The following is a 262,139-nucleotide window of genomic DNA, read 5'->3' as shown; positions in this document are numbered from 1 at the left end:
TGTATGCGTGCGTGCGTGTGTCAGTGTCAACTGTTTTCTCCCTCAGGCAAGGACCACATGGAACATTTAGCCTGGAATCAGTGATTCATACATAGTTATTAATATCACACAGCTCTGCCCACAATCGCCTTGAGGGAAGAAGCCCAGGAGGCAAGCGTGTGTCTGTGTGTGTGTGTGTGTGTGTGTTTATGTAAGTGGAGGTCATGGCTTTAATACATGAGAAACATGCAGTCACTGCTGTAGCTGCATATGTTTCATGTGGTAAGTATGTGAGTGTGCATACACATTTATGCATGTGCTGCATTATTGAATAGTTACGTTGCCCTTTTGTAAATATAACATATTAATTGAATTCATAATTAGACCACTAAATAAACAACAGACAAATGCCAAAAGTCATGGGATATTTGCAAATTAATTAGCAACAGTCATTACCTGATATTACTTTGGGATTGCTCACACTGTATAAGTAGAGAGGTGTTATTGTGTAAGTGAGGTTAAGCAATGCTCAGCATGCTCATGCCAAATAGCGAAATTGAATTGAATAGATTTGAAACTGAATTTTTGAAGTTGTTCAAGCCCTTAACATTCCTCAATCCACAGTGCTATATGTAGCATATATATAAAACACTAACAACTACCACCCACAGTGGACAGCACAGCAGCAGGTGATAATAATCCGACGGTATCTGGCTAGAACTGTCCATGCAAACAGCAAGCGATTCTGACAGAAATCCCATCCACATTTAATGCTAGAGGCTTGTGCAGGTCAGAGCAGCACTCTTTATCTTTCATTGGATGTGACAAAATTCATTGGACAAAATACTACTACTAAAGTACTGTGGCATGTCATCTTAACATCCTCTTTAAAAACTCTCTTCTCACTCCATCAGCAGAATCACAAAGCCTTGCTGTAGTTAGCATTGACCAGTTATCATTTTTGAACCAAATTGCAAAACTGACTCAGTCACGCAGATTTCTCAAGTGCATGTGCAGTCTCTCGTCATTTCAAAATCGGACTACTGCAACTCCCTTCTGGCTGGTCTTTTTTTGTTACCCATCAGGCCCTTGCAACTGATTCGGAACAAGGCAGCATAACTTGTTTTCAATAGGGGTGGGCAATATGCCCCTAAAACAATATATAAATATCTCTATATATCCAGGACTGAAGTAAAATGATAATGGACAGAAATAATCAGATAACTAATGGGAAATTAGAACAGTGTGAATTTTTCTTTTGCTTAAAACAGCAAATGCAGAAATGTTGGCAATATTATTGCGTACGATACTTTATGGCACACCCCTTCCAAAGTTCAGTCATGTGACTCTTTTACTCCCTTCGCTCCACTTTCAAAACTCTCACGCTTAACGCCAAAAATAGACCTGCTCCATCCTACTTGATGGTAACGGTCTAAGCTAAATCGGCTCCAGGAGCACTGTGAGCTTCCAAAATGGCTCGACTCAAAATCCACGGAGGACAGATATCCCAATTCTTTTCTGTCCTGGCACTAAGATGGTGGAACAAACTTCCACTGGGTTTTTTGAACAGAAGAGTCACTCGCTGTCTTCAAATGCAGACTGAAGATTGTCTTTTTAAAGACATTTTTTAAAGAATTTTCTCTTAGGTGTCTAAACATTATTAAAGCTTGCTGTATCTTTATGATGTACTCTCTACAAACTAGCTAATAATATTTTTGAAGTAAACAATATAAGCACTGCTCTGCCTATCACATCACTCTGGTTACGGGCGTCTGCTAAATATTTTAAATGTAAATGTAAATGTGTATTTCCAAACCAGCCTCAATCTAAAGCCTATTTTACCCCAGCCATTCACACTGAGGTCATATAGAGAGTGTTTCAGTCCAGATTGCTTTCTGAATGAGGTTCAACAGAAGTCATCCAATTACAGCAGAGTTCAAATGATTCACTTGAACAAAATGTTTTGCTAAAACACAGTCTTGACTGTTTTTGCTACATAAAGCCACAGAAAGGTCAGAAGTTAACCTCAGGCTGAATGCTGAATGTGGTTCCTATGAGTGGTGTATTAATGAAAGTTATTATTGAACTATTATGTGCCCCGTGCTTGTATATGTGTGTGCAGTGGTTTTAGTCACATGGTGAGTCTGTTGCTTTAGGCACAGGTCCTGTCCAAGGTCATGTCTTATTTAAGCAGTAAATGCATGAATGCTCTGCATACTCAGCCTGTACACGGCTCCTCCAGAGCATGCTCAGCCTGGAGAGATTACTCCTCCTCAATCCATTCACACTGATTGCTGCACTGTAATTTCACAGCGGAAATACTGGACATAAAATACACCACTTTACAACCTTTTTCCCTAATGCTTTCAGAGATGGGCTGCTGCATTGCCATAGCAACTCCACCTATGAGTGAATGAGCAGGAGGAGGATGGGAGGAGGTGGGAAATGTAAAGGTTTCTCCCAGGTTATTGGATTGAGTGTATAAGACTTATTGTTTTTCTTTATTTCTAATAGAGAACTAAGAAGTAAGAACTGTGTGATGAACATAGAGCTAAACGATGGGATAATTTATATTATAATTTAATCCACAGGAAGTCCACAATAAGTTTGGCTTCATCACAAAGGACATCAACAGAGAATATATAGCAGCATGTATATATAGGGTAACACCTATAAATTTACCTTGACATGTCTTACAACAGGGGGGTCAATTTTATCCACAAAGGGCCAGTTTGGCTGCAGATTCTTATACTAAACAACCAGCAACACACCTGATTTCACCTGTTTAAACAAACAGTCAGTCCTAAAACAACTGATGATATGCTTCTACATGGATGGACTTAAAACCTGCAGTAACACCACCAGTCCTTTGTGGATATGACACCCCTGTTTCGCCTTTTCACATTCCATAAGCCATGGTTCTACAGAACTACCCTGAACCAATGCACTATGAAAGAGAGAGGTTGAGTGTAAATCCCACCCACACAGAACACTGATAGGTCTACTGAGTACAAAGACAGACCACAGTGCACACTGATGGGTCAACTCCACACAAGGAAAAGCCAATCAGGATGCTATCTGTGTCTCACACTCACTACATCAGTCACTTGCTCTGACCAGCTCCCAAAAAGAGCATAAGGGAGCTAATTTCCATGATTTGAAAGTGTCAGGGCAGAACCATCAACTTGCAGGAAAATCCCATGACTTTCAAGAGAAATGAGGTGTCTGATATCAGATTTTGTCATTAGAAAAGTCTTTAAAAAGTTTACATCAGATACTTTAAAAGCTTGTGAAAACGACATAGGGGATAAAAAAAAAAAGAAAAGTCTTCTTAGGAAAGATTAGTGAATGATTTTTTGTCTGTGTGTAAGTGTGTGTGCATTTGTGTGTGTGTGTGTGTGTGTGTTTATCTCTACATTTTCCAAGTGTAAAATGACTCAGCCTTTCTCCTAAGGGACTTTTTTCACATTTAATTACTCACTAAAGATTTGATTCGTGGCACATCATGGAATTCTGAATTCCGAATAACAAACTCAGTGTAATGCTGAGAGCACAGAGCTTTACGCTGCAGCAGTGCCTAATTAAACTCTCGAGATTGTTCTAAAATGAGTTTAGCAGGGTGGTGCTCTAGGGTATTTAGTCTAAAACAAATACTAATTTTCAACACAGAGGAATCATCTGATGTGAACTCTTTTAACATCAACAATGTGGGAATTAGAAAAGCTCTTGATGATTAAGTTAAGACCTTAAATGATAAATATGTTTTTTATGTCAATTTGACTTTCTATGTTTATATAATAGCAAGTCATAGGTAACTAAACGTGATGTCAGAGTTTCCACCATTCATACTTGTTGTTATGGGTTTTAAAAAATTAAATGCTTGTAGCCAATTTAAGAAGAAGGCTGCATGGTGGAATTGGGGGTAGTCTGGAAAAAAATAAACTACGGAGAGCATTTCTCCCAAATTCTAAATAAAAATATTGTAATTTAGAGCATTTATTTGCAGAAAATGAGAAATGTCTGAAATAACAAAAAAGATGCAGAGCTTTCAGACCTCAAATAATGCACAAAAAAAAAACAAGTTCAGAAATCAATATTTGGTTGAATAACCCTGGTTTTTAATTACAGTTTTCGTACATCTTGGCATGTTCTCCTCCACCAGTCTTACACACTGCTTTTGGATAACTTTATGCCACTCCTGGTGCAAAAATTCAAGCAGCTCAGCTTGAATTTTTTCCTCTTGATTATATTCCAGAGGTGTTCAATTTGCTAAAATCAAAGAAACTCATCATTTACTTCTTTTTTCCAGAGCTGTATATGTTGTATTGCTTCAGTGACTGGGGACTGGGGGTTCAATTCTCCCTCTGGTTTCTGAGTGTTAGGTGTTTGGTGTGTTCATCCTGTAACTGTGTGCGTTTGTGAAATGGCCCTAGGTGGGTGTGGTAACCTATGATAGAGTGGTGCCCTGTCCAGGGGGTATTCCTGCCTTGTGCTTTGGACCCACCACGAAGAGGAAGTTAAAAAAAACAGATGCATGGATAAAATGATAAATGATTAATCAAAACACAAACTCAGATTTATTTAGTTTAACCCTGTCCTTTGATTTGTGCTTGAGGCACATTGCACTGATTTAAATAAAGTGTGATATATGAACAAAGGTATTGGGACACTGCTTATTTATTGTTTTGAATTTTAAACCTAAAAAATGTTTACCTGCCTTTATTGGTGTCTGTCCTGTAATCATGTTTCTGTAAAGCTGCTTTGTGCCAACATCTGTTGTAAAAAGCGCTTTACAAATAAATTTGATTTGATTTGACTTTATTGGTGTAACTGTTTCTACAGCACAGAGAAGATTTTCTCCTGCAATTTAAAGCATTGTTGTGAAGATGATTTGCATTCAGCAACAAGAGCATTAGTGAGGTCAGAATGTTCCCAGAGCTCACAGTTCCACTGCTCCAGAGCTCAGAGAATGCTCACTATAAAATATTAAAATTCAAACCTAATATGCATAAATAAGACATTAGGATTGTTAAATGAAGTGTAACTTACAGGTAAATTAGTATTCATTAATGCACGCAATATTCGTAATAAAAGTCTACAGGGTACACTATGAATCTGTGAAAGTGTGACAAAAAATTAATTCAATATATGCATTTGTTATGGAACACTGAAGCTCTGTGCCTAAAGCAAAGCAAAGCAAAAACTAGTTTGGTTTTATACTTATTTAATGCACAATATACTTACATTATTCCTAAGTTACAGGAAAGGAATGCCATACTGTTACAGTGCAATGCTGCAGTCATGTCCCACACCTCAGTAAATGAGCTTAATGAGTACATTAGATTTGTTATACATCACAGCAGCAGTACTGGCCGGTCAAAAGCCACTTCATTACACTGACACAAATGGCAACATAGTATTAAAGACATGAGAGCAAAACAGTTGTAGACAGAACTTTGGGCCGTGCACAGTTAGTGCAGCCGACGGTGACGGTAAGACTTGTTTCCAGACAGTCTGCTCTGAACCTTTCCCAGAATTCCTCTGTTCTTCACATATTAAAGTTAAGCGCTATTTCAGCAGGAGGATGAAGGGGTGGGATCATGGGATTAAAAACTTATCTAGAGCCTTTTTCTTCTAATATGGATCCATTAGGAAAATTAAAGACCACAGAAGCATTAGTTAAACAGTTTAAAAAGTCAGAATCTTAGGAATATTGCCAAAATAAAGAAATATGTAATTAAGTTTATTATATCTTAAATACATTTAATACACAGTCACTGAATGCAGTTAACTCAAACATTACCACCAAAAACCATGCCGCTGTTTTCAGTTAAAGCCATGTCTAAATAAAATACTACAGGTAACATTTTAAGAAAGAGCAAATTAATATATTTGATAATGAACAAATCAGGATCGTTTCAAAGGCATGTATTGACCCCTCAGCCAATTCGGTCTATATATAGCAAGTAACAATAACACATAAAAAATGTGTGTGCATTTTTATTATTGATTCTCTATTGTCTGGTTTTTATAATGGATTTTAGAAGTACTCAACACCTTCACAAGAAGTGTGTGTTTAGTTGAGCACCCTTTACCTGTTACAGTCTGCTGCAAACAAAAGATTCTGGCAGCCTTTTTGAGGAGTCTTAGTTTATTTTGCTAATAAACCTAATTTGCAGGTGGGGGGTAATTAATTTCAATTAGAATTGTAGATAGGGTCTGGCAGAAGAAAAAAAACAAAAGCTTGGCATTTCTTTAATGTCTTTGATGTGCAGGGTATCAATTATGCAATCTTCAGGTGTGAAATAGTGTCCCCCCCAAATAATGCAAACATGCTGAAGAGTTAATTGGATCCACAATCAGCAAATAGAAAACAGTTCTTCAGTGAATGACCGGCTTTGATTTACACTAAATCTAACTGTGGGCATTTAAATCAGAGTGAAATTGTCATCATGCTGATGGTCAAGGTGACAAAGCCAATTTTATATATCTAGGACTCCGATTAACTGGTGGCATAATGTCCTAAAGCAGAAGGTTTAAAATAGAGAAAACAGTATCCATGGCAGAACAGCATAAAACTGTGAAGCATGGTGGTGGAAGTGTGATGGTTTGAGGATGCCTTGCCACCACTCAGGGAACAATAAAATCTGCTCTGTATTCTAGACTGAATACATAAAAAATACATTCTCAATAAATACATGGACTGTTATGTTGTTGTGTTTTTGTTCCTTTAGGGTATCTTTTTATGTGGTTTTGATTTCAGATATAAGTATGTAAGTGAAATTCGGGACTTTAGACAGGCACTGTATAGCAATATTTTCAAATTTTCAAAATTTTCTTTCATAAGAACAAACACATTTGAAAAAAGAACCTTAGTGGAAAGAATAAAATCTAAAAACATTTGAGTAAACAAGACTGGTGAATGGTGCTAAGAGAAACAAATGTTACATTCAATCTTTACTCTCCTGAAGAATCCCTGTAAGCTAAGGCATTTTAAGCTAACTCTTGTCATGTGGCAATAATTTACCATTGTATTTAAATCAGGTTAACAACAGTTTTCTTGTGAGGAACATATTTTGTAATATTTTTGTAAGTTATCTTCACTTTCTCTGAACACAGACATACGATGACAGATCTGACTTCATAAGGCATTTTTACACCGAGAACCTGTCCGCACCGTAACACTGTGAATACAATGAACACTATGTATACTGTTGTGGTTTAGCAAGAACACTGCAGCATCTGTGGACACGCTGACTGGCCAATAGATATCCTTGTAATTGATCATGAGAAAACACTTAACATGGGCCGAAGGGGCCAGAGGAGGAACATGGGGGAGTATTTCTGGTCCTGACTGGTTTAATTTCATGCTATATTCATTTTCCTGGTTTGGAGCAGTGGTGGGACAAGAGTGTCTGTTTAAATCCAGAACATTTTAGAAAAAAAAATCGAATTTAGTTCATTACGGTTGAAAGAGAATTTTTAATGCTTTTAATGGCATATTTTGGTGGCTTCTGCTGCATTTCACAAAACTTTCCATATGAGACAACCAACTGGCATTCATCCACCAATGCTTACATCACCACGGAGCAAAGAAAATGGAAAGTTTATATTCTCAGATTTCGAGATTTAAGCAGCTTACTTGAGTTGTGGCCTATTTTTGAACAAAGAAATGGTTAGCTTGTGTTAAGCTCATACCTATAACATGCTTTTTTTCAGGACGAAAAAAATGCTTGCTATACTAATAGGATCCATATCTAGGGCAACAGAATTTTGAGTCAAACTTCATTAGTTTTTAAAATGTCTTTTGAAAAAAAACTTGGGACACCTCAACTGATCCATTGGGCTCTTTTATTGCTACAGAAGTGTGTTTGTTGCCACGCCGGCGTAACGTGCTAAAAGAGGAAAAGGAGACCTCATGGAGCATGTGCCTCCAATAAAAGATAAATCAAATAAGGTAGTTCTGTAGATAAGAATCTATCTCCTCTGAGAGTTAAAAAGGGGTGAAATCGCTGGACCAAACCAGTCACACGCTTCCCTTTATGGGCCTACATGCTGTGAGCCAAGCTGGAGTAACCTTTTTCTAAACAACTCGCTCTCCTCTTCCTCCTCCCCCTCCCTTCACGTCTCTTGTGTTTAGCGCTGCCTTGTTCAGACGGCGCAGCAGCTGTTGCTGACACATCTGGGCTCTAACTTCAGCCCAAATCACATTCGCTAGCTGCGTCACCACAACTGCTCTACTATAGCCAGTCTCATCTCCCCAAAGAGGCAAATGGCCTATTATGAAAGAATCTGCAGTGACATTGATAAGTGTGTCTCTGAAAGGAAACAGCCAAGGAATAGTTTATTCAGGAGCCAATCAACAACTATATCTAATGGATAGCCATTCTGAGCCATCTACTGCAATTAGCGGCCACGTGTGAATGATCTCTAATTAGCCTAAATTGGCCCCGTGTTCACAAAATGGATTTAGTCCCTAATTCGTTTAGCTATGACTCACCAAATGGGAGAAAAGTTTCCAGACTGCCTTCACCAAAATAAATTTCATTAGTTCAGACGTTTGGGTCAGACGCGAGTTTTCCTTCGCTGTAAAGACGTTTACACAAAGATTTGTGTGCCGTTGTTTTTGTTTACCTTCGGGAAAAGGCAATGGCCCCGGCCTTTCTTTGTCTCTTTCAAGGCCCCATTTGAGTTGCCCTGAAATATCAACAGCTTTTATAGCCAGTGTTAACAATGCATTAAAATTCACAGACAGGCTTGAGGAAAGCCTCCTGGAGCAGTCTTCACGTGTCAATCATTTGAAGTGCCGTGCAATACACAAACCACTACAGGAGAAATAATACCTAGGAACTGTTTTTTCCTTTTCAAAGTCAATGTAAAGCTAAAGGCCTGGTAAATACTGGTAAATACTGAATTAAACCAGGCAAACTGCAACATAAAGAAACTCTGACAAGATGTGTCTGTAGACCAGTGGTTCTCAAAATAATCAAACTATGTACCAAATATATATTAAACTAAAGCTTACAAATAACACCTACTGGGGCTAATCTGTGAACCTTGCCCACTTATACAATGTGCAAAAAATTGATTATCGTTTCTGGTTAATGCAGCATGCCTACTACACATCGTAAAAAGCCTGAGACAAAGAAAAATAATAAAAGCATGCAATGATGTAGTGAACTAATATGTCTGCATGGCATTCCCTTGATTAAATATTTAGTTAATACTTAGTTAATAGTTATTAATCCAAAATCAAAAACTACAGGGAACTGTGTTTGTTTAAGTAAGTTCCACCGGGTTCTACTGAAGGACCCTTAAAACTATTTAATTAAATAGTACGGTAGTTACAAGAGTAAAGAACTGAAGGGTGATCCTACATGCACAGTCTAATGGGTTAAGACTAAAAAAAAAATCTTAAGTTATATAAAAAAAAGTTATACATGAAAGTAAAAAAAAATCAAATTCATAGTTTATTGATTGCAGCTAATTTTTCAGGGCATCCGGAGCACCTAAAATATGTACTCCACATGAACCATAGTTTAAGAACCACTGCTGTAGACTTTCAGCTTTGTCCTAATTTAATTTTAGTGCTGACCATCTGGTTGTCATCTACTCAAAATCTCATTGAACACGATTCACTGGTTAAAAGTCAAGTGATTGACAAGCACATTGAATTCGCCACCCTTTTACCCCAACAATAGCTTTAAAACTGGACACAATGCTTCATTTGTGTAAAGTTCAATGCCAGCAGCAATCTCCAGCCGTCGGCTTGTTTGTGGGTGAAAGAGGGTGCGGCCTCGTGCTGTCTGCCTTTCTTCAGCCAAATCATTTGCTTCTGCAGTGACAAAGTGGATGTCACTCCTTTCAAGCACGTCCATGCCGTTCTCACAAGTCAGTCAGCGGTTATTATGGTGGTCTCAGCAGGGGCGTAATGCTGAATAAGAGGAGTGAAATCAGGTCGGGGCAAAGATGAGAGTCACAGTCAGACTGAGGGTCAATATTGACTATGAGAAAAAAAAGAAAGAAAAGAAAACTCCCACAAATTTGGTAAGACCCTCCTGTGCTGTCTTTATGCAAAACAACAGTAAGAAGGTAGAATTACAATTTGTGAGCAATATAAGTATAAATTGGTGGGAAAAGATGTTGGGCTCCACAGCTCAAATCCATTTATAACTGCCCTGTGGCACCAGTCATGCCCCAGAAAAAGTGCAGCCTGTTTTGACAAAGTGGGACTCTTTGATGCGTACCCTAGTCAGGGTAAATTCTTGCAGCTGTGATGGATGCTAAAATAAACACCTCGGCTGATAAGATCATCACAGATGAACTCAGCTCAGGCCTTGCTGGTCCAGCTAGAAAACAAGCGCAGTGGAATCTTGGCACGAGGGGGCTTGCTGCAGGGCCGCTTTTGAACAGCACAAAGTGCCAACAGTCTAAAACAGCCAGCAAGAAAAGCATTAGAGCAGGAATATTGTTGGGTCAGTCAAAGGCCTAATTAAGATCATCATGGTGTTCTTCCACTGAAGAAAAACCTGTATTTGAGAAAGTAAAATCACATGTGGTTTAAGACTGCAGCACTTTGAAGAGCTGAGATCATTGATGTGGTTCTTTTAGTGCATATTTTGACCATTTGGTTGAAAGGCCAGTTCAGTGCAGTGTCAAAATAATGGAAAAAAAATATTATCTTACAGGGCAACTGTTTCTAAAATCATAACTCAAAAAACAAGTATGAATATAAGTGTTGAAAATGTTATTCTTTTATATCTGAACCAGTTCTATACTGACAAGCTCAACGTCAGGGACATAGGACTATGAACGTACTGAATTTTGCTAAATCGCATGGAAGCTTAAAGGAGATCTCTGGTGTAAAATGGACATAAAACATGATAAAAAAAAACACTTACCTTTGATGAATAGCACCAGAAATTTTAACAGTTTGTCCAAACACCCTTAGACTGGGTGACACAGGGCATAATTTGCCCCGATAAATTGCTTTTTTCCACCGTTATCCAGGCTCAAAGTAGCTCCACACCTTCTTTCTAGAGCCCTGACTTTTAAATCTAGGCATTAATAACTTAAAAAATGAACAAGAAGCTTATTAAAAACCACTGTTTACATCCTATAGGGCTAGCTTCAGCTCAGAGCGCCACCACTACTACTGGTGCCAGCTGCTACACTATGCGGAGTCTACATGCCCTGTGTCACCCAGTCTGAAGGTTGTTCTCGGCTGAATCTCGGAACACTGTGGGAGAACGGAGGTGTGCTATTTATTAAAGAGTCTTTTTATGTTTTACTACACCAAAAGTCAATTTTACACCGGAGTTTTCCTTTAAGAATGCTACACTGACCAATACTAGCTAGATTACGCTGGCTTTGATTTTTAGGTAGATACTACCTTCTATGGCTAATTTCTGGCACACAGGAATGTTAAATGCCTCTAATTTGGAAATCTAGCACACACTATCATGCTCCACTCACTATGAGCACCCTGACCAGTTTGCAACTGCATTAACACAATAACACCTCACAATTATACACGTGGTAATTCCCAAGACGTACTCCAAAGATGAGATAAAACTTCATGATCAATTTACATACTGCAATTCCATGATTTTTTATTTGTCAATGTATTATTCACCATAAAATCACAATGCTAACATCAAGCAGTTTCTCTTTTCCATTTTCAGATTTTGTAACAGAAACCAGAATTATGACAGCAGTGATTTCCTCTTTCTCATTTATGAGGACAAAAGTTAGAAAGCGAAGAATTAGAAAGAAGATATGATCAGATGAAAGAGTAAACCCACTCTCATTTTCACATTGTCTCCAGTGTGGAGAGTCAGCAGTGGAATGAGGAGCAGAGTAGCTGGGTGATGGAGGTACCTGAAGTTCCACCTCATTTGGCTGCATATTGCTCTTGTCCAGCTCTATACATCTTCAAGGTTAACTAGCTGTCTGGTGCCAGACCGTCTGCTGACTGCCATTACCTGATTCTTTAGCAGAGAGAAACTCAAAGAGAAACTAGATAAGAGTCTTAGGCCATTTCTGAGACTATTCCCTATTTACTACACAGAGCTCTATGTTAGACAAAAATAGAGCTGGGTATCACCACTAATTTACAGAATTTATTAAATTCCCATTAAGAAGGCACCAATTCATTTGATTTCTGGTTCAGTTTGATTTGATTTATATAGGAACATTTCACTTACAATTAGTTCAGTGATTAAATACATTTTTAGAGAATGAATGTTATACTTGCACATGTAACACTTAACCGACCATTATTCAAAATGTTAGTGTTTACATGAAGAATTAACCAAGGATAATTACACTAATGTTTTTTTTTCATTATTATCTAACGTGTCCTTAACACAACAACAGTGTGCATGTAATGTCAAGTCAAGTCAAGTCAAAAGGCTTTTATAGTCATTACATCTGAGTACAGATACACAGTGTAACAACATTATGTTCCTCTATAGTGCAACATAGAACAACATTACAGACACACATAAAGTACAAATGTGTAACAAATGGGCAACAAGTAACTATAACACTATAATAAATACAGCAGACAAGAGACAAATGTAACATAGACTTAGCTGTGAGTCTCACACATTTCCATACAACATAGGTGTAAGAAAAGACCATGAAAAAATGCTTGGAGTTGTAGTAAAAATGTGGAGTGATTTTTTTTTAATATACTTTTCTTTTACTGAATGTAACAGCCAATGCATTTAAAATGGAACGAAAAATGCAGGACGAATGCTAACTTGTTTGCTAGGTAAATGCAAATTACAAAAAAATTGACTTTTTAACTAGTTTAGCAATCTTTAGAAATAAAATGTGCTGCTAATTTTAGCTTCTCTAAAACTACAGCATGTTTTAGAACTGCTGGTGTTCTATAGCTGCAAATGGATGACATTGATGCATTAAATAAATAAATAAATAAATAAATAGACTAATTTTAAATTAATCGATATTGGATCAGATCATTAAATGACGATCGATTTGAGAGTACAAACAGTTATTCCAACAAAAGAAGGACAAATTGATTTATTGATTTTAAAAAGCAAAATTATAAAAAATACAATTTTCTCTGTATAGTGCTTATGTGTGTGAAATGAAAAAGATAATTCAGATCCAATACAATCTAGTGCATCACACTAGACACACACAAAAACACACACAGAGCTGGGCCAAATAGTTCTTAAAATCTGTATTTTAACTTGCATTAAAATGAATGAAGAATAGAACAAAGACAAATAATTTCTTAAGCTGAATCCTTTTAAACATAGTAAACTTCATGTGTTTTGCTACAACCTCACTAGTTACAGTAAGCATTAGCATCATCATTTTCTTTTTTTTTTTTCAGAGTGGCAATTTATCTTGTTGTAGCAAATATAGACCATGTGTACTAAAACACAGGGTTTAATACCTGAAGCACAAAAAGATTAATTCTGAGGTCGATACAATAGATATGATGAGATGTGTGCTTAGTGAACACCACCAGAAGCCACATCGTACATCAAGCTGGAGAGATTTACCACGCTTCAGTGGAGGAAGCTTCAGAAGAAAAGGGAAAGGCACTCACTATCCGTCTGCCTGTTATTACCTAAACAGCCATTTGATAGCATGGGTCATAGAAGGTCTTAACAAAAGAGCCCCAAGGTTTTTCGCCTGATTAAAGAGGCTGTTTGCTTTTCCCTAAGAAATTCAATATGTACATCCAGCCCTCTTCTCCTTGTCGGCAGATGGCACAGTTACCATGACAACAAGCAACACAGTGAAAACAAGCTCCCAAAGTTATGCCAGATAACTGAACGCTCAGTGATGGTCATATTTGAGTGAGAGTGTATGGGTTGCTTGATCAAAGTAAAGTGTTTTTCTTTTCTAAGAGACATGACTGGCAGGTATACTCGTGTAATTGACAGAATGAGAGAAAGAAATGTAGAGGCCCCCAGGCTGCGGAAAAGTGATCCAAGGACAAGAGCATGGAGAGATGAGGGCGTTTTCAAACGACTGAAGAGCAGATTCTCAAAATTATGTCAACACGTTTCACTGAGATTCCTATCGATGTCATAACAAACCTGAAATGACAATGAGATTTTAGATTTCCCACCATGGGCTTGTACGCCTTCAGGCTGCTCTATTGAAGAGCATTTTCTAGATTATGTGAGCTGCAGAAAGCTGCAATCAGTCAGTCTGAGTATTTGAGTGCCTGAAATCTAGACCTTGATTTTCACTTCATCATTCGTTTTCTGTGCTTACTGAAGACTGATTACTGCTGCACTGGTTTGGGAATATAATATGTAAGATATGGGAAAAGAAACTTTGATCATTCTGTAAGAAAAGCTTAAGAAAATATCAATATATCTAAGTATTGTGATATTTTGTTTTGCAATACTATATTGATTTTGAAAAACACAGTATTGATTAGAAACTACTAGTTTACATGTAATTGTGTGTTGTGTTTATAACCCAACCAATTGAGAGCAGTGTAGTACTCTTTTGTTAGATACCACTGTTTTCATTGCATAAAAAGTCAAATTTAAAAATATTTTATTTAGATTTGATAAAATCTAATGATAGTGTTTTATACACTATGAAGGTTTTCCTCAAATTTTATTTAAACAATCACAATATATAACATGTTACCTGGATTACATTATTGCAATATATTGTGATATACCGAAACGTAATGTATCGTTATGAGCATCATATCGCCAAGTTCTTGCCAATACACAAACCTACGTGTGAGAGTAGGTCTCATAATATGGGAATATGAGCACATCTTCTGTCCTGAGTACATCTGGGAAAGGCATAGAAAGGCATGTCAAGTCTGCACACGCACTATATGATAGCAATCAGATTTGGATTTAGATATCTCCACATGCAATAAGAAAGTGGAAATGAAAAGGCTGGAATGTGAAGGGGAAGGAGATTTTCCTAAACCAAATGACGTGACCCCCAAACCCCTCTAAACCACGAAACACAGGCACCCATCACCCAATCTCAGGAACATCCTGAATTTAGTCCTCTCTAAATCCACATCCTAAACCTGAGACACAATCCCTTTAAAGTGTCGGATAAAGTCCTGTCAGACCTCTCGAGCACCTAGACTGGGTCAAATCGCTTGATAAGCAAGCTTCATTCAGCTTGACCCGACAGAGAGCTTCTTATCTGCAGTCTGTATCGAGAGAGAGAGTCTGAAACTGTTAAAGCTCTGTTTGAAATCACAAAACAAACCGAGGCCAGAGGGCCCAGATGGAACAGGGGATCTTCTAGTGATAAAACCAAGTGTATGGTGTCTAAAGTCTTTCGGAGGTCAGGGGCAAAGTTCAAAAACACATCTATGAAGAAATTCAGTAGGCCCCAGATAAAGTATTCATCATGTCTAGAAGAAAATTATCCCATAGAGGTCCCAGCTGGTGATGATAGGCATGATGTAAAAGATATTTATATAATAATATTATTTGTATAATTATTTTGTACTTATAGCTCCCTAATCCAGCCTATGTTTTTTCATAATGATATGAAATAAACTGCAAATCGAAATAGCTATTAATGTGGACAGTCTTGTTTTAGATTTTTAGCACGTGTTTTTATTTTATAATACTAAAAACAGGCACAAAATATGTAGTAATATGTGCAGTTTTAAAACTGCCAATACATAATCTAAGTTAAATATGAATATAATTCATCAGCATGCAAATAAATATGCAACTATTCAGAATAATATTAAATGTAAAGATATAATGCACTGAAAGAGGACTAGCATTTTAGGTTTTCTTTCTTGCCACAATAATAGTATATGATTAAAACCCTTGATTTTAAATATTGAACCTGTAATGTTCGTATAGACATAAAAAAAATGGATGGATGAGCAGATAAATATGAGATTATTGCACAATAGCAATATCAAATGAAATATGAATGATAGATATAAATGTATAAAGCATGAGGATAAATATTATATGTTCAGGCAAACATATTAAGAAAGTGGAGAATCTCTCAACACAGAAGTCCCTGAAAGTTTTAGAAAGGCCTGAAAAGAACAAAGTGCTTCATAAAGAGTGAATGAGATGGGCTTGGTCTTACCTGTGAAAACTGCACCTCTTGTGGGATTTACTATAAAATATGCATGTGCTATTAAGCGTTCTCTCTGTGGTGAGAAGACCACAGCAGCATCATTCCCACACTAAGGGCTAATTGTATTGAATGTAAATCAATCATTCATATTGTTGCTCTAGGCGAGGTCAAAGGTTTTGCTCTTCACCCAATCGTACAAGCCCACGGGCCATTAAATATTTAGCTACACGTAGCATTAGTTTATGAGAAGAACAGTGCAATGGACTGGACCAGAGCTTGCTGTATAACGGTATAATTAAGCACACATACACACAAACAGGCTTATACACAATAGGGGTGTGGCATATCGTATTGTACAAGATAATATTATTTTTATGTTGTAAAGTATAGAACAATCCATATGGTTATAATAGCATGGTAGTAGTGTTTTGTCCTGAAAGCAGTATATGATTTACTGTCTTTAAGGGTATTTTATGTTTAATTGTTTATGTTGTTTATGCACTTTTTTCTGCACATTACATTATTTTTTTATTAAATTATTTTTTATATACATTATTATTAATTTAAACAAAAGTGTGCAAAGACTTGGTAAATTACTGTTGCTAACAAAACAGTAACGTTTACAGATTTACTTATTTCTACTAAATGTTTGAAATTATTTAATTAAATAAACATTTAACTAACATTTTATTACAGTGGTATACTATTGAAATGTATCAAATATTTTTGTATTTAGTTTTGTATGCATGCTAAAAATATTGTTATATCGATGTATCACTATATTTTGTTTTGCAATACTGTATAAATAAAAAAAAAAAACACTATCTATTTTTAAGTATTGGTTACAAGTAAAGATGTGGTGTCAGGCAGGGTTATTTTCTGTTGTGTTTAAACCCTGCCCACTACAAAGCAGTGCTGTGCTCTGTTGTTAAGATTGCATATAATTTTATAAATATGATAGTGTTTTTTAATATGCCACTTTCCTTAAATTGAATTCAAAGCGCAATATATCACCTTACTTCAAGTATCGCAAAATATGCCAAAAATACTCGAATTGTACATTTTGTATCATTATACATATTATATTGTCTCACAAATATAACACCCTAGTGTTTGATCATATAACCAAGAATATCCTGAAATACTGTGATGTTATTTTAGGCCCATATAGCCCACCCAAAGTATACACACATGCATACTGATAGCTGCACACTCAGATAGCAATGGGGGGCTAGCTAAGTGTGTGTGTGTGTGTGTGTGTGTGTGTGTGTGTGTGCTGTACAGGAGATAGCGAGTGTGTATATAAATGCTGATCCAGGTTGAGATGTTGTCTCTACCCTCACTGCTGCAGTCATTTGTCTCTTAGGCACCATATCCCAGGGTGCAGCCTATATTTAAGCTCTAACCAGCAGCAGCTGACTGGAAACCAGTATAGAATGAATGATCTTGCATATATACACAAGCTCAGACCTAGCTCAGCTCAAGCCAATGAAGTATTTTTATTTTTTTTTAATTCAAACTAAATTATTTCTACTGTAATTATCCTTGGCTAACAATCCAATGTTTTACCTAATATTTTTTTATCTATTAACTACAGCTTCAAGAATATGTGACACATCTATGGCTTTTCTCAGCTTTCTTAAACAACCAAGCTGTGAATTCTTGGTTACATATATATACTATATACTATTCAACAAGGTCATGCCACTGATATACTGCTGTGCCAATTTGTTGTAAAGATTAATCAAAAACATTGATGTGATCAGTAAAACACTCTTATTTACGACTGTTTGGGGGAAAGCTATAAAAGGAGGTCAATAAAGAAAGACTTCTGTCTGATTTATGAGACGTCTCTCTTTCAGAGGAAGGGAGGTCACTAAAGCTATCTCAATTCCCTTCTATGAACATAACTGGACGGTGAGGCATGCTACAGTTAAACTGGCTAGCACTACAGGTTCATCTAGAGCTTGGTCTATGAATCACAACACCTTCAGTAGTTCACCTTCCTGGAGCTAGTAAATCAAATAGCATGGTCACCACTTTGCTGTTAAGACGTGACATGACTGTAACATACATGATTGCACTCTTCTTCATGTTATATTTCATTGGAACCTGTAGCCTGCTTACACACTGCTAAACTATCAGAACTGTAACAGAACCTTGTGTCTCTGAAATGGAAATGCTATAAGTTAAGAAAAAACTATATGGTTTAAAGTAATTTACAAGTAAATAATCTTAAGAGTTGGTACTTTTTATCCTCGACTGTGGATAATATATCATTAAATTATATAATGATTCAGTAGCACAAATGATTTAATGGCATAAAGAGCAAGGAAACAAGTCTAACAAAGCTATTTAATAATAGCCTATAGACCCACAATGGACAAGGACTTACCTTTGTCAAACACAACTATAGATAGTAACATTCACAAATGCAGCTTGAAATTTTATTGTGCAAAACAGAAGCCCTATTATACCCTTGTCCAAAAGTGTGTTGGCTTCTCAGGGCTCAGCGGTATCTGGGTTGAGTATTCCAGGTTTTACTAAGAAAAAATAGACATGGTGTGCTTTGCAACCAGAACGGAAAGGATCATCCAGGCTGTTATCAGCAACAATCAATCCATGCATTAATGCAGAAAAGGACATATAGGTCTTAGAGTGACATATACATCTTCGTCAGGGACATCCATGCATTTTCAACAATACAATGAAAAACAACATGCTGCACACAACAAAGACACGGCTGTAAAAAATAGAGTGTAGTTACAGAACTTGTCTGTCTGCAATAGAGTCTATGTAAAGAATTTTGATGCTACAAGGACAACTTTGTTGTGCTACACACCTTAAGATGGGTTTGCAGATAAATGAGAGAAAATAACACTTAAAAAACCTCAATGCTTGCTTTCCTCAATGCCAAAGCGTCTTTATGAAATTATGAAAAGGAACAGCAACAGTACAATGGTTTCTTATTTTTTCTGGAGAGCAGAAATGGATGTATGTTAATACATGAAATGAAGCTGACCAGATAAATCTTGGGTTTATACTGTCTACACTGCATTCTTTTTCTTTTGTATTTCCATACTGTCTCTTTTAATCTGACTTGTGGTTGTATAACATTGAATGTATGATATTTTATACGCAATGAGAACAGTGCTTTACTGTGATTAATGTGATTTAAAAGAGTCAAGTTTCAAATCTGGACAGATACATTGATTTGGGGCCCTAGGTAGAAGACATAGTTTTCCAGTATTTTGTCATCTTCATCATTGTCATTATAACAATCTACAGTACTAACTATACCAGCATTTAGTAAAGTCTGCTGAGCTTCTTCTTTTTTTAGTAAATTAATAAACAAATCTCCTCTTCACAAAGAATCTCTTTAAACTGAATATATCATTGTGAGTCTGGGTGGGGCAGCTTTGACATTATTGACAATAATAAACTAAAAACAGCAAATCAGTCATTTAAAAGATGCACATATGCACTCCTAAAGGGGTTATTTAACATCAATATATAAATCTAATTTATATTTTAATGTGGCATTTGGCTTATGGGGCCTTAGGCTGCTGCTGACCTTTGTCTAGCACAAATACTGCCTTAATCAATACAGCTGATTTCAATTTACACATTTTGGCAAGAACTGGGTGTGATATGTAAGTGAACACAAGCCATATTATTTTTTGTGCGACTGACTGACACATTTGAATTATGCCAATTCAAGGCATGATTATTCTTCCTGGTGGAAAATGAAATATAGAAATACAGTGTAAGTAGCTGGACAAAAAGAGAGAAAGAGAAAGAACAGAGAAAGATAGGGATTTTTACTCTTATCAGATACTGTAGGAAACTCTTCTGGAATTCAGGGCCAGACCGAGAGCAGCCAGGATTTAGATAAGTAGGCCAAGATGTCTGTGTTTTTCAACCTGGAGCCAGTCACATCCACAGCTGCTTTATGTAAACTTCAGATTGCACTGGCGTGTGTGGCCATGAATAACAACACTATACAATGCCATATCGTCAATGTCACGCAAAAACCTCCATCCAGTCTCACCTCTTGAGTAAGGACACACAGCTGATGAGTCACAGCGTCAGTGTTGGGTGAAATAACAGAGAGCCGAGGGTGGATCTCAATTTAATCTGTTCATGAAACACACCTGCTTTTAGCTCTCTCTCTCTCGCCTGCTAGAGCTCCAGTCATTATGAGGGCTACGTGAACTATTCTGAGTGAACCAAACTATAATTTTCCTGCTTAAAAAAGAACAACAATAGAGCACTCAAAGCCACACACTATGTCTGGATAATGTAATTTGACTATACAAGCTTTCAAGGTATAGTGTGTACATAAGAACTAACGTAAAGTACTATAAATAACAGATTTCTAAGGTGTAGCTATAAGACATTTAAATTGTGCAATGTTTAACATCAAAATAAAAAATCATAGAAAATGTCACAGGGCATTTTAGTTAAATCTACATTTAAAAAAAGATATGTACCTGTATCTGTACGTGATGTACATATAATATGTATTGTTCTGCCATATCTAGATTTTTTTTCAATATATTTTAAATGTAATCTATTGGTATATAATATTATGTAATGTGTTGCTGAATACAAGTAGGACAATGCATTTAACATTCACCCAGTCCTGGAATTGAACCCCAGTCTCCCACATGATAGCTTACTGGCAGGTGGCGGTGTTATCCACTGCACCAAAACCGTGCTGTATAATTCTGTAAATATGGAGTATACTGTAAATAATAAAGGACCACTCTACTGATGTGGTTGCTGCCAATTAATTACTGTAATTATTGTAGAGAATGTATTAAACTGTAAGAAATCCATATGTGGGCTCCTGTGTGTTAATCGCACCATACTAGTTTCACTAAAGTTTTTGAATAATAGGTTTTAAGGATAAAAAATAAACAACACATCTTTTATAAACAGTTTCGTAAACCAAAATTCTTAATCATTTACTTAAATAATCCTGTGTTTTCCTTTCTGCATTTCCCAAGCCACCTGTAGCATACAGTATCTCAGATCTTCTGCAGTTGACCTGATCAAGAACCTGGTCCACTGTTGTTTTCCTGTCCTACTCTCCAGTTGTGGGGCAGTGGAGCTTCCAGCACACTCTAAATAGCACAGAGGGGCCAGAGCAGAGCTGGCAACCCCAACCAGCAACAAACAGGCCCTGGAGAGTGCGCTGTTTTGATAATCTGCATGATTAGCTCAGGTGCTGGCCTGTGACCCTGGCTGAGAGCAGGGCTGCTGGGGGGCTGGGTGTGTTTCCTTCTCTGCCAAACAGGGAACACACAGCTGCTCACACTGAGCCAGATCTCTCACACACAACTGTTTAAACCAGCAAAGACCACTCAAAGCAAAGACCACTTACTGCAAAGATCACTGCTCACACTACTAAGTATGAGTAGGATTAGTTTAAAAAGGCATTTGCTAACATAGACAACAGCAACTAAATGTATTTTATGTATTTTGCAAATGTCAGTCTTATAGTCTTAGCTTACCTACAGGTGGCAAAAAGAAGCACATGAGCTCTTTTGTTTTTGTAACTATTTTGGGTAGAATTTTTGAAGAATTGTTTTAAAGGCTATATTGTGCACTAAAAGTGGTTCTTTCATTTCAAACATTGTTTTTATTGAACGCTATTTGGCGTTTTTTTGGTCTTTTATTTTTGCATGTCTAAACAACTGTGTGCAGTGTATTGTATCAACCAAAATTGTCTGTATGAATATATTGTAAATAAACTGAATAATATAAAAAAAATGGATGTCTGCTTGGAAATTAAGGCAAAAAAAAAAAATCTGCTTTTCAAACAATGAACATGTTGATTTACGGGGGTGGGGGGAGTCAGCCTTGGGGAACATTCCTGAAGCTTGTTCTACTCAGGGGTCTACACGTGCTCCAACACTGTGTTATCCAGAGAGAGAGAGAGACAGAAAGAGAGAGACACCATGAAAGAGAGAGAGAATAAAAGTTGGTCTCATTTTAAAAAGGCTGGTGCGTTTGCACCCACAGGCCAGCTGTGTAAATCTCTCACTGTCCTCCTCAGCTCTTCTTCACAGCCACTATTGACTTAGCGCATTTTTAGATACACTGGTATTCCAGCAACTTAAGAATGTGCTTCAGGGGATGTAACCACGGAGAGAGGGGCATTGGAGTTCCCATTCAGCAAAGAGACATGTGCTCCCAGACTGCCAAAAATAGGCTTGTCGGGCCAGAGAGGTCATTAAAACAACGAGGTAGCTACAACATATAAATAGCAGGAGCTGTTGAGTGAGAAAGTGAAATCTAATGAGCCATTTTCTCCCTGCTCTGCTTCTTCTTTTTCAAAAGCCTTCTTTTTCAGAGGGAAAAAATATCAATATCTCATTGATTTGAACTGGCAGTAGGCTAACCCAGCCCCTTTGACCTGTCAGGAATGTCAGATAAAAAAAAAACACACACTCTGAAAACACTGAGCATCGCTGGCCTTTATCAATAATGGCTCTACACGAACAAAAACAGCTAAATCCCCAGAAAATGAGTGAGCAATAACAGCCTGAAAACAGCTCCCTGACATGCCCATCACTGTGATGCATCAGTGGGCTGTGGGAGATGAAACATGGCAAAGCCCCTGGCCTAATCGAACACTGGTGTGAGGGGGACAATTGGACACTCATTAACATGGCAAAGGTCTGCTCATTACAGGGCATCATTAGAGGCACTCTCAGATGAAAGGGTTGCCAGATTCCACATTAGGAGGTGTCTGTTTTTAAGGTAGGGTGCTGATCTTGAGTGGCTTTAGCTTGAAGGGGGGCAAGGCCTCTTGAACACATGCCAAATACACACACACATAACACGTCTGGATGTGTGTGTGTGTGTATATATATATATATATATATATATATATATATATATATATATATATATATATATATATATATATAAAAATTTACTCAAACATATACCTATAAATAGCAAAATCAGAGAAACTGATTCAGAAACTGAAATGGTCTCTTACTTTTTACCAGAGCTGTGTACATATATACACATACATGTGTAGATATAAAAAGAATTCATCATAAACCTAATTTGGACTGTCACCATAAAAAGAAACATATCTCTTGTGTTTTTGTGTTTTAACTGTCCCCTATAGCCCTCTAGTTCTGTGCTGATAAGGTGCAATAACATCCACCCCACAACACACACACACACACACACACACTCACACTGACAGTCTTATATCACCTTCCCCCAAAGCTGAGCTGCAAAGTCATTATCAGTTGTCCAGGTTTTACTTATGGGGGTCCCTGCTCCTGGGGGACACTGTAGTGGATGAGTGTGGTCAGTGGGGGAGGAGGTGGACCCTGGTGGGCTCTTGCCCTAAGATTAGGAGCAGAGAGAAAGAAAGAGAGAGAGAGAGAGAGAGAGAGAGAGAGCACACAGTGATACAGAATGATGAAGGAGGCTTTGAAGAGCCAGGGATGGAGGGATAACGGCCCTTTGAGGTTTGCCCCGTGCACTGAGGGGTCTTTGTGTCAGAGCCTCTCGCAAGAACTGTTCACATTACCACAGGACAATGCCCAGTTAAAGTGCACAGAAAGAAAGGTTAATCCATAAAGAATAGGCCAGCGGCCGCTACAGCAAGTGAGACAAGGCCTGCAGAAAGCATTAGTCAATAAAGCTCTAATTAAAGCGTTTGCTCCTCGAGCCGTGCACCGGACGATCAAAGCCTGGCGCAGTGAGGTGTCTTGTCACTAATAGTGAGGATGCTTGAGGGGACCTGTAGTGGGCATTAGGGCTAGTTTAGGGATAAGAACGTGCACACGTTCACACACACACACACACACACACACACACACACACACGCACACACACCGGCAGCAGCAGCTGCACTACTTCACAAAACAATGTCGCTACTGCACACTTGTTAAACAAAGGCTTCAGTATGATACTGAAAAGTGTTCTTTGACTCAATTTATAATAGTGTAACCATTTTGGCTGCTATTTGGACCATTAAAGAGTTCCTAAAAAGAGACAGACAGACAGACAGAAGAACAGACAGACAGACAGATAGATACTTTATTGATCCCAGAGGGGAAATTCTAGAAATACCCAAGAGGTATTCCTTGTGTATAAAGAATTGCATAATCAGACAAAAAAGTCGAGTAACTCTTATAGCATCTTGCCCATGTTTTTTTTATAAAACATTTACAGTACCTATAAAGCAACACAAAATAATTTTACACTATGTAACAATGAAATTAAAGAGCCGTGTTTTAGAGTGTTTCTTTAGTTTAGTGCTGTTTATGCTGCGTACCATTTACCTAGAAAGTTCGATTTTGTAGCTGGAAATAATTTCACACCATAAATGAGAGCATTCCAGATAAACATTTCCATAAATGTTTACATAATTGAACACTATTTTGGTACATTTTAAAAATCATCTAAATAAACAGTTTACCACAAGTCTCAGGTTATCATTGTTAGCAATGTCCGAGGTTAGCACTATTTTTATCAACATATTATGTAGTATTCACATCAGATATGAAGAGACATAAATAGTAGTAAGTAGTAGTAAACTGCATTTCAAAGGGCCAAGAAAATAATGCATAACGCTACTGCTTACAATACCATTGATGTGCGCTGCAGCCATGAGTCAAGCAAGTGGGTACTAGGCTAAAAGCTAATCATAACAAATCTTACCACAATCTCTTACTTTAAGTTACCAAGAGGGAACAGTAACATTATTATGTAAGCTTATTGTTATAGATTTTTAAAAATGCAAGGCTAAGCTAAAAGAACAAGTTAGCTGGGAAGATCAGCCAATATCGCAACAATATTCAAAGTCAGACCACTCTAAAATATACTGATCACTTTCCTATTTCTCTCTGCAAACAACTGACACTATAAATATTTACTGTGCTACCTTACAATTTTTGCTGTGATTTTTCTGTAACCTTAACCTCAAACAGCATTTTTAGGCCTTTTTTGTTTGTTTTTTAGTTATCCTACAAAATCAAGGCACAAACCTTTACACATACACACACCAGACATCTGAGCAACTTAATATGCAAACAAAGGAAATTTATTGGAGACATAAAACAGGTTATTTTTACCTAACTGATCCTAATTCATCATAGATTTCTGGAAAAAAACAGGACAAATCAGTGTTACCACATCTGTCCTGCACAACACCGGATATTACAGTCCAGAATGTCAAACGGCTCTTACACAGTAAATACAGCAAGACTGTTTATTTCACTTTTGCACTAACAGCTCTTTCCTCCTGCTCCCCTCTGCACAGCCGTGAGCTGGGGAACACTGTCTGTTTTCAGGCTGTTTCTGATGAAAGCTCAGACAGGTCCTGGCAAATGGCAACACTCCACTGCTGGTGATAATAAGAAACATGTTGGGTGGAAGGGCTGCTGGCTCTGAGTGGGAGCGGCACTGTGCCACGATGAGTGACAGGCTGTGTATAGATGCTCTCCACACCTTCCACTGTGCTCAATATTCTAGTGCTGCCATTATGACGGAGCACTGGTCCCAGCCTGCAGACCCTCCGTCACTAAGGCACCACTAGAATATTGAGCCTGGGTGAGAGAAACCATGGTTACTGGCTTATTTGTGCTGTAGACTCCAGTGAGCACAGGGATGGTTCAGTGGATTAGACTCTGCTTCATAAATATCCTTTCCTTAATTTGGAGTGTAATGAAATCGGAAGCAGTTTCACATGATTTACACACAGTGAATTACTCCATAGAGACTTTCCTTCAATTATGCAAGCTTGCGGAATCAATGTGTGCAATTGATTGATCTGCACAGGCTGAATCAGGCCTCTGCTTGATCTGTTTTTAATTTTTTTGACATAACTGCATATTCTGTGTATTTTATATTAAGCGCATGCTGCTACATAACATATAATCTTGATGCTCAGTGATTGACAGCATTCACCTCTCATTAACCCCGCTATTACATCATGCAGTGCGGTTGCTGCCAGCCAGTGACATTGATGGATGTGTCATTACACTCCAGCTAGCTGCAGTCGGCAATTAAAAGTCTCTGAAAAATAGCCTGCATCTGGTTTTCTGTGCTACATTAGTTATGCCTGAAAGGAGCTGTGTTCCACCACTGCAGCCCACCATGACCCCTACAGGCTTTCATTGTCTTCACTGCTATAGAGCCCATATCATACGCTATTATATACGTCTTGTCTTAATTAATTTTTATATAATCTATTTTAAATAGGCTATTTTAAGACTGATCCATTTAAACTGTCTCTGTTCTGATTGGCTCCCATATATTGTACCATATATTTGGCACACTTTCTGCAGGTTTTCACTAAATAATTTCGGTAGCCATAGGTCTTTAAAAAAGCACAAGTGTGTGATTACCAACTGATCTCTGATTGATGGGCATGACCTCCAACTCAGCACAGGCTGATCTACTTTGATATGCTCCGGTCCACAAATCACGCTGTAACATGATCACGCCTCCACCCCTTTTCAAGGCCTACTTATTTGTAGCTCAAATCCAGCCCTCATGCTCTGACGTTAATCAGTACAGGGGTATCCCTGAAGTGGGGACACCCTCAGCCGTGAGTGAGGGAGGTGGGGGCTGGGGGTGGAGAAGGTCACCAATAAAAGCCCACTTCCCTTTGGCTGTGTGGTGCTGAACAGCAGGCCAGGCACAGCTTTTCTCACCCCACGGTCACATCAGACAACAAATAAACAGCCAGTGGCCTTTTATGTGCCTTCTCCTCCTCTCTGGATTCAGCACCTCCAGCCTTCTCCTCCACAAAGAGTTCAGGAAGCTACGGGTGTCAAAACAAATATTATGGAAGCGCAGCTTCATTTGCTTGGTGTCGGTGTCCCAAGCTGGAGGCTTGTTTTTCCTTCTCTTTTTTTTTTTTACCAGAAGCCGAGGAGCGAGCGTCGAGGTGATGGCACCATCTGTCCAGTGGACGGTTCCTCATTTAGTTCCTTGCTGACCGACTGTCTGTGATGCTTTAATGAAGAGTTATGACTCTTCCAGGATTCACCACATGAATTAAACATTGGACATCCAACTGAGATAAGGCCTGATGAGCGTGGACTGATATCCTGTATTAGCCCAATAAAAATCAATAACATCTCCTACGTTGATATCGTTCATGGCTGCTGTGGACTGCTGCATCTACATGTATCTCTCTAAGTTGATTAACACATCCGTCATTTATGCAAATAAGTTTGTGTGTCTTCATTCACTGTGTGGTTCTGCGAGATGGGCAATTACAAAGAGCACACATGGACTGAAAATTATGCCAAAACTAATTATGAGCAAGACCCCACGCAGCTTAATCTGCTATCAGGGCTGCAACACACTTAATCTTCACACTAAAACTGAATTAGGCCAGAGGTATCTTAATAACTCAGGCCTATATCGCTTTTGTCCCATCGAGAGCCCGAGCCACATTTCTCCTGTGGGCAGCCAGCAGGCTTTATGAGATTAAACCTGTCATTTAAACCAGGGGATGGTTTATTAAGAGGCAGCCTGTCTAATCAGAACAGTAGATGAAGGTTGGATCTGTTCTGCTGTTCCTTGGATTTCTTGCTAGAAAACGAAGATGGAAGCTGGATAGACAGTGAGAAAAGGTGGCCTAAGACAGGATTAGCACACACACATATGGTTGGCTTTGTGTCTGTCTTCCTTACTTCCTTCTTTCCCTCCAGCTATCACCTCCAGCAAGAGAGTCCTTGCCTCTTGCTTATGGCTTTGCATGCTATCTCTCGCCGTTGTCTGCTTTCTGCTTTCCTCATCCACTCCGTCCTCATCTGCGACTGCACAGCCACTGAACAGATCCCGCAGCCTGGCCTCCCTCCTACAGCTAATGCCCGAGCTCCTTTTTTAGGATGATTTACAAGGCCGCATATCTTGGCGAGTATTTTAAGGCTATTGAGCACACTTGATATTACCATTAATCATTAGACTTGTGTAAGGCTTTGGTTTGAACCCCTTTACCACAGACAAGAAGATGAAGTCAGAGGGAAAAGAGAGAGAGACATGCTGACTTAGCCTGGCCCTAGCCGCCAAGTCTGCGATTCATTTTCATTATGAGGTCCTGGAAAATACACAGCTCTGCTCAATCTCACGGGCAAAGGGGAGAGGAGCTCACCAAACCAGAGGGATTGGAGATTTGAGGGATTAGCTGCTAATAACACACCACGCTTGCACTCCCTGAGCCCTTTCCAAATCCCAGAAGTGGGGGAGAGCAATGCTAAATCACTTGAATTAGACTAATAGCCTTTATTGAAGACTGTTTAGTCTGTCCGGGCCACAGAGAAGTCAGGCCCGACTTGCAGCGGGCCGTGACAGAGTGGAAGTAGTTTACTTTTCGCTTTGGCCATCGGGTATTAAGGGCCGGATCCCCTCCTAGCCAACTCAATGACCAACACCCGACCCCCCCACCCTCCTGTCCTTTTCTAAATCTGCCCACCGGCCTCTCCTAAAGAAAGCACGCCGTCAGCACTTGAACAAAGACTCTAAAAAAATAAAAGCAGCTCTGCTTGTGCTGACCCGTGCCTCTGTGTACTTTTCTGAACTGTTACATCCTCATTTAGCCTTAGTTCTTTTTCTGAGTGGGATATTATTTTCAGTATTCCTGCTGATCGATTTGTTTCCTCGTATTCCACAGAAAAAAGGCATGGCTGACTAGTCTCCTTTTCTTTCAGATGATGAGATAATAACAGACTAGGTCACCTTGCTGGGAAAGCATATGGGTCCTGATATGAGAGTGGCAGTCGGTGCACGCTTAACCACAACTGGCAGCGGCCATTAGTCTCTGTCATAGATACTCACTAGATCATCCGAGCAAAGTGACGAAATATGGAGCTTTCTTTTAATAAGAGATAACCTTGATATTCACGCAGCCAAGCAAGGCTGAAATACTGAACGTAGGTAAGAAAATAAGACTCATCATTCGTTCCAAGCTGTAAAAATCTCTCTACACTTTCCCCACCCATTCCTTCCCTTCCTGCACCACCAAGGTAGCAGACCATCACATCGCTGATTGATTATTTGCGGTTATGGCCACGGAATCATTTCATCAGCTCAAGTCACGCTATAAACAGCTCAAAGAGACAACGTCGGTGACTCACGTCGCTTTCATAGTTTTTCATTTGCTGCCAAATACAACTGATATCCCTATCGTGCATCAGGGGCGTGTTTCGGCTTGCCCCTGGCAGCCAAATACACACTTCCCTAATTAACTTCCAGGCGAGGGAAGATGAAAGTTTGAGGGTGTGTTGTGCTGGCAAAGCTGGCAACCTAGTGAGATGGGAGTAAATTGGCCTGGGCCCGGCTCTGTCCCCTGCTCCTGCGAGGGAGCTTGTGCAGACAGGTAGGGCTGCATTGCCATCTGGGCTACAGCAGTAAGGAAGGCCAGTAGGGACCACATGCTCCACTGTTATCTACCATCGCCTTCCAATTTACTCCCCTCATAGGGGAAATGGAAGTAAATTAACATTGGAGAAATGAGACGGAGCAGTTTTAGGACTTATACTGGACTGAAAACACCACCCAAACTAAAAAAACTACAGCAATACAATAAGAAACTATTTACAAATGATAAAATTTAGCTTTTATTGTTCAAATTGTAAATGCTCCAAACCAGAACTACCTAGAGCAATTGTCAGGAATAGTTTGGGAAAATAGTCTTGTTATGTTCAGAATTGTAATTGCGTGTTAAGAAATCATAAAGACATAGGCATAAGTAACAATGTATCAGTTCTGTTGGATCCTTGTCACTGCAATTTTAAAGTGGCTGTTGTTTATTGTATTCTGAGTGAGGCAAAAGATGATTTGAGTGTCCATATCATCCAAACTGAGACACATTTGTATAAAACTGATTGAAATCACATTTCAAACAACATGTTCACATGTCTGGACCATAAATTTTTTATCTGGACAATCTAGAAATACAGTCTAGATAATCTGAATTAGGCTGGCAGTATGAACACAGCCCTAAACTAGAGCACGTACTACTCTGAGGTTAAATACAAGCAGCATTTTCCTTTTTTTTAATTCTGCTGACAACCAACAAAAAATAGCAGGAACAGTTTGTATCCAGGGAAATCTGAAGACTTTTACTTCTCATGTATACAATAATCACAGTCTGTTATTAGTCTCTCTGAAGGGGCTAAGAGGTTAACAGTACTGTATGCAAATGCAAATCCCTGTTCAATCAACCCAGTTGACTGACACTCCTTAGGATCTATTAGCACAGCCCCAACACAAACACTGTTTAACCTTCAGTTTGATGCTGCAGCTCCAGATTACTGCAAACATTAGCAAAAGAAGGGATACAATGATCGCTCTCCCTTTAAAAAGATTTTAAAATGCAAGCATTACCTCAGCCCATAAAAATGCCATAAATCTAAATCAGTGGTGCCATAAATCTAAATCAATGCCATTAGTCTAAAATGCCAGTCATACAAGAGCAGCGAACGAAACACTCAAATGTGTCAGTTACCCCCTGCCCTCTCCATGACCCCTGCATCAGCCCCTAGGAGATCATTTTGAAAGGAGAGGGTGTGTGCTCCCCTCTTTGTTTTCGCTTGTTGGAAATCTTATATGTCAAGTCCTGTCAAAAATCATGCACTAAATCTAGTATTGTCCCCCTTCTATTGTTGTCCATAGCATGCACCTATAGTAGCTACAGCCAGATAACCAGGGTCAAGATGCTACGTAATATACTGTGCGCAATTTAATCTTGGAATGTAGCCAGTAAGAAAGGCTGAGTCCCCACCTGCTGAGGGAAGAGATAGAGTGAGCCGGTCTCAGATGGTTCAGATTGCAGCCCAGGTGAACTGATAACCTTGGGGATTAGCATGGAGAAACTGCAGAGTCTCCACCAGCGAGGCTTCCTGACCACACTAATGAAGCTTTATCTACCTATCCTATCCTACCCAGAGGCCCACAGGCGCTGAGGCAGCCAGGGCCCACAGCCATGAAAAAAAGAAGGGATTTGTTGCGAACTGTTTCACAGAGCGATGAAAAATGGAATTCTGTCAATGTGAAAATCTCTCCTCAGTCATGAGGCCAAACTTAAGCCTGATACCCGTGAGTGATATGAGTTTCAAATCCAGTCGCTTGTGGATTGAAGGGAGTGAAGTGGAGTTATGGAGTTAAGATTTCAGCAAGGTTTCATTTCTGAGGACAGAAGGGCTTGCATGTGGAATGGATGCTTCAATAAAAGCGCTACCATCCATTATAATACACTTAATCCTATAATTGAGCGAGTTCTCAAGTAAGAAGGGGCTTCAGGCAAGTGAGAGTCATTCCATCGACCAGAGATTACTTCTTTTATTGCGTTTTCTATCAAGATAAATATGGGCTGACTATTAACGAGATGTTTGACAGCTAATCAGAATGGAAAGTAGGGGAATTATCTGTTCCACTTCTCTTGTGTGACATTGTGAAGGGTCCGTCATGATCCTTGATGTCATCTGTCACACAGTTCTACTGCATGTATTTGTACTAACCTTCCGCGTTAATGGACGTTCTGAATGAAGCTCAGCTCTTGCACGTACATAAATGATGAGTGAGGGTATCCATGTCATGGTTCTCCAGGTCACTGTGTCCTTCTTACTGGTGAGCTCAACTCAAGGCCAAGAGCATCCTGTAGAGAGGCCAGATTAATCATTCCAGACTAAAACAGACACACCATAAAGGTTACAAAGTTTAAATGCTATGGTATTACATTCACAAAGGTCCAGTAGTCATGCTTTCTGTGTTTTTCCACTGGTGTTCTGTGTAGATTCTGTTATATTTTGGAGCTCTTAAACTTTGTGTTAAATAAACTATTATAGTCAGGTCCAAAATAAAAGGGATTTTCCACGACTACAAGGGAAAATGAAGCTTGCTCCAAGCTTAAAAGATTATTCCAGACCTTTATTTCTTCAGATCTCCTGCAGCTTTCCAATTGTAGTAAAACTGTAAAAGTGTGGGGTGCCCAGAATTTCAGCTGCTGCTTCTCTCAAGAGTGGCCAAAATCTTTACAGGCCACATCAAAGTTTCTGTATCTCTGCTTTCCGACTTTACGCTCACTTCAACCCGCAACGCTGCCTTCTCATTACAACACGGCCCAGCATCTCACGGCCTCACATTAACCACTGCCGCCCTAGTGGACACAGTTTAAATTAATCCCTTTCCCATTGATCCACTAAGGCCAATCCTAAAACCAATAAGCAATTAACATTATACAGAGCAGTGCATAAACCTAAAGCACATGCAGTCGGTTAATCTAAAGGGAGTGTTCGCTCACACATCCGCAAGTGCTGCGGGGTTCCAGTTTTTACAGAATACAACACCCTCTTTCCTCCTTTCCCACAGCTAGACTCTCAAATCAAAGCAGAGTCCAACAGAGTTCTCCCACAGTCAGTCTCAGCAGAGGCTTTCTCCAGCCTCTTTTCACTCACTCTTTTTTTTCATCCTCCTGTCTTCATGGAACAGCTCGTCAGCTCTGCAGACTGGTGTGCTGTAACACAGCAAAACAACAGAGTAACGCAGAGCTAGATATATAAAACCATGAGAAGGATTAAAATTCTACGTTTGCCACAGAGAAACCATTCCTATTGTATAAACAATCATTTTTGTTCCAAAAGAGGTTTATCAAAAAATGGCTCCTTATGGAACTAAAATGTAGCACCTTTATTTTAAACAGTGTTTCCAAATAGAGCTCTTGTTAAACTCAAATTGATTCAGCACTGTATTAGGATTAAGGTCAGTCTTAGGTTTACGTTGGAGTTAAATTAAATAAAATGACACCAGTTTTTATAATTTCTGCATAATCTATTTATTAGTCTTAAAGGAAGTGACAGTGAATGAACAACAGCTAACAGTGAGTTATCATTGCATTAACATTTTGCAACATGTTGAAAAGGTTCCAGGAAGGTTCCAGTTTAGCCTGTAACAGAAATAATATTCCAGGACTGTTATGAAAATGTGTGACATATTGGTCTTTAGTTACGTATAACTATTCCTACTGCAAAAATGTAAAGGTAAAAAAAATAATACTTTTTTTATGATCAGAGTTTTTTTTGTCATACTGTCTTAATTGTAATTGGCTTTTGCTAGTTTAAAAATAGGTTCACAGAAATACGCTTTTGTTGAATTTCAAATAACATGTTTTCTGCATTACTGGACAAATATTTTGAGTATGTTGAAACTGTGTTTATGTTAAAGTTATACTGGACTGTACAATAAACATCCAAAAAGCATCAAAATAAAACTGTGTCCTTTTTTCCATCTGAAATCCATAACATCAGAAATGCATTTACACTCTCTTCATATTCTATCAATACTATCTTAAAAATAAAAAGCCCTGTGCTTCACCGCATTTATCTGGTCTGGATTTGAGAAACTCATGAAAAATAGACTAACCGTTAAAAGCGGTTGGGAATAACTGAAATAATAGATACACACGGCACATCAATAGCAGTAAATATTTTTTAGGTCTTTACCCTACACCTTTTCTATCACATCAAAAAAAATCCACAAAATTCATTCTTTTTTGCCTGTGCAATCAATATTTTCCCTCTCTTTTTACCCTGAATGAAAAAAAAGGAGTTTGAAAGGACTGAATTGAGAGCTCTCGCTCACCTCCACAGCTCTCGCCCTTGAGGCCGCTGAAATGTCCCGCTGTTTGAATAAACTCAGGCTACACACTACTGCTTTGTGTTCTGCAGAGTGACAAGGGCTCATAAAATGATTCCTTTCATTTTCAGAGAGCTGAAGGAAAACCTTGAGCGCCTGCCTGGGTACACACATACAGCAATCATGTCCTTGCCTCAGCACAATTGCAGAGAGACGCTCGATCGGGTGCTTTCACAGTTGTTTGGATGCTCTCTGAATGACCAGTGGAGGGCACGCAATCATGGTGAAAACATTCAAAATCGTCATTACTAGTAGAAGAGTCACCTCTTTCAGAACAAGGAGCAACATGCCTGAGGAAAGAGGAGAACAGCTATTGACATCCAACTCATGCCATTTAGGAGAGCTGTTAATGTCTGTTCTCTGACTTTGAGCTTTGAAGCTAATGTTACAAATAAAATACTGAAAGTTTATACTCTTAAATTTAGCTTTGTCAAAATTATTTAAAGCATTTAAAATACACAGCGACTTTACCACAGCTGGATTGACAATTATTTTACAATGTTTTAAGGCGAATCCAGGCAAATAATATCTTGTTTTTTAATGTTCCAGGTTAGCATTGTGAGGAATTCCAAAGTATTATACAAAAAGGTTTACAGATAATAATGATGAGTTTGTTTGATTTTACCAAATTGAAAACCTCTGGAATATAATCAAGAGGCAGATGGATGATCACAAGCCATTAAACCAAGCTAAACTGCTTGAATGTGTCTACCAGGAGTGGCATAAAGTTATCCAAAAGCAGTGTGTAAGACTGGTGGAGGAGAACATGCCAAGATGCATTTAAACTGTGATTAAAAACCAGAGTTATTCCACCAAATATTGATTTCTGAACTCTTAAAACTTTATGAATATGAACTTGTTTTCTTTGCATTATTTGAGTTCTGAATGCTCTGCATCTTTTTTTTTATTTCAGCCATTTCTCATTTTCTGCAAATAAATGCTCTAAATTACAATATTTTTATTTGTAATTTGAGAAAAAACTGCTGTCCGTTTGTTAATTTTACTCAAACATATACACATAAATAGCAAAATAGAAACTGAAGTGGGGTCTTTATTTTTTTCAGAGCTGTCTATGCTGTGGAAGATGGTTAAATGGTTAATGTAGCCCATGGTGGCTACACCAGTTAAAATCCTTCAGCAGACTCCCAATGCACCATTTGTCATCTTTATGTACATGTTTCAAATGTACGTCAGCATGGATAAGAGTCAATGATAAAGCAAAAGTAAACGAGTTGTCCCCCTGTCACAGGGGGACGTAGGGCCCTCGCACAACAGCGCAAATCGTACCGGGCCAAACCGAGAAACCGGTAAAAGTAATTTTGAGGTCTTATTGAGTGTGCCAATTTTCAAGAGTTTTCTATCCTGTTAAACATGTGAAATATCCATTTAAAATACAGGTGGCGCTATGGCGCTGTTAAAATACATGTATTTGAAATTCTAATTCTACATCAAACAACAGCCTTAGATAAGCAGGCTGGTCAAATTTTGTGAGTTTTTCTCCGTTATAACCTCCTCAAAACACCTGGCATTACCTAGGTTTTCACCTCCTGTTTTGATGTGGGATCTCAAAAATTCAACCATCTGCCATTTCGTCCTCGTTTGAGATATCGACTATTCCTTCACAATTTATCATCAGATATGTTCAATGTTTATTTTTACCAAATACCAAGAGAATTCATCAAATTTGCTAGGAGTAGTTTGACAATGTACACAAAAAATGTGTGTAAAATGCAGATATTTCAAAATGGCAGACTTCCTGTTGGGCGGAGTCAGTCCTACCAATGCTGAAAATGTGTGTAATGATGTCTTTTGTGTTTTTGCCAAGTTTCATGAATTTTCAATAATCTGTTTTCTGACCATGTCATGGTTTCACTTTGGTTTAGTGTTGCGTCTCTAGTGACTCAATTGCTCGCCATTGGGTCACCGTTTTACCGATCAACTAATCCTTTGGCAATTATCATCAAATATGTCTGTTGTTCATTTACAGCGAAATAAGAGGTAATCTGACAAAGACTTTAGGAGCAGTTTAAATTAGTTTGTGAAAAATTTGTAAAAATATTACAAATTCCAATATGGCCGACTTCCTGTTGGGCGGAGCTAATACAAGCCAATTGCAAATATGTGCAGGGTCATACTATCTACGATCCTACCAAAATTTGAGAAGATTAGACAAATTTTGACACATCCACAGCTAATTTATTAAACAAACGAATTAGGGGGCGCTGTAGAGTCTGCTAGCTATACATGAAAAAATTTTCAAAATATTTGTAAAGTGTTTTTAGGCCTTATGCAATCTGTCAATTTTCAAGAGGTTTTGAGCATTCCCGTAATGTCAAATATGCATTGAAACCTAGGTGGCGCTATAGAGCCAATGAAATACGTATACAAGAAATTTTAATTTCAGATGAAAGTACTGCTTAATTCAAGCAGGCCTGTAAATTTTCGAGAGTTTTCAACCTTTTTAACCTCCTCAAACACCTACTAACACCAGAATGTATTCACTTCCTGTTTTAATGGGGCATCTCAAGCAGTTCAACTGTCCGCCATTTCGTCCTCGTTTAAGATATCGACTATTCCTTCGCAATTTATCATCACGGATGGTAGTAGTTTTTTGCTGACAAATATCAAGAGTATTCAACAAATTCCCTAGGAGGAGTTCGACAAAGTATGCAAAAAATGTGTGTAAAATGCACATATGTCAAAATGGCCGACTTCCTGTTGGGCGGAGTCAATCATTCCAATACTAAAAACGTGTCTTATGATGTCTCTTGTGTTTTTACCAAGTTTCATGATTTTTCAATCGTCTGTTTTATGACCGTGTCATGGTTTCACTTTGGTCTAGTGTTGCGTCTCCATTAAATTAATTGTCCGCCATTACGTCATCGTTTCAGCTATCGACTATTCCTTCGCAATTTATCACCATGTATGTCTGGAGCCTATCCACACCAAATTTAGAGGTAATATGACAAAGACTCTAGGAGGAGTTTGAATGAGTTCGTGAAAAATGTGTAAAAATTCCACAAATTTCAAAATGGCCGACTTCCTGTTGGGCAGAGCTAGTACAAGCCAATGGGTAATATGTGCGGGATGATAGTTTCTATGTTGTTGCCAAAAATCGAGAATATTGGAGAAATTTTGAGACAGCTACAGCTAATTTAATGGCCTAAACAAAATAGGGGGCGCTGTAGAGTCCTCTAGCTACACATGAGAAAAACGACAAAATATTCCTAAATCATTTCAAAGACTTATTGAATCTGCCAATTATCAAGAGGCTGAGAGCTTTTCATAAATATGATATAAAATAGGTGGCGCTAGAGAGCTGATGAAAGACGAATTTACGAAATTCCAATTTACGGTCAAAGTATGGCCTAAGCCAAATAGCTCTGTAAAATTTTAGGAGTTTTCAAACATCCTAACCCCTCCGAAACCCAGCGGGAAACTTTTTATTTTGCAACTTCCTGTCAAAATGGCCGACTTCCTGTTAGGCGGAGTCAAATAAAACCTAGTGATTCTTGTTGTTTATGAGGAGGTCAATGAGCGTACCAAAGTTGGTGCACGTTGGACAAACTTCATCCCGGCCACTGCCGACGTTTGGGGGCGCTATAGAGCTCCTGAACAACGCCAAAGTCCAGCCTCTATGGAACTTTAAAATTTTCGCCGAGCTTGAGGTCTGTGCCAAAATGCATGAGTTTTCGAGTATCGGAAATGCCTCAAAAATGGACGCAAAGAGGCAGAATAATAATAATAATAATAATAACGAGTTGTCCCCCTGTCACAGGGGGACGTAGGGCCCTCGCACAACAGCGCAAATCGTACCGGGCCAAACCGAGAAACCGGTAAAAGTAATTTTGAGGTCTTATTGAGTGTGCCAATTTTCAAGAGTTTTCTATCCTGTTAAACATGTGAAATATCCATTTAAAATACAGGTGGCGCTATGGCGCTGTTAAAATACATGTATTTGAAATTCTAATTCTACATCAAACAACAGCCTTAGATAAGCAGGCTGGTCAAATTTTATGAGTTTTTCTCCGTTATAACCTCCTCAAAACACCTGGCATTACCTAGGTTTTCACCTCCTGTTTTGATGTGGGATCTCAAAAATTCAACCATCTGCCATTTCGTCCTCGTTTGAGATATCGACTATTCCTTCACAATTTATCATCAGATATGTTCAATGTTTATTTTTACCAAATACCAAGAGAATTCAACAAATTTGCTAGGAGTAGTTTGACAATGTACACAAAACAAGTGTGTAAAATGCAGATATTTCAAAATGGCCGACTTCCTGTTGGGCGGAGTCAGTCCTACCAATGCTGAAAATGTGTGTAATGATGTCTTTTGTGTTTTTGCCAAGTTTCATGAATTTTCAATAATCTGTTTTCTGACCGTGTCATGGTTTCACATTGGTTTAGTGTTGCGTCTCTAGTGAATCAATTGCTCGCCATTGGGTCGCCGTTTTACCGATCAACTAATCCTTTGGCAGTTATCATCAAATTTGTCTGTTGTTCATTTACAGCGAAATAAGAGGTAATCTGACAAAGACTTTAGGAGCAGTTTAAATGAGTTTGTGAAAAATGTGTAAAAATATTACAAATTCCAATATGGCCGACTTCCTGTGGGGCGGAGCTAATACAAGCCAATTGCAAATATGTGCAGGGTCATACTATCTACGATCCTACCAAAATTAGAGAAGATTAGACAAATTTTGACACATCCACAGCTAATTTATTAAACGAACCAATTAGGGGGCGCTGTAGAGTCCGCTAGCTATACATGAAAAAATTGTCAATATATTTGTAAAGTGTTTTTAGGTCTTATGCAATCTGTCAATTTTCAAGAGGTTTCGAGCATTCCCGTAATGTCAAATATGCATTGAATCCTAGGTGGCGCTATAGAGCCAATGAAATACGTATATATGAAATTTTAATTTCAGATCAAAGTACTGCTTAAATCAAGCAGGCCTGTAAATTTTTGAGAGTTTTTAACCTTTTTAACCTCCTCAAACACCTACTAACACCAGAATGTATTCACTTCCTGTTTTAACGGGGCATCTCAAGCAATTCAACTGTCCGCCATTTCGTCCTCGTTGAAGATATCGACTATTCCTTCGCAATTTATCATCAGGTGTGTTAGTAGTTTATTACTGACAAATATTAAGAGTATTCAACAAATTCCCTAGGAGGAGTTCGACAAAGTATGCAAAAAATGTGTGTAAAATGCACATATTTCAAAATGGCCGACTTCCTGTTGGGCGGAGTCAATCATTCCAATACTAAAAATGTGTCTTATGATGTCTCTTGTGTTTTTACCAAGTTTCATGATTTTTCAATAATCTGTTTTATGACTGTGTCATGGTTTCACTTTGGTCTAGTGTTGCGTCTCCATTAAATTAATTGTCCGCCATTACATCATCGTTTCAGCTATCGACTATTCCTTCGCAATTTATCACCATGTATGTCTGGAGCCTATCCATACCAAATTTAGAGGTAATATGACAAAGACTCTAGGAGGAGTTTGAATGAGTTCGTGAAAAATGTGTAAAAATTCCACAAATTTCAAAATGGCCGACTTCCTGTTGGGCGGAGCTAGTACAAGCCGAAGGGTAATATGTGCGGGATGATAGTTTCTATGTTGTTGCCAAAAATCGAGAATATTGGAGAAATTTTGAGACAGCTACAGCTAATTTAATGGCCTAAACAAAATAGGGGGCGCTGTAGAGTCCTCTAGCTACACATGAGAAAAACGACAAAATATTCCTAAATCATTTCAAAGACTTATTGAATCTGCCAATCATCAAGAGGCTGAGAGCTTTTCATAAATATGATATAAAATAGGTGGCGCTAGAGAGCTGATGAAAGACGAATTTACGAAATTCCAACTTACGGTTAAAGTATGGCCAAGGCCAAATAGCTCTGTAAAATTTTAGGAGTTTTCAAACAACCTAACCACTCCGAAACCCAGCGGGAAACCTTTTATTTTGCAACTTCCTGTCAAAATGGCCGACTTCCTGTTGGGCGGAGTCAAATAAAACCTAGTGATTCTTGTTGTTTATGAGGAGGTCAATGAGCGTACCAAAGTTGGTGCACGTTGGACAAACTTCATCCCGGCCACTGCCGACGTTTGGGGGCGCTATAGAGCTCCTGAACAACGCCAAAGTCCAGCCTCTATGGAACTTTAAAATTTTCGCCGAGCTTGAGGCCTGTGCCAAAATGCGTGAGTTTTCGAGTATCGGAAATGCCTCAAAAATGGACGCAAAGAGGCAGAATAATAATAATAATAATAATAAACGGACCAAAAACAATAGGGCTTTGCACCTCCGGTGCAGGCTTCGCCTGCGCCTTCGGTGCTCGGGCCCTAATAATAAACGGACCAAAAACAATAGGGCTTTGCACCTCCGGTGCAGGCTTCGCCTGCGCCTTCGGTGCTCGGGCCCTAATGATCAGTAAGCTAGCATTAGCTACATGCATTAAACTACTCTAACTCTGTTATTTGGTTACTTTTTAGCGACATTAGTCTCATATCCTTTAATATCTTGATGATCTAATGCCTTTTGTGTAAGAAACCAATTGTAAAAATAATAGTGTAAATTTGTTTTTTGCTTTGTCTTTCTGCAACTCACCGATTTTCATTATGAGTGTCTCCATAATTGCAGTGCTTGAAAGCTTATCTAAACAGTGAGTCTGGAATGAAAGATGAAGCGTTATAAAGGCACTTTATTGTGGTTCTGATTCACGCTACACAAATTTCTTTGGATCAACAGCAGTGAGGCTTTTTTCTGAGAAAAGACTACATCATTATTACCTCAGAGACGTGATTCTCAGCAATAATGAGTCATCACACTTTTGTTTTAAGAGTTTTTGCACTGTCATGTACATTGTTTTTATGTCCTAGACTTTGTGCTGTATTAGCTGTTAGCAACTAACCAGTTTAAAAAATAATGTCTTAAGAGAAATTCAGAAAATAAGGCGAGGGAGAACAGAAGCAAGTTTAAGCCTGAAGGCCTGTTTAAACTCATTTGTTTTAGACAGTCTGGAAGCCTATGCCCTGGAGAGTCAGTTAGCTAACAAAGGCTTTAAAAAAAATAAGACTTTTTAACAAAATACTCTTAAAGACTGTTCTTCTTCTGAGCAATGCCATGCATAGTCCCCTACAGTCCCCTAATTTCAGTGGATGATTGTATAAAGGAGTTGTTAGAACCCTTTTCTGCTTTAAATAACCTCAATACAATAGCTTACATACCAGTTAAAGTATTCTATCCTAGAACTGACAAAGAACCATTTTATAATTCTTTACTTTTAAGACCGAGTTCAGGCTCAAGCGCTGAAGATGTTCAGCCGTTTGTCTTTTTCGCAGCGTGTGGCTCGCTGGCTTTGCATGAGAGCTGTGTTGGGCCGGCGCCTGAAAGTGGGGGAGAGCGGAGCAGCAGGAGGTAAGAGCCGGAAAGCCTTGGCCCAAAGCCTCCACATGACTGTGTTTTGGGGAACTTCCAGAACCCTGAACTAAACAGGCTGGCCTATTTTATTTCCCAACCCTGCAGGTACTCTTCAGCACAGAGTGAGTGAATTGTGATTTAGCAAGGTTTCTAAGAGTAGAACATCTTCTTATAATCAGGATTATAATCTAATAATATTAATAGTAAAGCAGTGATTTTAGGAAACATTCTGATCTTTCCTGCTTTTGTTGGACCAGCAAATTAATCTCATAAATCAGCAGCACTTGGGGCATTATTTTTTAGTATTTAGCTTTAAAAAGCATTTATTCTCATTTCCGCTACTGCAGAATGCACCTGCAGCAAATGCAACGCTTCCCTGGGCTTCTTCAAAACCCTCCAATGGTGTTTTTATTGAAAAGCTCTGCAAATAATTTTGACAGATGGAATTTTCCATATGTGGCCACATTCTGCGCTAATGCTCGTGTTGGAGAGCCAGCTCCTGCGAGGCTTGTACTAGCAGGGCACTGGTTGCCGTGCAACAGAAGATTTTCACACATTCATGGCCTATATGTACTTGTGATCTTTGTTGCCTCTGTATTTGAAATGCTATCCATTGTCTCTTATTGTATTTTGAGGTGGATTTATGAAATAGATTTACTCAATCTGACAAATTACAAGTTACTATGTTTTTCTGCTACATGCAAAAATGACATGCAAACATAACACAATGTGCCACACAATATTTTGAGTACACTCAGTTAAATTAAAGTCATATCTAGACCACAGAAAGTCACAGTAGATCATATGTCTTAAAATTTACACCAAGAAAAAGCCAGAAACTTTTCAGGTAGGGGTCCCACACTCTACCGCAAAACAGACTAAGTGATTCAAACTCCAGTCTAAGGTTCTCAGAGATCACCCCCTTACAGTCTTCTGCCATATTATCAAATTAAGATGGCATGGTCCAAACTCACAAAGTCACTTTATAACTTGCAAAGCACCTGTTGACTTTTCATACACAATGATGAAGAAGAAGTGAGAGGTGAACTAGCTGATAGAATCAGAATAGATTACAACTATCTAAACACAGCAAATCAAAGCCAGAACTCCTCATTTTTGAATTTCAAAGAAATCTAAAAAAAAAAAAAAAAAAAAAGGGTGTTTGTAATTATTTCCTGAAAACATAAGAGCATGCAAAAACCACAGTGGCTGTAATATGAAAGAAAGAACAACAGTCATTAATTCTCATTAGAACAGCAGAAACGACTTCCTCTTCAGTCTATTTAGCATGGAGCGGAAAAGAGGGCAGGGGGTTCGGTGCGTTTAGGGGCTGGACTGTAGGACCATTAGTCATCATCCTGAACTGTCTCATTATCATAATGAGCGGAACGCCTGCAAACAGAGCAGAGAACTGAAGACTGAAGTCTGATTTATCTATTGAACATACTCTACAGTACTGTACTATATTTAGCAAAATTCACAAATATGTTTTTAAATAACATATTCTGGATACATTTAGAATACATGTATAGCAAAGTAATGGAATAGCAGTATGTTAACTGAGCATGAAGTGACACCTCAGGGGAGAGCTTGGGAGGACTCACATCTGTATAAGTGGTGAGATGTTATCTTATGAGTGAGGGTAAGCGGTGGAGTTTGAGTGAGGCCTGATAGTGGGTGCCAAATGTACCAGGCAGTCTGTTTCCGAAGTTGTGTGAGCATTTAACGTTCCTTGGACCACAGCGTTATGTGTACCAGTAATTCTTCACATAAGGCATTACCACCCAAAGTACAATTGTCTGTGCAGAAATCACATCTACATTTAATGCAGAAGCCTCCGACGCGTAACTCACAGGTCAGAGCAGCATTTTTAGCTTACGTGAGCAATGGCAAATGTCATGGGACACTATATTTTTACCCAATTATGAGATATTATTCAAATGGAATGCCATGAAATGCCATGAATGTAAATCTGTCCTGTTACATTCCTACCTTGAGTGAAGTATATTATATTAATGTTTATTAATGCTAAAAATAACAGTGAGAAAAGGAAATCAATCAAGATGCATATCATTACTGCCAGATAAGTTATGGGGTTATGACATGACATTAATGATGTTTGCCTTCTTTCTAAAGCAAACATACCCCACATACCCACTTACTCATACTTACCCTACCATTGCTGTTTACTGAACAATGTACTGAATGTCAGATTTGACTGTTGGTTTTCTAAAATAATTTATTCAACTATCTATACTCTTTCATATTTTGTAACAGAATAATTCTCTCATATTGAGGTCATGCTAATAATGTGTAGTGTCTGCAGTGTGCTTTTTAGTTTTTTAGCTGTGTTAAGCTTTCAAATGTGCACAGGTGACAGCCAGCCTGCTCACTCCTCCCCACCACCTCCACCGTGTTTGTTTAGGTCTGTTTGGCTTCTCTCACACACACCTCATTTCATGCCCCATAAATTACATCACCAACTCCAGCTTTTGAGTGAAATTAGGCTCATCCTGTTTAAAAATGCAACACAGTAAAGACGCTGTCTCTTGTTTTTTCTTTGTTAAATGAACAATAGACGTGTCTAAGTAGGCTATATTACAGCTCCACTAAAGCTACACCTTTTCAGAACCAGTAAGACTTTAAGAGTATATGAGTCATAGCAATTACCTTTTCATTAAGGCAAGGAGTCTTAAAAAAGCTTTTTCCGGCACTGAGAGCAGTCTGGAGATCAGGCTCCCGGCCTAATGACTGTCTTTAGTCTTTATCAGATAAGTCATCAATGCTTTTGAACGGCGCTGAGTTGCTTTTATCAAGGCGCTCCTTAGGGCAAGTTACGCCAGATACCAAGAGACAGTTATGCAAGAAACATGCCATACAGAGGGCATGAAAATGTTGCAATGTTTTTAAATCATTTAATTAATTGTTAAAAGTACTGATTAAATGTACAGATGTATGCTTCCTGACTGTTAGTTGTAATGTATTGTAAAAAAAATATTTTAAATGTAACATCTTAAACACAAAGAAGATTATAATTATTTATTTACCAAAAAACACTCCTCCCAGTGGATATTAAGGTTCGTTAAAAACTACAATTATGCATATTATATTTTCAGTGTTTTACAGAATTTTCTGTTTTCTTGGTCAACTTGACCTGCACTGTTCCTACGTGTTGTTACTGTTTATTGTAGTCAAAGGATGTTGTCCCTTGCTTAAATAATTGCTTAATAATTACTTTACTGTTTTTTTTTTAGTAGGGTATCATTGTGTCATGATACATTGTGTACAATACAATACTCCTTTATACTATATAGTATTAGTGCACAGTATGCAATTTAGATGTAACCAGAGCATCAATAACGCTTTAAAATTTGCATCACCTGCCCTTTCCTAATGATGGAAAGACATAGACCTAACAAGCTAATTAGGGTCTGAGACCTAGGTTAACATGGTCTGAGAGCTCAGGTCTCTTGGGTTTGTGCTTTTTCCTTTTTGTTATGAAAGAATGTTTCACCTTTCATTGTATACTTTTTGGAGATCAGGTCATCTTCTTCTTACATAACTATTCATACTAACAAAAAATTAAACATTTTGGCCACTGTATTTATTGAGAAATAATTGTGGAGTCTCTATTTAAAATTATGTGTAGTCCAAGACTACGCTTAATCCCTGTCTGGAATCCTGCCTCTATATTGTATTTGTCTAAATTGTAGATATTTCTATTATACATATTGATCATTTTTTAAAGTACAGTAGACTACTAACCTGTTGCATTTCTGTTCATCTCCAAATGTCAGATTCTTTCTGTCACATTCATTATAACAACCTAATTAGTGAGCTGGAAGCTGCCCAGCCCCCTCACCCACTTAAAGCCGACATCAAACACACCTCATCTCAAAAGCATCCCTTGACTCCCTCAAGCTTGTTTTCTATGGCTCTGATTACATGTAAATGAAATGAAGGGTCCTGTAGAGACCACCAGCCTCTCTCTACCCTCCCCTGCACTCTCCTCCCCTCCCCCCTGGGCTCTAGTGACCTCTCCGAGGCCTCTTTCTACCCCCCCAGGGTGCAGACGACCCCTCCCTGGTCGGCCGCAGCAGGGCCAGCGTGCTGATGAAAGCTAAAGGGGGAAAAAAGTCTATTAAGGAGACAATGCGTTTCACAATAATCACCTGCCCTGCCTCCCTCCCTCCCACAGCTCCAAACAAGCCCCTTTCGGCCTGCCGTCCTGCTGCGCTCTCGCAGAGGTCAGCCGGAGAGCTCATTTAAATAGAGATGCATTTATCCATTTGTTAGAGTTATGGCCTGTCGGATCAGGGCACTGCTGTTGGATGCAGCAGACTAAGTATTGGGTGCCAGTATCCTAGATAGGTGGGAATTATGGGCTTTTTTATTGATCTCGGAGGAGGCTAGCAGCCATGTGCCTAAGGACACAGAATAATGATGGTACTGCCTCCTGTTCAGAGACTGCATCACTTATGTAGGCTGCTTGTGTTTTTGCAGGTAAGCCAGAGATCATGGGACATTCATGGGACTTTTCATGGGACTACATTTTTTTATTGTTCTGTGATAGTCATTCACTGCAGTCAACATTACTTTCAAGCTATAACCAAGCATTTAACCTGCTGATCTTTCTTAGGATAGTTTCTCACTGTTTTCCTATGCAAACATATTTTAAGATGGCCTTGACTGGGATGCTGGCAGTTCCAAGGATTTTTTAAGTTAATTTCATTATGGTTGTTTACTTTGATGCAACAAAATGGCTAGTTTATAACAGGAATACATACAAGAATGCACTTGTTCTATGCAGGAACATTTTAATGGAATGACCCCACAAGTTAGATTTCCAACATGGAAAGTCACGAAATCCTTGTTCAGAATCCAAGATGGCTGTCCAATACATCAACTCTAGTGAAAGGAGTAGTACTATACTGATTATTATTAGCATTTTTATTTATTTGTTTCTCATATAATTCGATCGTACACAGTACTAATTGGACTGTTTTTTATGGTGTTTCGATGCAGAAAAATACTATAATATGTAATGCATTGGAATCAACTGATACAACTAACAGTGCAACCTGGCACAATACCAAAAATGAACCTGGAACATAAACAATGAATTATCAAACCAAACGAGGGAATAAAAACAATCAGTTCACTCCTAAAAACAAAGCTAGTTAATTGATCCAGTTTCCTCAGTAAGTTCACTGTGTATGACATGGACATGCAAATTATCGGTGCTACTTCCAACTGCTAATGATCTGTCCGGTCCTCAACCCAGACGGGATCTGTTGCATCACTCTTAGCTCTTTTATCACTGTCCAGATGTGATTCATCCGGGAAGCAGACACACATCCCTGGACATTATGGTCGAGGACGGCTGGCTGTCTGGGTCCAGCCCCTTTTGATTTACACACTCAATTCCTCCATATCTTTACTCCATTTCCTCTCATTAACTTTATGACTCCTGGTGACTTGTTTGAAGATCAATAGAGGAACACAGACTGCTGGAGGGAGATGGGAGCCGGAAGCCCACCAACACATCTCTATCCCAGTCTCTTGCCCACAAACATACTCAACACATGCTTTCAAAATGGGAGTGTTCCTCTGAGCAGAGTCGTTGTGTCCTGAACACGGCTCTTAAGCAGTGCTGAGCAAACAAAAGGGCTATAATTAGCGAGAAAGGGAAGATGAGCTCCAGCAGGCTCGGCTCTAAAGGGCAGAAACGGTAAGAGAGCAGAGATGAGCTGAAGTCAAGCACATGTTCAAGTGGAGGCACAGCCTCATTGGACCATGACACTTCAAAACCGTGGGGAGCCTCAAGCTCTCTTTAGACATTTCTGCAAGCATAAATGGGGTTGTGATGAAATCAGAATACCAAAGAGTTATTGTGACTAACCTCTGTTTTGAAGGTTCCCAACCTTCATGAAACAGGAAATCTCTAGGCTTTCTAAACCACACACTCAGAACAAGGTTCTATTAGTTTTGTCTTGTATGCTGTATGGTTTAAAACTTGCTACAGCCATCCATGGCTGGGAGTTAAAGCCTATGTTTACATAAGGTCACTAGTATCTATGTGACTAGTATCTAAATTCTATCGTGATAAGATTTTAATGCAACACCAGTTAATCAGGCTAAAAAGCAAACAATGTTTGGTACACAACAACACAAGTTGTTTATCCATTCAGCACCTTTCTCTACAGTGATGAAGACTGTTGCTACCTCATAATTCCTAAATTTGCATGCCATGGTTAAGTTCTTCAAACTGAGGAAAAACTAAATTTTTGGCACACCATGCTGAGGAGAAAACGACTGTTTGAATTAATTAACCCAGCAATGACATACTCAATGGGGAGGAGTCTCGGTTATACTGGGAGAGGGCACAGTTGACTTTTTCCTGTATTTATTTTCTTGCTCCTGACCAGACCAAGGTTGACAACCCTGCTATGCTGTCGATTCTATATAGCGTTTGTTGCAAAGCTACATTTAACAGGGTGGATTAAGGGTGTTTGAAACATAAGGGTGGCTGAGGGTCCTCCCCCATAACATTAAATAAATTAGATGCCATTTTCTGCATTCTGGTATGTTCTTAACAGGTTGCGAAGGACCTAATTTTACCTACCTATTTTATAGTCAGACTCTGGTCCCTTATCAGCAGCTCTAGCTCTCACCGCTGATTCCAACCAGTTCCTAGCCCCGCCCACTATTCAGGCTTTCGACTGACAGGCAACTGAACTAATCACCTTGCACTATTTAAAAAAATATCTTTACAGAAATTAAAGTTTGTGAGCACAAATAAACTCTTATACAAATAAAACAATAATCTAAAACAGGGCTACGTAATCTTTTTTATTAAATAAATGGTGGGGGTCCAAATACATAATTTTGAAATGTGAAGAGGACAGGTCCCAATTAGATTAAATGGTGGCGACATCCATGGATCAGATGCTACCCAGAAGATACTACTTCCCTTTTGTGACACAAAAAATGAATAGAAAATTATCTACCATCCACTATGTGCCAATATGTATGTACATTGAAGGTTTACTACAAATTTCCCACTAGTCTGAAAACAGTGTAAATCTACTCATACATTACATCCCATTCTCACAGATGAATTATAAATAATATTTTAGTCCACAAAATAAAATAAAAAAGCATGCTAGAAATCAACAAACATTGACATTCTGTTAATAAAAATGCCATTTACCAGCTATTTGGCATCATTCACAGAATAAACAGTCATGTGGAGCTCATGCATATTTATTTATGATAAACTATAGCAATCAGAATATCATTTGGCAAATGTGCTGCTCAGTGGGGAGAAAGGAAAGCTAACAATTCCACCGGTATAGATTTAATCTAAATCTGGTCATATAAGGCCCTGTGCAGGGCAGATATGTCAGAAATAAATAAACAAATATATGTTTTTTTTTAAATCTGCTGTAATAAATAAAAAGATGCTGCTGTATATAAGATGTAATCTACAGGAATAATTCACTTTTTCTGACCTTTTTTATAGCCTTGTCAGTAATTGAAGGCACTTTAACAGTAAAAGTAAATGGAGTGTGTACTGTGAATGTTTGCACTATTGTCTGCCAAGATTCATCATCAGTGATAAGGGACACACTAAAATGGCTCTGATGAAAGATTTAGCTTTGAACAAATAGTTTAGTGATGGTACTCGCTGACAGTGAACAAACACAACCCTCTTTTATTTTATTTCAGACTTCATGCTGGTGACTGTAAAAGATACTGTCAAAGCCAAGTCAAAGACAAATATATACCTTGCATAAATATATGTTTCACAGAAAGTGCCAGTTATCAAGGTTACCTTTACAAATTTAATTTTCATTTTATTTTTGCTAGCTGTGCTAATGGCAGGTCTGAACACTGCATGCACACTGCTTTCACTTCACCGCTTTATTGCTTGGCATGGTGCTGCATGGAAATGTGCAACCGCCTTAAGCTTTAAAAACATGTAAATTCATATCTTTTTTTTTATTATCTCACAAAAACTGAATGGATTCACCTATTCAGTCAACAGCAGATTGCCCCCTTTTATTTAAACCAGTAAATGAGTGTTCAGCCTGGACTGCTTTTTGAACAAAGCTTAAGACATTGCATCTAATCAGAAAATCATTATTTACATCATACATTTTAGCTATAAAGACAATTCCAAAACAGCCACTATACAATAGTCAGGCATAAAGAAAAGAAAAGACGTTGTGAAATTAATTACATAAAACACTATAAATATAATAAGTAACAAATAAAACAAAAATATGATTCATCTCACTCAATAACAACGTTCTCAGAACTAGGGGTGGGCAATATTATATCGTATACAATATATCGTGACACAGAAATATCATGATATTAAAAATCCATATCGTGATAATAGGGATGGTTTGTCTTAAAAGTATTCCATTATTTACTGTGAAGCTTTAAGTGTATTTATTGTATAATTGTTTTAGTTTATAGTTTTTGTTTGCAGTTTATATGCATGAAAATATTTTTTAAATATTATTTGCTGCATTATATTATTTTATGCTATATTATTTATTTTGCCACATTATGATTATACTGTTATACTATTATATTATATTCCTGAAATTAATGAATTATTTTTCTGTTTTCCTATATCGCCAAGTATATCGTTATTGCAAAAATACCCTGAAATATCGTGATATTATTTTAGAGCCATATCGCCCATCCCTACTCAGAACGATATTGTACCATCACTGGAGATGGACTAATGAAGTTAGTCCTGTTTGACAACAATTTAAACAAGGAAAGAGAGAGGAATATCTATCTAACAAGCAGTGGTTCTCTCTGGAAATGGTGGCCCACTAATCGAGACCCTTATTCACCATCCACACTAATACCTGGAGGATCAATAACCGTCATCAAACCAAACATAACCACCCCACAAGCAACACAAATTCTTCCCAATGATAGAAAAGGATGGTTGCTGAGCATGCTGGGAGCTCACTGTGAGCTCTTAAACCACCCATACCACCCATCCCCCTAAATCAGCCAGAGAGAGAAAGAAAGAGAGACAGAAAAGAAGATGGAACATGCTGATTGGTGCGGCCCACATTAAAGTAGATATGAGGGTTAGCCACCAGTTGTCCAGGTATTAAGTTCACTAACTTGGCCTCATGGTGACCTGGGTGGGCAAGCTGGTTCAAAGAAGGATTTGGGTGTCATTTCTCATCATCATTGTGCCCTGGAGAGCAACTCAGGAGCATGGCTAAATCAACCCAGACCACATGCCTCTCATAACCTACTGTCCATACCCCTTCACCCGCCCGTTCATCAGCGTGCCCTGACCTTGGGCTTAATGCCGAAACACTCCAGCACTCAACACAAGTGTAAGTCATAACTCTGGGCAGACAGCAAGTACACAGAGACATGGGGTCTTTCAGCTCTGCTTCCAACACCTTTCAGCTGGGCCCATGCTTGTAATAGAGACGTATGAGTGTGAAGAACCTTTTTATTTCTACTCACATACCGTAATCACAAGCATTTTTTAAAGGCAAAAATGTCAATGCTCTGCTATGGCTTTGTACGAAGAACCATTTGAAGCACCTAATTTTGGAGACAGTAAAAGAATGTCTGAATTAAATTTTATTTAGTCGCTGTAGGTCACTCTGGATTCAAGCGTAAACGTATACAAACTAGTTACTATCTGTGGGGCTAAAAAATCATCTTGATATGCGAAATAGCTATGTACGATATGATGAAAACATTAATAAAGTATCAAGTTAAAGTAGCAGTATTTTTTAGAACACCAAATCAAATAATGCTGCCAATTAAAATAAAGTGTGATTCAAAAGTCGCAGTAAACCCATTTATTCCAGAAACTACATATAGTGGCTTTCAATATGGCGGCCATGTTCCGGTTTTCAGATGTCCCTTTTCCCTTTATTTTCTTTTCACTTTCGTTTCTGAAATAAAAGAATGTCCTGTGACTTTTGACTCACCCGTTACTAAATATCTAACAGTGCAACTACTGTAGGTATTATAAAATATTTTTTAAATAATAAGCATAAGACAGCTGCTATTTCACTGGCTCAGCAAACTGAACTGGATTATGCTGTTTGGGATGGAAAAATTCATTTATAATTCAGTCATACTGCTCATTTAATTACAATGTTTGTACAGCATCATTTGCACAAGACTATACTCTGTTAAATGTCATTCCTCTGGAAACCTAACCATTTTCACACCAAGGATCCATACACTTTTTTATTAAATCATACAGATGGAGACCTGCATAGCATGCACAGTTTATTATATGGCCCTTTTTTAGCTATATCTTGAATAGAACAATTTAGAATATAACGTTACTGGCATTGACGACCAACGACTGTATTTAGCAAAAACGAAGGCAACAGTTTGTATTGATCTTTCTGAGCTGAATTAACTTTGTTATTTTAATTAAAATGTAACCTGTCTGAGTGTATAAATAAATCACCTCAGAATAACTAAAAGTACAATATTAAGTCAACTTATTTTTCTATATTTTTCTTAAGCAGATTTAAGAGTTTTGAGAAACACTGCCCTGTCTTGTTTTTGGATCAAGTGTGAATAACATTTTAAATGTTTTTGTAAATAACATTGGAACCTTTCTTTGTAAGGATCCTAATACCAGTATAAAGGTTCCTCCTACAACCTTGAACAGTATGTGTAGGTTTTTCAAACACAATTTCACACATATCTCATTTATAAATGGTGTTCACTAATAATAATAAAGAAACATTGAGATTTTAAGAAAAACAAAAATAATGCACAAAAACTTTCAGCACTTTTATATAAGTAACGTTATACTGTTTAAATACCTTGTGCAAACAGCTCGTTATGCTTTGATTCTTCTTCCTGCTGCTCTGATGGAAAGTTGTTTGGTGTGTACTGGCCAAGGAGTAACACAGTAGCAGAGTAGTTAAAACTTCTTTTTGATCTGTAGATAAAAAGTGAACATCTCTAAACTAAAAATATTTCTAGTCAAAAATAACTACACAAACTTGTGAAGGAACTTTCCTAAAATTTGTGCAACTTATCCCCACATTGAGTCTACATGCTAGCATTTAGCTGTTTAGCCTGCTAACAGCTTTAGACTTGATAGCTAGTTAGCTAGTTTATCCATATCAGAAAATGGTCTTAACCAAACACTTACTTTACATACTAACATTTAGCCCGCTAAGAAACTGCCTCTCTAGACTAGGTAGCTAGTTAGCTAGGTTAACTGTAGCATCTCCAGTCCTTACTCAATTTCCATGCTAGCATTTTGCCACACTCAGGTTCTATGCTAGCATTTAGCCCGCTAACAAACTAACGTTACATCTCTAGACAAGATAGCTAATTAACTATATCAGCCCCAGTCCTTATCCACACACTGAGAGCCTCCACGCTACCATTTAGCTGTCTAGCCTGCTAACAAACTGACTGTTTAGACTAGTTAGCTAGGTTATTAATTTCAGCCAAAGGTCTAAACCAAACACCCACTTTCCATACTAGCATTTAGCTGTCTAGCCCGCTAACAAACTGTCTCTTTAGACTAGTTAGCTAGGTTATTTATTTCAGCCAAAGGTCTTAACCAAACACCCACTTTCATATTAGCATTTAGCAGTTTAGCCCGCTAACAAACTGCATCTCCAGACTAGACAGCTACATAGCTGGCTTAGCCATATCGCCACAGGCCTTACCTACACACCCAGTTTCCTTACTAACATTTATCTGTTTAGCCCGCTAAGAAAACTGCCTTTCCAGACTAAATAGCTAGTTAGTTAGCTAGGTCAGCTTACTACATCAGCCCGAATCCTCATCCACACACTGAGCCCCCACGCTAGCATTTAGCTGTCTAGCCGGCTAAAAAAATGACTCTTTAGATTAGTAAACTAGGTTATTCATTTCAGCCAAAGGTCTAAACCAAACACCAACTTTCCATACTAGCGTTTAGCAGTTTAGCATGCTAACAAACTGCCTCTCCAGATTAAACAGCTACATAGCTAGCTTAGCCATATCGCCTTAACTACACACCCAGTTTCCACAGTAACATTTAGCTGATTAGCCTGCTAAGAAAACTGCCTAAATAGCTAGTTAGTTAGCTAGGTAAGCTTACTATATCAGACCCAGTCCTCATCCACACACTGAGCCCCCACATTTAGCTATTTAGCCCGCTAGCAAACTGCCTCTCTTGACTATGTAGCTAGGTCAGCTAACTATATCAGCCCTAGTCCTTATCCACACACTAGCATTTAGCTGCTTAGCCAGAAAACTGTCTCTCAGTACAAGATAGCTAGTTAGGTTAGCTATATCACCCCCAGTCTTTATCCACACACTGAGCCTCTACATTCATATCTACCAACTACACTTTCAATAAACATAAAAATATTTAGAAATAAATATAATAATTGTTTATAATCATTGTTTTGCATTTTATGTCAAATCTTAAGCATTATTTTATTTGAGCCAGAATAACTTTATACAGTGAATCTTTTCTGATTTTAGGAAACGAAGCCAAAACATCTGCAGTTCATGTACTATACTGTACACACTGGTGATGATTAAAATAGAAAGAATAATGTCATGAACAGTATTGGGACTCCAGTTCAAATAGAAAAATTAAGTCCAACACTAACTATGCTGGATAAATAAATCACATCCATTTTACGCTGACTTCAGGCTTATCAAACAAAACGTTGTACATAGTATCAGTTAAAGCCTTCGACACAACACCATCACTAAATTCCTAGTTGTAGCTCTGTCTTTTTAAGATAAAGCAGATTAACATTTTAGAATCTACTGGAATTATACACTGGATCTGGACAGTTTAAAAGGAGAACAATAAAATGGGAAAATGGATGGGGCTGTTTTGTTATTAAACATAAAGGGATGGGCAGAGAAACACATCATACTGCAACCAACCAGCTGAGGCTTCCATGGTTTTCACAATTTTATTAAAAAGACGTTATTTGTATATACTGTATGCTATTAAACAAAGCTCTCATCGGTGCTTATCACTCAGACACTGGCAGACTGTATTTTTCCTACACAGCAGTGCTGCACTTGTACATTAACAAACATAAATTAATGAGAGAGCAATTACGGTAAAAGCCACAAAAATGAAAACTACTTTGGAGTGACGTTTATGTTGTCAGCTGAACTTCACCTGAACTCTTTACAAAGAACATGGTGAAATGTGGTGTATTTGTAATTGCATAACACACAGACTGTTCTTTTACACTTAAGAGCATTAACCCTTGTTTCACTTCAATTGAATAACTTACATTTAATAGAACTTTTTACATTGAGCAATGGCTAATTCCTAATTGCCATTATGTGCAAACAGTAATTTACTGTAGCTCTAACTCCTGTAACATCTGACCATTATAGTGTTTCTATAAGTTAAGTGCATTAAACTAAACTGACTTCAGATGAGTTTACCTTCATACAATTAAATTCTCAAAATCCACCAAATATGTTTAATATTAAGGGGTGTTTCTAGTAATTTTCATGAGTGGTCCTCTTCATTGTTCAGTTTCTGACAGTGGACAATTTAAGGTCTGCACAGAAGACGTTAGTGTGGATGAAATGCTGGTGTCTGGGTGTGATAAAAGCCCATAAACTCACTAAGTGTCTGAGAGGAGTGAATTCCACCCTTCTCTTTTGGCCCAGCTGCAGTAATCCAAACAGGCATGCTCCTCTTTTAAAAGCCAGATGCTTTCCAGACCATCCCTGCTCCAGTCAGAACAGAGCAGGAAAATTCCTCATCCAGTATGACCGCTACAGAACTGAGCCAACCGGAGAAAGGTCAGAAACTCATGTAAGGACAATGTTCATGTGCTCAACACGTTTACATGTCAGTGCCTGCCACAAGACCCATACTTAGCAATGTACAAACAGGGTGGTTTCAATTTCAGCCCAAGAGATCCTGTAGACTGCAAAGAAGAATTTTATTTAAATTTAACACACACAGTGCTGCTCAAAGGATAACCAATAAGTGGTGAAATCAAACAACTGTGTTACAGCAGGAAAAACCTAGAAATGTGTAAGACAGGAGTCCCCACTATTGCACTAAAATACTGTAAGCAAATGTTAGTTTTTTTCCTTCAGAATTTTGTATTCCCAGAGAAGTTGTGTAAAATGTTCCATTCTAGAGAACTGTTCCCAGTGGTGGTGATATACACCAGACCTATAAGGAGTTTAATCTCATTAAAAGCTATTTGTGTACACACTTCACAAACAAACGTATTGAGACATCGGTGTTTTCCTTGTTTTCCTTTAACTAAGGGTATTAAAAAAAACCTTCATCCTGTATTTGTTGGGAGTTTCTATCTTTAATGTACAAAAAAAAAAACATTTCTACTAGTTTTCTAAAACTTTCTATTTTGGGGCATTGCTGTGAGGATTTAATTGCATTTAGCAACAAGATCTTTAGCAACAAGATCATTAGTGAGCTCAGAAAGTTAAATGATAACCCCCACCCCTTCATCCCAAATTGATTGAATGTAAACCCAGTTTCAATGCTCCACAGCCCATTGCTGGGTAGTTTTATACTACTCTAGCCCAATTCCTTTCATTAAGCACGGTGGCAATAGGTTCATGTTTATCTGCTCCAGAAATTTCTATTCTAATTGCAATACTTCTCTACAGGGTCTAGAGCACTGTGTGTGCACTCGCAGATCTGTGTCAGCAATTAGTGCAACTTAAATTATTTGATATAGCTATGGCTGATAGATTTGTTCATGCAGGGTATTGTAGGAAACATTTTCAGATTTACCACTACTTTACCATCATCAATGGTGAGATTGTACATTTTTCTAGAATGAAAATTAACCATTTCACACAACATCACTGAATTTTGCAATAAACTAAACTGTACATTTTAGTTTTCTAGTAATTAGCAAGTGGATAAACTATGGTGGTGATTGGGTGTAATGAAGTTTATGTTTTCTGGTTCCAAGCTTGATGTATATGTTTCTTTATAAATTGTTAGATTTATACTATGTACAGTATACTACACAGATTGGATTTAGATACTGTTTTTCGGTAGAACCTTTGCTAGCCTACTGAATCAGTTTCTATATCAGAAAGTCAGTCAAAACCCACTTATACAATGGTCACTAAGCTTGGACCTGGAGGCAAACTGTTCAACACATTTTAGTGCTTTTCCTGCCCCAAGCACACCATACACAACTAATTAACTCATTAACTAGCCCTTAATGAGTTTCAGTGGGTGTGTCAAAGCAGGAACAACATTAAATATGCAGGGCAGTGGAGCCTGACTGCCATTAGAGCAGAGCTTTATATTCCCAAAAATAACAACATACATTTTTATTTTAGTTTCAAAGGCAACATTTAATAAAGCATAAAAAATGTACGACACCATAAATGAACATTGACATTCTATTTACAACAATTGCAATTTACAACTAATAGGCATTGACCACAAGGTAAATAATAACGCAGTTGCTCATGCATATTTTTGTGCATATAACAAAAGCCCTATGTCATCAGCAGATGAACTTGCCCACATATCGTATACTTTTTTGATAGACTCAGTCTATCACTCTGTCTCACATCCTTTTCTTCTCTTTAGGAACAACTGAATCAGTTGAATCATACTTTCTAATCTATTCCATGTATGACTAACCAAATATATTAAGCTTTAAATATTTTATTTAGAAAATTAAACCATGACTATTGATTGCATTTACATAGCACTTGCTATGTGAATGTATCACAGAATAAAATGAATTTTAAATAAATATGGCTACAGAAAATTACACAATGGGGCTACTTGGATGTGTCTCAATTGTTTAACATTTGTTTTAAGGGACTCTGAAAGTGCAGGGGAGTGAGTTCACTAGACAAATGCTCCTAGTGAAAGATCTCCTCAATGTGACTCAGGCGAGTTTTGAGCCATGTGGCTGAGGCACTTAATTGGGTGAGTACTGAGAGCAGCCAATTTGATTGGCTGTATCCCAGTCGACCCACTGTCCCTTGAGTCTCTCACACTGTGGTCATGAGTTTTAAAGAGCCTGATCGGAAGCGTAGGATCTTCTTTTTTAAGTTGTGGGAGGCTTTGATTTTGACAAAGGCCTTGGCCTGTGCCGAGGTCATTTCACGGGTCAGGGTGGACCCTGCAGATGCCTGACCCAATTGGGGCCAGTTGACCCCGGCACTGCCCTCTGAGTCACTGGTAGTGCTGCTCTCTGCCACAAACTCTGCCTCGCTAGCGCTCGACTCACTGTCCCCAAAACAATTAGTAGTGTAGTTACTGCGCTCATCTTCACTAGTGTCCAAGATGGTAGAGTGAAAGAGAGAAGCACACTCAGCAGAATACTCAGAGTCACTGCCCACATAGGCATAAGGGCTGGTAAAATGTGCGTTGGAAGGGAGATACATGGCTGATATGTGGCCCATGATCTCCCTTTTGTGCCTGCGGTGAGCTCTCCTGATGGCTTCATCATAAGTTACTTCTGGGATGCCCCGTAGCCTACGGTGGTAGTCATTGCGCTTGTACTTGGGTTTGGCTAGGACAGCTTCATGATGTCTGTGGTGGCCATGGTGTCTTTGGGAAGATGACCTGCCGGTTGAGGAGCTGTTCTTCTCCAGGATACGTCCTTCAGGGATCGCAGCTGGGATTCTTTTGGCTTTACAAGAGGTCCTCTTGGAAGCTTTGTGAGAATGACCAAAGTCATCCACTGGTCGAGATCTCCTGGATGTTGTGCGATGATGCCTGTCCCGACCTGATTCTGAAACAGGCTCGGTAGCATGGGTTTTAGGTTTGGTGCTCTTGACCTTGACGATCTTGATGTTCTTGGTGCCACCTTTCCGAAGTTTAACATTCTGCTCCTCAGCAGAGATGTAAAGAGCACTAACCATTTGTCCACCCTCGTCCTGACTCTGAGAGGAAGATCCAAGACTTATGAGCTCTGGGGCAGGCCGCTCTGCTTTAGCAGAACTGGCTGCTGGTGCCTGGACTTTAGAATTCCTTTTAGGAGTGCCTGCTTTCAGCGTCTGTGCTGATTTACTGTCTTCCACTGCAGGGTAATAAGAATGCTTGTTAAGTTTAGGGGAAGAGACTGCATTAGGGCTGCCCAATTCCTGGCAATCCTTAGAAACAACAGCTAATGGCTGGGTTTTATTGGCCCCAGATCCTCTCTTCTTTAAGAGACTATTAGTGTTCATGTCACTGTTGATTAAGTATCCATTAGATGCTTGGCTTTGAGAATAAGACACTCCATTCTCAACAAGATCTCCCTTGGACTCAACAGACCACTGTCTTTGTGGTGACGCTGTGTTGGGGTCAGTGCTAGATGCTGCGGCTGCCTGCAAACTGGTCTGCCAGTTAGGTTTGAGTTCAGAAGTCCATGGCAGGGTCTGTCCAGCAGCAGAAGGTCGGACACAGAGACTAGCTTGCCGTAAGACACTCTTGGAAGGGTCCGTGTTTATGCTTGTTCTTGGCTTATTGGTCCTCATTGGCTGTGCTCTTCTCTGAAGAAGTCCAAAGATATAACTGTCCAGCTTTTTGTTGAGGGGTGTTTGAGAAGCAGGCCAAGAGCTACTCTGGGGTCCAAGGGAATGCTCTGGTTTTTGATTTTCACCAGGGATGTCTCCAGACTTGGACAGTGAACCGTCCTCTTTAAGATGGCTGACCATAGACTGAAAGAAGATGGGGCTCTGTACGGCCACTGCATGGAGAGGGCTGGGATAGCGGTACACGTCATTGCCATTCTTAGCTATTAGGTCACAGTGATACTTAGACAGGCTATCACAGGGTCCATCTGGAGAAGGAGAGTAGGGAGCAGACAGGGATCTACGAACTGTTCCCAAACTGGAGTCTTCACACTGCTCTTCACACTCTGTGCACACACCCAGTTCATCTGCAGAGTAGAATAGAGACTGTTGGCATACTGAACAGGAAGACAGTGCAAAGTCTATTAACACATAGCATTGCTAATGTGGTGGTTTGGTAAATATTCCACCCCAAACCACTTCACCTTCTACACAGTATATAAATACTTTGTTTCTATGGTTGTTTCTATGGGAGCATTAAATACCCTGAGCCAAAGTGTTGCACTAAGTGGGTGGTTGATTAGCTTTGACGTGCAAATGAACCTTTTGTCTTCTTGGTTTATCAGAGGTGTGGCAGGGAAGCATTTGCAGAGCTGTGAAACTGTTTCTGTCTCTGTGTTTAAGTTTTCTCTTACCCTGGCCTTCTCTGTTTGCACAGTACTGCATTTAATTGTCTAAAATAACTTTCTGCTAATGGTATCAACACAAGTAAAAGCAGATGGTCTGTTGCTCAAATAAATGCTTCCATCTTATGCCATAAAAAAGACTTAGCGCACAAACAAGACTACATATTGAGATATATAGTGCTATATGTATACACAACTATTAAACAGTGCATTGTTTCAGCTAATTAATGTCCACATTCTATGTGTTCAGTCCAAATATCCATTAAACTAAAGTGGGCTCTCACCTGCAGACTTAGGCTGTCCCTCAGAGGCGCATAGTGAGGTGTCAAGGGGGGCACACAGGCAGGTGCTGGAACGACAGCTGGACAAACACTCACTGAAGACAGAGTTGGAGGAATTGGAGAGAGAACCCGAAGCGCCATCACTTAAGTCGTAAAAGCCTACAATGAGAGAAAAATGAAGAAAATTAGCATTTTCCAAGAAAACAAAAAAAACAAGCCATCTAAAAAGAGGCCTTCATTTTGACCTGCAATATACTATAAATCTGCACTACATTGTACCAAGGTCAGCTTACATAAAAGCTGAAAGCTACTTTTCAATATAAAGCAGCTAATTGTGCCTTAAAGACACAGGTAATCTCTCTACCTATTTAGAGCAGTTAAAAGAAAAAATGTTTTACAATGGTGACATTCACTAAGAAGTATGCATACACATGTGCAATCAATTTCTACTTTATACACACTTCATGCAACAAAAAGTGTAGTCAGCCCCAGCACTAAAATGACCTCTCGTATTTGGAATGTAAACTAACTCAGCTGGGTAGGCGGCTAGCACAGGGTGCAGATTGTTCATGTTACCAAATTAGTGCTTAAACAGAGCGGCTAAGCAGTCTCCAACCGAGATTAGGCCTGGCAGGCACACATGTTGCTACTGGCATTTCTGGGTTCACAAACAATTATATAACTTGATTACAGCTTGTGATTATGGGTTAGTGTTAAAGGCATGAGAATCAAGACAATCAAAATTACTGATTTGACAGGCCCCTATACTGTATGTTGTGTAATGATCTGTACTTTATCCTTCCTGTACGACAAAACGCCTTGCCTCTAACTTAATCTTTTATACATGAACTATTTCCAAAGCCTTCAAAGCTGTCTAAAGCCCCAAGCCCGCCACCATTCCCTGGCCAACACCAACCTGAGCTGGGACGGCTGTCGGTCTCCACGTGGTCATGCGAAGTCTCCGTGTCCAGGCGCAGGTCACTGATCTGTCTGTCCAGCTCCTGGAGTTGACTGATCAAACCAACATCTCGCCTCCGCAGGCAGTTCTACAGGAGAAGAACAAGGCATTGAGGTCAGAACTGCTGCTGTTCCATAGCAGTAGAGATTTAAGCCACACAATACGTGGGGATAACCAGCTATTGTTTTTAGTGTTCTGGTATTCAGGCTATTGATCAAGAAGGTTTTTGTCTCAGTTCTTTCAGGTAATCAGTCCCCTTAACAATTTAAATCCATTTCCCACAGTTGTCTGAGCCTTGGCGGCCTAGAGGTACGGATCAGACAAGTGTAATAGACTAAATTAGAGTCACGACTGTTGGGAGGGGGGGACCATTCGGCTTAAAGCACGCCACTTATGTGGAATGGGACGCATCTGACAACACCCGGATCATGTGCTGCATTCTGAATTAAGTGTGGTGAAACGGCAGGCCGAGGGAAGGGTGGCCCCTCAAAGCAGACATGCGTAACTTCAAATGGGCCATAGTCAGTGGTGCATTATCTACTGCACATTTGAACTGCTGTTTGCTGACAGGAGCACTGGAGATTCCAGTGCTATATGGAGCTGCAGAATGGTGCTTCCTCTGCTGCAGACTGGCAGGCAATAAAAAGCATGTAGCCCTGACAGGCAGGCGCTCTGTGATTTATGGGCTCTGGCTCTCAGCACGTCGAACTGTGCCGGCCATTTTTACACAGAGTCCATTTGCAGACCGGGCCAACAGTTATTTTAAAACAGCACTAAATTAACCCTAGGCAATGCTGATAGGCTGAGTCATAGATTAGGAATAACATGTTTGCTCTTTGCATAGGTAAAGGTTGCTAATGTATAGCCAATGTACTGCTTTGTTGGCTATGGGTGACAAAAAATACTTTTGCTTTTTTCTGTTTAGGTAAGCAACACTTTGGGTTGAGTTCTGTGAGTTAATTACCCCCACTGCCCAAGTACCATTTTATAACAAGCAAACAAACAAACAAGAATGACTCAGTCATGTTAAACTGAAGCTATCCAAGCTTCGATACATTTACATACCATGATAACACAGTGATAGGACAGTGTCTTTATTAAAGCATTAATTCACTCAGATCAGAGCTGATTGTTAATTATTATAGATTATAATTTTGCCACGTTTTGCCACTGCATACATTAAACAGCCTAAATATTTTTTTTTGCTTTACAAACCTATTGTTGTCAAATAATCAGTGCATATATGTATTTTTTTCTATTATTGTTGTCTATTATGTGTGAACAGCACTGGGATTCCTATTTAATATTGATTAATTCTGTGCAATGCCAATACAGGAATCTCTGTATGTAACTGGAGTCTCACTGGGACTGGGAGCTGCTGTTGGAAAAGTTCTGTCTCTGGTCTATTGTAAGCCCTCACAAATCTGCTCCAGGCGGCTCGACCCCCCTGGAGAACAAATCCGTACATTTCCTATTCAGGAAGTTGAATTTAAATAACATTAAGTAGTGACTACAGCGCCATCCTGTCTTCTAACGATCGCATTAAACAGTCAGCTCCTCTTCCTTTTCTACAGCCTCTCTCTCTCTTTCTCCACTTCATTAATTCACCTCCACGCAGTATCTCAGTGCTGAACACAGGTCAATACTTTCATTAAAAGTACAGAAAGAAAAGTGGGTGTGTTTTAGTTGGTTTCTATCAGGTACGCATTATCAGACTGGGCTTTTTTGTGCGGCTGCAGCTAATTCCAGTTTCTCGTCACACAGCTATTATTTGTCCTAATTTGGTGCTGAACTGCAGTCAGGGGATGAATGAAGTCCAGCGGATTGCGTGCGTGTGTGTGTTATGTGGTTCAGCTCGCTGCGGCCCAGTAAATGAGGATTAAGGGGAAAAACTGAATTTTAAGGAAACACAGGGGAGATCTCTCTTTCCTTCTCTCTCTCTCATACACACATTACAAAACATATCTGAGAAAGACAGGTAAAATAATAGGGTAAAAGAGGGAGTAAATAATAGAATTGAGAGAGCGAGAGAAAGAGAGAGGGAGAAGTAAAATAATAGGGAGAGAGAAATAGATAAGAGGGAGAGAGAGGTAAAATAATATATGACAGTGTAGAATAGTATTGAAAGAGAGAGTAAATGGAATTAAAAGATAAAGAGACATGTAAAATAATAGGAGAGAGTATAGAATAGAAAGAGGGACCTGGTTAAATTAGTGGAAGACAGTATAGAAGTATAGAAAAGAATTGTAAGAAAGAGAAAGAAAGAGAGAATAATAGGAGAGTGTATAGAATAAAATAGAAAGAGAGACAAATAGGGCTAAATTAATAGGAGAAATTATAGAATAGAATTCAAAGAGATAGATAAAATAATAGGCAGTATAGAATATAGTAGACAGAGAGACAGGGGGTGAAGAAGACAGAAACCAACACGCATTTACAGACATACACACACACACTTGGTTGTACGCACCAGCTGCTTCCTCAGTAATAAAATGTTCTCCTCGAGAAGTTTCTCCTCCTTGTTGAGGTAGCTCTCTTCTTCCCCGCTCGCGCTGGCGCTCGCGCTGCCTCTGTCCTCGCGGTCCGTGAGCGCGCCGCGCACGAGCCCCTCCTGCCTGTGTCTCAGGTACTCGAGCTCGCCGAGCCCCGCGAGCGCAGCCTCCAGGCGGTCCCGCGTCCGCGTGCGCTCCCCTTCCTCCCGGCCCTCCGCGCGCTCTCGGGGTTCACGCAGCGCCGCGAGCATCTCGGCCAGCGGCGCCTTCATCACAGACAGCCGCCCCCTCTAACGGAGCCTCAGACTGCACCACGGAGACCACCGACACCGCCGCTCACACACTCACATGGTCCAGTCCGCTCACCGGGGCGCTGAAGTAGCTCCAAAAATCCACACAGCTGAGAAAACAACTCCCACAATAACTTCAGAAAAGTTCAAAAAGTGTCCAAAATCAGAGATTCCTACAGGACAGCTCTGAGAGAGAGTCCCGCTGCAGAAAACAGCACGCAGAAGAGGAGGATATTAGAGGTGTGCCAAAAAATCGATTCACATAAGAATCTTGATTCTCATTTACTACGATTCAGAATCGATTTAAAATGTCCCAAAATCGATTCTAAGGTCCAATCCCATGTCTTCCCTTGGCCCTACCCCTCACGGTAAGTTCACACTGCAGCGGCACGAAGCGTTTTTCGCTCCGCCTCCCACTGCCCAAAGCGACCGTGGCCGCTGCAGTTTGTACTTACCGTCAGACACACACAGAGCGTAGGTGTATGAGAATCACCGGTAAGATGGCAGAACAAGCACTATATTACCTTAGATTAACGTGTAGTTTCAATGTTTTATGGCAGAATGCTTCATAACAAGCATAAAAAAGATCGCTAGTAGTTAGTTTCAGTAACTGTTAGCTAGCTAACTAGCTAACTTTCCAGTTCCACCTTAAATAACGCTACAGGTGGCAGCGGGCTGCAGCATTTAAGGCGGAACGGAAAAATAACAATAAGCTAATCAGAGCTAATTTCAGCTCCTCATCACAGAGGAATTAAGGAATGGACAATATGAATTAATTTCTCCACCTCCTGCCCCCTTTCTGAAGAAATACAACCACCTTAAATTAACTAGTTAATCAGCAGCTGCTCCTGAACTTTAGCGCTCCACTGCTATCATCACATCAGCCCAGCAGCGTCACCTACACACCACCGCTAGTAGCCTGGTAATAAAGCAGTGTTATTTATTATTTATTTATTGTTCATTAACGTCATTGTGATATCCCAGTGATTCCTCTGTCACTGAGGACCCACATTCCTGCACATTTTATTGTTTTTGTAACACATTACTTGCTCCAGGACCAGTGTATATTATGGAGGGTTTTTTTTCAATAAGATTCATAAGCCAGAAGCAGAAATTTTTATAATTCAAATCGTTTTGAATCAAAAATCGATTTTGAATCGAATCGTGGCCCCCAAAATCGGAATCGAATCGAATCGTGAGATAGTAATCGATTCCCACCCCTAGAGGATATCCAGTCTGGAGTGAAAGAATAAAGGAGGAGGTGATGGAGGAGTAAAGCTAGTGTAGAACAGATAGATAGATAGAGAGAGAGGGGCTGCTGGGCTGTGTGGAGCTGCAGGTTTGCTGCTCTGTGCTGCTGCTGCTCTCGGTATAATCTTAAACTGCAGGGCTGAGGCGTTAAAGCGCCCCCCTCACACGGAGCCACCCAGAGCCCTAGCGCCCGCCGGATTAAAGCCACGCCCACCCCAGGGAGAGGGAGCGAGAGAGAGAGAGAGAGAGAGAGACAGGAAAAGAGAGACACACAGAGACAGACAGAGGAAAAAATGAGAGAGAGACACCAATCATTTAGCTTCAATATAATCTACACAGATATCCAACCAGTCAATTACAATGATTGTGAATGTCTAATTAACCTTAGTGAACTGTTTATGTATATGTAAACTGTTTATGTATGCATTGATGTTAACTGATAAATATTTTTTTAATTAATCAATAAATTCATTAATTAATGATTTGATGTTTTGGCAACACTGTAATTAATTATGGTCATGCCAATAAAGTTTTTAATTGAATTGAATTGAATGGAGAGAGACAGAGAGAGAGAGAGAGAGAGAGACAGAGAGACAGAAGGAGAGAAACACGCAGAAACCGAGAGAGACAGATAGAAAGAGAGACACGCACAGAGACAGAAAGACAGACACACACAGAAACCGAGAGACACAGAGACAGAAAGAGAGAAACACAGAGACAGAGAGAGAGAGAGATCAGAAAAACAAGCGAGCAGAAAAATCAGATGTACTATTTAACCCTAACCAAAATGATAAAAACAAAAAGAAAACCTCCAAAGCCAAGATGTAGGTCGTTTTACATAGCCTATATCCTCCATCCAGCACCAGACTCAGATATATTTACTTATAATCCTGCACATATTAATTAATGGTGTATGTGCAATTAATGTAGTATATGCAAAATCATGTGAGTGGGTGTGTCCCTACTGATCCTGCAAATAGCCGCATTTTTAACATGATTGCAAATAAGGCTGACTGTAAATCAAGACAGGAGGGAGAATTACTGCCCTCTACTGTTCAACAAAAGCCTGTGGATCAACAGTGGTATTTGTGTTTAATTGTTTTTCTTCTTATACAAACAGCATATTAATGCTAAACAAATTGTATATTCATTAATGCATACATTTTAATATTTAAATTTAAAACTTGTGTGGAACTGTATATATACAAACAAATATATGTCAAAAGTATAGGGACAGACTTTGAAGTGTTACATTAGGCTCACATGGCTTAGGAAACATGATGAGGATGCACACAATTTTAGGCAAGTAGGGTTAAATTTATGGCTGATTGTTAAAAATGTATGTCCAAACCATTACCATCTAATCAAAACATTGTAATGCCAGTTTTCTTTCAATACCATGTAAGAATTCAATCACTTGCATATTAATAAAAATGTTACAAAACCACTTAAAATGCTTAATCTTGTTTCATTAACATGTGGCACAGGACCAAAAAAACCTAGTGCACAGTTGTTCCTAAAATGTTCTTGACTTGTAGGCCCGCATGCAACTGTAGACATGCGAGAGGCATGTTTATCATGCAGTCTGACGGCTGGATTTGAAAAACATATGCATGTACTCTCTAGGCCTGCGCTGGCACATTAAGCGCACAGCTGCCCCTAATACCACCAGCACATGGAGGAGTGAGAGACTGGAGCCACATATCTCAAACAGCTAATTAGACAAAGCAACTGACAAGTCCAAGCAGACAGCAAGCCAGCTACTCCCATCTGTGGAATCGGTGAGATGAAACATTCAGCAGAATTAAAACATTAAATGTGTCCGTCATTTTCAGTTTTTCATGACACTTTCTTGGCTTAAAGGTGCCTAGAAGTGCATTTACTTTGGGTTGTTATTTAATGTATAAATAGTGAGTATGTAGTGAGTAAGCAACATTATTTGGTTTTATAAAACAAATGTTCAGATGTTGTTTAACAAGCCTATTTACAACCATGTTATTTTGCCTCAGTATGAATCACATTTATTTTCCAATACTCTTCAAATCCAAAAGGTTTCAGTACTTTTGTTATGTTGCATCCTCTCAGCGTAATGTGTTGTGAGCAAGCTGAAATGCTTGTAGTTGTCACACCTGCACCTTTAAGATCAGCCTCACCGGAGTACTAATAAGCTGACTCCGCCTCTCCCACACACCTGGGGGACATCAGCTTATTACTAGGACTATATATACTGGTACATTTACTGAGTCTAGTTGCCAGATATTGCCACACTAGTGTCTTATAGAGCGGTTTAATTCTGTGATTTGTTATTTCTGTTTTTTGATCCTTGCCTTGTCGGTGTTTTTTGGATTGCGATTTTGCCTTACGTTTTGGATTAATAAAGCCTGCCTGCATTTGCATCCAAACCACCTTGGTTGGTTTTTACAGTAGTAAATATACTTTCACAGTAAAGAACTGTCTTAACTGCAGTGGCACACTTTTAACGAAAATAAAGTATTATACAAGAAACAACAAATATGAGAACATAAGTTCACAATATGTGAATAACATGTTTGCATAAAAATACAGTATAATACAAATAAATAAAATAAATACAAAATTTGCTTTTGTTATTTTGGAAACATTTTTGCATTAAAATTGTTGATACATACAAAATATTAGGACATAGTTTATGCAAACAGTTCAGTTTCTTTCTAAATTAACTGTATATGTGCACATCTGAGTCAGCAACTTTAGACAGCTGAATGCAATGCATTCCTTAAATGGTGGTGTCCACAAAGATTTGGACATATAGTGTAAAAACAGCACATCTATGCAGTTTCTTTAAATAAAAGTCATGTACTCTAATCTATAAAGAAACGTACTAATCTGAGTTTAATTAGCTGCTCAGAAAACACATCACCAAACATATATGGATAAATTCCCCTTAATTTAATTTCATTCCAGTTTCATTTCAAATCATCAATGACCAATTTATATTCAAAGTAATTGCAATTTCACGCAGAATAAGAGAGTCACTTGATTTGGAGAAAAGAAGGCATTCACAAAGCCAAATCCAAATTATGCTGGAAACAGCCTCTGGCTTTGTGTCTGCATGTGAATTAGAATAATTTGGTTGCTTTTGCATCATTGATGGATGGGCTCATTTCTGCACGAGGCCTTGCAGCTCGGCGGCTAATTAAAAGCAACCGCACCTCTGAAGCCTCTGTCCATCAAACCCAGCAAATGCTTCTGTCAACTGTGTTTGATTTGAGGCAAGGAGACGCAGCACTGAGGAGAAGAGCAATATGAGGCGAGCACAAAGCTAATCTCTCTCTCTAAACATGACAGGGATTAAGGAAATGGGATCCACCGTCACTTCTATGAGGAACAGATGTTTGCAAAACAGCTGCTGACCCTTCACAAACATCCCTGAATGAAACATTAGCCTGGGTCTAATGGTCACGCTCAAAAACGCACTTTTTTGCAGACATACAAATAGACAGTGCAGACACATAGACCGTAGGAGAGTCACTTCAGGGCAGTGTCTAACTGTAACTGAGTTATGAATGTTGTGTGCCCCGCAGGGTTTGTGGTGCTGAACAGGAAGTGACCTGAGGTAAACACACTGCATAATTGGATCAAAGCAGGAGCTCATTGTAGCGTCCTAATCAAATCTCTGAGGCAAACAGGATAAAGGCCATCTATGAACAAGTTCCCAGTGTACATCAGACTGCAGCAGTGTCAGGTTTCTAGGTGATGCCAGAAACATAAGGTGTTTTATAAGAGTATAAGCAGTACGCAAACACTACTGACAGACCAGCATCACCGCTATAGATCAGTCTTAAAAAATACATGCGAAATGGTACTTTTTGACCTAACATAGCTCTGCCGATTGGTAGAGATAGCACAATCAGGTTAAGAGTTAAGACTCAAGTGTGCTCTAAAAAAACAGTTGTACAGAAGTTTAAGGGTTAAAATTATTATCTAATATTTTCTCCATCATAAAATTGAAGTGGCAGTCCGTATTATTTTTTTTTTCTATACTGAACGCAAAAGCATTTCTGAGTGGAGAAGGGACAAAAAATAGTGTTTAATGGTATCAGTGTGCTGGAATGACCGTCCCTGCTAAGCCTAATATATTCATTGTAAAAACTGGAGTTCTTCTGGCCACGTCACGCGTCTTTACGTACTTACGTCACATGTACAGCCTCTGAAAGAGGGGGAACAATGGAGACTTCAGAAGGGTAAACTCAGAGTTCAGTTTCTCATTCACTCATAGTAAAAACAAAGAAACGAAGGAGTGAGTTTCTGACTGACTAACCTGGAATCGGAGTCATCTGCTTTAAAAGAAGACGGCATCACACCCGCCCAGTTTAAAAATATTCTTCCTACAATGTTCTAACATTGTAACGATTCTACATAGAACCACAGTCCTTAACATACAACCCATTTTAAAGGGTGTATAATATATCTGGGTTATAATAAAACAGGAACAATGTACTATGTATTATAGTACAGCAAATGGTAATGCACTGGAGAGCCATTAGCATACCATATACATACTAATCTCTGTTTGATTCATTGGCCGTTTCTCACTATCAAGAATGTGAAGAATGAACCTCTGTACATGAAAAAACAAATGTGTAACATTAGCGTGCAAGAACAAACCTTCAAGGACATGAGAGCAGAGAATGCATCTATACGAGTTTGAGATGTTTTCGCTATAACCAGACGCCCTGACAAAGTGAGAACAGACATTATGTCAACTGTTCTTTGTCGTTTGAACAAATGTTTGCCAATTATATTGACATTTTCTCAGCTGATGTCTGTTTTTTAAAGCGTATATGCATGTATTGTTTGCATAGAGAAGTACATTTACAGAGTCTGTCTTACCTCTTCTTAACACTTCATTCCTTCATGTTGGCAGGTCATCAAGTCATGTATGCGTGGTACAAAACATTTCCTGTGAAATTGAATTTGGTAAGTTTTAAATAATATTATTTAAGACCACATCTGTTTAGAAGAATATGTACTCCAAATCAGAGGACACTGGGGCAGTAGGAAAAAGGGAAATAAGTACAAAAAAGCACCACACTGATTCTTACATTTACTTTGATTTTTATTTACATTTATTTTTGCAGACAATTTCATTTTTATTTGTTATTATTCACCCATTGCTACATTTCAGACATGGAGCACATTTTAAAAAAGTTGGTATGGGGCAATTTAGATCTAGTAATGTGGTAAAAACAGATGATAACAGATGATTGTAATCATGATTTGGTACAAAAGCAGTATCCAGAAAAGGCAAGTCTTGGAGAACCAAAGAAGGTTAAGAATCTCCTGTTTTAACAAATGCATGAGAGAATTCTTTAAATAAAGATGAAAGGAGTTCCGTTTAAAGTGCATAATATCTTGACATCTTTACATAATATCGAGGAATCTTGAGAAATTACAGCATATAAAGGGCCTGAGCTAAACAACCATGGTCTCCAATCCTTTTTCCTGATGTACTTTTGTTCCAGCTGGAAGGAATATACTGTACAGAGAACCCCCAACCTGGCTTGTGCTCTGGGTCTGAGAAGATCATCTAACTGTGTCTCTTCTGTGGTTTTCCAATTGTATCCTTCCTCTACAGATTTGATGTGTTTCGCTAGGCAGCATTTAATGGCAATTGTTCTGCCAAACAAATCTAATTCTACCTACCAGAACAGTGAGCTCCTCAACCAGGGGGATCTCAGCCTCTTAGGCTGCTTCACAATGGGTCCCACGCTGGATGATACATTTTTCCGGTCAGGTTGTAAGGAGCAGTAAAGCCACTAACCGCTATTTCCCTGTGAAGTGAGTAGTATCAGCCTGTGGCCTGCTCCTATCCCCAGCTAGCACTGCTGGAGTAGCATTAGCATTACCAGCTAACCGCGCTAGCTCTTTCCCCATTTAGAGGCGAGTATATCAGCCTGTAGCCTGCTGTTATCCCCGGCTAGCACTGCTGGAGTAGCATTGGCATTACCCGTTAACCGCGCTCACTATTTCCTCTTTTAGAGGGGTGAAATATTGGCCTGTAGCCTGCTCCTAACTCCAACTAGCACCGCTGGAGCGGTTAGCCGCTAATGCTGATGCTTCAGCCTTCTCCAGTGCTGGAGAAATTCGGCAATCTAAGCTTACTTAAACAAAACAAAAGTGCTTTACTCACCCAAATAAACAGTTTTCAGAAGAGAATTCTGTGTAGATTAACAGCCAGCACTCGTTTGACTTTAAAAGGGAGTTTTTTTTTGTTTACGTAGCTTAGCTTTACTTAAGTTAGATAGCTACCCCCCACCCCACCGCCATCCAGCAGTGAGACCTGCTGAAGTTCCTTATTTTGTTTCTTAAAATGCACCTTATAATCCATGCCTTATGTATGAAAATAGACCAGAAATTAGAGGTTCATTGATATTGCGCCTTATAATACAGTGGCCCTTTAAGTGTGAAAATACGGCATAATCAACATATTTTTGTAATTTTGAGGCAAGAAAGTTGTTATAAAGCATATAAATCACAGTGCTCTTTTATATTGATTGTGTTCATACCTTCAGTGAGCAGCCAAGAAGAACCAGCACTTAATTATTGTTTATTATTCCTAAAATGAAAACTGAATTTCATATATTTTCAGTGGTCGAGGCTTGGCTTTGTTATCACTTTTGTTGGATTTTTACATTACGGCTCAAGAATAGGCTTTTGTGTTTAGAATTGAACTCGGTCCCACATTGTGCGTTCAATACAGAGATGCACACAGTGGGTGTCAAGGCTGAATCAATCTGAGCTTTGTGATTGTAATGTGAAAGGCACGGCCATTCTTTTCACCACACACTGTGAGAAAGGCAAGTCTGTGCGCTCTCACCACCAGCCTGGGGACCCACAGTCAAATACAAGGCCAAAGCTGTGCTCATGACTTTAACAAGTTCTCCAGTGAGCTGATGCAACAGCAGCGCTCTGAAGAAGTCCTCACAATGAAGTACAGCAAGAAGATTCATCAATAAGTGTGTGAATGATGGTCACACAGGCTCGTTAACATGGTGCTCAGACCTGCAACAACACAGTGCAGCTTAGTTCCAGTACATTAAACCTTGTGGAGCTTATCCACCAGAATCTTCCTGAAAATATTCTTTCATTTGTTTTTAACAGTACGTTTAAGTTGCAGAATTCTGTACAGCTACACTCTAATAATGATGGATCCATTTGTCCCTATAAAGAATCATTGGTAAACATCAGAATTAGAGGTAGGCGATATTACAAAAAAAGATAAGTTAACTAATTAGATATCTAAAAACTGCTATTTAAATAGTATTCCATACTAAGCCAGTGATTTTATTCAAACTGTTTTGCATTTTATCCCATTTAGCAGGACTAATTACACTCTTTAAAATCAAATGTGCAGTTGTTCACTGTTTTTTAATCATTTCCACAATATCCTTAAAAAACTATGCTGTATATCATGATAGAATTTAAGAAATAAGAAAATAAGTTTTCTAAAGAATGCTGGGTAAACAAGACCCAATGTTATGTAGCAACTCTAAACAAACACTGCTGCAAAACATTGCTTAAGAATAAGCTAAGCAGGGTCTTTGCAAAGATGTGTAGTTTGTCCAAAAATGTATTTGTATGTTTTATTAACAGTGAACAAAAAATGCCAAAAAACATCTGGCATGGTGACACTTTCATCAATATTTAATACTCCTCCACAAAACATTAAATGCCAGTCTGCCAGACGCACAGATCCTATCTTTCTCTTCTTGCAGACTTGCTCGCTTTGTTCCTCTGGTTACCAGGCTGAAGAAAGAAAGTGTGTGGGCGAAGACTTGCCATGTCAGAAGCAATCAGACACAGTTCTCCCTGCTAATTAACTACTCTCTCGTGACTCGAGCTGGAAAATCAGACCAGCATGCCCACTGGCTGTAACCAGGTTCACCATGGTGGTCACGTTTGGTGTGCTGTGTGCTGGTGTGTGTGTGTGTATGTGTGCGCTGATGTTATGATTGCTGCACTGCTTTAATTGCACTGTGGAATGATTTACAGAATTGCCTAAAAAGCAGCCTAATGATTATTTTTACGATCATGAGTAAATCTTAAATGATCAGAAAGAGGAGAAATAGGAGAATTGTGCTAAAATGAATGTCCAATATACAGTACCAGTCAAGGTTTAAGCCAAGTAACGATTTTCTTTTTTATTTTCTATTATTTTTTACATTGTAGATTAATATTAAAGACATCAAAACAATTAAGGGACACACATAGAATTACATAGTAAACAAAAAAGTCTTTGTTCTTCACAATCCCCTGATCTATACCCAGCTGACAGGGTGATTTGGGATGAGCTGTAAATGATGCTGAGAAAACTATTCCAGGTGACTCTGAAGACACTGAGATTAAAATACCAAGAGTGTGCAGATCTGTCCTCAAAGCTAAATGTGGCAACTTTTTTTTGGCTTTAATGCCTTCAATAAGACATTTACAAAAAAGAAAGCGAACACAATGGATTTTCTTTTTAATTGTACTGTATTTTCCCCAAAACATTTTTATTCTAAGTAGCTGCAAGCTTTTTCTTATTGGTCCATTTTCCATTGGTATTTTCCTACACCTAAATGAACAGTGAAGTGTGATTTAATAAGACAATGATTAAGTTCAATGAACAGCAACACATTTTCACAGTTTCTAAAAGAAATAAATACGGGGAAATATGGAATAATACATTAAAGGGATTACAGTATTAATCAGCTGAAATGTTAACATGACATCAAAGGGAAAGGAAATCAGGCAAAGTATTACACTGACGTCATATGACCCAAGTTTGTAAATCCGCAGTAGCACCGCACACAATAGCCCAGTACACACCGCCCTGCAGGAACACAGTGAGGAAAGGACTCCAGAGCTAAGCTGCTTGTGGTCACAGCCTCATCTAACTGTCGTTATTCCAGTGATCTCGACTTGCGCACTCGTACGGCCTCTTACCACACAAATTCTCCATTTTCATAATACACACTTATGAAATCCAAAGAGCTGTGTCCTGGCACTTTCCAGCGTCTGAGATCGGACCAAAAGGCCTCTTCAAATAACATAAAAGGAACAAAGATGGAGAACGTGGCCTAATGGAAATTTCTGAAATAGAGGGGGCAATGCTTCAGCTACCATGAGCTATAGTGCAGATGAGGCCCCTCTGGACCCACACACACACACACACACACACACACAGCATTAGCCATGCTAGTCAGGTGGTCCTAGAGTGCCTCCTAACTGTCAGGGTGTTGGTCATTAAGAGTATTAATGGTTGAGTAATGCGGGTCTGCACAATGCCAAATTAGCTCCTGCCTCATAGCCCCCTCTCAAAAGCCTCTCCATACACATTCAGTCCCCAAGGCCTGCCTGCACTCATCACAACACACATTCACAAACACGTACACACACATCTACAGCATAATTCAGTATGCAAATACATAACACATATATATCTTTGCAACCTCCATGTAGTTGATATTTCTAAATAAGCATCATACCCCAAACGTTTTTTAACCGTCCTAGTCCAGCACAGAACCAACTGAAAGACTCCAGTCCAAACCAACAACCTGACCACGCAGATTTCATCAAAAATTCCAAGTTATCAGTTGAGAGTTAAATAGCAAATACATAGAATTTGTTTGTTTAACTGTTTTCAGTGAGTATGGTATTAACAGAAAAAGAAAAGAGCAATAAAACTCAATGTCTACAAGATGTATTGGATGTTACTGACATTGTTTTGGAGCAGCCACATTGGGTGTAGTCTATTGTTGTGCTAATTTAGAGCCATGAAACCCATCACAACAAAAAGAGAAAGTCAAGAGCCGTGTCCGAAACTGTGTCCTATTCACTATACAGGGAAAAACACAGGTCAGCACTTTCAGCGCAGTCTAAAAATCCCACAAACGCAGCACAATAAGGAGTGTGCAAGTGATAATGGACATGTGATACCTAAAAAAAAAAAAAAACAATAAACATTATCGCCAAACAATCTGCTGAGCTCACATACATAACATAAAATCATTCACTAGATTTACTGCTGAGTTTAAATCTGTTACCTATAATTGTGCTCTATATATAGTGATCTGAGTTTTCATTAGTCGGAATAATGATTAGGCACAGTTTTTAGCGCAGCTTTGCTTGAAATTGCGCTCCATTTTAATATTATAAAAAAACATACTAATAAAAATGCCTTTTGAAGAAAAAAAAAAATCAAAAACAAAGAACTATTTTCCCTAATCTGGTCATTTCACTATTTTTCATACAATTCTACTATTGGTGGCAAAACTATTGCATCTATAAACCAGTTCTGCATTTGGGACAATAACTAGCAAACCAGTTACACTTATGGCCCTTTTTCACCACAAATGCCTACAGTACTTAACTCTATTCATCTATACTCACTTTTTGGTACCTGTTACCTGGTTTATTTTCAATACTACAGCTTTAGGTTGGAGATACAGCTGGGTATGTCACAGCTCTTGCTGGATTCTTTCATCAACCACTAAGCAAAGGAACATTTGTACCAATTCAAAAGCACACATGTTAATTTCACAAGCTAAATCAATTTTACATAAGTACAGTTCGCAAGACATGTGCATTGCATTGAGTAGACTCTCTGGCCAGTCTACCCTCTGCAAGGTTTACAGTTTACACATCAATTCAGTCCTTAGTCAACTCACTTGGAACCAGAAGCGAACAGCTTCTAAAGAAGTACTGATTTCAGGTGGCAGGTACCAAAATGTTGATATCATGCAGTAAAAAAAAGCACCATTTTAAAAATATCTTCTTAGCTACAGTGTAAAATCTAGTTTAGTGCCACTGCATTTGATCAATCCAATAATATGATCTGAAAGGGACAAGTAGTGAAAGGTTTACACAAACCACAGGAGTATGTCTGATTTACTGAGCCATTAAAAATGTCTTCATTGCTTCTTTAAACAGACAGCCATAAAAATGGCCAGGCTGAGGCTGCTGTCATTGTTTCAGTGGGTGGGTGTAGTGCTGAGTTATGCTGTCTATGCACTATAATAGGAAAATAAAGCAGGAGGGAAATAAAGAGAAAGGAGGAGTGTCAGGCCTTCTACAGATTCAAATAATCTAAAATGACACCGAATGGATCCACAGCCTCATTATGTATCATTTAAGGCTACTGAAAGGACCTGGCAGTTTCAAATGACAGTATTCTCACACCATCTGTCTGAGAAAGAATTCACACTGTAACACTGTTCCACTCTCATTTTCACTTTCCACATCATTAACACCCTTTTCTCCTCCACCCCTTTAATGGTGTGAAACCCTGCTTGTCGTTTCTGGAAGCGAGCACTGAAACCTCAGAAGAATTAGCATGACTCACCCCAAAGCACATCACTGACTGGTACTCCTCATAGACTGACCAGTCCTTTGTGTCTCACCTCTGTAGTACCCTAGCTACCACAGCATAACAGCTCAGTCTCCTGGGCCGGAATCTGCTCCCACTGCCATTCGTGTGGGATTAAGGGTCGGAAAAAAGTGACCTGTCTGTTTGAGAGACAATGTCTGGTGGCTTGTTTGCACATTCAGTGGAAAACAACCCCACTGGGTTTCCACAGCCTGATTAAGAGTAGAGACCTACTGTATCAACCTTTTTCAGAAATGTGATAAGTAAACATGCAATCTATATAAGCTTTTCTGAAGAAATGGTATGGAACAGGGGTCGGCAGTGGCCTGCAAGCATTAAACATCTGGTCCTTGAGGTAGTTTGAACTATAATGAACAATAATAATAAAAATAAATAAAAAAATAAAATGTTTTTAGTGAGCTTTTATTTGAATTTCTCCCATGTCTCTGTCACTCTTAGCGTGACTTTAGTTTCCGGCCGTTTTCGTTCTTCCGCCTGTTCTGGGGCAGCGATAGTAAATTGGACCACGACCCTGATGACACGGGTGAGTTTTTTTTTCTTTATTCTTGAGTTTACCTGCTTTGAGATCAAATGCTCTGCAATTGGGTTCAACAACCATCTGGGCTGGATAGCTACTAGTCTGTAGTCTGTAGCACTCCATCCCATTACACTTCATTTTCCAAAACAGATTTTTTTTGTGGCCTGCCATGTAATGGCTTGGAAAATGTCTGGCCCACGGCCAAATTTTAGTTGCCAACCCCTGGTGTAGAAGAAATACTTTCACTTACCCGAAGAAATTAATGGAACTTCACAGAACTTTTGTAAATTAGGTATATGTGTTCACAAATGGTTTAGTGATGCCAAATGGTTAAATGACTGTGCTTGTAGCAAATATGTGAAGCATTTATCATATAATTGCAGCATTAATGCAGAAAAGTATACTGAGACCTTAGAGCAACATTTGGTCGGTTTAATTTGACATTTTAAGGGATGACCATGCATTTTTTAACAAGACAATGCAAATCCACATGCTGCACACAATACAAAGGCATGGCTACAGAAAAAAAGGGTACAGGTGCAGGATGGAATAGGCTGCCTGCAGTTCTGACACGTCCTCATTAGAGAATGTGTGCAGAGTGTAATGATGCTTTATCAATTTAAATTTCTTCCCCCTCACACATCTCTGTAACAAACAGTCATTTAATATCCAACAAAATAACATTTAAATGATTGTGTAATTGCTTAATTTTCATTAAATGAAAAGTTTTTCAACTTGCTAATCACTTGTTTAAAAAAAATAGAAAATGAGAGCAAAAATAATAATAAATAAAATAATAATAATAAAATAAATGAAACGCAGTGATTCTAAAATGTACTCTTATTTCAGTGCAGACAGTATGTTTACATTTATATTAATTCATTCCTGACAGTAAAATTTTTACCATTTAGTATAGTATAGTCCAGTACCTGTAACCTTTTTTTCTGGAGCCATGGCATTGTAATTTGTGAAGCATGTGGTTTTGCACTGTCTTATTAAAAAAAGCATGGATATCCCTTGAAAAATATCACCTTAAAGGGGACACATGTTGATCTAAGACCTAAATGTACTTTTCTGCATTAATGCTACAATTACAGAAATCTACTGACACACCCCCAAACACCATGACAGACCCTGGGTTTTGGACTTGCTGTTGATAACAGTCTGTTTGGTCTGTTTTTTATCTTTGGTCCTATGCTCATGATGCCAGTTTCCTCCAAACAGCTCTGGAATACTGATTCTTTTGCTGGGTTCAGGTCAAGACGTTGAATAAATTACTGCAAAACATTCATTTTGTTTGTTTCAGCCAATTTTCTGACAGGGGATTAATAGGTCAGGTCTGTTTATAGCCTGACTCTGCCCAGTTGGTGAAATTTGGATTTGATAGATGACCTGATTAGAGAAACAATATGAGAACAGATGAGGATTTGTTTTCTGTTTTGCATCATCCGATTATGTTTCAGTTCCAGCACATGGACAGGAGAGTATTCATGATTCCTTCAGTAAAAACAACCAACAAGCTGTCCGGGTCCTAAGGCAACTGGACATCCTCTCACTGTCTCAATGCCACTACAGCATTTTTAAATGTTGGTATTTTATTACATTGCATATCTCAGTGGTTTAATCCTTGGGGGCAGCAGTGTTTTTTTTTTTTTTGCTTGGTCTTTTTTCTGTTTTGCAAAGTAATATTTTGCAATGTTATTGCAATACCAGAAAGATAAAGTTTAGCAAAAACACTAAATTATTAAATATGTAGACTGATACAGTCAACGCTTGCTTGAATTTATTCAGCTACACATTAGTGTAGTGAGTGAGCCAACATGCCAGACATCTCTGCATGGAGTTTTAGAGATTTCTAATGGTGTACAGCCATAATTCAGCCCATATAGCTTAAATATGCTCATGCAGTTCCCACAGATTTTGCAGAAGGGTGGAGTGTTGAGAGGGTGTCCAATAGCATCCCACACATTTTCTATTGGGGACAGGTCTGATGTGTTACAACAAAACTTTCAACTTCCACACATGTACTCCAATAAGAGAAAAGCGAGATCCGTCACTGAAGATGACTCACTGTCCCTTCATGACAGTAAAGTGCAGTCACATGACTGGCAAAGCTGCCTAGTGGATAAGCAATCCAGCTTTAGTTTATATGAATATATTAGTTGTAACCAGACTTAAATAAATAATTAATTAATTAATCAAGTATAAATGATTAAAAATAGTTTTTTTTACGGTAGAAGAGGCAGTTTGAGTCTATTAAACAATTTCTTATTTACCTTAGTCACCATCCACACCAACAACAGGATAGTGAAAAACACTCTACCACTGAAGGAAACCCTTATTTACCATCCACACTAACACCAGATGAACTGTCACCCCAAAACCCCCAATAACATAAAACCCCTAAATAACAGAAAAAGAACAACCGCTGAGCATGCTGGGAGCTCCTAAATCCTAAATCACCCACAAAACCGCCACAATATTGAAGACTGTACAGTTTTTCCAAGCAGTCCAGCACCGAAAGCCTAATAATTTTCCGGACTGGGCAGCGGTCAGCTATAAACAGAACAGGCCTATTAATCCTCTGCCAGAAAATGACATTAAAAAAGTATTTAAATAAAATGAATCCTCAGCCTCATTGACAGAAGTATAATCCCTGTAGGAAACAAGGTTCCTCAGAGATGCTGCAGTCTCCGGTCTGAGCCAGGAGAGACCATTAAACGCTGACACCTCAGTGTTTCATGCTCCCGCTCAGCTCCACTATAACGCAAGGTCACAGCACATGCTGTTGTCACAGCAACGCCTCAGCCGCCTGTACGCCGCCGCCCCTCTGTCAGAGTTATTCATGCCGGTGATTTGTTTGTAATTAAAACACACGGGCAGCACTGCCAACGTGTGGTAGCCCCTCTTTTCATAAAGGAACCCTGTGTCCTCTGGGGCCTTTAAACGAGCTGAACGCTGATGGGCTAGCTGTTTTATCTGGACTGGAGGTCGGGCCTGTCAAACCAAGGACAATGACTTTGTTACCAGTGCTGGGTAACAATGACTTAAGAAGAAGTAAAAGTAGCTAAAAAAAACAGTGAAAAAGACCAAGAGCAAAAGGGTATAGAAAAATGTCAGAATGGAACATGGCATGGCAAAAATGACAAACTATTAATTTCAATTAATTAAAAAACTTTAAAATATATATTTCGGGTTTGTTAGTTCTGCTGTAATTTTGGAGAATTTTTATTAGTACATTTATTAAGATATTTTGACAGTGTTTAAATTATGTAGTAAATTTAAAGTCGCCAAAAAATGGAGATGCTTGTTTTTTATTGGACAGCGATATAACAATAACAATGTATTACGCTGGTCAATTTTTATCAGAATAGGGCATGTTTTATTCTTGATGGCCAGATTTTCTTGAGCTGGGTTTTGCAATTACCTGCAATAAAGAAAAATCCCTTGATTTCCATTAAACACTGAGAATGTTTTATCTCTTTCCAGTAAAATGTCTGGTTTGGAGATGAATGTTATTCATTGGATAGCGACGATATGCTGCAGTTCAATTTGGTAAAGCTTAGATATGATGATCATGCTGGTACACTACTAGCAATAAATCAGTTGATAGAGTAATAACAGGAATAGAAGCTAAACCTTTCCCCTTAATAGAGAAATAAATGTTGTAATTGTATGTCACGATTATAAGCTATATTATATGATATTGTATAATATTATATGAATATCCTACATTGTATTTAGGCACACATTAACAGCTCAGCAAACTATTGCTTTCATTACATCTATATAATAACACAATGTCTATATATTTCTGTGGCTGGGTTGCTACTGTGGCATAGTACCAGTACAGGTACCAGCAGCTGGACTATACAAAAACTACTCAAAATGCCCCAGAACTCTGACAATGATCCATTCATCTCCCTATTCACTCCTGTCAGGTTCAGGTCCAGAGCCCACCCAGAATCAGACTGGAGGTATAACAGAACTGGCAGTCCATCGCAGGATTGGAAAAAAAGTATTATTATTATTTTTTGTTATTAAATTAATTTCAGTTTACTTGAGCTGTGTAAATGGAACATGTATTTTCTCTTCAGTGGCTTTTAAGGTCAACAATAAACAGACCTGAACAGACCTCCACATCCACATCATATTTATTATCCCAAACCTTAATCAAAGTGCTATTTGACTCATACACTCATACACACATTTGCACAAATTATATTTAAACAGTAATTTGTCATTCCAGTTCAAAAACATGAGGCTCCAGCTGACTGTAGTACTCTATATCACAATGTATAAACAATAAAGCAACAGCTAACTAGTGCACGGTTTTGATGTATGATTTATATTGTCTTTAGGTCGTCTTTCACTACAATTGTAAGGGAGACGCAAAAAACACATGCAGCCCCACTTAATTACTTTCTCATGACAGATTGAAGAATAAAACATTACACTTCAGGCATTAAATCTTAATAACATTTCCTGCATCAAAAGCATAAATCAAGCGGTATTTGTGCTGTTGAATGGCTTTACAGAGCTGTGTGCTGAAAGCCTGTTTTTTACTGCCATGTGAATTTAAAACTTTTTCTCTGTGCACTGATTGAGTTACTTTACACAGGCAGACGATTCTTCTGGAGGGTCTGGAGCCGCCTCGGCACTTTCATCACTCTCTCAGTAATGCTTAGCCTGGTTTATTCAGCGTGACGTCCCTCTCTCACCATTTCATCACTCACTTTCACAAAGGCGTAAATCACTGCAATGACCATTTTCCCTCGCTCTGCCAGTATCCCTTAATCGCCTTAATTAAATGGCAACAGGCTCCAAAAATAATTCCAACTTTCCACCACTCTTCTGGGCCAGATCAAACAAACATCTGCAGAAAGAGAAAGTGTGTGTGTACGTATGTGTGTGTGATGATGGGTGGGCACTGGCGTCGGCTCAGAGACGGGCCTCTAAAAATGACTGAGGGTAAAAGATGGCCTCCATTAGGCCTTAACTGTTTAAAGATCTGCTATGAGTTAGAAAAACTGTGCGGGATTTCTGTCTCCCTTTGCTCTGCCCGCTACAGTGCTAATGTGGGCCTTCGCTAAAGCCGGGGATTAGCGCTCGGCCTCTTCAGCAGCGCTCGCCTTTTCCCAAGCCTTTCTACTGTCCATCAGGTGAAAATATGAACCAGATCAACTTCGCTCTCTCTTTCTCTCTTTCACTAACTCCTCAGCCATGTGTAAATAATGTATGCCCACATATATATGTCACGTGGTTTGGGTACTGTGAAGCTCCAGTCAAAGCTGGATGACAGCTGACGGCATGGCAGTGCTGGCCTGCTATTAAAACAGAGCCAGCCCTTTTCATGAGTGCTGGAACTTAATGTGGAGCGAGAGTGAAAATAGTTCTAGTGCCATTCATAATGAAAAATGTATCATTACATTTGCTATATAGTTGTTCCACCACAAATAACATTGTAGGGCACGAGGCATTCAATACACGATTAAAGTCCAATGAGAAACAGATACGCCACAAGTAACACTACGTGCACCAAAGCATTTCCAACGTGTTATAAAACATCACTTCAATAAGCGCCGCATATTTCCAAGGACTGTAAATGCTTTACAGGGATGGAGAGCAAAACCACACCATTCAGAACCGGCACTCGGAATTTCAGGGCTCAAATCATTTTCTTCACAACCCAATAAAACACGGAGGCCTTCGATTCCCATTGTTTAGAGAGCACGACAAGAGCGGATACATCCAGCATGAAAGTTTTAAGACTCTGCTCTCAGTAATGGTTTTTCAACCATTAATCAAATCACCCAAAATAGCACAAGGAGAAAGTATTGTTCTTACAGAGACGTGGAGAGGAGGAGGAGGAGGAGGAGGAGGGGAAAATAGAGAGCGAGAGAGAAAAACATTTCAAGTGTACCTAGAGAGTTCAGCACATTAGACATTAAATCTATTTTGGACAGGCAGCCAGAGGAAAGCAGAAGTGAGAGCGGAATATAGATCTGCTGGAAAGATCTAAAGCAGAGTGGACAGGTCCATACACCAGCTCCATTCAGGCCAACACCACACACACACACACACACACACACACACACCATGGCAGTCTCTGTACAATACACTGCTGTTCATTGCTCTGAAACTTTTACTTTTACTCTTTCTTAAAGCCAGTGGAATATTTTGACACAATAAACATTACCCACAACTTTACAAAAATGTGGTCGATCAACTAAAAGAAGCAATTGTTTCGCTTCTTTAGTTCTTTTTTTTTCATGATGTTTACATATCCGCACCACAGATCACTCTGTCCTCCTATTGGTTACCATCAAGGACATGTCAAACTGGATGGAGAAATAAAAAATAACATTCTTCATCAATCATCAATCATCAAAGCAATGTTCCTCAATTTTTTCACACAATTCTGCCCATTCGTCATTTACATTGATTATATTTGGGCACAACTATGGAAGTTTACTAAATTTGTTAAATGTATTAAAACTAAATTCCCACTAAATTTATGTAGTCTGATTTTGGCAAAAGTCCTAAAATAATTTACTAAAAATAGCAACCATTGCCCAAACAGAAAAACATCTATCTTTGAAAGAGAGAAGAAAAACAAGCTATACTTTCATTTCAACTCTAAACAAATCCCTCCTCGCATTATAGTAAAACTAATCTACACTGTAAGGAAAAAAATAGGAAGAAACAAATCATTGAACTCAAGTCTTTGACTTTCGCAGAGCACTGTACATACTTTACTTTATTATGTCAAACACAAACATGTATCTGATTAAAGCAGGATCCATCCTGACTACATTCTGCGTCACAATCATGAGGACATTCAGCAACACTAAAACATTCCAGCAAAGAAAATATCCTCCAACCCTGGAAACAGAACTGTGTGCAGATTCCTGAGGGTTCAGCTGTCAAAAGCAGAAAACATCTCTTTGATTGGACAAGTCCTGCCCGACCACAGTAACAACACTGTTTTCATCCAGTCCAGAATTTCCCATTTTGTTGACTCATTACAACAAAAGAAGACAAAGAGCGCTGTTTGTAGACGCCAGTGTCTTTTGTTGTGCTTCAGGAGATTTCTGTTATATTCATTGTGAAGCCGCTCAATTTGCATTTTTAAATTGTATGCATTAAAAAAGTAAAATGATTAACATCGTGCATTTGCAGTCTGAGCCCTCTGGCAATTCCAGCTATTGTCGATCCGTCCAGACGAGGTATAGAGCCTGCAGCTAAGCTTAACGACACAGTCAGTCTGGTTTTTTGGGCAACTGGTGGGAAAACATGCTTATTCATTGCACTCAGAGGATAGGCCGGTTCTGCTGTTCCTCTGTGCTTCAGGCTTACTGTAGCTTTTTCCAGGTTCTGTGTGGGAGTGTATTATTCATGCCTGCTGTCTGCCCTCTGCCCTGCTTTTGTTTGGTTTTCCTCACCTGCTGAGGTCCCTGAACGTACTGACTCTCCCCAATAAGTAATTTAAAATAAAATCTTTTACACATCTACATCTGTACCGACATCACACTACAGATTAATACTGTACAGTATAGCAGCTGCGGGAATGACCTTGCCAGTTCATGTCCTTGAACATGAATAGTATGATTAATAATGTGATAGAAAAAAAATCATATTTTTGCTTTCTGTAATCTTCCTACACAAAATATAATGATCCTGGACCTGCTCCATTTTCCATATCTTTGATTTGTGACTTTGCTTAAGTGCACACTCAGTGTATGCTATGATATATTTCCGAATTAATCACAAGTGCATACATACTGTAGCGGTTAAGGCTGCTAATGTACAGATATGTGCTGCCTTTTGTGTGAAGCAACAGCTTTCCAGAATCTGTGTGCTAAAATGTCAGCAATTTAGTGAACTGTGGAAAACAGGACAAACTTCAACATGCACTAAAAGCACAAGACTGCGCACACCAGCACACTAAACTATAGGTATGCACTTTGGGACAGGCTGTACATTTACACCAATTACAACATGTTATTTTTCCCCCACTTTCCCTCACCACCAGCAAATATAATTACGTAAAAATGCTTGGCTAGCTCATAGACACGCTCTCAGAAATGCATCTTGGTCCAGAAGAAAATTGCTCTAGAATAGAAAATTGCAATTTCTGTTAGCACAGTTTCAAAAAAAAGTTCAGTTCAGTACATGGAGTTGACATACCGTGACACAATTGCTTAGTATAAACATTACCAGACATATCAAATCAGTTTTTCATTATTTACATTTTTTCTGCACTGTTAGTAGATTAATACTAAAGTCATTCAAACTATGATGAAAAATATAGGGAATAGCAGTCGCAAAGACCAACAAAAAGGTTATGATGAAACTGGCTCTCATCAGGACTGCCCCAGGAAAGGAAGACCAAGTCTTAATGACTTCAGTATTTATTTACTAATAAAAATATTGAATGTGAAGGTGTGTCCAAACTTTAAAACCACTTAAAAAAACGGTAGCTCCATAGTGTCAAATATGTACCCATGGGATATACTGTAAGTGCTTCTGTTATCAATACAACACTGGACACAGAGTCTCACATGGATATGTAATGTTGCTATATGGACCCTAGTGGACAGGGAACAAGCGGTGTGGTCCAATGAATCGGGTTACCAGTTGTTTGTGACTGATGGTAGGGTTCCTATGTGGAGTAAACTATGGACCCCAGTAAGTTTGCTCTCTGCAGGCTGTTGGTGGTTCCATTACACCATAATGGTGTGGGGTGTATTCTCATGGCATGGTTTAGGTCCAGTTGAACATGTTAAACATGTCATCATGGGGATATGTTTCATTGCAAGGTAACCACATGTAGCCCTCAATGGACTTCATGGATCAAACAATGATGGGAGTTTTCAGCATGATAATGCACCATCCATCGGTGCCCAAGTTAGCAATAGTGTTCTGAAGAGTTCTGACAAATGGTGGCTGGCACAAACCAAACATTTATGGGGCATGGTGGAGAGAGTTCTCATCTAAATTTTGGATTTTGTCAAATGATATATTCAGTTTGTACAATCCTTACATTTTGTGAAACGTCAAAAAGGTTCCTCACTTTTATCTCAATGACTAAACTGCTTATTTAAAGAATCTCTGACTCAAAGGTTCTTTAGGGACCTAAAGGTTGTCATTTATGGTATTGCACTAAAGAGCCCCATTGTTTTTCCAGGATAATATGTCCTTTATTTGCATAAATGTATAGCTTATAACTGTGAATCCCAGCAACATTAAAATCCTTAGATGATGAAGCTGAAGTAATATTTTAATTTTGAGTGGTATCAGTACACAGGCCGTGGTTTGTATGGGGTCTTTTTATCCTTTGTTGGCCCCTCCATCACCTCCGTGCTCGGGGCTGTAGTAAAAGTCAGACTTTGACACATATAAAGGTCCATTGTGCGAGCGGACGCCACGTCCAGCTCTCTCACTTTCTCTCTCCAGCTGCTGAAACAGCTGTGTGTCTGTGTTGGTGAGAGCGCGGCATGGGGAGGGGGAGAACTAAAGCTGTCTTACTTCCTCTGCTCTCAGCACGCCTGCCGTTTGACTGAGTCTGACTCCCAGGCGCTTGCTGAGGGTCACTGACTTACGCTCAAAGCAGACATCCTCAGACAAACGTCCCCTCTGTCCTTCCTCCACTGCTTTACTCTACCTCTGCCAGAAATAAGAGATACTGAAGACCACTATTGTTACCCTTGAAGCACTGGGGGAGAAGGTGGAGGACTGAATGCTTTTTAATTGTGTTGTTCGATTCTTCTATAACACTTCAAGGTCACAGTATTGGATGTGGAGCTTTGTTCTGTTTTTCCATAAATCACTGCACTGCTCATCCACAACATGGGGACAGCAATCAGCCGAAGGAAGAGGAGGAGCTTATGAATTAGTTGGATTCATTTAAACTAGAGTGTTTAAATGAGGGATAACACAAACATTTGCAATAAGTACTGCAGGGCCAGGGTTGGGAGCTACTGATTTAAAATATGAAAAATGAACTAAAGCAATAGCCGGACCGGATTAGTTTCTCAGGGGGGACGTCTGTGAGAAATATTTCACACTTCTTCTACTCAGTGATAAAACTCTTGCATCCGGAGTGCAATTAAAAAAACAGGAGGACCATGACTTTTTTGGCTTGCTCGGTCACATGACATCGCATTCAGTAGCTCCTCCATTTCCACTCACTGTTGTGTTTACATAGATCTCCATGGAAACGCGCACCCAAAGCGTAATTACGGAGCGTGGCAGTGGACAAATAGTTATTTTATTAACCGTGAGGTGATGAAACTAAGAGATGTGCTTCTGGATGGGACTAAAATTCGGAGTTCAGCAAAAAACAGTAGGTAGTTCAGCCTGTAATTTTCTCAGAAGATGTCTGAGAAAAACACATACATGGTCGTTACAGATGGGAATAAAATCACAGAAGACTCGCCATAAAAGAGAAAATTACCCCAGGACCCCCTGAGAAACTAATCCCGTCAGGATAGGGCTTACATTTATTTTGATAATATCAAATACAAAGCTGAGAAGTAGTAAAAATCAAACTGAGAATTAGTGGAAGATTTCTAGTCTGCAGCTTAGATTGGGCTCAAAAAATCCTGAAAAAAATACAATTTAACTACAATTTAGAGAGGTTTGACAGAGCAAAATCTGTTCAAAATGATTTTAATGAACAGTGCAACTGATGCACAGGCCTAATATTTAAGAATGAATTTAAGAGTTACTTTGCTATTTTGTGTTTATAACGCCATATCTTTATATAAAATAAAAAATAGCATGAAAAAACGTAGGTCTGTGACAGGGCCCTAGAAAAACGATGGGAAATCTTTTCCCGACTCAGCCAGAGTTTGGGTTGGCATCGGGCTCAGGCAGAGATTTATCTTTCCACATGCATCTTGAGTATCAGAATTACATCTGAACAATCACTAAAACCACTTTAGCAGGTGGATGGAGACACACATATGCCACATGTAATTGCAGTATAAATATATCCATGTCTCCAAAAAGTGAACTGAAACTACTCTCAATTTAAATAAAACACCAATATTAATGGCTGTGCAATGAGTAAATCTGCATATTTCATCTTACAGTGTAATTAGATTTCAGTCTGACTAACTATAGATGCATCGGACTACCAAGAATAAACGTATGTGGATAAATCTTATGAGGATACAATAACGAGACTAGTCACATGACATGACTAGGTGTAAATTAAGGTATTTGAGTTGAGTCATGTTTCTAAATAGCTTTATTACAGTTCTAAGAAGAACCACTGAGAAGAGACCATTTTTACAGCAAGGTTCTATAGCAATTCTACTTCCACTGCTGGACTACACAGGGTGTAGGATCTGCCTGACCAAGTGTGCAGCATCACTTGGGCAACAGTCAGTACATGTACAGGGGTTGGACAATGAAACTGAAACACCTGGTTTTAGACCACAATAATTTATTGTCCTTCTTGACTTCTGGTGGAAACAGGAGAGTTGAGGTGCACATTGAATTCAGCCGTGGTTTTATGTTTTTTGGATACAATCTGGGTTAGCACCCAAACATCCCTTTCAGACAGCTTCCTCTTACAGCATCCACAGTTAATCCTGTTGGATGTGGTTCGTCCTTCTTGGTGGTATGCTGACATTACCCTGGATACCGTGGCTCTTGATACATCACAAAGACTTGCTGTCTTGGTCACAGATGCGCCAGCAAGACGTGCACCAACAATTTGCCCTCTTTTGAACTCTGGTATGTCACTAATAATGTTGTGTGCATTGCAATATTTTGAGCAGAACTGTGCTCTTACCCTGCTAATTGAACCTTCACACTCTGCTCTTACTGGTGCAATGTGCAATTAATGTAATCCCTGTATATCTACAGTGTACCTGGGTTTTCTAATACATTGGAAACTTTTTTTTTCAAGCCATCAAGGTGACTCATTAAAAAGAATAATGTTTGTTTCTTCACACGATTTTTTTTTCACAACCCAGTTTCTCAACTGCAGCATATTGACTGAGGCTGTCTTTGTTTGGATCAATGCTATTTGCATATCAGCTGACTGCAGCACCCGAATGGTTTGCATTCTTCAGCTGGAATTTCATTTGGCTGTTAAAACTGGCTCCTGCTAAACCACTGCTGAGTTAGATAATTGATAAGGCAGGCTGGGTGCACGGCATTACGGCGAGGTCATCTGCATTAAAAGAACATGCAGTACTGCTCTCTCTCTCTCTCTCTCTCTCTCTCTCTCTCTCTCTCTCTCTTATCTACTTCAGTCTCTGGCCCTATCAGACACTGTGCTACATAAGGTCATATGAATAAAATGCATGTGTTCTGTATAATCCCTCTCCTTTACTTCAGTACCTCTACTATTTCAGTCCACACTGTGTTAGAGCAAGGCGGACTGCTGGAGCCTCGATGGCCTCTATCAGCATCTATCCATCAGCCAAAGCAAGAAGCCCAGAGTCTGAGCGCCTAAAAACATACAAAACGCTCCCCATCTGCAGCTCGCTGCCTGTCACAATCTCTGCGCTTCATAATTAATGGCACGCTGGGATGGGAAAGCGTTTACAAATGCAGAAAGACGGATGCTGTTTGCTTGTTTGTGTGCATAATAATAACTGTATACAGAAAGGGAGGAATGTCTGCCTTGTCAGAAGAGAGAGGGATTTGTCAGCACGCTCTGCATTCTGCAATCTCGGCTCAGAGCGCAGCACTGAAAGCGCCTGGCTCTCTGCCAGTATTCTTCCTCCCCTGCTGCTTCAATCCCCAGTGAGCCTCCATTAAAACACCAAGCCAGATAATCAGACGCCTCCCAAACACCAATTAACAAGCGCTCAGCCCACAAGCATCCCCGTCCAGGCACGGCCATCAAATCTGTCGCATGTGTGTGTGTCCAAACATCGTATCTGACTCTGAAACCTTAATAGTCTCATTAAAAGAGATAAGCTCATATTTCCCCCCACAGTGCTGAGACACATCTAAAGCATTTTCAACTGATTCCAGATGATTCATTAAAAGGTGGAGGAGACACTGCATTTCCTCTGCGTCTGTAATTGGCATTGGGAACTCATTATTGACGCTTAGCTCTTCTGAGGGAATAAAAGATTCGGAGATGAGCCCGGCTTTAAGAAATAACAGTGCCGGAAATTCTTTCAAATCATGCCACAGAAGAACCACTTTTAGTTCCCTGGAGAAACTTTCAATTGATTCAATATTTACACTACATATATTTGGACCATTGCTGCTAAATTTAGCTGCTGCATCTTCAGAATTTTATAAAACTCTGCAGAGGGCTTTTATTTTAGAACTGATGGATACAAAAAGTAGACATACAGCTTTGGAAAAATAAGAGACTATTTTAAAAAAATGAGTTTTTCTGATTTTACCAAATTGAAATCCTGAAGATGGATGATAATAAGCCATTAAACCAAGCTGAACTGCTTGAATTTGTGCACCAGAAGTGGCATAAGGTAATCCAAAAGCAGTGTATAAGACTGGTGGAGGAGAACATGCCAAGATGCATAAAAACTGTGATTAAAAAACAGGGTTATTCCACCAAATATTGATTTCTGAACACTTTATGACTTTATGAATACGAACTTCTTTTCTTTGCATTATTTGAGGTTTAAAAAAAAAAATGGAATTTGGGAGAAATGATGTCCATGGTTTATAAAACAAAGAAGATTCACAATATTATGCAAAGCTTTTTGCATGCCTTACACACTGCGTTACATTCAAAAATGATTAATTAAATTATTATTAACTAAACCAGGACTGAGCGACAGCTCACGCAGGCACTTCATATGTCTGAGCACTGTTTAAATAATCAGTGCATCACAACATGCAACACTTTAAATTTTGATAGTCCTACATTTAGTTAAAGTCATATCTAAAGTAACCAATGTAAACATTAGATCATGTGAGAATGCTGTGGGACTTTAAACCCCCCAGTCAACACTTGGTATTGGATAATTAGATCATATACTAGGTTTAGTTGCTCCAGAATGTCCAATATGTCCTATAAACAAAGCTTTACTACAGGCTGTATAAAATCACACCAGTTGTATGTACAGTACAGTATATGAGCACAGTGGGTCTGGTCTGTAACAGGCCAGCTTAAAATAGTCAAATGCACTACTTTAGAAGGTGTGTCTGAATATTTCTGGACACACAGTGAAGTCTCTTGTGAACATGTGAAGATCACAGGGTCATGGTAGAAGGTGATTTGTATGGTAGGAGTGTGGGATGGGCCAAAGCCTACATCTTTCAAATGATAACTGCCCTCATCCATCACTGCTTTGTGCCAGCGGCGCTCATTTATCACAGGTTTTTTGCCTGGTATCACCTGGAACAGAGTCAAAGCCAACAGTCGTGAAAACCGCCCTGATAACTGCCCCAAATCCTTTAAGAAAGGTATTCATCTTGTGTCCCTCCTGCACTGCCCTGACAGAGATGCGCTTACCTCACTCTCATCATTACTCTACTGTAATGTAAGGAGGAGGAGAGATTAAAATCAGATATCTTCTCCAGTGCTGTTCCGTGTTACAGGCAGGGACACTCTACCGCAGAAGAGGACAGAAAAAAGGTTGGGCTAAAAAAGCTATATTTTTAGGCCAATTTGAATGCCCTACTTCCTCCTGGACTGTAAGGTATGGAAGAACAGTTTTTATTCCTCCATGCAGATGTGGAGCATCTCTGTTAATGTTAACCTGCTTTCATTCACTTACTCTAATTTGTACAGTACCAGTCAAAAGTTTTATTTTTTCCTTTTTTTGGTGAGGTCCTGATGAGCGCCTGTTTCATCATAACATTTGACGGCGTTTGCGACTGCATGTTAGGATATTTTTTTCTTTACTTAGTTGAGGATTAAAACATTATTCAAACAGGGCTATTCACAGTATACCAACTCTACCTCTTCACAACTTTACAACTGATTCTTAAGGCACAGCTCTTAACAGAAAGCCTGACTCTATTTCATAAAGCAAAGCTGTCATCTAAGCAAGGGGTGCCTCTTTTGAAGAATCTAACATATAAAACATATTCTGTTTTTTGCTTTCTAAATAATTCCATATGTTTATCTTCATAGTTTGGATGATTTAAGTATTAATCTACAATGCAATTTTTTAAATAATGACAAACTGAATTTAAGGTGTGTCCAAACTTTTGACTGATAATGTAAATAAGTAAGTAAATGAGATTTTACTGAAAATAAATCTTTGTATTAGTCTAATATGAGTTATTCTGTACATTTTAACTTAAAATAAAGTAAACAAATAGTTTTCATGTGTTTGTAAACTGAAGTTCTTCACTGCATGTACTTATAACAATAAAGAAATTCTTTCTTTATTATTTACAATTAATCATTTGTAACAGGCAAAATTAGGTCATTTAAACTAAAGGGGACCTAGGACATCATACAGTGTTTTCTTTGATACTGATTTTTTATTAATAATTTATTATTATTATTTTACCCCATTTTATATCTAATTTGTACCCAATTCTCAAGTTAAGATAAGTTATTAATAAAGACACCACCAAAATACTGAAATATGAATGAGAATTCTTGTAACGCTCAACCCAGTGGATGTTAACAGCTAAAATCCCGCCCTTCAACAAACAAAACCAATCAGTATGCTGGTTGTGCCAAGAGCAGCGGTGTGTCAGTGGCGGTGGGTTCCCGTGGGGAAGCCCTCCTTGTTGCAGACATCTGTGAAAGCGTTGTAGCCATAACAAGATGAAAAATCTGTTTTTTTTGTATATTGAATCAACTGCCAATACAGACATGCACTCCCCCCATCAGTAGTAGAACATCCACATGTCTCCTCCGATACATGAGATGTCCACCCACTCCTGAAAAAAAGCATGGCCAATTGTGCTCTCTCAGACTCTGGCTGCTGATGGCAAGCAACATTATCTGGGTTTTAAACCAGTGATCCTCAAGTCATGTTTCTTGGTATAGTTGAATAATGAGAGTATGATATGTGAAACTGACCAACTGTGAACCTAAAAACACTGTTGTAATCCAGAGTAACCAAAACATTCTCATTTTAAAACCTCAAAAACTATTAGGTAACAGTGTTATGTATGAGGCTGCAACCTTCAGAGATCCTATTTCTTGCCCACATGTGCCATCCTTAATATGCCAGACACTAATTCTAAAGATTCCATTTGTGCCTTATGCTTAGCTGCACCTACCTAGGAGCTGAAACAAATAAAATGTAAGTTTTTGAAGTTCTTTTGTAATTTGCCATATAATCGAGAGATGATGAGGGAATTAATAATTGAACTTCCATAGAACTAGAAGTTATGAATGCTCTAACGTGACGATTACCTACAGTATGACGTGACTGCAGCTAGAGCTGCTTCACAGGCTGTATATTTGAGCTCCGGCTGCAGAGGAAGGCTTCTTGGCAGACCAATGCTGCCAAGGGTGTTACGAAAGTCACGCTACACTTAGCAGCGGCCCATTAAACGAGACACACCATATGCAGTATTTACACTCCCAACATTTACATAAACCCAGCCGACTAGCAGAAGCCCTAGTGAAAGCTGACAAAACGATAAAGTGTGACTGCAATGGGAGAATATAGTGTTGTTCATCTTGCAGAGCAGCTCATCAACTCCAGACCTCCAGGCTAGTAATGGGATAATGGGCTGGCTAGTATTTGAACCAGACATTGTGACCACAGCTTTTCCTGTGCTAGTGTCCACAAAATGAGAGCTCAAACTTGGCATGGCCTGAAGTAAAAGTCAGTAAGGCAAACAGAGATCTGTGCTAGGCTAAAAGCTAATGTTAGTGTTTACTATCTCACCACTTCATTGCCCTCTTGCTCAAAAACACACTGGACAAAACACAGGGCAGCAACACTACAACACCACGGTAATAATAACTCCAAAACTGTAACAGAATTAACACTATGTCAATTTATTCTGTGGCTAAATAAAAGGGTTATAAACCAGTTTACAGAACTATATAAGCATTTATATACTTAATGCAATCAACATGAGCACTCAACAAATCAAGCAATCAATAAATGCATTTTTTTGGCATCTTTCAGCCAAAATGAGAATAAGTCTGTGCTCATTTCTAGTAAAGTGTAAGGTGTCAATGCATCTCTGAAGCACCTGCACACTTAGCACTTCATAAAACCATGCCACTCCTGTCAAATATATAAATGACTTGGAGCGTCGTCATAAATTAAGCATTCAAGCCCTTACATACACAAATGGAAAACACACTAACACACACACACACACACACACAGGCAGCTAACGAAGGGAGGATATCAGTTTTTCCCCCCAATATTTAATCTGACATATTAGCATAGTGGCACAACACCTCAATAAGCACTCTCTCCAGCTCCACTCTGCCAATCTGTATTTAATAGATGTGTGTCAGACTCATTAGGTTTGCACACTCTCATCATGCAATCATTCCAGTTCTGATGGAATAATGGGGAAAAAAACGCAAAGATTTGGACAGCTTCCCCAGGAGCATGATTCGTCTGACCTCTCTGTGATTAAATGCAAATGTGACACCTCCATTTCTTCTCTCCAGAGTGAAACCGTTATGGTTCAGCTAGAGGACAACCATCCACCATCACACATCACCCTACACTCCTAACAATCAAGTGCTGGAAAGGGTTTTCGTTGAAGTGATGCCACATAGAAACGCTTTTTATCTTTTTTAGGGTTTTTTATTATTTGATTCTGAGAGTGACTCTTTAAAGAACCACATTTCTAAATAAATGTGAGGGGCATTTTAGGTCAAATGGGTCCATTCCCTTATTGTTTCTTCATTGTGTTTATGTGGGTTCGCAGTTGTAGATTTGAACAATAATGCCTTTTTTGTCATTTTATCTCTGCACACCACATTAAGATATTTAAAATGAACTTTAATTTAACTGTTGCTTAACAAAAAAAACATGGATTTAATTAGTTGCTTTTCATGGGAAGTCTCATGTCTTATGAGAAAAAGTAGAAACCTGGACTAGACCAGAAATTTCAGATTAGACTTCTTAAGATTATCTAATAAGTCTAACCAGTTATGTTGGACGAGGTTGGCAGTAATGTTGGATGAGGCTGATAGTAATGTTGGACATGGCCGGTTGTAATGTTGGACGAGGCTGGTGGTAATGTTGGATGAGGCTGATAGTAATGTTGGACATGGCCGGTTGTAATGTTGGACGAGGCTGGTGGTAATGCTGGATGAGGCTGGTAGTAATGTTGGAAGAGGCTGGGGATAATGTTAAACTAGGCTGTTAGTAATGTTGGATGAGGCTGGTGGTAATGCTGTAAGAGGCTGGTGGTAATGTTGGATGAGGCTGGTGGTAATGTTGGACGAGGCTGGTGGTAATGTTGGATGAGGCTGATAGTAATGTTGGACAAGGCCGGTTGTAATGCTGGATGAGGCTGGTAGTAATGTTGGAAGAGGCTGGGGATAATGTTAAACTAGGCTGGTAGTAATGTGGGATGAGGCTGGTGGTAAAGCTGTAAGAGGCTGGTGGTAATGTTGGACGAGGCTGGTGGTAATGTTGGAAGAGGCTGGTGGTAATGTTGAAAGAGGCTGGTGGTAATGTTGAAAGAGGCTGGTGGTAATGTTGGATGAGGCTGGTAGTAATGTTGGACGAGGCTGGTACTAATGTTGGACGAGGCTGGTGGTAATGTTGGTCGAGGCTGGTGGTAATGTTGGATGAGGCTGGTAGTAAAGTTGGTCAAGGCTGGGGATAATGTTGGACGAGGCTGGTAGTAATGTTGGACGAGGCTGGGGATAATGTTGGACGAGGCTGGTAGTAATGTTGGTTAAGGCTGGGGATAAAGTTGGACGAGGCTGGTGGTAATGTTGGATGAGGCTGGTAGTAATGTTGGACAAGGCTGGTAGTAATGTTGGAAGAGGCTGGTGGTAATGTTGGATGAGGCTGGTAGTAAAGTCTGAGACAGGCCGAGAAAGGACAGGTCTGGGACTCATAGAAAGGTGGGGAGTGTGTGTTGTTGTGCAGAGGGGGGGGGGGTGAGGGTGGAAGGGGGGTACTTTTTTGGGGGGGTCTTACCCCCACTGTTCCATGGTGCCTTGCGAAAGGAGAGCGGGCAATGTCACGCTCGATTTCCTCCTGCTTCCTGCCTGACACATCTGTCTTTGATAAACAGCTGGCTAACTGGGACTTAGAGGATTTTTTGGAGAAGGGGTGGGAGGCATAAGGGGTTGGGTGGGTATGAACTGACTGCACTCTTGGCTCTCAATCTAGTCTTTAGAAAGCACTAAAAGAGTGTGTGTGTGTGTGTGTGTGATATCAAGCCAGTGCTTCAGACTCTTCTGAAGTGGAAAACCCATCTGCCTTTTTCTGCCACCACTCCCTCATTACAATCTAATCAAACAGAGAGAGCCTCACTGTTTCATTAGCAGCTGATTCTACAGTATCTCGACTTAAACACACTACATTATTCACAAGATACTCATCACACAACCATAGATACTGCAATGCCATACATAAGCCTGATTACTACAGAGGTACACCATCATACACTTAAAAGTAGTGTACTCTGTGAGAATAGCATAGAATTTTGGTTTAGCGACCCGGGTAATGTTTAGGGGTCCTTAGGGTGACCCCTGGGTTCTTGTGCTAGGAAAAAATGATGGGACTAGACAAATCTAGAAGAAATGTTTAAACTAGCTCACAAAATATCAACTACTATCAACTACAAAGTAATAAAAAAAATACTTTTTGCTGTATTTATAAAGTAATGTTGTTTTAAGAATAAACACAAAAACCTACCCTCCACAAAACACTTACATTATTTTAATAACATGTTAATGTGTTTAAATTGTCTGTATAGTACTGTGAACATACTGTATATCAGCTGTTATTTAAAACAAAGGTGAACTTCTGTCTATGGATACTAAAAAAGGAAAAAGGGCGAAACAATTCACCCACACAATACAGACTCAACATTATTATTAGATTAAAGTCAATAACCAGTTTGGACTCTGGTCATGCTCACTTTACACCATTTACCCTTTCTCTTCCAGACCTGCTCTACCTCACCATATCATCTCCTGTTATCAGTGCAGAGGCTGCTGTGCAGCTGTAAAGCTCCCGACTCATTCCCACAGGCTCTGTACAGAACACAGCATTTCATGACACTATTTCCTTATAAAACGGAAAGCTGTTGCTGTAAAAAGTGCTACAGAAAAAAAAAAATACTGCAGGCTGTGTGTCAAAAAGACAAAACAGCAGAGAAAAGTACACAAATAGGATTATTTTTACACTTCAAAAAGACACAGTACCTTTACTTTTACAACTTTGTAAATTTTATTATTTATGATTTCTAAAAATCTAAAATAAATGAATTAATAATTAATACCTTTTAAACTTTGAACACAGACTGCCCATTGTCCATGTTCAAGTACCAGTTAAATTAAAAAAGTCAAAAGACTCAACGCAAAATCTGAAGATTTAGTAGCTTTGCATTCAGCAAGTAATGACAAACACCAGTTTATTTTACAGGTAGAAGTTCATGTTCATGATTAGAATAATAATTAATTATTACATTCACGATTAGGAGATTTCTGAAAGCATACTGTGAATTTTCTAAAGGCACTTTGGTACAGAGAGAGCAGAGTCAGATGGTGGCAGAGGCTGAAAACTGTCTAATAATAAATTAAGAATAACGACAAAGACCTATTTCAATTCCTCACATTCAAAGACAAAGACCGACCTATTCACCAGTTGTAAGAGACACAGATGGCCTCCACCCTTAACCCACTGAACAGCCAACGAAAACACACATACATATTAGTAAGCACACATGCCTGGAGCAGTGGGCAGTGAGCATTTGGGGCCTTGCTCAGGGGCACAGTGGCACAGTAATTACTGACACACAAGACATACGTTAACCTAAAATTAAATTTCAGCTTTTTTTTTACAGGGTAACTCATGTTTCAGGTCATATTATGCACAAACCATCATATCATATCCTGTATTACTGCATGGTACATGCACCTAGTGCTACCTGCATCGGAGGAGTTTTCCACTGAGATTACACAGGCTTTAACTACTAATAATGTTAATAATTTCTGCTATTACTATTATTATTGTAATTTATTATTATTATAATAATATAAAATACTATTATTATTATATCAGCACAGCTGAACATATCAACAGCCATACAGTATATGAAGGTACAGTTTCTGTTCATCTATAATGGTAGTGATTTTGACCAGAGGAGGATTGGTCCTCCCTTATGAGTCTTAGTTCATCTCAATGTTTCTTTCCTTTATGTTTTCATGTGTTTTTTATTTTGTCTCTTATTACAGGATTTCATTGAAGCTGCTTTGTGACATCAAAAGCAATAAACAAAATAATCTGAACTGATTATTTTAACAATTGAATAATAAACTTGTAGTTGAAGGGACTGACCTCTGCCTAACTGTCTCTACATTACAGCAGTCCCTCATTCGGCTTGTTCTGAGCCTGAGTTAATTCAGGGTGTGCACACAGTTGTTGAGCGTGGTCAGGGAGCTCAGGCTTAAGGCTCTCTTTATCTTGGCTGGGCTGCCGGAAAGTAAACAGGATGCTCATTAGACAGGCATCATCACTGCAGTACACTGCAAAGCAGCATCTGATAGACTCTCCGGTTCTCTCTTGAGGAACAGTGGTCTGGCACTAATGAGGTGAAACTCTCATAAAGTAATGTCCTGCACTACCATTACCATGACAGGGTACATTATCAAGCATACACTTGTGTAAGAACCAAGACAAACTTCAGGCGAACGCAACTATTTCTGTTTAGGGCCAATAATATCATATTAATTATGCCTTTGGACAAAAAAAAAAAAAGCCAAACGTTGGCAGATACTGACATCAATCACTGAGGTTTTGTCATAAAATATTTATTAGCATTAAAAAACACAAGTAAATCACTCTTGTGCTACAAATATTAAAAACTCATCATATTCACAGCGATTCTTCATCACATTATTCCTCTATTCTAGCATCACATTACAGCCAGCTTGGGTGGTGGAAGGTCACACGTTCAGTTGGATGTCAGATACTGTCAAGTGTGATGTCACTTTGTGTGCTTGGGAGGTGATAAAGCAGACCCCTTGAGCACAGGACCCCAGTTAGACTAACCGCAAGACATATCATGCTGTCCGTTCACAATGTACAGTGATGTAAATGAATAATTCAGAGCAGTCCCACAGCTCCAACATCCTCCCAACCCTGCAGCTACTTACTGACAGCTGCAGGAGGCCAGCTCTAGAACACATCATTGGCTGAATCCGAGTCTCCTTCTATAGTGCTGACATCGGGCGAGACGTCGTCCTTCTGGACTGACGGCAGCCTGACTGACATCAGCCCCACACCTCCTCCCGCGTGTGGAGTTAGCTCAGCTCCTGTGGGATAAACAGACAGAGGTTCATTCTTCTTATACTGTGTGCTATTTTTCATCCATGCTATGACACCTCTGGAGCAGAGAGGGTAAAGTGTCTCGCTCAAAGATCCAGCAGATCTTGAGCAGTATTGAACGTTTTGTCTCTGTTAAGGTAATAGATATACTATGATACTTTACACTTATCATTAAAATGCATTCCCAGCATGACCAGATGAGATCAAATTTTACTTGTACACCACTTCCATTTTACTTCCAGTAAACAATGGTTTCTCATTAAAACTGTCCTGCTTTGAATAGTTTAAAGGCATTCCTGTAGCAGATCTATTAGAAAATATGACACAGATTTAAATCTAAAGGGAATAAACTCTACTGCTCTCATACTGGTAAACATGCACTAGTACCCGATAGAATATGAAGCCAGAAAATGCATTCTGTTTACAACTGTATTAAAGGCACACTATTGGATGGATTTCTTACAGTTCCCTTTAGCCATGCGTGATTGTTTAGAGCACAACCAACCAGCGAAAATTACGGAAAACGGTTTGTGCACTGCATGGTTGAAAGTAAAATATAATCAGTAAAAAAATTATAGGGTCATCAGTCAATGCAAGTCTAGACAGATACACTAGATTTGTGTATTTTATGAATAGCAAATGCGACTAGATCTTGAACCGAATTCAAATTTATGCCGCTCATTATAAAACCCACTTTAATCTGCACCAAATGATGACAATAAGCTACTTATTAAATAAAAAATACACATATCTGCAATGAACTTCACTTACAAAGCCAGTTTTCCAAATAGTGAGCCATGAAAAGGCAGTTTATCTAGCTAGCTATATAACTAACAATCTAAACAAACATGTCCACTAGCCACTTAGCTATCCAAAAGACTAAGCTCATAAAAAAAGTGAAACTAAAAACCTTTACAAACAACGACTACCATAGTGAAAGCACAGACATGCACAGAAAGATGGTTCTCGCCATTCAGAGAAGGTTTGCCCAAAGTTCACACGTGCACGACTCTTTTCTCAGTCGAGAGCTCTTTTCCTGTTCCTTGCCTGCTTCAGCTCCGTCACAATAAACCTACATGTCTGCAGCTATTGCTATCATGATTTTAGAGCTGCTAGCACCTTCTGCTAACCTTCTGCTGGGGATGTTTCCCTTATCTTATCTTACTTTACTGTAAAGACTGACTTTTACCATGCCACAGGCTGAGGCACCTGAATTTGCAACCACGTTTTTTCCTCTACAGACAACAAGGGCTGCCGAGAGAACCTTCACTCTAACTTGTAATAACCCAATTTAGTCATCTAAAACAGAATGAAACACATTAATTTACTGAAAAATGTGGACAAGATTTGTCTCTGAGCACCTCCAAGTGTAGTTTAAATGGTCAGATCGTAATTCATTCACAATGCATTGTGGAAGTGTTAACATCTGTCTATTTATGCAGAACAGTGAAATACGAATTTAATCTGATCACCAAAAAAGCATGTTAACACCAGGTGCTATTATTTATAGATGTTATCATATTATATTACATTATACCACAGTTAGTTTTGACCCTGCAATGTAATTGTCTGAGAGGCGTTCTATGAGTGCCATTATCAGCCAGTAATGCACAGTAACTGAAGCTCTCCGTGTATTTCTCCACCACACACAGGTAACCTAGCAACGATACAGTGCTTACCAGACAAATTAATATAAAACGTGGAGTGTTTATAACCAAACAGATCATATTTTCTCATCTTCTTTAACTCAAAATCTTTTAATAAACAGAGATAATGGAACTGTGGTATAATCGTAATAACATACTCGAGGTTTGTGCTATAACGTGTAATATTGGCACTGCTGTGCTGATCTACGGCACTCGGCCTGTGACTGCAGAGCCCATATTACACATTATAGCACAAACCTCGAGTGTATTTTTGCTTAATTTTACTATTTTTCTACTTGCTTCAAAATCACAGAAAGTAAAATGAAATCAGTCTAGTGATTCCATACCATTGAGTCCATGTTCATTATACATATTTATACTGTAAACACGCCAACTGTCGTATAGTTTTTTTTTTTCAACACTATTTCACCAAACTTTTAAACTTTGAGAGGTTATGGCACCTGTTGTAACATCTTTACACCAGCGTTGCATAAGCCGTACAATGACTCTTTCAAGTGGCAAAACAAACAGGCATCAGTCAGCGTCCGGTGCTTGGAAGAGGCAGGAGCCGGAGGCCACGCAGGCACTTAGCCTGATCAATGGGGCGTACAGAAGACGGAGAGGAGAGCCCGGAGAGAGGCCACCCCCCGCCTGCCCTGATACACACTCACACTGATCAGCTCTGGCACCACAGCCTGTGGTGCAGCTGAATCACTCCGAGACAGCTACACAGCGCATCACAGTTCAACTCTGTGCTCTTCACAGCATTAAACACTGTTTACCAGTCTGTGGAAAAAGAACTGAAATGAGGTTCAGGAGGAGCACTAAAGTCTAAAAATAACCTGAGGGAAAATGTCACTTCAAAGTAGGGCTGGGCAATATGACTAAAACTCAAGTCACGATATGCTTCAGATACGCAGATAATGCAGATATAGTTTTTTTTAAACAATAGTATATTTTATTGGTTAAATAAAAATATTTTGTGTACATTCCAATGCCACAGTAGCAGATATAGTTTTAATATATGATGAAATCATGACTGTTTTTTACAAAGTCAAATGCTACAGACCTGCAAACTTCATGTGGGCTTCAGGTTAGCTCAAGAACAGTAGGGTGTAGAGAGAGCACCAGGAAATGGGTTTCCACGGCTGAGCAGCTCCATCCAAGCCTTACATCACTAAACACAATGAAAAGCATTAGATCCAGTGGTGGATCCCGTTGCCAATAGACTCTAGAGCAGTGGAGCTGTGTTTTCTGGAATGGTAAATCATGTTTCTCTGTCTAGCAATCCAGTGGATGAGTATGGGTTTGGGAGTTTACAGGAGAACGGTACTTTTCAGATGTTGGTCTTAGGCCCTTAGTTTAGGAAAAAAGGATTATTTTTCATGCTCCCTATTTTGTGGGAACAGTTTAGAGATGGCCTTTTCCAGTTCCAACTTGACTGTGCATACATTATATTGCCCAGCCCTACTTCAGAGTGCAAGGTGTACATCTGAAAAAGAGAAATTTAGTACATTTTCTTGACCCAAACTAAACTGATGAACAAAACAGAGCTGGTGTTAAACGAATGCAGATACATGTTTATATAAATTCAGAAATTCTTGCTTCAATACTAATCAGAGAGAGAATGTAAAACTTGTGTGTGACAATACTGGGTACTCTTCAAAGAAAACTGATGCAAGGAAGAATAAACACGTTTTATACTCTTTTTTATCAAACACAGACATACATAAATAAAGATTTGAAGAAATGATACTAAGTCACTGATAAAAACAGCATGATGCAGTAATAATACTCTACATGGTGGTTTCAGTTTTAGTTTGGGCTTTACAGGATCTTTTTTCTGTTGCCAATGTTGACAGAACAATCATTAATATTGAATGATATCAGTAATAAAGTGGCAAATTAGTGCTGGGGGATATTACCTCAGATCAATAACAAAATTAATTGAACTTCTAACCTTGAGTTTGATAAATAAACAATTATTTTATTAAACTATGGACAAACACATTATTTTTGGTACAAGCTGCTTGGTTGACTGTTTGTGTGCAGGTATTTGAGTTCTCATTCATGTTGCCCCATGTTGCTGAACACAGTAGCAGGTGTGTAAGGGGCAGTTAATAAACACAATTTAACACAGTGTGTTAAACAAGATAAACATTGGGGCTGGAAGGTGTGTCCTGAAACATCTGCACAATATATAAAGTAATCAGTGTGCATTAAACAGGTAAAATAGGCCAAATTCAACGTCTAAAAATACAGGATTTTTAAAATTGATTTATTTAAACTAGGCTTTGACCTGCCTGGGATCCTTGAGAAGTGTGTGTTTGATAGCCTACTGTTTCTAGCATGATAGAGCTAAAACTGTTTGTGCTGTTTGTGATGTTTATATTTCACAGCACAAAATTAAATTCTGCAGAGAGTATAGTAAGAATTTTACAGTGTAACAGAATAAAAATAATAAATAAAATTATGTGGGTGTGGATATGAAACACTAAAAAGCTCTAAGAGCACCTGTGAGCGGATGTATCGGAACCTAGCTGCTGTGCTTTCCTCAGAGCGCGCTAGCTGCTCAGGTAATGATTCATCAGCAGCAGCTCGAAAAAAGGGGTGACTGACTTCACATGTGTCGGAGGAGGCGTGTGCTTGTCCGCATCCTCCTAGGGTCGCAGGTGCCACTGGTGATGGGGACGCACAAAGGGGTGGGACAATTGGATATGCAAATTGGGAGAAAATGGGGAATTCAGAAATAAAATTATATAAAAAAAAAGCTCTAGGAACCTGCTGAGCTATACGTATCTCTCACAGCTAGATATATTATATATTATATACATAAATCACTGTTCTCACAAACAATAACAGACAGGGTGCAGGAGGGGTCACTGTTTGAAACAGGGGGCTTCAGGAAGCAGCACAGCCTCCTCTGCACGTCTTTTGCCCACCTCACCGCATGGTTTCATGGCAACACATCCATGGACTAAAAAAACAGCCTGGCCGGTTTGTGCTGAGCAGATGGACAAAGAGCAGAGCAGAACAGAGCTGTCTCGCATGTGGAAACCCTGCAGACTATAAACACTACATCCATCTACAGCACCTCAGGGTGAGAAGAAAGAGAGAAGGGAACACAGTGAGGGAGATGTGCTGGAGAGAGTGGGAGTAGAACCAGTGGAAACAAAACTACTTTGAAGCCTGAAATTCATGTAAACAGCCCTTAGCCATGCAGACCCAGATAGGCCTGATATGGTCCTGATGACGAGTTCCACAAAACAGCTTTCATAAGAAAATCTGCCATAAAAAACAGATTTATTAAAATAAAGGAAACTTTCTCATTTCTAATGTTCATGTTTGTACTGTCATTTCCTCTTTAATCACCCCGCACATCAGTATTGTACTACTGTTTTGTGTCTTTTGTCTGTTGTATTGTACATATAGTGTCTTGCATTCTTTCCATTCATTCATAATTATAACCTTATTTTATAATCTATACTTGATGTAACTTGATGGAAAATAATGTAATTTCAATTCTCTGTATGTCCTGTACATACGCAGTATTGACAAAAAAATACTAGAAACTTAAAACTAATGGTTTAGCTACTACACAGCTGACATAGATGTGCAAATGAACTTTCCAGTTGCTAAAATTGATTATTGCCGATATAATCAGTGGAAGCAGTGGAACTGTGTTCTCTGGAATGATGATGCTCCATCCGATACTTTTTGGGATGAGTTGGGGATTCAGGGATGGTGAGGTGAGGTGAGGTAGTGATAGCCCAGCATCTTGACCACACAAACACTGTTGTCGCCGAATGCAATCGAATTCTGATAGCAAAGCTCCAGAAAGTCTTCTCTGGACAGTAGAGACAGTAACTCCAACAAAAGCAAGATAAACTCTTTTTAATACCTTTGATTTAGGAAGAAACAGTGAGTGAGCAAGTAGATCACAATGTAAATGTGTCACATGTTTTTTTTTTTACATAGTTTTAATCTTCAATGATTAAGGGACCAATAGAATTCATTGGATGCTCCTAAAAGACTTGGAAGAGATTAGTTTCTCTTTACACTGACGTCCATTTAAGGATTTATGCTGTAAAGTTTCAGCTTCTGTTGTTTTTTTGTGGCAGTAATACAGAATTGTTATATTTCAAATATGTTAAATATGTGTGAAAAACATATAACATTTTTTTGAAATGCACAATTTTAAACAAGCTAGCATATACTGCATGTCATTTATGCTTCAATATGTGATGAATACAGCTCTGGAACAAATAAGAGACCACTTAACAATGAAGAGTTTCTATGATTTTACCAAATTGAAAACCTCTGGAATATAATCAAGAGGAAGATGGATGAACACAAGCCATTAAACCAAGCTGAACTGCTTGAATCTTTGCACTCAGGAGTGGAGGAGAACATGCCAAAATGCATAAAAACTGTGATTTAAAACCAGGGTTATTCCACCAAATATTGATCAGGTTATTTGATGTCTAAAAGATGTGCATCTTTTTTTGTTATTTCAGCGATTCTCATTTTCTGCAAATGAATGGGAGAAATGTTGTCTGTAGTTTATAGAATAAAACAATGTTCATTTTATTCAAACTTATACCTATAAATAGCAAAATCAGAAAAACTAATTAAGAAACTAAAGTGGTCTTTTATTTTTTTCCCCAGAGCTATCATATATCATATATTTTAATCACTGTCTTATTTTAAATGTTTTACCTTTCTATGTTTATGTGTTTCTTTCTATGAGTTATGGTGTTTGTTTTTCTGGTCATGATAATTAACCTCATGCTAAAGATGCAGCAGATGAAAAAGATTTGAAATGTTAAAAAGACTAAAGAACCATTCATGGAAAAGTTTTTAGGGTTCTTTGAAGGCATCACACCAAAGCACTCTGTTGCTTGTGCGTGTGTGGGGGTGGGTGGGAAAAAATAGAGAGAGGGAAGACTGCTTCAAAATATTTCCTAGTATCACTGCTTCAAAGAGAGCGTCTCCAGCTCGCTCTGCCCTTTCTGCTGCTCCTCTGGAGACCGCCACGGCTGCTAGTGGCCTGCCAAGCTTTTGAAGTGCGAGTGCACAGGCAATGATTTCACTTTCTATGTGGGCCTTAGCAAATATTCACAGCTGCGAGGAAAGATCCAAAACAAACCAGGCGAGAGCAAGCAGGCAGTTACTGTCGCTGAGAGAGGATCGCATGAGACTATAATAGACATACAATGGACTCTGTGCTGCTTTTTACATAATTCATGTGTTTATGAGGCTCAGAGGCTATTCTTTTTGACTGTGAAACACAAATAATAGAGTCAGCATTTCCCAGAGGGGCAACATACTTTTATACCGAAAATATATAGAATGTATAGAGACTAAAATGCAGAAAACAGCCTAAACTATATGGACAAAAGTATTGGGACAGTTGCTCATTCATTGTTCCTTCTGATATCAAGCGAAAAGAGCATTAATGAGGTCAGGATGTTGGATGATCAACTCAACTCATTCATCCACAACTCTTCGACTCATCCACAAGTTGTGGATGGAGCACCATAATTCCATGAGTTCCACTGCTCCACAGTTCAATGCTGGGGATTTATACCCCTCTAGTCCACACATGCCATTAAATAGGCATGGTGCTGATGGGTTCATGTTTATCTATCCTATTCTATTCCATTGATAATACTTCTCTATTTGTTAGCAATGGATGAAACTTAAAGTAGCTGAATGCATTCATTAGAAGGGATGTCCACAAACACTTGGACATACTGTATTATGAACTTATGTCACAAATACTGACACTTAGTCAGCAATAGAAGTAATACAGCATGTTTCAGAGGCATATATAAGACATTCAATTAAAAACAGGAATATATTGTTTTAGAAATAACTGGAAAATTGCAATAATGACTATTTGTGCATGTGGGATAATAATAATAATAATAATAATAAAGCATAGGGTATGGGATGTTCTTGTCCAGTTGGCTCATTTTGACAAACATGCCAAGTACTATACTTTCCAGACTACACCAGACCTTAATATTTTAAAAAGTATATATAAATGGAACTTTCTCACTGGTCTTATATATCTGACGTTCACAAAACATGACAAACAGGTCGATACAATTACCTCCACAAAATATCCTGCAGAACAGCTCTAAAAACCCTAAAAGCTCCATTTTTTATTGATGCTTCTGCAATTTTGGGCTTGCACACGTCAACTTATCAGTTCAAAACGCTGCTCACCACTAACCGTCCACGTCCACCCCCCCTGCTGTTCAAGTATTAATGCAAGATAAGAGAGGAGCTACATTCAGGAAAGTAGGCAAGACGGAGAGCGAGCTGGGATATTAGCTTCCTGCCTCACTTATCAGGATAAGCTCCTGTCTGGAGTTGAGGAAAAGCCTCTCGACAGTAAATACTTGGCAAGCACAGTGTTAAATTTGTTCCCATGCCCTTGCAGCCACTGTGAAACTCAAGGACGGGCTTTGAAGTGGCAGGACAAATATAGTGCGATATGCAGCGGCACTTCATTTGAAATGCGGTATCTGGCGAGATCAAAGATGGGACATGGTATACCTTCAATCAACAAATAATTACCCAAGCACTCAACATGGACGGTGCGCACTCTCAGCATCAAACAGTACAAGTGCAAATAAGAACCATCAAAGCACACTTGATTCTCATGTTATCGGATGTTGTGATGCTGAGAGACGATTGCGGGTAAAATGTTTATAAGCTGATTCAGAGGCATCATGTCATTCTAAGCCTCTTCTATTCTTATGATATATATGTTGGCACGAAAAGGGGCTTGCTATTTTTACAGCCTTCTCCACATACTCATCTCTCACAGCTAATCTAAAGGCCAAATCCATACTCCTCCTCTTTCCCCAACTCCACAAACAAACAGGATCAAAGACATCACAGCAGTGCTGTGTAGGGAAGCCCTGATCACGCCAAACACATTAATTTACTTTTTATACTTTTAACAGATTTAATACTGTTGTTTTGGATTTAAAGCCCGGTTGCTAGACAGCAGTGTGGTCCAAAGAGTTCAGTGTTTTGATTGTATTAAAAGTAAACTTTCTTTTACTTAGATTTTATGCATATGGTGGGTTTATACTATGAAAATATAAAAAAAAAAATCCATAATTCCTAATTTTATTAGGACTCCTACAGCAATAATTGTAACAATCCAGAGGTACATACAAAGAATGTTTTTCACTGTAAAAAAACATTTGAAGCTTTAATTTATAATGAATATACATATAATACATATTTTGTGTAATCAAGTGTGAACCCATGCTTCACCAATGACAATTCACAACAACTTTTGATAAAGTAATAAAACAGCATAAATTCAAACATTCTAACTAAAGTCTAACTTTCATCGTTTCACGCCATTTTTTTCACAACTGGTTCAAACTAACTGTAATAGTATGTGTATAATAAAAGCTTATATAAACATGCAATATATAAACATTAATATAAGTTACTTTTCATTGGTGTGTTCATTAGACTTATCAAGCCTACCTAAGTTCACAATTAAGGTTTTATGCTGCAAACTGATTTTTTCTGTATTTTCTAAATTTGAAATGCATCAGTTTGACCAGTATCATAACAGGAGGGTTAAAAACTGTTCAAATATATTCTGATACTGTATCAGAACATACTGAAACATAATGAATTGTGCCCCCTGTATCCTGATCCACATCATACTGCCAAGTTCTTGTCAGCACACTCTGTACTTCATACAGCCCTATTCTGATATTAATATCTTCACCTCAAATACAACTATTTTTTTAAAACAATTCAACTAGTCAGAATTTAAGAAGCTGACATTTTACCTGTTTAAATGCTTCAGTAACATCACTTTAATTAAGTTTTCGACACAGTTTCTTTTGCTATGATTTGAAGCAACTTCATCCTAGTGTCCTAATTCTCATATTTCTAGCCGCTCTAAATTCCATGAAGTTCTCCTTTTTCTCTGCTTTGAACTCACTGTTAAGCGTGTAAAAGCCACACAAGCGTGTAAAAACCATACAGTCATATTTTATAAGTGGCCCTGTGACTTTCTTAACTGTTGAACCTCGATGAAAAGCAATTACCTCTACTACAGCTGAAACACTAGAGCTGCAGACACTACCAGTGACTCTTCTGCTTTTTCGGTTTTCCACTTTAAATTGGTTCCACACTGCAGACAGATTTAAGCTATTTGTTAAAAATGTCTGAAAACGTGTCTGAAAACGTGTCTGAAAATGTGCGGCAGGATGCCGGTCATTTCTGTCCACATCACCTCCGGGACACTGCTATAAACAGAATGCAATAAAAGACTGAAATATCCTTAACAAAGGCCAGAATTGGACAACTGAATCGGATTTAAAACAGCCAAAACTAATCCATTAAAATATGCCTTGATCTTCTCCGGGTAGTCCCTAGTTCTCACACCAGGGGCCAAGCTGTGGGGGAAAGCTTCATCTTTCAAAAAGTTCCGCTTTGGACAAAGATAACCCAGGTCAGAGAGGCTAACTACTAGACGACCTTGATGAACTTGTGAGAGGGGCCAGGTGCAGCAGTGGCCCAACGCTTCAACCGCCGACTCAAAGGATAACATCTGGACCTGAGCCAAAGTGGTAGAGCGTTAGAGGAAGATCTGACTCAAGTCGGCAACTGTGTTTAATATCTGTATGTGTAAAGGCACTGACAGACAGACGGACAGACACATACACACAGTGAAGCTTTCTATAGTCTTTCCCCCAAAGACACCTGCAAACACTTAAGAACGTTCTCCACCCTGTTCCAAGCTTTCAGGCTGACAGATGAGTCCACCCCCACTCTCACTCTTACTCACCCCCCCAACCCATCTCCACTCTCTCTCTCTCTCTCTCTCTCTCTCTCTCTCTCTTCTCTGCTTTTTTTTTCTCTCCCCCTCTTTCCCAGCTGCTAAGGGGAGGGGGGGAGGTTGCGACTGAGACATGAAGCTGTTTGGCAATGTTGTTCTGGAGGTTATTCTGTGGGTGGGTGTTTGATGGACCTTTTTAGCAGCGCTCGAAGCCGTGAGAACAGTTAAAGGACGATAGGTAACGTGTTACCCTGTAACCGTGAAACCAGGGTGAAGTCACTGCCAGGACGGCCTCTGGCAAACAGAAAAAAAAAAAAACATATGAAAACAATCAAGGCATTCCAAGCTATTTAGAAAATACCTTTAGCCATGTCCTCAAAGAAAGCATCCGTGTCATTCGAGCTCCTTCTCTGGGCGAGCAAGTCTGAGGAAAGATAAACAGACCAGAGATAAACATGTTAACGTGCTGACACAGTTAAAGACTTCTTTTCTCATGCATGTTCTATGACACTGCTTAAACACAGTCATGCACAGTTTTTTCCCCTTATCTCAAAATGTAGCTGTTAATGTAGCTAACGATTACCAGAAGCTTATAACACGAATTATACTAGCATCACAGCATCACATAACAGTGCATGCATAAAATCTTAACTTAACTTGAATAAACTTAAGGATCTATTACAATTATTAGGTGATAATATATATGTACTACTTACAATTTATTTATGTATAATTACCAGTATGTAGGAATGTCTCACCTAATTATTAATTGACACTAGTTAAGTAATATTATTTGTTACATTTTTAAACTAATATCTCAATGTACACTAGACTCAATTAATTATTAGTTGAGGCATTACTTTCCATTTAGTAAAGTTTATTACTGTTGTAAGTACCGTCATTAGTGAATCTTCTTGTAAAATTGTACCATATTTTGGTTTCTTAATCTGCTTTTATTGAGACTCATTTTTTGACCAGTAATAAAAAACATAAAAAATTAACATCAGCATTAAATAAACACAACAGAAGGGTAAATATGTTCTATACATGCCACTTAAACTATCTTTATTTTAAACATATTTCAACACATATTCAGCACATATTTATAAAGATTTGATTGGTGACAGTGAAAACACAGTATCTATTAACAGCATTAGTTTATTACCCTCTACTCTAGGCTAAAGAGACAAATGTCTTTGTTAATCAACAGCCTCTTAATTCCATTTTCAGTTTTAATTTCTTATTTTAGGTATCCAATTTGCTAAGTAATATCAATATGTTCCAATAAAAAAACATTGATAGTTGATGCCAGGTATCAATGCAATACAATACAACAGAAACTATATGATTTATCACAATATCAGTATGTTGTCCCACTTCTTCCTCTACCAACTAGCATTGTGTTTAGCAATTTTACATGTTAGCTACAATGATTTCTTAGCTACATTAGCCTTTTAGCTTTAATGCCAAACTGAACAAGCAGACTGATTCTAGGCCCCAAATGCCTAACTGCATTCAAATTCTTTCTTATTTCAATAAAGACATTTCAAGAGTTCAAAAGTACCAAATATTTCCATCCACTGTTTCTCTTTAGAGCAGTGAACAGAAAGAAGACCACCGCTGAGAACAGAAACAGTAAAAAAGATAAGAAGAAAGTTTACTGTTTGCACAAACACACCCCACACACACCTTCACCTTTCACTCCTGCCCAAGGCAAGGCTAGGTGTGCAACAGACAGACACGTTCACCTTCACACTCTCAGTGCTGCCAGCCAGCATCAACAGCGTAAACAAGCACACTGTTCTGGACGCAGACAGCGGGACAGCAGAGTGCAGTGAGTGAACAGAGCCAGAGAGCAAAACTCCACTGGAGGCATTCTAACATCCTTCAAGCACGGAACACAATCAGCTCAGCCAACAAAAGGCGGCCTCTGTTCAACTGTAAAATGGTGGCCGGCAAGGAGACAGCCCTCAGTCATGCCTGCTTATGGTGGAAGTGTTCGCCTGAGCAAACCCCTGCTGGACCATGACATCAGCCAGAGGAACAAAAAGCTCTACAAAAAAAAAATCCTCCATACTGACTGTTCTGTTCTGTCCTGTCAATAGCACAAGCCCTCACAACTCCAGCAGCAACTTCCTGTGCAGAGAATGTGAAGCACACGCTGTTTAGCACAGAAAAGCTCAGATGCTCAGATACTCTACAGGAAGTGACCACTGCGCTAGCCATCTGAACGACTGTGAGCGGCTTCAAAGGCTTTTAAAAGTCTTTCCGTGCATGTATTTTCATTTTTCATTGACATTCTCAATGGCTAAAACGTGAGTATAAACACAGCTAGAGTATTACAGTTCAAATTCACAATGAGACGTGAAAGTGTGAACGGGTCTACGTGAGTTCATCTTTCCTCAGCTGTAAACATCTGGCCTGCTGTTTCATTTACAAACACCCTGCCAACACACACCCACACACACCCACACATGCACAGAAACAATGCAAGAGCAAGGAGACAAGCATTCATTCTGAAAAGGCTGCAAGATAGTAGGGCTTTAAGAGTCACATAAAAAAGTATATATATATATATATATATATATATATATATATATATATATATATATATATATATATATATATATATATATATATATATGTGTGTGACTCTTAAAGCTCTATTATCTTGCTGATTTTTCAGAATGAATCTGGAAAATAATAAGAGACCACTTAAAAATAATGAGTTTCTTTGATTTTACCAAGTTAAAAAGCTCTGCAATATAATCAAGAGAAAGATGGATGATCACAAGCCATCAAACCGAGCTGAACTGCTTGAATTTTTGCACCAGGAGTGGCATAAACAATACAGCAATTGGAGAAACTAGACAGTGATGGGTGATATGAGCTCAGATCAACAATATCAATATCTGATCAAGAATGATTAAATACGTTTTTTTTGCTCAGTTGACATTGTGTTTAAGACGTTGGGGGGGGGGGGGGGGGTTTACATACAATTTATTTTTACTAGAAAACTTGGTTAGTACAACAGTTGCAGGAAACGTTCAAGCTAACAGACACAATATCCAATCCCCATTTTTTTAAATCTCTGTTTAAACACAAAAGCATTGCTCTTTCCTCTGCAGACAACAGGAGTCTGCAGGCTGAAGGAGGAACAGTAAGGAGGCAGAGGAGAGGTCATCCCTGGAGTATTGCAAATCCATCAAACTTCCTATCCCAGGAAGACAGATTAAGTCAATCAAAGACATCAATGGCTCTCTTAACTAATCCTTTTCTCCTTGCTTGTTTACACCACTGTTGGCTAAAACTGTATGGGCTGCTGATTGAGCCATTGTGTTGCAAAGTAGCCGCCCCCCTTTGCTTTTTAACCAGCGCCCAACCTCTGGACTAATACTGGGAGAGCTAATTGAAAGTCAGGGGTTGTGACCTTTGGGACAGGGGGCCACCCAGCCCTACCCTGTGCCCCGGAGAGGAGATGGCCTGGTCCGGGGCTGAGCGTGAGGGGCTCGAGGTTGAGCTCGGGGCCAGAATCTCACGGAAAGTCCCGTCGGTCCTGCAGAGCGTCCACCGAATGAAGGGTTGGTGGGGGGCAGCTGTGTGAGTGGAAAAGCCTAGCAGCAGGGGGAAGAGGGGGGATTTGCATTCAGCCAAAGCAAGCTTTCATCCACCCCTTCCCCTCTAAAGCCAGCTCTGTCCTATCCAGTAAGGGTTAAGAGGGGGTGAGGTGGGGAGGACGGGACACGGTCTCTCAATGCTCCTTTCATCTGGAACTGGTGGAAAGGAATCAGGGGTGGAAATCTCGGACCTCAAAGCATTTTGATTTGATTACGATACATAAGGAAAGAGTTTGATGTTTCTCTAAAATACTTGAGTTTTACTACAATTAAAAAATCATATTTTTATTATATTTTTTTATATTCATATTTCTTTCTTAAATTTCCTGAGTTATGAGATGTGTTAGGAGAATGTTAATACAGAGTGGTCTGGTATGTTTGTATGATGTAATTGCTTTCTAGGTTTTGATAGTATTTAATAAATGAACAAGATTAAGCAAACAATATACTTAAAAACACAGAATTACACACAGCAGATTATTTAAAATCACCTGCTTTAAAAGTACTCTTCCACATGCTCTGTGAAATTAAACATTCTCAACAGAGAGGTCCCTATAACCCTCAATCCTCAAAACTTACAGACTGCTGCTTTAAAGAGTTTATGTTGTTTTTTTATGTTTACTAAAAATAATTATGCAACATAGCTAGTACGAACAAAAGTCTAGAATTCAGTGCATAATGTTGCTTTTGGAACATTGCTCAAAATTTCGAATTATAAAGACAGCAACAAGTAACACAATTTATTATTTGTAATAACTGTAAACAGCAAATTCTTTTATAAAACAATGTAGTTTTCTTAATACTAGGCCATGGATGCCAAGCAACTTATTAGTATTAATCCCATGAGCACATGAATACAGAGATCTCAATGCGTAAAGTCATGCATTTATACCAAGGTTGTGTTTTGGCAAGAACTTTTCGATACTATATGCATCACAATACAGGGGTTATGATATTTATCAATATTTTACAATATATTGGGATACTGTAAGCAAGGTGAAGTATTGCAATAATTTGCAACTCATTCCAATTTTAGATCATACAATATAATCATACAAACATGTTTATTAATATTACAAAGTATACTATTAATTAATCACTGTTTTTGTTACACAAATATTGCAATACTTAATGTAACTTTTTACACAACTAATGCATATACAGTATAACAACTGGAAACACAGCTCAGCCAGTCAGATTATCAAATCAGGTATTTTCTAAAAATCTATACAGTTAATTCGTTGCCTGCTTTACCTCAATGCATCAATACACTTTAACACCCCTAAGAGGTAAACAGGCAGCAGCGGCAATGAGAGAATGCAGGCCATGCATGAAGGAGCAGGACTCGGTGTTGGAGGGCCAGGCGGCCCATGCCGTGCCCTCGTAAAGCGAGGTCAAGCAGTGGAGAGGGGAGAGGGTCACGCAGGCCGAGGCTCAGGGTCAGAGACAGCGGAGAGAGAGATCTTATCCATCTTCATCGGGGGGAAAGCCCCTCAAGGCTCTTTAAACAGCAAAGAGCCCAGTATCAGTCCATCAAACAGCTAAGGTCAGTCTCCCATGTCATTTCAATCTTACTATTTCACTACAGCACACAAGCTATGTGTGTCGCAATACTGCAGCATACAATCCTCAGACTGGAAAAGACATTAAAATCTGACCCCATGCAATTTTTCACTAAAAGATATTTAGGGGGAATAATGCAATAACAAAGCCATCTGCTGGATCAGTCAAAACAACCCCAGCCTGAGCAGCGGGGTTACAAAGTGGCAACATGAATCTGCTATAATGCTCATGCACACACCTGGCCCACAGAGGGAGAACAGAGCTCTGCTGCTGAAGACTTTTGAGCTACAGCTTAAGCTATAGGACGTAACAGGATATTCAAATATAAAACCTCTCGACCGTAACCACCAGCTTTTTCTTTTTTTTTTCTTAACAGACAGTTCTATGCATTTAACAGAAGTGAAGTCAGATAAAAGGCTTAGAAAAGCATGCCAAAATAGGGCTACAGCATGCTCCCGTGGCCCACTGCTCTGGACTAATGGTTATTTTTAGAGAAGTGGGTTATTTGTCCCAGGAGGACCTACGGGACCTTCAGAGACCATGCCTCAGAAAAGGATGAGGAAGGGAAAAAAAGGAAGACTTCACATGGACCAATTTCAAAGCAGGTCAATCACAGAGGTGAAATGATTGTGAAATCAAATCACAAAGCAACTTTAAAAGAAGTCTGCTTCTCCAGCCAATCTCCAGTTTAATGGCTCTCTCGGCTAGAGGTCACAACCTGGAGAAGCAAACCTTAAAGGTAGAATGCTAAACGCTAGAACAAGAGCGCTAGAATGGAAGCTCATTAAAAACACCAGCCAACACTGCAGACAAGAGTGTAAAATAATCTTTGTATAAACATTATTTAAAGATAAATAATTTGATAAAACTTTATGTGAAGGGCACCTACATAGGGACTTTATAACATATGTATAAGCTTTGAATGACACATTTATAAAGCGGTGCTTTAACAAATCTATATATAGCTAATGCTATTACTCGTAACATGACTTGTAATGGAAAACTAGTATTGTATTGTCTGAACATGCATTTGTGTAGATTAGAATATCACATTTGAATTTAACTAACACTTCATTATAATGTCTCAACTCATTTTTATTTAACATTAGTTATACATTACTAAACATTTTAAAACCTTTAACATTTTAAAATAGTTCAAACATTCGTAATGATTAATGTCTTAACTAGTGTCAAGAAATTACTCCAAAATTTAAAGCATTTATTTGCAGAAAATGAGAAATGGCTGAAATAACAAAAACGATGCAGAGCTTTCAGACCTCAAATAAGTTCATATTCATAAAGTTTTAAGAGTTCAGAAATCAATATTTGGTGGAATAACTCTAGTTTTTATGCATCTTGGCATATTGTCCTCCACCAGTCTTACACACTGGATAACTTTTGGATATCTTTATGTCACTCCTGGGGCAAAAATTCAAACAGTTCCGCTTGGTTTGATGGATTGTGATCATCCATCTTCCTCTTGATTATATTTTACAATTGGGTAAAATCAAAGAAAGTCATAATTTTGTAAGTGGTCTCATTTTTTTCAGAGCTGTATGTTGACACATTTTGCTGGAAGTACTGTTAATTAATGTACCCTCATTGTTAAATGTTAGCTACATATATTCATATACATTAAATTTAATGAGTCAGGTACCTTTACCTTACATATCAGTTTTTTTAAGCATTTTGAGGGACTCAAACTAAAGTGGGGGAACATTTTTCACTCATAACACCTTAAGCCCACATTAAGCAGTACTGGCATCATCTATTCATAAAAAAATTAAGAATTGCTTTATAAAGGCATTATTCACTGCTTATGAATGTGTTATGATGATAAACCTTACTAATCATTCTTTATGTGAGTTATTTGACCAAACAGCTGGAGCTGAATCCTAAAAGAAGCAGCATATGAACACACTGATCAGCAGGACCACACACACAGAAGCTTGATTCATCTTTTATGTCCACTCACCCTTAAAAGGTGCTAAATACAGATCCCATTTCTTCTTTTAAAAGCATGCTATGACCAAAGCCCAGCAAGGGGTTAACTATGTAGAGAAAAAAACAGAGGGATAAACTTTCTCAAAGTGAGTTTTTCTAAATTGATGAGTTTGTGACAGAAAGACACCAACCAGTTCCCATTCCCACCTTCCCAAAATGAGCAAAACAGCTTTAGGACACTTTAATCCAAAAATGTGATCAAAAAGTGAAACATCTCGCTTGCTCTTTCCTTCATGTGGGGTTGGCAGTGCTCTCTCAGGGTTAGAGTTCTCACACAGGGTGGTACCTCCCACTGACAGGGTGAGGATCTCTACTCTCTTATTGCTACATGCAGCACGAGGTTAAAGCTACGCACTACAGCAGTAGCAGACTGTATGAATTCACGCATTACCAGCATTAACATAAATTACATACAGGCTTGTTAGTGATAAAGCCAAAACATCTACAATAATGTTAAGAAATCTAGCTTTTGAACAGTTTGGGAAAACTCATCATGCACATGTTGAAACACTGGCCAGGACTTAAAAGTGAGTTCTGATATTGGATGCCCAAAGAATGAGACATTCTATTTCTGTTAATCTATTGAGGTCATTTAACATTTAATATGAATAAGTTTCCTTCGGGATAAATAAAGTATCTATCTATCTATGTATCTATGTATCTATGTATCTATGTATCTATCCATCCATCCATCCATCCATCCATCCATCCATCCATCCATTTATCGATCCACAGTGCCATATGTGTAGTAGGAATACATAATAAGCACAATAGACACACCCTCTGAGATGCCCTATTACAATATTTGTTATAGTTTTACCCTATTCTGCACTACTAGTTTATTATCCACTGTTTACATCTTTACAAATGTGCACTGCTAAATTGTTATATAACTGCGTTCTTGTTATAGATCTATCTATCTGTCTGTCTGTCTAAAAAATCCAAGCAACTCTTGGAGAATTCAGTTCCACATTTATTGCAGGAAGACCCACGCACATTTCCCAGAGGTCAGTGCAGCATTCTTTACCTTTAATGGGACATGGCAAAAGTCACAGGACACAATAATAGTTCCTATTCTATGAAATACACAGTAAAAAAAAACATCAAAAGGGAATACACCCCTCAAATTTTTGTTAATGTGTGTATTTTTTATATACTACTACTACTTTTATATATATTACTTTTTATGTCTTTTCATGGGACAACGCTGGAGACAACACACTTCAATACAATGTAAAGTAGTCCGTGTGCAGCTTGTATAACAGTATACATTTTCTGTGCCCTCAAAATAACTCAAACCACAGCCAATATCGTCTAAATTGAAAATCTGGTACATCCCAAATTGTGCCCGATTATCCATTATCCCTCCCTGGTGTCATGTGACTGAGACCTTGTTAGTGTTATAAGTTCTCAAGTGCGATAATTTGATGTTTTGCATACAGTTATCTTATACTGGCTACTGGATATTCAACATGGCACTTCAAGGCAAGAAGATGGCAGAATAGCTGCTGACCACAAAGGTGGCCCAGGCTATAAGAAGACTTCTATCATCCTTAAACCTGAGATACAGCACAATTGCTAAGGTCATAGAGCAGTTTCGCAGGACGGATTCCACTCAGAGCCGTCCTCCCCAGGGTCTTCCAAAGAAGCTGAGTCCAGGTTTCCAGCGTAATATCTAGAGGTTGGCTTTAAAAAATAGATGCATGAGCATGGGAGTTCAACCTGCAGTGCTTAAATCATATGTCACACACTGCATCAACTCCGTCTGCAAAGCACTGTCCTAGAAGTAAGCTCCTTCTGAAGCTGATGCTCAAGAAAGCCTGCAAACAATTTGCCGAAGGTAAGCAGTCCAAGAGCATGAATTTCTGTAACCATGTCCTGCAGTCTAACGAGATTAAGATAAACTTGTTTGGCTCAGATGGTGTCCAGCATGTGTAAGGCATACCAAAACAACTGTACCTTGCTTACAGTGAAGCATGGTGGTGTTAGCATCATGGTCTGGGGCTGCATGAGTGCTTCCGACACTGGGGAGCTGAATTTCAAGTACTGTGACATTTTAGAGCAGAACATGATTGCCTTTTCTTGGACACTGAGCCGCAATGCAGTTTTCCAACATGATAACAACCCCAAACAAAACACCTCCAAGAAGACATCTGCCACGCAGAGAAAGTTAAAGATGAACGGGATGGATTGGACAGGTATGTCCAATGGCGTTGTGTTGAGTTATTTTAAGGCCACAGAAAAGTTAACACTGTTATATAAACTGTACACTGACTTCTTGACGTTGTATCAAAGTGTCATATCTTCAGTGTTGTCCCATTAAAGGATAATAAAATATTTCCAAAAATACAAGGGGAATAACAGTCAGACCATTATAATGATTAGCTTTAGAATTATCCATGCTGCTCCAATTCATAACATTCAATATAGGCTTCCTGTAGTAAGTGTAACCCAGGTATGAAGGGGTAAGGTCCCTTTGGGAGTGTGGGAGTGTGTAAGTGTGTGTGTGTGTGTGAGCTGTAACGAGTGAAGAAAAGGGAGAGGGGCATAGAGCACCCATGGGCATACTGCCCAGCATCTCAGCCATCTGTGAACACGACTGCATCTGTCTGAGGGGCTGTAATTACCAGGTCTGGAGAGGAGAGGGAGAAGCGCAGATCAGAGATTAATACTCATCACAGTGGAATACGCAATGCAAAGCTACATGCTCTGACTCGGGAATACACTTCTACTGTGCAGCGATTAGTGAGGAAACCGCACTGAGCATTCACAGTTAGAACTGTACTGCAGCCATTACTAATCTTGGAACAATACCTTTAAGAAAAGAAGCAGTGAACCTGAAGAGCCAGGTACACTCTGGCAGGTGCCAGCACAGTCCTCAGAACAGAATCGCTCACGGTCAGACAGACACTCGCCTCTAAATTTAGTGCAGGGGGATCGTCTGTAGCCTTAGGAATGTGTGTCTTCTTGTAAATGCATGAACAGACAAGAGCGCCAGCCAAAGTATGGAGAGAAACAACGCTGCTCATCATTCACAGTGCAAGTTAAGTGTGGACATTCCTTTTCAAGCATTAAAAGTGGAAAATTACAACCTTAAGAAGTGTTCCTTATATTTACTCTGACTTTTATTTCATTGCAGACAGTATGAACTTAAGATATTTCATATTTTTTTTCCATTCCTGCATTTTAGACCTGCAACACGTTCCAAAAAACATAAACGCTGGGACGGGCGAGATTTAGAGCAAGTTATAAGTAAAGACAATAATTAATGACTTAATGGTGTAAAACAAGCAGTGTCAACAAATGATTTTACAACTGATGATTTGGTGCAAAAGCTATATCAATGAAAGACATATTCAGAAGCTTTAATGTCTTTGAGCAGCAAAGATAGGCTGATAATTTCTAGTTTTTAAAAAAATGTATGAGATAATTATTTAAATGATTAAAAACAATCTCTCTCAAAGTAAGAGTGGAATAGATTTTCATATTTCTCCATCTACAGAGAACTCAATCATTAAACAATTTAAAACATCATGTGGTATTTCAGTGTGTGTACAGGCCACGAACAAGAACAAGCCTAAGTTGAACACCTGTGATCTTCGATCCTTCACATGGCACTGCATCATTTAACAAGAACCACCTGGGCAAGGGACTTTGGCAACCTTTTGAGAAACAGACTTACAATGCAGTTACATTCACAAATGCCACCTAAATTTTACTAAGCCAAACAAAAGCCTTATGTTAATCATGTACAGAAATTAAGTTGCCTTATCTGGACTCCAGTAGTATTCCAGGTCAGTATTCCAGACCTTTTTTGGAAGAACTGGGTCCACTGTGCTTCTAACCAAATACAATAAGAACAAACCAGCAAAAAGTACAAAAGCCAGAGTGATTTTTGTACTTGTGATTGTAGCATTAATGCAGAAAAGTACATGGAGCTCCTAAAGCAACATATGCTACATTTAAGACTCACCAAAGATGTACATTTTTTTTTTTTCAACAGGACAATGCAAAACAACATGCTTCACACTTATTACATCAGCCTTGGGACTAAACCATCTTTAAGTGCTATGAGAAAAAAACGGCAATACTAGAAATTGGTAAATGTTTTATGTGTTGCAGGGTTGGAATATTGAAATAGATGTTAAGTAATACATTAAATGAAGTTGAGCAGACAAAACATAACATATCTTGCGTTCATACTGTCCGCTGTGAAATGAATATCAAATTTAAATGTAACCAAAATAGCATTTTCCATACTGTTCCAACCTGGGGTTGTACATTTGCAATGCAGAAAAAAAAACAAGAAAAACACGCAAAAAGAACAGAGCAAGCCATTGATTATAAGGAAGAATGCACTACATCAGACTCATTAGACTCATTAAAGTCCCCCGATCTCAATCAGTCGATGACTGAATCATCAACAGCCAATAATTTAATACCAGCTCTCATAAGGAGCCAAATGCAATTATGAGCCAGACGCTGTACTGTATGAACTGTGGGTAGGAGCAAATGGCTCCAGCACTCAAAATCTATTTAACTGTCCAAGATTAAATCCCACTGATATCCATCAAAATGCTCTGTTAATCTAACTGAGTGTCTTCAAATGGTGGGGGGCTAAATGCAGAGGCAGTTACTGGCCATTAATATTCAGTAGAAGAAGATCATGAATAATGTAAATGTTGATTATAGAGACAAACCATACAAAGACATTGGAGAGAAACAGAAAATGGCAGGAAGTTGTTTCTCACTGGACAGACAGGTGGAGTGGAGACGTGTCTGGCAGAGAGACAGAGGTGATCTGATTTACTGCACGGCCGGTATTAAAGTTTCCTGGATCAGAATCAGGATCCGAAACCACACTTAAGACTGAGATGCTCTTTTGAACAACAACCAAACTTCCTGTTTACTGAAGGGAACTAAGAACTTAACATGTTCTCTGATATTTCATTAGCAGCACTCGTCCAAACACAGAGCTGCGTCCAAACTAAGACAGTGACTGTAGTGGTGGGGCTTGGCTGGGGTCCTGTGCTCCTCAGGCACTGCTGGAGAACTGGGCACGTGTGACAGCACTGATGGATTCAATATGCTGCTCTGAATTGTGGGGAATTAAACCAGAGCCAGGGCTTTGATAGGGTGCCACAGCCTGTTCCACACAACGAGGAGAGGGGGAGTGTGTGTGTGAGAGAAGGATAGAGACAGAGGGAGAGAGAAGGAGATAATAGAGATAATGTGTGTTAGAGAGACTGTGAAAAGGCAGAGAGAATGTGCATGTACGAGAGAGGGCATACAAGTCTGTATGCTGTTAAAGAGAAGAAAGATATGTATAGAGAGGGATATGAAAATATAATAATGAGAATGGAGAGTGGGAAAAAAGAAGAAAGCATGAGAATGAGAACTAGTAATGTGAAGACAGTGAGAGAGAGTGAGTGAGAGAGTATGTTTGAGAGTGAGAGAAATGCAGAAATGTTAGAGAAAGGGAAAGCATAATTGTGAGAAGAGAGAAGAGAGAAAAAAAGGAGAGAGATAGCAGAGAGAAAGCAAGAGATAAAAAGAGGTTGAGAAAGAGAGGGCAATAGTGGGAGAAAGTGGTAAAGAGAGAGAAAGAGAGCAAAAAAAGAAACGCATGAAAAAACAATGTCTGCATGAGCAAGAGAGCATGAGAAAAAAAAAACAAAGCATGAGAGGAAAAGGAGAGAGAGAGAAAAAGAGAGAGATAGCAGAGACAAAAGCGAAAGAGAGAGAAAGAGGCTGGCGGGAAGAGTGAGAGTGACAGAAACAAAGACAGCATGAGCAAAAAAAAAAGAAAGAGAATATGAAAATGAAATCGAAATGAAAGGGAGAGCCAAAAGAAAGTGAGAGAGAGAGAGAGATGAGAAGTGAGAAAACAAGAGATAGAGAAACAGAGAGAGCCTGAGTGACAGACCTATATGAAAGAGAGAAAGTGTCAAAGAGAGAGAGAAACAAAGCATGAGAAAGGATAGAGAATAAGAAACAGGAGCGTGAGCAGAGTGAGCAAAATGAGAGAGAAAGAAAGAGAGAGAGAGAAAAAAGTGAGAAAGAGGGACAGGCTGAAGGAATGAATGAGAGAGTAGTTGAGGGAGAGAAAGAGAGAGAAAATGATATAGCACAAGCCAAAGAAAGACAATATATAAGAGTGAAAGTGTGCATGAGAAAGAGCATGAGGGAGAAATACAGCAGAATCAGGAGAGTTAACAGAGTGAGTACAGTGAGGAAACTGGGATTGAGACAGAAGGATAGTCGATATAAAGTGAGAGAGAGAGAGAGAGAGAGAGAGAGAGAGAGAGAGAAAGAGAAAGAGAGAGGGGTAGAGAGAGAGCTGGATGGAGGAATTTTAGCTGGCAGGGAGAGCAGCTCTGATAGAAAGCAGATGGGCTGAGAGAGAGAGAGAGAGAGAATGAGAGAAACAGGGCTGTTCAGGACAAAGACAAACACAGCAGAGCTTTAACTGAGAGACGCCTCACTCCTTAAAGCCACAAACACACATCTCTCTCTCTCTCTCTCTCTCTCTCTCTCTCTCTCTCTCTCTCTCACACACACTCAACACGATTACCCTAAAACCTAAAGTCTGAGAGAAAAGAGAAATAAACCAATTACAGCTGCATCATGCAGCACACAACCAATCCCCCTCAACCACGTTTAGCCAACACTGAGGGTCAACAGCGATTTACACAGAGGATCATCCTCCTGCTATAAATCAGCAGGATAAGCGCGATTGTTCACATTGTGATTGAGGCTGAGCTGAACGCTGGCTGAAAAACACCTTTTGTAAACACATCCTATAGTCAGTGTAACTCAATTGTATTCACAACTGTACAAGCACTGCGTACGCCTTTTATAACTGATATTATCCTACATAAGCATTTATGGAATTATTAATCCAATGTGTCATTTGTCATGAGGGAAGTTTTGATTCCAAATTTGAGGCCAATTGTCTTAAGACAGTTTCAATTGACTTATGGCCTTGAATGATTATGTGGGTTTTTGTCTTTTGCCATTAAAAGCTATGCTCATGTAGAGATTATTAGTGGTATTATTTTTATATATTTATATATAAATGCTTGTGCTTATGTACCCGTTATGCAGACTTATGTTTGCATATATGTTATGAAGTTTTATGGTTATGTAGGTATTATGCCTTAGTCTTATGTAGGTGTTCTATACCCTTACGGTTTTATAGGGGATATACATTCTTATGTAGATGTTTTGCAGCCTCAAACTTGTGCTAATGTAGGTGTCACACTGCTTTATGTTATTTAGATGTATGCATGTTATGTTGGTGCTATGTAGCCTTACGGATGTATAGCCTTGTTATTATTATTATGCATGTGTCATGTTAAGTTGCCATAATCTGGGCTCCAAGTGATCCAGCAGGCTAAGTGTTCCCACTATGATCAGAAGATCGCCTGTTCGAATCCTGTTCATGTAGCTTGCCATCGGCTACCGGAACGCTGAGAGAACACATCAAAGGGTAATGTACGCAGCACAAGGCATCAGTGATCAGATGTATTGCAACGAGTTGCTGCTCTTTCCTCCGAGCGCGCTGGTTTCTCGGCAATGGGTTGGGTAATTGGCCGTGTAAATTAGAGTGAAAACAGGAGAGAAAAAAAATTAGAAGGAAAAAATACACTTATTAATCTTATTTCAGTGTTACGTAGCCTTACCATACAGTAAAGTGACCCTATTTTTTATTTAGTTTTGTGTTAAACCATGTTTGCATTATGCACTGCCAGCACTAAAATACCCCGTACTTTAGCCTGCACTGGAGTAAATGTGAATTTGTGGTGGATCTGCGGACTCAGAGAAGACGCCAAAGACATATTGGTCAATAACAGACTGAGAAAGTAAGGCTGCCATTATTTAATTTCTATATTTCAACAATTTTCCCTTCAGTAACTCAGCCCCGAGTTTAGTGGTAAAAAGCCCACATTGCGCAGTTATGGAGCATGACGCACATCTGTCAGCATATGCAGACAGGAGGACTCTATTCTTCAAAACACTTCAAACACAGCTCGGGGTACAACCTCCCCAACCCTGGGCCGCCTGAAACAGGAGAGCTTCCATTAAAGCCCTGCTCGTCCACCTGTGAAAGCAGAGCCAGGCCCTTCTGCTGCACGGCTTTAGCGGCCCGTCTGCCTCCGCACATCAAAGCTCACCACTCTGGGGATGATTCTTCCATATCTCTGGACCGGGTGGTGGAGGAAGACTCGGGGTGAAGAGGTGAAGGCTATCTGAGCTGCCGGACACGCTCCGAGACCCGGTTCAGTTTCAGGAGACGTTCCTCAACCCCTCCTCCTCTCCATATGTCCATCTGTGTAGCGGCCTTATCTCCGCACACAATCTCAGACTCAACAAAGTGATAGACACACAGCTATGCTGTATATAATACAGTAATACAGTGCACCAAACACATCCCATCCTCCAGAAGTGCTGAAGTGATGAACTAGATTCTCATTTTAGAGAATATTTTGGGTGATCTACACCACTGTGAAGACACGTGTAGACGTACGTGTGCTGTGATGCAGAAAATGTGTTCACGGGTTCACAGATCAGTATGGTTTACAGAGGACATGATGGACGCATCTCCAAATGCTGATTGACAGCCAGGCAGCACTGGAGGAAGGACAAGACCCAAATAATATTTGACCCCAAACAAAACTAGCACAAAATCAAAACAGCAGTTTGAGTTAGCAAAAGAGGTTCAAAAATTGCAGACATTTATATGAGCCACGCTCAAAATGTTAAAAAAAGAGGTACACTGGCATCTCCAAATTTGCTACAACACTGAAAAGCATCAATATTTAATATAATTTTGGATGCCACTGGAGTTAAAAAACAGGGTTATTTCACCAAATATTGATTTCTAAACTCCTAAAATATTTATGAATATGAACTTGTTTTCTGTGCATTATCTCAGGTCTGAAAGCTCTGCATCTTTTTTAATATTTCAGTTAATCACAGTTTCTATGCATCTTGGCATGTTCTTCTCCACCAGTCTTACACACTGCTTTTGGATAACTCTATGTCACTCCTGGTTCAAAAATTCAAGCAGTTCAGCTCGGTTTGATGGCTTGTGATCATCAATCTTCCTCTTGATTATATTCCAGAGGTTTTATATATATATATATATATATATATATATATATATATATATATATATATATATATATAAGCAAAACAAACCACTAACAGACAGCACAAAACAGCCAAAGATATTGGCATGATTGAATAATTTGTTTTTCAAAGAATAACATGTTTTAGTGTCAATAGCATCATCTGGTATCGAACACTATAAAACTCGTGGCATGATAAAAAAACCGCATGGCAGTGATTAAAAAAAAAATGATAATGTAAAATATATTTACTGCCACTATAACATAATTCAACACAAACATGTTGCATATTTTATTATTTACAGCTCTTGCTGTACATTTTTTATTAGTTTTAACAACAATGACACTTTTGAAACTAACTGCATGTATTTGCAGCAAAAAAATGAGCACTCTTTCTGTTCTAAGCACCCATATGCTTATCCACGCTGCCACGCTGCTGATAGTAAAAGTTACAGTGACGGCTCCAGATGGCACACGCAGTCTCACTCTAAGCAGACAATACTGAGATGCAAGAGTTTGACAGAGTTATAACACTGGAAACTAACTAACTGCAGCAAATGAGGATACGCAGATTTATCAAATAACAGTAAAACACAAGTGACAGAATATGGTTCTACGATTTCCCTGCTTGCGCTTAAGTCGTTAAGCTATTTGGAGCGTCTAGGCCAGTTGGTGCAACTGCTAACAGCCTCAGAGGTCTCAGAAGTCTCAGAGGACTGTGCTTTGTAACTTCAAACGCGCTGAATTCCTAAAAGACACAATAAAATGATATGTGTGCTCTGGAAGAGCCTTTAGCGTGCCTGATGCTTGAGTTTGCAGGCTCTCACCAGGAGACTCGTGCAGCTGTTCAGATATAGATGCAGTGGTGCAGCTGGGCAGGCTGACATCAGCTTCTCATGGATCCTCATCTTACAGCAGATGACCACACAGGGGCCATTAATATCATCGCAGCTGAAAACAGCCCACACAGCTACCAGCTAAATGGCAATGCTACAAAATAATGAATAGAGTATAAATGAATACATGACATACAGTGCAATAAATAATCAATTCTTGTTTAGGGTTGAAAAAGACTGAATATTGTTCAATGATACACCTGTTTGTTAAAATCTCAATTTGGCCAATTCTTTAAATGCTGCCATGAATATAAGAGTACATTTTCACTGAACCTGACCTGGCTTACCTCACAAAATCCACAATCCACAAATGAACACATCATTATTGTTTCCTCTAGAGCCAATAGCCTTTGGATTTAAATGGTTAGTTTGTTGTGTGGGAACGAAGTTTTGTTATTAGAAAGAACAAGATATGGAAGGAAGGATAAAAGGTTAAAGGAAGGACAGATGGAAGGACGGAAGGAACAACAGAAGACAGGATGTGAGGATGGAAATAAGAAAAGAAGGAAGTATGGATGGAAAGAAGGAAGGACATAAAGATGGTAGGATTGGTAATGATAGAAGGCCTTTGGATTGACATGGTTGGTTGGTTGGTTGGTTGGGTGGGTATGTATGTGGGTAGTAGGAAGAGGGAATGGAAGGAAGAAAGGACGGAAGGATGGAAAAATGGCTCTTTTGTGGCCAATGGTCTTTAGATTGACATGGCTGGTTGGTTGGTTGGTTGGGTATGCAGGTTCTTTAGTAGGGAGGATGGAAGGAAGTATGGAAGGAAAAAGGAAAAGATGGAAAGAAAGGGCACAGGGAAGAAGACCAGTCGGCCAGATAATCGCATGCATAGGTATGAGTTTAATACACATTCTATATTACAACCTTGGACTCACATGCTGCTTTAAGAACCTCCACCCTTTCCAGAAGACTGTAGATAGTGTCTGTAGGTATTTGTGCACGGTCGCGAGCAGTGAACGCTGCACTTTCACTATTCAGTGTGAAACAGTTTAGCATGGAGCAGCAGCAGAGCCAGCATCTGTTCATAGCTATTGTAATTATCAGGGTAATATATTAGGTCATCTCTGCACCTGAACAACTGTTAAGCTCAATTAAAAAGGACTATTTTGATAGTTGGGTCAAATCAAGACTTGATCATGTTTACAGAAGCGAACCACTACATAGTTTGTTTGGAACCAGGCTGAGAGCACCACCTTTTGCTGGTCTTGGTCCAATTGTTTAGGTCAGAACCGGAATGCGATTACTGATCTCATACCTGCTTAAACAAACTGAACCAAGCGTGCAAACGAGTCAGGGTCCGTTTTAACTGAACCAAGTAGTGCTGGATAGTGAACCCTCTCTCTACACACATTTCATAAGATTATAGGACTTTTAAAGCTGACTAGTCTGGAGTGTGAAAAGTTTTACGTTATAGAAACATTTTATGCCAAAGTTGCCCATTGGGTAGATCTGGCCATGTACCAAGTTAGTAGATTTATGTGTGAAACTACTGAAACATACTTCTGCCTCTAATTTTACTACAATTCTACAAGGTGAAGCCACAAGGCAGGAGTACTTAATAAAGTTGACAGTGTTTAAAAACTCCAGCAGCACTGCTGTGTCTAATGCAATAATACCAGAATAACAAAAACTACTGGTGTACTCACTCAAAGTCCAAACCAGAGTCTGCACCAAGGTTCATGTGTTTGGTCCATTAATTTAGGTTTGACACTTCAGCAGTTTTGGGGCAAACTAAATAACTTTACTACATCCTGCAATCCTACTACTTACTACAATGTTCTACTTTGTCGACATATGTTTTCACAATAATGTTTGCACATGATGTAGTCTGTATTGTACTGTTTGTTCCATGTTGCACCATGATCCTGGAGGAACAGAACAATAAATTCCTCTTTACTAAAGAGCTAAGATCCGTTCAGTGGCTGTTGAGAAAGCACACTGTGTGTGTTTGAACCTCATAAAAACACATTTAGTCAAATAAATGTGTTGTTATATTACATCCGCTAAGCTCGCAATTAGAGATGCATTCCTCAGACGCTTATGCGCTCATTGCCCAACAGCTGTCACTGAACAGCATTCACAACTTTTACAGGCCTTCTGAAGAGTCTGGAGTGGCCCGCTAGCTACACTTACTCAAGGTCATGCTATGGCCAGAGTGTTGCTGCTGGCCTGAAAGCCTTAAGTGTAGTGTGAAATCACTCCGCAGCATGTGGAGCTCAGACTGAGGGGAAAGCGCAATAGAGCGTAACAATAAACAAGAACTTGGCCCGCCATGTCTCCGTCAATCACCTGCGGACAGTGACTCATCCAGCTGCTACAGAGACTGACGCTTCAGCCACATTACACATGACACATAAATACATAAACACACATACACACACACACACACACACACACACACACACTTCTTTCAGGGCACGGTCTTCTTCCCATTCTGTCAAAACAAACAGTTAAGGAGTTAACGATTTGTGCAGCCGACAGTTCTAGACCATGATAGAGACAGAATGACAAACACACTTTAGTTTATACTCTTTTCTTCCTCTGCACTGGTTCTACAGTGTGGTACTCACCAACCACTAAACAGCACTGAGGGACTCATTCCTATTCTTGCTTCTTTCTTCGCTTGTTTTAGGTTCATTTCTAGGTTAATTAGTTGACTGTCTGCTTATATAGCCCAAGACAATAGGGACAATAGGCAATAGGGACCAGAATCTAGCACAGTTTAAAGCAAACATTTGTAAATGTTGGGGATTTGGGCGTTTAGTGACTTCTCTGGTGAGAATGTGTAATTGCACTGAAGATGTGGAAGAGTACTTTTAATGCAGGTTTGAATGCAGTGTAATATTCTGATTATATTCTGATTTTGAGTATTTAGCCTAGTTCATTTTGTTCATTTATAAAATAGAGTCGAAATGTAGGTAGTAATTACATCCAACAAATCTACCAGATTTTTTGCATTGGTATTTTGTATATTATGACAGTTTACTTAAAATGTATTTTAATATTACAAAAAAACCCCTGCAAAATACTGGCATCTAGTTAAAATGTATTTTTAATTTTTTGTCTCTCTACTAACACTTACTCTGCAAACTCTGTTTTAATGAAAAGACTGAACACCCAAGAACATTCGACCTAAACTACATCAATATTTATTAAAATATGAGATTTATGACAAAGCAACACATACTAATAAACATAATGTACTAGTGCATCTAAAAAAACAGAAAATTATTGAAAAATTGCTTTATTTCAGAAATTATTTTTAAAATATGTGAAACTCATATATCATATAGATGTATTAAACACAGAGTGATCTTATTTAAGCAATTGTTTCTTTTATTGTTGATGATTATGGCTTACAGCCAATGAAAATCCAAAAATCAGTGTCTCAGAAAATGTGAATATTCAATAAGACTAATTGGTACTTGGCAGTGTGGGCAGTGTGCCAAACCCTGCTGGAAAATGAAATCTGCATCTACATAGAAGTTGTCAGCAAAGGGAAGCATGAAGTGCTGTAAGATTTTCTAGAAAAACACTGCACTGATTTTGGACAGTGGATCAACACCAGCAGATGACATGCTCTCCATGATATTCTATTTTTTTGAGATTCACCAATATTGCCCAGCTGTCAAATTAAACAACAATACAGACAATAAACAATGAATGATCTGTAATATTATATAAGTTATTGTACAAGTTAATAAAAGTAGGAATAGAGAATAAAGTAGGGAGCAAAACTAAAGACAGGTCTGCTCAACTTGACCATTTTACATTCTGCTCATCCTTTTAGTAAAACACATTTTAAGTCATCTAATTTAAAAAGAGGCTAAACTTAACGCAACCTAAGTGTATCATCTCTATCAACTGGTAGTGATATGTGCGGCTAAAAAATCTGCACATTTTTACATTCATTTTGTTACTATTTATTTTGGGTGGTTTAATTAGAACAGTACACATTTGCAGCATCTGTGGGAAGCTTCTTCACATGAATGAATGATTTGGTAGAGCAGCCATGCTGGTCAGGTCAACCCTGCCAAATGGTGCTGCAGTCCTTAAAGAAACATTCTGCTAAAATACTGCATATAATTAAATACACATTCTGAATACACAATTTAGAAACGTCCTTTGTGATGCTTACAGTCTGCGGACAGAATTGTCTTCTCTAATGATTCTTATGTTAATTTAGTATGGGCTGTAGATTACAGGAAGGTTTAGTGAACAACTGTGGTGCGGCTGAAGAGGCTGCTGTGTTTGTGCAGGTGAGTCACAGCAGCAAAACACAACTTAAAATGATCTGGCATGTACATTACTGTGCAGGTTCAGCACAAGACATGTTACATCCAGGTCAAGTACGATATACGGAGTAAACTGAAGGGGAAATACAAACACAACTAGATTGCAGTTCCTACAGAAACTGCGAGTGTGATTGCAGTGCTGGCAGGGGTACCCAAACTTTTGACCCGTGGCTCCATTACACACAGTACTGGAGTTCTAGCTGCCGTCCTTCGATCTAGCTGCCATCCTCCGATGGCCCCATTCATTCCTATGGGGCCACTTAAATCGTACGTCGTAAGGTTTCGTGACGCATATTTTCGGAAAGAGCTCAATAAGTTCTACAGGTCCACAATTGGTTTCATCTTAGTATCTCAAAAATTGTGATGTACACGGCCGTGCAAAGTTCTGCCCATTAATTTTCAATGGGCAAAAAAGCGCACACTTACGAAGTTTTTACGAAAAACGCAAGTCCGATCGGAAAGCTGTATACAAGCCCACCATTCCCGATAAGGACGCACGTTTTGTCTTTTGAACAAAGTCGATATCTCGAAAACTGCGGCACTAGTTAACCGGACAAAAAACAGGTGGAATAATAACAAGAAGAAGAAGAAGAAGAAGAAGAAGAAGACTTAAGAAGAACAATACTGTGATTGCATACTGCAATCACACTAATAATGAAGTAGCACTGGACAATAACATAATATTAACATTTAATAAGAGACCTCAGGCCAGACAGTATTATAAAATACATACATACTAACATAATAAAGGATATTAGACCATTTAGACTATTTTTCATTTAGAAAAATCTAAATTATGTTAGGATTTGCATCTCAAATTTAGACATATTTAAGTAGCATACAATCTCCTGAAAATAACATCTTCTAAAAATTCTTTGTCATTATTAGGCAAATTAAAGTACTTACCTATCTTTAAAAAAAATAGCCTAGCATTCTAAATACTAAAACAAATACTATATTTACAACATCTTTCACTGACTGGTTATTAATTATTAAATGGCGCTGCCATTCATAGCATTCAATCTGAGCACAAAGAGCAGAGCACCACAAGCTTCGGTGGATTTTAGTTTGTTCATATTGATATCAAAATTGTATCAAGTCAAATGAAATAGATTGTGATAGAAATTTGGCCAATATCGTCCAGAACTATGATGAAGTACTTACTGGCTGTTCCCGCTGTTTCTTCTGTTATCAAATACAAAAGCCTACAGCTTTGGCCCCAAACAAAGATGGAAAAAAAAAACACTGAACACCCATAATCATCTGTAATTCCGGATAAGCCCGAGTTCCCCCTTTTGTTGTGTTTAGACAGAGACGACCTCTCCCTCCATTTTCTTTGCTTTCTCGACTGAATGGCCTCTGCTGGGCACGCTCCTCTGGCTATGGCAGAGAGCAGCTTTCTGGGGCCGTTGCTACTTAAAGAGAAGTCAATTCATGTCACGAATGAAAGCAGCTCCCTAACTCTTTTCTGTGACATAATACTCAGGGTGAAAAGGGAATGTGAGGCTCTAGCTGGATAAAAAAAGTGAGTCGGGTTTCTGTCTGGCCTTGTTTATTCTGTGTGTTGTTTCAGAGCATTTGGACCATGAATTTCTGCCCAAACGCTGGAGCTGGCAGGGGAGGGGGGCGGGCTGGCGGGTGTTGGCCAGTTACAGGCTAAAGCGACAAAGACCGAGCCGAGCTTTGCTTTGGTTCGGTTTGTTGTTTCGGTGGATTTGATTACTGTCCCTTTACTTCCTGCTGTAATAGGAAAACAGAGCAGAATCCCGGTCTTAACTCCAGGCTTTGTCTCGTCCTGTCTGCAGCCTGGTCGCAGAGCACCAGGGTTCCAGCCAGCGCTGACAAACATGTGCCAACACTGTCAACAGCTCAGTGCAGCCTGTGGATGCAAGGGAGCCAGACACATTTGGGCTTGAGGACTTCAAACATGGATCAAATGAACAGATGATGCTAAATGCTTAACTGCTATGTTGGATGCCAGCATTCAGCACTAAGGCTGCATAATATGGAGTAAAAATGTCTATGGGGCGGTGTTCTATTTTGAGATGAGAGTGTGAGATTATAACAAAGTATACAAATTACTGTCTGATAAAATATACAAATTCATTGTGTCTCTGATTGAATGTGCAGCAAGTCAACCCAGGAAATGAACAGTATGTTTCTGCAGCTCTAGGTGATGAGGTAATGATAATAGTGATAATAGCCAGCCCGTTCCTGTTCTCTGTGGTTCTGTTCTATTTATGTCACAAACTCACAGCAGTGTAAAGCATGAAAACCGCTGTGCTGTGTGCAGATTATTTATGTTAATAATCCATTTCCATTTCTTAGATTGATACAGAAATATATTTTAATGGATCAGAAATCAGCTGTTTTAAGGTCAATACAATTGATTTTTTTTGGTTTAACCAGAGTACCCTTTGGCATCCTCCAAATGCTGTTTTGGACCAAACCCCACAGTTAATATTTATTTTTAAATTATCCTTTAAATACAAAATAATACTTATAATTAAGAGTCTGTTACAAAGTTATTTACTGGTACTCAAAAATATATATCTTCACTATTAATTCACTAATAACAGTCAACATGTGTGTAAAGCAGTTATTTATGTATGCATGTATGTGCCAGTCAAAGGTTTGGACACACCTTAAATGTAGGGTTTTTTCATTTTTTTAATAAAATTTCTGCACTGTAAATTCATACTAAAATCATCCAAACTATGAAGAAAAATATATGAAATTTAGTAAACAAAAAGTTAAACAAATCAAAATATGTTTTATATTTTACAATTTTCAAGGTAGGCACATCTTGCTTAGATTACTTTTTTTTGCACCTCATGGCATTTTCTCAGTCAGCTCTATGAGGTAGAGTCAACTGGAATGGCTTTCAGTTAACAGCTGTGCTGAACTCATCAAGAGTTAATTTCTTGCATATCTACAAGTTCTCTGAATGTGTTTGAGAGCATCAGTTGTAAAGTTGTAAAGAGGTAGAGTTGGTATACAATGAATTGCCCTATTTAGGTAATGTTCTATTCCATATTATGACAAGAACTAAGAACTAAGTAAAAAAAGAAACTGGTTCTCATAAGGACCTCCCCAGGAAAGGAAGAGCAAGACTTACCTCTGTTGCACAGGATAAGTTAATCAGTGTTATCGTCCTCAGAAGTTAACAGCACTCCAAAAAAGAGCCCAGAGTATTTTGGTTTGCTTAAGTTTACCACTTGATTCTTTGTGTTCCTTGATAGTCTGGATGACTTCAGTATTTATTTACAATGTAGGAAAAAGAAATAGAAAAAAAAATAGAAACCTTAAATGAGAAGTTGTTTCCAATTTTTTGACTGGTACTATACCTCTGCCAATTGGTAGAAAAGGCACAATCAGGTTCAGTAACATTCATCCCCTTCTTCATTATAATCTATTGTGACTCAAATGTGCTCCACCACACAGTTGAGCAAACATTAAAGGATAAACACGGATTCCAGAATAAAAATACTGCGCAGCCGTACACAGTATTCGATTCCAAGTCAAAAGCCCAAGTATCTGTTCCCATTTTCACCAATATGACAGAAATCCTGTTTAGAAGCACAGCAGTTGTTTAAACAAAAGTACTTAAATTGTCCATCTTTCGCCACAAACTAGCAAACTGACATCTAGTTTGGACTGTGTAAATAATCAGCTCTCATCTTTGTTTAAAAGGACCTCCCTGAGAGGAGACCAGTGCTGTCTTACACAGTCTCGGCTCGGGCCTCCAGTGTTTGTGTAAGACTGCTGCTGACGGAGAAACACGAGAACACTTCACGCAGTCGACGCTAGCTGAGTAAAAACAGCCAGAAATGACTGCTCTACTGAGTCGCCTCGGTGACAGAGGCCGTTACAAACACAGAGGCCTGTATGTTTTTATTTTCACTTCATGCTTAGATTTCAGTTTATGCTTGTTGCAAGGTAAAATGTATAGGCTACAAAGACACAAATTGGTAGACCATTTGTACTCAAACCTGGTCCTCAGGGATCACCAGATGGTTCACGATTTTGCTCGATAGCCTTATGTAGAGTGAGTTCTGGCTGGAGAAAAATCTGCACCGTCTGGTGGTCTCAAACCAGTCTTCAGGGACAATGTTAGCCAGCGCTGTAATCTAATAGTTAGAAGCAAGTTGGAGATTCTGTAAAATTTTAACATCACATTGTGCTGCCAAAAACATGACAAAGTCCTGGCAAAACAATAGTAAAACATTAGAAGTGCTTTTCCAAAATGGAGGAAAATATTATACACAAAGGTAAAGAAGTTGGTTGCAGAATTAGCAATGTTACTATTGGACAGGAATGTAAATGCTCTTTATATATTGCTTTAAACTGACACTCAAAAGTTCTCAAATCAGATTGGGAGCTAACCAAGATTATGTAGATTTAGTACAGGAATTCAAACCGCAGTGGGAGTAAGCTCACAATTTGACACCATATATGAATCGGGTAGGTCATTGTTGGACGTGTTTTTAAATGTGGTAGTTAACAATGCAATTAAACATAATAATTAACAGAAGGTTACAAAAATAAGACTGGAAGTGCTTTTCCAAAATGGAGTGAATTTTTACAAGCACCAGGGATGAAGCTGGTTGCATAATTTGGTTTGGCTTGGTTTGTTTGAACACCACGCATTTCAAATAAAAATAGAGTAGCTTAGTCTTTATCACACATGTTCAGAGTATAGGTAAAAAAATGGTGGTCCCTAAACAATGGTTGGAAACCTTGTATGTTAGGCTGGTCTGTATTTTTATAGCTAAAACAGGCTTGTGAATCTGCAGTGTCTGACATAAATAAAGTAACCTGTAACATTATCCCAGAAAGTCACCTCAGAGTGAATTTAATATGAGGAAATCTTGCTGAGCAAGCTGTAGCAACAGTAAAACACTCCACGAGCCACACTGGGGCCAAGCACTGGTGCATCAGTGGCAGTTCCACAGAGAGCTAAATGAAGGCACAAGGCACACCCAGCTCATCATCAGCACTGCTGCCATTATAGCTAAACTCACAGCAGCAGCAGCTCAGCCTGGAAAGCTTTTACCCATGTGGCCGTACAGAGGAGAAGTGTGGATCTGGGAGTGTATGTGTGAATGTGAAAGTGTATAAGAGAGACTCTGTGTGTTTGTAATACCCACCCCCACTTTCCTGTTCACCACACATACATCCATATTTCACACAGAGCTGCTCTGTATTCCACTGATGGCAGTTTACGAACCCAAGCCAAGCAGTTTCTCAAATACAGTCCGAAAAATGTAATCTAAGTGATTAGCTTTACCATACTTTACAGTACTGTGTAAATAAATCATAAACCAACTAGACAAACTGATACTTAGTAGTATTATTATCTGTAATTCACACTAATGTATCTTTATCTATTTTGGTGCACGATTTCTAAAGATTAAAAGAGGTATTAGTTAAAATTCTGAGAACTGGAAAAGCAATGGCATCAGCTTAGAGCTGGGCGATTATGGCCTAAAAAATAATCGTTGATTTTTTTTTATTTTATTTTATTTTTTTTACAAAAAAAATCAGATTTTCAATTGTAATTGATTTTTCTCCCCTACTAAATATCAAACTACAGATGCCAAAAAATGCTTTAAAACTAGGTTTACCTGTAAAAAACAAATACATATACAATTATATATATATTTATATGTGTTTGGAGTTTAGACCTATTGTGTTAAATCGACTCATTGAGTGAATCAACAATTTAAAACATTGTTTTAAAAGCCCATGCTTCATATCATGCGCTGAGATTACTATTGTTTTCCACAATTATTCAAGGATCCTAATCGGAGAGCAATGACGCTGCAGTTTTTATAAACAGTAAGATCTAGCTAAATATATGTTTTATTCCACCGTGTGTTTGTGTCGAAAATGCTGAAACAGTGCTGAAACACTTCAGAAATTAGTAGCGTTTTCAGATATTTTAGATTAAAAAGATAACCTGTCTGTATGTAAAATCGTAATTACTCCATTTCGAAAATTGCATTAAAACTGTAATTCAAATTAAACAAATTAATGGTGAAAATCGCCCAGCACTGCATCAGTAGATGCACGCAATATAGTAGAAAAAAAAAACATTTGTTAAAACTGTGCCGCTGAACTGGATTCTTATCTGTTTACACTGACCTCCTGTCAGTTACTCTGTGAGACACACTTCAACATCCCATGACTCTACCCCCATCTACCCATCACTCCACCCCCATCTCCGTCTGTTTGACTAGAAAAACGTGAAGGAATCCAGTAAGCGTCTTGTATTGCTGTAGGCAACAAAACACAATGTGCTAGCAAAAACAACAAAAAAACAACAAGAGTTAACACTGAAAGTGCTTTTCTAAAAAGGACACAATTCTTCCATGCAAAAGAATGAAATTGGATGTAGAATTAGTTATGTTCTTACTAGACAAGAATGTAAAAACTCTATATTGTACAATGCTCTACACTGTGTTAGTTACAGACTTTACATAACACACAGAGCAGGTAAAACTTCTCACAAACACAAACAACACTACAGGCAAATCTGATTTGTTTCTCAAAATCAGATCTGTAGCGATGACTGACAACACTGTTATGTCTGGACTCATCGTGGGTGATATGGCACTAAAATAGTATCACGATAAAATTTCAAGGTATTTTTGTGATAATGACATACTTGCCAATATGGCAAAACACTGAAAAAAAATATATTAATTTCAAGAATATACTAACGCAACAAAACAAATGTTATAGTTGCATTTAGTAGAACATTTCAAACATTTCATTTTGTACAGATGTATTCTTGCAAATTGGATTGGATTGGAATTGTATTTCAAACCACCTCCAAACTCGAATATGGGCTGGCAGACTGAAAATAGAACTTTGGTTGAACTTCTTTTAGGTAATATTCTGTTTAAAAATACTGGTTAGCTGTAACTAACAATGCTAACTCTCTAACACAGGTAGTGACAGATAAGCTCACAGAGGCTAATTACAAAGAAAGATCAGATACTGTATACACTGGACTGTTTTCAGTGCAGGACATTCTTATGAAATGTTTTTTGTAGTTGGTAGATTATGCTGTGAAATGCTAAGTCAATTATGTTTTTCAGACACAGGAACTAGATTCCCACTCTTGCTAAGCGCAACTGCAATACCAAGAATAACCTGTGAAATTTACATGGGTAGCATGATTTGCATTCATAGCTGGGAATAGAAGGTGGACCCAATGTCGATAAATATCATTCCAGTTTTGTTGTGTTGAACTGCTTCACCACTACATTTCACTGTTTTTGACCGTGAATCTTGACTAATGCTATTTTTTCACATGGCATATTGGCACGTTGAGAGGATTCACAAGTTGCACTTGTCGGATTTTTAAGCAGTAAAGATCAGCATGAATTTTTACTTTGTTAAGCAGTATAGTTATAATATAATACTTAAACAAACATTGCAAATCCGAATTCTGACCATAAAAAACAGCACAAAACAGCATGCACTGTTCACGGACACTGTGAGCACATCCTCCAGTCATTTCCAGGCTACGGTTTCACACTACAAGCACCTTTAATGTACTCTTTCTCTCTGATGTCACGGCCACGGTCTGAACAGAGGGGCCGTTCTATACACTCCCTCTGTCCGAGCGGTAAATAGAGAGATAGCTATCTGAGAGCGCAGCTGGGTAACTGGCACACATTGGCCAAATTATGTCTGCATTGATTGGAGCACACGGCGGCACACTGTAGCCTTTCTTAAAGGACACAATCGGCCCATCTGTAGAATAGGCAGAAGAGCAGATTGCTCACACACAGGCTGCATTTATCTGAGAGGCTTTTGTCTGGGCGGAGTGCGTGACTAAACAGGTTCAAGCGCACGTGTATTTACAGTACGGAGCAGAAGCGTGAAATTTGTAAAGGCTTCAAGCTATGGACAGTGCAGTACAGTAAATAGAAACAGATGCTCTGCTCTGTGTGACCGGGACTAGGAAAACGATGCAAATGATCTGACGTAACAGAAGACTCTTTGTGGATGCGTGTGTATATATATATAGCACTTATCATGGTTATCTCCATTGCCTGTCCAGAGCATCAGGGTAATTGGGTAGAAATCTAATCATGAGAGTTACAATAGCACTGCATGTGCCCTTGATGGCTTTAGATGGAGCAAGCCCTCCCTCACTCGCCACTGGAGGAGACTGAAATGGAGGCATTGAAATGCAGGTGGAAGCCTGGTGTCTTCACTGGTGCCTGCTATTTTCACTGGTGAGTCAAATTACTCTAAATAGGGAGAGGAGAAAAAAAAAAACCCTTGGAGCCAATGCGGCGACACACAGAGCACTCTGACATTCAGAAAGACTCTCACATAGACAGACAGTATTAAATTAATCACATCCTTTGTGCCCCTGGCACACGCTGGCCTTCTTTGCCAACTAATCTGGCAAAGCAGGTCGCACCACATCATTCATGTGAATATATACTCCACTGATAGCACATTTACACTGCTAAATGTCAGAGTTGTGGGAGGTGAGAGTCGGTTAGCAAGAGAGAGAGCCAGCAGGGCTAAACTGAGGAAAAGGTGAAAGGAAAGGAAGTCTGGAGTGAATAAGTAGACTGATGAGGTGGTACTTTATGGACAATAAGTGTAAAAACTATTAAAAAGTGAGAGTGAAAACTATATTAGTTCATATATATACAAAAAATGGATTCATTTACTTGTGCTCCCTAATTAACTGACTCATACTTCACTCAGTAGTGTACATATTAGGGGGGCAGTGGTGGCTCAGTGGTTAGAGCACCAGGCAATGAGGTGGTGGGTTTGATACCTGGGTTTGGGCACAACAATGGTATATGCAACTCTATATAAAAATAAGAGACCACTTAAAAGTTATTTTTACTTTTTTTGAAAACCTCTGGAATATAATCAAGAGGAAGATGGACGATCACAAGCCATCAAGCCAAACTGATCTGCTTGAATTTTTGCACCAGGAGTGGCGTAAAGTTATCCAAAAGCAGTGTGTAAGACTGGTGCAGGAGAACATGCCAAGATGCACGACAACTGTGATTAAAAACCATGGTTATTCCACCAAATATTGATTTCTGAACTCTTAAGGCTTTATGAATATAACCTTGATTTTTTGTTGCATTATTCGAGGTCCGCATCTTTTTTTGTTATTTCAGCCATTTTTCATTTTCAAATGACAATACACACACACAAACTGAGTCACACCGTCACATATACACAAATTCACACACACATCACACATTGACTAATTCACTCACCCACTATATTCACTCAATCGCTTAGACAGTCACTAATTCATTTATGTACAATCTCACTCTAATTCTTTCAGTCATTCAAAAAGTCTTAAAGTCTTATTTTTCATGTTTAACTGTTATAGTAGGATAGAGTTCAGTTTGTTAAGGCTCTAATTGTTCTATTATTTTATACATGACTGTTCCTGTATTTTTTTATTATTTTGTTTTGTTTCGTTGCACATTTTAATAGTGCACACTGCTGCTACCAAAAAAAGCCACTAGATGGCATTCCATATATTTCTTAATTAAATTATTTAAATTTGACCATTAGTGCCTGGTGTATTACAGATCACTTGTATCACTTTGCATCACTTATATCAAGCCCACATTTTGAAATAAGATATTGTAAATTTGATGAATCAAACCAATGACTGACCATAGACTAATCTAAAACTGGCATATGCCTTTGCTGTAAAAAGAAAAGAAAAGAGAAAATAGAGAACTGAATCGAATTGTGACCCTAAAATCAGAAATATAATCGAATCAAGGATTTAGAGAATCGTGACACACCTAGTAACGAGTAATGATGCAGCATATAAAACTGTATCGGAGTAAAAGTATTAAACTCATCCAAAATATGGAGTGCAGTCAAAGTGGAAATAGGAGAAAAAAATAATACTCCAGTAGATACAGAAACAGCATTTTAGTACTAAAGTACAGTAGTGAAGTAGTTCTACTTCCCTACTACACATCTCTGATTTTCATTAATCATCATTATTATTAGTCACACAAACAGGACATATGATCAAGAGCCCCAAACAAAGTCTCAAATCTGATTGAAGAAAAATATATAATTTAGTTTCAGTGCAATTGGAGCAATTTCAACACTTTATAATATGAATAAAGAAAGCCAATGTGGTAAAGCACAAGCCTCCTTCTCCTAAACCTGCAGTAAAACCCTGTCTGTTCAGGAATGCCCTGTAGAGAACACTGCAGCACTGCTCAGCTTTCTCTATCTATCTATCTCTCTCTTTTTATTCCCCCTCTCCCTCTCTGTGCAGATGAACATGTGCATCTCTTTGACTAATTCAACAACCACAGGCCCAAAACAACATCAGCTGCTCCTGGCACGCACTCAGGGACCTCCACCTCCAGCATGTCAGTGCGAGACGCGTTTATTTATTCACACCTATCCCTCTGGTCACTCCCTCTTCTTCATGCTGGCTGACTCCATCTCTAACACCATCTACAGAACTGCTGTTGCTAAGGTATAGACTGCATCAGGTATCCGCCCTCCCCTCACCACTGCACACACACACACACACACACACACTTGAATGAGTTTTAAAGAGCTGACTCGAGCACCTCTCTGAATGCCACAGGTCCAGCAGGAATAACAACTGAAATATGACTGGACAATCTGCACCACAACAGTGCTCACACTGACCTTAGGAAGAAGACAAAAGAAGTTTAGGCAACCCACAGACGCACAGACACACTGCCATCTACTGCCAGTGAAAGGAACTGTGCATTCTTTCCCTGAGGAGCCTCTGCCAAAGAGGACAGTGTTTCACAGCACTGAGGGATGGGAAACATTGGCCGGGGCTGTTAGAGCTTGTACTAATGCGCCTTTGATTGATGCCAGTTACAGTGTGAATATCTCGGGAGGTGTCAGTCCAGATCCAGCACATAGCTGATACCATGAGTCACTGCGCACTTAATCAGCAACATGTTTGATGAGAGCTCAGCAGAAAGCAGATGTTTGTGTGTGAGTGCATGGGCTGAAGTTCACTGTAATTATCTGTACAGTAAATGCTGTAAATTATACACGTTTACTGTTTTCGGTATTTAACGCTTCACCTCCACCCATCATGCACCGCCATGGTCCTGCAAATGGCTGTTATTGGCTCAGGCAAATTATATGTCATAATATTCCATGACAGTACACACAGAAAAATAGCACCACACACTGTATGTACCACCATGTGGAGAAAAAAAGATACCCTGTAAAAAAAATTATGTTTTTAACATACAGTACCAGTCAAACATTTTGACAAACCTTTTCATTCAATGTAATTTCCTTATTTGTTATTATTTTCTACGTTTTACACATAACATTTTTGTAGCAAACAAATAGGTGTTTAGCTTCAAAATGACCCGAACTAAACCCAACTGAAATGGTAATTGTGGTAAGGTGCAAACTCGAGCAAGGAAAAGCAGCCCAAAGTGCTTCAGCACCTCTTTAAAGGCTTCAATTCCAGGAGACTAATTGAGAAAATACTAAAACTGTGGCATAAAAAATAGCATTAAAAACTGAAAAGTAGCTATATTGAGGAATCTAAGATCTAAAATATATTCTGGTTTGTTTAACCCCTAAATCACATATGTACAGTAAGCCTACACTTCAAATTACACTGCTGTTGTATTTACTGTATCATAAGTTTTATAGGCCGCAAAACTGAATCATGTGGGAATCAAGATATGCTATACTAAACGATTACAAAATTGTTGATTATGGTTTCTGCACTTGAAATAATAGCTGAATAATAAATCAAGGGTTCTTGGGGGGTTTTTTTTGGTTTACTACATTCTTCCATAGTTTTTTTATTTGAATACATTTATTTATCATTTCCACCCATTTTTTCCCAATTTAGCTAGGGCAATTGTGCCACCCATTCAGCTGCTAGTCAGCTATATAACCCCCATCGCTAGTGATATCACAACACAAGGAGGGTGAAGACTAGCACATTCCTCCTCTGATACATGTGAAGTCATCCACTGCCTCTTTTTGAACCGCTGCTGATGCAGCATTGCAGAGTAGCATCACAGCGCGTTTGGAAGAAAACGCAGCGACTCGGTTCTGATACATCAGCTCACAGACCCCTTGTGGTAATCGTTATCACCCTAGTAGTGATGAAGGGAAAGGGGAAGCCATGCCAATTGTGCTCCATCAGGCTTCCGGCAGCTGATAGCAAGCTGCATGACCAGGATTCTAACAATTCTCTTCATAGTTTCAATGTATTCAATATTAAAATAAAAGAAAAGAAAAAGAAAAATCATTAAATAAAAAAGGATGTGAGAAAACCTGGTACTGTACTGTATGTATTTAAACATAAACATTTGATCTTCATTTTCACAATATTTAATGAATAAGGTAATATGATGAAAGAACTCAAATAAAAAAAAAATGTTTGTAAAATGTTCCTGTAAGGAAAATATTAAGACACCCCAACATTTATGTGGCAGGCTCAGACATTTAGTTTGGTTTGCTCTTGATCGTTGAAGTGAGGCCTTCCAAAGTAGGTTTAGTTAAATCAGACTGTGGTTTGTTTTTACTCTTGATGTGTTTTGTTTAGATAGATACTCTGCTGATTTGAGCTCAACAGCTCTTGGCTACTTTTGGGATACAACATCATGGTCTCATTAACACCTCTTCTGGTGCTGAATCACAGTCAAATCCTTACGGCAAATTTAATTCTAGACAGAAACTGCCGGTACTGATTCTTACCACAAGCAAGGTCATAATGGCTTCTATTATGTTACACTGTGCATACGTAACACTGTGGACCGAGGAATGTTAAATGCCAGCACAACTTGCACAGTTGAACAGAATGACCCGTCCGATGTTCAACCTCATTCACAAGACAACACCTCACAACCTATACAGCCTTCCCAAGCTGAGGTAACACTTCATGATTAACTAACATACCGCTATTCAGTGACTTTTGGCATGTCAGTGTTTATTGTGAATATTGTGGAAATGTACCTGACTCATCTTCGTGTTGGTATTGCTTCACCAGAATTGGAGCAGGTCTGTGATGCGTCTGCGGAGCCTCAGCAGCCTAAAACAGAAGAGAAGAGATGAAAGGAGACGTGAGGAGAGAGGATACCAGCACACACACTGCATTCAACACGGATTACAGTGGAACAAAGGAGCAGAAGCACAGAGCAAAAAGACAAACACGCTGTTTTAGTTTTGCTCTCAGTGAGGGGTAATCCTCACACACCCGTAAAGAGAAATCCCTGCTTAATGAATGCACCGTGTGTGTTAACACACACCTCAACACACCACTTTGTCTTTGTGATTAAGAAAAAAAAAGGGAACGGGTGGAGAGAGCCTGTCCTGGACTGGCCTCACACATGCACACACTTTTAAACAAGACAATGCCCAACCACATGCTGCATAATAAAGACTGAGTGAATTCTGAAACAAAAACAAGACAAAAATCCTGTATGCAGGAATAATGGAACAAACAAACACCTGAATCACCTCACCACTTCATATTTTCAGCATCAAAGTGCATTTTAAATGTTGAGACAAGGAAGTGGCAAATGTTTTACTATGTCAACTTTTTTGTTTGGAATGTGTTGCAGGAATGTATGAATATTATCATATAAAATTATGTGAAGTTTCATGTTTAACATTTAGATTATTTAAAATCTAATGGATGTAGAAACAATAGATCACAAATGACAAGATATAAATTAGTTGAAACTGTTAACTGTAGACTGTAGCGTATTGCATCTTTGATGTCTAAATAGCAAACTGAACTTCCCACATCATTATTCAAATATAAAATCTAAAGGGCTGTAAATTCAGGAGTCTTCCAAATAACTAATCATTAAATAATTAGTACAATAACATCAGCTAACAGTGAGGAAAGAGGGTGATCTACATGCCTGTTTGTGAGTAGAGTCTCCTGGCTGAGGGGACGATGCAGTAAATGACTGAAGAGCCTGTGGAGTTTCTGCATGTGTCTCTGATGGTCTGAAGTTGATCGACAGCCCACTGTCCTCACCTGCAGCACCATTTCCAGGACCTGGTTACCATGGAAACACCGAAACATCCGTTACACACTATAAGGAGTTATATTACTAACATCATTTTAGGCAAGAAACCTGAAGGTCGTTGTCTGCTCTGCTGATACAGATTTAAAGGTTTATAGAGCTGGATCTGATACTAATATTTGTAGCAGACTGAAAAGTAGGTTAGCGAGTGTGAGAGTGTTTCAAAAATACTGATACTAAGTAACAGACTTAGTGACAAAAGAGGCAAAATAGTAAGTTTGATTGATAAAAAACTAGCCAACAGCTTAGATAGCAATCCTAATGTAATATAGAATCCTAATGTGATTTTATTTTGCCATAAGCTGCATTTTAATCCACTGGGTTCATAAGTAGTGCCATTGTATTCCCAAGACACTAAGAACTTGATATCATGTAAGGGAACTTGAAAGTTGGGCCAATTCCTTTATTCGGAATGCCATGTGATGCCATAATGGAAAAAAAAAGTTGCATTAAGAGCAGCGAATGGCAAGCAACTAGCAAACTAATGAACTGCAGCCCCATATTAAATTGTATTTGTAATATGGAAGTAATTGTAATATTGTTTTGTGATTAAATCGTACTGTATTAATTATGAAACTCTTAGGTAATCTGCTACCTGTATAACCACCGAAATGCCCTTATAGATGGGTAGGCTTGTCTGTTAACTTGCTGTATAGTAATAAACCACTACTCTACTCCCTACGCTGTTTGAAGTTTGAATTGAACGCTTTCACTACCTATGGTTTGGAATCCCACTTAAAATGTCTAAATTCTACTGACTAGAATGATGACTGCTTTTAATACAACGCACTGACATTTAACATTTTTAACAATTTCTGTTCTTTTATCTGCTGTTTTAATACATTTTTGTGTGTAGGGAATACAAGCGTACATTCTTAGGAACTATCTGGATTAGAACGCAGCTATAGCATCTTAAGGTATCACTGTTTATCACTATTTAGTCATGTTGTTTGTTTGTTTAAGGGAGACAAAAACACCAGCATAGCATAGATATCACATTTGACTTCATAATGATATTATTTAAATGATTTCAGACCATATTTGCCCAAAGACAAGGCTACATTGTGTTTACCCTTTAAGTGTGACCTGCTCATAATCCTACATGATACTAAGAGATGTCCGGAGGCAGCAGAATTTTCCTGATAGTTTATGAGCATTATTAATTTAGAGGAACTGAACTATAAACAATGCTGTTTTTAGAGTAAACATACAGAGCCAGCTGCAAATGAACCTGAACTAATGCACAACAAGCTCAGTGAGCAGCAGGGTCACTGTATGGCAGCATATATGCCTAATAAATGCAACAGATAATGTTTCAAAAGGCAATGTAAAAAAACTATTATTAGTGTAATTCTTTTACATTTATTCAAATTCCACTAGGACAGAAATTTAACCCCTCCCCCCAATTATTTGACCTAATTTATACACATGTTTCTGTACAGTTTCTCTGCTAAAAAAAAAAAGAAAAGAAAACAGCCTGGCCAGCCCAAGCTCTTGACTAACATATGATACACAGCTCTGGAAAAAAAACCTAAGAGACCACTTAAAAATGATGAGGTTCTTTGATTTTACCAAATTAAAAATTTCTAGAATATAATTAAGAGGAAGATGGATGATCACAAGCTATCAAACCAAGCTGAACTGCTTGAATTTTTGCACCAAGGGTGGAATAAAGTTATCCCAAAAAACTTTATATAAACTTGTAGTCTTTGCATTTTTTGAGGTCTGAAAGCTCTGCATCTTTTTTGTTATTTCAGCCATTTCTCATTTTCTGCAAATAAATGCTATAAATGACAATATTTTATTTGAAATTTGAGAGAAATGTTGTCCGTAGTTTATAAAATTAAAACAATAATGTTTATTTAACTCAAACATATAACAAAACCAGAGAAATTGATTGAGAAACATCACTAAGCAGGTTAACCTACCAATACTACTCAAGTGCAACATACATAGCGTAGATTAACTAGTATAAGGGCATGTTTTGGCCTGGATGAACAGTTTTTACCTGCCAATACCATCAATACAAACTCAGACCCCATCTGAAAGCAGCTTCCACCAAAAGCTGGCCTTGAGGTGGAGTTTTCAGCTGGATTGTGTGTCTCTATAAACCCTGTGGTATGTATGTGTGGTGCTTCTTATATTCATAAACTTAAAAGTTCCTTAGAGTCTAGTTATCCTTGACAAAGCTATTGTGACAGTGTATGGAGCCTCCTGCACCAATATCCTATTCAGACACCACCATCACACAATAACACCCCACAACTTATACCAGTGTGGGCTTTCCCAGAGCATCCAAAGGTAACACCTCTTAATTATCAACATTATTAACATTAGCTACAGCTATTCCATAGCATTTGACAAACAACTGCATATTGAATGCAAGATAACATGAACTACGCTGGTATCTTTTTCCATTGGTGGACAGGGCAGGTTAATGGAAGAGATGTATCAATAGATCAATTATTTTAAACCAACAAAGTACATCTACACTGTAAATTCAGCTTGGAAAAGGGCTACTGAGGGAAGCTACAGAGTAGGTGTGCTTAATATAGTTGCAAATCAGCCTAAATGTTGTTGTGGCAGTATGATTATTGGCACACAGAACAAGAAGCTTTCTTTGGATCCTGTAGAAGTTCAGCCTCATTGAAGCTCAGTTACAATAAAGACATGTTACCACAGTTGAGAGAAAAGCAAAATAGCCTTAAATTCTCTCTCCATCAATAACACACTCCTGTCTGTGCTGCTGGAGTGTGTTTTTTCTGTGTTTGGCAGCGCTGGTCTCCAAGCAACATTGAGGGTCTTTCTGCCATGAGTGGAGCTGCTTCAACCTAAGGTAAATATTGGTTTAGGCCAACACAGGAAGAGGCTAGGAATCCACTATGAGCGATCTGTTGCACTGCACTCATAACTTACACATACTGTCCAAGCATAAATGAAGTGAGCTTAGGAACACTGATAGTAAGAAGGCACATCCCCATATAGGCACAGTATAAACTCAGCAGTATTATTCGCAAGAAATATAAAGACAATTTAACCTCCAACAATAAATAACTACAAAAATACTACCATAATGCATATGTAAGCCAGCATGCTAGATATCTCGGCATGAAGATGTAGAGGTTCCTAATAGTGTCTTGCGATGGAAAAAATTAAGAGACCACTTCAGTTTCTGAATCAGTTTCTCTGATTTTGCTATTTTTGGGTATATGTTTGAGTAAAATGAACATTGTTGTTTTATTCTGTAAACTACGGATAAAACTCCAAATAAAAATATTGTCATTTAGAGCATTTATTTGCAGAAAATGAGAAACGGCTGAAATAACAAAAAGATGCAGAGCTTTCGGACCTCAAATAATGCAAGGAAAACAATTCATATAGTTTTAAGGGTTCAGAAATTAATATTTGGTGAAATAACTGGTTTTTAATCACAGTTTTCATGCATCTTGGCATGTTCTCCTCCACCAGTCTTATAAACTGCTTTTGGATAATTTTATGCCACTCCTGGTACAAAAAATCAAGCAGTTCCGCTTGCTTTGATGCAGTTGGCCATCGCAAAGTATTCCACACCACGACACTAGGCCTTCAAAACATGTGACGTGACAACAAATCATTGATTGTGGATTCAATGCTGCAATGGATTGGTTGGTCGTCTCCACCAAGACAAAAGTGGAACTCATCACTCCATGACAGTCTACCACGACTACCCACATAGTTTAATTTCTATTGGTTAATTTCTTTTGGTTGCAACTATTTTTTAAAGGGTCAGTTTATATATAAAATACTAACAGACTGTATTCTTTGTACTGTGCGGTGCAGGAAATGAAAGATCAGAAGAAGGCAGAGCTCAAACTGTAATTTTCTGCAGCAATTTAGAAACTTCATATGTTACAAATATTGACCTTGAAAAGGTTGTTAACTAAACACGTAGCACCGTTATTCATCTGTGAATTCCCCCTTTATTTAAGGCTGATGAAACACGTGGAGTTGAGGGGTTATGAAAGAAATGTTAGCAGAGAGTGTGCAGCCGGAGGAGGTTGTGGTTGGCTAATGTTCACACGGGGCTGTAAGAGAACGCTGAGAGTGGGGCTCTTTTCCGCTGTGCTCCCTCAGCCTGCATCCTGATGAACTATCCAGACAGGCTGGCTTCCCCTGGGCCAGCCCCTGCTCAGCCTTTCACTCTCTCTCTCTTTCACACACACATATATATATATATATATATATATATATATATATATACATGCACACACAGCAGCACAAACATCTCTATTCCCTCTCTCCATATAAAATGCCTAGTGTGAGCCATGCCCCATTAGAGCCAGGTCCAGAGAGGGCCACAAACACCTGGCAGCAGGTACAGACGGCCACCCAGAGGTGGCCACAAGCTCTACAAAAACCAGGCATGGTGGCAGGAATAACATCATAAAACCTGTGGAGAAATTTACAGGTTTGTGTGTGGTAAGCCACACATAGGTCGCTCTTACGTGCTTGTACTGCCCTTTCTGAATGTGTCTACTGCAATAAGTCATGGATGTTTAATAAGGTTAAATTATTATTATTTTTTCTATTATTGAGTAAAACCCTTTCCATACAAGTCAATCTCAAGAAATAGTGCCCTTTTTGCACACAAAAATGACCACTGTGTAACAACCAATCATGTCCATCACATCTAAAACTTTGTAGATTTTATTTGATTGCTCAGCTTATTTCTCAGACTTATGGAATTCAAAAACAAAGCTCAAAAGCAAAATTAAAAACAAAAAATAAATCAGCATCTATATAAAACACATAAGGTCTGGTTTGACAGCTGTACTTGAAACAAGCAAGATGTCAAATAAGTAGTGGCCATTTGTGTAGATCTCAAGCGGTTCTCATACAAGTTAACAACAGAGAAGTTCTGTTGTGTGTGGACTCAAATAAGCTGAGTATTTTCTTGGTATGTGTTCACATCTGGGGAAATCTCTTCTTAACCAGATGTTGATGAACTTAGTTTGTGATAAATGTGTCTTGAAATCACCTGTTCTCTCTGTAAAGGCATTTTTTGCTGTTCTGTAAATTCACTGAGTTCAGTCACAGTAATCAATGGCCCATTATTTCAGTTAAATTGTATAACACATTGGTGCAGTGTACTGCTGCTACTGTCACATGAAAACTAAACCAAACCATGCTCACTAATAATTGGTCACTAATAGAGACACTAAAAATTTATTCTTAAAAGTGATGCAGCGAATTTGGCCCCAGGGCTGGACACTGGCTTCATCTCATAATTCTGATAATTATATCAGAATGCACACTGGCTACTCTGCAATGCTACATCCACAGCAGTCCAAAAAGAGGTAGTGAATAACTTCACATGTATCTAGGAGGTGACCTAGAATGCCTGCACATTTAAAATGGTTCCCACTTAGAGCTGTGATATCCCTGGTGGTTGCTCAGGTGTCGCCAAGTGACTTTAGTGGTATCCCATATTGATAGCTGTGTTTAAAGTGTATTTGTATTAATAAATCAGTTCATATATGTTACCTTTGAAAGGTGGCAAAATATTTGCACCCCAGTCAATCCTATTAAACAAAAATGGGCAAAAATCTGCTGCTAAATGAATCAAAAAGCTCTACACAAGCATAAATCACACAATTAAAACAAACAATCTGGAGACAGAACATCGAAATGATAATGTTTTTGTAGGACAAGACACAGCAAAAATTGGGCAGAAAAAACTTATTTTACTTTTAATAATAGCAAGGCATAATAAACATTTTTTATATTTTTAGTCCTCTACTTAAAGGTGATGTCAACAAACGGGGAGTTTAGATTGTTTAGAATCACATGCTAAGGACATGTTAAGCTATAATGTGATACTGTGTGATATAAAGTTGATACTGTGTGTGTACTAAGGTTGCATATATTATATTATTAATGTAAACAGGTCATTCAACTAATCACATATTTTTTTGTGTGCTGTGCATCTTCATACAACTATATTTAAGCATCAAAAAAGTAAATTCATTGCAGTACAATGTAACTGCAATAAGCTACTCTGTCCATACTGTGTGGTACTGTATTGTCTAATATGTGTGCATGTTTGTACCTGTGTGCTGAACTGGCAGTTGTCCAGGTGAGGTCAAGGTGGTGTGTGGACTCTGCTCTGCAGTGGGCTGGGTGGACTGGGTGGGCTGCTGGAGTATGAGAGAGTGTCCAGTCACCACTTTCTCCTGTGCTGTGGTCAGAGGTGGCCGCTGGCCCTCACTCACCTCCCCACTGCTCTCCTCGTCCCAGTATCTCTGACAAAACACAAACGCTTCACACTTACAACACAACACAGCACAACTTCTGATACTCGCCTTTACATCACAGACTTTCCTTCAGTCTTCAGAGTCTGTGAATTTAAACATGTGGTGTTAGTGCCTCCTAGTGCTAAGTGGGGGTACTGTCTGGTAAAAAAAAATATCATACAAGGAAAAGTGGCCAGAGCTGTGTTATATGTAGGTCAGTTTAATCAGATCATTAAAATCGAAATAAAATACGGCAACATTAAGTTTGAGTGAAATTAGGGACACACAACTGCTTAAAAAATGGATGTTTAGACAATCAATGTGTTTAGATTAAATACGACATGAATTTTGTCTAATTTTAAAAGTTTATAAATGTTAATGGAATTATCTGTGGTATCAGCAGATATGTACATAACGGTCCAATCCTATTTCACTCCTTGTCCTGAATCTTGCAAGGAGAGGTAGGGGGAAGGGATACAGAGATTTTCAGAGGCACACTTTAAACCGAGGGACATGAGAATCCCTGGTAAGATAGCTGAACAAGCAACCAAAGAAACCCATAGATGTAAGTATTTTCCGTATTAAAAGTGACAATTAGCACTATATTACCACAGTTTAATGTGTAGTTTCAATGTTTTATCGCCAAATTCTTCATAACAAGCATTAAAAAAGATTGCTAGTAGTTTGTCTCAGTAGCTAGCTAGCTAGCTAACTTTCCCGTTCCACCTTAAATGGTGCAACAGATGGCAGGGGCTGCAGCATTTAGAAAAATAAAATAAAATAAAAGCTAATCAAAGCTCATTTCAGTTCCCTATCAGAGAGGAATTAAGGAATGAACAATAACAATTCATTTCAGCACCACCTGCCCCCTCTCTGTTTTAACCAACAGTTAGGTTACTGAACTTTAGCGCTCCTGATGACGTATTGGGTGCTTTAAGGGATGTCCCAATTCTTAGAGGGAGGAAGGGGTAGAGGTGAGAGGTAAGTAGGGCCAAGAGGTGAAAAGGGATTGGGCCATTAAAGGGCCAAAAGCTTCAAAAGCTGTCCATCCAAATTAATGCAAGTCTCCAAATTAGCTTCATGTACATTAATAGCTGGTGAGCCAATCTTCCTGCATATTCCTTGCTCAAACACACCCAATTAACCCTTAGAATGATAGATTAGAGTAGACCAGAGATGTTTGTGAGAGGGGAGATTACCAATCTGTCCTAGACTCAAGCCCTACTAGACTGGAATTGAAGAAGCCTGGTCTTATATTTGCTAACATGATTGATTTAGTGATCAAAAACATACACAAATGATTATGATGATGATTATGATGATGATGGAAGTAACAGTTTTTAATGTCCCATAAAAAGCAATACAATGCAAACCTCACACCTCCAAAATTAAGTCATGTGATAGCAGTACCTCTCGTTGCTGTGCCTGGCTGACTGGTCCCTGTTCCATCTTGGCAAGTAGAGAGAGGATTGGGTCATGGTGGGCAGAAACAACAGGCCTTCTAATCACCTGACCCTCACTTGGGGGATCGTAGTCCTGAGAAGAGATTAGACAGATAAGATGTTTCCTTTAAAGAGTGGTTGGCAATACTTAATATACATGTCATGTCAACAAGACTCACTGAACACATTTTAGTGTTGTTTAAAATATAAAGAAGTCTGTAGTTACTGTAGGCATATTATATCAGGTCTCTCCACCTGCAACTCCTAACTGCTAAATAAGTCTCTAAGTACCTGCACCAGATTTCAACCTGTTCATATACAGAGGGCGTGTCTGTAGGCTCCGCCTCTCCCACTCTGATGTGATATTGAGGGGAGGAAGCTCCTAAAGCTTTCTGTGGTCGTGTTTTTTTGCACCAAAAGAAATCTTTCATATATCTTTGACAATTTTTATGTTTTCCTGTTAATAAAGATATGGTGTGGTCATCGTACTGAAGCATACACTCCAGTTTTTGTCCTGGTTTTATCTCCGGCACATTAGGCATGCAGTAAACATGTCGCTGTGCTGGGTGTATTGCCACAGTCATACAGCTTTCTTAAGCAACATTTCCTACATGCTGCAGCAGTTTTGTTCTATCAGTATACAATATGCTACAATGAAGCCAAAATGTAACCATGCAGGTGATTTAACCTGATGCAATAAGCAGATTTATGATACTGCTAACGACAGCGCTATGTTCACATGACACACATAGCTGCTTCATTTTTCCACTGCATCTCTGCATCGAGTGTCACGTCTGGTGCTGTTAGCTCCTCTGTCCCTTCCACACCAAGCTCTAATGGAGGTTCTCAGGCCAACAACTACACTACCCAGAATGCACCACCCGCTGACATCACGCACACACCTGATCACGTGACACCTCACCTGCTTCCTCCAGGAAGTCCCGAATACTGAGGTTTGAGGGGGCCTGTAGGAAACTGCTGCCTAAGTATATTGGCCCATTTAAGGTTTTGTCTCAGGTTAACGAGGTGACTTATAAGATTGAGTTGCCTGCTCAGTACAGAGTGCATAACTCGTTCCATGTCTCTCTGCTCAAGCCTCTTGTCCCAGGTCCGCTTGCTGAGGGTATTCCTGATGACGTTCCGCCCGCGGCAGTGGAGGGGGAGGATTCGTCTACCTATGCGGTTCGAGAGGTGCTGGATTCACGCAGACGTGGCGGTGTGCTCCAGTACCTCATAGATTGGGAGGGTTACGGCCCTGAGGAGCGTTGCTGGGTTGCCGCCGGTGACGTGCTGGATCCTGCTCTACTGGCTGAATTTCATGCCCGTCACCCTGGTAAGCCTGCTCCTAGACCCCGTGGGCGTCCCAAGCGCTCACTCTCTTCTTCGGCTCCGGTGCGTCGGGGTTCCCAGTCTCGCAACGCCCGCCTGTCCGGCACCTCTGAGGCTACGCCTGGTCCTCCCGCCGGTACTCCCTGCCCGTCGGGTGGACGTCGTTGTGGTCGTCCCCGTTCCGGCTCCGTTCCTACTCCCTTGGGGGGAGGTACTGTCACGTCTGGTGCTGTTAGCTCCTCTGTCCCTTCCACACCCAGCTCTAACGGAGGTTCTCAGGCCAACAACTACACTACCCAGAATGCACCACCCGCTGACATCACGCACTCACCTGATCACGTGACACCTCACCTGCTTCCTCCAGGAAGTCCCGAATACTGATTACTGGCACTATAAAGGTGCACGCCACACAAACACCCAGGCCACGTATTGTAGGTTCTCCTCATTACAAAGCGTTCTATATCTCTTGTCTTCAGTTTATCTTGTGTATGACCTTGCTTTTGTTTTCTCGACGCCGATTATTGCCTTTGGCTCTGATACTGGATTGCTTGTGTATTACCTGGACTGTGTTTTCACTACTGCCTCTTGGATTACCTCTGATATTGGATCTCTCGTGTATGAACTCTGGACTGTTTCTCGTTTATGGTATGGTTTTGTCTTCATTGCTCTGTTTACTGGTGATCACCCATTTTTCTGTATCGACTACGATTACATCTGTTTATTGTTAATAATAAACTTTATATACTTTTATCAGTATCTGCACGTGTCTGCAATTCTGTACATACCATGACATCGAGATTTCTACTCGTTTGTTTATGTAATTTTTAATGTATTTTTTTTGTTTATTAGGCACTATTTACATTACTTTTTCTATATGCTTACATTTTTTGTGCTGCTGTAACAAGTGAATTTCCCTGATGTGGGATCAATAAAGTTAAATCATAGTGCATCATGACTAAATGTAAGTACTTTTAACCTCAGGAATTATACTTATCTTAAATATTATAGTAGCTGTTGTTTATAATGTGTTATATTATATATATATGTATAATGTCTTTGTATGCTCCAAGTCACAGATTTTAATCATGGGTAAACGATTATTAATGACAGATATACGATATTATAACCCAGTTCTAAGATCTTAAAAGCTGTATTTGTGAGGTTAAAGTAAAATTTAAATCAGTATTTCCAATACATCTTTCCTAGAAGACTGAGACATAAACTAAAATAATAACCTTTATATTATAAACACCGCTTATGGTGCGTTATGATCACAATATAATGCATAATAAACATTTCTATAACTATGTTTATAACATGTTATGAATGCATTTTAATGTGCACGTTATGAATGTGTTCACAGAGTCTTTTATACATGACACACATTGAAACTTATGAAATGGTTTATTTAGGATAATATTCACCATATCCTGTACTCCGTGTAGTGAACTGTTGAAGCTGGTCATCAGGTTGGGCACATTGAAGCCCTCTTCTTCCAAAGCTGCAGATAAAATACAGGGAGTGTGTTTTTATTTTAAGGAGAACTTTAGACATTCTAAAGCAGTAGCTGTTTGTTTATGCATGCATCTTCTACAGAAATGACTTGTGTAGCAATGTGTAGTGCAGCAGTCCACTGTGCAATGATGTGACCGGAATTTAAAATCACCCACCTGGATGGACGCTTCTGTGTGTGTGTGTGTGTGTGTGCGTGCGTGTTTGTGTGTGTGTTGTGCATGTAAGTGTATGACAGGCTGGCTAGTACCTCTGACTGCAGCCATCTGGCCAGTACTGAGCAGCAGCTCTCCCTCAGAGATGTGTCTGGCTGCAGTCTCAGTCTCAGTCTCAGTGAGGGAAGGGCTGACTTGTGAGCTGCTCTCCTCCACAGATGGAGACTCAGGAGGAGCAGGAGGAGCCTCCTTTACTGCTGAAACTGGAGGACTCAGGGGTTTGGATAGGACTGGAGAAGATGGCGGTAAAACTGCCTCTTCATCTTCCTCACGAGCAACTGACAGCACATTTCTTATTAGAGAGAAAGATAGAAAGAAAGAAAAGTAGAATAAGAGAACAGTGACAGATAAAATAAATAAAAAAAATACAGCAAACAATTACTTATAATAATATGTTAAGTTTAGAGGCAGTCTTCCTCACACATACACAATGACATAATCTTTCCTGTTTTTCAGTTTATTTGTGCATAGATTAAATTGTTTTGTCAAGAAATTAAGATTGATAATCCAATAGAAATGCACATATTAAACTCACACACTCACATAGTAAGGTGAGTATATTATAGCTAACCCAAGTATGCGAATTTCTGGAATTCACACACTAGGCTGCTACTCTTATTTTCACAGATAAAATGCTATTGAGAATAGGTAGAGAGGAAAGTTCCTCTGTTCTGATTATGGATCACTGCCTTTATGCTATGAGCTGAAGGGATTACATTAATTACACTTGCAGATACAAGTTTATCTTTCTTTCTACTACACTTTGTACTACACGTGTGGATTTGATTGCATTTAGTGACAAGAGCACTTTCAAAAGTATTGGGTGGACCACTATTATTCCAGAAAATTCCACAACTACTAAAAAAACTATGTCTGCACAAACATCTGGACATGCACTGCATATATTTTTGAAACAGACATCTAAGACAAAAAGTAGATTTTAATCTGAGAAAATAAAATCATATCACATAATACACATTACATATAACTGGTATCTGTAGTCTTAATAATGTAGTTAAGTAATTCTAAACATCAGACAGCTCAAGCCTAATGAATGAAAATAAGGTGTCTCATATAGGTTCTTTGAATACTACCAGCAGGGGGCAATGTGGTTTCATCGTGATTTTTACTCTCTCTCTACATTTCCTAAGTCTTTTTATCCAGTTAATGTGTATGCTTGTTTTTTTTTAATTGACCATTCTGTGATCTTAAATTAGTCTGAGAAAACAACAAAGAATCCTGATTAAAAGTACCTCCAGTTTGAACACTAAATTCAATTCTGTGGTATTTCAAATACTCTGTATTTATCAACTTTATCTGGTTAACTATACAATTTTGATGCATGTTCTTTTTTTTATTTGCATCTTATGCTGGGGGGGGGGGTGGTCATATGCATCATTAGTATCAGGATTATATGTGGTTTAGACTAAGCCACAAAAAATGCCAGTGTAAACGCAATTAAGACATGTTTAAATAGTACACAAATCCAGTTAATCAAACTACTTTAGGAGAAAAAACATTACTAACCAAACCCCTCCCAGTGCAATGAAAACACCAGTAGTAATTTATGCAAAATTGTCTATCCACCCCCAGCAATCAGATTTTAGTTTGACTAACTGTAAACACATTTGACGACCAAGTCTAAATACATTTGGCCAAAGTATTATTAGGATACAATTACAATTCTAGCCACACAAAGTGGCCAGATGCAAACAGGATTTTTATGTGCTCTTTAATGGTCTCATTCCTCATTGGTGATTCAGTGCTTGGGCAGTTTCATCACGTCAAAGCCCCAGAGTCAGCTCTATATCATAAAAAAAAAATCTGATGCGAACGACACCTGCTTTGACCGTTGTTCTGATGAGTTGTGCTACCTTGTCAAACTGTGCTTCCCTAGTGTATATTTAAGGACTTGGTAAAACGCAGAATCAACTGGAGATCCGATTTAAACCTAGAGTTACTTACATAAGGTAGCTAACGCTAACTAGCTGGTGTAAACAGAGCTTTAAGCTCTTTAGCTGACGAGACAGTGTCGACTGGCTTTAGCTCTGTCTGTGGGCGGTTCCGAGCCAAGGTGGGCGAGGCAATGAACTCACTGGTTGACGTTGACACGGGTGCTTTTCCTTGTCTACTCGTTTTTCTGAATATTTTCTTTTACTAGCTTCTGCAGACAATGGGGGTTGAAAACAGATTCTTATGCAGCATTCGTATACAACTCAGAGAGACCTATTGTATTTCACAAAGAACAAGAAAAAATGGATTGTAGCGGAAGGACACTTTAAGCACTGCTGATTTCCACCAAACACTCAAAGAAGCATAGGGTGACATGATTTATTTTGAATATATTAACATCTTGTTATATTGGCCACCAGTACGGTAATTTAACTGTGTTCCAAACTGAATTTCTCTCCTAAGGCACTTAGAAAACATGGCATTAAACTTTTACAAAGCAGTCAATGTCATTTAGCAACATCAAGGCAGCCTTTAATCATACAGACGAGCAGGAAGCTGAAGCAGAACTGTGAGGGAAAAAGACTCACAATGGTTTTGGTTGGTTCTCCTCTTCCTCACTGTGTGGTTCCTCCTCCTTCAGAGGAAGCTCTGAGTTTCCCCACGGGAGGTTGTGCGGGCCTGCCAGTTCTGAAGGGGGAGACGGTGTCGCAATCCTGCGTGGGGAGGAAAGTGGCGTCCCCACCGGAGTCTTCGCTGGTTCTGAAACAAGGGCAGTGTAGGACAATAAGTAACTGGGACTAAGATAGTGAGAGTAAACAGTTTCCATCTAGGCTATGTAACAAAAAACAAAAAAAAAACTTCAGCTACAAAACCTGAACATGTGCTTTTACCATATATGCAGGTCTGCACTTTCATACTGCAGCACTTTACTAATATTTTCTATATAACTCTATATCTCTATATCTAAAGATTATATCTCAAGATTAATCACAGAATTCACTGATCAGGACAAAGGCCTTATAACTAAGCCTGTTCACTGTGATGAAGACAAGTAATATTTTAAGTCACACAAGGCCAGGCTCCTATTTTCCTTAACAAAGAAAGACGTTTGTTCGCAAAGACCAGGTTAAAGTAAATGTCAACACACTGGCATGCCACATGTCATAGGACATGGGACTCGTATTGTGCTTCATTATCATGTGAGATGAAAGCTAAGGAACTCTGCACTGACCTGCAGGACATGTATGAAAAGCCTCCTGCATTGAATGTTCTGCCGAATTTCTAACAAAGTCTGTTTATGGAGAAAATTCTATCCAGATATTTGCCAGTCACAATCACTTCTACCCACTGTGCTGTCCACCGTGGGTGGTAATGTCTCCTGTAACATATTCTCGGTACACACACACACGACTCTGTGGATCGAGGAAATAGAATGTTCCATCCATCTGTCACCCACTATTAGACCTCGCTCAAACCCTGATAATTCTTGTTGTCTTGCCATAAATGAACATGCTGGCCAGACTTCAAACTCCAAACACAACATAACAACAACCAGAAGCTTGAAGCTATGTGATTAATTTACATACTGATATTTAATGACTTTTAGCATGTTAGAGTATGCTGAATCCTGACAAAATAGCACAAATACTTCATGGTCTTTGACTCAAATATCAACCACAAAAGGGAAAAAACGTTTAAAGATATGGTTTGTAGTTGGTCTAAGGATTGAGGACTTTTGAAACATTACTAAACAATCAGTCAGGACTGTTGCAACATCATTGCCAGTATAAGAGCCTATGAATGTTAATACCTTTACCAACAAGGCAACTGTTCCTATTAAAGGACACAACCTCTCATAATACAATCCTCAAGTTGAGCATCATGACTGATGCCATTTTAAATTTGAACTGCGACCCCTACTGATATCTCCACCCCAGACTTGACGAAGTTCAGTCAGTATGTGATCAGTAAAGACCTGGTGAAGTTGGCTGCGGTTGCTCAGGCTGGCTGTCTCTGCGGGACTGAACTGGAGAAGGCTGCTCAGAGAGATCCGGAGTACTGATAGGAGACAGAGCTTCTCTCAGAACTGGAGGACTCCCTCTCACACTGGGCTCAGGAGTGGGCACTGGTGTTGGCACTGGAGTCTTCTGGAGTCACAAGATAAGAGAAATAACACAGGTGTCACTGCAAAACTATTCATCATAGTTCTAGTTCAGGAGTTCTATATAGAAGACATTCTGCTTTACCTGTCGAGGGAGTGTGTCCCGGATTGAGGCAGGGGCAGCAGGCTCTCTGGGGCCTTCCCTCTGGCCCAGCATTAAGGTGATGATTTCCGCCAGTACCTCGTTCACATACTGCCTGATGAGCTCCGAGTCCACTGGCACACCGGCATCCACAAACAGCTGCAGCCCTCCGCCTCCCGCCGTCTCCACTGACCCGCAGCAAACACACGAGACACAGCCTAATCATGCACTTGATTGGTTGTGATTATGACCTCCATAAGGAGTTTTTCTAGCTTCAATTCCATCTGTCCTGACTTCTGCAATGATGACTTAGACAAGCGCAATTTCTCTTTGGAGCAATATCAATGCTTGCAATGAGTCACTGCACCGTGTATTATTGTCCACTGGCAATTGTTAGTTCATGCTTTTGCAATATAGTGAAAGAAAAATGATTTATTCTTCAAACATCTCTTCTCTTTTTCTTTCGGTGCCACTATAGATGTGCAAGGAGCTTCAGTAAAAAGTAATCAGCATACTGATGAAAGCCTGTTGTATTTGTTCTCTAGTATACGGGTTTTGCTGGCCTTAAAAATGATTACCATATCAAAGTCACTGCTGGAAAAATGCTTACCGCGTGTACGGCAGCTAGTGTTGCTCAAACTCAATGACAAAGTTCCCTGAAACATGTACCTGAAAAAAACGCTACACAGGGCCAGCGCCCAGAGCCTGCCATCTTTCTAAAATGTGCTGAAGCATACCAGTGCATCAGCAGCCAAACAACTCTAAAGAAGCAAATTGAAAGCTGCTATACATCTGACCTAAACTACTTAGCATTTGTGTCTCGTCAGCACTTCCGAATGGCACTATTAAAAAGCGAAAAAGGCACCTATCGTGAAGTGGCACTCTTGGCAGGGGAGCTCTCCTCCTCTGTCTAAGGCTACGTGATGTAATGTCGGAGCGGCAGGGTGGCTGTTTTAGCGAGGAAGAGTCCAGTCAGTCTCCGAATGTGCTGACTAGGGTTTGCTGCTCGCAGACTTGTAGCCTCCTCTGCAAATTTGATACATCATTGATCTTTCTATTAAACAAGAGTGGGGGATTAATGAGGTGGAGAGAGCGCGCGGGCTGAGTTAAAGCGAGCCGAGCGAAATGGAGGAGAGGCGGAATGGAGGGGATGAAGAAGAGCAATCCCACTATAATGAGGAAATACAATCTCTTAAAGCTGGGATGGCCTTGATAAATGCACTGCTTGTATTCGCATAAACTATGAATCAAAATGATGAGGCCCAGGAGACAAAAGCTATGTTACATGTTGCTTTGCTGATAGTTGTGCCGGTTTTCACCAGATGTTCGAATCACTTTGTTGGAATCTTTGACAAATAAATGATGGATTTATTTCATCACCACCAGTGGTTGATGTAACCCTATAGAAAGCAGCAGGGCTATGAGAAGAGAAATGACAGTGCTGTTGCGCCATCAATATGTCCAACTCTAAAATGACAGCAGTCACAAGCGGACTGTCATGCTTTACCTATGTCTGAGGTCACGCTGTCATCTGGCTCTGACTGGTTGGCTGGGTCTGTTTGAGCTGGCTGAGGAAACATCCCGCTGATCATTCTTGCCATGAGCTGTTGCTCAACCCTACGTGAAACACAATATAAAATAGCATAACAGTAAAAAAAGATTATCAAAGTGGCTTGCGCAAAACTTTGAGTCCTTCCACACGTTAAACTTAAGTAACCCCTCAAAACTTTTCTAGATGGCTTCTTTAAATGGATTCTCTAAATTCTGTGACAAGGCAACAGTGGAACAGTGCACAGTGCCCTTGACTCCCTAATCCTTTATGCAGGTTTATAGCAGTAATATGCCATTTGACTTCAGTTAGCTTGGCCTCCACAGTTACCCTGAAATGTTTTTTTTTTTTTTTTTTTTAGTAACATTCCACACTGAAGAATCTTTTATTACTTTTTTTTTCTCAGGTCTAATTTGATTTGATTGGTTGGTTTGATTTTTAAACCAGTAAAAATGATTACAGCATCTAAACTTTTATACAGGCCACACCAATGTTTAAACACATAGTCATTAAACCAATTTAAGAACTTTAATTTAGTAACATTATGATAAGCTTTACCATTTTGGAAGTAGCTATTTGAAGGCATTTCTTTTCGATTGTGCTCATGAAGGGATGCGCATGGTCAGCAATAATATGCATATAGTCCCCTCTTTCTCTTACTGGATGCTTCTTCCTGTCTGACACCAACTATCATGCCATGCTCATGATCACTGAGATAACATTTTATTACCACTTTTAATGGTTGATGAAAATTTTACCTGAATCCTGATTGTATACATTGCAATGCTGCCACATTACTGTCTTTACAGATACATACACACTATGGTACAGTGCCTGGTGAGTGTATATACTGTATGCCAATATACTGTAAGTCGTTATTTTGCCCAAATTCAAGCGCAAGAGCAAATGTACTGTTTACAAAACTGACATTCTTAGAAACACATGCCTTGCAGATCATTCAAGGGGCTTTCAGTACTTATTCTGTTGAAACATATTACCACCACTTGCTAGGTGCTAATATAGTGCAGTCTGTATCTGAATCAAAGCAGAAGATCCTCACCAGTCCACTAGCCTGTTCTCCAGAGTCTCTCTTTGCTGGATGGTGCTGAGTATAGGCTCAGTGAGGGGGCCAGTCTGGCGAGGCTCAAGAGGGAAAGCCGGGCCATGGTAGAGAGCGGCAGGAGGAGAGGGTAACCCATTTAACTCTATAGGCGCTTCTTCCGGAGCTTCTTCATCCACTTCAGGCTCCTGCTTTAACACAAGAAGAAGTACAAGAAATGGCTTTAAGCTTTTCCGCAGCCTAAAGATTTTTATGATACAATACAGCGTGTGCCTTTTGACTTGACTTGACGTTTTTACTGGAAGAACTGTAGCAAATCATGGTATGGGTCTCTAAAATAAGGTCCAATGGGATATCCATTCACAGACATGGCTAAGAGCATATATGTCCGACGTGATAACCGCTAACACATGTCAGACAGAGTGTGAATTCACAGCAGTCATTATTGTCTAAGCAGAGCAGGGAGACATTTGTCTTCTGTTATTTTTCTTTCAGTTTTTATGTGTTAGCTCTGAACACTTTGGCCACTGGTTTGCATTATGTGCAGATTCCTCTGGCTCAGAATCATCAGGCAGCCTTGGGTAAAGCTGGACCAATCAGCTCATTTCCAATGACCAGGCTCCAGAGAGGGAGAGAGCGAGAGAGAGAGAGAGAGAGAGAGAGAGAGAGAGAGAGAGAGAGAGAGAGAGAGGGAAGGTGGAAATAATTGGAAGAAAGAGAGAGTGCGAGGGATACAGGGAAAAGGAGGGAGGGAGAGAGAACAGTAGAGAGGGCAGAGGGAGAGATAGAGAGGGGGAGAGAGAGAGAGAGAGAGAGAGAGAGAGAGAGAGAAAAAAAACTTGGCAGTGCTGGCAAGTCACTGAGCCTGTTTGAAGTTTATGGCTCCATCAGAAAACAGGCCTGTCAGAACAGAGACACTGGAGACTTAGAGGAATGACATTTTAGGAGTGGGCATGTGGCCCTGGCTGCTCTTGGCGAGAGGGCTTGTTTGATGGGGTCTGGACTGAAGTGGCTGAGCTCTTTATTTGGCAGCTGGGAGAGCTAAAAGACTGAGTGGGAGAGTGAGTGCCGGCCATAATTGGAATTTTTAAAAAGCTTAATTATAGGCAATGGCGCACATAGCACTCGACATCTTTTATGGTTTTTCTCCGTTTGGACAATGTTTACATCACTCCAGCAGTAGTCCTGACCTTAACTGACACGCAAACAGCAAGAGAAGCAGAATTACACAGACAATGAGTCAACATGAACTTTTTAATAGCGACCCCATTAATGCAAACAAACAGAAAAAGCCATTAAAAAGTGCTCAGTGACTCACAGTTTCTCCACAACAATGAATTGATGATTGAGAGGCCAAATGCTTACAAATCTATACAATATGCCAGTGTGCTGCGATGCTGTGGGGGAGACCTTGCGGCGCTGTGCCAATGGGAGTTCTTGGGCAAGACTCCTAACACTACATTGGTCTAACTCTGTGATAATGAGCAATGGTCCAAGTCAAGTAAATGTCATGAATGTAAACAATAATGCAGAAAAAATAGATGCAACAATACATTGATCTTAATTTTTTTTTTCGTGTTTTGTCCATAGTATGTTGGAAAAAGCTGTTGCATCATATAAATATTTGAGTACTGTTGTATTGTGAATTTTGCAGTGAACACTGTGGTTTTAAAGCTATCGGCGTATCCGAAGCTAATCTCATCACTAATATTTCTACACAACAAATAGTGAGCTACATACACATGAACAGACACATGTCGACATGTGTGATAAGCTTAGATGCTAAAAAAACAAAACAAATTAGTTTTATTCCTTGTTTTTATGACTCAATTCCATGATTCCGATCCTTATTCTCAGCATCATGGAAATGAAAGGAGTCCTTAATACTCTCCAGCACCGAGAAAACAGGATCTGTCTGCTTTCTCTCTGCATGCAGTTTGGTGCCACAACCAAAAGGGGGCAATGTGGAATAGCTCATCATTTTGAGAATGTGAGTGAAAGCCCCCAAACTCTCTTTTATTTTCATAATCTACACTCCCCCCTCCAACCAATAGCTACAAAAGCATGTGAGAACAACACAGATATGCTCTCCACTCCTCTACTCTCCTCCACTCTCTCAGTCAAATGGACTGCTGTGCTTGCCCTTGTCCGACCGAACGCTGGAATCCGCCTAATACCCAATATGCCGAGCAGCTTGTGTCGCTTGTTAGCCGTAAATATGGCAGGCTTATGGCTTTGTGTGTATGCTTGAGTGGCCTGTGATGTGAGAGGAATTCCTGAACAGCCCAGCCAGCGGTGGGGCAGAACTGAGCGGGGGGTTGGGGGATACGGGCTGTGCACACACACTCGCCACGCCCTTTCAATACCAATCGCCTAAATCAACAGCCTCCGCAGAATGATATTTTCTAATCCGTTCGATGCTTTTGGTAATTAATGAAAGCACCGTTCTCTTTTACCCTTTGGCTCTGCAAATCTCATTATTGGGGCAGCAAATGCTTAACGGCTGGTGTTTCAAAAAAGGCGGCATCAAATACAACAATGTGTAGCTGCACTTTTGTCTAATCCTAAATTGGGTATGAATCGTTTGTCCTCAAAGCAGTTTGGGCATTACAGGCTATCTGCTTTATCCTCATGGACAAGCAAGCAGCTGACCTTGTGGTGTACCTGTGTCCACTCTCAAAAAATAAAGGAACTTAAAAGGTTTTTTGAGGATCACTTTTGTTTCCTCATTTTGCTTTAACCAGGAGGATCGATATGCGTAAACGCAAATGTTTAAATCAGTTGTACCTGAAATTTCCCCCTTGTACAAAGCCCGAACCCATGATTAAACTAAGCAGTTCATTTTCCAATTTCCAATTTCCCTTAGAAATTAATGCTGCCACCACTTGCCTAAATCACACAGAACAGTTCCTAAAAAGAGAACGTATTTGACAAGGACATTCTCCATCTGTATTCTGCATATATGAAAGGGCACCTCTCAATAATATCTGATCATAATCGTTTTTTTATTTGTGAAAATGAATTAATAATGAGTAATGGAGTAAGTTTCTGTCCAAACATATATATATATATATATATATATATATATATATATATATATATATATATATATACATGTATATATATATATATATATATATATATATATATATATATATATATATATATATATATATATATATATATATATATATATACATATATATATATATATATTTTTTTTTTTTTTTTTTTTACAAACTTAGGTTTTGTCTGCATTTGACCTCCTGAAAACATTGCTTTTTGAGAAGTCTCTGCAGAATGGAGATTTTTCTCCTGTCACTGTCTGTTTTCAGTGTTGTTATAAAAAGGCTTACCTCACAACACAAGCACTTTTCTGGATGAATTACTTTCTACATAGTGAATTATGTGAGGCATAAAAGTACTATGTTTGGGTACAGATAGAACTAGATTTCAGATTTCAACATATGAATAAATGCAAACAATGTTATATTACAAACATAGATCCAATAGACTACTGCTGTCCCGGCTAGTGAATTGGAACATGGCCGGTAAATACGCCCTTTTAACGAGAAAGAGAGCTCAAGAACGGGCAGAAACTAATGTCACACCGAGCGAGACAGAGAGACAGGGGAGAAATGTAAACAAAAGCTCGCCAGAAAAGCATTTTTTTTTTCTTTTCATTATCATTCATTATACTTCAAACAACCTCATGGGCCAGAGGTTTCATGCTTGCAGGCCACATCTGGCCCGCGGGCCACCTATTGCCGACCCCTGTTCTACAGCATTGCTCAAAGAACCAGTATATTTTAAAACTATAAAGAACTGCAAAGATCCAGGTCAAAGGCAGAAAAGTGCTTGTGCAGGTGATTCTACCAGAATGTCAGCAACAGCCAAGAACTTTGTTCCAGGGAAGCCATTATCATCATCATCATCCTCCTCCTCATCTTCTTCTCCAATTGACCGTGTGTCTGCCCCAGCCTGAGAGAAGGTACAGAAGAGGAGAAGGTCAACAAGGTGCAACAGAAACAGTGAAATCCCCCCCATGTCGTTAACAGCCCGAGGGGATTATGAGCTTATATGAGGATGAATTATTAAAGATAGCAATGATGGTCCAAAGCAGGTTGATTACATTTGACCGCGTGTCGTAACACAGCCCTGCGCAAAAAGCCATTATCACACAACGGCTTCCATCAGAGCAGCGGCAGCTCATCATCTCCTGATGCTGCTTCCACCAATCTCTGCTGCCTCTCAATGCTGACTTAACACACAGCACAATTACTCTGCTCCTCAGACACGCTTTCTCCTTTTCACACACATTACAGAAGCGGCAAGAGCATTCTTGACAAGACAACACACACACACACACACTAATTTAGAGTGGATTCCCTCATGAAGTTTGCAAAGGTCATGACCTGGTCCTGGCTGGTGAAATCCTGTATGTGAGAGAGTCCTTCCCCCGGGGGGTTTACACACACTCACACACACACACAAACACACCATCTCTGCCTGCTCGTCCTCATCTCTATGGCAACGGACAGAGAAAAAGAAAGACAGCTCCAGCACTCGTGTGTGAGCCAGAGCTGAAGCCGGAATCAGGCAGGCAGACAGAGAGAGACAGACAGCAGGCCGAATGCTGGGCAGACAGACAGCACTGTACCCAGATTGCTAGTATAAGAATCTTTACTCACCAGATACAGACACAATTATTGTTTCTTGGTGTTGAAGAAGATAACAAATATACAAAAGTATGAATGCACCAATATTACTTATTCCTTTGTGATACCAATAACAATACCAGATCTTTAAGTTTCTGCCAATACTGATTACCAATATTGAAACCAACTCCCACCCCAACAACCTCTTAAAAGGTGCCAAGCAAGACAACAGTTCCTGTAGCAATACTTCTAAACCACTACAGTTCCAACAGTACCATATTAATCTAACAGCTTTTAATTTAAGGTTTGTGTGTGATTGTGAAATTACCATATTTACACTAATAGCAAATACTTAACGTGAACTCTCCATGCAATTCAAATGTTTTCCATGAGTGATGCAAACAGTGACCATTAACATACTGTTCTGTTCAGTGTACAAACGCACATACAGTTCTTAAGACATCTGCAGGACACATGATTGCTGTCTTTCACAACCTAGAGTATATAGCCAAGGTAGGATCTGTCCTAGTTTTAGGGGTGGGAATCAACAATTACAAGGATATAACTGATAATACTATGATTCGGCAATGCTCGAAATATCACAAGATAATTTTCTATAATACTTTACGGCATCTGTTCTACTAAAGAGGATAAAACTTCAAAAATAAGCGAATACCAGGAATTATGTATTTATTAATGTCAGTTTCATTAACCAGATTTTAATCGATGTCCTGATGTTCATAATGCACTCGGTTTATTAAACAAATTGATCAAAATAAAGTATATTGGACAAATATAATCCGCTTTTGGTGGATTTGTGAAGGAAAACAAACAAAAAAATGTTTAAATGTGATATAAATTGCACAAAATTGACACTACATGTCCTGTGAAGTAAGTATTGTGGATGCTCATATTGTGATTCCAATTTTAAAAGGATATAATGTGCTTTTCTACCCTTTATCTTATCAAAGCGTTCTTGACACATTCTTGGTTCAGTACTATCCTATAAGACTTTGATACACCGTTCTAATAAATATCAATAAGCTCTTTTATGAAATTGACATTTTTCACGTAAATGACAAAATTTTTTGGCGATAATTATCAATACTTACAATGACTGGACTGTCAAACATGATGCTACACCATCACTGTAACAATAACACAATGTTTTTCTATTAAAAACAATACTCCCGCAACGTTGTGCGACAAAGCAATGTGCTTCACAGACAAAGAAAAAGCATGTCGAATGTGTGTGTGTGTAGCGGGACTGAGTGTGTGCTGCAGAAACAGACAGCACTGCGGAGCAGTGAGCAGAGGCAGCCTGCTGCAGTGGACCCAGGAGTTACACTATTCATTACTATTCCCCTCACACACACTCACGCACAAACACACAACACACACACACACATCCACACTCACGCCTGCACGCACACCACTGAAACAGTAAGCAGCTGGTTTACTACTACTACTGAAGAAAGAATAACCAAGGTGTGCACAATATTGTCGTTCTCTCTCTCTTTTTTTCTCTTTTTTTTTCACGCACACAAACAATCATCATATATTTGTCTAAGGATAATATCTAAATGATATAATACCAGATAATAAGATACAGTCAATATAAATTTGCTGTTTCATGAATCAGCTCTCCATCCAAGGCCAATATGGCGCATGGTGCGCGAGAGCTGCGTCTGAAATAAATTCTACTCCAGCATGTGTGTGTGTGTTTCTGCGTCTGCGTTCTGAAAAACAGAGTGCCAAGCTCTGCGCTCACGGACAAGCCTCTGAGGACACACTCATCTATTTTTCAGTGCACTCTGTGTGTGTGTGTGAGTGTGTGTGTGTCATCTTGGCTTGCTTATTGAGGTGTGGTCATATTCAATTCCCTCTGACCAACAGAGCACAGGCCACAGCGGAGGGGCTGGGGGTGAGGTGGGGGGGTTAGGGAGGTTTTTTGGACTGAAAGCATGAACTAGAATCAAAGCTTGTTTCTAACCATGACTGTGTGTGTGTGTATGTGTGTAAGAGAGTCTCTGTATATGAGAGTTTGTGAGGTCAAAGACTGCCAGGCTGATGAGTCATGAACAGCAGCTTGATGCAAAAAGAGAGAACGAGAAAGAGAGAGAGGAATGAGGGCAGCAGCCATGCTGTAAGTGTGCCCTTGGCAGAGCAGTATGTCTCCTCAGGGTTGGGCTGAGGTTCAGACTGACACTGTCTCCGCTAGCCAAGCCTGCTAACAGCACAACTGGGTGAAACACACACACACACACACACACACACACACACACACTCTCACACAAACACACACAGACATAGACACATTCTCTCTACTATTTCCACTGTGGTCTAGTGCTTCATATCTTTCCGATGACCTATTTTATGATTTCTTTACAGCCAAAAGATAAAGAATAGTAATCAATCATCAAGGATGCTTTGCTAAAACTGCAGGAGCTACTTAACCCTTCATTTAATTAATCAATAAAATAGAATTTATGTTTTATATTCTCCAATATTCTCTAAAATAAAAACGATTAGTATTTTTTTCCCCAGATTTTTAAATATATACACCTGCTACAGACTACTAAGGGGAAGCTGCTAAATCCAGCTGCTATCCAGTCACACTACACAGACATATACTCTCCACATGTACATTAAAGTGTATTTTGTACACATTTACATAATTTCATTGATCAAAACCTATGAAACTTCATATAATATGCTGAAAATTATGCTTACCTCAGACAAAATGACTCAAAACAGTCAACACACAGCTCTGGAAAAAATTAAGAGACGGTTTCTCTTGTTTTGCTATTTATAGGTATATGTTTGAGTAAAATTAACATTGTTGTTTTATTCTATAAACTACAGACAACATTTCTCCCAAATTCCAAATAAAAACATTGTTATTTAGAGCATTTATTTGCAGAAAATGAGAAATATTCATAAAGTTCAGAGTTCAGAAATCAGTATTTGGTGGAATAACCCTCATTTTTAATAACAGTTTCATGCATCTTGGCATGTTCTCCTCCACCAGTCTTACACACTGCTTTTGGATAACTTTATGCCACTCCTGGTGCAAACATTCAAGCAGATCTGCATGATTTGATAGCTGTTATCATTCATCTTCCTCTTGATTATATTACAGATGTTTTCAATTTGAAATTTGACTGATTCACAGATGAGAACTGAAAAGGCATAGTACTGAATGACACAGTGACTAAGATAAAGGGCAAAGACAGTGCTGAGTTCTCCTCTGTGTAATGCACTGTGCTGCTTGTGTAATGGTCAGGACCTTTGCCTTGTTATTACCTCAAAAATAATCAGGGCCTTTGCATCAGCAACCCTCACAATCTTTGGCAGATTTCTCAGCATCACAAGCAAACCTGTACACCTCGTCTGAGTGGAGCAGCGAAGACTGATTGAGCCTTCACCTGCAGCACGGTTCTAGAGCTAGCCTTCCCTGCCGTGGCATTTCCCTAGCGGCTTCACACAGCTGTTTGGGTTCCAAACCCAAATTCTGTAGAAAATAGCGCACTGCTGTTGCTGGGAAACCACGGCAGCCAGATTCAATAGGGAATAGGTCTCAATACCTTTCTTCGGATAGTGCCTCATCAATCAGATCCTGGTACTTATCTTTCTTCAGCTGGGGTGAAACCTCTGGACTATCCTTACAAGGCTACCACAATGATTCTCCTGCTTTTAGAAAAAAAAAAAAACAGTGATTTAACCCAATTTAAAAGACTCAAATTCAAACTTAGTACAAAAGCTGCCACATAATTATCACTATTTTATAGGGGTGTAACGATACCCTCAGTTCACAATGTTTTATTCATGATATTAGTATTCTTATTTGTTCTAAATATCATTACTCTCAATATATTTTGAAACAAATTCTTGATTATTGAGTGAAGAAAATTGACCAATGAATCTAGTCATAGTTTAATCCAACAATAAGACAACAATATGATGGATGACTGGTGATGTGACCGTGTGGAAATGGGTTGTCGATTGATGCCAGGTCTTTTTAACACCTATTAATCAGACACTGGAGCTGCATTAGCTATTTCAACTATTTGAGAGCCTATTATCCATAATGTATTTTCTAATTTTCACATTGTACACGTTCCAATATGCAAAGTAATTGGAAAGCAGTATGTAAATTGATGAAAATTGTTACCTCAGGGTGCAGCTTGGGAATGCCCACTCCTGTATATGTTGTGAGGTGTTCTCTTGTTAGTCAGGTTAAACATTCGCCATTGTGGCAACCAGGATGCCCCACACACATATTTCACAAATCAATGCAGCCCTCTTCAGCTTCATTGGCACATAGCAAAAGTCATGGGACAAGGTAATAATGCCTGCCCTATAACATTCTGCATGCCAGAGTATACTGTCACATTTTAGCGTGTTCTAAATCTATGACAATTTATGATTTGAATCATGCTAAGTAATATTTGTAAGTAAAAGGATAAGAGTGGAAAGTGCTACCTAAGTGCAGCCTAAGCGCTGCCACTATGTTTAGGAAATCGCTGGTTCGAATCTTGTTCATGTAGCTTGCCATCTGCTACCAGAGCCCTGAGAGAGAGCACAATTGGCCTTGTTCTCTCTGGGTGGGTAGATGGCTATCTCTCCCCACATCACTCCAAAGGATGATGTTGATCAGCACAAAGCGTCTGTGAGCTGATGTTTCATAAACAAGTTGCTGCGTTTTCCTCTGAGCGCGCTGGCTACCCGGCAATACTGCATCAGCAGCAGTTTGAAAAGAGGCGGTGGCTGACTTCACATGTATCGGAGAAGGCGTGTGTTAGTCTTCACCCTCCTGGTGTTGGGGCATAACTAGTGATAGAGAGAGTCCTAATGAGAGGGTTGGGTAATTGGCTGTGTAAACTGGGTAGTAAATAATAGAAAAAAATAGAAATAAAATTGTATATTAAAAAAAAAAAGAAATTTGTGGTCAAAAATCAAACACTATATCAACATACTATAAATTGCTAATGTTAGCACGATAATATACATAATATTACACCAGAACATGCCTTTTTTAAGGCATACTATGGACATTGTCAGCACACTGCAGGCTTTGTTATAAAGACAGCATAAGTAAAATATCCTGTTAAATATAAATCAGTGCATATACTCATTTTAAAATGGTACTCTACATGTTACTCTAAGTATGTATAAATGTGGAATTTCTATATATTTTCTATCAGTACCAACTAAATAAACACTGTGCTACCTAAATAACACTGTCAAAATATTGTAAAAATGATAAAGCATTGTGGAGATGTTATATTCTTGCCATATTATTATGCATGTGATTCATTCAAACCTCTTATAATTAAGCACTGCTGTAAAAGGTTTTCAGTCATGTAAGCATTTGCAGAGCGGAGCTGATTTTACAGCAGTGATGTGACTGCAGCAGACTAAGATGCTGCTTCATACTCTCTGCGCTCGCTCTCGTTCCCAATCATCCAACCCACACCTCCTCCTTCAAGCAGCACATGTTGCCTAGCAACCGGATGTGAACAGCGGGGGGCTGAGATTACAGGAGCATGAGCGGCTGAGTGCTGGAAGAATGTATATATGTATCCACACACACACAGTTATATCAAAATATTTAGACCGCCTTCTTGTTTTTATACTCCATTTTTATTTTAGGAGACTTAATAAAAAACTGCATCTGATTCTCTGATTCTACTGTATTATTCTCCTTTTACTCTGTTCTACAATGGTCAGGACCCCACAAAGCAAGTATAACTGTATTTTGGTGGCGTGTCTTTCTCAGCACTGCAGTGACACTGACGTGGTGATCGTGTGTTAGTGTGTAAGTGGATCAGACACAGCTGTGCTGTGTAGCACTAAGCTAACACTAACACACCACCACCTTGTCAGTGACCCTGCAGTGCTGAGACTGACCCACCATCCAAATACAGTAATACATGCTTTGTAAAGGTCCTATGTGGTCCTCTGATGATATTCCTACAAAACACACTACAAAACACTCATATATGTCCAGTAGAGTTAAAACACAGTGGCTTGAATAACCTTCCAGCAAGACAATGACCCTAAACATACAGCCAGAGCAACAGTGGAAGGGTTTAGATCAAAGAGTATTCATGTGTTAAAAATGGCCCAGTCAAAGTCCTGACCTAAATCTTATTGAGCTTTTGTGGCAAGACATGAAAATTGCTGTTCACAGATGCTGTACATCCAACCTCGCTGAGCTTGAGCTGTGTCGCAAACAGGAATGAGCAGAAATCTCAAAAAAGACATAACTCAAAAGATTTGCAGCTAAAGTTGTAGCATAAGGAGGCTCTACAAAGTGTTGATATAGGGGGGCTGAATACTTTTGCATGTCACACTTTTCAGATTTTTATTTTATTAAAATAAAAAATAAAAAACTATTTATCATTTGTGTTTCACTTCCCAAATACGTGCTACTTTTTGTTGGTCTAGCACTTATAACATCTGAATAAAATACATTTCAGCCACTGTAAATAGACAGTAAATATACAGCTCTGGAAAAAATAAAAGACCACTTAAAAATGATGAGTTTCTTTTATTTTACCAAATTGAAAACCTCTGGAATATAATCAAAAGGAAGATGGATGATCACAGGCCATCAAACCAAGCTGAACTGCTTGAATTTTTGCACCAGGAGCATAACGTTATCCAAAAGCAGTGTGTTAGACTGGTGGAGGAGAACATGCCAAGATGCATGAAACTTGTGAAAACCAGGGTTATTCCCCCAAATATTGTTTTCTGAACTCTTACATCTTTATGAATATGAACTTGTTTTCTTTGCATTATTTGAAGTCTGAAAGCTCTGCATATTTCTTTTTGTTATTTCAGCCATTTCTCATTTTCTGCAAATAAATGCTCTAAATGACAATATTTTTATTTGGAATTTGGGAGAAATGTTGTCTGTAGTTTATAGAATAAAACAACAATATTTATTTTACCCTAACATATACCTATAAATAGCAAAATCAGAGAAACTGATTTTAGAGCCGTAGAAACAAGGAGCTGGTGATAAGACTGCATATAAATGTGCTTTATATTTAACAGTAAGTCAGTAAGAGATGCAAACTTGAAGGTTTTAGAGGGAAGGGGGTGGGGAAATAGTGCTTTATTGAAAGGCCTGCTGCATGGACCTTGGCCAAATGTAATGGCTAAACGTCTATCCATCTAGTGTCACTAATTGGAGCCAAGGCCATCTGCTATATGAGAAATGTAATGGCCTTTCTGGCTGTACTGAGCACTCGCACTACAAATACACACCACAGAAACTGTGCTGGTCATGTCAGAATGATCACTCTATGAAGCAGCAGAAACATTACATTAGCTCTCATGTTACAGAAGATCCTCTGTGTGACCGCCACTGCGCCACGGTCACAGTTCTAAAGCAGCTTTTATTCACTCAGGTCTCCACTGCAGCTACATGCACAGATCTCAGGAACAGAGAAACACTTCTATACACTGATCCAGTACAGATTCCACAGGGACAGTGTAAGATAAGGGCTTGGATAATTTACTAACACACAAACTCACAAATCCACCCTAATGACTGCAGGTTGATGGACCTGAATATGGAGCAGATTATAGGATCAAAACAATCTGAATGGAGAGTGTTCCCAAAGGGGGTAGGCAGTGATTGTGCATTGAAGGTTTTTGATGGATAGAGGGTTCCATTACATTTTTCTATGAACTGAATACACCTTATATCCTTATATCATATCTCTGAGCTTAAAAAAACACAGCTTTCAAAATGCTGCTGTCCATAGACTGATGATCCATGAAGACCTGAAAATAGCAGTTTCGCTCATCCTCATACACACCCACCTCAGCACAAGCAGAGAACACAGACAAGAGAGTTTAGTGCTGCTCATGACTCATTTTCAAAGCTCTTCCGATCAAGTACTGTAGGTACTACTTTAAACTTTGGCTATGTTTGCATTTGCATTAAAAAATTACCAAATATTTGTCAAATGAAAATTTACTTTTCATATTCAACCAAAAAAGTGAAAAGACTGAATAATTACATTTAATGAACAAATGACTAATTTATTTGAAGTCATTTTGCAGTGTTTGCCTCTAATGTTAGGATTTTTTCAGCAGCAGGCACACACTCCTCTCACCCACAATCCCGGCACCCTGGTGGCATTGGGTATCAGCAGCAAGAGCCGAGATAAGGTAATAATGCTTGGTCTCTTTTTACTTAGTTTCCTATCTTTTCTCATACTGTCTGTTTTCCAGGGCTAGGGGACGTCCTTTTATCTTTGTACATTTCATTCACATGTGACTTGAGTAGCAATACTGAAGTAAATTTATGACTAAAATTGCAATGCTGTTAAAAAGTAAAGGTATGATGAGAATAGCATTAGTAAGGTACATTTATGGTTAAACATTCACTGCTGACGTAGCTAGATATTAGCTTACATATGTGACTAGAATAGCACTGCTGAAAGAAATTCATGATCAGAACAGCACCACTAAAATATATGTATTGTGCTTCGTTGGTAAATTACTTAATGTTTGCTGGGATGTTAAACTGTTAAATCAAATGTTCAATAAGCACTGTTTAATTGTACTTTAATAGATACTCTCTCAAGACATATATTAGCTGTATAATAATATATATATATTGTAAAACCTGTGAAAAACTTCGGTGCATCAATAATTTGCAGAGTGGAGTTCCTGCTCCAGTAGGGATCAAACAACACTAGAATAAGTTTTTATTGCATCACTGCTATGGACAAAAGGTTAAAAAAGTCACCGCAATTATTTCAGTCCAGGCTTTATTCATGTGTGCCTCTCTGCCTATTCATTTGGAAATTAATTTTAGTTGGGAGTTCTGGGATTTTTTTAAAGCTTTATTAGAATAAACACATAAAGACAGCTTCTTTTTTTTGTAGCTAATTACAGTTCCCACCTGAATGTCTGGAGGAGCGATGTGAAGAGGAGGAGAGAGGTCAGGACTCGGGGCAGTAACACTCTCAATGTTCACACTGGGCTGAACCTGAATCCAGAGAAAGAGTGTCCTTTAACAATACTGCAGAGGAAACAATAGAAAGAGCATGTGCTCCCTCCATCAGACACAAACCCATTAGAGAGATTAAATTAGCAGAGGCGGCATGCTACGTAACACTGAATAAACATCATCACCGAGCACAAATGTCTCAGACTCATTCAGTCTGGAAAGCGTGATAATGTTATCCTCTTTAAACGCTCACCCATCTTCAGTGTAGCAATAGAGGCACACCGCTGTGGGTCAGGTTGCCAGGACAACCCAGCTGCAGACCTTCTCCTACCTGTATCTGGAGCTGTGGAGTAGGTCTCCTCTGCTCAGACTGCACTTCCAGCAGCACTGTGTTGGGCTTACGGACAGAAGGAACCACTGTAGGGGTGACGGCGGGAGTGAAGGAGGTGATCACAGTGGCCGGCTTGTCACTGATGATGACTCTTGAAGGCAAAGGCGCCTGGCCGTCAACTTTGGGCTTACCTACAGAGTGAGCACAAGAGAATAACATGTAATTATTAAAAGTGGCTAGAATTTTAATTTGTTGTCTTTTGTGTAAACGAAAAAAAATAAAAATCTCTGATTGTGTTTAACAAGCCAATTTACAGCACTGTTGTTACACCTCAGAATGAAACGCACTGATATTCCTTTTATGGAGGGAGGGCTTGTGAGAGGCTCTTTATTATTGGCTGGACTAGAGAAGGCTCTTATAAGCTGTTGAAGATCAGTGGTTTAGTTGCTCTTCAAGATGATCAATCAGATCAAGCAAGACAACCAGTATAATCAAGCTTGACTGTGATTGTTTGACCAGAATGCGCAGCACCACAAAGACCAGCAGAAACAAGTTGTTTGACGAGCATCACTAAGGTGGTTGACAAGCATTACCAGAAAAACCAAGTCGGTCAACCAGCATGAACTGTACGACAAATCTTCCAGGATTGTTTTCGATGGACACAGAAGAAAAGGCATGGTAAAAGCCAGCATCGACTTTTAATAGCTTGTAATCTAGCACAGATATTTAGCACAGTGCTCACCACAGCTTTTGCCTTGTCGTTGGGTTCAAGCATACCTTCTGTAGACACACACAAAGGAAAAGCTGTGGTAATAACACTTGGTTTATGCAGCAACCCAAAGCACTGACACATCAAGTTTGATATTTATCAATGGTGTTAATCAAATATTTGTGATAAAAGTGTACAGTTGAGAAATTCTTCTTTCTCTTGCTGTGACTTTTGGCATTTTTCCACTGCAAGGTACCTACACTGTTTGTCTCTACTCAGCTTTGCCAACTTTGACTATGGTTTTCTTTAGTGGGCTGGCCACATGCAAATATTGAGGATATTAATATTGGGGCGTGAACAGAACAAGCCAAGACCTTTATTAACAGTATTGGAAGTGACCAGTTTTCCAACCCTGATTTGATTCATCTAGATTTTTGGGGGAAACAAGACACACCTGGACACACCAATGTTTAAAGCTCATGGTACATCACTTCCATGAATTAAACTCTTAAAAAATAGACTTGCATTTTAGGGGCTCTTTAAATTAATAAATCAAATCCAGCTCAAACAGGCCTCTAGCTCAGACACGGTAAAGCGATATGACCCAGCCAGTATGATACATGAACTATGCGATAAACAAAGCCATGAAAGGAAGACAGGGCTTTGCTAATCACAACGACAATCAATTTTTCTCTTCCTACACCACTGCAGCGAGACCCATTTTTCCAGACTCTTCCGCAGAATACGCCAGTGGACTCTCTTTGTGGAAGTGCTCCTCCAATATGAGCGTGTTCCTGATACAAACCCTCCCTGAAGCGGTGCTGAAACCTCTCCCCCGTGACACGAATGAGATAGCATCATAGCGCCATTTACACGCAGCGAGAGGTGCTCTCACGTGAACAGGATATTAAACACAGCCTTTCCCCTGCAACAGCTGGAGCTCACACACACACACACCTTGCCGTTACTTTACCTCACAGAGGTCATAAAGGACATCCACACGATTCACACACGCTGTTTCAGATCCAACATATATACACACATGTACATTCATACACATCTGCCAGGCTGGGAGTCCTGCCCAGCTGCATGACTGGCATCTGTTCAGTAAGGGGGGGGGACATGGAGACAAAGAGGTTCAGCCAGGGTGCGTTGGCACAACGGGTCGGATTTCGAATTTCTGGCTCTCCTCTCCATAGGTTAGCGGTCACACGTTCGCTCGGCCGCACCATATTAACGGCCAACGAGGAGACGCACATTTGCATAAATCTGTAGGCTCAGCAATCTGTTTTTCCAGCTCTCTGCATGGAGCCGGGCAAAACACAGAGTAGCTTTATGATTTCCATAATTTGGCTGAAGGGCATCCAAACGGTGGCTCAGGAGCAAGAGGCTCTGACTCATCTGGAATGCGCAAATATTTCTGATGGAAAACACGTGGGCTGTAGAAGTTGTAGAAGCGCCAGTAAAGAAAACATTAAGAGGGAAGAGAACTCATTTGCATTCCCGTATCTCCTGAGTGGTGGGGAGAAAGGGGGGGGGATAAAATCGAAATGGACAGAAACATAGCAACTGCATTTATTAAAAGCCATTATGAACTGCTGAAAACAAACCAGACACATAATGCACAAGAAACAATGCAAGCAATGAGGAATCGGAATACCTGCACTACTGACAATAAGAACAGTGTTACTGTCTATTCAGATCAGAACTCCAGCTGTGCCATGAGCTGATGCTCTGTTCCTGCAGATTCTGGGCTACAGGCCGGTACATTAGGCTTGCAATAGTTCACACTTTCTCCTTGTTTAAGGCTGTCTGACTGCAATTAAGTATAGCCTGTATGCTTACTTGGTTTATTCAGCTTGACTTCTGTGTCTTCACTTCTCGTTAATTTCTCATTAAATACCAGTGCATACCACTTTACTTTACAGGTGAGGAAAACCCCTCTTAAAAGATTATATTACAATTTATTTTAAAGCATTCTTATTGACTCATTCATCAAAAAACTGAACACAATATAAAGAACAACTGACAGATTTTATTTTTTATTTATTATAGAAAGTATTTGATCTATTGAGCTAGATTTCTTAGACTCCCACAATCCATTTTTTGCACAGATTTGATCAATTAAATCAATTATCAATTACATAAATACACATTATAATCTTGAGGATGAGGAGAGCTTTGAAAATGGTTTGAATGAACACAGTGCAAGAAACACCTATAAGCATTTACACAAAATGCAAAATAAGATCACCAAATATATGCAAGTTTGCATGCAGCTGTGATCAAATCCAAGCAATCATTCTGTGGAATTTTACTGATCATCACATTTTGAAACGTGGCGCTGCAAACGCACAATCAGACCCCAATCACACTGTAGGAAAGCTCCAATCAGTAGAGGCCGGCTTGACGGGAACACTCTCGGATCTGCCATGCGGAACTTCATAAGCAGATTTGCAGGGAGCTGCCTGCCATACTTGGCCGGCGTCTGAAACTCGGGGCACTTTGCGGATGTGCCTGCCTGAACAGCTGCTGCAGATGAAAGCCTCTCTGTGCTTCCCTGGGGGGCTCTGCCAATCCCACTGTCCTCTCCGGGGAGCCGCCGAGCCAGGAAAATAGGGCAGCTCTAAGCTCCAGCCCTACAGAGTGTCACCAAGAGGCACAAGAGGGCCAGGCCAAACCTGCTCCCCTCTCACTCGCAGCCACACTACATACACTGCAGCACAGTCTGCAAAGTTATTAACGAGCCTGGAACTTTCCACCAGGGCTTCTCTCAGACACACACACACACACACTCAGGCACAATGTGATGTGAAATAGGACGGCCACCACGGCTGAAGTGAGCAGACCACTCTGAAGTGTCTGAAGTGGCATGTGATTAAACCACCCGAGGAAACTTCCAGCCTGAAACTTCAGCCAGATTGGTAACAAGCCTGATATGCTGTAAGTGTCCTCTGCAGATGTGGGGTATTAGAACAGATATCCTGATATCCCTCCTCTCTCTGCAGGAGTGGATAAGAAGATCTCACAGACGACTTCAGCTTCAGCAACGAGTCTGGGAAGCTTAAGTAAGTTGCATACACTATAAAACTATTTCACTTAAAGAGAAGAGTTTGGTAAAAAAAAAAAAAAATCCAATATAAACAATTTTCCAATTGCCCCAAAATGTATCAACAGCCAAGTCATGTTTTATGCACTTTAGAGATAAGGCTAGTGTTTCTAACAAGTCAGGGAAAAGTATGCCCACCAATTAGCATTGTGAAACATTGCTACACACTGTATGTAATATATGTAGGCTTGTTTTTAATCTAAAATAAAGCTAAATATTAGGTAAAATATTAGGTGTGAGCAGCATAATAGCAATACCATACAACAAGGTATTTAAAAATGGTAAAAATTGTATCTCCAAAAGAAGATGGTATTCAAGTTGTGTCTAATGTGTTGAATTTCTGTTCTTTGCCTATCCAGTGCACCATGGCCAATATAGCTATTTTTATGTGCATTTAAGATTATCACTAATTGAAAACAGAAAACAGATGTGGGGAAAAAAACAGTTGAAAACACCCCTAAGACCATTCACTCGGCTGTGTGCCCTCAGATTTGTGACAATTTGGTATGTTGTGGAAAATCTATATTAACTTTCAATTGTTAATTTGGAATTCATTTTTTAATCTTTGCAAAATATTTGGAATGCAAAATATTGGGTAAAATTGCAATATTGTTTACTATTAAGATATAAACTGTAGTATTACAATTTATTTATAAATTTATTTTTTGACCAGAAGTCATTGAACCAATATTTCACTAATTTTAATAAGGCCACAAATCTAAAGTCCTGCTGTTCTTAGAAAATCCTGAGAAAATTATTCCTCCCCAGGAGTAGTCAATCAAGAAAAGATCAGAAAAGCCAGAAGGATACTGGAACAATGTTTGGCCAGATGAGGCTAAAGCGTTATGTTTAGAGAATTAGAGTTGGAAAATATATACTGCAATATTGTTTACTTTTAAAATATACGTACTGTGATATTACAAAATTAGGAATTTTCACCAGAAGTCAATGATCCAATATTTCACCAAATTAATAAGGCATTATGCGTATTTATGGTTGGTGTAAAATAAATGACACTGGGCAGATATTTACTGCTTCTTATAGAAGTCATGAAATGAGAACAGTACAAAAATGTTATTTTCTATCAAGCAGCCAATACACTGTGACATTTAATTAAACATGTGTAATGTAACACTGCATGTCCTGCAATGCAAACATTGTGAGGATGATGCTAAAACATTAAACTGCCGATTTATTGCAATTTATTCTAACAATAAATTACAAAAATAAACTGAATCCTGGTGTACATTTGAAAACATTACACCTTAATCTTTCATACATTTCATTTAGCTAAAAAGCACAGCTGCAAAGAAATATTTAAGAGGAATCTAAACACAGGACCACCTGTTTCTCATCTACCTAACCACACTACTGTCTCCATATATAGCACAGTATGCCCATTTAACACACACACACACACACACACACACAGCAGCCATTTCTCCTTTTAAACATGTCTTCTACAATAATCCGTCTGGGGAAGGACGAGTGACTCGTGCTCATGCTAAATGAGAGAAACTTGTTCCTCAGACCAGAGCAGAAAGTGTCTCTCTCTCTCTCACTCTCTTATGATGACGGGCACTGCATTGCAGATGCGATTAGAGGAGGTTTTGTTCAGAGGTCAGCTCTGCTGCCAGGCAATAACAGAGAAAATGGCCTCCCACTGTTCCAACAACCTTATTTCACTCTGTGGCATCCAATTCAATTTCTGATACTGTGTTGTATTCGGAGCACTAAATTACCACCACGTTACAGTTGCTGTATACTGAGGGATTAGCAAAGATTTTTAGCAAATTGTTTAGACCTGTTGAAAAAAAGCATGTTTAATCAATATTTTTAGACCAGTACAGAAATTACATATTGTTTTAATTTAGTTGGAACTGAAGTAAAGTGCAGTTCCTAAACCTAAAGTAGTGTTTAAAAGTTTGTGGACCCACCAATTCTCAGTCACTTTTTTAGAATATAGAAATAAAGAAAATTCAAGACCATAAATACTTTTCCCAGTAGTTGTTGACCAATAAAAAGCGTGTAACAGTCTAAAACAGGGGTGTCCAAACTTTTTTGTTGGGGGCCAGAAGGAGCAATATATTTGAAGTCACGGGCCACACTCTGTAATAAAACAAATAATAAAATATACCACTTTAATTAATACTTTTTTTCATTTACACACCATTTTACTTGACTTACTATCTTTATCTTTGACAGTGTTGTGTAAACTAAGATTTTTCAAAGTGATGTTTAATTTCATGATGTCTCTTAATATTAAACTTCTTAATTACAGCAACTTTTAGACTCTTTGGGCCGTTTTTTTCTGCTAGAAATGCGCACCCTCTCCGCTTTCCGTCTCTTTGCCCCGTTTTTCTGCGCTAGAAATGCGCACTCTCTCCGCTTTTAGACTCTTTGCCCCGTTTTTCTGCGCTAGAAATGTGCATCCTCTTCGCTTTTAGACTCGATGGACCGCTTTTCTGCTCTCGAAATGCGCACTCTCTCCACTTTTAGACTCTTTGGCCACTCTCAATTTGTTAATGTACCTGAGTTTACAAATAGAGGAACACTAAACATCTGCAGTTTACTAAGAATCACATGGACATACCAGAACGATACCGAAACAGTATTTTTGTGAGCAGATGAGGCTAAAACTTTATGTTTAGAGAAAACACTGCATTTCAGCATGAAAACCTTATCCCATTTGTGAAACATGGTGGTAGTATCATGTATCTGTGCCAGAATTGCTTTTCATCAATGACAAAACAATGAAATCTTCCCCAGAAGATTATGAAGAAAAGTGTCAGGATATTTGTCTGTGAGCTGAATCTAAAGAGACCATGGGTCACGCAGAAAGACAACCTTAAGCATCCATGTTGTTCTACGAAATAAAGGTTAAATAAGAATAAAGTTAAATATCTTGCAATAGCCAAGTCAATGTCCCGACCCTAAATTCAAACAAGGAAAAGTCTGATATGTTTGTGTCACGTTTTTGATTTGGTTCTCCTTATCAATGTTCAGAACTTGCTTAAAAATACAAAATAGAATGCAGATATAAAAATTTTAAGCATTTTCAAGCATCCCTGTAAAGGCCACGGTCACTGAAACTAGAAAAAAATGGATCAATACTTTAAAGTAATGGCAATGCTGTTTGCAAATGTTTTTAAAAGGCTATTTGCAGAAAGTGCTCCAACTCTGGTTTGTAAAGCAGATTTCCAAGCTTTCATACACAAGGATGGCCTGGCTAATAAGCGCAAATGCCTGTGTCAGTACAAGGTCGGTTGTAAGACGTAGCTGTTGGTGATTTGAACTGGGGAAATGAGAGTGGAATAGAGGGCATTAAAGTCCCTGACAGTGAAGTGATTAAAATAGCCCAACAGAGGGAGGGAGGCTTTAGAGGAGCAAAGACTCAGCCATAATTAAGAGCTAAACTCACACAGCTAAAATGTCTGTCTAATTAAGTCCATTCTTTAATGCGGCCGTGTGCTCAGTGTCAGCCATAGGAAGGGCGGCTTTATGGTGGCAGGGTGCTGTCTGGGTCAAGCTGGTGCTACTTTATTGCAACATGGACAGAGTCCATAGTGTCACTGCATTCTGCAGGCAGCTGAAATCACTGCTTTCATTAAGAAGCAACAAGGCCTTGCTTTGAATGTTAAATCATAACAATGCTAAAGCCCTGTCCACATGTATCTAAAACTATGTTAAAATATTTCCATCCACACAGAGACAAAAAAAACCTGTAAAAGCATATAAAAACTACCTCATAAAGAGAGTCCTAAAAACTAAGAAGACAGAGAAGAAAACATAGAGGTACAATCACTAATTACACACCACTACCTATGCAGTGTACTATTTAAGTCACAACATTACAAATACTAAATTATATACAGTGTCGTAAAAAAAGTATTTGCCCCCTACAGATTTCTGTTGTTTTTGCTTTTTTGTCATGCTGATATTTTTTCGATTATCAAACAAACTTTAATTTCAGACAAAGAGCACTTTTTCAATGATAATTTAATTTATTAAAGGAAAAAAACTATTCAAACCAATCTATCCCTGTGTGATTGAAGTGTTTGCCCCTAAACCTAAGAACTTGGTTATGCCACTCTTTAAAAATAGTGACATTTTTATACTAATATCAGTCTTTGCAATGTTGCATGTTACTTTACAGCATTGTAAAGTGTAATGACCTGCTAACTGCAGTTCAGCTACTGACCTAGTATTAGAGTCTTTGTAAAACGTGAAATCCACCGGAGATCCTATGTAAACCTATGTAAACACACAGAGGTGTGTAGTACAGGTCCAGAAAGTAAAAATTTACTGGTGGAGCCAAAGTGGGCGGGCCATAAATACTAATTAACGGGTTGACGTAGACATGGGTGCTTTTCCTAATTAACTCGTTTTTCGGAATGTTTTCTTTTACTAGCTACTGCAGACAATGGCGGTTGAGGAGCAGTTTCATGTGCAGCATGCATATATATCTCAAAGAGACCTATCGTTTTTCACAAAGAACAAGAAAAAATGGATTTAAGCAGAAAGACACCTTTAAAAGAGGAAAATTTTAGTTATAATCAGATTATGAAGTGCACATAAATACATTCAGTGGGCAATAATGGTACTTTGATGTGGACAGAAACCCAAAATACAGACAAAACTCTCTGTATATGTGTGGAAGAGGTCAATATCAGAAGGCCTTAACCTAATAAAAAATGTAAAAGAAAAATAAAAAAGGTGCAACAAGTGATACACCTTTGAGTCTTTCCATCAAGAAAGGGTTTTTAAAGCCTTTAAAAGGTTCTTTACACTCACACATCTTTATTACCAAACTGGTTCTCTATGGAATCAAAAGTGGTTCTTCTCTGGCACTGTTCAAAGAACCTTCTGTAGCACCTTTAGGGACATTCTTTAATTGACACAGTAATGTGACTGGAGCTGCAGGCCAGTGGAATCACCATCAGCATTCCGTTAACTTGTCCTTCACCTCCTCAGAAAGCATATGGTCAAAGTTAAAGAAGCTGCTGTGGAAAGGCTCTGGGGTAGAGTAGAAACTGGTGCTTACCCAGAGGAATAGCCATGGGGATGAGGAAGCCCGGCACAGAGCAGCCAGGTTGCTGCTGCTGCTGCTGAACAGGACCGCTGGGACTGAATAGGTACTGTGTCCCAGGGACTGCAGGCTGCAGCAAAGATGACGGATCCTGAGCTCCAGACATGCTGGTCTGCGTCTTGGAGGATTTCATCTTCACGCCTACAACAAAAGAATTAGGAATGGAAAAAAAAAGTGAGAAGGAAATAATGTGTGTTATAAAAAAAAGAGGAACAGAGAGGAGGTATTTACGAACAGACATTCTGACAACTTAATTGCACTGCTTTACTCATCATGTCTGTCTTTCATGGCATTTGCCATGAGCGAGCGGACCCACGGCCGAGCGAGCAGGCCTCGAGGACCCGCGGCCGAGCGAGCGGACCCGCGGCCGGCCTCGAGGATCCGGGGCCGACCGAATCGAGTCTACCTTAGCCTTGGATCCGCTCGTCCCGGCTCTGTTTGGCTCCAGCGCGAGACATATGTGCTGAGTAGCGAAGCGGACCCGAGCCTAGCCATTTTAATGTAGCCTTGCCTAGCCTAGCCTATTTGGCTACGTGCCTGTGTGGTTACGTCATCACGCACTGACGTAGCCCAGCTACGGGGGCTGAATGTGTTGAGCTCTGGGGCGAGCTGACGTCAGTAAAAAACGCCTGTCCGTGATTCTAATACATATCGATATACCACAAAACTGATATCACCGTTATTGAAACATTTCTTATCGCGATAAATACCGATATCGAATTATTGTCCAGGCCTATGTCCATTTAATATAAATGCATTTTATTACATTGCAAATTTATTAAAGAAGCTTTTCGCTTAAATTTTCTTGATTCTCTGCCACAGATCATCATCATACTTGGCTACTAGGATGTCTGCTTAAGGATGTCCTTACTGGAGGTTTTCCACTAAAGTAAAGTATAGACAACGAACATTTTATTTAAGTAAGTTAACAATGTATTTGTGCTTTGTTACTTGACGACTCTGCTCCTTACCTTTCACACTCTCGATCACTTTAGGACGGTGACCTTTGGATTTCGGACTGGGGGAACTGAAGCGGAGATAGGGACCTTTCTTCAGTGTGCGTCGATGGCCCTCATACAGAGCCTTCCCATAAATCTTCGCCAGGTACGCCTCATCATCCTCAGACTGCGGCACCACCGACTGAGAGAGAAGAAGCAACACAAGCTCAACCCCACAAAGCCGTCAGCCATTAGTGTAAAAGCACATCAGAAGAGGCATATTAAATGTGCTTCTGTGTACCGAGAGTATCAGGGGAGCATAAGCAGGAAGCAACATGCAAAACAATTTAAAACATCATCGTATGTCAAGCCTTTAGTGCCTTTAGTGTCAACATCCAAATCGCTCTCCGCTTCCTATTGTTATGTAGTCTGTTGTTTAGCCTGGCTGTCAGCACTCGCACGTAATGGTGTTTTCTGTCGGGCAATAAAATGACCTCGCACCTTACGTGGCAACCGCTCAGTCTCATGGGAGATGTTGCTAGGCTGGTTGTGTTTTATACCGACACCAGGAAACATGTGCAGCCATTAGTATGGAGCAGGCTCAGGCCAAACACAGATAAGCAGCACTGTCTCTTGTCTGCTCACTCTTATTTATAGCAAATCGATGTGGGAGGCAACATATGGGCGCTGAGAACACCTCATTTACTTAAAGCACAGCAGAGACAGGGCAGGGTCCTGAGGTGCTGTGTTTGCATCCAGATGGGCAGATTACACAGTGTTGCGAGTTTAGCCTCTGTGTTGCTGTCTGGATGTGTCGATAAGTAAAGCACATACACACACACACGCACAGACAAGTAAATCGCAACAAAGAGACGAGGAACCCAAACGCCAAACCGTGCTCAGATTAAGAATGAATGATAGGTGATCTTTGCAGAGAAAAGCGACAATGCCCCCACTTGCACTGCTCTCCTACACTGTTAACCTATAATGTTCCACTGCTCCCAGTGGAACCAGTGCGTTTCAATGACAGACTGTGCTGAATGCATTATGACACACTTTCTGGGCAATATGCTCCACGGAGGGCTGCAGTGTCTACTGGTATTTGTTTAACCAAGCATCACTACACATGATTTCACTAATTAGGCTCCCTTCTTTGTTAGTTAAGAGAGCTCATTAGTGAAATCAGGTGACTATGAATCACTCACAAAGCAAGTAAGTGAGAGCTCATTGCACTGAGAATGTCTGAGAGTGTAAAGGCCAACACGCTCACCGCTTGTGGATGCTCCTCAGCTGAGTTTCTGAGAGAGGAGCTGAGGTGCTGGTTGGACGGCTGTGTGCTCACTGCCTCTGCTCTGCCCTGTTGTCTTCTTCTAGCTACTTCTGTTGCTGTTGCTGCTGCTGCAACTGCAGTGGCTCTTTTCCCCCCTCTTCCAATCTTTACGCTCCCTCTCCCGGTGCCAGGGGTGTTCCTGCTCCTACTGCTCTGGTCTCGCTGCACAGTGCTGCCCGCTGCTGCCCCGCTGATTCTCTCCACACCCTTGGACTGAGCAGCAGAGCCGGGGTGCACAAGTTCATTCTGATATATGAGGAGACAAAACAGCAGAGCTTTATTACACAGTGCAGCAAGAAGTGACAGCTTAAAAAGAAAATTTTACAGGTGCTGAAAAATAACTGATCTACGGTACTTAACATCATTCAATGTAATTTATATATACGTATATATGATATTATTTTGATATAATGTATTTCTGATATTTCAATATCAGAAATCAATAAATGACATTCATTACTGGTCACATTGCATGAATTGGAGGTTTGTAGATACAGTCATCTTTAATGGAATTTCTTGCAATTTTTAAGCTGCTTTTATATTGTTTATGTGTGAGATATTAGCATTACATTGTATCGAATGAAATAAATAAATATTATATGATAGGGATTTTGGTCATATCTTTCAATCCTAAATATAACAAACTTAAAGGGATGAATTTATGTGTTTCTTCTTATTATTATTTACTTATGTGATGCTGTATTTGACAAAACATCACTTTTGCTTTTTTTATTACTGAAATGGGCATAGGTAAAAAAAAAAAAAAAAAATGTGTGAGCGCAATACTATCTGAGTTTTGATTTGCTGTTTAATTGCTCAGTGGTAAACACACACATACATAAAAAATGATAAATGTATCTAGTACTCTAGAACTAGTATATATAGTACATGCTATATAAATACAGTCCCACTAATATAAATTATATAGTACTAAATTAAAGATCACAATTTGTGCTTTAAAGTTGTACACTCAATGTATGTTAGACATTAGTCGCATTACTACACATTTCTTAACAGTGCTGATAGAAAGCCATTGTAATCAGAAATACCTTGACATATAAGCATTTTATTAACAAAGAAACCTGCACAGACATAATACACTGTAACTGTAACTGTACAGTATAAAAAAAATCACATCTGAACACTCCTAGTAGAATAGAAAACGGCGTAGGTTTTATAATTAAAACCAATATCATACATGAAAATATATAAATAAATAGCAGTTTATAAGATACATAAAATAAACAGTAGTATTAACTGAGTCAAATGGCTGAAATCTCTGCTGCTCTTTGTGGCAAAGTGCAGGTTTTAAATATAAAATTCCATTTTATCCAAAAAATGATCAACTGTATCCATCATGCTTCAATAATTCAAAACATCAGATATTATTTCTAGGGGCATTGGGATTGTGTGGTTGTGTGTACGCGGTGTTAAATGATTAATAGGCTGGGCTGTAGATGTTATGTGTGAGCTGAGCTTCACCTGTATATCCTTGCTCAGTGTGTTTATCCAGGCATCAACAGTCTTCTTTATTCTCAGCTCCTCGCTGGCATCCCTGCAGGGCAGAACACAGGCCAGGCCTTCAGCATTCAGAGGCAACTCTCACAAATCCTCACTCACACTGCTTTATTTCTCCACTAAAACACAGCATTCAGGTAAAAAAAAAAATCATTCTCAGCAGAACGATTGTCTTGGCTAGGTGAACATTCATCAAGCCAGCGTTGCGCCACTCTGGACAGGCTTTTGTCTTTTTTTCTGCTTTCTTGCTTTTCTGTAAAAGGGGCCAGGGGCAAGTTGTGAAAACCAGTTACTTTGGGCATAAACACAACACACACATAGTGCAGCCAATTAGCTCCTTCATTCATTCAGTTCACGAGAGCTGCAGATGACAATAATGCATTAATCACAATGAGGAGTGATATCTGCAGGCAGAGCTAATCTAAATGTGCCATATATCTTTTAGAGACACCCAGGATGCTCTAGCAACCCCTTTACAGCACACATTATGCTAATGCCCTGCTGTTTGCTGGCCTGTTAGCCTGTCTCTGCATCACTTATTGCAGTGAATAAATCACGGAGACGGAGGGGGAGAGAGTGACACACTCCATCCAAATGCCGCTCTCTCCCACTCACTCTGCGTGCGGAGGAGACCACGCCAGCAGCCAGCCAGCATGAAGTGTTCTCTTTCCTCTTTTACACTCTCGCTCGCTCCCTCGTTCTTCCTCGTTTTCCTTCTTTCTGTTTCTGCATGTGCTTCAGGGGTTGGAACACTTAACACAGGAGGGAACAAGTGGGCTGGAATTGGGAGTGTGTGAGTGTGTGTGTGTGTGTGTGTTTGTAAGAAGAATTGGGTCTGTGCCGTGGCACAGGGGGGACGACTCACACATGCACAGCGAGAAACACACTCATACACACTCTCCAATGTGGCTAGGGAAGCCCACCATTGGATCAGAGCATCTTTCATTTGGTCGCCAGGTGAGAAGGGCTGTTTCTGGGCAGAGCAGACACATTCAGCCTGTGTGCCAGACTGAAGAAACAAACAGCTGGCCATAGAGCACACATCAGAGCACAGAGCCTCCATTATCCACCATCAAACTACAGCAGTACACTTACTTATATGTTTGCAAGCACACACACGCTTACACAGGCCACCAAAAGTCTGGAAACCCATGTCTTTTTTGTACTTTGAGTTTGCTCACTGTCGCAAAAGTCAAATACAATGTTGTGCTCGGAACAAATTTGGGTATCTTAAGGGTTTACATGTCTACATGATACATGATACATTTATATGCTTTTTAATAAGGAGCCCAACCCCTTGTTGAAATATGAATGGGAACCTTTGCATAAGGCTGTACAATGTCTCCACACGTATTTTAGAAAATATCTGCATCATAAAACAACTATAGACAACATAGTGAATGACTGCACAACATATCTTCTCCATATTTACACTGCAATGTGCACATGCACAATAATCACAAGCCATGCTATATCAGGTGGTATGTCAAATTAAAACAAACATATCACTAATGCTACTGACTTTTTGTTTTGCTGTTTATTACAAATCTAACATTTTTGTATATTTAAAAAAACTTCTAATATTCCATGACTTGTAACCAGAGGCAGATCATATAAAACAAATTTAATCTATTTTATTCTGAACACATTTTGGATACACTGTGTGTATTATTAATATCATGGCATGTGGGATCACTGACTTCTGTTAAGTTTGGCAAAAAAAAAAAAGTAATATTGCAATATAAATTGCATTTTTTTCTGCAATATCATGCAGCCCCAATATATTCAGCATCAGGCAGTTAATCAAATAACTTGTAATAAATCTTTTCATGATGTTTCTCAAGAACAGAGCATTTCACACCAATTCACCCTACACAACCTGTTTATCCTAAAAAGCTGAATTCATTATAAAGAACACATTTATTTGCATTAAAAACATTTTGTAAAGCTGCAGGTCCCTAAACGTAATGGGCAGCGTACAAACACACACTCGTAAATCCCCACCCACCCGCTCTCTTGCTCAGCTGGCCATGGAAAATGGATGTTCATTGATCCCCCCCCATCTCTTCTTCCAAAAATAGTGCTCTATTCACATTCAGCCTCCCACTCCATGTCACACAACAAGCCCTCCACACATATCCACATATACACCCATGCACACACCCACAAAAACACACACTTTTGTTAAAAGATTCTGGCTCCCCATCAAAGAGCTGTCTGTGTGCCGCAGCGATCCTCCGCGTCTTGTCAAGTGTCTGCAGCGTGATGGATTCGCCTAATCAGATGATGCTTGAAGACACTCGTGATTCCAAATGGAGCACAATTGATCCGAACGCTAGAAATGACCTTCAATTAACCCCTAAAGGCTGCCCGCCTTTTACATCACCATGTTCCAGCTGAGGCCATTTGAAGCTCTTATTATGCCGAATATTTGAGCTCCTCAGATTGGGATGGGAGAAATAAGAGGTGGAAAATGAGCTATGAAGAGTTTTCCGCGCAACTGTGCTTTCACATTCTTCTCTCAAAGATGAAGAATAGAATGAGGGGTGGAGGACAATAATGATCTGGAGTAACAGCATTCTTAGACTTCTAAACCAGATAATTGCTTTTAGAACCATTTGCTAACTATGCTAGCAGTCTTTTTCAATGATAGACACTGATTATGATACCTGAAATACACAGTAAATACACTGAAATTAATGATTATAACTGTACATCACTAATCCCTGTGCTGTGTTTTGGTGGTTATTGAGCTTAACATATAATCTATATCGAAACAACTAGGCCTATTAAAATAACGCTTTTTGTCTAGTCTATATATTGTCCCAGAATTAACTGAGCTAAACAATATTATTGTTATTTTAAGGCTATATTGTGCCACTGATATAGTTAAAATTAAACAGCATAATGAATCTATTTACAGATAACATTCTTTTTAATAATGAGAATAAGAATAAATATCCTAAATAAATAAAGCTAAATAAAAAAGTTATGTTTTAAACACTTTGTGTTGGTTTATTATTCCCAATAATTGCCTCTTCTTGCTAAGAAAAATATAATACACAATTTTGAAGTCAGCAAAAATGATAGAAAATGATGTACCCATATTGTATGATAAGTGGAGACAGGCTTAGACATAAATTTTTATAACCTCAATTATGACTATTGTTTGGCACAGAGAGAGCAAAGAGAGCCCAATAACATCAATGATCAAATATGCCAACTTTGTTTAAAAACAGTGGTTTTATTTTATTTCTTTAGTAATTAATTAATAGTAACTAATCAATTAATATTCTTAATATTGAAAACTTTTTTTGCTCTTTATTGCTGTTTTAAAAATTGTAATTACATTACTAGGCTATTATATTAACTTTATACCAGTGACAAAAAATGGTCTTAAAATGACAATAATATTGTGTATTGCAATAATCTCTGAGACAATATACCATCGAATCAAAAATGACTGTGACAGGCCTAGCGGTGCTTTATATGTTACGATTTCAGATTATGAAACAAGGCTAGATTATATAGGAAAGAACAACAGCTGTGAAAGTGTCATTAGATCTGTGCTGGAGAGTAAAGTTGAGTTGAGAATGAATGACTTTGATGAAGCGGTTTAGAAAAGTGAAACTTCTGACACTCAGCAGCTGAAGATGGACCACCAGTTGTGAGGTCAACAGCAGATCTGGTCAATAACTGTAATTATTGCCACAGGAATAAAAGCAGCAAGTGCTCTTAGAGGAAGAGTTAACTCAAGAGACAAAGGGATAATGGAATAATCAGAGAGTTCTTTAATCTGCGGGTTGAACCAGGTGCCACTTCGAACTTTCCACATGAGTATTACGTGTCCTGTAATGCATTTTCCCACCAAGTTATGGCAAGCTGCACAATTACAGTGTGGACAATTTTAAAGAAAAATTGAATTTCATAAAAACATAATTCACCTTAAGTTGCAAACATTTTAAATGGTTCATTTTATTTTCTGGAATTATTTTGAACTACCTTAACACATAAATGTGACCACAACAAATGTGTAGACAATATGAGGAATATTATATAAATTTAATATTATTAATGAATGAACATGCAGCCCCTTAAAGATAAAACCGTATGAAGGTTGTGATGTTACTGATATTAATGGTTACTTTCTTAAAGGGGCGGTTATCCCAGGGAATTCTTGGACACATTTAAAAGGTTAATATTTGCACGAAAATAGCTAAATAAAAAATTTAAATGCATTTTGAAAAAAATGTTAAGAAACTAAATTTAAAAAGGAATGTGTTATTTAAACTCTTCTTAACTTAAAATAATAATTTAATTCAATAAGGCAGGACTGTGGACAAGGAAACACACACACACACACACACACACACACACACACACACATATATATATATATATATATATATATATATATATATATATATATATATATATATATATATATATATATATATATATAAGTACAAAAACAATTGAAACAAAATGAAGGCTAACATTTCTCTATATTTGTAATAATGTGTTAATTCATAAACTGATCTATATGAAATGTAAAGAACTCTGCTGCGGACACAAAAGGCATGGTATACTGGTATTAAACTATGCACAACAAATTTGGAAAATTTATTTTATTCATTTATTAATTTATTTTATTTATTTTTGTTGATGCTACTGATTTTACTACTGTTGATGTTCAGAGCAACCATCTTGAATTCTGAACTCAGGGTTGCTGAAATCTAAAATCCAATGATAAGGAGTTCAAAGGAACACTGCATGAACAAATCTTTTTTCCATAAATTTTCCATTTAGTAGTCATGCTAAAGCAGGAAAATCACCAAGCTAACCTTCAGCCCTCAGTTCCTCACCCCTACAGTACGAGCAGTGCCTCCAAACCAAAGCCAAGGCTGCTGAATTATGCAGTAAGCTTCATGTGATTTTCAACACAGGTGATTGCCATAATTACAAAGTAATTCAAACTTGGATCGTGCTCAATTTTTGCTCCAGAGAGAGGTGGGCTACAACTTTTTAGTCATGAAGCGTAATGAAGAAAAGGTTGAGAACTTTCAGGTTTTGCAAATGGCTTCATTAATAATTCAGTGAAATGGATGGCAGGGATAAAATCCTACTTCAGCCTCGTTTTGCAATGTCAGAAACCCAAATGAATGAATCCATCAAGCCGGGCGCGTAAGGCATGACGAGAAGCACTTCTCACCTCTCCTGCAGCGCGGAGGACAGCGGGGCGGAACCCGCCAAGACGAGAGCGGGGACGAGTGAGAGAGCGGGCGGCGGCTGGCTCCTCCATCCCTGCGACCTTTCAGCGGAGGAAAAGTTCAAAGCCATTACGGCAGGGAGCGTCGGCCGCATTAATCAGCATGTTTGTGTTTTCATGCTCACATGTTAGCAGCAGAGCTGATTGCACCTGCCATTTTGGAGACAATTACCATTGGGGCTGACATTTTTAACGGCGAGTTTGGATACCAGGCTGGATTTGAGAGGTGTCAGAGGGGAGCCACTGAGCCAAAGCCGAACTCCGTCAATGTTTAGACACGATGAGGCCTGAGGTCCTAAATAACTTCGACTGCATACAAAACAAACAGTTAAATGATCCCTGCGCACATCATTCAGGACTTTCATGTGCTTTACAATAACTAAACATATTCAAGATTGGCCAGGTTTATATCAGAGACTGTATTTATGTGTATAAGATTGAACATATGCCTCATTTCATTCCTATTGTGATTGTTTTTCCGTTTTTCTCCTCAATTTTCTCCTCAATATAACTCGGCCAATAAGCCTACTCACTTACCAGTACTGCCTCTATCACTTGGAATGCTCCAGTCTTCCTCTGCCTATTTTTTAAACTGCCACAAGTGCATCATTACTAGGCAGACAACAGGCTCAAAGTACTAGGCGTAGGCTAGCGAGATATAAAGCGCTCCATTTTTTTTTTGTCATCATTTAACATTGTGAAATAACTATGGCTCTTGTTGCTAAATTCAATAAAATCTTCACAGCAACGCTCACAGCATGATAAGCAATGCTATAATACCCTTGAATACAGAAGAAACAATGAATGAACAGGTGTCCTGACGTTTTGAGGTGTTATGATGAATACATAGCTTAGTTAACTGTGTTTGGCTATGGTTTGAAACATTTTATTGCTATTTATTATTATATTTAGCCACATTTTGGTTAGAATATTGGATATCACATATTAGTCTCAAATATTTTAAGTATTGTTAATGCAAAACAGGGATGAATAAGTATATAATTTAAGTATATAATTTGAAAAGCTTTGTCCACCCAAAATCCTGAGCAGTTGTGTACGTACTGTTCCCTGACAAAAGTGGCACCTAATAAAGAGAAGATTCACTGTTGTAAAGTGTGTGTTTGCTGTGATCTCGTCCAGCTTCTACACTGATAGAGCTCTCAGCCACAAGAGAGCCAGTGGGTACCATTACCACTGCCCTCTCTTCTCTCTCTCTCTTTCTCTCCCTCTCTCTCTCTTCACTCCTCAGTATCATCAGGAGCAGACAGCAGTCCTGGGGCAGCCTTCTCCATTTCAGTTTTTAAACTGCTGCTTTAGCACTCCGCCGGCTGCTCCGGCTCTCCTCCAGCAGCTCGCACCGAATCCGCCTCTCGCCGCATCACAAACCATTAGCGGCAGCGCGCCTGGGGGAGCCGGCCTAATGTCACATTGAGAGCAGGCTGAGTGCTCAGATTGAGTCTGACCTCCCACTATAAAAGCCTCAGCGCCGCTCCCACAGAGCTACTAAAGCAGCAGCTCTCTCATCCCATGCCGCTCCGCCTCACTCCGACTGCCTTTTCCTAAAAGCCACAAACAAACAAAGAGCAGTCCGCAGTGACATAATCTATCAGCACTACAGCCTGACACGCAGCAGCTCGCTGTGGCTGAGCCTCAGTCTCGCTATGAAATTTGGCACTGCTCACGCTTTTAATATAATTCATATTCACTCCGCATTCTGCCCACGACCTGACTCACAATAACAATTTGTACTTTCTCACTGCCTGTCAAAGATTATTTCTAGCAGATAGACAAACGGAAATATGCTAGGACTGCGTGTCTGCAGATACCTGAATAGCCTATGTTTGAACGAAAGCTGTGATTCCAGGATGTTCTGCAGAAAGCAAAGAACCAATTTCCACAGCTACATTTTACGAGCAAATTCATAAAAAAAGGAAACGAAAGAAAATTGTTGAAAAATTGTTCTCTCTTCAAGCCTTTTATATGCACCCTATATTATCAGTGGTGATTTGTTCCTTCGCTACTGCTGCTGTAAGGATTCTATAAAGGAGGGCCTTTATTCTGGGGGGTCATAAGGGTGATGCAATGGGTGTACGTAACTGGAACTATAACCGACACCTTTACTTTCTTTTACTAAACATGGAAATAAATATATTTGACCAAGAATAAGGCAAAATCCTGCCTTATTACCAGACAATACCAGACAAAAAAAAGTAATGATTAAATCTATTTAACTTTTGTAAATTGTGAATTCATTATGGTTGCAGACATTATGACAACTGAGACTTAACAAATGAATCCCTTTTCCTGTACACTTTGCTCCAATAGGATGTACCCAAATGCCTAATTTTGATTTTTGACAATAGTTCGGATTCCTCAAAATACAACAAATTAGCCCCTTGGAAAGAAAATCTAGGAAATCCAATGTTTAATCAACAATGTTTCTAACACTTTTAATATGCAGGCAGTCATGGTGACACCACATGGCACATGCAGAGCCTTTCCTAAAACCTGCAGTCTGACAGTCCCTCAGAGGGACCGAGGGGCATATCTACAATTCATCTTTACTTTTCCATTCACTGATTTAAATTTTTTTTGTTATTTTCTGATACTGGATTATTCCTGTCACATGCCCAATATGTATGCTATGCTGGTGACCTCAGGTGGCATTCGCAAGGCCACGCCTTTACAGGTGAAGGCAAGGCCTGTAGACTGAGAAAATGCTGGTTCTAGCTGAGCCGGATAAAGGGCTCCACTGACAGCAGCCAATCATGCTGATGGTTCCGTTTGGCTTAGCCCTTTCCTGCCTGGAGTGTGCTCTGAGGCCAGCTGTCAATCAACATCACATACTGGGCTTGACGGCTGAGTGCATCTGAACAGCCAGAAATTTTAGAAGCAGAAAACAAATTCAGCAAAACTGCAAAGTTCCTCAGTTACCGTCAAGAACAGGGATGATTGGTTGAGATGTGGAAAGTAAAGCTTAAGGTCTGGGTTGCCATTCTTTCACAATCATCATCTATTCCTCTTCAGAATGCTTTAGAAGCAGTTTGGACAGCTGCAACTGCCATAATTTAATATTACTGCTAGAGCGCGCAGTCAGAGAGCATACCTGTTGTTAGACAATGCCTCCAGTTGTGTATGAAGCGCCTCTCCATCCTTGGCTCTCAAAACAGCCTGCAGGTTCTCCTCCAGAACCTTCCTGCTGTGTCTGACTTGCCTGAGGACAAGTCCTGCATCCTCAAACATCGAGGCAGGTGGCTGGCTGTTCTGCAGTACTGTGGGGTGTGCCCTAGCAGCCCCTGAAGTGACCGTATCACCCTGCTGTGGTGACGAGGAGAGAAGAAAGATAGAGAGAGAGAGAGAGAGAGAGAGAGAGAGAGTGACGAGGAATAAGTTAGAAGTCAAAAACAACAAAGACTTGAGTGAACTGAACAACTATGAACATGGCTGATTAGGAAACAATGATAGTGATGGTAACCAGCAATGGATGGATGTCATTAAAGGATGTGGTGCATTTTGTCAAATAAATTATAACAAGTGCAGTACAAACTAGGGACGCAGTGGTTTAATATTAGGAATAGGTTTTGATATCGGGTTTCAGATAACAAGACTAACCATTTACTGAACAGGATGCCTGCAATATGTGGGCAGCTATATGCCAATAATTTAGTTTACACATAATACAGCAACATCTAACCAGGTAACGTCTAACCGGCATTGTGCCCCCACCTGTATTCAACTATTAGTGAGTAATCCAGCTGGAAAAAAATATAAACCCCAGATTAAATTCAACAGCAGCTATCCACTGCATGTCTACTAATCTGTCTGCAGAGACAGAGAACAAAAAAATATATTTTGTTTAATTGCATAACATACAGCATTCATACCTGTATTTACAGTTATTTCTAAATGTATGACCCACTATCTGCTCTATTTACTTTGTCAGCCTGTACTTAAGAAAGTTCAGCTTCTGAAAAGACCTTCTGAACATTGCTTGTTTGGATTCCAGAAAGTGACTAAAATTAGCAGACATATTATGTCAAAACATATCTGAATATTCCAAATTTCCAAAAGAGTCCCGCTTTGCCATTTTAGTTTGTTTGGAGGCCTGTAATGAAGGACAACAGAGAGCAAACTGAAGGGGCAATGACTTCAATACCACTGCTGGTTTTCTGTATAAGGGGGACTGTGACAGCAGGAGCTGCTTGCTCCTCTTTGCTCTTAAAGACTTCAAATTTTTAAATAAAAGTCACGTCCCCAGACAAGATTGATAAATGCATAAAAAAGAAGCAAACTCAACAAGGTCATCAGCTTCGTATTAGTAGTTCCTGAAACAGAAAGTTTCAGGTATCGGTATCAGAACTGAAAAGGTTGGATCAGTGCATCCTTGTACAAAGGCAAAGAAAACAGAGTAAGGCATGAGTATCTCCTTGTATTTCCTTGTTTTATTGAGTCAGAACAATTTCCTGTCATCACAAAAGAGCTGGGGAGTAACTTAAACACTAGAACGAAAGCAATCTAAGTCCTATGTAAGCCTTATGTCAGGGCTGTCTCATTCCCTCGGTTTCCCCCCCCAATAGCAAACCTGTCACGTTCCTTCTCAGCAAGCATGGGTGTGCGCTGAGCTGCGGGACCTTGGCTGTCTCGCACTCTCATCCTCCCCTGAATATAAATCTGTCGGAGCTCCATAAATCCATTACTGAGACGAGCACACCCTCCTCACCTTGACATGGCTCTCTCTCTCTCTCCAGCCTCAGCCTCTCCACCCTCTCAAACCCTCAGTGACTGCGGGTACTTGCCTGGCTGCAATTCCACAGCTGTGTTCTCAAAAGCTTCCAAATTAGCCTCATGGAAGCAAGGCGGTATCAGCAAATTTGCTGGACATTCACTTCAATCTGTGACTAAATGGTCTCTTTTGTCCAAACGCCTAATGTGCCAATTCTCATCATTCCGAATGTGTGTAATTCATTGAAAAGCTACAAATGGTACAATTAAGGTAAGGCGTCTCAAGCCATGGCAGCAATTATAGACCCTTGAGGGACAAAAACAGGCTGCAAACGAGTGTTTGCTGTGTTTAGCGAGGTGCGACACAGCGTGGATATGTATTTTTAGAGGCATTGTGCATTGGTTCTCCCGGCCCAGGTGTGAACGGGAGATAACGGCTCTGATTTATCTCTAAAGTCTCTGTGTAACAGCAGCGGCTGAAACTGCAGGATACAAAAGGTGCCATTGTGTCTGCAAGATTGTTGTGGACAGCGTGCACACACACGGCACGGAGGAAAAAAGGCTCATAATGTGGGCACTGCAGAGGCTGGGGTTGCTATGGGAACCTACCATGGAGACGGGGGGTACGGGAGGAGGAGGAGGAGTAGTAGAGGGCAGAGCGTGGCGGCTGCTTCTGCTGCTACGGCTCGCCTCGGCACTCTTCACAGGAAACGCATCAGCAGTCTGAAAGAGAGGGAGAGAGAGCACACAGCACACAGGGCCAGAGGGCTGACTGAGAGAGAGCCAAACACTGCTTTCACAAACTAACAGATAGCCAGGATCTGACTGAAGAACTAAAAGCATGTCTGTGTGCAAGCGTATACATGTGTTCTCATTCGCGTAACATATATCAAATTATATCTCACTACACTCCAGCGCTGGAGTACAGTAGGCCACATCAAGATCGCTTAACACACCCATTCGTTCTCCTCACACTTCAGCCGCTCCACATATGCTTGGCTCCATGTTCATCCAGCTAGATCTGATCTGCTAAGGGATGTTAACTACCCAGGAGCTGAAGCAATAACATTGACTAATGTTTAATATTACAGAATCATCTCCTTAGTTGATTGTCTTGGCCTAACTCTCGAGTGGTGCTACTGTCTAAGCGCTGGTCCTAACATAAGAAATGTGCATAACTGGTATCACGCCGCCACTCTCACTCTGACTGTCTCTACTTCAATACTCAAGTGACATAACAGAATTGGCAGTTTTTTCCATGGCAAAAAGACTTAGTTAGCTGTTGGGGAAAGCATGTGCTAGCCTTCACCCTCCCAGTGCTGCTAGAGTTATGAAACAGACGAGGGGCCCAAGTTAGTGGATTTAGCAATGTTCACAAATAGGGTTGGACAGTATAATGTTAATACAGTATATTGTCAAAAACTCTAATATATCTTCTGTCAATTTTCTCTTCCGGGTCTATCTAGTACACACCCGGAAAAAGCTAATTTACCCGTATAGGTTTAAGTAAGCAACAGGCTGTGGCAACGCATTATGGGGAGGGGACACTGTGGTGTCTGTACTGTGGTGTTTAGTCTGCTAGCTAACTTATGCTGTACTCCAATTGAACTCAGAACACACAGTACTGTCCAACTTCTATGTGTGGACATATTTCCAAAATATTATGCACCATTACAGAATTCCTAACAATGCTAACCTGAAACACAAAAAGTTAGACATATTTTGGTTAGAATCACCATAAAACACTGTTGCTGTAAACTCCAGAGTCTTTAGCTAACTGACTTCAAGAAGTCAAGAGGCTTTTATTGTCATTACATCTGAGTACAGGTACACAGTGTGATGAAATTACGTTCCTCCGGAACCATGGTGTAACATAGAACAACAAGCAATAGACAACATAAAGTGCAGGAGTGACGACAGTGCAACATAAAATTATAAAATTATAACACTAAATAACAATAAATACAATAAATACAAAAGACGAGACAATTTAAAGACAGGACAGTGCAGTACCAATACGGTATAATAAAGTGTATAGTGGGGATAAGGTGCAGAGATGTGTGACATACTGTAACATATATAATCACAGCAGTTACTGAGGTAGAGTTTATAGTTTTTAAGAGTGCAGCAAATAGAGTCATGTCAGCCTCTGTGTGCTGACTGGGTGTGTGTGTGGGTGAAGTTCAGTTCTTTGTGAGTGTAAAGGGGGGGGGGGTGTACAGTTTAGTTTTGTGCGAGTGTGTTGGGTGAGTGGTGGGTGGGGTGGGTGTTCAGTTCTGTCTCTGTGCGTTGAGAAGTCTGACTGCCTGGTGGATGAAGCTGTTGCAGAGTCTAGTAGTGGAGGCTCGGATGCTCCTGTATCTTCTGCCGGACGGCATCAGAGCGAAGAGTCCGTGTGAGGGATGGGTGGGGTCGTCCACAATGCTGGTGGCTTTGCGGATGCAGCGTGTGGTGTAGATCTCGGTGATGGAGGGAAGAGAGACTCCGATGGTTTTCTCAGCTGTCCGCACTATCCGCTGTAAGGTCTTGCGGTCTGAGGTGTTGCAATTCCCAAACCAGACGGTAATGCAGGTGCTCAGGATGCTTTCTACAGTCCCTCTGTAGAACATGGTGAGGATGGGGGGTGGGAGATGTGCTTTCCTCAGTCTCCGCAGGAAGTAGAGGCGCTGCTGGGCTTTCTTGGTTATGGAGCTGGTGTTGAGGGACCAGGTGAGGTTCTCTGCAATGTGAACACCGAGGAACTTGGTGTTATCCACGATTTCCACAGCAGAGCCGTTGATGTTCAGCGGGTGGTGGACACCTGGAGCTCTCCTGAAGTCAACAACCATCTCCTTGGTTTTATCCACGTTAAGAGATAGGTTGTTGGTTCTGCACCAGTCCGTCAGCCACTGCACCTCCTCTCTGTATGCTGACTCGTCGTTCTTGCTGATGAGGCCAACTACAGTTGTGTCATCAGCGAACTTGATGATGTGGTTTGAGCTGTACTTTGCAGTACAGTCATGAGTCAGCAGAGTGAACAGCAGTGGGCTGAGCACACAGCCCTGGGGGGCGCCGGTGCTCAGTATGGTGGTGCTGGAGGTGTTGTTTCCAACCCTGACTGATTGTGGTCTCTCAGTCAGGAAGTCTAAAACCCAGTTGCAGAGGGAGTTCAGGCCCAGCAAGCTCAGTTTTCCGATCAGATGCTGAGGGATGATGGTGTTGAATGCTGAACTGAAGTCGATGAACAGCATTCGAACATAGCAGTCTTTGTTGTCCAGGTGGGTGAGAGCCAGGTGGAGCGCAGTAGAGATGGCATCGTCTGTTGATCTGTTTGGACGATACGCAAACTGCACAGGGTCCAGTGAGGACGGGAGCTGGTTTTTGATGTGCCTCATGACCAGCTTCTCAAAGCACTTCATGATGATGGGAGTAAGTGCAATGGGACGGTAGTCATTAAGGCAGGACACTTGGGACTTCTTCGGCACAGGGACGATGGTGGTTGTCTTGAAGCACGTCGGCACGATTGCAGTACTCAGAGAGATGTTGAAAATGTCCGTGAGAACATCCGTGAGTTGTTCTGCACATCCTCTGAGCACTCTGCCAGGTATGCTGTCTGGTCCTGGGGCTTTCCGTGGGTTGACTCTGAGTTTATCAGCTGAGGACAGGCACAGTACCTGGTCGTTTGGAGGAGGTGTAGTCTTCCTTGCTGTCGTGTAGTTCTGTGCTTCGAACCTTGCGTAGAAGGAGTTCAGTGCATCTGGAAGGGAGGCATCACTGTTACAAGCAGGGGAGGGTGACTTGTAGTTAGTGATGGTCTGGATGCCCTGCCACATGCGCTGAGTGTCAGTAGTGTCCTGGAAGTGAGCGTGGATTTTCTTTGCGTAGGTGCGCTTTCCCCGGGAGAGCTTGGCTCTAGCTGTTCGGAGGCCAGCCCTGTCCCCTGACTGAGATCTCGGGATCTCAGCAGCACACACACCTCTGCAGCCATACATCAGCACTTGCTGATGTAGCCAGTCACTGAGTCTGTGTACTCCTCCAGGTTGATGGAGTCATCAGAAGTAGCAGCTTCTCTGAACATGTCCCAGTTAGTGTGCTCAAAACAGTCCTGAAGAGCAGAGATGGCTCCTGGAGGCCAGGTTGTAACTTGCTTCTTCTCTGATTTGGCACGTCTGATGAGCTGTCTGTATGCTGGGATGAGCATGACAGTGATATGATCAGAGTAGCCGTAGTGGGGGCGGGGCTCTGCTCTGTACGAACCGGGAATGTTAGTATACACACAATCGAGCAGGTTAGCTCCACGGGTTGGAAAATCCACATGTTGGTGAAAGCTGGGCAGCAGAGCCTTCAGATTACTGTGATTGAAATCACCAGCAACAATAAACAGTCTGTCGGGGTGTGAGTTCTGGAGTTTGGAGATAACAGTATACAGTTCTTGCAGAGCGTTAGCATTAGCACCGTTAGCATTAGCATTAGCACTGGGTGCTACATACACTGCTATTATGTAGACGCTGCTAAGCTCTTTAGGCAGGTAGAATGGCCTGGCTCTGACTACAGCAAACTCCACCAGCGGCGAGCAGTAGCTGGAGATCAGCGCAGCGTTGTTACACCATGCTGTGTTGATGTAAACACACACCCCACATCCACGTACTTTGCCCGAGAGGCCGGCGTCGCGGTCCGCGCGGTAGCATAGTATGCCGCTCACCTCAATCGCGGAGTCCGGGATGGAGTCCGTTAACCACGTCTCCGTGAAAACGAACACACTGCAGTCTCTGCACTCGCGCTGGGATGTCCGCTGGAGCCGGAGATAGTCAATCTTGTTCGGCAGGGAGCAAACGTTGGAGAGAAGGAGAGATGGAACCGCTGGCCGGCTGGAGTTAGCCATTAGCTTAGCGCGGACTCTGGCTCTCTTACCGCGCTTTCGGCTCCTCGCGCAACGCTTGCGGAGAGACCTCTTCCGGCTAGCAGGCTCAGGAAACGCCGCGGATCTTAGCAGGCCTAGCATGCGTAAGTAAGTACAGATTTTTGTTGATTTTGCAGGTCTAGCAGGGTCTGTCGGTTGTAAGTTGTTCCCATAGCGAACTTTTGCATGATTGCGAGTTCAGATCGGATTATTTACACCGAAAAACAAACAAAAGCACCGTGTTTTGCTTCCGGAGTGGCCGCTGCGACTGCTCGCGCCGCCGACAGGAAGTAGTAGACTTGTAGTGAGTGAACTACAAATCCACCACTAAGGGAAACATTTTTTTTACACTTGCTGTCTTTTACACTTTTTAACAGCAGCTGCTCAACATAAGTCATCATCTAACACTTAATAAGTGCTGTTTCTGTGGAGTGCACAGTGCAAAATGCTAACTAACTAAGCTAAGGCCAATCAGCTTTTCATTCCTGAATTAGAGTAGTTTAACATTTGTCATATCAACTGTGAATGTTTAAGATTTAGAAAATAAATAGGTATCCATATTCTTGGTGATTCTGTATGCAAACTGACATTTGCATTTGATTGTTCAGTTTTGAAATAGTGCTAACTGAAAATAGCATGAACTGTGCAGCTTATTGCAGCTTACTGTGCTACTACCTGCCCCCAGCAATACAGTATACTGTGTCAGTATGTGGAGAATGCTATGAAAAAAGTGGACCCTAAAGAAAACTAGAAAAATAAAGAAAAAAAGAGAAGGACCTCAGCTGTGTCCTAATTTCTGTTTTACAAATCCAATTAAACTGTTGCCCATTCTGCAGGAACATATTTTTTATATTTTTAGGCTGTGGTAACTGTGCCAGGTAGCAGTTCACTTGCATAATATGGTATGTCTTTAAACAGTATGCATTTATACTGAAACTACAATAGTGGTGTTTTAATTCTGAGAGTGATGTGCTTTTGTGTATTTGTCGACACAGAAAAAGGCATTGCAAACTCTCTCTTCCATCTCTTTCTCTCACCTGGGTGTGCTCATTTAAATGAAACTGTGTCAAATATAAAACTGCAGCAATGGTGACAGTAATGAGGTGACAGAGCTGAATATGTGCTTGTTAAGATCCCTTCTGCAATATAAATTTGAAAAACTCTTACTGTGAGTTGTTGTTTCTAAATTTGGCTGTAGTCTAACATGTCTGTGCATAGGATATATCTTACATTATGATCAAACTATAAGCATACAACAAATAATCTAACCCATTTATCATAACATATTGTTAAACTATAAATACAAACATACATCAAAAATAACAAAAATGCTGCCCCGTTTTTAGATAATGATATTCTTGCCAGTATGACTTTGACTTTGAAAAAGATTTGATTAAATGTTTTATTATATGTTTAATTCCTTAAATGTAAATATAAAACATACATATCTAGTCACCACTGAAAAAGACGTAAATCCCCACTTGCCCTATATCTGTACAGCCCTTCAAATCTAAAACAGAAATGCTCCGATTCTAATCTGCAGCATATCGATCCTCCGATCGCTAATTTCTTCTTTTTCACAGCGACACAAGGCCGAAACAGTCCGGTCAACGAGGGACACACAGCTGTCATGGGCTTTAGCAGACTCCTCGCTGTGCAGCAAATACGTGTGAGTGACATTCCATTAAAACAGGCCAGGTGCGGAGAGCGCCGAGTGACGAGGCTCTCTCAGCTCCAAGAGCGACACAGACAGACAGACACACACACTCATGGGCCTCTCTGTCAGCGGCCAAAGAGCATTTAAATCCTGCATCCTCAATTATATGCTAATGTGTCATTTGCTTTGTGTTACATTATTCTTGGCTGATGGAATTTTTCAGCCGCAGCCGAGGCGTGCCTGGAAACTCAATACCTTAGTGAGGGAAAGGCTTCGGGGAGGGGGGTGATGGGGGGGGATCGTAATAGATGGAAACAGGCAGCGGCACATTTGGTAAAAAGAAAAAGTGCTGTAATTTATTAGCGAGGGAAGGAGAGAAAAGAAACAATTGGAAAATTGCAGTCTGGTCACCGAGAAGGAAGACGTGGGGTTGGAGTCTCGGCGTGATTTCATCAGTGCCCTGCTCCAATTAGATTAGCACTTCCTCAAACACAATACTGGAAATGACACTGGCCTGCTTTAGGAGACAAGCAGCCTGCTGATCAATTTGAGGAGAGAAATCAACATGGCATTGAATGTGCTAATGGGAAGGACAGTGCTTCAAGGGTTCTTTGGTAAAGGCAACAGTTCTCCATGACGACTCAAAGAGCCAACTGGATACATAAATGGTCCTTTGCTTGGGGTTAAAAGGGCTATTTGGATGGAAGGAAAAACTAACCTACACAATGCAATATAGAGTTTTATAAAATGGTTGAGATGAGACAACTTTTATTTATCCACAATGATCATTATGATTTTAGCTTAATATAGGTCACCCAGCATGTCCAATGAAGGAATGTCTGCTTAATGAATGATACGAAGGGGAAATGTGTTAACTCTTTAGTTTGAGGGTCTAAAAATCATTAACAAAACTGATACAAATGGTTAATTAACAGGCATACAGAGTTTTATGAACGTTATGGGGAAAAAAAACCTTCAGGAAGCTAAAAACTGACATTTAAACACATTTCATATAAATGTGCATGCTATTTACCATGCATGTTATGTGAATACAATCTTATTCATAAAATTAAATGGCCTCTTTTTCTGTCTTTACTGTCTTCCTATCTGAGATGAAATCGCCGCCTGCATAAAATGTCCTAAAGCATGTTGCAAGGACTGTCATAAGCTTGATAAAGCACATCTTTATACATACATTATCCAACGTTTATGAATGTGTTTTAAGGCCCCGATGAGGGTACCCTTCAAAAAGTTGTTTCAAAAATGTATGATCATGTTTTTTTTTTTTAACATGGTTGTCAAAAGGTTATTACTGAATGCAGTGTTTTCAAACAGACCTGCCACATGGCAAGGGACATGGAGTTGTAGTGTGCCCACGACCCACAAAAGCTAAATTCTGCTGCCCTGACCTGCAGATTTCTCCTCTTGCATTTAATGTAGTTGTAATTTCTGCCAGTCACTTGCTTGTTGCACACCACCTTGCCATGAGCATGTCAAACATGCCTCACAATTTATACAGGTGGACATTCCCAAGCTGTCCCCTGAGGTAACACTTAATGACCAGTTTACATACTGCTATTCAACTGTGACAGCACAAAGAACAAGTGGAATGCATGAATGGTTCCTTTAATGGTAAAATGGTTCATATTTCAGCACTATACGAAACCCCTTTTGCCCAACCAGACAATATAACATACTGATGTATGTAATTTGTGTGAGAACAAACAACTAAAAAAGTATTCATGGTTGTTCAAGAATAACCAACAGAATAGGCAGCAAGCACCACTTATATATGTAAATGTAGTGCTTACCCGGAGCAGGCTTCTCATCTCATTTTTGATTCTGCTCAGATCCTGCAGCATGGCGGCGGCCTGCTGTACAGCTGAAGTGGAACTTTCTGGAGCTCTATCGGTCAAAGGGTTCACATCCTTCAAGCCTGCCTGGATGTGCTGCTTGCTGGAGGGCTTGGTCAAAGCATCAGCTGACTCCTCTGGCCTAGGCCTTCCAGTGGAAAAGATAAATGCTTCTGGTTGGTTTTCTCTGGGGAAGAAAAGGGAAAGATTAAGTTGAGTAATGTCTGCCTGCAGTACATTTGTAAAACAGGCCTTATGCAATGCTGCTGGCTCTGGTGGCGTATTCAGACTACGATAACCGAGATAAAACATGGTTACACAATCAATAGACAAGCAGAAGCTTCTTTCTTTACTTTTTTTACATTATCTTCATGTCTCCAATTCTGAGTTATGAGGTCTAAAGAGCCACATGCAATGGTGAAGCTATTCATTACCATAGCTGAAGCTGGGGGTGGATGGGGACTGGGGAGTCTTCATATCGAATCAATTGCACCTTAGAAAGCACTCAAGCAGCAAAAAATCAATTGCAGAGTCCACACTGGACGGGAGTGAGGGTGGGGGAGTTGCCGTTATGAATATGAAGGTCAGCTAAAGGACAGTGGGGCCGTCCAGCAGTGGGGATGATCAGTGCACGCACTTGAACAGAGCTGGAGTACCAGCGGTGGAGCTGCCCTCTGTGTGCACTCTCCTTTGTCTGTCTGAATTGCTCAGTGTTTACATTACATTTTGCATGAGCGGTATTAGGCGTAAAACTGAAATCAGCTAATATTGGCGCTGAAATATGTATTTATCCTGGCATGAGGGTACGCTGTAATGAGAGGGCCCAGAGGCCCTGAGCAAGGGGGTTCACCAGGTTTTAGGCAGGACCCTTCAGTCTACACTGTTTTCATAGTGTAGGGTTGACAATTCATCTAACATTACTGTGAACTTCACGTCTCCAACACTGCTGCGCTTGTCTACCACCCGGGCAATTAATCACACGGAGAAGCTTTCACTTCACCGACATCATGCTAACCGATTCGAAACGATACAAAGACACTTTCTAGGCAGGCGGCGATTTCGTCTCTGACAGGAAGACAGAAAAAGAGGCCATTTAGAAATGATTTCCAAATCTGTCACTCACTGGGGCAGAGCAGCTATTGCTGTACCACAGACACTATGAAACTGCTATCTGTTACACTCAGGACACTCAATGCTGTGACGCCAAAATCCATTACATGTAATATTGCTTGATGTCCCTTTGTTGATCCTCGCAGGCTGCTTGTCTAACATGTCTGGATCAGGCTTTACCTCCACCGTCTGACGTCCTACCAAGCCCACGTCCTCTCTCCTCAGCAGTGTAAACACAGGAAGTCAGTCATGTGAGAATGAACATATGAGAAAAACAAAGTGCTCTTAGCAGCTTATTTACAGAGAGAGAACACTGCTTAATGGAGCTGGCAGAGAAAATATGGCCGTGTCATGATTTGCCAGGTCGTCTAGACTTAAAGATTATTTGAGATGGAAGTGAGGCAAATATGGATTTGAGCGTAAGTAAGTAATGGGCTAAAACACAGGTCATGGGGAAGAAAGAATAAGAGGGATTAGAACAGGAAAAAGACAGGAAAGGGGCACACAGAGAGAGAAAGAGAATGAAAGAACAAAGGAAGTGTAGGAGAGAAGAAAAACACCAGAGCAGTGAGGCTGACCTGAATATCTTCCATAGAGCTTTTCTCTGAGGGCTAAGGGTCAATGCTGAGAGACTGAGACAGCACCCATCCTGCAGGGCTCAGCCCAAAGCTACTGCTGGGTGTACTGACATGCCATTCACCCTCTGTCAGCTGCTCCATACATTGCCTACACTTTTATAGGAAAAATGCTGTAAAGAAATCTCATTTACACAAATTACCCTTATCCTCACTTGTAGCAGATTAGCTAAAACATAAAAAGACATGTTTGGTGCCTCAGATTTAGCTCTATAATTTCACACTGGAGTTAAAATGATATATAAGACTAACCCATATGCAAGCTATTATCTTATTATCTTAAATTTAAGAGATTAGATTTGTATCTGTTTTCCATGTTGCAAATCTGTGAATACCAGCATACACTTATTGCAGCCCAAGTTTTTGCTGTGCTCTAAACTCTAACTAAAAAAATTCTTGTTACACTGCCCACTTAACAAACTTTTAGGAATTACACTGGTTTTAAAATACACTGGTATAGATGTTATACATAGCACTAATTTACCACAGTGAAATTTATACTGCCCAATCATGAACACTAAAATCAGTTTACCCTCCCCAACATTAAGTGCATGTTACCACAGCAACAGGGTGCACTAGAGGTTTCTTGCTGGTGCAGCAGGTATTCATGTTATCTGTTATCTGTTGTTTAAAATAACAAGAGCTAACTTTAGCTAAAATGGTTTTCTTTTTGGGTTATCATGAACCCTCTTCCTTCATAATCCTTGGCGCTTTTCCCTCGTCACACTCTCCACAGTCTGTATCAACAGGCTAAGACATTTTAACACTGTTAGCCCAACGCTAATGACCAGTACACATATAACTTCCTATTTCTTAGGACTTCTTTGTGTTTGTAAGCTTCAAGCTAACTGTGCTGATTGTTTCACTTTCTCACAGGGTTTCTTAGTGCTGCTTCTTATGGCAGCTGCAAAACAGGAGTTTGCTTTTGACATACTTTGTGTTTTGCATTTTTGGCAAGTTCTTCAGTTCTTTTGTGCACTGTGGTAGTAAGCCTAGTCTTGGACTACACAGTATTTTGAATGGAATGACAAGGCTTAATTGCTGCTCTAACCTCTGTCAACAAACACACACACACACACACATACACACTCATTCACCCTCTCCCCCAACACACAAACAGGCCTATGCCTATTTACCCCACTCTACTTCATACAGAGCCACACATTCATTCTGAGCTCAAAGAGCAGTCAGAACAATCTCAGCTCAAATCAAGCAGAAAGGCTGAAGGTGGACAGAGGACGCGGTGGAGAGCACAGAGAATAATCCCGTCCTTTGTGATCCAGGTACAAGCGGAACACTATCAAAGCCCTTCAGAAGTGGATCGAATTTCTGCTGGATGAATTCTAGCAAACCTTAGAACAGACAATAATGCACAGAATACTGCTTGATCATTAGTGCGTCACATGTAAGGAATAACCTGAGCCTGTTTCATCTAAACTCGTCTCGAGTGGTTAAACATAGCTGTGGAATGAATATAATGGCAGAATAGCTTGACGTGAGTTTTCCCCCATTAAAAAGTGGCTATGTGTCACCTCTGAAGGAGATGTGCACGTGCACGTGCTTTCCCTGTCACAGCTAACATGCTAACACAACCTGATATCATCACATCCAATCTTCTTAATTGTCCGCATGCGTTAAGATATGAATTAGACAAAACGCTGGAATCCTTAAGTGTCCTTAAAGGTTAAGTGTGTGATGTTGCAAATCCCGCATTAACCCGAGCCCGTGTTGCGTTTGATCCGCGGCTAGGGCAGACAGGCAGCACTACAGGCTCACGCGTTTGACAATCGACTCATCAGAGAATCAGAGAAGCCATTCTCTCCTCAGGTTTCCTCCGCTGACAGGAAGCGCCGAGAGGAAACGGCTGCTTTTTTTTCCTTTTAGGGGACCTGGCTGATAAATAAACATGAAGCCCCGAGAGGTGGTGTGTGGCGCAGTGGGCGCCCTAATGTATTCCACACAGCACGCTGCCTTCAATCAGCTTTAAGATGCCACAAAAAGGAGCTAATCCATTTGAAGAGGGAGAGCGACGAAGGAGATGCCAGGCTTTTTGATCTCACTCAAATTGATTAGGGTGTAGATACAGGCAGGCAGGGCGAGCGGAATGCCCCCGCAGAGGTCAGGCTATGCTAATGCCTCCTTCGCCAGGGAGAAAGACGGGGAATTGCTGGTATTTCCGAGCTCGTCTCGCTCATCTCTCTCGACTCTCTCGGACGGACTGCCATTAACGAGCTCCTGGGCACGTGCTGGCGAGACAGCGTTCGGGGTCATTAAAAAGCAGGACAGGTGTACTTTTTATAGAGTAGCAAAGAGATGGAGGAGTTTTAAAAGCAGCCCCAGTTGAGCTGCTTGTGAACACAAAATCAATGGCAAAGACCCATCTGATTAAACTTAACAGTTATGAGCAGGACTGTCCTCATTTCACATTTTCGCTATTGATTTCCAGTCCCTTCTCAGCAGAACGCTGAGCGTTATCAGCGTGCCACACATTTGCAGTCATCCCTCAAGATAAGCATCTCGATCTCAACCCACCTAATGCTCAACTCCAGAGTGCACACACATCCACACAACCTCGAGAGGACAAGCAAGGACATGGCAGACTGAATTCCCTAAGACTTGGCAGCCCCTCCTACCACAGAAGGATCTGCTATCCCAAAGCTGAAGTCAAAAATAGGGCAGAGAAATGAAAAAAATAAAGGGAAGAAAGAGAGGGGGAAAAAAAAGCTTCCTTCTCCTATTTAGCAGTCCTCCCCTCCTCCTTTTGTCTGTCACTGGGTATGTGGGGCAGAGAGGAAAGGAGGCTGACTCTCTGAAAGGAAGTGAAAAGAGAGAGGAATGCTGGAAAAGGAAGAAGGACAGGGTATCCCGCACTGAAGCGCTAAAAAGGGCTCCGGTTACCATAGCAGAGAGACAGAGAAGAGCTTCAAAAGCTGTGTGTGTGCAGAGATGCTGCTGCCAGTTCAGATTCCATTCATAAGGTGGCGAGTAAATGTCAGCGCAGGTACTCATTGAAGTGCACAGTGCCACAAACAGAGAGAGGGAGACAGCAGTAACAGTAAGCAGCAGGGCCTCTGTCTGCTCACTTAAATTGGAAAAAGGACGGCATACTGTTTCACTAAGGCCTGATCATTATTCAGGGAGGGAGACATAAAACTGCTGCCTTTTTTAAAAAACAATGACACTGGCAGTTTCACTGAGCCTCTGATATGAGCGCTGGAGTTTCAGGTACGGTAATAAAACGTGTGGATGATAGTGAAGACAAGAACCAAGGGAGGGGGCAGGTTATGAGAGTGGGTAGGTGGAAAGAAAGATGTATGGGTGGGTATGGGGTACATAGCACTGTTGAATAACATTAAAAATACCAATGCTGTTGCATATTGTTCATTAACCCTGACTGCAGAATACCCTAACTTTAAACCTTTCACTCTTCTTCCTTTCAAGTCCCTCTTACACTTGATTTAAATTGGCACGCCATGATGAGTGCCAGGTTAATGCTGTATGATTTTAGTCTAGATATTTAGCCTTTTTTCAGGATGTTTACTCTGCAAACCTGTCCACAACATAGAGACATTAATTTTGAAAGAAATAACCATTTCTCATATATGGCATTGCATCAGTTCTCGCATCCAGGTTTGTGACAAAAACATGTTTTTGCAGAGCCGACAGAAGCACTGTGTGATCCTCCTGGTGAAAGATCTGGTTATTCTTGATAAGTCTCATAAACAGCAAACACTGACGGATTCCTAATCACAAGTTGAGTTGTGTGAAGGATACAATGATCTGACAAATCTATACAAATTATGGCATAACAACCCCAGGGACTGCACTTTGATCTAACCCTATTACATTGATATACAAACATGTTTTCTTTGTGGGAGACTCGTGGGAAAAACAAGCCCATAGTAGTTGCGAGTTTAACGATGTGGATGTGCTTAGTTTGATTGAAAGGGAAAGCAAACGTACCTGGATAAACCAGTCAAGATAGTCAGAAACACCCCTTCAACCATCGCTCGACTTTGAGCTCTCAGATATAAGGGTTTATTTTCTAAATGGGCATGGTTTGAACAACAGTCTGTACTGTTATGTTTATCGTATGGAACTGAATTGGTAATTTTGTGAATCGCTTTATCCCTATATCCCCTGCAGTGATTCAGTGAAACATAGCAGGATGCTTCTGTCCCTGTGGTCCCAGATTGCGCGCTTGTTGTTTGTGGTTACATTAGCCATGAAGAGTCGTCATCCATCAAGCCAGCCAGCGACCGTACAGCTGCTAGGTGACCCACTCTCTCATCTAAATGCCATCTCGCGCACACACACACATACACACACACAAGCATGGGTAACTCTGGAATAGCCCAGCCATGACAGATGTGGCCTGGGTACCCACTGCTGGAGCTGACCACCTGATGCCTGGAGCCATGCTAGAAACAGCTTATCATGAGTGAATAAAGATACCCTCAGACTCATTCATCTCTATTCATCTGCCCTGTCCTGATACCCTCAGCTCATCATCATTTCAACATGGAAGATGATTATATGGCACATCAGGACATGCTGCTTGCGTTCCTTGGTCATGCTTCAAAATTATGTTTCAAATACCAAATGTGACGAGAGATCTCTATGGGAAGAAGTGTTAAATGATGCAGCATCATAAACTCTATATTACTAATCCAGGATTTCCACCTGGTCTAAAAAGCAGCAATGCAGAGGAAGAGGAGTAGCAAAGTAAAAAAGGGAAACGGCAGACTGCCCGCAGAAGAGTACAGGTTGAGGCTGAAAGGAGGCCGGTAGCTCAGGGCAAGCTGAAATTGGATATCCCGAATGGATATTCAGTCCTTCTCTCTCAGTGATAGAGAGGGGAATCTGGGGGAGAATCCTACAAATGTAATTTAAAAGCAATTTTGCAGGACAGGACAGGTGTTGGGCCTGGAGGAAAGGAGAGCACTGCTGACTGCAATACCTGAAGTTATGAGCCTCATTGCCCAATCACTCTACTCTCAATCCCTTAAGATTTCCCTCACACCACTATATGGACAAGACGAGTCTTTGCCCCCACCTCGCTTCTGCGGAATTTACTAGCAGTGTTTCTTCATGCTGCCTTGTTGTACGAGGAAAGATAACTGGCTGACAAGTTAGATGTAATGTATTGTGACACTGAACAAATGGAAAAAGAAAATAATGCTACTGCTCGGGTACAGTACAAGACAAAATGAATGTTTTTAGGATATAATTGCTTGAAATTTGTTTCTAGTATGAAAGAGTTGTAGCGGTAACAGGCTTCACTATATTACATGGATGAATGCTTATTACTGGTATTGAAAAAAGGCAAGCAAATTGACATCCTCACCCATACATATGCATCTTATTTCTACCTTAAATCAGCAGCATAGGGTTACTTTAGATACCCCATAAATAAACACAGAGTCCATTAACATCACCAACAACTATAGGCGAGTAATCCAGCGCCACAGCTAACACGCTCCAGGCTGTTAGGCAGCTTTCCGTTTCCAGCACCGCTGTTTTAACCAGACTATGCCTGGCTGTTAGCATCACGGCTACCCACTATTCTATTCTATTCTATTCTATTCTATTCTATTCATCATACAGGTTAATTATAACCTGCAATCATGATATACACTACATATTACATATGATATCAGTAATCCAGCTGATACTAAATATTAAAATCCACTCGTTTACAAAAATTAAATGCCAGGATATTTTTAGGTTAATTATTACTCTTCTGTCAATGCTTAAGGTAAATACATCATACAGTCATGATATACAATCATTTTCTGAGACTGTTATCACTTCATCAAGCTCTCATATTATTGCAACCTAAGAGCAAAAAAAATCTCCTAAATTGTTGTATGCCTTGAATGCATTTCCAAACTAATCTAAAATGACAAATTAAAGGAAACCCCATTTATACATACATGACTAGGTGTTTCCAAACTTTCATTTGATTCTATATGTGCAAACCCATAGAAAAAAAGCATTTCAATGCCGGATTTTCTTCATGTGTAAATATTATCCCTAGCCCGCCTTCTAGCTTTAAAGTGAGGTGGTCACAGTGACATTTCAGCAAAGTCAAGGTCAGTGAGTGGGCTGCTCAGTGGTGCAGTGGGCAGGGTGTGTGGGCAGTGCTGACATTTAGTCTGGGTCCCAACACAGTGGGCTCCACGTCCCAGAGGAGCTTCAGACTGGAGCAGACAGCGACATGCGCCAAGCCAAGAGACTGTATGGAGAAAACTGAATTCCAAGAAGATTCTTTTGAAAACAGGATTTTTGACTTCTCAAATGCATAGGAATAAAAGGACATACTTAATTACATAAATCAGCTGTTTACTCTTATTTACACCTCTTATACCTATTTATTAATACTGTAGGTATATATTTTTGCCAAATTTTGCGGGAATTAAACATCTAAATGCTTTGAGTGCTAATAAATGCGGATATCAAAACAAAGAGCTGTGGCTTTATTCCCCAGGGCAAAATCATCACGCAAAACGTCACAAATATTTGCACACAGTTCCCTGCAAAATAACCTGCTTATTTTTTTAATGTGTTTAATTATTGCATTGCATGAGATCTTTAGCTTCATCTAGGATGGGCTACATTTCTCAGCCGCTACGCCATAAAAGACTGTTCCAATTTAAAGTACACTTTATATGCAGCTTAGAAATGCAGTCTACATTCGAAACAATTTTAGGACACAACTGAAGTATCCTTCCAGGCCCCATAGTTCTTTATTTTTTATGTATTTTTAGAAAAACAGCAAAAATTAAGATATGTTTTTGCATGACTGCAACAATATATTTATTTAATTTGCATTAGAAACGCTTGAAAATCCTACACATTACCAAACCTTTGACAAAGAGTGAAAATGAATGCTGTTTTTGAACGTATGGCATGTGCAGGCAGACTCACATTCAAACTGTAGCTCAACAAAAGCATGGGCAAACACATTTACATGGAAATAAAAGAACAACCCTCGTATGCCTGAACATAACAGCAAAGACAAAAGCACATCCCCACACAATACAACACAACACAATACACGATCTGCAGAGATCAACACACCCTCTGCTCAGCAAACACTCACAGTCAACAACTCACAGACACCCCCAGGATGCTCCTTTAGCACATGCACATCGCCCCTGTCGTAACATAAACGTTTTTCTGAAATGGTGGCATCAGTCTTTTTGACTTTAATGTGCGTTAATGTAATAAGATCTTATTCCAAGTCATTTTGGACGCTATACAAAGTGTTCCTGAATCTCTATCAGCTACAGAAAGTGAAAAATGAATGTCCTCGTCCATGTTTTTTCGCCTGCGAGCACGGCTACATGTGGATGAGTGAGGTGCAATGGGCTGGAGTGGAACAATGCTAGGCAACAGCAGCAGCAGCATTAGTATTCTCCTCAGCAGCCTGTGCCCCAGCACCCAGCCTGCATCTTCCCTACCCAGCACTGCCACATACGCTTCATATTAAAACACATCCGCCTGTCCCGTCCCGCGCCGCGCTCCCTCATTAATATTTATCCACCTTAATACGGAGCTCATGCATTTTTTTGATTAATGTAAAGGTTCTTCTCCAATAACAACTGGGGCATGTGGACAAGTTGCGCATGCTGATGTGTGTGTGCATGCTGATGTGTGTGTGCACGCAACGCTTCTGTAGAGGCTGCCATTCCGACGTGCTGCCCAGCACCGCTTGCTGCCCCGAATGCCACACTTATTCATCATATGCATCCCTGTGCTGGAGCTACACCTGCCGCATCCTGAGAGGTGCAATCCATTCAGCCACTGTCTTACATTATTAATGTCATTCCTGAGAGTGAGAGAGAGCTTTACAAAGACAATATGGACAAAGGTATTTAGACACCTCCTTATTTATAAAATGGTTTAATAACAAAAACAAAACAAAAAAGAGTTTATCCTGCTTTTGTTGGTTTAACTCTCTCTTCTGTCCAAGGAAAGCTTTCTACAAATTTTTGGTGCATTGCTGTGAAAATTTGATTGCATTCAGCGTCAAGAGTGTAAGGGCATTAGCTCCTCAAACTATTTTCCTTAATAAAGAATTATCCTAAATATATTTAAGCAACTGATGACTCTACACCCCTCCTAGTGTTGGCCAGAATATGCATCTGTTAGCTTTTGTATTGGAGCTGGTTGGCTGCACTTTCTTCTGAGTACGTTGCCTAATGATGCTGCATGAGTTACTAGTTTACTCATTACTAGTGATAGGGGGAGATAACACAGACTGGGATTGTGGGACTGAAAAAAATCCTACATCACATTTAAGATGTGTTTTTAAATCAAACCAGAATTGTTTACACCTATACTATTATAATACTGGAATAGATTATTCTTATATGTTGAAAAAATCTGGAATTTCAAGAAATCTTCTTGAAAACTAAATTCGTTAATTATGCCCTTTATACAGACAGAACATGACACACCCAGTGGTTATGGAAACTATAATAGTGCCAAGCCTGAGTATGTCAGAACAAACCTGTCAGTGTTAGCCTCTTTAGGATATCAGATCTCCTTCTGGAACATTTGGACACACAGTGTAGAATAGAGGTTGAAAAACATTGAAGTTTCCTTTGAACACTATTCGTGTATACAAGGGGGAGGAAAATAGCTGAATATCCTTTTAGAAGAGGGTACAGTTCACTCTCACTCAGCTGCACTTGTACTTCACCTCTGCTGCTCTAATAGCTTCCAGATTTAAGCATGGAAGAAGCCAAGCAGTTGGACCGAGTACAACACTGGCTGATTTAATGGCTGCTGAAATCGGTTTCAACAGGGAGGAGAAATAAAGAAAGAAAAAAGAAAGAAAAGAGAAAGTCTAGTCTGATAGTCCACCTCAGAGAAAGTGAGAGAGAGAGACAGAGAGAGACAGTCTAAAAACAGCATATATTTAACAGGCTGTTTGGAAATGAAGGGCAGAGCAGAGGTTCACTGGCAAGAGAGCGAAAGAAGTAGGACAAGAGAAGAAAAGAGAGGCGAACAGAGACGACAGGTCCCCTTTTGTTCTCCCTTTGTGCGGGGGACCTGCTCTCTAAATGGCAGACAGGTCGTATCTATAAGTCAGCCCCTCCACTGAGGAGAAGCCCATCCAATGCCAGCTAATTTGGCCAAGATGATTCATTCCGTGGTGCTAAACGTTTGCCTAGGGGAAGCAGTCAGTCTGCCGTCCCTTCTGATCCGCTCCCTCCATCTGCCTGTCGCTCTTCGTTTCTCTCTCCATCTCCACTTCACCTCTGAGTCCTTTCTGCCTTTCTAGAAGGAACCAAATGGTAATGTTTTTTCTAAGCTAGGGAGGAACTTTTCTCTTAATGATTCTGTCTCCTCTCAGCGAATCAGCAGCTGCTGGTATCAATACAATGTTTATACATATAATACCACTATAAATGGTCCAAAATGAATACCTTAAAAACTTTGGGGATATGAGGGTTGATACCAAACTTCATTGAGATGTTTTGTTGTAGATAACATTGATATCAATAAGAAACTTGCTATCTACAAAGCTAAAGTTAAAGTTTTCACAATATTAAATTTTTAAAGTAAAGTTAATTGGTGGAACACAGGTGAACAACACTTCGAAGGTGAAAGAGAGAAAAAAGAAAAAAACAGCAAAATTTTGACATTATAAACATATGTAAATGTCACTATCCCTGAAAAATATATAAGCCAAAGTAACGTTTGGCGCCCTATCCCTTCATACCCCTCTCTCTCTATCTGCTTCTCTCTCTCTCTCTCTCTCTCTCTCACTCTCGTCTCAAACAAACCCCTCTACACACTCTCATCCATGGTGTGATAGTGCTTTCGTCTCACCAAGGAAACGTAACCTCACTGTATTAGCATGCTTAGGCACGGAGGCAGCCAGCCATTACCTAGCAACAGAGCAGCCAGTGATTGGCTGGCTGACTGCCTCAGACAGCAAAGTGGGTACGGTCGGGGGCTAAAAGAGAGACAGAGAGAGAGAAACACAGAGGGAGCCGGCGGGTTTCAACGAGGGAGACGGGGAGCTATTTTCTGCCCGTGTCATCCAGGCTCGTCACATCGGAACGACGTGGGGCGGCGCTCCTCCCCCACAGCCTGCCCATTGACTGTAAGGGTAGCAGACCGGAACGATCTGCAGCAACAGCAGCAGCAGCCATAGAAGCAGCACCCGCAGCGGCCAGATGCACAGCCACGATCCCCCAGTAGAGCTCGGCTCACACGAAACACATGAGCTTACCTCACAGCCTTTGCTCTGTCAGATGAGATTTGGGGAAACTCTACTAGATGCAGACAAATGGAGGGGGCTTTTCATAAAAATAATCTTTATTCCTGACTATTTCTAGATTCAAACTACTGATATTAATAATGCATCAATATCTAGAATAGATAATAACAAAATAACTGTTTGTGTCTGGTGATATAATGTTCATTTTAAAATAAAATTATTTCATGCCACTGATCTTTCAAGGAGCAGTTAACTTTTAATTGTTAAGAATATTTCAATTTCTAAACCGAAATAAAAATAGTTTTAAATATCCTCGATACATAAAACAAATAAAATGAAACCACTCATATGAGTTTTTACGATAAACAAGTTGAAACTTAGATTGCATTATCTCCAAGCAGCAACAGAGGGAGCTCTTCACACTGCAGAGTGCAGTGAGGCTGGAGGCAGAGCGAGGCAGAGGTCCAGAGTAAACAAAACCCCCGAACTACTTATTAACCAAGGAAAAATCAGTGCAGCAGAGACAAGCGCTGAAAAAAAGCACAAAAAGAAATGGTAATTTATCATGTTTTACATCGATACCATGACATTCAACAGCGTTCACATCAGGTAAATTAAGATCAGCACATTTATTTATTTATTTAAATCTAATCTATATCCTGTACTATTATCCGATACCGTAATTGTATAATAAACAGTGGGCCAAGCAATATCTATCTTTGCTTCTGCAGAACAGCCATAGAACTATCTCTCTGTACACAGCCAAACAAAGGAAAAAAGGGGTCCCAAACTGCAGCTCAGCACAGCTGACAGCAAAGGTGATTCCATTCCATTTCCACAACAAAAGCAAGAGTTAGACGATTTGACCTCTGGGCAGTGTGGCAAAACTTGGCTTGCTAGCCAGGCTTAGTGGCCTACCAGAGGGCAAAGCAACACAGCACACATATTTATATCGCTCGCTGTCCTCCTTCTGTCACATCAGGGTCACATTCGGAGCTGCCACATTCATCGGGGTGGGTTTAACACGCGACTAATGAGTAAGAGTGCGAACAGAGAGGAAAAATGGTGGAAGTAATATCACACGTCAGCCAAAAGAATGGTCATATTCATCACAAGCACCAGTTCTGGCTCCTACTGCAGTCGTTAAGTCCCGAAAAACCTCCAGTGCCCTTTAATCATACTCCAAGGCTCATAGCAGCACGGCAGGGGCGACTTCTAGACCGGGCGAGAGTGACATATGAATCATATAGAGGCCCTGGACAGTAAATGGGGAGAAAACCAAGCCTGTAAGTACAAATGGGGAGCGCACTTCATAAATATGCACCACATCCCAGTATAAATCTGGTCGCGTGAAAGAAATACTGCTGGGGCCTGGGAGATGGAGGCAGCCTGCAGAGGCTGACTGAAGAGTTAGGTGAGCTGGAGGCTTCATTAATCACAGTGAAGGAAGAGGGGGTTTGGGCAGCGCAGCAACTCTCTACAGCACAACATCTGTGCCAGCACTGACGGCAGCCATTTGCAACCAGGCATGCCGTACATTAGACCGAGCCATCTGGACCAGTCAGTGCAGGTGATGACTAGTAAAAGTGAGGCAGTTTTGGGTGAGCATTTGTTTTAGACCTACGTGGTTGATGGGTGTCAAATACACTGAAGCATGTACACTGATCAGGAATTACATTATGACCACCTACTTGTTCCTAAAGTCTTTATGCATTTTTTCAGCTCCACTAAAAATACAGGCTATAGTCTTTATGTTTCTTTGCTTATGGATGTTGAAGCTTGCCATTACATCACACCCAAGTTTGCTACATTCTAGTTAAAGAAGTTAAACAGCTATCATTTCTAGTATTGCACCAGTGTTTACTCAAAGTCCACTTTAATTTGACTATTATTTTATTGTTAAAAGACAGTAGCTCTGTGATCGGTTGCAGTACAGTTTGTGTTGGTTATCCTCTAGTCCTTCATCAGTGGTCACATGATGGTGCCCAAGGGATGCTGTTGGTGAACTATTCTCAGTCCAACAGCGACACTAAGATGTTCAAAAACTTTAAAAGCACTACTGTGCCACTGCATTGTAGGTAGAACCACTGCAGTGCTGAGCCCTGTGTTGGTCCTGTGGGGTACTGACTATTGAAGAACATGAAATACGTGAAATAGAATTGCAAAAGAATAGAAAGACTAAGAATAACTAGTACTACACCTTACAGGTGCTCCTATAAGGTCAGTGGAGATGAAAAATTAAAGTATGCAGAAACAATGAGGAGTACATAATGTTATGCTTGTTGTTTTGATGTTTTGTATTGTTACAACTTGGAAACAACGTCAAAGCATGTCAAAGTAAGAATAAGGCCAAGTGTTAATAATAAAAAAAGTAATGTCTACCTGCATTACCACTCTCTGACCAGCAGGAGTCCCCCTGACTGTGGCTCATAAACCTTGAGGGTGTCTGAATGAGCAAATCATGGCCATTAAAAGATGCTGGCACCACTGAGAGATATGAATGAGGCCTCTGATCCGCACCTTGAACTGAGAGCTCTTGACTCATCTTTTGATGTTCTCTCACTCCTTCTTTAGAAAAGCTTCTTCCTACACCTCACACAACATACAGCAGCAGCAGGTACATTTAGCTGCTGGCTGCTGTTCAGTAATAGGTTTTAGACCTGGGGAAAGTCAGTCATGTTTTTAGGGAACGCGTGGAAAATATGCCAAGGACACAGAGGGAGGTACGAGAACGCTGGAAGAATGTAGCCGAGGCAGTGTACGCTCTGGCCCACATTTCTGCATAATCCTGAACAAAGCCTTAGCCAACCACAAGAACGAACCCGGAGCTAGCAGCTCCTTCCTGGGCCTGTGGGCCATCTCAGTCTCCTGCAGTGGCTCTGGCTCTGGTTCCTATTACCAGAAACGTCCATGGGCGAGATTGATAAAACACATCGGTTTGGCTGCTGAACTGAGGGAGGGAAGAGGAAGGGGCTGTTGAATGCTGAAAAAGCCCAGAGGCACAGCACAGCATGAGAAAATGTCTGATCAGAGATGGATAACTACAGAGAAACTTTACATGGCACTGTAAATCTAACACAGCTGAAGCTCCTCAGATCTGTGAACATATGTATCCATGTAGATATGAAATGAATGGCCCCTTGTAGTTTTAGGTTGTGCAGTGAGTTCTAAATAAACAAAGCTGGATTGATGCTTGATGGAATATTAAATGTGATCTTATGTGGTGTCGGCACCTTTGTAGGAGTTTGTAAACATCTGCTTAAAAAAGCATTCCTTCACAAATCAAGGGTATTTAAAGAAAGTATGTGCAGGTTTTTACAAAGCTTAGAGCCTTTATTTTTTTGGAAGAGCTTTAAACTAGATGGTGGAAACTTAGCTGTATGGATTTGACTGCATTCATAATTAAAAGCATTAATAAAGATATCAGAACTGCTCCACAGTCAAACAATGGGGAGTTTATATTAAGACTAAGCAATACATCATAAATATCGGAATATTCTATAAAAAATATTTTCTACAAGATGTTAAAAATAACATTAAAGTTCGCGCCTGCTAGGCAGGTTAGCATCTGTGTGCGATTAATCACTGCAATTAATGTGGATGTGATTTCTGTCAGAGTTGTTTTTCTGTTTGCAGGGACGATTCCTGCCTGACAGAGCCAGTCACAATTTTACTCACATTACCACCCACTACTCTGTCCCCTGTTGAAGATAATGCCTTCTATGATGTGCTCCCTGTACAGTGTTTCCACCTGTTGCAGAATTCACTGAATTAATTCATTACAATGCATTTAATTTACAACAATGGATACAAGAAATGTAGAAGTAAGGAAGAAGGGGAGATGAGAAAAGAGCGAGAGGTACATTTAACTAGCTAATGTTAAGTTACATAGTTTCACAGCTGAAATTAACACTTGCAATGTAACGTAAATCTCACGGTTTATAATGAAAGCGTGTCAGTCAGTGCTTTTCTGAGGCATGTGTGGTTAACTGGGTGTGGATTAATTGTAAAGGCAAGGTGGTAACAGCTCTAGTGAGCATATTTCCTCTCTGAACCAGTTGCAAAAGCAAGACAGGTCCGTTATCCCTCAGACTGCTGATTGATGGCTGTTGCGTTTCTCCATGGACAATTTTTACATTTGCGCTGAAGCCATATATCACAAAGCAAAACTCACAATGTTTGTCTCCATCTGCCATGCCACAATAATCACATCTCCACTGCCTGTGTTGCTATGTTGCTTTGGACCACAGGGCACATAATGCATAAATTACCCTTTCATTCAAGAGGAGTCGGAGGATGGAAAAAGAAAAATGCAATTCTTTTGAGTATTGAGAGAGGGAGAGCATGAAGGAGGACGAGAGAGAGAAGAAGAGGAATGAGAAAAAGGAAGAGAGAGAGAGGGAGGAAGCGAGACCTTGTATCCAATCAGCATCACTCCATGTCTCCGTCTCCATGGCAACTGGCTCATCTTTCTTTCTCTCCCCCCAACTGAATGGTCCAGGTTGGTATGCAATAGTTCATGACAGACGCCGCAGCTGAGAGCCGCTCTCGCCTCGCCTCGGAGGACGAGCAGGAGGAGGAGAGGGAGAGGTTGCCATGTCTGCTGATTAGTAATCAGATCACAGATTCACCCTGAATCCTGGGGGCTGAAACTGAATTATATATTGCCAGTGCCAATCAAGCCGTGCACTCCCTCATTGGCATTCTATTTAAAGTACAAGCCAAGTCCCCTGATCACTCTCGCGTCTTAGTGAGCGATGACATCTGACTACGAGCCACACTACACGCCAGATTGCCATGACATTTGCAGAAAATGTCAGAAAAGGTATGGCTAATTATTGTTACTTAATTTACAATTAAACAGCTCACTTCAACATCACACATGAAACGCTGGGAGGTGAGTGAGCTTTAACCAAATGTACACATATAAACTGTGGTCCAGTGGACCCAACATAATACTGAAAAAAAACAGACGTACCACACAAGTACAAGATTTTGTTTACAGACAGTACAAATGTACCCCTAAATATATAACAAGATAGTTCAGGTCCAATGCAGTTGCTTAAAATTCAACTGCGAAGAAATATAGTACAAATACATCCCTTTCCTAAATGTACGGAAGACATTTCCTTAAGGGTACTAGGGCTTTGTATTTGAAATTACCCGGCAATACGTTACGCATCACGATGCAGCACTTGCAACTCAATATATTGCAATATATTGTGATACTGAATTGTTTAAATCAAATAAAAATTAACTGTCATAGTATTTAAAAAAAACACACAATCATATTTATAAAATCTGAGTAAAAGAAAAATTACATTATCTAAGCAAACAGAACAGTGGGATCTAAAGACAAAGTACAGCGCAGTTGTCTAGCAGTCAGGGTCTAACTCCTTGACCCTAGGTCCCCTTTTCAGTTATTAACCCTAACAAATAAACTATTATGGATTGTGCTGAAACCACGTTGATTAGTATATTTATGGAGTCCCACAGGGTTCTCTTTTAGGTCCTATAAATCTTATGTTATACAGCTCTGGGAAAAAATGAGAGACCACTTAAAAATGTAATACCTCTGGAATATAATCAAGAGGAAGTTGGACAATCACAAAAAATAAAGCCTTCAAACTAAGCTGAACTGCTTGAATATTGGCACCAGCAGTGGCATAAAGTTATCCAAAAGCAGTGTGTAAGACTGGTGAAGGAGAACATTCCAAGATGCATGAAAGCTGTGATTAAAAACCAGAGTAATTCCACCAAATACTGATTTTTGAACTTTTAAAACTTTATAAATAAGAACTTGTTTTCTTTGCATTATTTGAAGAAGAAGCTCTGCATCTTTGTTATTTTAGCCATTTCTCCTTTTCTGCAAATAAATGCTCTAAATGACAAAAATATATGCAGTATTGCAAAACATCATACTGTGATACTTCCATATATAAATATTTCTGCATGCCCTAATGACCAGTATGTTCACTGTCAGAAACCAGGGCTGTACAGGTGCATTTTTGTTCAGCAAAGTACAAACAGGGTTTATGTTCCCATTACAATTACAACATTACTATTCATTATTATTCTGTGTCCCTCATATCAAGAAAAAAACAGCTGAAAATCTACCTTATAAAGTACCTTAAATGTACCTTATATACTGTACCTTAATTATACATATTGAAGAACTATATTCTAGAGGGTACCACCCCAGTAATCGTTTTGTACCATTTTTTCCTGACAGTGTTGAATAAGAATGAAACAAATAATAAATCAACAAAGAAACAGGAAAACGAGTGCTGTAGGGTTGCACCTGGTCTCCCACCTTGATGACAAAGTGTGACACAGTTCTGAAGTATTCTGCAAACAGTGGGAAGCATGCTTTGTTGTTTCACACTCTTGGTTTTGCATCACAGACCACACAGCAAGGGCTCTATTAGACTGCACTTTCCCATAAAAGCTACTGGAAAACAGTGACAAAATGTTTTAGTATTTTTAAATTTAAGTCACAGTAAAACAGAGTAGCACCCAGTTTCAACTGACCTGCTCATGCTCCCCCCCCCAACCCCCCCCCCCAACATACATTCTTTTGTAGCACCTATATGTGGTTTCAGTCATGTGACTTCTTCTTTTGTTGTGTCTGCCACATTTGGGACCTAATTACTGGCTTTGCCAATGGTCAGCGGTGAAAGATAACTCAAATTAGACAACAAACTTTAAAAAGAAAACGGGAGTAACCAAGACTAAGCTAATAAAATAGGGGTTGATTGTAGATATCTGACTAATCAAAAAACAACAGATAGCACAGCACTAACCACATCTGAGCCAGCTTAGCTTAGTTTAGCTTAGCCGGGGTATTCTGTGGAGTATTCTGCTAATCGATATGTGCTGCTTAGCGGTTCTGGGTGTTTTCTGTAATTATTCTGTTTTTCTAAAATGCATTTTACAATCTGAGTTTACTGACAGGACAACATTAATCGACAACACTACCAAGCTAGCTATCTAACTAACCTATTAGCACCTATCCCAACAGTAGTGAAGACATATAGCTTACAAATAGCATACCAGTGTTTTATTAAAATGGCTTGTTGTAAGGGCATTTCATTAGCTCAGCTAGCCAGCTAACAAATTAGCACACATTCCACCAGTAGAGAAACGGTTAGTTTTAAGGCTGTTTATTTTGCCATAGCTACAGTGCTACAGTGTTTACCACTGGGAGATTATTTACTGGTTTAGCAGAGCACACTGCATTTGGGATTAAAAACTGTAATCTTAGTAAATGCTGGAATTTGATACAGATTTATATTGCCAAGCTGTTATATGGATAGCTAAGCTACACTAAGCTAATCATCTATAAAAATTTGTAGTGAACCAAAAAGAGGACCCCGCAAAACATACATCCCTCGAAACACGAGGGGTCTTTCTATCAGAAGAAGGGACGCTAATTTGTATCCTAACTGTTCAGAGGGTCATTTTGAAACTGTTTTTAAGATAAAAATGCTGCATGCAAGTGTTGCTTTAACTTTCTTTGAAAACCTTGTAATGAATTATCTTGTAGGGCTTCTGTAACATTATGTTGCCTCTAAAGACGAAATTATTATTTTTTTATCAACCAGATCTAAAATGCTGAACTCCGAGCATGATCTGCAAAAGTCCATGAACTGTGGAGTTTAAAAGGTCATTAGCGGTGTCTGGTAGTTCTGATAACAATGCTCTGCTTCAACCCAGTTCTGTGAGAGTGGTGGACTCTTGGGAGTGGTATCCAGTTGGTATTGGAATGAAAATCATTAGTTTGACACATTCATTCTCAGTTTATTTGTGTAATATGGATCATATGATTTGACCAGATGGATGTTTATGTCAAGGTCCAGATGCAGAAACATTTAAAACATTCTTGAGAGCATATTCTTACTCGTTTCAAAGTCTGAAGCTGAAGCTGCATGTGTGAGGGGAAGTCTGGCACATCTGTTTACAGCTGAGACACATCCAACACTTCTTAATGAAGCACCATCACGGCACCCTCTCACGCAACAGATGGGCTTGGAGGGGTGATAACAACTGCACCCATCTGAAACATCATCAGCACAGAGGCCTCTGCCATACTGAGTGACAACGTCTTCTTTTACCTAAAGTGTCTCAGTGCTCAGCACAGGAGGTGGTCTGAAGCCTCGGGTGAGCGCACAAACCTACGTACAGTCAGCAAGATGGGGAAGACAAAATGATACAAGATGTGGCGAACATAACAAGGGTGTATCAACAGAGATTACGTGACTGCTCAGCAGTTCTGCATGAGAGACGTGTTTGATTAAATATTAATGTTATCTCAGGAATGTAGCTGTTTGTTTTTTTCCGTTCTTGCAGAGTCTGCGGAATAGAAAAGGCTGCTTCTCTGTGCTTTAGTGTGGAAAACATGGAGCTCCATATTAGCATTTACGGACAGCACAACAAAGAGCAGGCATGGAGAAAGGAACAGATAACGGTTTCTTGAAAACAAGAACATTTTCAATTTTTCTCAGACTGCTTTTCTCTAATTATACCCTGAAGAAAATCTGTAAATCTGTGTTTCATGATCTGCTGGATTGTTTTTTAATGAAATCAGCCCGAAAAGGTCAAGAACAATGTGCTACAAATGTGCATAAATCACCCGCAGTTCTCTGCGCACCAGAAAGAAACGTCAATACTGTCGGCCAGCTCACAAAATCTTTTCCAACAAATGAGTCCTGGCATTGGCGTGGCATAGATGGCTTATTGATTCAACGAAAGGTCAATCATATCTTCTTACATGATGAGGATTAATGTGTATTGCTTGACTAGATTGCAGTAAACACCCCCCTGGACGCTGGTCTGACAAAGGCAGATGAATGACAAAGTAAAGGATGGTGCATGTGGCTGGTTTGGGGGTTGTGTGTTTTCACAGAGGAGCACTTAATTAGGGCCATTCAGAAGGTGGAGCACATTCCTCTGAGTGCTTACTGAAATGACATTTCAAAGGCTTGACACACAGGCCCGACTAATGCAAAACGAGCAGGACTCGCCAAAACAGCTGGTGGTGTTCTTTTTAAAGTGGGCCTTCCTGACTTTTGACAACAATCCTGTGTTCTAAATTTCTCAGATCTGAGTAGGAAATGTCAATTCGAACACCCCCACAAGTTGGACTTCTTACATCTGTGAATGAGTTCAGAACCCAAAATGGCTGTAATGCACATTAACACTAGTAGCAGAAGTAAAACCTGTACCATCATGTATACAGTTTATCACTTCTATCCATTTAAGTGCAAAAAAATCAGTCATACATACAGTGCTGTCTATGATAACCTGTGATAACATAAGAAGTCTGACTTATTTTGGTACGATTCGCCATAAAACACCAGTAAAGCATTACCAAACCTTTACTAGAACACAGTCAACTCAGGCATAATTTTATTCACAGATCAGACATTTCTGTAACTGGAAAGCAGCATAAGTGCTTTGCTGTTTGTTTTACAGACCTTATTGTTTTGTCAGGAAGGTTTCCGTTCCAGGGCAACTTTCATGACCATTAACGCTGATGGTTTTCACCCAGTACGATCATCAGTCGCGCAAGGTCAAGACCACAAAGACGCATACACCAGCTGCAGCACAGTATTTTTTTTATAAACGCAAAGCTGGGGTACAAAAAGGCTGGGAGGGGGGGGGGGGGGGGGAAGCTGAGAACAAGAATCCTTTTATGGAGGTGCAAACCTACAGAGAACAAGAAAGTGATCAACAATACAGTACAGTGCTTACTGAGAGACACACGTCTCGTCAAAAATGAAAAAAAAAGAACTGAGAAGAAAGAAAACTTGTGGAATGAAGGAGGCTGAATGCAGGAGGGGGGGGGGAGTGAGGCCCCCCAAGAGAAGATGGATGAGGGGACAAGCTGCTGACTGAACTCGCTGCACTGTGAAAGCTTCAGAAACCCGAGTCCACTCCCGCGCCTGTGGTAGCCGAGCTCTAGTCTAAAATGGCTGCCAGAGAGTCGTGTAAACAACCCAGAGGAATGAAAGGGGCTACATTTCTCCAGCCCGCCTGCCAAGAGCTGCACAGCCCCAGGGTTTGCAGTTAACCCTTTCCTACCTCTCTCAGCTCTGCAGAGCTCACAAAGAACCACAGAACATGAGCTCTGGTATTTGGAACAGCATTACAGCACTAATCGCTCGAAGTGTGTCGAAGCAAAAATGTCAAAAAAAGTGAGGTTTAATTGTTTCTGACTGTTTTGGTGGGTGCGTAATATGTTTTATTGTGGTCACAGTAATTCTTTTTTTGAGAGCATGCTCTTTATATTATCAGTACTGAACAGTTTTAAACTAACTGTGCTTGCATAGATTTTTTTCCTTGGCTCTGTTCCTATTCCAAATACAAATTTGGCCTGGGTAATATATAATATTGATATTGATATATATAGTGAAATTACTATGCCTTTGTAACTTAATTCCAAAAACAGGATTCATCTGTGATGAAAATGTTTGGTTTATGGGGGGATGCCACTCAACAGTGAAGTCTTGTGCTAATTATTATGTAGAAACATAATAATTTGTTTTCTAAATAATAATGTTGTCCCCTGTTTAAAGGTGACCACATAATAATCTCAAACATCATAATCCAGTGCAGACTGTTTTGCATACCATGTTTTGGGGGTTACAAAAAAATAAATACTGATTCTGAAGGTTGTTATTGTGTTGTATTATATCGCATATTATTATTTCTCCTAAGCATATTGAGATATGAGGTATTTTCAAGCCATTTCTACAACACAAAAAGAAAATAACTTTTTAACAATGTGATATAGTATTTGTGCAAAATAACTTAATCATATACTGTATTTTTAGCTCATGTATAATGGTTTCATTTTTATTTCTGAATCTGCAGGAAGGGAACATTATAAAATCATTTTAGCTCATATTTCTGAGCACACTGCATTTAATTTTCACCTGAATCTAAAGAAATATAGGGTTGGGTATTCAGATACTCAAAAGTTGCAAGCACCACTATATACAAAGCTTGGTCTGTGCTCAGACAGGTATTCTATCTGTCCCCAGTTCAATAGCTCGAATCAATCAGGCGAAACCAGCCATGAACAATCCAGCCAGGAGGCTTTTCAGAAAGGACAGAGTCGCCATGGTGCCCTATAGTCTGCTTCCATGTGCTCAAAAACAACACCCCCCACACCAAACCCCTTTCTGAACCCCTCCCAGCTATTCTAGTACCCCCCACTCCCCCAAACACCCCCACCCTCCACACCAGAGAAGCCTGATCTGGCGGGAAAATACAGGAAGCGCTAACAGCCTAGCCCTCAAGGGGTAGGGGGGTATGTTTGGGGTGGAGGGACTTGAGGAGCGAGGGGTGGCCTTGAAATGCAAATAGAAATTCCATAAGAAATTGAAGTCCTTCACAAGCAAATGAAAAACACCAGACTGGAACGCTGCCAAAAACTGGCCCCTTCCAACAATCTAATGTCATTAGTCAGAGGTAGACCCCAAAACAAGCTCCTCATGTCATGATAAAGACTTTGTGCTAGTTTATAGCTAGAATTGAGCTCAGTTATATAAGAAGGAGCTTTACAAGTTTAACCTTCCAAAAGGTCTGAAGCACAACGTCATTCATTAGTGTCTACGCACTAAGCATTGGTTGCATACTCATCCTGAACGACAAACAAATACAAGAATAAATGAATAGACGTCCTAGGGGACAAAAGGAAGCAGGTATGATTGGTCAAAGATGAGTTAATTGAGATATATAAGGATACACAAGAGAAAAAATGCGAAACACAAAACACAAACAACAAATTGCAAAACAATCCTCCTAAATTTACGTCTGCAGCAACCTCAAGGGATCGTGCCAGCCGTCTTCACTGCACCAAAGAGAAGCTAAAAACAAGAAAAAGAAAAAAGGGAAAGAAGTAGGTGGTGATGCTGGTAGGGTGGGGGGGAGAGAAGAGAGAGAGAGAGAGACAGAAAATCAATTCGTCTCTGCAGCTTTAATATCTGCAGAAGGAGGCAGGAAGCTCACGCCTGCAGCAGCTGGCAGCTTATTTGCCGGGACGGAATGGAATGTCTGAGATTGCATACATTATCTGCCAAGGGGGCCCTGGGCTACGAAAGATAGTGCTGACATCACCGTCTATAAATGGCTGTGCTCAGAGGCTCAGTGAATGAAAACAAGATGGGAATAACCCTTTCCAGACAAGCCCTCTGTCTGCACAAAACAACATGCATACAGACTGAAACGAGAGCGGTGAACGGAGAGGCAAAGAGCGAGAGAGGCAGAAAAATTAAGATTAAGATTAAGAAAATGAAGAAAAAGAAAATTGTGCTATGTCAGAGTAGAGAATAAAATAAAAGCACAGCTGAGCTGCTTTGCATGCATGGCACATTCAAACTAGCCTCATTTGTTCATTTGCAACGCCTCGGCGGAAAGCCTCTAAAGATAAGGTTAAAAAATATTTGGCATCAATTGTTTGAGAAAAACCTGCTGTAGACACAATGCCATGCAATGTTTTTTTATATATATAGGAAAAGAAAGCCAAATTCTTGAAAACAGAGTAGCAGTGCAGCAGGCATGGGGTTAACTGTGAATCGCTGTTAGCCACCGCCCCCTCCATCCCCCTTTTTTGTCTCCGCACATTCCTGAATAAATGATGTTTTGAACAGGGCTGGTTACCATGGCAACCGTGCACGATGGCACTGCGGAGTAACCTTTGGAGTGGCTGTATTTTTATCTGCTGGAAACTTCTCTCTCGTTGTGAGAGAGGGAGAGAGAGGGAGGGAGGGAGGAAGTGAAGGAGAAAGAGAGGGAGAAAGCGAAAGATGAGAGAGGAGAAGAGAAGCATGTGGGATTTGGGTGGAGGGGGCTTCCCTGGCCAGAAGATGGGGAACAGACTGCAGTCATTTTACAAGCAATGTGGCCATGCAAAAAAAAAAATACGAACCTGAAACAGACAGAATAGAGAGCCTGACTGGGTGAGAAAGAACTGGTTTGGGTAACATTAGGATAACCTGAATGTTATTTACCATCTATCATCATATTTAGGCTGTAATGTAAAAGTGTGAGAAGATGCAGGAGACATAAAAAAATGTGCTGCTGAAGCAGTGAATCTAAAGCTAGTATAATAAGCTGGAGGACTGGGACAGTCACGATGTCTCCATTCTGTCTGGTGGTATTTCAGAATTTCAGAGACCCCCCCCCCTTCCTCACATACACCCCCCTCCTCTGATTCGAGTCATATGACGGTAATTCCCAATGACGGAGCAATCCGCACCAGCACTCACACACATACAGTCACTATCAGATTTCACAGGCTAAAATTATCAGGGATCTGTCTGCAGCGCTGAAGCTAAAGCAGCCATGAAGCAGAGTGTCTGCTCTGATTAAACAGGGAGATCCACAAGAGGACGTGTGACTGCAGCTTGCATGCAAAAGGCAGAGGCCGGGAACCACACACACACACACACACACAAAAAAAAAAACACAACTGCATGAGCTGGAAAAAAAGCCCCTCAGCGTAGAGGGGTATTGAAGTTATTTGTGGTTAGTTTTCTGTGCTATGCATATTCAACATTCATAGTGCAGGATATTACAGCACAGCATATGATTTGGCATGATTTATAAGGAAATACATTATACACAAAAGCATTTCATTCTAACTGAGCTCCCACACCTCTACTCTGCTACTCTGCAATGCACCACAGCACAGGACATGACATCCTCACATCTCACTTTAGACCCATCCTGCAAAGCGCAATGGGGAATGGGTCTTTATGTATACTGGCTTGCCAAAAGTCATTGGATGGTACTATGTAGCAGAATGGATCACTAAGTGTTGCCTTATGGTGGTATCTTGTGTGTGAGTGTTAGATTTATGGGACATGCATTTTGAAGTTTGTCATAGAAGGCATTACCACCCGCAGTGGATAGCATAGTGGGTGGCAGTGAACATAACTGCTGGGATCTGGCTAAAATGTCTTGGAAAACACACACACAAAAAAATCACATATTCTACATCCACATTCAGTGTAGAAGGCCCTGCACACTTATCCAACAGGCCACTGCAGCATTTATTAGTTTCCACAAGACATGTTTTGTGAAATAGTCATGAGAAATAGTAATAATTCCTGTTGTATGCCATTTGGCAGATGAGTATGTTTAAAAAAATAGAATGCAGACATTTTTGGGGTTAAATCATTTAGCGTGTGTTATAAAGATGTTCTTCAAGGCACTATTATTGGACATTATTGCTCAGCCAGCAGCCGTACAGAAAAGCACAGTAAAACATGAAACCATAACAAAATTTCTGAGACTATATAACTTGTCACAGAAATGCTCTGTTTTCCAGAAGGAGAACCTTTGGCATTCCTTTGTTCTTAAACCACAACAGCTCTATTAATAAATTAAACTAGAATGTAACATTATATAAATTCTTACAATAATATAATATACTCTGTATAGATGTATTATTTAGACAAACACAAAGATTGAATTGGTCAGGCTCATGTTCAGCATTAAGTGACAAGTAATAAAGTGCAAAATGACCTGATCGGGACACCCCCAATCTCATTCATTTTCTTTCAGATTAATTAAAGAATTAATCAAAATTTTGCAGTTCACTCAGTACTGACTCACCGCCCACTGTTTTAGAATAAAATCTATCCCAAAATAAACACATTTAGAGTGAACTACATGCAAACATCTTACACAGATATACTTAACAAATACACATATGAATCCTCTGAACAATAAACGAACAGCTCTGTGAAAATAACAGGACAATTCCGTTCACACATCAACACATCTGAATGCAATAGCCTCAGACAGCTTCAAGCAGAGCAAGGTCTGTGCGTGACACATGCTGGCATATGCACAGCTCGCTGACCTTAAAGTCCCCAGTTATTTAGTCTGGAGGTCCGTTCATGGCTGGTTGCCACGAAAGAATTGTGCTACCAACCATTTGTCTGTAGCACTGGAAGGAGAAAAAGAGCATTAGCTTAAGTCATGGCAACAGCCACGCACCAACTGCTAGCTACCCCCACCCCCTACCCCTCCACTACCACCCCCACCCCCCAACAGCAGCCAATGCACGACTGATGGGTCACATGACCACCAGCTGAATTCTAAATGAGGAATGTGGCCCCAGGGCTGTCTCAGGCATGTGCAAGCACTTTCCCTCCCTTTCTCTCTCCCCCTTTCTCCATCATGCACACACACATAAACACACAAATAACAAAGCTAGAACCTTCATTCCTGGCATCACAACTGCTGCAATTCATGCCACAAGAGTAACTATTATTATACTATATATACTATACTATACTACACTACAATACTATTCCTATTATATCCCAACTTGTTGCTGCAAACTAGCATGAATATGGAAAACACAACTGAAGCCAGCCACGCTAGACATTCAAAATCCACAATCATCACAGAACAGCATGTTTCTCTAAAACACGTTGAAATGATATGCTCAGAGGACCAGGGCTCAGGCCTAATTTAGTCATTGCACTATGCTGGCAGCATTAAATGCCTTCATTTTTAGATTTTAGGTCAAGATGAATGAGCCAAGCCTGATGCTGGCGAGAAAATATCAACTAGGTTGGAATAGATGTTAGATGTAGCATTTAGACTTTGTCTATGCTAACATAACACTGAAAACCATGCATTATATTTCTGTTATCATATAAGGAAGAATACATATCAAAGGTCACCAACCTGCAACACAAGTTAAAGGCAAATAGCGTCAAAAGGTATTAAGAAACAATTTTAGCCATAACCAATTACCTATTCACACACAAAAATTGTCTCAAACACACTAGAATTGAGTACGCTATGCTGTAGCAGTAAACAGCCAATCAAGGAAACTATACTGACATTGTACATTGTACTGAGATGATAGTATTAAATTCATTCTAAGATTGAAGGGGAAGGTAAATGAGCCATGTCTTATAGTGGTGAGAGACTAAGAAATATGTCACATGCAGCACCCAGTATCTGTCTAAACTATCATAACACTGAGAATAATGCATTATGTATAGTAACTTTCCCCGTTCAGCCACACACAAAAGCACTAACAAGTCAACAGAGGAAACAATTTTTAACCATCAAAAATCATATTTTGCTCACTCTAACACATTTAAAATGAATTACACTGTAATCTAGCAATAAACCGTCAATTACTGGAACTACTTGCTTTACAAAAGCTCACAGACCACTTCTATTCCGGCCAAACTTCCTCATGAAATATATTGTATAATGGGAGTCTAGTGTGAACTATAGCAAATAAACAGAAGCAGTTTATCTTTAACTCATCATTAAACACACTGAAAATCATGTACACTGTGCTCTAGAAATAAACAGGCATTCACATGAACAATACTGCTTTCCAGGAGCTTGTGTTGCACTGTGCTGATTGCGTTACACATCTTAATTTTTAGGTTTTACGTCAAAGAGAATGTGCCATGCCTGGTAAGGGTAAGAAAATATCAATGATACTAAAAAAGTCAGATGCTTCACATATACTCTTTACATAAATATGCCTACAATGTATATACTATCATAATAGTAAAAATCATGCAACTGTAACAGTTGTCTTCAGAGTAAGCAAGAAAAGCAACAGTCCCTGACATGCACTGCAAGTTAAAGCACAAACAGAGTCAACAAAACATTAAGAAACAGTTTTTAACCATCACCAACCACCTCTTGCACACTGAAAGCTGATCACACCATGCTTAAGAAATAAACAGTCATTCTCTGGAACTATGCTAGCTTGCCAAAAGAAAATAGACCACTCCTGTTTAACCTAAAATTCCTCTTAATATCATAAGACAGGAGTCCTGTGCAACATGTTGCAAATAAACCAGTGCCGTGTGGGAAAACCATGTACAGTGCCAATGCATCTCGAACTGAACAAACTGACACTTGACAAAATCTTCATACCAATGAATTTATTACAATTGACTCAGCTCCAAGGCACGTTACAAGTTTTCTGTTACTACAGAACCGTATAAACAAACAGAGCAGTTAATGTACAGTATTTTTGCTCTACTCTTAAGCATCCGTGCATCTTTAATGCAAAACAAAACCAAACCAAAAACAAAAGGAGTCGGAATGAAAAACATGTAGTAAACTATAGTCATACTTTCAGAGAGCACGAGATATAAAAGAGAGACATCATTATGAGAAAAAAAACACTAAAAAAAATCAGAAGAGAAATGCCCCACTGACACTGATTGGCGTGGAAAATCATGTGACCAACCAAGTCGTCTTACCGTAAGTAATGACAAAACATGTCATGTACAAAAAAAGTGGGGTGGTGGGGGTCTTTTGAAGGGGAAGGGGAGTTGTGTTGTGTTTTTGGGATGTGGTAACCACTTTAAACGAAGTGCGTGAACTGATTTTTTTTTTTTTGTAAAAATAAGAAAAAAAAAAAACAACAGACTGTGACCTCAAAGTGCTTCTCCACCGTCCTGGGCCAACAGTGTCCTCCTTCCCAAGAGGCTCGAGGGAGCTCCAAGAGCCCCCAAAACACAAAAACACAAGGAGGAGTGAGGTGTTCTGTACACATTATTCACAACAAGGTTATTTATATATATATATATAATATATATAGATTTATTTATATATATTTATTTGAGTCGGTCTGTTGAAATGTTCAACAGCATTTCAAGGGTCCCTCTCCTTTTTCACCTTCACATCTCCGGCCAGAATGGTCGCTATCTCCCCTTGCATGAAAGCCCAAGGCACGTTGGAGCCGACCAGGGGGCATTTTTCTCCGCTGGGGCAGTACACCTCGCCCGTGGCGCCTTGCGCCTTGATGCTCTCGCGCGAGCACGGGAAGCAGAACTTGTGGCCGGGTACCGAGGGGCACTGCACGAAGTGTGTGTCCTCCAGGCGCTCGTGGCAAATGGTGCAGCACAGAGGACCGCTGCCAGCCATGGGAGAGTCAGGTACGCCGTGGGCCCCGTGCGCACCGGCGTGCTCCGCGTGCGCCTGCTGCTGTTGCTGCTGCTGTGAGTCGCCGTTGCGCGAGGCCAAGCGCCGCTGGCCTGAGACCGAAGCCGGAGATACGGGACTGCTACCTCCGCCACTGCCGCCGCTGCCGGTGCTGCCGTGGCGTGCGGATGTAGTGGAGTGCACAGAGTTTGCGTCCTTCGGGGAATGCGCGCCCCCGCCGCCGCCTCCACCTCCACCGCCTAGAGCGTCCGCTACCGACATGAGCGCCGCCATGGGCGACTGTCCGTTCTGTGCAGGTTCTGGAGGAGTGGCCCGGCTAGCATGTACAGGGCCCAATGGTGGTGGTGGTCCTCCGTGGCATGCCCCGAATGAGCCCCCCACCGCGGCCAACGCATTTTGGCTGGCCATCCATTGCTGTTGCTGCTGCTGTCGCTCCTCGAGCGAGTCCGGTTCCGGAGAGGCTTTGCGTTTGCGGGCTCCCGCCCGCAGCGCGCTTGCAGATGCAGCAGATGAAGCCGGTAAGGCGCGTGGGAGCATGCCGGCAAGAGCCGAAGAGGGGAGTAGAGGGCAGCCCGCGTCCACGTGCGGCTGGGGGAGCATGTCGGCACCCAGGGTTTCCTTGAAAAAGCGCACGGGCTCGGGCAGCAGGTCGCCGAGGAGACGCCAGTCGCCGGTGCCGTGTTTCTTCTCGTACTCGAGGTACTTGAAGCCGGACGAAAGGCCACGGCCGTAGTCCTTCATGCAGTCATGATACATCTGCTTGGCGACCCCTGAAGCGCTCGAGAAGACGGTGCCGGAGCCGCTCGGGTACTCTACGAAGATTTTTAGCTCGTAGTCTGCGCCCGGCTTGGCTACAGCGTCGAAGGCGAACACGCGGCCCGCGAGCGCGTGGTCCTTTTTGAAGCGCACGTCGAAGGGCGCACATCCAGTCAGTGTAAGCAGAGTGTCGCGCACGAGCTTGGGCTTGCTCGCCCACTCTTCAGCTCGGTTGCGTAGACTTTCCCCGAGCTCGGACAGAGCCTCGGCGTTGCGCTGCCTCTCGCGCGCCTCGCGCTCTTGATCCGTGCTCGAGACGGACGCGGGGCGCTTGCCCGGTTCCGAAAGTCCAAGAGCGGACGACGAGGAGGAGGATGAAGACGATGAGGAGGGAGGTGCGCGCGCGGCCAGGCCCGAAGCGGGTCCGTTAAGCATGGTCTGTGGGAGCAGGTTAGGGGGCACGCTCATCTGCGCAGGCAGAGAAACCAGTCCGTGAGTGCCGCCGCCCCGCCTCGAGTTGGGGCTCTGGCGGTTTAGCTCGGGAGGTCCGTCGTCCGTCTTCGGAAAGCCGTTCAGGAGGCCGTTGGGGAGGCGCGCCGCGTGCGCGCTCATGCCCGTGCCCGTGTAGTCGAAGCGCGAGGAGTAGCAGCGCTCGAGTCCCGCTTGTTGCTGCTGCGCTTGCTTGCTTGTGCCGTCCACGTGGTTTAGCTGCACTGTGGTCTCCTTTCCGTGCGACTTCACGGAGGGCAGCGGAGGCAGCGACGACGACGAGGACGACGGTGGAGGTGGCAGCGGCGGCGGGGGCACCGGCAGCGGTGGTACGACCCCCGCGCCTCCCGGGCCCGGAGAGCGTCCGTCTTGGAATCCGTGCGCGCGCTTGAGGTGCCGCGCGGTCTCGATCACGAACTCGATGCGGTCTGCGCCCTCGTAGTTTACACAGCCGCGGCACACGGGCTCCGTGAAGTCCCAAATCATAGCCCATGGCATGCGGGGCAGGTCGCACAGGTAGCACGACTGCCGCCGTGACGAAGCGACCTGCGCGGAAGACATGCTGCTGCAGCTGCTGCACGCGCGCCGCTCCGCTTCAGCCGCTCAGCAGCGCGAGCAAACGGGGGAGGGAAGAGCCTCGCGCGCTGTGTTTTCTTTTCGTCTCTCTCTCTCTCTCTCTCTTGAACACACACGCGCTGCAGCCTTTTCCCTTTTCTCTCTCTCTCCTCGAGCTCCAGGACCAAAGCAGCGGCGGTGGTGGTCTTGCAGGATTCGGCTGCGCTGTTCCGCCTCACATTTTACTGCCTTTAGTGGGATTTACTTTTTGTTTTTCTTTTTTTGGTTCCCTTTTTTTCCTGACGGTGCCTACACGTCCTCCGCGCGAGCGAGCGCGCGCTCTCTCCCTGCGCGCGGAATGCCACCTGGCCGGAGCGGTGACGTCAGCAGTAGCAGCAGCAGCAGCAACGCGCTATTCTCCGTTACACATCGACATGCCACTTGTTGCTGTAAGAGTGCGCATGCGCTAACCACTCCCCACTAAATCTTTTGAATGGACTGGCACACACAGACGCGCGCGCACACACACACAACACGGACGCACCAAATTGAGCAGTTTTCGCTTAGAAACAAGGAGGGTCTGTGGGAAAACAAGCCGCTCTCAGTCTCTCTCTGTGAAACTCGCCAGTCACCAGTACGAGCTTTACTGCTGTTTAACTCCTACATCTGTTCACTTCAACACTGGAACTACAAGCAGAGGAAATGCTTACATCAGCAAACTACAGTACTGATTTCCTGCACTGTGATAAATATGCCACATTTTTTTTTAATATTCTGGTAAAAAAAAATACCACTAATATTTCCTTTGTATTAACTTAATGCACAATTCCTTAAATAATTTAAACATAATTTCCATACGATCTGTGTATATACAAGACAATTATAATGAATAATCAGTAAATATAAATATTCATCCCTAATAAAAATAAAAAACAAGGTAATTTCTATGTATAAACAATTAAAACAAATTTCTAATGTCTTACAAAAACATTCCATAATTGCAAATTTGTCATAGAACAGTTTAAGGTCTGTGCACATACAAGACAATTCCTCCATTATTCCAGACTGGTAGTGTGCTATCCAGCAAAGGTATATGTTTCATATATAAAATGAAGGTACTGTCATTTATACAGACTGAACATATACTGTTCTCTTACAGAAATAGATAAAACAGTTATAGAACAGTATACATACAGGTGAATTCCATAATCTTCTACAGAAAATAAGTAATTTTTTCAGGTAAAGAAAAGTATGTAATATTTAGTAGACAAAACTGTAATTTTATATTTTTATGAAATACTTTGTAAATGTACACTTCTTTATAGCACAGCGGCCATCTTAAATCCTAAAGCACCTGTGTAGCAAAAGCATATAGAGTAACTACCCAGGAAAGCACAGCACAACTACCTAGATACCATGTGGAATAGCATAACAACCACCTAGAAACACTACAGTAACATATGTATGTATGTATAATGCTAACCTTTAAATTATCCCTATTCAAAATAAACGTGAATAAATGTGATCTAAAAAAAACCCCACTAGTTTTGCTGGTTCAGTCTGTTATTTTCACACTGATTGCATTCAGTGAGTGGATAGACAGAAACAGAGTGCCCCACCCCCAAAGCTCCGAACCCTGCTCTCTCACTCAAACAGGACTACACACACAGACATTTCCTATAAGAGCTCCAGGAGAGAAGGAATGCAAAGGGGGGTGGGGTGGTTGGCTGTACATGTGGAAAATGCTGTTTATTGCAATCCCTACCAACTGCTGGCACCAAATGTAATACACATGTAATGTATGAGCAAAAAGCAACCAGGCATGGCCTCAGCCTCGCTCAAGGCATTTTTTTACCTCCCCGTTAGTGTTGCATACTAAGTGCATCAGACTGGATGTGTATGGAAGCATACACTGGTAGAAAATAACACGGAACACATGGGTCAAAACATGGAGTGACACCTATACAAACATTTATACACTTCCCAACATTCTCTCATTTGCAGTACATAATTACAGACTGTAGTCCATCTGTAGTCCAGCACTGCAGATGTACTGTATATCTACAGTCCAGTCATCTGTTGCTACAGTTTGTGTTGGACATCTCCTAGTCTTACAGAGATGGTCTCTTTTATCAGATAAATGTCATGGGACAAGAGAAACGCTACACTAATCTGCATTAAAAGTGTTTGTGATTTATGCCAGTCACTTGTCTGCATACACAATTCTAGGCAGACACTGCCAGTCATGTACCACACTGCTATACTGCTGTTTGTTATGCATACGCTTTATTTTATCATCCATTTATGGCATGCCAGTGTATGTGTGTAGATATGTAAGCAAATATAGCTTCTGCAGCTCATTACACAAGCCATTTTTATTATTCTATATACCATTTACTAGAAATATTGCAGGGAAATTATAGATTACATAACTCAAAGATTTAACAATACATCTGAACATATACCTGAGTATATACCAAGTTATTAGTGCCAGAATAACAAGCAACCAGAACATTTCATTGCTGGTTTGCCATTTTGTATTTTCTAAACGGGAAAAAATGACAAATGGCAGAGACTGTTCTCGTCACTGCAGGAACACTGCAGTAAAGCAGACCCAATTTCAGTAGGAAAACATTGCGTATGAACATGTACAAACATATCACTAAAAGAGTGGATGTCTTGCCTGATGCACTCATTGTTAGATAAGCAAGCATGCCCCCTAAAATTCATCTGTACTACAGAATTTCTCATAAAACAGTAAGCTAATCTTGGCGCTGGTAAATACGATCTGTGTTCACTCCACTATTTTATCTGTATCTAGTCTGTCTAACTTAATGCCCTAACATAATTGTTCACAGACTCGAAACAGCAATGTTTGTAAACAGCAATGTAGTAAAACATACCAGTCCTGTTTAATAAAACTTTCCTAACCTTCAAAAAATAAAAAAATGTTTGGTCCTAAAATCAAGGGGTTTAGTTACTCTTTAAAAAAGAAAAATGTATTAAAGGTGTTTTAAATACAATTACATTAATTGAAACAGTTAAAAAATATAGCACTGTAAAAAATTAAGGGACTACTTCAGTTTCTGAATCAGTTTCAGTTTGCTATTTATAGGTATTTGTGAGAAATGGCTAAAATAATAAAAAAGATGCAGAGATTTCAGACCTCAAATAAAAAAAAAATATTTAAAGTTTTATTATATGTTTTTTCTCATATAATGCAACGAAAACAAGTTCATATTCATATCATATTCATGAAGTTTTAGGAGTTCAGAAATAAATATTTGGTGGAATAACACTGGTTTTTAATCACTATTTTCTTGGCATGTTCTCCTCCACCAGTCTTACACACTGCTTTTAGATAACTTTATGCCACTCCTGGTGCAAAAGTTCAAGCAGTTCTGGTTGATTTTAAGGCTTGTGATCATCCATCTTCCTCTTGATTATATTCCAAAGGTCTTCAATTTGGTAAAATCAAAGAAACTTCATCATTCTTAAGTGGTCTTTTTTTCAGAGATGTATATAAATATGATATTTGATATTTAATATGATACACTGCTTGAGGTTCTTCTTATGTCACATTGCGACTACTGACACAACACATATTCATAAATACACAAGTATTGCTTTATAAATACGTTATTTAATGCTTACGAACATGCTATGAAGTAAGTAGCGTTCATATATAAAGAGTTATCCATTGATTTTTTTTGTAGGGACAAAAAATAAACATTGGAAACGATCAGGATTGTACAACTAGCCCCAGTGAAGTGCCTTAAACACAAATTAGCATCCAGAAGACTTTCCTGGTAAAGCTTCTGCAGTAACCTGCACGGTCTGATTGTGTGTGCAGACGGCGCAGGATATTTTGCTTTTCTTCCCTCTCCCTGAGAGATTCTTTGCTATCCCCGCAGCCCTCTCATGCATACAGATCACACTGTGTGCCTCGCTGCCTCAAAACACACACACACACACTGTGGAAAGTTTTCAGCGCTCAGCTTTCCCCAGGCCCATCGCAGGGGTTAACTCTCAGCTTCCGCTAAGCAGCTGGCAGCTTGCCAGACTAAGGGATTCTGGGAAAAGGCAAGGCTTGCCAAGTACAAACTGCCAACATTAAGCAGGCCTGACAGGCCCTCTCCTCCTCCAAACCTGGCAGCCGTTCAAAGTGCTCTTTCATTTGAGACACTGGCGGGTAGCCAAATGCATGCAGATTTACTTTACCTATTCTCAGATGGAGCCGATAGAGGCCGCCTGCCGTTGCCATGGGGACCAGAGGCTGCTAGAGCAGCTTTGTGAGTTACTGCCTACCTTGGGCTCCTTATATGTGCGTATCTTGCGCAGGCCGCTCAGTTAGCTGCATATGTGTGATTTCCACTCACGCTGCTGGTCCTTCTTTCTTTCCCTCCCTTTTCAAACAGTGTTTGAAAGGATTTAACCCTTCACGTCTTCTCGAGGCTCGATCGAGAATGAGGCAGGCATGCATTTTTTCATGTCGTACCCTAAATTTTTTTTTAAACGGAACCAGTGCAGTGGCACTGATGTTTAAAACAGGACCAGTCATGGTGAACCCAGAGAGAGTTGGTGGTTACAGAAAGGTTACAAAATATCTATAATATCAGTAGATAGCAGTGTTCTTCTCTGTAGTTAGACCCCCCTCTTCTAATTGCACTCAGATTTTACTGTAAATATGATTGAAAAAGTGATTTATGTTTTATTTAAACAACTGCAATAAATCACCTTGTTTAAAGTATCATAATACATCATTATATTTTGAATCGTAAGCCGTGTATCATAAGCTGTGTATTCATATCAATCATGAGTTCAAACCCTAATACAGACTATTTACAAGAAATTCCTGCGTTGCTTATACAATGAAGGAAAACATAAGCTAGTGTATGCATGCCTCAGTAAACACACTCTGCCATAGGACACAGATTATTTTTTGCTTATTTATCATCATCATTTGCTTTCTTGAACCCAGATCATGTAATACAATCTGTGACAAGGTGGGGATAAATTCTTAAAAACAAGACAGGAAAAGCCTGAGCCTGAGCCTGACCCTGAACATCTACACACACATACATAAACTCACACACACACAAACAAGCTCACAGCATTAAGCAAACATGTCAGACTCCGGAACACACCCCTCACTTAAAGGGATGGGCAGAGGCATTCTTTTCTGGTTCATGATGAGACTGTGGTTTAGGCACGAATGCACACGCATCATCTACTATACTGAGGAACAATTTGTGCCGAGCTCATCTTTACAAAACGCCTATTATTTCACACTGTGCTGGGATATCCCACCTTAGTATCAGACTGAACATTAGAAATTAAACCCAATATAAAAGTTAGGGTTATCCTTTTTTTAAAGTGTGGAAATAAAGTTATCAGCCAGAATAAGTATACTTTGAAACATCTGTAAACAAACCCTGACATGTCTCAAAACTCATCTTAACTGCATTCAAAGTAAGTGTTTGATAGAAAAGATATACTTAAATGATTTACAATTTACAACAGATGCAGTCAGTTGGCTAGGATTGATATCTAACAAGTGCTTCTTTTGTTAAGAACAGAAGATTTTAGAATAGCATTGCTAACAAACATCTCATCTCATCATAAACCCATGCCCAAAACATCCCTCAGCCTGCCCAAAACATATCCAGATTTTATTCTTCTGCCACAGATTAACCATGTTGTTTTTCTTAAATTATTATTTTAAAACAATGCTGGTCTGGTGTTCTGTTTTTACACTGTTTCATCATGAAAGGACATATCTTCCGCATTTTTTCAAGTGGTATGTCTAAAGCTGCACAAACAGCAATCAAACCATCTATATACTCACAGCTTACATTCAATAATTGCAATATGGAAGGCAGCTATTTGTGCTTTGGGTTGAATATGTTCATTGCAAATGTCCTAGTATTTACTATTTACTATTATTTATACAAAAATAATTTTGCCACTAAATACCAAGTCGGGCAGTATGGAATGGAAGAAGAACCTGCTGATTAGCAGTCAGTCAATCTTATCAGTAATTGAAAGAAGTGCACCAGCACCACATTATAAAATATATGATGAAATACAGTATAAGAGTTCAAGTACTGTATGTAGGATGTTCTCGAGATTTATCTTTACCTGGATTGCTCTGGTTGGCTGTCAACTGTTGCTATGGCAACTCCCCGTACCCCAACAGTGTGTGCTGGATATCTCGTGGGAGATCTCTGGTTGTTAGGGATCTGTTCCAGCAGCCTGCCATTTCCTGCAGAGGGAAAAACATGGGCCCAATCAGTCCCAGCAGCAGACACCTGCCTCACTCAGCATTCTACAGGTCTGTCCAAAGCCCAAACATATATACACACACCTACCAATTCATCAGGGCTCTGGGATTTACACTCTCACAAAACATGCCACACGTTTACACGGTTCAAGCATTTAGTGTGCCACAAATTGCTGTACATCTGGTTTGGGTGTTCATCAGTAAGGTAAGGTTATGAGAAGGGTTCTTTTCATTGTTATTCTTACAGGCTGCCAGTGAATGACTGTAAATGGAAAAAACCTCATTCTGTCGTTGGAGAGAAAAAAAAAATCTCATCACACAGATGTTTGTCAAAGCGAGGCAAAAAATATCCCTGGTCGCTTTCCAGAGTCCATTAGAAAGCAAAGAGATTTGTGAGAGGAATGTTTCCCCTCGCAGCGCTGTGGAATGCAGACAAAAGGAAACAAAGCCACATAAATGCTCTGGACAAGAATTTCTTGCTCTTCCAAAAACAACACTACCCCTGGCTGCTGAGGAGATCCTGACCATAATAGTTTCCTTGAGGTCAAAAGGTCACATCAAAAAGGGGACTCCTCCTACTAAAACAACAGCGTCGTGCCAGGCTCTTCCACCACACCTCACCGTCTGACAATCAGACAATCAGCAAGGCCAGACGAGGAAAAGCCAGAAAGGAAACCGGAGGCCTGCAAGCTTAATGACGAACATAGCTTAGAAATGAGTGCGAGGGGTCACGATGCTCCTGCTCTCAGAACAACGTCTCGCTGATTCTTAGAACATCTGTACTGTGCTTCCTTTGAAAGCCTGATTTGGGAGGTTAAAGAAAGAAAGGGAACGACTGCCACACTGGAGAATGAATTCATCACAGCACTGCTAGAACAATCAGACTAAAATGCGTTCAATTAAATTGCTAGGAGTGGACAGCTATGGCACCAATATGGCAATTCTGGGAAAATATAGTTCTGTTTTAGCTTTTTTATTCCTAAATTCTGCTGATGTCTCTCTATAAGCAATCAAGGAATGTAGAAATTAGAACAAATCCTTTAAGGCTGACATAAAGAAATGCAAAATTTCTTTAATATGGTTACAAATTCAGTAAACTGAAAAACGGAAATAAGTTGAGGTTTTAGCACAACAGCCCAGTGTCACTAACAATATAAACAACCTACTTTTCTATCTACGTTCAATGAAATTGCCAGGAGTGGACAGAAAAGGCAGCAACACTATTAGGAAATCAATGTAAAAAGTAGGGATGTGCCAATATGAGAATGCTGGGCCAAAGCAGATGTCGATGCAACTCTATAAGCATTGGGAAAATTGCAAAGGACAAATATCTTTGTGATTTAATAAGTTTAATAAGTATGAAATGCAATAGGAAATGCAGTACACTAAATAAAATACTGATACAGTATTTCAGCAAAGCAAATATTTTTTCAATGATCAAATCACATCTAAGCATCTATCTGATGCCAAAAGGATTCCTTTAAACAATAATCTCTCGCTATATATATATATAGCCCAACAAAAGAACACTTTAATTCCCTCCTCACACATATTCAGAGTGATATACTGCGACAGCAACTCCCTCAGCTCTCCACAGATTTAAGAGACGGTTGCTGTTGTTACCACACAGATTCCAGTCCCTTTTTCCCAGCTGCTGGGTGACGTCAAACTCATGCAGTGTTTACAGTTGCAAAACATCAGCTGGAATGTGCGGACCCGTAGCAACAGCAAGACACCGTTTTTTTAATGCCGCCTTTACAATTACTCCAAACACAGGAGGGCAAACAATGGACAGCTTTTAGCACAAAGCTGGCACCCCCCCAAGGGGCGGAAGCTCATAGCAATGGTGCGGGGTTAGATGTAACACTGCAGCCCGTCAGGAGCACAATGTGCTGAAAAATGGACTCCACTCTGGAGCTGGAGGAAGCGTGACTGAATACGGCCGTGTTGCGTGCAGTCTAAACACATTGTGGGACGGGGGAGGGGAGTGGGTATGTAACAGACAAAAGAAATCCAACATATGCAGCTTACCCTCCACAGACCATGAACATCCAGCTGTGCAGTACTGACCTTTAATAAACAAATTTAATACCATAATTAATTTCTCAAGTATATACAGTATCACAACAGCAGCTGTTATTAACGCTATGTTTGCCTTAATAACAGTTAATGAACTGTTAATTCCAGAGCACTAGAACTACATCAGGCACAGCTTGTTTTCACTGGACTGTTTACTATTTTTCTGGTTCCTGAAAAAGAAACCAAAGGAATCGTATAAATGTATTTTTACATTAACTACAGTTATTAAATGCTGTGCATCAATATAATAGGCGCTAATATTTCTTGTATTTTTTTATAAAAGATTTATTGAAATGTTGTATTTAATGTATTTTGAAACCACAATGCTATAATATAATGTAATATAATATAATGTAATAAATTATAATAAACACATATATAAACTTTATTTCTTATCTATCAAATATACAGTTATACAGTTACAAATAAAAACCAGTCACTACCCATAGACTATATATAAACAAGCATATCCCCCATGCTACAGCTGCAAATGGCACATGATCCTACAGGAGAGCTGAAAAGGCTTTTTGTGCTCTCCTACAGCGCAACGCATGGCATACTATCCCTTCACTCCCTCCCCCGACCCCCTGGAGCATACCGGCTGCGCTAGAGGCCTTGGCAGGTAAGAGTACAGGCTAATAATAAAGCCTGCCATTTATTCCACAAAGGCCATTGCAGTGGAGAGTAGACAGAACCCCCCGTGTCCTCCTAGGTGACATGGCAGCTGGGAATCAAAAAAATGTGACAAGAGGCTCCCCAGTCCTTACAAAAGATGCTGTGAAAGTGGGACAGTTGCCTGGAACCCAGGTGGGAAAAGCCCTATTTATTGTTCAATGTCTGGTATTCATTTAACAAACATCTTTTTAAAGATGTTAAAGGTGTTGACATACACTTCAGACATGTCGGTGCTCATTTTCAGCAGCAGGGGAATAAGTATGTTTGCATACTTGACTATAAAAAAAACTGTATTTCTACTGTTTAGGAACTTCTACTACATTCTATCTCAATTCTTTGATGTGGAGAAGACTACTGTACTGCAAAAGAAAATCAAGTACAGCTTCATATATAAATCTGGGTTCTTCCTTAATTCACAGGGCCTGTCTTTTCATGTCTAGGCTTGTCGCAAAAATTGTGTTATGAACTTATTATACAATGAATGGATGTGTCCTCAATATTGCCCATTGTATTTACTGCATTATTGTGGTATTATTTTATCTTTAGTCTATATCAGTGACATGAAATGGTCTTAAAAATTACAATAATACTGTTTAGCACAACAATTATTGTAACAGGTACCTTGCAAGCAATGACAGTGTATTCATTTTTAAATCAACACCAATTGAAGTCTACTTTATCTGCTGAACAACATGGCAACATACTCTGTTCTCGCCAGGACCAATAAGCTGTGCACAGATTATGTGTCTCAGTTCCAGACTCATTGATGATCTGCCTTTACGGTAGAGATAAATCTACTCTAGCGAGGGAGAGCTACATTTAGCTCTGGACAAACTGTTCTGGCCTGCACAAATATTATTTCCTGTAAAAACAGCAGCTCTATTCTTAGACCACCTACGATACTGTACTAAGCATGTGGTGCTCGACTAACAGAGGACATAGAAATTAAAAATAGACTGAGGGAAATCGTCTGTGCATGGAAGCCTGGATAATTAAACCAGCGAAACATCTCTAATAATCCAGCATCTCAGTGTTCCCAGGCCGATCATCCATAAGCATTTATATATTAAAAATATCACAGATGCTCAGCAGCTACTGTAACGCATGCACCACCCCTCAAACCCCCACGTGTAACTTCACACCGCATGGATTTAATGTCGCTTTTGATGATGTGCCTGAGAAACAAAAGGCAGAGGGACTAAAAATAGCCCATTCCCATAGAGAGAGCGGTCTGACAGCCAGGGACAGGGGAGAGCGATCGAGCCGCAGAAATAGCAGGGTTGCCACGACAACCAGGCAGATGCACACCAGCGACAAAATGGAGTCACTTGTAACAGACATCTTAAGCTTGATTTCTCTACTGTCCTCACACGCGCGCACACACACACACACACACACACACATTTGCACTGTTTAAAAACGAAACCAGCGACAGCCAGACAGTTCCCACCAAGCAATTGAAATCCAATTTCCGAGTTTTGTCAAAACAGCAGCATGCAGTTAACATGTATAATAAATCCAAATGTGTCTCTATCCTTTACTAAGATGCCAAAAATACACTTGCTGTCGCACACATACCTTAAATGTCAACTATTTTGACAATCTGGTAGTTGTAGTTGCTCAACAAAAAATGTATGATACATGGACAAACAATATATTTTTACAATTCATGTAAAATTTCCATTCATGTAATAAGGTTTTTTTATACTCCTGTTAAGTTGCAATATTAATGAGATGAAAGACTTTTACAAGACAGAGGTGTAATGCAAAGATATCTATCCAAAAACACACATGCACTAATACAATTTGAGATTAAGGGTTCTACAGGAGCGAGCTGGACAGTACCAATAATACAGCATACTGTGGTATTTAAAAATTATAATAGTATCTCCAAATGAAGATATTATATAAACATTACATGTCTTGTTCTACATTTTTTTTCAAAGCCAAATAGCTTATTTATTCCTGTACATACAAGAAAAGATACAGAGTGGGGCACTGTGGTCACTCACTGATTGGTGATGTCACATTATGCAAATTGGAAGGGGGGGACAACAGGCCCACCCGAGCAGGCTGTGAGTTTAGTGACCTGCTGAATTCGTAGGAATAGGAAAGCAAGAAAACCTGGATTAATCAAAACAATCAAAACACTCCTTTTCACCCATTTCTAAATGTGCTCTCTCAGTTAGCCGAGAGTCAGTCTGTACTGTGCTGTATAGCCTGTTTGCTGCTAGCTAACTTATCTAACCTTAGCTGCCTAAATACAAGTCTAAACATGATGTAAATCTAGCATTTCTGCTGCTCCAGCACCAGTTACTCAGCTACACTCTCTCTGACAAGTTTATCATTAGTACCTACATCTTATTCAACAGCAATAACTCAGAACCAACATAACAAAGTATGTATGTAAAAATGTAATGTCAGTCATTTACATTCAACTTAATCTGAGTCAACAGCTAAGCAGTGTATCTGTAATGGTCAGACTAACAGGTTAAATTACTGATTTAAAAGTGTGCAAGGTAAAGCCTGCAAACTAACAGTTGCATAGACTAATAGACTAATCAGTCTAGTTGGCGAGGACATACACTAGTCACTGCAGAGGGAAAGCTATTGACTAATCAAAAGGAGAAAAAACAATATAATTTTTTTTTGAGCCAATCTATCTGTCATCATGAGATGATAGACCTGGGTGATATGGTGAAAATAGAATATCATGTACATGATATGTAAAGACATTTTTAGGATACACAATGTATGTATTATGTTTTGACACAGAGGAAAAAAATGCATCAATGGCAGATTCTGCTATTCAAATACTGTTTTTTATTTTTTTTTTTGTGGCACATCAAATTGAACAGGATTTTTGCATTGAAATGAACATTTGGTTCAGTGTTCTTTAACAACTGATGATAGTATGTTGTCTGTATAACAAGAAAACGTATTACAGTACAATAATATATCAATATATTGCTCGGCTCTAGAATAACATTATGACTTTCTGAAAACCTGGATACCGGCCAACCCTACAGGCCATCCAGAAATGCATAGATACCCTTTTGCTGTCACACTGTAATTTATGTAATAACATGTATGTTATTAATAAAATAATACTGTTTTTTTTTGTTTTTCAGCATTGCAGAATTGTGAGATGCTGAAATGTGTTTAATTAGCTTGCTCACCATACCCACATCTGTGATGGAGGGCTGAAGAGAAGCAGAGCAGCTTCTGGGAAAGAAATCCCATGTTAGTGTGGGAGAGTGAAGGCAGAAGATTAGATTCAGGAGGGAAAACTGTTCCAGCCTTCAGAGAGACAAGTGTGTGGGAGACAGAGCCAATGACTTCTGCTCCCCAAGCATGGAGCTCGCAATGTAATTACCCCATTCTGGAAAGAAGAAGTGCAGAAACAAACGCAAGAGAGAGGAATCGACAGGCGAAAGAAAGACTGACTGAAAAGCTGCCTGCACGCTGCCATGAAACCACCCATCACCAGCCTAGCGACCAATATCAGCCCAGGCATGCTGAGGTGCTGCAGTGTTATTGAGAGTGTGTTATGGCTTTGTGCTCCAGAGCCTATTGTCCTGAAGCTGATAGCATACACTCAGTGTCTCCTGGTCAACCCAAACTAGCAAGCTGAAAGCTTTTCAAGCAGCCACGAGGCTTTCAGAAGAACCTGACATGAAGCAAAACAGCATGACTGAGAAGAACTGAACCAACTGTCCGTATTTACACAGCTGCTCAGCAGCAACCCCTTGTTTAACACAAATGTTTTACCCTTAATTAGTTTTAGCTGCAGAAGAGACAGCTACACACCTTCAATCTAAACAATCTGCTTCATAATGGTGCGTCGTATAAGGGGAGGGGGGGGGGTGCTTGGGTGGGTTAATGAGCAATTTGTAAGGAATTAAAAAATGTGGTTTCCTATTCAAAACATTATTGCCCTTCTGGCAAAAATCAAGTGTTTCTCCAAACCTGTTTTCTCATTTAGGAAGGTGTGAAGAATGTCTAACCAGAATAAAGAATCCATGGCAAGCATGCTTCCGACACAGATACAGTACTTTAAAATTAATGTTTTAACTAGGTATCATTAATACACACATTAGAAAAATCTTCACGTATGTACATAATGCAAAACACAAGCACTTGAATTGAACGCTGTGCAGAGCTAAATGTAAAACAATGGAAAATAACATATAGCAGTGTTTATGGTACCACGTTGTTGGCCAGGCCAAAATGTAGCATGCACAGCATGTGCAATATAGCATGTTATATTATAAATAAAATGAAACATGTTTGTTTTTTTATGCATTTTCCAGACAGTTCTGCTCTAATAAAAATTACCCATGTATCTGTCTTTTTGCATGCACAAATAAATAATAAAAAAAAACAATGCAATCAAAAGTTAAAACCAAATTTCAGTTCTCCATGTTTATCGTTGCTCAGTACTAGGTCTGAAATAGGAAATGATGCTACTGCCATCAAGTGGTTTAAAGAAGAACTGCAGGAAATCAGACGTGACACATTCACTGGCACAATTTCGGTCAGCAGATACTGTCGGCATACCTCAGTATCCCAACCATGAAACAAGCAAAAAGAAAAAAAAAAAATCAGAGCTTTTTAATTTAATTGTGATAACCACTTTCACCACTAATAATATAAAAAAAAGCTCTCTGATCCAAACAATGTGATTTTACCAAGTAAGTTTATACTGCATGATCTTCACTCTTTTAATTAAATAGTCCAACATTATTAAAACATTATTAGTCACATTGGGCCAAATTCTGCAGTTTAAGGAACTTTAACTAACCATGGCTCTTGTGGGTGGCTTTGCGGCCCTTGCTGCTCCCTTGTTGGCTGTCCTGGAGGGCAGGATTCCAGTGGGTTGGTCTGGGGATAACCTTGCGGGGTGCTGGTGTCTCCAAAGGACTTTTTTCTCTTCCTGCTCGAGTCTCCCTGCTTTGATCCTGGACAACTGGACAATAGAAGCAGCAAACAAAGCAACAGTCAAGCTAATCCCTCTGCATCACCTGTGAACCTTCTACACAAAGGACAGAGAGATTTTGGTCTTACTAAAAGGCAATTACACATGAGAGCAAACACACCCTGTCAAGTGTTAAAACAACTGCTAACTTTTATTTATTTACGTTTTTCTTCAGATTTTGACTTTTTCATATTTGAAAGTTGTTCTTTACTTTGTGCTAAAAAAAATGTTCTAAATTATTTAGAATGATTCTTTTTACTATACACTATTCACATGACACACTGTATGACAAACATACAGGGAAACCCACTCATTCACTGTTTTTTCTGAAATTAAGGGTATTAAACTGGTTATGCTGCTTATGTTGGAGTAACTGTCTCATACACAAATGTACATGTGGTTTTAGACAAAGGTTCGTTTAGCCAGCTGAACACTACACTATACCAATGAGAGGCATCAGCCAAATGCTATAAATATAACTGAAAATATACCATATTGCATAAATTCCGTACGCTGCATAAAGGTTGGCAATTATTTACATATCATTATGTACAACCTTAACAAATAATTATTCAGTCTATCATGTTGTTTTCTCCAAATTATATTTTGTTTGAAAATCTATTTATCTGCAATATTAACTGCATAAAAATAAGTATAGCATGTGAAACACAGTTTACAACAGACTATCCCTAGTGTCCCTTATGTGTTTAAAATGAGTGTATAAAATTAGTGATTAAATATTTAATAATAATTGTCCACTACCATACCTGTAGAACTGTCTTCAGCAGCACATTTGTGTGAGTTAAGCGCCCTCTGTACTGAATCTGAATGAGTTTCTCCAGAGTTTGAGTGGTGTGTGGACTGTGAGGGTGGGATGGTGCCTGCTGTTACAGCAGTCAGAGCAGAGCCCAGGAGGCGATTCTGAAACAGAGTAAAGAATTACTGATGTTGAGCACATCTGAGAACAACCACAGTAAATTACACCACAACTGCATGAACAGAGTTATTTCAGATTCAGGAAAGGTTCATTTACTTCTAGAAAAGCTGTATTTTATTGCCAGTAAATGGAAAGCTGATCTCATCAAATGTTTAAAAAGTCAAAGTGGAAGACGCACTGCAGCTGCAGAGACAGAACAGTGTACCTGGAGCTCAAGCTGCTGGCCTTGGATTCTCTCCAGATGCTGAAGTCTCTGCTGGGTCAGTGCGGTCAGCTGCACCTCCAGCTGGGTCACTCTGCCTGCGTCACTGGTTGCCCTGCTCTCGGCTGATCTGTCCGTTCGGCCCTCGCTCTCCTGGAGCCGTCGGAGCTCAGAGGCCACCTGAGCCATACGAGCCTCCATGTCGCTTTGAGCCTGTCAATTAAATATAACACAAACTTTCACACTGCAGGTCTGAAATGTGTTTAAGACAAAAACATTTTTTCTACTATTATTTTTAGCATTTTGAATGGTATTTTCATACCAATTTTAACAGCTTCCATTTACAGGCAGTCAAATTTTTGTAAAAAGCAGCCAAATGTAAGATATGTTTATTGTACAGTACCTTAATAAGCGGAGCAGTGGCTGCAATAGCAGCAGCTGTAATGGCTGCCACAGTTGAAGCACCTCCAACATCCCCTGATGGAAAAGCAGGACTAGGCTGGACCTCAGGACCTCGAAATTCAGAGCTGTGGAGCGAGCCTGAATCCAGAAACTGCACCTTCACTTCCCGCCTTTGCGGTGCACCATGGGATCTGAAGGATTCTGAGAAAGTTAATCACCAAAAGAAGAAAAAGAGGGGTGCTAACAAGTAACACACTCATGAATAGTTTGTATGCCAGTATTCGTATCGTGGCATTGGACGTTTAATGAAATAAATGAGGCTATTCTAATATAACATGCATAGGTTGCAGAATATTACATTTTAATTTATATAAAATGTATTTAAATATATTTAAAACACAATATGTACATTTTCTTCTTTATCATCACCAGGTCAGTGTCTGTCTGTTAAGAAGTATGTTTTTAGCTTCATGAAGGGTTTGAATGCTAAATTGATGAACCTTTATTTTCATAGAATTTCACATAAGATAGAAGTCTATTTATGAATGATACAAATTAGTTCTATAAAACGCATATTTTTCATTTACATCTCCTCCATAAAGCAGTTCAGCCATAAGCTATTTATAAATATTAAAGCATTGCTTTATTAATGCACTATTCAATGCTTCTAAATGTTTTATGAAGCCCTGTTAAAGTGTTAACAAATATTTGTTGCTGACAGTTTGCCTTAACTCACTTGCCATTTTATCAGAACCACTTAGTTACTTAAAATTCATCTATTTCCCATATTTTATCACCCACTAAACCAATCACTACAAGCCCCATCACTACAAGATGATTACTGACCAGCTATTTTAAGAATAGTGGAAGTAGTAGCGACTGCCTGTTCAGTACATTGATAAAGGCTTCAGAAACAAGATTATAAGTTGATAGTGTCCAAACACTAAACACTTTTAATGAAGATAATTTCATTTAATTATAAAATGGTTTAATTTTTTGTCTAACCACTAACATGAAACTTAATGTGTGTTCAACACAATAAGGATTAACACAATTAGCTAGCTTTTTGTTAGAGCCTATTTTTGGCAGACATAATGGTGCCAGGCATCTACTGCGAGCTGGAATTGCACTTTACACACAGGAGTGGAATAAATGAAGTAAAAGCACAATTCTGAAATATCATCAGAAATAGTGACATTAAAAGGTATATATTTGTAAATGGACCATGACTAATATATTTCATACAGTCTGTATTATGTCACTGCACATATATGTATGTATGCTTGCTCTCAGTTGTACAGCACCCACAGAAGCTCCACTATAGAGTGGTTGTTGGGCCAACATGGTACCAGCATGGAAGTGGGTGCAGTGCCAGTAGAGATGTACCAGATGCAGAAGTGCTGCTGGATATTTTAAACCATTCAATTGTACTGCTAAAAAAAACAAACAAAAAAAAAAAACAACAAACAACCAAAAATATTCAACAGCTGTACTGTAGTCACTGTTAGCCAGACACACCACTAGATAAACACTGACTGTGTATGAAAAAGGATAAGCCAATTGTAGGAACAGCCAAACTGTTTCTAATTATAAACCTACAAGAAGTACCAGATAAATTAGAAATGTGCAGTAAATGTATGATTGAGGATGTTCAACACTTACCTCTGTTTCAGGGCAGCTGCAACTGCACCTCTCCCATCAGCGGAGTATCGTGATATGTGTACATCTTGCTCTTGTTTCTGCCACTTCCTTTGGATGACTGACGGTTTCAGCATGACTTTACCTGCTCTAGGAACCTGCAATAGAGTAAGCTCTATATTAGTTTTATTAATCCCAAGCAATAACACTTAAGTAATTCTTCATCCAGCAAGTGTTTCAAATTAAGTAGTTAGATATATTAGTAATTAAATTATTTACATAATTTTTCCTTGCAGGTGGATTTGGTGAGGTATGATCTTCTTCTTCAATACATCCTACAACAGAAATAGAAGCATAGTTTACATAGTTTTTACACATGTACACACAATCAATAAGTCTTTAAAAAATTACAACAAGATTGATCAGATACATAAAGATCTACCTCTGATTGCTGATGGCATGTTCACAGGGCGGACTGGTGGGACTACTTGCTCCATTAATTCATTAGTGAAAGTTTGCTCCAAACATGAACTATGGGTTGAGTCTGACAGTCTTCGGACAAAGATATTCACATTGCAGTTGTTGGATAACTCTCCTTCACTGGCAACTTTCTTTCTGTTTAGCTCTGGAGCTACTTTAGTGGAGCGAATTAAAACATCAGCTGCATCTGCGCTTGATGTGGAGTCATTCAAGTGGATGTTATGCAGTACAGAAGAACCATAATCCATTCCTAATGAAGTTGCCAATGCTACCGTGTTGATATTTTTTCTAAAATTGGCATAGAATAACTATAATAGGAAATCCACAAGTGCGTGTTCTGGCCTCCAATTGCTTAAAATATATATAACTAACTAGCTTAGCTGGACAACCTAGTTAGCAATACAACCGGACAGCTACCGTTACCTAGGTTACCTGACCTAGCTAAGTAGCTAGTTAGCTTGCACTGAGGGTGTTAGCTATTAATTCTCATAGCTATAAAAACGAAATTAAACACACAGTGCTAGCTAATTCAAGGCGCAGTTAGCAAACTAACATTATAAACATTATAAACTGAGAGCTACACCTAAACCAGGTAGTCCAGCGCTCAGTGGTGACAGAGCGCTGTTTGAATTTGGCGCTACTGGTGGCTGCAGTCAGTCTCAACTTCGTTGTTAGGTAGTTAAGTTAGCTAGTCATGCTAAAACTGACACAAACAAACGCATTTACAGCTACACTTCTTACAGCTAGCGTAAGCGGCCTGGCCTGTGAACACTGTACTAACTACACCTGAAACTGAACTAATAATGCCTTACTGCTCTGCATCCACAACAACTGTTGCTGACAACAAAGTTGACAACAGATATGAATTCAGAAACCGCAGCGCGCGCCACTGAGTTCAATTTCAAAATAAAAGTAACCTCGCCCTGCAAGCTGCACCCCCAGCTGACAGCTAACGTTATTAGAACGGTAACTTTGTAACGTTACAGAAACAATGTTCTAGGAACGTTCTTAAAAAAGGTGTGACACAATAATGGTTTGCATCACAACGGTATTAAAACGTTTCCAGATAGACGACGTTTCCATAACACTAAAAGTAATATTCTAAAACTACAAATTAAAACACTGACATATCCACATCCAGAACATCCAAAAACAAATCACGGACTGAACCTCCCAAGAATGTTAAGTGTAACGTTCAGAAATAGTTCTTCAAACCGAAAAGTGTGTATGTTATTATTATATTATGTTATAATCTTTATAAATTGTTAATTTAAAAAGAATGATTCCTATTTTAAGAAAGCCCAGACATACAGATCATTTGTAGTTAACAATATTACATACATGAGCGCATTTTTTTAAAACTTAGCATTTAGAAATGATTTAGCCTTATACTATAAATCTTTAAAAGTTATGGGTGGTAAAAATGCCCTTAAATTTACCCCTTGCTTGTCCCTTTATTTTGATTTTATTTAATTTTATTTTTTTATATTCGTGTTTATTATTATTATTATTATTATTATTATTATTATTATTATTATTATTATTATTATTATTATTATTATTATTATTATTATTATATGTGTGTGTGTATTTATATGTGATTATATCCCTAAGTAAACAATATTGAATATTGTATTCTTTAAAGTTTCAGGTTAATACAAGAAACAACGATAGAAGACAGCATTAAAAATATACAAACTGAAGAAAAGGAAAAAAGAAAGAAAATCAAAATAAATAAAATTATATATTAACCAGAGGCAAGTGAGAGTTCATCACAAATTCTTACAGTTCTTTTACATTTTAGTGCAAAAAATAAAACGTTATAATTCGCCTCCTTTTGTACGTCACTAACGTACAGCGACCTATAGATGATCTATAGTGTGATTTCAAAAGCCATTTTCGTGTAAATATATGACTTAGAGAATATATTATTATTTCAGAACTCAGTGAGACAGTTTATACACTAATCATTTTTGTTACATGTTTCTTTCAATTATTTTAAATATATCAAAATATTTAAAAGCAATTTTACATTTTAATATTTATCAATCATCGTGAAGAAATGAATGAATTTGCCTTGTTGCAGCGAAAGTGCCGCAGTGAAGCGCCGGTTGTTCTTTCTCTTGTCCACAGCGTCACATGTCCTTCAGAGAGGGTCCGCAGGCTCGAGCTTCCAGGTGCAGACTGAGGTAATGTAGCGACGGGTTTTCGCTCTGTACCGTTTACACTATTAAATTACAAACATTATGATACAGAGCAGCGTAATTTATTTGTATAGTGTCTGTGGGCTTCCGCTGCTGCTGCTGCTGCTGCTAACCAGCTAAAGAAATAAGGTATAGAGCAGAAGGCTAACGCTCACTGCATGGTGGCTAGAATAAGCAGCAGGGCCAGTATGGGGAATTAATTGTTATAGACTTTATACTATGTAGTATTATTAGTTTATTTTTATTAGGCCGTTTAAAATACTTCTTGTTTTTATTGGCGAGATAAAAATGCTGCTTATAAAGTGTAACTTGTGCTATGAATTCATATTAATAAATATAGTTTAAATGAAGAGTGCTTGTGTTGTTAGATGTCATTGTGGAATTTCGGTTAAATCATTTTCTGTTAATTCTGTTTATTCTCCAGAGTCCACTCTTTAAACTATGGCTGCCCAAGTTACAGAATCAGACCAGATCAAACAGGTACTGTACACCCTACCTTTTACAGACATAAGCGTCTCTTTATCCACTTAAACATCACTGAATTCTCCTTTATGTTCTGCTTGGGTTTGATTTTCAGTTCAAGGAATTTCTGGGCACCTACAACAAGCTGACAGAGAACTGCTTCATGGATTGTGTTAAAGATTTCACTACTAGAGAAGTGAAGGCAGAAGAGGTAAGACACTAGGCAAGATTAATACTACACATGTTAAGTGTTTGCTTTAAGAAACGGGAGGGTTTTCACTTCAGGCCCATTTAAACTTCTGAAATAAATTATTGAGGGATTATGCTGTCAGAAAAGCAGATCTTCAGGAGCAGGGTTGGTGACAATATAAAAATCCATATCCAAACCGAAACTTTCCATACCACTTTAGACCTTATTACAATATGCAGTTGTTAAATACTCTGCATAAAGTTCTGTAAATAAATGTGTTAATCCTTTTATATAGGTGATCAGTTTTTGTTGTGCAGTATACTGGCAGAATCCATTCAAACCATAAGTGCTGTTTCGTGATCCACATTAATTATAGTCAGAATACCCACTATAATAACAGTATGTTACATTACACTGTGTACCAGTATTCATACTCAAAGATATGAAAATCCTTTAATTCCACAGCAGGGAAATTGCTACGTTACAGCAGAGGAGAAGTGTCAAACAATATATGAAATCTATACACAAAAAAAACAGAAGAGAATATAAAAATACAAAAAAATCAACAGTAAAAAACAGGAAAAGCACTAAAATGTGAAAAAAAACTGGCTAAATGACTGGGTGTCAGCATCTCAAAAAATGTTACTGTGCCTATCAAAAGTGCTACTAAGGAACCCTGGTAACAAGGTCATGAGTCCCAGAGGCTCACTGATGTGTGTGGTGAGCAAACTTAAACTGTCTGGTTTAATCCCACAGAAGAACTGCTGAACCCTATATTACTTAAAGTTAATGCTGCCAGATCTTTAGTCCAAGCCCGACTGGTCAGTTTGACCGGTCAAAGCTGTTTTGGCAGCAAGAGGGAGATTTTCATCTGACCCAGTCAGCACATTGCTGGATCTGGTTTATGAAACAGGTTTTAGGTTAAAATCTTTAATGATCTAAACTAAATCAGTTTGGAGATGCCTGTCTGAATAAATCTTAAGTATGTTTGAATAAAAAATTGGAAATCACTCTTGTATCTTGTTCTTTTCAGACCTCGTGCTCTGAGAGCTGTCTACAGAAGTATCTAAAAATGACCCAGCGGATCTCCATGCGCTTCCAGGAGTATCACATCCAACAGAACGAGGCTCTGGCAGCCAAAGCTGGTTTACTAGGCCAGCCACGGTAGTCTATTGCTGTGTTTTCTTACGGACTCTGATATCCTCAGGCTGTAATTCTCACCATGCCTATTAGGAGGCTGAATCTCCATATTGGAACAACATGGCTACGCACACTGTCAAGGTTCTCTGTTTGGTTCAGCTCCTCAGCACTGGTAGGACCTTTGTTTCCCAAGATTCTCCCGGAGGAAGAGGCTCGATAGACTTGGTCATGGCTTGGGCAAAATGTGAAGATAGTGTTTTTTTGTTTGTTTGTTTTTAAATGTAAATCTTTGCATCTAACAAGAATAAAAAAGCAGCAAGATAACTTCTTTATATTCTGTGCTATTCATGTCTAAAAAAAAGTGACTAAGATAAATGCTAGGTGCAGTGCAGTTTGAGCTTACTTGCTGTGTTAGCGTATGGTTAAAAAATTCACAAACAGCAAAAGACAAGAGCTGCACAGGCTGTGCAATGGTTTATCTGTTCTGCTTGAAGAAAGTTTTAGCCTGTTTACACCTAGGCACTTCAGTATCAGCATTAAATATCTGGTTATAAGCCACAAAACACACCCAATAAACATATAAAATATTCAGATCTGTTCATCCTAACAACTTAAGAATGTGATCTGAGTTTATTTAAACTCAAATCAGATTTAATTTTTCTAATCGGATCTGGTGAGATGACTGTTGGCACTGTGTTTTGGAGATTATTAAATTTGCAGTTTGTCTTGACTTCACAAATCTAAGTGCATGAAGTAATTTTGTAACAGTGTCTAGATAACAGTAACTGTAATCATGCTGTTAGATTTACACTTCTGTGCACAAGACACTTCATAACTCATCTAAACTGAGAAACATCTGAACAAGTTCACATTTTAAATCAACATTCAAGCTTTAAAAATTATGATTTCATGTGTTTTCCTCTGCTATCCGAACTATCTAGATGCACCAGCTGGCAGTGTGAGCATAACCTGAGTTTGAGTGATGTAGCTGTAAACATGTCTGATTCCATTAGACGAAGC

General features: G+C 39.7%; 4 protein-coding genes across 10 annotated transcripts; 1 reads left to right on the top strand and 3 right to left on the bottom strand.

Moving 5' to 3' along the window:
* Positions 1-56,531: 56,531 nt before the first annotated feature.
* dact1 (dishevelled-binding antagonist of beta-catenin 1) lies at positions 56,532-63,653 on the bottom strand. The gene is made up of 4 exons (XM_007251913.4): positions 63,113-63,653; positions 60,601-60,730; positions 59,688-59,843; positions 56,532-59,085 (listed from the first exon to the last, which is right to left on the bottom strand). Exons 1-4 carry the CDS (start codon positions 63,404-63,406, stop codon positions 57,209-57,211), a joined length of 2,457 nt encoding a protein of 818 aa, XP_007251975.3. The 5' UTR covers positions 63,407-63,653; the 3' UTR covers positions 56,532-57,208.
* Positions 63,654-98,473: 34,820 nt separating this feature from the next.
* kiaa0586 (KIAA0586 ortholog) lies at positions 98,474-258,004 on the bottom strand. Of its 6 annotated transcripts, none has more exons than XM_007251920.4 (31): positions 257,086-258,004; positions 256,923-256,978; positions 256,668-256,801; positions 255,007-255,196; positions 254,607-254,816; positions 254,232-254,385; positions 253,291-253,455; positions 245,591-245,714; positions 207,671-207,899; positions 199,933-200,046; positions 197,708-197,919; positions 189,297-189,369; positions 187,755-188,060; positions 186,518-186,686; positions 185,502-185,687; positions 176,640-176,830; positions 176,261-176,347; positions 166,550-166,654; positions 162,674-162,864; positions 161,572-161,681; positions 160,068-160,252; positions 159,797-159,968; positions 158,409-158,580; positions 155,904-156,160; positions 155,566-155,642; positions 152,781-152,906; positions 151,187-151,379; positions 144,931-145,070; positions 144,017-144,092; positions 109,849-109,911; positions 98,474-98,998 (listed from the first exon to the last, which is right to left on the bottom strand). In XM_007251920.4, the coding sequence occupies exons 1-31, from the start codon at positions 257,369-257,371 to the stop codon at positions 98,862-98,864; spliced, it is 4,890 nt and encodes a 1,629-aa protein (XP_007251982.3). In that variant the 5' UTR covers positions 257,372-258,004; the 3' UTR covers positions 98,474-98,861. The 6 variants fall into 6 exon arrangements, with proteins under 6 accessions (XP_007251982.3, XP_022528692.2, XP_007251983.3 ...); XM_022672971.2 differs by having other exon boundaries at positions 159,797-159,965; XM_007251921.4 differs by having other exon boundaries at positions 162,674-162,861.
* irf2bpl (interferon regulatory factor 2 binding protein-like) lies at positions 236,626-239,900 on the bottom strand. Its single transcript, XM_007251919.4, has one exon. It carries the CDS (start codon positions 239,453-239,455, stop codon positions 237,359-237,361), a length of 2,097 nt encoding a protein of 698 aa, XP_007251981.1. The 5' UTR covers positions 239,456-239,900; the 3' UTR covers positions 236,626-237,358.
* Positions 258,005-259,218: 1,214 nt separating the features above from the next.
* Positions 259,219-261,451, top strand: timm9 (translocase of inner mitochondrial membrane 9 homolog). Of its 2 annotated transcripts, XM_049463322.1 has the most exons (5): positions 259,250-259,312; positions 259,402-259,456; positions 259,752-259,807; positions 259,905-260,000; positions 261,013-261,451. In XM_049463322.1, exons 3-5 carry the CDS (start codon positions 259,769-259,771, stop codon positions 261,145-261,147), a joined length of 270 nt encoding a protein of 89 aa, XP_049319279.1. In that variant the 5' UTR covers positions 259,250-259,312; positions 259,402-259,456; positions 259,752-259,768; the 3' UTR covers positions 261,148-261,451. The 2 variants fall into 2 exon arrangements, with proteins under 2 accessions (XP_007251979.2, XP_049319279.1); XM_007251917.4 differs by lacking the exon at positions 259,402-259,456 and having other exon boundaries at positions 259,219-259,312.
* The last annotated feature ends 688 nt before the right edge of the window (positions 261,452-262,139 follow it).

The sequence above is a fragment of the Astyanax mexicanus genome, chromosome 14 (assembly GCF_023375975.1).
Source record: "Astyanax mexicanus isolate ESR-SI-001 chromosome 14, AstMex3_surface, whole genome shotgun sequence".
NCBI lineage: Eukaryota > Metazoa > Chordata > Actinopteri > Characiformes > Acestrorhamphidae > Astyanax > Astyanax mexicanus.
This window is presented reverse-complemented; position numbering and strand designations above follow the sequence as displayed.

Excerpts from the sequence above, each read along its gene's own strand:
- dact1 (XM_007251913.4), bottom strand. The coding sequence starts at position 63,406 with ATGAAGGCGCCGCTGGCCGAGATGCTCGCGGCGCTGCGTGAACCCCGA. Across the intron at positions 60,731-63,112 it reads TATTACTGAGGAAGCAGCTG|AACTGCCTGCGGAGGCGAGA; the intron begins GTGCGTACAACC and ends CTTCTCCTGTAG. Across the intron at positions 59,844-60,600 it reads CGACAGCCGTCCCAGCTCAG|GCTTTTACGACTTAAGTGAT; the intron begins GTTGGTGTTGGC and ends CTCTCATTGTAG.
- irf2bpl (XM_007251919.4), bottom strand. The coding sequence starts at position 239,455 with ATGTCTTCCGCGCAGGTCGCTTCGTCACGGCGGCAGTCGTGCTACCTG.
- kiaa0586 (XM_007251920.4), bottom strand. The coding sequence starts at position 257,371 with ATGGATTATGGTTCTTCTGTACTGCATAACATCCACTTGAATGACTCC. Across the intron at positions 254,386-254,606 it reads GCCAGCAGCTTGAGCTCCAG|AATCGCCTCCTGGGCTCTGC; the intron begins GTACACTGTTCT and ends ACTCTGTTTCAG. Across the intron at positions 151,380-152,780 it reads GCCAGGCACAGCAACGAGAG|AGATACTGGGACGAGGAGAG; the intron begins GTACTGCTATCA and ends GTGTTTTGTCAG.
- timm9 (XM_007251917.4), top strand. The coding sequence starts at position 259,769 with ATGGCTGCCCAAGTTACAGAATCAGACCAGATCAAACAG. Across the intron at positions 259,808-259,904 it reads AATCAGACCAGATCAAACAG|TTCAAGGAATTTCTGGGCAC; the intron begins GTACTGTACACC and ends TTTGATTTTCAG. Across the intron at positions 260,001-261,012 it reads GAGAAGTGAAGGCAGAAGAG|ACCTCGTGCTCTGAGAGCTG; the intron begins GTAAGACACTAG and ends TGTTCTTTTCAG.